Source organism: Drosophila persimilis, unplaced genomic scaffold, assembly GCF_003286085.1.
Source record: "Drosophila persimilis strain 14011-0111.01,24,50 unplaced genomic scaffold, DperRS2 tig00000676-arrow-arrow-pilon, whole genome shotgun sequence".
In the NCBI taxonomy this organism is placed as follows: Eukaryota; Metazoa; Arthropoda; class Insecta; order Diptera; family Drosophilidae; genus Drosophila; species Drosophila persimilis.
In genome coordinates this window covers 1,188,590-1,426,663 of record NW_020825332.1, presented here as the reverse complement: position 1 = coordinate 1,426,663, position 238,074 = coordinate 1,188,590, and the positions used below count along the sequence as shown (strand labels likewise).

General features: G+C 46.0%; 54 protein-coding genes across 76 annotated transcripts; 31 read left to right on the top strand and 23 right to left on the bottom strand.

Moving 5' to 3' along the window:
* Positions 1-1,289: 1,289 nt before the first annotated feature.
* LOC6599729 (beta-2 adrenergic receptor) lies at positions 1,290-12,314 on the top strand. Of its 2 annotated transcripts, none has more exons than XM_002024798.2 (4): positions 1,290-1,385; positions 8,768-10,402; positions 10,474-10,732; positions 11,053-12,314. In XM_002024798.2, exons 2-4 carry the CDS (start codon positions 10,270-10,272, stop codon positions 11,627-11,629), a joined length of 969 nt encoding a protein of 322 aa, XP_002024834.2. In that variant the 5' UTR covers positions 1,290-1,385; positions 8,768-10,269; the 3' UTR covers positions 11,630-12,314. The 2 variants fall into 2 exon arrangements, with proteins under 2 accessions (XP_002024834.2, XP_026847262.1); XM_026991461.1 differs by lacking the exon at positions 1,290-1,385 and adding an exon at positions 7,847-7,862.
* Positions 12,315-14,327: 2,013 nt separating this feature from the next.
* On the top strand, positions 14,328-15,196 carry LOC6599730 (probable RNA methyltransferase CG11342). The gene has a single exon (XM_002024799.2). The coding sequence runs from the start codon at positions 14,430-14,432 to the stop codon at positions 15,135-15,137; it is 708 nt and encodes a 235-aa protein (XP_002024835.1). The 5' UTR covers positions 14,328-14,429; the 3' UTR covers positions 15,138-15,196.
* Positions 15,123-16,297, bottom strand: LOC113566321 (alpha-tocopherol transfer protein-like). Its single transcript, XM_026991462.1, has 2 exons — positions 15,918-16,297; positions 15,123-15,844 (listed from the first exon to the last, which is right to left on the bottom strand). The coding sequence occupies exons 1-2, from the start codon at positions 16,220-16,222 to the stop codon at positions 15,214-15,216; spliced, it is 936 nt and encodes a 311-aa protein (XP_026847263.1). The 5' UTR covers positions 16,223-16,297; the 3' UTR covers positions 15,123-15,213.
* A 212-nt stretch (positions 16,298-16,509) lies between these two features.
* LOC6599731 (probable 28S ribosomal protein S6, mitochondrial) lies at positions 16,510-17,148 on the bottom strand. The gene is made up of 2 exons (XM_002024800.2): positions 17,026-17,148; positions 16,510-16,948 (listed from the first exon to the last, which is right to left on the bottom strand). The coding sequence occupies exons 1-2, from the start codon at positions 17,068-17,070 to the stop codon at positions 16,550-16,552; spliced, it is 444 nt and encodes a 147-aa protein (XP_002024836.1). The 5' UTR covers positions 17,071-17,148; the 3' UTR covers positions 16,510-16,549.
* Positions 17,149-23,565: 6,417 nt separating this feature from the next.
* Positions 23,566-24,806, top strand: LOC6599732 (uncharacterized zinc finger protein CG2678). The gene is made up of 2 exons (XM_002024801.2): positions 23,566-23,714; positions 23,795-24,806. Exon 2 carries the CDS (start codon positions 23,839-23,841, stop codon positions 24,571-24,573), a length of 735 nt encoding a protein of 244 aa, XP_002024837.1. The 5' UTR covers positions 23,566-23,714; positions 23,795-23,838; the 3' UTR covers positions 24,574-24,806.
* A 312-nt stretch (positions 24,807-25,118) lies between these two features.
* On the bottom strand, positions 25,119-26,726 carry LOC6599733 (zinc finger protein 1 homolog). The gene has a single exon (XM_002024802.2). It carries the CDS (start codon positions 26,694-26,696, stop codon positions 25,347-25,349), a length of 1,350 nt encoding a protein of 449 aa, XP_002024838.2. The 5' UTR covers positions 26,697-26,726; the 3' UTR covers positions 25,119-25,346.
* A 268-nt stretch (positions 26,727-26,994) lies between these two features.
* LOC6599735 (GATOR complex protein NPRL3) lies at positions 26,995-29,030 on the bottom strand. The gene is made up of 2 exons (XM_002024804.2): positions 28,888-29,030; positions 26,995-28,828 (listed from the first exon to the last, which is right to left on the bottom strand). The coding sequence occupies exons 1-2, from the start codon at positions 29,019-29,021 to the stop codon at positions 27,052-27,054; spliced, it is 1,911 nt and encodes a 636-aa protein (XP_002024840.2). The 5' UTR covers positions 29,022-29,030; the 3' UTR covers positions 26,995-27,051.
* Positions 29,031-30,396: 1,366 nt separating this feature from the next.
* Positions 30,397-45,823, top strand: LOC6599736. The gene is made up of 6 exons (XM_026991442.1): positions 30,397-30,629; positions 34,249-36,803; positions 37,508-38,127; positions 38,187-38,385; positions 38,473-45,591; positions 45,653-45,823. Exons 2-5 carry the CDS (start codon positions 34,807-34,809, stop codon positions 45,584-45,586), a joined length of 9,930 nt encoding a protein of 3,309 aa, XP_026847243.1. The 5' UTR covers positions 30,397-30,629; positions 34,249-34,806; the 3' UTR covers positions 45,587-45,591; positions 45,653-45,823.
* A 9,964-nt stretch (positions 45,824-55,787) lies between these two features.
* LOC6599737 (PAX-interacting protein 1) lies at positions 55,788-64,889 on the bottom strand. Its single transcript, XM_026991443.1, is given in 7 exon segments — positions 55,788-57,334; positions 57,391-57,622; positions 57,691-59,034; positions 59,146-60,805; positions 61,288-61,771; positions 62,137-64,544; positions 64,815-64,889. Coding segments are annotated over 7 exon segments (6,807 nt in total). The 3' UTR covers positions 55,788-56,730.
* Positions 64,890-65,927: 1,038 nt separating this feature from the next.
* LOC6599824 (CCR4-NOT transcription complex subunit 7) lies at positions 65,928-70,407 on the bottom strand. 2 transcript variants are annotated; one of them, XM_026991463.1, is made up of 5 exons: positions 70,167-70,407; positions 69,573-69,738; positions 68,753-69,099; positions 68,263-68,680; positions 65,928-66,565 (listed from the first exon to the last, which is right to left on the bottom strand). In XM_026991463.1, the coding sequence occupies exons 3-5, from the start codon at positions 69,094-69,096 to the stop codon at positions 66,440-66,442; spliced, it is 888 nt and encodes a 295-aa protein (XP_026847264.1). In that variant the 5' UTR covers positions 69,097-69,099; positions 69,573-69,738; positions 70,167-70,407; the 3' UTR covers positions 65,928-66,439. The 2 variants fall into 2 exon arrangements, with proteins under 2 accessions (XP_026847264.1, XP_002024844.2); XM_002024808.2 differs by lacking the exon at positions 69,573-69,738.
* A 769-nt stretch (positions 70,408-71,176) lies between these two features.
* LOC6599825 (sodium-independent sulfate anion transporter) lies at positions 71,177-75,770 on the top strand. Of its 8 annotated transcripts, none has more exons than XM_026991445.1 (6): positions 71,177-71,241; positions 73,225-73,829; positions 73,891-74,166; positions 74,232-74,904; positions 74,966-75,145; positions 75,351-75,770. In XM_026991445.1, exons 2-6 carry the CDS (start codon positions 73,236-73,238, stop codon positions 75,479-75,481), a joined length of 1,854 nt encoding a protein of 617 aa, XP_026847246.1. In that variant the 5' UTR covers positions 71,177-71,241; positions 73,225-73,235; the 3' UTR covers positions 75,482-75,770. The 8 variants fall into 8 exon arrangements, with proteins under 8 accessions (XP_026847246.1, XP_026847248.1, XP_026847252.1 ...); XM_026991447.1 differs by having other exon boundaries at positions 71,233-71,253; XM_026991451.1 differs by lacking the exon at positions 71,177-71,241 and adding an exon at positions 71,366-71,383 and having other exon boundaries at positions 75,233-75,407.
* Positions 75,771-78,881: 3,111 nt separating this feature from the next.
* On the top strand, positions 78,882-80,042 carry LOC6599827 (40S ribosomal protein S9). The gene is made up of 3 exons (XM_002024811.2): positions 78,882-79,124; positions 79,312-79,498; positions 79,778-80,042. The coding sequence occupies exons 1-3, from the start codon at positions 78,902-78,904 to the stop codon at positions 79,953-79,955; spliced, it is 588 nt and encodes a 195-aa protein (XP_002024847.1). The 5' UTR covers positions 78,882-78,901; the 3' UTR covers positions 79,956-80,042.
* A 488-nt stretch (positions 80,043-80,530) lies between these two features.
* On the top strand, positions 80,531-82,965 carry LOC6599829 (leucine-rich repeat-containing protein 59). Its single transcript, XM_002024812.2, has 4 exons — positions 80,531-80,684; positions 81,248-81,307; positions 81,364-81,630; positions 81,705-82,965. The coding sequence occupies exons 1-4, from the start codon at positions 80,577-80,579 to the stop codon at positions 82,254-82,256; spliced, it is 987 nt and encodes a 328-aa protein (XP_002024848.1). The 5' UTR covers positions 80,531-80,576; the 3' UTR covers positions 82,257-82,965.
* A 908-nt stretch (positions 82,966-83,873) lies between these two features.
* Positions 83,874-94,134, top strand: LOC6599830 (proton-coupled amino acid transporter-like protein pathetic). Of its 2 annotated transcripts, XM_026991455.1 has the most exons (6): positions 83,874-83,992; positions 88,919-88,989; positions 89,071-89,135; positions 91,263-91,509; positions 91,582-92,496; positions 92,564-94,134. In XM_026991455.1, exons 2-6 carry the CDS (start codon positions 88,975-88,977, stop codon positions 92,729-92,731), a joined length of 1,410 nt encoding a protein of 469 aa, XP_026847256.1. In that variant the 5' UTR covers positions 83,874-83,992; positions 88,919-88,974; the 3' UTR covers positions 92,732-94,134. The 2 variants fall into 2 exon arrangements, with proteins under 2 accessions (XP_026847256.1, XP_026847257.1); XM_026991456.1 differs by lacking the exons at positions 83,874-83,992; positions 88,919-88,989; positions 89,071-89,135 and adding an exon at positions 91,138-91,198.
* Positions 94,135-97,276: 3,142 nt separating this feature from the next.
* On the top strand, positions 97,277-98,346 carry LOC113566322. Its single transcript, XM_026991466.1, has 5 exons — positions 97,277-97,378; positions 97,447-97,599; positions 97,685-97,934; positions 98,006-98,190; positions 98,278-98,346. Exons 1-5 carry the CDS (start codon positions 97,277-97,279, stop codon positions 98,344-98,346), a joined length of 759 nt encoding a protein of 252 aa, XP_026847267.1.
* Positions 98,347-99,172: 826 nt separating this feature from the next.
* Positions 99,173-100,183, top strand: LOC6599831. Its single transcript, XM_026991592.1, has 3 exons — positions 99,173-99,232; positions 99,531-99,865; positions 99,922-100,183. The coding sequence occupies exons 1-3, from the start codon at positions 99,173-99,175 to the stop codon at positions 100,019-100,021; spliced, it is 495 nt and encodes a 164-aa protein (XP_026847393.1). The 3' UTR covers positions 100,022-100,183.
* Positions 100,184-101,044: 861 nt separating this feature from the next.
* LOC6599832 (F-box only protein 28) lies at positions 101,045-102,386 on the top strand. The gene is made up of 3 exons (XM_002024815.2): positions 101,045-101,170; positions 101,251-101,378; positions 101,439-102,386. The coding sequence occupies exons 1-3, from the start codon at positions 101,087-101,089 to the stop codon at positions 102,148-102,150; spliced, it is 924 nt and encodes a 307-aa protein (XP_002024851.2). The 5' UTR covers positions 101,045-101,086; the 3' UTR covers positions 102,151-102,386.
* LOC6599833 (treacle protein) lies at positions 102,297-112,302 on the bottom strand. The gene is made up of 4 exons (XM_002024816.2): positions 111,756-112,302; positions 103,952-110,888; positions 103,727-103,885; positions 102,297-103,654 (listed from the first exon to the last, which is right to left on the bottom strand). The coding sequence occupies exons 1-4, from the start codon at positions 111,884-111,886 to the stop codon at positions 103,343-103,345; spliced, it is 7,539 nt and encodes a 2,512-aa protein (XP_002024852.2). The 5' UTR covers positions 111,887-112,302; the 3' UTR covers positions 102,297-103,342.
* A 361-nt stretch (positions 112,303-112,663) lies between these two features.
* Positions 112,664-114,200, top strand: LOC6599836 (ubiquitin carboxyl-terminal hydrolase isozyme L5). The gene is made up of 2 exons (XM_002024819.2): positions 112,664-112,809; positions 112,917-114,200. The coding sequence occupies exons 1-2, from the start codon at positions 112,734-112,736 to the stop codon at positions 113,813-113,815; spliced, it is 975 nt and encodes a 324-aa protein (XP_002024855.1). The 5' UTR covers positions 112,664-112,733; the 3' UTR covers positions 113,816-114,200.
* A 157-nt stretch (positions 114,201-114,357) lies between these two features.
* Positions 114,358-127,280, bottom strand: LOC6599837 (probable serine/threonine-protein kinase nek3). Of its 2 annotated transcripts, XM_002024820.2 has the most exons (7): positions 124,615-127,280; positions 119,370-119,539; positions 119,224-119,297; positions 116,304-116,800; positions 115,791-115,960; positions 115,637-115,716; positions 114,358-115,582 (listed from the first exon to the last, which is right to left on the bottom strand). In XM_002024820.2, exons 1-7 carry the CDS (start codon positions 125,944-125,946, stop codon positions 115,332-115,334), a joined length of 2,574 nt encoding a protein of 857 aa, XP_002024856.2. In that variant the 5' UTR covers positions 125,947-127,280; the 3' UTR covers positions 114,358-115,331. The 2 variants fall into 2 exon arrangements, with proteins under 2 accessions (XP_002024856.2, XP_002024857.2); XM_002024821.2 differs by lacking the exons at positions 114,358-115,582; positions 115,637-115,716; positions 115,791-115,960; positions 116,304-116,800 and adding an exon at positions 117,209-118,653 and having other exon boundaries at positions 124,615-127,263.
* Positions 127,281-129,302: 2,022 nt separating this feature from the next.
* Positions 129,303-130,696, top strand: LOC6599839 (queuine tRNA-ribosyltransferase accessory subunit 2). The gene is made up of 2 exons (XM_002024822.2): positions 129,303-130,391; positions 130,457-130,696. Exons 1-2 carry the CDS (start codon positions 129,331-129,333, stop codon positions 130,647-130,649), a joined length of 1,254 nt encoding a protein of 417 aa, XP_002024858.1. The 5' UTR covers positions 129,303-129,330; the 3' UTR covers positions 130,650-130,696.
* LOC6599840 (GDP-D-glucose phosphorylase 1) lies at positions 130,659-132,028 on the bottom strand. Its single transcript, XM_002024823.2, has 3 exons — positions 131,675-132,028; positions 130,916-131,618; positions 130,659-130,854 (listed from the first exon to the last, which is right to left on the bottom strand). The coding sequence occupies exons 1-3, from the start codon at positions 131,879-131,881 to the stop codon at positions 130,703-130,705; spliced, it is 1,062 nt and encodes a 353-aa protein (XP_002024859.1). The 5' UTR covers positions 131,882-132,028; the 3' UTR covers positions 130,659-130,702.
* A 209-nt stretch (positions 132,029-132,237) lies between these two features.
* On the top strand, positions 132,238-133,743 carry LOC6599773 (SAC3 domain-containing protein 1). Its single transcript, XM_026991538.1, has 4 exons — positions 132,238-132,347; positions 132,399-132,572; positions 132,635-133,171; positions 133,236-133,743. The coding sequence occupies exons 1-4, from the start codon at positions 132,256-132,258 to the stop codon at positions 133,603-133,605; spliced, it is 1,173 nt and encodes a 390-aa protein (XP_026847339.1). The 5' UTR covers positions 132,238-132,255; the 3' UTR covers positions 133,606-133,743.
* Positions 133,744-133,933: 190 nt separating this feature from the next.
* On the top strand, positions 133,934-137,018 carry LOC6599774 (polycomb protein PHO). Its single transcript, XM_002024825.2, has 2 exons — positions 133,934-134,258; positions 134,324-137,018. The coding sequence occupies exon 2, from the start codon at positions 134,430-134,432 to the stop codon at positions 136,551-136,553; it is 2,124 nt and encodes a 707-aa protein (XP_002024861.1). The 5' UTR covers positions 133,934-134,258; positions 134,324-134,429; the 3' UTR covers positions 136,554-137,018.
* Positions 137,019-137,445: 427 nt separating this feature from the next.
* On the bottom strand, positions 137,446-138,339 carry LOC113566332. The gene is made up of 3 exons (XM_026991542.1): positions 138,246-138,339; positions 138,097-138,142; positions 137,446-137,972 (listed from the first exon to the last, which is right to left on the bottom strand). The coding sequence occupies exons 1-3, from the start codon at positions 138,300-138,302 to the stop codon at positions 137,827-137,829; spliced, it is 249 nt and encodes an 82-aa protein (XP_026847343.1). The 5' UTR covers positions 138,303-138,339; the 3' UTR covers positions 137,446-137,826.
* A 650-nt stretch (positions 138,340-138,989) lies between these two features.
* On the top strand, positions 138,990-139,753 carry LOC6599776. 2 transcript variants are annotated; one of them, XM_026991532.1, is made up of 2 exons: positions 138,990-139,457; positions 139,547-139,698. In XM_026991532.1, exons 1-2 carry the CDS (start codon positions 138,996-138,998, stop codon positions 139,634-139,636), a joined length of 552 nt encoding a protein of 183 aa, XP_026847333.1. In that variant the 5' UTR covers positions 138,990-138,995; the 3' UTR covers positions 139,637-139,698. The 2 variants fall into 2 exon arrangements, with proteins under 2 accessions (XP_026847333.1, XP_002024863.1); XM_002024827.2 differs by having other exon boundaries at positions 138,990-139,753.
* Positions 139,754-139,851: 98 nt separating this feature from the next.
* LOC6599775 (TOM1-like protein 2) lies at positions 139,852-143,723 on the bottom strand. 3 transcript variants are annotated; one of them, XM_026991530.1, is made up of 6 exons: positions 143,573-143,723; positions 141,979-142,430; positions 141,179-141,915; positions 140,974-141,115; positions 140,697-140,747; positions 139,852-140,486 (listed from the first exon to the last, which is right to left on the bottom strand). In XM_026991530.1, the coding sequence occupies exons 1-6, from the start codon at positions 143,637-143,639 to the stop codon at positions 140,277-140,279; spliced, it is 1,659 nt and encodes a 552-aa protein (XP_026847331.1). In that variant the 5' UTR covers positions 143,640-143,723; the 3' UTR covers positions 139,852-140,276. The 3 variants fall into 3 exon arrangements, with proteins under 3 accessions (XP_026847331.1, XP_026847330.1, XP_026847332.1); XM_026991529.1 differs by having other exon boundaries at positions 140,965-141,115; positions 143,573-143,722; XM_026991531.1 differs by lacking the exon at positions 140,697-140,747 and having other exon boundaries at positions 140,965-141,115.
* Positions 143,724-144,666: 943 nt separating this feature from the next.
* On the top strand, positions 144,667-147,277 carry LOC6599777 (trafficking protein particle complex subunit 3). The gene is made up of 3 exons (XM_002024828.2): positions 144,667-144,756; positions 146,454-146,864; positions 146,976-147,277. The coding sequence occupies exons 1-3, from the start codon at positions 144,718-144,720 to the stop codon at positions 147,060-147,062; spliced, it is 537 nt and encodes a 178-aa protein (XP_002024864.1). The 5' UTR covers positions 144,667-144,717; the 3' UTR covers positions 147,063-147,277.
* On the top strand, positions 144,695-146,147 carry LOC113566362 (nuclear transcription factor Y subunit alpha). Of its 2 annotated transcripts, none has more exons than XM_026991662.1 (2): positions 144,695-144,756; positions 144,897-146,147. In XM_026991662.1, exon 2 carries the CDS (start codon positions 144,957-144,959, stop codon positions 146,082-146,084), a length of 1,128 nt encoding a protein of 375 aa, XP_026847463.1. In that variant the 5' UTR covers positions 144,695-144,756; positions 144,897-144,956; the 3' UTR covers positions 146,085-146,147. The 2 variants fall into 2 exon arrangements, with proteins under 2 accessions (XP_026847463.1, XP_026847462.1); XM_026991661.1 differs by having other exon boundaries at positions 144,751-144,817.
* LOC6599778 lies at positions 147,273-154,624 on the bottom strand. Of its 2 annotated transcripts, XM_002024829.2 has the most exons (5): positions 153,564-154,624; positions 151,092-151,221; positions 150,563-150,665; positions 149,837-149,987; positions 147,273-149,729 (listed from the first exon to the last, which is right to left on the bottom strand). In XM_002024829.2, exons 1-5 carry the CDS (start codon positions 154,499-154,501, stop codon positions 147,914-147,916), a joined length of 3,138 nt encoding a protein of 1,045 aa, XP_002024865.2. In that variant the 5' UTR covers positions 154,502-154,624; the 3' UTR covers positions 147,273-147,913. The 2 variants fall into 2 exon arrangements, with proteins under 2 accessions (XP_002024865.2, XP_026847461.1); XM_026991660.1 differs by lacking the exon at positions 151,092-151,221 and having other exon boundaries at positions 154,151-154,620.
* Positions 154,625-155,743: 1,119 nt separating this feature from the next.
* On the top strand, positions 155,744-160,217 carry LOC6599779. Its single transcript, XM_026991528.1, has 2 exons — positions 155,744-160,035; positions 160,093-160,217. Exons 1-2 carry the CDS (start codon positions 156,056-156,058, stop codon positions 160,154-160,156), a joined length of 4,044 nt encoding a protein of 1,347 aa, XP_026847329.1. The 5' UTR covers positions 155,744-156,055; the 3' UTR covers positions 160,157-160,217.
* A 1,802-nt stretch (positions 160,218-162,019) lies between these two features.
* On the bottom strand, positions 162,020-164,677 carry LOC6599781 (sorting nexin lst-4). The gene is made up of 3 exons (XM_002024832.2): positions 163,840-164,677; positions 162,638-163,290; positions 162,020-162,578 (listed from the first exon to the last, which is right to left on the bottom strand). Exons 1-3 carry the CDS (start codon positions 164,578-164,580, stop codon positions 162,287-162,289), a joined length of 1,686 nt encoding a protein of 561 aa, XP_002024868.1. The 5' UTR covers positions 164,581-164,677; the 3' UTR covers positions 162,020-162,286.
* A 1,633-nt stretch (positions 164,678-166,310) lies between these two features.
* LOC6599782 (sialomucin core protein 24) lies at positions 166,311-168,539 on the top strand. The gene is given in 2 exon segments (XM_002024833.2): positions 166,311-166,557; positions 166,850-168,539. Coding segments are annotated over 2 exon segments (801 nt in total). The 5' UTR covers positions 166,311-166,484; the 3' UTR covers positions 167,578-168,539.
* A 360-nt stretch (positions 168,540-168,899) lies between these two features.
* Positions 168,900-169,885, bottom strand: LOC6599783 (nucleolin 2). The gene has a single exon (XM_002024834.2). It carries the CDS (start codon positions 169,868-169,870, stop codon positions 168,953-168,955), a length of 918 nt encoding a protein of 305 aa, XP_002024870.1. The 5' UTR covers positions 169,871-169,885; the 3' UTR covers positions 168,900-168,952.
* A 181-nt stretch (positions 169,886-170,066) lies between these two features.
* On the top strand, positions 170,067-170,947 carry LOC6599784 (transmembrane protein 50A). Its single transcript, XM_002024835.2, has 4 exons — positions 170,067-170,176; positions 170,235-170,369; positions 170,444-170,573; positions 170,634-170,947. Exons 1-4 carry the CDS (start codon positions 170,093-170,095, stop codon positions 170,741-170,743), a joined length of 459 nt encoding a protein of 152 aa, XP_002024871.1. The 5' UTR covers positions 170,067-170,092; the 3' UTR covers positions 170,744-170,947.
* Positions 170,940-173,451, bottom strand: LOC6599785 (chitooligosaccharidolytic beta-N-acetylglucosaminidase). 2 transcript variants are annotated; one of them, XM_026991478.1, is made up of 4 exons: positions 173,407-173,451; positions 173,055-173,195; positions 172,269-172,903; positions 170,940-172,209 (listed from the first exon to the last, which is right to left on the bottom strand). In XM_026991478.1, exons 2-4 carry the CDS (start codon positions 173,132-173,134, stop codon positions 171,101-171,103), a joined length of 1,824 nt encoding a protein of 607 aa, XP_026847279.1. In that variant the 5' UTR covers positions 173,135-173,195; positions 173,407-173,451; the 3' UTR covers positions 170,940-171,100. The 2 variants fall into 2 exon arrangements, with proteins under 2 accessions (XP_026847279.1, XP_002024872.1); XM_002024836.2 differs by lacking the exon at positions 173,407-173,451 and having other exon boundaries at positions 173,055-173,249.
* Positions 173,452-173,969: 518 nt separating this feature from the next.
* LOC6599786 (general transcription factor IIE subunit 2) lies at positions 173,970-175,459 on the bottom strand. Its single transcript, XM_002024837.2, has 6 exons — positions 175,350-175,459; positions 175,173-175,277; positions 174,940-175,102; positions 174,592-174,882; positions 174,426-174,513; positions 173,970-174,352 (listed from the first exon to the last, which is right to left on the bottom strand). The coding sequence occupies exons 1-6, from the start codon at positions 175,409-175,411 to the stop codon at positions 174,183-174,185; spliced, it is 879 nt and encodes a 292-aa protein (XP_002024873.1). The 5' UTR covers positions 175,412-175,459; the 3' UTR covers positions 173,970-174,182.
* Positions 175,460-176,457: 998 nt separating this feature from the next.
* Positions 176,458-179,273, bottom strand: LOC6599787 (RNA-binding protein 45). 3 transcript variants are annotated; one of them, XM_026991485.1, is made up of 9 exons: positions 178,920-179,273; positions 178,654-178,848; positions 178,206-178,582; positions 178,083-178,146; positions 177,898-178,016; positions 177,647-177,753; positions 177,404-177,574; positions 177,268-177,341; positions 176,458-177,215 (listed from the first exon to the last, which is right to left on the bottom strand). In XM_026991485.1, exons 1-8 carry the CDS (start codon positions 179,234-179,236, stop codon positions 177,270-177,272), a joined length of 1,422 nt encoding a protein of 473 aa, XP_026847286.1. In that variant the 5' UTR covers positions 179,237-179,273; the 3' UTR covers positions 176,458-177,215; positions 177,268-177,269. The 3 variants fall into 3 exon arrangements, with proteins under 3 accessions (XP_026847286.1, XP_026847285.1, XP_002024874.1); XM_026991484.1 differs by having other exon boundaries at positions 176,458-176,980; XM_002024838.2 differs by having other exon boundaries at positions 176,458-176,980; positions 177,919-178,016; positions 178,920-179,272.
* A 230-nt stretch (positions 179,274-179,503) lies between these two features.
* LOC6599788 (protein twisted gastrulation) lies at positions 179,504-180,189 on the top strand. The gene has a single exon (XM_002024839.2). The coding sequence runs from the start codon at positions 179,761-179,763 to the stop codon at positions 180,187-180,189; it is 429 nt and encodes a 142-aa protein (XP_002024875.2). The 5' UTR covers positions 179,504-179,760.
* A 1,095-nt stretch (positions 180,190-181,284) lies between these two features.
* LOC6599789 (proteasome subunit beta type-1) lies at positions 181,285-182,183 on the top strand. Its single transcript, XM_002024840.2, has 2 exons — positions 181,285-181,408; positions 181,466-182,183. Exons 1-2 carry the CDS (start codon positions 181,320-181,322, stop codon positions 182,082-182,084), a joined length of 708 nt encoding a protein of 235 aa, XP_002024876.1. The 5' UTR covers positions 181,285-181,319; the 3' UTR covers positions 182,085-182,183.
* A 281-nt stretch (positions 182,184-182,464) lies between these two features.
* LOC6599757 (ADP-ribose pyrophosphatase, mitochondrial) lies at positions 182,465-183,523 on the top strand. The gene is made up of 2 exons (XM_002024841.2): positions 182,465-182,997; positions 183,052-183,523. Exons 1-2 carry the CDS (start codon positions 182,483-182,485, stop codon positions 183,461-183,463), a joined length of 927 nt encoding a protein of 308 aa, XP_002024877.1. The 5' UTR covers positions 182,465-182,482; the 3' UTR covers positions 183,464-183,523.
* Positions 183,520-188,267, bottom strand: LOC6599758 (importin-4). Its single transcript, XM_002024842.2, has 8 exons — positions 188,136-188,267; positions 187,646-187,818; positions 186,854-187,572; positions 186,395-186,798; positions 185,890-185,999; positions 184,700-185,822; positions 184,410-184,627; positions 183,520-184,345 (listed from the first exon to the last, which is right to left on the bottom strand). The coding sequence occupies exons 1-8, from the start codon at positions 188,199-188,201 to the stop codon at positions 183,919-183,921; spliced, it is 3,240 nt and encodes a 1,079-aa protein (XP_002024878.1). The 5' UTR covers positions 188,202-188,267; the 3' UTR covers positions 183,520-183,918.
* Positions 188,268-188,459: 192 nt separating this feature from the next.
* Positions 188,460-192,211, top strand: LOC6599759. The gene is made up of 3 exons (XM_026991504.1): positions 188,460-188,598; positions 188,660-189,422; positions 189,486-192,211. The coding sequence occupies exons 1-3, from the start codon at positions 188,514-188,516 to the stop codon at positions 192,112-192,114; spliced, it is 3,477 nt and encodes a 1,158-aa protein (XP_026847305.1). The 5' UTR covers positions 188,460-188,513; the 3' UTR covers positions 192,115-192,211.
* Positions 192,212-192,628: 417 nt separating this feature from the next.
* Positions 192,629-193,689, top strand: LOC6599760 (female-specific protein transformer). 2 transcript variants are annotated; one of them, XR_003409058.1, is made up of 3 exons: positions 192,629-192,800; positions 192,876-193,392; positions 193,456-193,689. XR_003409058.1 is itself a non-coding variant. In XM_026991500.1 (3 exons), exons 1-3 carry the CDS (start codon positions 192,767-192,769, stop codon positions 193,669-193,671), a joined length of 594 nt encoding a protein of 197 aa, XP_026847301.1. In that variant the 5' UTR covers positions 192,633-192,766; the 3' UTR covers positions 193,672-193,689. The 2 variants fall into 2 exon arrangements, 1 of the variants encoding a protein (XP_026847301.1); XM_026991500.1 differs by having other exon boundaries at positions 192,633-192,800; positions 193,049-193,392.
* Positions 193,470-195,255, bottom strand: LOC6599761 (polycomb group RING finger protein 3). Its single transcript, XM_002024845.2, has 4 exons — positions 194,958-195,255; positions 194,659-194,811; positions 194,280-194,563; positions 193,470-194,204 (listed from the first exon to the last, which is right to left on the bottom strand). Exons 1-4 carry the CDS (start codon positions 195,061-195,063, stop codon positions 194,079-194,081), a joined length of 669 nt encoding a protein of 222 aa, XP_002024881.1. The 5' UTR covers positions 195,064-195,255; the 3' UTR covers positions 193,470-194,078.
* A 660-nt stretch (positions 195,256-195,915) lies between these two features.
* Positions 195,916-196,853, top strand: LOC6599762 (syntaxin-8). Its single transcript, XM_002024846.2, has 2 exons — positions 195,916-196,488; positions 196,540-196,853. The coding sequence occupies exons 1-2, from the start codon at positions 195,957-195,959 to the stop codon at positions 196,698-196,700; spliced, it is 693 nt and encodes a 230-aa protein (XP_002024882.1). The 5' UTR covers positions 195,916-195,956; the 3' UTR covers positions 196,701-196,853.
* A 5-nt stretch (positions 196,854-196,858) lies between these two features.
* LOC6599763 (cytochrome b-c1 complex subunit 2, mitochondrial) lies at positions 196,859-198,564 on the bottom strand. Its single transcript, XM_002024847.2, has 4 exons — positions 198,474-198,564; positions 198,210-198,343; positions 197,838-198,141; positions 196,859-197,776 (listed from the first exon to the last, which is right to left on the bottom strand). Exons 1-4 carry the CDS (start codon positions 198,516-198,518, stop codon positions 196,934-196,936), a joined length of 1,326 nt encoding a protein of 441 aa, XP_002024883.1. The 5' UTR covers positions 198,519-198,564; the 3' UTR covers positions 196,859-196,933.
* Positions 198,565-198,698: 134 nt separating this feature from the next.
* On the bottom strand, positions 198,699-199,597 carry LOC6599764 (26S proteasome non-ATPase regulatory subunit 8). Its single transcript, XM_002024848.2, has one exon. The coding sequence runs from the start codon at positions 199,549-199,551 to the stop codon at positions 198,757-198,759; it is 795 nt and encodes a 264-aa protein (XP_002024884.1). The 5' UTR covers positions 199,552-199,597; the 3' UTR covers positions 198,699-198,756.
* A 487-nt stretch (positions 199,598-200,084) lies between these two features.
* Positions 200,085-200,846, top strand: LOC6599765 (survival motor neuron protein). Its single transcript, XM_002024849.2, has one exon. It carries the CDS (start codon positions 200,100-200,102, stop codon positions 200,775-200,777), a length of 678 nt encoding a protein of 225 aa, XP_002024885.1. The 5' UTR covers positions 200,085-200,099; the 3' UTR covers positions 200,778-200,846.
* A 747-nt stretch (positions 200,847-201,593) lies between these two features.
* LOC6599766 (nuclear RNA export factor 2) lies at positions 201,594-203,838 on the top strand. 3 transcript variants are annotated; one of them, XR_003409063.1, is made up of 4 exons: positions 201,594-201,995; positions 202,055-202,156; positions 202,214-203,348; positions 203,408-203,838. XR_003409063.1 is itself a non-coding variant. In XM_026991557.1 (2 exons), exons 1-2 carry the CDS (start codon positions 203,139-203,141, stop codon positions 203,432-203,434), a joined length of 237 nt encoding a protein of 78 aa, XP_026847358.1. In that variant the 5' UTR covers positions 202,305-203,138; the 3' UTR covers positions 203,435-203,838. The 3 variants fall into 3 exon arrangements, 1 of the variants encoding a protein (XP_026847358.1); XR_003409064.1 differs by lacking the exon at positions 203,408-203,838 and having other exon boundaries at positions 201,594-201,658; positions 201,712-201,995; positions 202,214-202,310; XM_026991557.1 differs by lacking the exons at positions 201,594-201,995; positions 202,055-202,156 and having other exon boundaries at positions 202,305-203,348.
* A 702-nt stretch (positions 203,839-204,540) lies between these two features.
* Positions 204,541-206,230, bottom strand: LOC6599767 (endothelial differentiation-related factor 1 homolog). The gene is given in 4 exon segments (XM_002024851.2): positions 204,541-205,409; positions 205,484-205,644; positions 205,941-206,064; positions 206,178-206,230. Coding segments are annotated over 3 exon segments (579 nt in total). The 5' UTR covers positions 206,178-206,230; the 3' UTR covers positions 204,541-205,115.
* A 2,397-nt stretch (positions 206,231-208,627) lies between these two features.
* On the top strand, positions 208,628-216,697 carry LOC6599768 (multiple inositol polyphosphate phosphatase 1). The gene is made up of 5 exons (XM_002024852.2): positions 208,628-208,719; positions 214,703-214,976; positions 215,056-215,292; positions 215,354-215,595; positions 215,665-216,697. Exons 2-5 carry the CDS (start codon positions 214,710-214,712, stop codon positions 216,335-216,337), a joined length of 1,419 nt encoding a protein of 472 aa, XP_002024888.1. The 5' UTR covers positions 208,628-208,719; positions 214,703-214,709; the 3' UTR covers positions 216,338-216,697.
* A 6,333-nt stretch (positions 216,698-223,030) lies between these two features.
* LOC6599769 lies at positions 223,031-225,165 on the bottom strand. Its single transcript, XM_026991591.1, has 2 exons — positions 225,124-225,165; positions 223,031-223,783 (listed from the first exon to the last, which is right to left on the bottom strand). Exons 1-2 carry the CDS (start codon positions 225,163-225,165, stop codon positions 223,031-223,033), a joined length of 795 nt encoding a protein of 264 aa, XP_026847392.1.
* Positions 225,166-236,807: 11,642 nt separating this feature from the next.
* On the top strand, positions 236,808-237,731 carry LOC6599770. The gene is made up of 2 exons (XM_026991590.1): positions 236,808-236,840; positions 237,114-237,731. Exons 1-2 carry the CDS (start codon positions 236,808-236,810, stop codon positions 237,729-237,731), a joined length of 651 nt encoding a protein of 216 aa, XP_026847391.1.
* The last annotated feature ends 343 nt before the right edge of the window (positions 237,732-238,074 follow it).

The window sequence follows — 238,074 nt, the reverse complement described above, 5'->3', positions numbered from 1 at the left end:
TAGACGCTGGGGCTCTCTCTCGCTCTCTGCTGCTCGCTCTCGCTCTCTCTCGCTCTGGTGGACGCGTTCTCTGGTGCTGGCTGGCGCTGGTGCTGGCTCTCTGGGCGTGGAGCAGCAGTGGCCCCAGTCGCCAGTCAGACAGTGAGCGCGTCGCATCTTCGCACGCATCGAACGGAACGGAACGGAACGGCAGCAGCAGCAGCAGCAGCGGCAGCAGCACTAGCAGCAGCGCGGGCGCGTTCAGTGGTTGTTGTTGTTGGAAACGGTCACACAGACACAGGCTCAGTAACACACACACACACACACCCACACACACATACACCCATAATCACCCAAACACATAGACACAATCACAGAGCGACTCAAGCGGCCAGCAAACAAAATTTTCTGTTTCTGTTCCTGGCCAAAAACAGAAAAGTTGTTTCCCTTTTTTTTTTTTTGGTTAACAATAAGTGGCAGAAATAACATTTCCTGCAGAGAAGTCCCATAAATGATCTATGCAAAAAACGGAGAGGAAACGAATTCAATTAAAGTGTGGAAAATGATGGGTCGAGCCAGAGACTAATTGAAAAATCAAGGCACACACCTGCGCACATGTCTGTGAGAAGAGTGCTGCTGTGTGTCGTTGTGGGTGGGCTTGTGCCTTTTTTTGCATGTGTATGTGTGTTGAAGGCTAAAGCTGAAGCAGCAGCAGCAGCAGCAGGAGCAGGAGCGGCCAGGCCGAAAGAAGAGCCAACAAGTAAAGGCCCGAAAAAAGTCAGGCTGCCAGGCTAATGACAACATTGAAAAATTGTCAGTTCAGTGAGAGCACGTGTATGGAAAGTGGGCGGGAAAGCCAGGGAAAAAAAAGTGAAAGTAAAAACCAAAGGAAACACTCGAATGTTTGGAGTACACTCAATGTTTTGGGGCATAAATTGTTGCCTTCCTTGTGCCGTATACAGTATCTTATCTTAAGTACTCTTTAGGCAGTATAATTTATCAATAATTTAGCTTGAATTAGTATATTTTTTGATCGATGGATGGATGTACATATGACCCCAAAGCCAGCTTAGTGGTCGGCAAAACTTCTTTTAGATATTTAACACCTGACCACCTGACCGCCGGATTCACATCTATCTAGATATTTTATAGTTCTTAACTGTTGTTGCAGCCAAATGAAAGACGGGTAAACCACAGTGATAAAGACAAAGTGTTCAAGACAAAAAAATGTTATAAATAATCATAGATATACATACATACTAAAACAAACAACAACAAGAAAAAAACCAAAACAAAAACCAAAAAATCAGTAAATAAATCAAACAAATGGGAAAACTGAAAAACGCTGAATGGAAAAATCAGAGCAATTTTTGGGCCTTAACCACAGAAAAGATGTCCAGTCAAAGGTGAGCATAAGCCAGAAATTTATCCAAAATTTTGGGACTAACTTTTCCTAGGGTTTGGGAAGCTTTTCAAAGTGCAGAAAACTGCTTCCAAGGGATAGGGGAATTTTCGGTAAATGAAGAACTCCATTGAGGGTAGCATTATAGCATCCTACAATCAAGCTTTGACTCAAACTCCAGCCTACCCTACCCTACCTCAACACAAAAGAGAGAGAGGAAGAGAAGCACCGAAAGGAAGAAGACAATAGAACGGAAGAAGCGTCCAAGAAAGAGCCAAGCAAAACATAAGCAACCCCGAAAAGAGAGAATCACAAGAAGTGGGGGTCTTGTCCCGTCACGTCCCTCTCCTCTCCACTTCTTCTCTGTTGGCCCCTCTGCCTGCTGATTCGGAGATACCGAAAATAGGCAGAGCCCAAAAAAGAAAAAAGAGGAAAATGCGAATTTCGCTGGAAAAGCTCAATGCAAAGAATGATTCCGGGAGGCGGGAGGCAGGGGATTAGCCCAAAGCCAAAGACTTTGCGCAAATACGGAAAAGCTCGGGGCTGAGCGCATCATTTCCCAAGCAAATTTCGTTTGCTGAAAATTTCAATTTATGCAGGGAGGCCCCGACAGGATTTACAGGGATATCATACCCTATGGACGGGCACTCAGACTATGATTGTATAAGGACATATCGCATCGCATCCCTGGACCACACACGTCACACTTTTGCTCTCTGATGTTCTTTCTTTTTTTGGTTTTTTTTTTTTATTGACTTTGACATTTTATGGGCAATTTGTCTTTTGCTCTGTCATAAAATTGCGCGCCAAAGGAGCGCTGTGTCCTTATCCTTATCGCCGAAGGACCGGGACACGGACACAGACCGGGGCCAGGCCGCTGCCGCCAAGTTGTTTATTCTGTCGTAAATTTTGCCTTCAAGGACGCGTCGACAAGCCCCGACCCAATCGCAAGCCCAAACCCAAGACCTCCCTCCTGCCAAGAGACCATTTTATCGATCACACAATGGGAAATTTCACACGTTACATATTCTCTGTGGTGGTCTGTGCCAGTCTGTGGCAGTTGGGGAGTAGTCGAATCCAGTTGGGGCTTTCCCCGTTTCCCCGTTTCCCTGCCCGCACCGCTCCGCACCGCACCGCGCCATATTTAATTACGTGTAGCGCACAGTCTTCAAGGTCTGCTGTTTGCATAATTCAAGGGCCTGCTTCAGTCCGTTCTTTTTCCGCTCTCTGATCAACTGAGAACCATACACCCGTTCCGTTCCGAGTGGCTTTTGTTCTTGCAACCTTAACTGAATAATGCAATTGACGCTGCTTCTGCTGGTGCTTCTGCTGGTGCTTCTGCTGGTCTGTGTGGGTGCTGACACAGTTGCCATTTTTCACACATGACCGGGCAGCCGGGCAACCGGGCAACACGACTGTGGCATGCCTCTCCCTCACCAGCCCTCCCCTCCCCATGTCCAGTGAACGAGCACAAAATTTCATAGCATACTTCAAGGCTGCCGCTTGTCGTAGTCTAATTTACATGCGAAATGACGCTCCTCCTCCCTCTCCCTACCCTTCTTCTTGTGCTGCTGCTTCCTCTGTGGCCGGCTGCCCCTCCGTTTTGTGGCAGCTGCAGCCAGTTACAGTTATGAGCTGGGACGTGTAATTGTTTTCCATCCTTTCGTTCGTTGTTTCTTTTCTGCTCTCCCTTTTCCAGCTGCTTCTTTGTGTTTCGCTTCACGTATTCAATTAGCTCGATACAAAACGAAGAATACAAACAAAAAACAGCAGCACGCGGCTGCACCTGCCGCTCTACACACTTTGGTATTCAGGGGGGTGGGGGGTGTCAGGGGGGTGGACGCTCCTGCTGGACATTTGCATTCGTCCTTGGACAAGCGACGCACACCACCTACGACACGGTGTTCGAATTCGTTCCCTAATTCGATTTTAAATAATTAAGGCGGCGGAATTCGGTACACTTGAGATATTCCCACATTTCCTCAGATACTAAGATACTTGTGTGTATATTCCACCATGATTTATGGCCGCAACGTGTCCGCCTTTCTGCCCCCGCTGTGGCTTTGTGGCGCTGTGGCGTTGTGGCGTTTATTTTGCACGAAAGAACGATTTTGGAAAGTGAGAGTGAAAATGGTCGGTCCCGTTGGCGGCTTTCGTTTAACAACACAAAAAACAAGGCTAAAACAGATGAGACAAACAAATGTGCGGTGCTAAAATTAAACATCTCGGAATACTCTTGTTGCAACAACAGCAGCAGCAACAACAAAAACAATAACAACAACATTTATATAGGCATCTAAATATATAGATTGAGGGAGGGGCAATCGAGCAACAGAGATACCCTAAAAAGAGAAAAGCCAAAGCTTTGCGGCAAATCAATTTAGATTCAGATACGAATGAGTTTATTGGAAGAGAACTTAACAAGAGAATTCAGCATTCATTTGAGGGCTTACCCCGGGCCACAGATTATTTGTGGGGCACCCTCTGTTATATCACATCCTCAAGCATTCAATTCATATACCCCGAATTTCTTACTCTTTTTCTGGTGATGGGTATCCGAAAGGCAGAATCTATCCAAACGTAAAGAAAACATTTTAGCCAAAACAACAACAAAAAACTAAACTAATAATTGTCGCTGCGGCCAAGAAAAACAAAACAAGTCGATGGCCGGCCTAAATGGACACACCCACTCTCCAGACCTCCACCCACCAATTCCACTTCCAGGAGTGGCGGCCTCCCCCGTCCTTCACGGCACACAAATCGCAATATTCTTGCCTATCCTCTGGCCCTGCCCATTGCCTAATTAGTTGTGGCCTCTGGCCGCCTTGATTTATACTATATTTGTGAGGGGCGTGGCCAGGGGCTAGTGGCAACTAATTGCTGCCCATGGAGAGGGTTAGGCCGAAGGGACTGCTCGTATGCTCGTACATTTCGTCCTTTCGGATACATTTCCCCGCCAGATACAATACACAGATACTCTCGTGTATTGCTAACTGCTGTGCACTTTGCAGCTGCAACGAGCAAATTGGTTGAATGTCAAACTGTGCTGGCATCCATCCGACGAGCCCTACCCCGCTCGGGCCCTTGCCACAGTCCTGGCCAGAGTTGGCAGCTCTTGCAGCGTCAGCTGCCACATTGAGCCAATCAATTGCAAATGAAATACAAGTAACAAGGCGAGGGCCGTGTGTGTGCCACTGCAACCAGGAGGTTGGAGGCGCCCTATCCTTAGTCCGCCATTTGCTTGATCCATTCCCCTCTTCTTGCTTATCAATCAGACACCGAATAGCACCAACAAATAAACAAGTTGCCAGCATTCACAATAAAAGAGGAACAGAACGGAACAGAACACAACAGTACGGGTACGGGTACGAGTACGGGTACGAGTACGGGTACGAGTACGGGTACGAGTACGGGTACGGGTACGGGTACGGGTACGGGTATGAGAAACGTGAGTGACAAACGTGGATGACAAATTGATGCATTGCCGTATTGATTGGGCGACTGACTGGCTTTGACAGTGCCTGCCACTGTGCCACTGTGCCACTGTGCCACTGTGCCACTGTGGCAGTGTGGCCGACGCCTTGGCTGAATGTCAAGTCGCAGCAATGAAACGAAATTCGTTTGTTGCTTTTTTTGTTGTTTTTTTTTCGGTTGTATTTTATTGATCGATTGTTAGGTATTTGATTGTGTCCGTGTGTCCGTGTGTGTGTGTGTGTGAGGAAGTGTCTATGTGTGTGTCGCGGGGGTGTGCCCAAGCCGCTGCCAGGAGCCAGCACAATTGCCCTTAGCGCAGCGATGGGGCCACCGCCACCGCCACTTTTATTTATTACGCATACGTCACGTGGTCTGCACAAAACTAAAAAGGAAAGCGAAAAAGAGCTAGGAGGATGCCAGGGGGTTGCCATTGGGTGAACTTGCAACATTTTGTCCCTTGCACTCACAGCTAGCAAAAGTTTTTTCCAAAGGGAAATCAACTGAAATCTGAGGGGATGTCCATGCGATGCCAAAGGGAAACAAAAAACAATATAAAACTAAACACGCGCGCGTCACCAAGACGCTGTTTGTCCTTGGACAGTCATCTCCCCCCACCCCCCCCCCCCCTCCTCCCTACCGCATCACCCTCTGCTCCCCTATTTGACGAGGCAAAATTGGCCCAAATAAAAGCATTGCGTATACGACATGTTGTACGGCATTTCACATTCCAGCCAGTCGAATGGAGTGACTTCTTTCCGTTTATGGCCACAGCAGCGGGTGGCACGTGAATTTCAGTTTCAGAGCCAATCACGCACCACCCCCCACAGACAGCTGTCAGGGGCATGTTCCAGGAAAATTGGTTGGTTTTTTTTCTTTTGGTTTTTATTGCATTCCTTATGTAGTGCTGGGAAAACTGTTGCGTTCTCCCTCTAACTAATTGCACTTTCGCCTGCAGGCATTTGGTCTGACGAAAAGTTTGCGGCCAAAAGTTTTTCAGTTTTTGGAAAAGCAACAGGCTGACTGGCTGCAGGGGCGACTAGCGACTGGTGACTGGCAACTGGCGGAAAGTTATTAAGCTACCGAGTGACAGGAGCTGCCAGGTCCCAGCCCCAGCCCCAGCCCCAGCAAGGCCGAAAATATCCTGCCATATGCGGCATTTGACATGCGTAAGCATAAATTATGCATTGCCTGCCCCGCCATCCCCGCGCCTCCCAGGAGATGCACTGAGCGAAACAAGTAAATACTATAAATAAAAGAGAAAAAGCAAAGCCAGGCATAGGTCTCTGTGCCTGGCGCCAAGGTGAGGTCATGCTTATATAAAGACAGACCCACGTGGATGTGGATGTGGATGGTGATGGTGATGGTGATGGTGACGATGATGACGTGGCACCCATCCGCAGCAGCCTTGCCACATTCCGCCCTCAGGTCCCTTCTGCCAAGAGTCTGCCACTGCCAACGTCATCAAATGGGTATCCTTCTTCAGCCTGCAACTCGCCTTGGCCTTTGTTGCGATGTTCCGCAATTTGTTTCACACATACATACATACAGACACGTATATATATGTACATGTACGTCTGCAGGTGTATGAGAGTCTCATTCCGCCCCCCCAAAGGTATATTTATAGGAACTGAAAGCTCTGGTTTCGCTTCTACTTTTCACACCCTACCACCTGTCCTGCCTGGCCGCCAGGCCGCCATTTGAATATAATTTTATGGGCCTCCCGACCCCATCCGACCGATAGGACGCTGTGTCACAGTCGATGGATGTGGATATGGATATGGATATGGATGTGGATGTGGATGTGCTTCTGGTTCTGGGGTGCCATTTGTGTCTGCTGTGCGGCGGCATAAACACGCATGGGAATACATATTTTATGGGCTTTCGCTGAAAAAAAATCCACAAAACGGGAAATGGGCACGCACACACACACACACACACACATACAGTGCGTTTCGGAAAAGTAGAGCAGCAGATACTCGTAGTTGTATTATCTGCTGACTATGGCGGGTAAAAGGTGAAAGGAGAATTAAGCCCGATGAAAGTGTGTCATGCCAGCCAGGCTTCCCTTTAATTCGAAGGGATTCGGAGTACATTCGGCAAGGATAAGGTCTACATTATGATTGTACCCCTCTTGTAGATACTATCCCTTGGACTCCTTGAATGTCCTTCCCTCGAATCTCACTCTTTCGCTCAGAGCTCGACAGGATATAAAGACCTTTGGCTGGCAGACCACCGTTTTATTTTTAATTATGCCACGCTCTCATAATGAGCAGCGTGCCCCAGTGGCAATCAAAATCTCATCAGGCCGTTAGCCGGCAAAGAGCCGTACGCCGCCATTCACTCGGTTCTCGCTTCTTCTCCTTCTCCTTCCCGTTCCCGTTCGCTCTTCAAAGAACAATGAAATTATTTACATAATTAATCACATGCATGGGCTTATTGATTATCCTTTCCTTCGAAGAAAAGCCCCCGCTTTTGCTCTCTCTTTCCTTGGGTGTGTGCGGCAGGGTTCGCTGAACCCATTTTCCATTCCTCATGCGGATGGGTCGCAGTTCGACTCGGGGTCCCTCATTATGTGGATACAAATCGACGGCTCCGGCTACGGCTACGGCTACGGCTTTGGATAAGTTCCCGGCAATAACACTTATTTCGCTGTAATTGCTGCCACGGACGTCGTCGCCGAGTTGATTGGAGTTGGTTCATGGGTCAGGAAGCCAGGAAGCCAGGAAGTCATTTGCACAAATGACGTTTCCCCCGCACCCCACCGTGCCCAGACCGTGCCGTCATCAACTGCAGGTGGCGCTTATGTAATCAGTTGTTCTCCTACGGTAGGGGAGCTTTTCCAAGCTAATGCAATTCATTGATATTTATCACCTGGCCACCGCAGTGCCAGTGCCAGTGGCAGTGGCAGTGGCAGTGCCAGTGGCTGGCTGACTGACTGTCGAACCCAAAGCGACGTGCCCCGTTAGCGTTAATTAAATTACCAAGTTCCGAGTGAAAGAGATAGCGAGTGAGTGAGTGAGTGAGACAGATGACAACTTAAATGACAAACTTGTTACCTCACACAATGCCACACCTACCCGCCCCTCGCATCAGCAGCGGCCGTTACACATAGCCCTTATGGCCACCTCCTGCTGATTTCTAATGGCCTCTGATAATGTAATGGTGTGCCTGTGCCTGTGTTTGTGTTTGTGTTTGTGTCTGCGTAGAAAATGGCAGGATGACGTCGTAAATGATGCTGATGGGCTCTGATTTGCGGAGGATGGAGTTGGCGGGAGTAGAAGGATGGATATTCTTGGATAGAATGGGCGGAACTACAGCTGCTGATCGATTGGCGGAGGGAAGGCCATAACTAACAGACAAAGAAAGAATGGTTTTACAGATTTATGCAGGCATTTGCTAGAAGTTTTATATATCTAAGGATACATATACGGATACGATTATCCAAAATGTAAGATATATATATATATATTTTTTCTTTGTCAAGTGTAGACCCAAAATGGAGGAAGTTCTTGTCGATGCCGCACTTGACACTGCCATTGTCAGAGGAGGCGGGTGCGGAGGCGGACATAGTTTGAGCAGCGGCGCCGTGACAGCGATGGCTCTCAAACTGTGTCAAGTGTGCCGCCAGCCAAAGTGGGTCAATGCAGCAGGACGATAGAACGAGAGGGACAGAGAGGGCAGGGACGTTGGGCATGGGTGGCAGGCAAGTGGCAGGGGAGGGGCTGGGGCAGGGGCAGGGCAGGATAAGCACGCTTATGTAAAGCGTTTGTGCAGCTAAAAGGCTTTTGCCGCCTGCCACTCGTACTCGTATGTGGTAATAATTTATTGATTAGCTCTGGAATGGGGATAGGGGATAGGGGAGTACTTCTACAGTTCCCAAGCATTCAAATTGGTTCCCTTTTGTCCTTTCAGATGCGCACAATTAGCTTAAACTGACACAAGGATGACGAGGGACAAGGACGATGCCTAAAACCACAGCCAGAATTTACAGAATTAAGCAAATGGATAATCAGATGAATAACCAAACAGCGAACGGATAAAACGGATAACGCGGACAAAACGCAACCAGCAAAAACTACGAAACATTTTAACAACTTTAATAGCTCGTACTCGTAACCGTACTCGTGCTCGTAAATGTGGCACACATCAGATCAACATTCAGCATCTCACATCCAACATCAGAAAGGAGCCTTACAAAACACCAAAGCAACATTTGTGCTGTGCTTAAATTATAGTCAACAATCAAACAAAAAATTAACTACAAATTAAAGAAGAACGAACGAATGAACGATTGATCGATTAAACGATTGTACGATTGAACGATTGAACGATTGAACGAACGAACGAACAGCCAGACATCAATGCGCGTAATTATTAAAATTATAAAATTAATTAACAAAGATATATACTAAATAATCATTATTCTTCCAATTTCGAGTAAATCGAATCGATATTTAAAGTTAGTAGCAAATTAATTACCAAAACATTAACTTAAATAACAAGTTCGTTAAAGCCTTTGCGATTCAAGTTAGGGCATACAAAAAGAGAGAGAGAAAACAAAAACAAAAACAAAAACAAAAACAAAAACAGAGTTGTGAATCTTAAAGAAAAAGAGAACCAAAGAAGAACAGAACCGTTGAACAGAACAAAACAGAACAGAACAAAACAGAACATACATAGAGAGTACATAATAAATGGTACGCAATTAGTAGGTTTTAAATCCAGAGACATTTTAATCAAAACTTTTAAACGAGCTTCAAACACACTCCTCTCAAGACATGCCCCACAGAAACCACACACGAGCCGAACATTATCCTTAACCTTAACCAGAGCCAGAGCCAGCCCACGGCTACGGTTACGGCTACTACAGGAGGGTTGTAATAGAAACACAACACGAGGCAGGCCAGGCAGGCAAGGCAGCCCAAAGAACAAGAACAATCAAATTACACACACAATCGGCCCGTGTGCCGACTGTGGCGCCGTTTGGCTCTGTGCCAGCGCCTAAATTTATACAAATTTGGACCTCCAAGGCGCCCAGTGGCATACAAGGACAGCGACGACCTTCGCGTGTGCAAGCGTCGGCGGTTGCACAATAAAGGACGCCACTCACACACACACACAGACACCGACACAGACACACCCACGAACACACTTAGACACACACAGTAACACATACCCTTAGACATATATAGGAAACCCCTCCCCCCTCCACCGAGAGTAGACTTCATATGGGTGGCCGCCATGACCGGAAGTGAGCTACGGTCACGTCCACTGGCCTTTGCATAACAATCAGCAGCAGCAGAAGCAGCAGAAGCAGCAGCAGCAGCAGCACTAGCAGCAGGAAGAGGATCCAAAAGGGAGGGAGAGAAAAGCCAACCTTGAGGGAAAACTTTCACTCGCTGTGGCTGGCAAAAATGCAGGAAATGAGCTACCTGCAGGATAATTCCAAAGTGGAGGCCCTCACCAAAGCCGTGCTCATCTCCATACTGGGCGTGGCGATAGTGCTCTCCAATCTCCTCATCATTGCCACCTATGCCAATTTCAAGGGTGCGTAGGCTGAAGAAGCCTCGAATCGAATCACAGATTAATTGTGTGTCCATTTCCCATTTCCCGTGCAGGTCCCACAGAGGTTATCAATTACTATCTGCTATCCCTGGCCATAGCCGATCTGCTATGCGGCCTCCTGGTTGTGCCGTTCTCCGTGTATCCCGCCCTCACGGGCGAGTGGATGTACGGGGACATACTGTGCCGCTTCACGGGCTACCTGGAGGTGACCCTTTGGGCGGTGTCCGTATACACATTCATGTGGATATCGGTGGATCGCTATCTGGCGGTGCGCAAGCCCCTGCGCTATGAGACGGTGCAGACAAAAACGCGGTAAGTGATTGTCGGACGACGCTCCAAATTGTTTTCTATACCCTTGCAGAGGACCCTCTATACCCTTTATAGGATCACCATAATTTCAGATCAGATCTGTCTGCATGGGTATTTAGCACTCGTTTCTTCTTTCCTCTAGAATCTAGGTCGCAGTGTCTCGCTGTTCTCTATCTCTATCGCAATCGTGGTATTATTATTTTCTCTAAAAGTTTACATTGCAGTTGTACTCGTATCGCCTGGGATTCGCTCCGTTTTAAGGTCTCGATATTCACACACAGTATTTCCCTTTTTCTCGCCTTCTTGTGTATCTGTTTCTGTAGCTGCCAGTGCTGGATGGTGTTCACCTGGATATCCGCTGGACTGCTGTGCTGCCCGCCCATTCTGGGCTACACGAAGCCGATTGAGAACAATCTATCGCACATCTGCATGCTGGACTGGGGCAACATGGCGGCGTACAGTGCCACACTGGCGATATTAGTTTTAGGTCCCAGCCTCATATCGATCGTACACAACTACGGCTATATCTTTGTAATGATGCGTAAAATAAGATCGGGCGAGCCAATACACGATAAAGAATATGCAACTGCTCTGGCTGAAAATTTGTCAAACCCTAGTCATATGATGTCATTCGCATTAGTCTTTGCATTCTGGATGTCCTGGCTGCCATGGATCTCAGTGAGGCTGTATGAGGTGGTCACGGGCGACGTTATCCAAAGTACTCTTATCAATTTCGCAGTCGTTTGGATTGGCATATTGAATTCATTTTGGAAAATTCTGATCATGACCAGTATGTCGCCGCAATTTCGTATCGCTTTGAGAGTATTTTGCTTAACCATTTGTTGTAAGACTAAGGGCCGTTTGCAAGCTGAGCTAATCGGGTTGGACCCAGATGACTAGAGTTAGATTTAGATTTTCATTACCTCAAATCCCTATGCCCCCGTTCAAATATCCCCCCAAAACAAAAAACAAAACCCCCACCCCGAAATCCCTTTAAAGCAAACTTAAAAATTCCCGCAAGTAAAATTGGTTGTAATTGCATCTTGAGCCATCTCTCTATCTCTGTCTCTGTCCAAGTCTATGTCTCTGAAAAAAAACAGAACAGTACAGAACTGAACAGAACAGAAATACACACACTCTTTCCTTACTTGCTGTTTGCCATATAGTTGCATATTTACGAAGGCCCGTTTGGCAATACGTGACATAATGAAATGAATGCCAACAGTCCACTTCACTCCACTCCACTCACTCAAACAACAGTCACAGTCACAGCCACAGTCACAGCACCACTCAGCCACTGAGCCACTGAGTCAATCAGCCACTCAACCACCACACAGCCATAGACACCACACAGCCATAGACACCACACAGCCATAGACAGCACACAGACAAAAGTTGAAAGACATTTTCATACCTACTCGTATATCCTAGTCGGTAAGCTAGACTAAGAGTTTTTAGCGGTATCTAATTATGATTGATTAATTGACTAATGCATTGATTGATTGATTGACCGATTATTATGTATTGTGTATTTATGAGCTTAACACGTATATATATACATATATATACACCTACATATGCCTAAGTATATTCGATTCGATTCGATTGGATTGACTTATCTCTACTATATACATAGATCCAAACCACGCCCCTAGTTTAGCAACGATTCTAATTCCGATCGTAGACGAGAGACAATTCAAAATTCAGGAAACGGCTAGCAGCACTTCCGTTTCCGGTTTACAGTTCAACTAGAGTTTTGCTAACCAAAAATCATAGCGCTACTTACTACTATGTAAATCTGTCGAGATTATAGATTCGATTATTTAAAGCGTACTCGTATTGTATGCAAAAGTTCTACAAGAAAACAAAAACAATACAAAAACAACATAAGAAGTAAAGAACCTTTTTCAAAGTCCATATTAAGTAGCATTTAGTATTTTACAAAAATCATGTAGAGTTTATTCAAACAATTTGCCAAACAATGCCGAAAAGAGTTCAGAAAAACCTTTCAATTCAAATATATTCGCACGCTTCGAGATCAAAAACCAAATGCGAATAGAAAAGCCAACCCAAAATAACAAAAAAAAACGCCCAGAAATTAAACGATCCTAGAACGAATGGCAAAATTTGATTCAGTAAAATCCCCAACAAAAAAGCAAAAACATTTCCAATAGTTCGTAGAAAATAATAAATAAATAACTAAATAATATAAATAACTTAAATCGGGGGGCTAGTAAGAACCGTAACGTATGTAAATGTAAGCTAGAGGCAAGTTTCGGTCATGGTTAGGGTACATCTTGATTTGGCCGTGCTCAGGGGCGCACCTCTGGCCGGGGGCCCAACAGACTGTTGCGATTTTGCCTAGTTCCCTTAGTGGGTTAAATTCAGTTTCCCCGCCCTGGCCGGCGATGCGCCCCTGGGCGACCATGGAGTGTTTGTTGTTAATTATTATCCGCAAACATGCCAACAAAAAAAAAACCAAAACAAACATTGTGTATATTCTGTTGTACATTTAAATTTATGTTATTTAATTTTACCTCAAAAATAGGAAGATGTTATCGATTTGTATATGTACGAAAATTGTTAGAGCTATTTAAGCAGCTGGAGATGGAAGGGCATTGAAACGTATAAATAATGAATGCAGTTAATAAATGAAAAAAATGATGATATTGTATGAATATTTCACTTTCGACTTTCAAATATCTGTTTTGAACCGTTGAACCATGCGCCAAATGGAAGGCGGTTCCTTTTTTTAATTTATAATCTACACTTTTTATCTTATGATTGGCATTGGTTGGAAAAAAGCTGAATGATTTTCCTCTGAGATTCAGTGGTTTCTTATTCCTTACCTCTAATTTTTTACATTTGGGCGATTTGGCGACCATTGGAGGTATTTTTAACGAGTCCTTGTTCAAAAAAGATTCCCAAATGTTCAAATCTTATAGAAAATTATAAAATTCTTCAAATTAAAATGGTTTTCTTTGAAAAATCGCAATGGAAAAACCCTTAGAGTAGCAGTAAACTCAAAAGTTGTTGCTGTGAATCTATACATACTCGTATGTACATATACAAAATAGCATATTTCTTTCGCTCTGGCATAGATTGCAAGCGCGCATTTCAAAAATTACATAAAATCAGTAATCGTAATCATAATCGATGAAACACAAAATAACATTCATATAATAATAATTCTTTCGGAATCAATGGTATCGTAACTGATTTAATCAACGTAAAAATTAGCTAAAATATATCGATAGGTCGATGTGTTCAAGCGCTGCCAACTTCACAAGCTTACTGTGCGATTACTCAAGTGATTCGCTCCATGACATTTTTCACAAATTAGAAAAAATTCAATAAAAGCAAGTGGTTAAAATAAGCCAGTCAGGTAGAAAATTGATTCATAAATCGTGTAAAATTATGTGGGCATAGCTAAATGTTCTATCTAGCTAGTAATATCCCACGGAATATAAAAATTGAGAAATATGTACGATGGAACTTGGATAATTCGTCAGTATTTTTGCGGCATATTTAAAAAAATATTTAATAAAAAAAGAGACCGTATATTTTGGTGCATTTCTGAGGGTCGGACGGTATATTTGAACGATAAATCCGCGGTTACACTGATTGTGACGTAGACGTTGGCCCACAGGGCGCCCGCAAACAACAGAAATATAAACAGCAACATCTCCCTATAACTAACATGGAAATCCGCAACGATGATCCTGGGGCCGTGCAATATGGAAACTTCATGAATTACTATCAATTCAATTCGGCCTCGGAGAGGGTGAAGCTGCTGCCGGACAAGGATATCTGGCTGCCTGCTGTCCTAGAGGATGAGAAGCGGCCCTATCTCGTTCTGGATGTCGGCTGTAACTGTGGCGTCTTCACCCAAATGCTGCACAGCTACCTGGAGGAACGCCTGCAGCGCTCCGTGCAGATTCTTGGCGTGGACATTGACGAGCGACTTATCCAGCGCGCCAAGGAGGAGAACACCTGTCCCGAGAAGATCACATACGAGTGCGTAGATGTGATGAACGGATCGGACTTTGAGACAGTGCTAAGCTACTTGCACGGCCAGGAGCGGCAGAAGTTCGATGCCATCTGCTGCTACTCCATCACCATGTGGATCCACCTCAATCATCATGACGAAGGCCTTAAACTGTTCCTGCGGAGTCTGACGCATTTGTCAGAGCTACTCGTGGTGGAGCCACAGCCCTGGAAATGTTATCAAAGGGCGGAGAAGAGACTCAAAAAAGCGGGCGAGGTGTTTCCGCTCTTCCTGGAGCTAAAATGGCGCTCGGACGTGGAGAAGCAGATAGATATCTACCTGGAGCAGACTCTGGACCGGCGAAAGATGTTTGAGTCGACCCCCACAAAGTGGCAGCGAAGGATATGCTTCTTTAGATGATAGTAACAAGTTCATTTTAACAATAAAACAAATTCGTAGAATACAGTACGAGTAACAGAGACAATCCCCGATTGCTTTAGTCCACATTCAGCTTCCGGAAGGATCCCTCGATGCCAAAGAGACCCTCAAAGTCGATGGGATTACCGGGGCGCAGGCTCTCATCCGTGCGGTAGGTGGCGTTGGCCTGGAAGAAGTCTTCGTACTCGTCAAACTTCTTTTCCCACGCCGCGACGATATCCTCGATGGCGCCGTTCTCTCCGCCGTAGTTTTTGGACAGGTACTGGAGCGGAACCTGTTCCGTGAGTAGCCCCATTTTGCTGCCATGGACAAAAAGGCGGCCCTGCATCTTCTTGGACATCATAGGCTTAAAGATGTTGAAGACCTGCTCGAAGCCCGTGATGGTGTTGATAAAGTGCTGGGCCTTGGGCCGCAGTGGCAGCGCCTCCTCGGAGAAGACCGTGAACTTCTTGGCCATCGAGGGCGTCATCTGGAACATGTGCGCCGCTGTGGCTCCCTTCATGTCCATGATGAACACGATGCCATTGACATTGGCGTAGTCATCCTCCAAGATGGTGATCTCCTGCATGGCCTGCGCCACCTGCATACACTCCAGAATGTTGTACTTCTCCACGGGACAGAGCCCCATCCGCCAAATGGCAATGCGAGGCCCATTACCGTTCAGGGGAGTCGGCAGGTAGACTAGCGCCCTGTTTATGAGAGCCAAAGATATGAATGGACTTCGATTCGATTCATAAGAGTTTTCCGTGAGCGAAAGCTTACCCCGTTTGATGAATCTCGCGAAACTTGGGACCCCTGGTGGTGGTCACGTTGAAGTGGTCTGGATATTTGGTGCGCAGTGTGTAGTACTTGTCCAGCTTGGACTTGGCCCGCTCCAGACTGAACTTGCAGCCGCGCAGAAAGGCCACCAGGAACTGGTCGTCTGTGCGCGAATTGAGGTGCGGCTGCTGCTTGATCCAGGTCTTGAATGCCTCCAGATCCGCTTCGAGGCGATCGGGCACCTCGTGCAGCTGCTCGTTGGCCGTCTGCTGCAGCTCAGGCGTGAGGGCACGTATCTGGGGCGGCATTTCTGTGTGTTCTGTTCTGTTCTGGTCTACTCGAAGGTTCTTGGGGCACTACTTCCACTTGGGCCGTTGCTTCTTCCAATCGTCGATGTTTATTGGGTTTATTTATCAATTGCTGATAAGTAACGGTGTTGATTGCGCGCCATAAACTAAATAAAGACCAATACTTGTAGTGCAAAATGCCCCGATAAGCATAAGCAGCAGACACATTTCGTAAGAGGAGCGTTGAACGACGAAATCCCCCAGTGCACGACGGCACAACACACGCCTATCTACAAATCATTTTACCATTTAAATACATTAACAGATTTTATTCGACTTGGAGGCCCTCTACTTCTGGAAGGGATAGTAGTCCAGACCCGAGTTGTAGTTGTACTTCGGTTTCTGCTTCTTTTGGGCCGTCGCTATCAGCTGCTGGACATCCTTGCGGTAGGCGGGCGGCAACATCTCCTCGTGCAGCGTGCACTTGTGCTCCTCCGGCTCCTCGACCTTGAAGATGTACCGCCGCACAATGTCGATGTCGCGGCCAAACTCTTCCTTGAGGTCCGAGATCTTCGTGGGCGCCGTGTCGAAGGCGATTGTGAAGTGCGTTCCCACGCGATGCACCACCCCGTGCTCACTGACTTTGTGGGGCAACGCCCGCGTGCCGAGATTCTCCAGCTTCCGAATGATGCCTCCTTTGTCCAATATTGCTTCGGCGGTGCGGCGTATCACGGATATCAGTTCGGGCTGTCATTTAAACGGTTATTAATAATAATAATATTTACTTTTATGTAACGCTGCGGGAATTCTCAAACGTGACTTACGCGAGGCAATTGACGCAGCACCAGGGCTAGCTCGTAGGAAGGCATTTTAGCGGGCTTATGCTGTGTATTGCTTTCTCTATGGAAGATTTGTCTACTCTTTTAATTGATCCAATTCCAATTATTAAATTTTTTAGAAATTCTATTTGTTGATTTGGTTCACCGGCTGATAGTGCTGTAAAACGATATTTCGATAATAAAGTGCGATTAATATTTGTGTGACCATTTCATGCTACTCGCGCATTAGCAGCATGAGCAGTGGAATGGTACCTGCAAAAAGAATATTGTAGAAATATTCATCCGAGGTTCTCATGAATGCAGTTTCAATCAGTCTCTGTTTAAAAGGTATTTCAGCGATATTTTGAAGGTATTGAAATGGTATCGGGATCAAGATACATGTATATACAAGAAACTAAACAAATGCATGAATACTTTTAAAACATATCAATTTGAGAACATTTCTTTATTAATTATGTTTTAAAAACAGTTTGGAAAACATATTAAATTAACGAAATAGGGTATACAAATGGCCATACTCCGGTTTACTAGCAACAAGTCTGAAAATACCAGCAACATTGACGTGACAACAATTCGACTGTTTTATTGCTGAACTTTTTTGTTTAAAACGTGTTTAAGTCAAAATACAACAAATGGGAGTACTTAAGGGTATTTAATCTTGTAGAAAATGTATTCATCAATGGGATAGAACTATGTGGGCAGCATTATTCAACGGACCATCAAAATTTAGCAATAGGAACGATTACTCACTTACGTTTTTTTTGTTTGACCTTTTTCGCTAAAACCTATTTTTAGGTAAATAAAATAGAAGCTAGTGTTTAACATATGCCAGCCAAGTAGAAAATAGGTTCATAAATAATACAATTGTGTGGGCAGGGCTAAATGTTCTATCTAGCTAGTAGTATTCCACGGAATATCAAAATAGAGGAATATGTACGATGGAACTTGGATAATTCGTCAGTATTTTTGCGACATATTTTGAAAATGAGACGGTATATATTGGTATACTTCTGATGGTTATTTTATCGATAAGTCCAACAACAACTAAAACAAGACATTAACGTATATTTCCTCAAAGATGGTAGGTGTTTTTCTGTAAATTATAAATTATTAAGTTAAAAAGCGCATTCGTTGTTCAACACTGGTATGGCGCGTACCTAAAATTGTTTGCGGAAGGAAAAAAATTAACATATTTCAAGACATTCGCTGATAGTTTTAATCAAAAAGACATTTTCCTTCTGGGGGCGCCTCACACGCCTACGAAGGCGGCGCGAAGAAATTCCCAAAGCTTCATCAATTAAGTCGAAAAACCTGGAATTTACTGCATGGCGTTTCGGAATAACTCTTAAAACGGCTCTTAGAACTCCGTCTAGACAAGCATAGGGAAAGACAAGAATGGCCACGGAGAAGGCGACGGGAGTTAAAATTCGCATGGAAACGCTGAAAAAAGGGAAGGAGAAGCTAAATCCGCCATGCGGGCAGGAGTAAAGATGGCGGCAAAAACGGCTCCGCATCTTTTGGCTTCTAAACTGCTGTGCAAGAAACCAAACTTGTCGACGAACGTGTCGACAAACATGTCCACGAACACGACAACAAGCATGACAGCAAACATTTCTACGACGAAAGAGAGAGAGAAGACTGACGCGGTTTGTGTGGCTTCCGTGAGTACGAAAAACGGAAATAACCGTAAAATCATCGTTAACAAGTATTATGAGGGGCATAAAGGCCCATACATTGTTTGTATCGATAAAATGAGTGCGAATAATGCCAGAATTGCTATAAACCAGTTTGATCTATCCGATCTGCTGCTGAAACAGGGCATTAGCGATATCGAGGATGTTGCTAGAATGGGCTATGGCATGTGCAAGATTGTGTGCGGGTCGGCGGAGTGTGTAAACGGTCTAGTGGAAAACAGTGTTTTCGCTGCTCAAGGGTACTCAACCCGAATCTTTAGGCACTTCGTCCAAAAAGCAGGGTTAATTTTTGGGATCCCCGGGCACTACTCGGAGGAACAGCTAGCAGAGCTTGTAACCTCGGACATCCCAATTGAGGAGATAGTTCGGATTACGCGAAGGGATAGAGCATCGGGGGAACGGTACACGTTCCTGGCAGGGTGAAACTCTGGTTCAGAGGAGAGCAGTTACCAACCAAAATCAATTTTCTATATTCTAAAGTAGAAGTGAAACCTTTTGTTCAGCTTATTCAATGTTTCAGATGCTTTAGGCTTGGCAATCTGGCGCAACATTGCAAGAGTGGAGCGAAATGTTTCAAATGCGGACAAGATCACAGCAAGGATATTATCTGCTCAGGGAGGGCCTGTGCTAACTGCAAGGGGGAACATGCTGCCACCCACCCGCAGTGTGAGGCCAGGAAAAAAGCGTACGCCATTCAAAAGTGTATGACACTGGAAAACCTAACTAGAGCTGAGGTCAAGGCTAGATATCCGATCCTTTTTGATAGAACTTCCCCCAACCTAAGGGATCAAAGGGAATTTCCCAGACCCAGTTGGCAATCTAACCGCTCCACTGAATTATTAAATAACAGCTCAGAGTCCGCCAGGGAAATTCATTCTGTCACCTCTTTCGCGGAAGTGGCCAAATCCAATAGGCTTGCCGCCCGGAACGCAGAGGCGGCCAAGGCAGCAGCCAACATGGCAGAGTGGAAGAACTCTATAAACTCAGACTGCGTCCAAATGAGCGAGAAATTTGTTAGATCTTCATCCGTGACATCTTCTCTGGCCCAGGATAAGCTAAACGCACTAGGAGCCAAACTCACAGCGTTCCTGATTGATCCAAACAATATCATTAAAGGGAAATCAGAGAATTTGTGAATGCTTCCAACGCAGAACTAGATAGGCGTCAGATTGCCCAAGGGATGGCAGTTGGTTCTCAAAACCACCAACAATGAAGATTCTTCAGCTAAATATTCAAAGTCTGACACACAACAACACACAAACAGCTCCTCTCAATGTTCCTAGACAAGAACGCAATAGATATTGCCATCCTCTCAGAGATTTGGGTGCTGAACAACGCGGACTGCAGCATTTTAGACTATAACTTTTTCTGCAGGCCCAGAGAGGACGGCTACGGCGGGGTTGGCATCTACGTCAGGAAAAACATTCAATTCAGCATTTTAAAAATAGAGAACGACTTGGAAATTTTAGGAATAAAAACATTAAACCTCAAGAGCAATTTCAATATTTTTTAGCATATATAAACCGCCATCAACAACAGTTTCACAGTTTAAATCGGGCACAAAAAAGGTTTTCGAATTCGCGGCTTCGCTTGACTTACCCTCAATAGTGGGCGGGGACTAGGTTCAACTTCTACGCTAGGTCTTCTATCTGTGGAAATCCGATCTGTGATCGCAAGGGTCGCAGCATTGAGAATTCCACCCGAGAGGCCGGATTTATCTGCCTAAACGACGGTTCGCCAACCTTCTCCAGGAGCTCATCTCAATTCTCTGTTCTTGACCTTTCTTTTTCGAACTACAGAAATGGAACTATTAACTGGCAAGTCCTTAAAACAAAAATTACGAACAGCAACCACTTCCCAATTGTAATATCAGTGCAAGGCCTTAATGACCCCCTCCAAGGCAAGAAGATCCTTCACCACAGAATAGCCCGGATTCTGGGTGCAAGTGACTTCTCAAATCTGGAGGAGCTCAATGAAAAAGTGAAATCGTTGACCTTAAAAAACACGGAAAAACGGAAAAACTTTTTCGCGTGAGAAACGCTTGCAGGCAAAAATTCTACCTCACCAAAAAATTGGCTGATGCCAGAGCAACCTTAGAAGCTGACAAAAATCTACAAAATCACGTAAAACATCTTAGAAAGAGCAACTTTTCCAAGTTTATAGAAGAGGTCTCTTCATCGCCCTCTATGTGGAGCAGGGTGAAGATAATCAAAAAATACGGTCAAATCAAAAATGTAGGGAACAAATGGACGAACGAAGATGACAAAAACTTTCTCAATATGGTTAAAGTAACCCCATCCACGTCAAACAGTAGGCCCCCTAAGAAAATTCCTGCCCCTTTGTTAGGACCAGACGACCCGGAACCCCTGGAACTGGAAGAATTCCTGGCCTTCCTAAAAACCAGGAACCCCAATTCGGATGCCCTGATGGCATCTTGTTCAGGATGCTTCAAAAGCTACCAAGTGGGAAACAAACAAGACATTTTTGAAATTATAAATAAAGTATGGCTGAGTGGCGTCATCCCGTCAGGATAAAAGTGGTAGAATGCAGACCCTACTTCCTTCCAAAACCATAGGCCGATTTGTTTGATTAACACGCTGTTTAAATCCATAGAGGGGTTGATAAAGTTGAAGTTGGACGCAAACTGTGACCTGCTGCCGGACAGGTCCTATGCCTTCAGGAGAAACAGGTCCACGGCTCTTTGGATCAACGACCTTATCAACAAAGTTCTGGCGCTGAAGGCGAGGGGTTGTCAGGTTGTCGCAGCTTGCCTAGATTTACAAAGAGCGTTCGACTGCGTAAGAGTGGACACACTCGAGCACAGGATGAGGGATATGCGGTTCAATACAAGCCTTACGGCTTGGATATCCAGCTTCCTTAACAGACGAATTCTCATAAAGGGCAAAAGCGAGGTAGAGGTGAACAGAGGTGTTAGCCAAGGTAGCTGTCTCAGCCCAACCCTTTTCAACTTTTACACAGCCGAACTACATGATATCAAAAACTATACAATACCAAGATGTTGCATTAGGAACAAATTCTTTTTCAATTTTCGTTTGACGCTTCATGGTACGGGCGCGAGGGGCTATTACTTCAATTCTCTTTTACGCTACCTTCGCCTCCGAAATGCTACTCGGCTTCGTCAATGCCTCGGTCAGCGTCGAGTCGGTGTGTCTCGAGACAAAGAATACAAAAACAAAATATGAATCGTCTGCGTGCCGAAACCGTAGGGCAGCGTGGTCGCTGATGTCTTTGGAGAGGCACAGTGGGACCTTTGGCCGTCTCAGCTTGCTAAATTAGTTAGTGAATATGAGTTCAATAAACATTTGCACACTGAAAAAATGTTAAACTTTGAGTGCTTATATCTCCTAAACTAAAACTATCTTGAAAATTCGATTGGAAAATTCTCTATTAGATGCGTACATTAAATTTATCTAAAGCACTCATACAATTTTTTGACTATTTCGGCTGAGACCCCACTGTGCCGCGCCAAAGACATCAGCGACCACGCTGCCCTACGGTTTCGGCACGCAGACACTGACATGCTTTCAGTGCGCTTATGTGAAACCGAAACCGGTTTATGGCCGTGCCGACCTAGGACATACACACATATACACAACTACAAGCTTATTTCTGGGTTGGCTCGAGCTCATGCCAGGCTCGCTTCTTCACTTCTTGTTTAGCAATCAGTGCAATCAGTTGTAAAAAAATATGAGCGGAATAAGAAAAGGTGATGCAAAGTCCGGCCGGCAATGCATTGTGAAGACATGCCAAAAATCAAGGCGTACCAATCCTGGTATAAAAATGTTTAATTTTCCGCCTGCAGACAGCATTATTGGTCAAATTTGGCGCGAAAAATGTTGTGTTGCACTGGAGAATTATGAACAAAAACTGATTATATGCGATGATCATTTTTCTAGCGCATATATAGGGAAGAAAAAGTTGAAAAGCGAAGCTATTCCGACTTTGAACTTAGAAATTGAACTGGAAAATAATTCTGTTGAATTTATTGAGCCCGAAATTGTTGTAGAAGAAGAAGTATCTACTTGCGAAAAATGTAAAAAAAATTCTGAGTCAAATAACTTTTATAAAAAGAAATGCAACAGGCTTGTTGCAGAAATAAAAAAGTTAAAAAAAGAACTTAAGTCTAAAAAATATATTCCTAAAAATAAAAAGTATGTTGTCAGTCAGAAAATAATAAATAATAAAAAAATACTTAATAAATAATACAACCAACGGCATTTTGAACCAAAAAACCAGAACAGAACACCAAGATAAACCAAAAAATCGGAATCCAAATTCAAGTCGAGCATCAACGTACTGAGTCATTCCAGATGGCTTCCCGTCGTCAACGATTCATATTTTGTTTTTGTATTCTTTCTCTCGAGACACACCGACTCGATGCTGACCGAGGCATTGACGAAGCCGAGTAGCATTTCGGAGGCGAAGGTAGCGTAAAAGAGAATTGAAGTACTAGCCCCGCGCGCCCGTACCATGAAGCGTCAAACGAAAATTGAAAAAGCATTTGTTCCTCATGCAACATCTTGGTATTGTATAGTCTTTGCTTAAAGCCATTGACGCTAAAAGAATCAACAGACTGCTTAGTGGTAACGCATTCGATAAGCAGACTCTCGCCAAAATGCATGTAGTTCCTAGTAACATATGTGATACATGCGATAGTATCGATAACGCCTCGCATTTAATTTTCAATTGTACCAAGTACAACACAACAAGGTGTACTCCCATCTCTAAGAAAATATAATGATATTTACAAATTCTTTGAAAAAGAAAACAGCGCGTACCAAAAACTAATTGACTTCATCGACGAAATTGATGTAAAGCTATAAACAGTACTCCGACATATTCTATTCTTTGACTTGGCAATTTCCACCTTCAAAAGGCGGGCGGCCAAATAATCCCACGCTACTCACGGGTAGCATGGTAACTTAAACCCTCAAAAAAGAAAAAAATATATATATATTGGTATACTTCTGATGGTTATTTTATCGATAAGTCCAACAACAACTAACACAAGACATTGGTGTAAATTTCCTCAAAAATAGCTTCCACCGCGAAAACTGGAATGGAATAAATTGGAAGCAAAAACATGGACGATTTAAAGAAAATGTGCTGCCGAATTTGTCTAAAAGACGCCGAGCCTCCAGTGGACATTTTTGCCAAGCAGAAACACGATGAGAGCTTGCCCTACGAGCCGGAAGACATTCCGGCCAATCTGATTAAGGAGTGCACCGGGTTGAATGTGGATGAAGGAGACGGCCATCATCAGCATTTATGCGAGCCATGCTTTAAGGCGCTGCGGAATGCGTATCGATTCAAGCGTAGGTACAGCCGGACCATGCAGAGGCATGCACCAGTGAAGAGAGAACCAACTGACGAGCAGACTTCCATAATTCCAAATGACGCGGCCCAGGAGCAGACTGTAAACGTGAAGAACGAGATAGATGTCGATGCTGTTGATTCCACTGCGCCGGTTTTTAACGAGGCTGAAAACGACAACGCTGCGGCGGAATATTTTGAGATCATCGAGACCGACGACTTGGACTTAACAAACATCAAAAGCGAGGAGGACGGGGACTTGGAGGAGATGGGCAACACCATTACCCCCGACACGCCGCTGATGAAGAGGCCTTTCACCATCAGGGTAGTAGCGCAGGAGGAGGATCCAGCGCCAAATATTGCCGGACCACCACCGCTCCACTACCAGTGTATACACTGTCCAAAGACGTTCCCAAAGAAGGTCCAGCTCATACTCCACAGTCGTTCCCACAAAAAGGAGAAGAGTTCAAACGAGGACGATCAACCGGCAGATATGAATAACTAGCCCCGATCGTAATGAAAGTCCATCAAGTAATCTGAAACAATAGAATGTATTTTGTTAGAGCTAGGCGATCATTGTTTAAGTTATTAGGAAGCATGTTCTGTCCTGTACGGACGAGCGATAATGTATATTTTGTATGGGTTAAGAGCAGAAAGTGAAAACCCACATATAATTTAAGTACAATATTATTTCGACAAAAAAATAACAAGGAAAAACACGATTTTTTCAAATAAATTTTTGGATATTTCTCAACTTAAAATTGCTAAAAAGTTTTGTCTGCTGTTCAAAAATGTTTGGTCTTCAAAGGACCAAGCACGAGACACCAGCGAGAGAAGTAAAATCGAATGATTGAAAAGAGCATGGCAGAATGCCCAAAACATGTATTGTGCATGACAAGGCATAGTCCTGCTCGACTCGAGATTGGGAAAGATAGAGAAAAGATCTCTGTTTTGACATAATTTATTCAATAGCCAGTTAAAACAGTTACAAAAAATGTATAAACCTATTTCAGGTCCCTTACAAATACTATGTTGAGGACTGCAGTTAGATTGAAGTAATTCATATTAATTTTATTTACAATTTGAACTTAGGTATACAAGATTCACCCAAATTTTTTGCCGGGCCCAACGCTTTTGTCATTCGATTTCTACATACAATAAATTGTCTTTGTAGAAGGCTTCTTCTATGCTCTGCGTTCAAAACATAACTCATTCTTAATGCTCTTTCTAATAATAATATTGATAATTTCATTTGTTGTCAGCCCAATTTCTCTCTTCTTACTTCGTATATCTTGGTCGCAGCTTGTATTCGGCCCTGGGCTTCACTTCCTCGAGAGGCTTTGGCGAGACCCCAGACTGCACTTTAATGAGATTTGTACTCTTATACAACAACCGGGTATGAATGGTCATATGCTTCTGCAGGGCGCTCTTCTGGCTAAAGCTGCTCTTACACTCTAAGCAGTTGAAACGTCGATGGGAGGAGTGCGTGCACATGTCGACGTACAGGTGACCCTTATTGGTGTAGTCTCTGGGGCAATGCGGACATTTGAAGGGCCGTTCGCCGGTGTGCCGACAAATATGCGCTTTGAGATTGGCCTGCTGAGCAAAGGCCTTTGAGCACTGGGAGCACTGGTAGGGACGTTCGCCTGTGTGGTTGCGCATGTGTATGTCGAGATGACTTCGCTGAGCAAAGGCCTTAGAGCACTGGGAGCACTGGTAGGGACGTTCGCCGGTGTGGGTGCACATGTGCGCTGTGAGATTGGCCTGCTGAACAAAGGCCTTAGAGCACTGGGTGCACTGGTAGGGACGTTCGCCGGTGTGGTTGCGCATGTGTATGTCGAGATTACTTTTCTGAGCAAAGGCCTTAGAGCACTGGGAGCACTGATAGGGACGTTCGCCGGTATGAATACGAATGTGCACCTTCAGAGTTTGACGTTGTGCAAAGGACTTCTTGCAACTGGAGCAAAGCCAACGTTTCGTTTTTTTCTCGTTCAGCTTCGAACCATAAATGTACGTTTCGGATTCATCTTCATCGGACTCCTTGAGCTCATCATTCTGGCGATCTTTGCACGTTCTCCTTTTTCGTTTTCTAGCTGGAATGGTATCCTCGCTATATTTCTGTTTTCTGTTTCTCTTTTCTTCTTTAATGGGATCCTTGATCAGCTGCCATTTGCGTTCTGCTACTGGTTCGGGATCTTCCCAGTTGTCGTTTTCGTCGGTCTCTTGGGATGTGTCCATTGTATTATTAGTTTCACCCAAAGTCATTTGATTGTCGTCTGGTTTCTCTGGTCGACGAGGCTCGGCCTTTTCATCGGCCAAAATCCACTCCTCCTTCGCCAGCATCGTGCAGAGATCGTCTTCCGCTTGTATTACCTGTGCAAAGTAGCGGTAGCTCTCCTCGTATTGGCGCTTCAATCGGAAAGCAGCGTTCGTCGCCCCAACGCATCTCACGCACATGTACGCGGGGAATCCATCAAGCAGCTTCACCTTACAGCCGGAGCACTCATTTATCATGTCTGCCAGACACAGCTCCTGCTCCTTCTCCCTTTCTGATTCGTGCAGCCAAAAACGCGTTTTCGAATATATGCCCACCAGGAAGTCGGAAATTTCCCGGCATACAATACACATATTTGAGATGTCCACTATCTCAAAAGGACTTAGTTTGTCGTCCATGATCACATTAAAAATAAACAAACAACCAACAAATTTCCCACAAAAATTTGACAATTTTCAGATTTGAATCAGCTGGTTTCATTTTTGCAGCGTGACCGCGGATTTATTGATCAAATATACGGTCTGACCCCCAAAAATATACCAAAATACGTCACAGATTTCAAAATATACCGTAAATATACCGATGAAAAGACGAACTTAGCCCACTTAGCCCCACAAGTACAGTAGGCCCCCGATTCAAAGATCATACAACTCGAATTACTCGAATTCTTCTGGCTGCGCTCGGAATGCTTAATTGTTTCAACTTAAACTACTTGTTATTGTACATGGAGGCAATGGCCGGATCCTCCGTCTCATAGATGATCAGCACGTCGCGGAACTTGTCAAGCAGCTGCAGAAGTTGGGAACGGCGCAGGTTCTCAAAGTACATTATCTCCTCGAGATGATGCTCGCTTTTGAAGTAGCCCATCTGATAGAGCTTGACAAGCAGCGCCAGATCGTCGACATTGAGCGAGGCGGGTATCCGGCGGATGGCGGCCCGATCCGCATCGTTGAAGACCTGCAGCAGTTCCTTCAGCTTCTGCTCATCCTCCATGGAGTCGATGCTGTCGCAATTTTCCGTGCTCAGCGAGGCGGTCATGCTGAAGTTCGACTTGTGGCTGGACGAGGGCTGCACGGCAATGTTATCCGAGGCTAGGGAGGAATGATCCTCGGAGACGTCTCGACGATGATTGATAGATGCCACGGGAACTGGCAACGGCTGGCTGGACATGCTCAGCATGGAGCCGTCGTGCAGCTCGTCCTGATCGGCGTCCTGGTCCCCCTCATCGTCGCTGGCTCCACGCAGCTGATGCCCACAGGACGCGGAGTCGCCGAACTCATCCTCGCTGGGCATGAACTGAACGTAGGTGTGCAGCTGCATGAGCAGGTGGTGCTGCAGCATCCACAAAACCATCTGAGCGAGGATTCCCTGCCGTGCCGGCTGCTGTAGGGGCGTGGTCAGATGTCCAATCGATGTGGGCAGCGAGAAATCGGAGATGACCTCGAACAGGGACATGCCCGCAAAGCGCGTGGAGAACTTCTCCACCAGATGCGACTTGGTGTGCAGCGGAGCGTCTGGGGCAATCACGTACACATTCGTCTCGCACAGCGGATAAATGATGGTGGCCTTGGCCCAGTAGACCAGGTGAGAGACAAGCTTGTAGACGTGCTCGATGCTTAGGTCCGCGTTTGAGGCCATGCTCTGTAGGCTTATCAGTGGATTGTAGGCGTCCACCAGCTGCCACAACATCCTGGCCCCCGTGGGCGGGACACAGTCGAGCAGCTCCGCGAAGTCCACTAGCAGAAGCATGCCGTGGTACGGCTTGAGAGCCCGCAGACAGCGATCTATCGTCTCGGGATCCACCATGCTTCCCTTCTTGTGCAGCTGGTGTGCCTTGGCCGGCAGGCAGAAGCAGAGCGTCAGATTCTGATTCAGCGATGTGCTGAGGAGGCCTGTGGTGCACAGATCATGGAATATAGACTTCAGGGCCTGTGCCAGGCTGCACCTCTCCGCAATCAGCTCGAGTGTTCGCTCCAGGGGCTGCTGCTGCTGCTCGTCATGTGTGCGGGCCATGTGGGCCGTCTGCTCCGTAAGGTAGCCGCTGCGTTGTTCCTCAAACTTCAGGGCCAGCCCTAGGCGTTTGCTTAGCTCGTGGTAGCACTTCACAATCGAGTAGCTGGCCTGGGCATGTAGGGCAAAGACTATGTTGATGAGCATCTGTTGCTTTTTGACCGCCAAGACGGAGGATGGAGCAGCTGGTGCCGGATTCGCAGTAACCCCACCAGCTGAGGGCAGGGAAATACTGCTGCTGGCATTGCTGGGCCTTTGCTCCTTATGGGGAATTAGCGTGGGATGGCTAACAAACCTCACATCGTTCAGCTTCAGCTCGAACTTTTGGTTGCAAAGCTGCGGCTTAACGGCAAAGAGAGCGGACAGGACATCATCGGCAAATCCCTGCAGCTGGCCCTGACTCTTCGCAGCGCTGATGTGTGTGGGCGTCTGAAGCAAGTCGTCAGTGTTTGCGGCGGCATAGGGGTTTCGTTTTCTGTAGAAGCAAAAGGCATTGAAGGGATGCAGATGTCGGCAGTCGTGTAAACTCCAGACCTGGACTTTCGCTGCTCCTCCGTGGCCACCTCTGTTTGTCCCAGAGTCTGATAGGGATACCGATAGAGCAGGCGGTCGCCTTTGCTGTCAAAATATACCAGTATCACGGCCAAGGGGTTGACATTTGCCTCCATTTCTAGGAGTTTAAAAAACAAAAATAAATTGTATTCTTTATGTGAATAATCGAGCCACTATCGATAGTTTCCTGCAACAGAAAGGCGCCAGGTGGCGTGACAATGTTATGATATTTATTTTTTTAGAATTATGAGCAAAACTTCTTTCGGTTTTTGGGGAGATTTTTTGACAAATTATACTTTAATATTGGGTAGAATATGGCAATTGATTTTTAGAATTTATGTCGGAACATATTTTGCAAATGTAATCGCCGAAATCGTTCAAATACCGATATATTTTGTAACTAGCCCTGCCTACCAACAAGAAATATATATATCGATATTTTGATACATCAATATATATATATTTAACATCCCTAATTTCGGAAAGTCGTGCATTAATTAAACGCGTGGAAATTGTGCTAAAACCAACAAAATAAATTGAATGAAATAGTCAAAAGCATAGTATGCGATGGCGGCAATCGCATCACTATGAAATTTAAATGTGAAACGTGTTAGTTGAGTTCTAAAATACAGTTTTCGTATATGATTTCTTATTAGCGTGTAGGAGAAGAGGAAAACAGATACAATGTGAGAAGCAAAATACGTGCAGAGCCTAAGAGCAAGCGAGATGTCGCTAAACGTGTACTGGCAGCGGTCTATATATACATATGCACATGAATATAGTATTTGTACCAGTGTAGGAGAAGTACAGGGAATTGTACAAAAAATATAGTTTGTTTGCTTGTGGCGTACGTTTTTTTCTTTTAAATTACTTTCCAAGTGTCTATAGCTAAAAGACGAACGACAACGATGCATTTCCATACCGAATAACGCACCTCGATTGTGTATCAAGTATTTTGTCTCTCAGAAAATGTTGCCTTATTTTGGCGCTGTTTGCTATGTGAAATGTGAATAATAGCTGCTGGATAGTTAATAACATTTAACTATTTCTCATTTTTGTATATGTGCGCCAACATCCGTATGTATGTGTGTATAGATTTTACACATACCGAAATACATGCGTGTGTTTGTGAGTGTCGACGAAGAGACGGAAAGGCGAAATCGAAATATGTACGTACAGCACTTCGGAATGGCCAGGCACAGTAGTAATAGGCTAAAGCAAAGAAGCAGTGCAACACAGAAATAAAGAAGAAGCAGGGGAGCTAGCGAACAAAATAAAATAGCCGATAATAGGCTGTTGGCAAGCCTGTGCCATAAGTCAGAACGGTCACACTAGCTGTGCTCATGGTTGTATGTATAGACATCCCGCTCTGACGCACGCGTCATCCGTGTATATGTTTTCCTCATTCGTTTTCTCATCTGCTTCTTATGCCATACGGTATTAATAATAATAAAATTGATTAATCAAAGAAGAAACGTTTTTTTTGTGCAGGTACTAAACGTTCTAAACAGCGCCGCGATATCTTTTGAGTGCTCAAAAGCGAAAATGTTCAAAGGAACTAAAAAACAAGTGCCCAAGTGTATGCAAATTTTATTTGTATTGTAAAAATCAAACGTGAAAAGAGTTTTGTGCGCTAAATACGCAAAAATTCAAAATCAATGCTTTCTGCTGAAGTAAACAGAGTTGTGAAAAATGAAGTGAGACTCCAATGAACAAATTAAACGGTGAGTAAAGCGCTAATAAATAAATATGGAGAATGCGCGCCTTAATTAAAAAAGTGATGTGATTAGGACAGAATCTTCAGTATGCAACATCAGACAGCATTATCTTAAAATGAATCATATCCTGCACTTGTCCTAAAGCTGGTTAAATACAAATTTGAGCGGGTTAAATATTTGTTGATGCATTTCTATTCAGTTTTTCGCATACCGTGTCGCCATATTTGATTTCGTGTTTCTCCAGTGCATATGCCGTGCTCTCTCGCACTCATGGATGCGTTCATTTGTTTTGCTTTCGATTCTGCTTTGTGCAACGTGAAGTTGGATGTGCGTAAAATAGAGCTCCACAGAGTTGCCAGCTCCGCGCATATGGTTAAAAATACAATATATTATTTTTATAAAATAATTATTTAATTTATATTATTTGCAAATGCGATTAGGTGTTTGAAACAAACATTAAATAGTCACACCCTCAATGCATGTGCTACACAATATGTATTCCTATTTGTGTATATCTTGTTTTCGTCGTTTTGACATGCGCATCAGATTGCATGACCATTTCAACTACAAAAATTTTCAAATAAGGCTGTAAATGTTTAATTATATAAATAATTGCAAGACTGTTTTGCACAGCAGACGCCATATTGAAAATGCCTTGGTCCAATATCCAGAATGTTAGAACAGCGCGACGTTAGTCGCTTAGATCTTATTCCCTTTTCTTTCGTATTGTTTTCGTCAAACATTTTATTGCGTGTTCTCGCCGATTTTACGCTCGTACGCCCTGAAGTTGGCCGCAGTTGATTTTATAAATGTGTGTGTGTGTATGAACGGCTAGTCTTTTTGTCTCGCTTCTGCGCACTGTGGCTATTACTGTGTTGCTCTTTACGCATACGTGATTTTTGCAATTGTTATTTATGTCTTGCGCTCTGTACGCGCGAATTTTCGCCACAAAATGAAAGCAAAAGTTGATAGACGAGTTTTTGTGGTGCGCTTATTTCTCCCCTGCGCAGCACAGAACTAATGTACAATTGCGAAGTTGAGGAAAGAGAATAGGAAGGCATTCGATATTTCCAAGCGAAGGGTTGTCGCATACCCAGATTATCCAAGACCGCCACCTAACTCCCGCCAGTTTGTGCAGTTACATATGTGGGAGGTCGCATCGCATCATTACCAATTGGTAATTCATTGATGTATTGGAACATGTGCCGCTGCATGGACCACTCCAGAGTGTTCAAAACTGTCCACATGCCTGAATAATTAAATCCGCTAAAACTAGGCATGCAATTTTACTATTCCGATATAGGAAAGCGACAAAAAATAAACTAAGACGCAATTAGTTGAGAGTACAACTAGCCAGCACCCCCTATGCTTGCGTTGCAGCCGCTGAGCTGAGCGGAGAGGTGCTGTTTTAGTGTGGGTTGGGGTTGTCTGTTGTCAATGAAAGTACAGCAAGGCAATGCCAATATTGTTGTAATGCGCTAGTGCTGGTAGTAGTGCAGTCACGTAGGCCAATCAGACAGAGGTGTTGGACTATTCAGAGCGCTGATATGGGGAGCGGAGCGCTGGCTGCCTATCCCAATTATGTAAATATGTATTCATTCGCTTTCCAGAATAAGCTTTCGTATCTCTCCTTTGTGTGTTTGTTTTATTTCATCTGTCCGCTGCAGCAAAACCATGGCAACGACAACGCGACGAAAGCACCGCTGCGGTCAGTACATACATACATATGCATTTGATTTGGTGTGAGTGCGATTAGTTTTCAACGTGCATTTCATGCACGATTTTACAAGCCGGCGCTCTCGCTCCCTCTCACGGTCGGCACGTTATTTGTGGGTGTCTGTGTGTGTGTGTGTAATTTGTTTATGGCGCGTCTTTCAGTTGATGGCTGTTGTGGCTGGGGTTGGGGTAGGGTTAGCTTTTGAGTATGAACAAAATATGTACATACATGAATACATATGTGTATGTGCACGCTCTGTGCTGGTTTTTACCTTCTTCCCAATGATTATTCTGCTGTTAGAATGTGTAAAATTTGTTTCGTTGCTTCTCCACTTTTCGTTCTCTAGTTAATGTGTGTGTGAGCTTGTGTATTTTTAAATAGCGACGTTGTAAGACGCACACACAAAGGCAACGGCATGTGTGTAAAGATTTTTGTTTGCAATTGTGTGTAACCCAAATCAAAAGTTACTGCAGCCACTGATTCCCCCGTCTCCCTTATTTCATATGCGATGGTGTTGCTTTCTTAGATCGAGCATAGGCCAATGCTCGTATTATTTTATTTCCATTGAGAAATTGTAATCCAAAATGAAACGGAAATCAAATTACATGTTGATACGTACATATGTATGCATTTGTTGGGCGAACATTTATTATCTCAATAACTCAAAACCATCGATATTATATAATAGATTTTCAAGCTGCCATACCGACTAGTACTAGTAGTACTAGTACTAGTACTAGTATAATAATAATGGCATATGATACATGGTACTTATGGTATATGTATTTACATATGTTTAAAGGAAATACAATGAAAGGTTACATAAGCTCATTGACAGTACTTTCTGATTTCTCTTTTCTTTGATTGTTCTTGTTTCGTTTCGCGTAGCCAATTCGATTGGGCAACAAATGCGCCTGCCTGGCTCTATTTCAATTAGAAATTATATCTACAGCATGTACAATGCCAGACAATAGGCGCAAATTGGCATCGCACACACACACACACACATGTACACAAACCACACACACACTTGCGGCTTTTAGTACGAATAGTTATGTATGTGTGTAGGTAGATCCAAGTGCAAGCAGAGAGAAACAACTTGTAATAGATACAAAAGAGAAAAACTAGCAATAAATGCCGCGCCGCGCCGGATGCCAAGGCAAAATTAGTGCATTCACTTTTTGCTTTGCTTTGGCATGCGAATGGCAAGGCGAAAGGAGAGATAGCAATAAATATAAAATGAAAGGGGTGGTGCACCATACTATACCCATACCATACGAATGGAGCAATGGTCATAACGGTTGAACATGTAAATTGATTTGAAGGAAAAGAAATTGGAATTCAAAATCGAATTCAAATTCATTGTTATTATGGGGGACGATACATTGGACGATCTTCGGAAGAGGGTTAGGCTAGATTTCGTAAAACGCGTTGCGCATGCATATTTGGTGTCCGCAGCAAACGGAAAAACGGGTTTTGTTCAAGCCATATGAACAAGTGCTAAATGTTGTTGGTTTCTGCATTGCACTGACAACGTCCCTTACATTTTGCTTTGGCTCTCCTTTCGTCAGTAGTTCTGCTATATGATGCTGCTGCTGCATTCAAGTTTATAGCAAGTGCAGCAAAGGCGAGGCAGCAGCAGAGGCAGCTACGCTACGAACCACGTTCCAAAAGGAAACACGAAAAATCTCGCACAATAACACGCGCGGGTATTGACGTTTGCAATGCGCATGCGTCTTTTTGGCGCCCGTTGGCAGCGCTATGCATCTGATTTGTTTTGTTACATAACCGAATTGCAGCTGGCAATGCTGCTCCCCAATGCTAGAGATGGGTAGATGGGTAGAGCTATTATCGATAAATACTATCTGCTTAACTGTTTGTTTACTTTTGTTTTTCATTTTATTTCAGCTCCAACAACGAAAGATTGTTTATGTAAAATACAGTATATCAAACGGATAAGAAGTCGCAACATACAACGACGGACAACGAGATTAACGGGACATAATAGTGGGTGCAAAGCAGCAACGGAAGAAGCAGGAACGACGCTGAAGAATATCATATCGCGCACAGTTATGGTTGTAATGGCTGACAATGTAATGTGGCACAGTGTTGGACACCCTCTATGCAATTCAAACGCGCACCGCCAACCATTACCGTTAGGAGTCAGTCTGCAGCAGGCCAGCAGTGCCAGTACCAGAACCGGCGACGAAGAAAGCATTTCTGGTTATGCATTAGGCCCCCAATACTTTGGGGGCACGCCGAACCAGCTACAGCTACAGCTCCAGCATCAGCAGCAGCAGCAACAGCAACATGACTGCATTGCCAGTGAAGTAGTGTTGTGAAACGACAAAGCGCGACAAAGAAAACTTCAACTAAGCGAGTAATCTGAACTTAAAGCAGCCCCTCTCAACACAAAAATATCTTATTTTAGTTAACAAAGCGATCCAAACGGAACCCAGAAGAACCATGCCCACGCACGACACAGTCTTCGTGGAGCCAGCTGTTAGCAGCACCAGCAGCGGCGGTGGCAGCGGAAGTGTCAGCAGCACGAGCAGCAGCAGCATCAGAGTGGGGGGTGGGCCCCAGCATCCACCTCCGCACATCGTTATCGATGGCAGTAGTCTGTCCACGCAGGCGCAGCTGCAGCGCATCATGCACCGTCGAATGTCGATAAGCACGCGCCAGATACTCAGCGCCAGCCAAAGCCAGCCCCAGCCGCCACCTTCCACCCAGAAGTACGCCGTGCGTACCACAGCCACGGGGGCAGCATCGGGAGCCGGCGGCTCCACGCAGGAGCTGATCAATCCCCAGATCTATAAGATTGTGACCACTGATGGCAGCACCAGCAATGTCATTATCGATGCCGGAGCTGCTGCCCCGCCACACAACTCCAAGCTGCTCCTCAGCAATCTCACGGTCCTGTCGAAGCAAGGTCCTGGGACGCCTGGCACCCAGCAGCACCAGCTCAATTATCTGGGGGCCAAGAATTTGCCGTATGTCACGGCCTCGCCCGCAAAGGGAATGCAGCAGCAGCAGCCACAAAAGTTCGGAAGCATCAGTGCGTTTAAGGCGCAGCAGCAACAGCAGCAGCAGAACCAGCAGCAGGCCACCTTGCAGAAGGTGACCCTGGGATCCCGGGTGGCCACCCGACTCCAGTCGTATGTCCCGGTTAGCCAGCACTCGGCGAATCCGCCTCAGATAATTGTCCAGCCGGCACAGCCCAAGTATGTTAATGCCACGGCGACGACTGTGGCAAATGCTGCGCTCCTGAAGAAGGCCAATCAGAAGATCACGGTCAAGAGCGTGGGAAACATGCTGCAGCAACAGCAACAACAGCAGCAGCAGCAACAACAACAATTACAGGCACAACAGCTGAAGAACTTCATTTCGCTCCACCAGCAGCAACAGCAACAACAGCAGCAGCAGTCCTACAAGGCGGGAACCAAGACAAAGTTTGTGAAGCAGTCGACGTCCCTGTCTATAGCTGCCCTTCCCCAGCAGCAGCACCAACCCAGCTATGGCAAGCAGGGAATGTCCATGTCCACGCCAACAAAGGTCACAAAACTAAGTAGCAAGTATGTGCAGCAGCAGATAAGTCTGCCGCAGGGAACCCAGCTGCAGCACAAAACATCAGCGACAAGTGCCACGGCCGCCGGGTATCTGCTGCAGCAGCAGCAGCAGGGACAGGGCCAGGGCTCGGGATTGACCACCACCGCTGGAACCATAAAATTTGTGAACTCGCACGGCACCGTTATCCAGCAGCATCCCCAGCAGCATCAGCTGCAGGCGATGCAGAAGCGCACGCACTACAACAGCAGTGGCAGTAGCGACAACGAGCAACACTCGGACAGGACTTCGTCCTCGCTGGTCACTGACGACGTGGTGATCGTCAATGGCACTCAGATGACGGACGAGCTCTCGGCCCGCATCCTGCAGAGCATGGCCCAAAAGTCCTATAGCCAGCAGCAGCAGCGCTTTCATCAGACGCCTGGCAGTGGCAGTGGCAACACCCAAATGCCGCCCCCCACTCAAATCATATATAGCAGTAGCAGCAGCAGCAGCAGCAACAACAACAGCAATGGAGGAGGGGTGGCAGTGGCCAACAGTGCAGGATCCCCGTCGGGTGGATCCAATCCTACTGGAAATCTTCTGCTGACGCACTTCCAGACATCCACAAAGGTTACCTCGCCCTCGTTTCTATCGGTGGGGGCGAATCCGACCGTGAGTTTGGCCAGCACGCCCTCGGTAAGCATATCCTCGCATGGATTCGCGAGCGGCAGTGCTGCCATCTCCTCCTACATGTCATCCGCCACTGCTGCGCGTCGTCAGTCGGTAAGCGCGCCTAGCAGTCGGGCGGCTTCCCTGGAGCGAAAGCAGCAGCAGCACCAACAACAACAACACGATTCTGCGCTGGGCAGTGCGCGCAAAGCACCCACTGTAATCGAGTATTACAACAAGCATAGGTGAGTTATTTTGGTTAGTTATATGTACAACGTATACCCTATGGAACCCGGTTGATGGCCTAACAGAAAACATTGGGGCCTAGCGGTGCAAACAAAATTGAGCTTCGATTATTTCTGCCTATCGTTCGACTACCGCGTGCAACTATCACCGCTAGGCCCCTATGCATATCCTTGTGAGCCGCGGCAAAGGCTGCGGCTCTACCTTTATACCCGATACTCAGTTGGTATATGTGAGTTTTTTGTTTTAGATCGTCTCTTTTTCTCTATTCCCACACCAACACCAGCCTTTTTATTCCGATTCCCTCCGTCAAGGGGCTCTCACTGCACGATTAAGATAGAGATAGAGAGAGTGAGAGTGAGAGAAAGAGAAGAAGAGAGAGACAAACTTGATTCGGTGTCATATCACAGGAGTCTGCAGTTCCTATTGTGGTTGCTCTACCTTTTATAGTCTCTGGGAGCTAGGCTTCAAATAAGACAGACGGAAGGACAGACGGCAATTGATGCTGATCAGGAATATATATACTATAGGGTCCGAAACGCCTCCTTCTAGGTGTTAGACACATCCAATTCCAGCACAAATCTAAAATACCCCTATACGTTTCGGGTTTTGGGTACTTCCGGTCTTGCCCGGACGTAAGCCCGGGACGGACGGTAGCCCCAGTGTAATCAGGGTATAAAAGTAAAACTTGTATTCTCCCTTGCAGCATCGGCAACAGCATTACTACCGGCAGCAATAATCAAATCGGAAATACACCAATGGGAGGAAATACTATGAGCAAAGTTGGTAGCACAATTGGCCAGGTTATTGGAAACTTCACTGGAAGCAACCGCACCAGCAATGGACCGACCATCGCAGCTACGAATATTCCAGCATCGCCTGTTCATGTACAGCCCATTAGTGCCCCTAGTGTCCCGGAAGAGGGAGCACCGCCGTCGCCCTCGACAGCATCATCGCTGAAGGCCACTCCTCCACTGCTCCAGCAACAGCAGCAGCAACCGCTGCAACCACAGTTGGGCCCGAATCAGGACGAGGAGCTGTTCATTGAGGAGGTGCGACCGGTGCCCGTGCAGACCCAGGATCTGCGATTGCAGCAGGTGCATGCCATCACACAGGATCATACCTACGCGTCGCAACAGCAGCAGCCACAGGCACAGGGACAGGCGCAGGGGGCAAACACAGCGGCAGCCACTGCTGGATCGGGTTCGGCACAGCCGCAGCAATGGTCGCTGGGCGGCATTGGTGCGACAGTGGCCGGAGGGTCAGCCACACCCACACCCACAGCAGGCGGCGCTTATGGCAGTTATGGCGGCTATGGCCAGCAGAGTGAGTATAACATAGAGATCATTTAGAAGAAATGATTTTTCAACTCATTTGTTTTGCAGTTACGCGCCATGTGACCGACGATGATGCACACTCGGCGATCAGCAGCAGTTCTCGCTTGGGACTGGCCAGCATCGACATGGATCCGGGCGAGGAGACGGAGACAGCGCCCGAGGCTGAGGCTGAGGATGATTCAGTCACGCGTTGCATTTGTGATCTGACCCACGACGATGGCTACATGATTTGCTGCGACAAGTGCTCGTAAGTTGCCTGCATTGCATTTCCGTTTCCCTTTCAGAAATCACAGATCCTCAACCAATGTCTCCTCCAATCTTTTCATCTCTTCAGGGTATGGCAACATGTGGACTGCATGGGCATCGATCGGCTGAACATCCCCGAGTTCTACATGTGCGAGCTGTGCGAGCCGCGGGCCGTCGACAAGGCCAGGGCCAGGGCATTGCAGCGCCAGAAGCGCAGAGAGCACATGCTGTTGGTGGCCACGCAGGCGGCAAATGGAGCCGCCGCCATTGCAGCGGGTACTGCAGTGGCTGGTGGCATGGCTGGAGGACTACTTCTCGCTGGAGCTGGACCTGGACCTGGTCTGGCCATTTCGGAGGACAACCAGCAACATCGTCTGACATCGGGTCTGAATGGAGGATATGCCACGGGCACCGGCATGTCGAAAAAGTCCAAGAAAACCAAAGACGGCACGGCGGGAACAGCTTCGCTCAAGAAGAACAAGAAGAGCGGCGGAGGAGGCGACAAGAACAGTAGCATCAATGCCAGTGGCGGCGGGAAGACCAGCAAGAAGAGCAGCAAACGTAAGTCCAAGTCCGGCGTAGACGGAGCCGGCGGCAGCGGCAGTAGTCCCGCTCTGACAGCGGCCGAGAAGCACGCGGCCAATCTGCGCCTGTGGATTGAGAACTACGAGTACGCGGTGACCAATCACTACTCCCCTGAGCTGCGGGCCCGCCTGCACGCCATACAGAAGCAGCCGAGCCTGCTACAGAGCATCCAGAACACGGAGAACAAGGCCCTGCGACAAATCCAGATCTCGAGTGCCGCCAGCGAGCTGGAGCAGCGGGCCCAGCTCATACCTTATGCGGGGGCCAAGGTGCTCATCAGCAGCGTTGACCTGTCTCCGCACGCGCCCATCCACGAGCTGCGCGGCAAGTATATGCTCACCACCCAGTTCCGCACCCAGAATCCCACCGTCAACATGAACACACCGCCGCCCAGCAACTATCTGAACAGCTTCAAGGCCCACAAGACGCCCGGCCAGTTTGTGTTCTTTTATCAGCTGCCCGGCGTGGAGGCCCCCATGCAGACGCTGCGCCCGGACGGAAGTGCGCCGCAAGAGCAGCAGCAACCACCCGCCTATCTCAAGGGACCGGAGGTGTGCGTCGATACGCGCACCTACGGGAACGATGCGCGCTTCGTGCGCAGATCGTGCCGCCCCAATGCCGAGCTGCAGCACTATTTCGAAAAGGGCACACTCCACCTGTACATTGTGGCCCTGACGCACATCCGAGCCCAGACCGAGATCACGGTGCGTCACGAGCCGCACGATCTGGCTGCCGTGGAGCAAAAGAAGTCCCATGCCGCCGTCGTACAACCCACGAGCACGCGATGCGCCTGCGACCTGGGCACCGATTGCCAATTTGCTCTGCCACTGGCCGTGCAACAGCAGCTGCAGGCGCCGCCTGCTCAGCCGCGGAGCAGTCACCGCAACAAGGCCGCAGCTGCAGTAGCGGCAGCCAACAGTGCAGCAGCCATCCAGCTGACGATGGGCCTGGGAGTGAGCACCGGAGCTGGAGGAGCAGTGCTGCCCAATGCCAGAAATCGGTCGACGTCGTCCAGCGGGGAGAGCAGTCACATGGGTCTCAACAGTCCGCAGTTGAGCCAACTGAATATTGGCTTTAAGCCTTCGCCTGCAGTCGCCTGCCTGCAGAACACGCCGCCTGTTGTTGCTGCCGTCCTGTGCAGCAGTAGCGGAGGCAGCAACAGCAGCAACAACTCCTGCTCGGTGTCCATGTCCAGTGTGCTGCACGACTCGGGCATCTGCACGTCGTCCTCGTCGCCATCGGTGTCTATTCCCTCGCCGACGCCCATCCAGCTGCAGTCGCCCACATTGCAGCAGCAGCAGCAGTCGCAGATACAAATTGGAGCACAGCCTGCACAGCTGTCGCTGCTGCAACGGAGTCCCACACAGCAGCAGCAACAGATCCTGGCCTCTCTGCCCACGCCCATGCTGCTCTCGCCTCAGTTGCAGGTGGTTCCAACGCCACAGCATGCACAGCAGCAGCTGCAGCAAGTTGTGCTGCCCCCCACACCACAGCAATCATCGCTATTGCAGCAGCAGCATCATCTTCCACAGGAGCCTCTGGCGGTTATAGCAGCAGCGGCGGCTGCTCAGCGACCCATGGCCACCTACTTTGTCCAGCAGCAGCAGCAATCGCCGCAGCGACATGTAGTACAGAAACTTGTGTCACCGCAACATCAAATGCCACAGCAGCAGCAACAGCAGCAGCAAGTGCAACAAACGTTTCTTAAACAGCAACATAGACAGCAGCAACAGCAGCAGCAAATGGCTGATGAGGCTCGAATGGCAGTGAGTGCGCTGCAAACGTTGCACGCAGCACCCACTTCACATATTGTGACACCCATTAAAGTGATAGCCCCACAGCAGCAGCAGCAGCCTCAAATACAGCCTCAGACTCTGTTACAACAGCAGCAACTGAGTCAACATCAGCAACAGCAACAGCAGCAGCAACAACATCAGCAGCAACAACAGTCACCGCAGCAACAACAGTCACCGCAGCAGCAACAGCAGGTCATCTATTCTAATATTCAGGTGACACCGCCAACTAAAGTACTCACTGTGAAGAGTGTTCCCACGGCCGCCAACAACATAAGCATCTCTAATCCGTCGCCTGCTCCAACGACAGGCACAAGGAAAACTCCAATCAGGCAGCAGCAGCAGGGAGCACCACCAGCTGCCGTCGCAGATGCCTCGCCAACAGCAGAATCCAAAGAGGACGACGGACCCAGTGACACGCCGCCTCCACGCAACGCGGCCAAAGACGGAAAGAAGCCATCGCGAGAGGACCGCAAGCTGGCGGCCATAATACGGGCCATCGACAACATGGAGAAGCGGGAGGCTCGCGGCAAGAAGGAGACGCGTCAAAGCAGCGGCAAGCGGCAGGCGAGCAACTCCCCTGCCTCGCCCTGCGGTAAGCGACGAAGGTCCATCTCCATCAGCGAAGATGCCGAGACTCCTTCGGGCATCAATTCGGGTGTCCCGGCGACAACGGCACAGCGTAAGAACCGAAGGAAGCGCAATGTCAGTCGCAGCTACAATAACAACGGACTGAACAACAAGCGGAGGAAGAGCGTCCTGGTGGAGTCCGATTGCGACTCACATGCACTGACCAACTCGGAGTCCGAGGACCAAGTGCAGCAGCAGCAACAGCAGCATCCCCACCATCAGACTGTGGATCAGGCGGCTGGCCTGCTTCTGGCTTTGGCACACAACACATCCTCTGCCAGCGACTCCTTCAAGTCGCCCACTCCCCAGCCGCAGCAGGGCACCCCGGCTTCCGTGAGCAGCGCCTGCCTACTGATTGAGGCCGCCATGGGACCGTTGGAACAGCCGCTGCAGTCGCCGGCAGCCATGTCCTCCCCCGCCCCCATGGGAGAGTTCAAGTACCCGCCAGGTGGGGCGAAAACCAAGAAGACACTTATGTCCAGCTGGTTCCAGCAGGCAGAGCAGTGCGAATCGCAGCAGTCCGGGTTGGATAGCCTTGTCCAGGCGGCCATGTGTGAAATCAACGGCGAGAGAGAGCAACTGCAGCAGCAGCAACAACAGATGAAATCTTCGCCGGCACCGGCTCTACTAAAGGTGGAGCAGTTCATCCACCAGGCGGAATCCACGACCACAGCCCCACAGTCGACACCCAGGGAGCAGCTTCACCTCCCCTTGCAGAACAATTCCTCGGTGAAGAAGCGATGGCTGCGTCAGGCCATTAGCGAGGAGACCACCCCCGATCCAGATGAGGGGCTTCAGCAGCGGCAGTCCCCTGCTTCTGCCACACCCGCACCACCGCACCAGGTGCATGTCGTCTCGCCACTAGCAAACGGATTCAGCACACCGCTGAAGAAGCGTCGCTTGGTGATTAGCAACGGAGCCACCGCCACAGACACAGACACAGCCGCAGCCAATGTGGAGACGGACGAGCCGCACATTGATGTGATTGGTGATGCCAAGGATACCGATGCCATGGACGAGGTGGATGTCGTTGTGCCGCTGAAGGTGGAGACTGAAACAGAGCTGCTGGATGTGCAGAACCACAGCCACAGCCACACCCATCATCTGCATCAGATCCATCAGCTGCATCACCAGGAGCAAGATGATGATGTGGACATTTTGCGTTCGCCCAGTCCTGGTGCCCAGCAAATCGTAGCTGAAGACAATCTGGTCAAGATCGAGCCGGAGGACACCAGTGCGGCTGCCGATGATGTTAAGATCGATGTGGAGCGCGAGGAGAGCCAAGCCTGCGACAAGTTCGAGGAGATGGTGAAGGTGAAGCGCGAGGAGGAGGAGGAGCGTGAGAAAAAGGAACTTCGTGAGACTCAGCCCCGGCCCCAGGCCCAGACACAGACCCAGCCCCAGACCCAGGTACAAGAGCCAAAACTTGAGGCTAAAGTGGCACCGAAAGTGGAGCCACCAGTAAAGGGGCAGCCAAGCCAAGTAGAGGCCAAGCCGGAGACGGAGGCACCCAAGGTGGTGCAGCCGAAAGTGGAGCCCAAGCCAGGAGAGTCTCTGCTGCGCAGCACAGCTACAGCTGCAGCCACATCCACAGCCACAGCGGTAGCACCAGCACCAGGAGGTGCAATCAATTCCCGTCCGCTAACCCTCAAGATGAAGGAGGAGCTGCCAAAGAAACCAAAACGAGAGCCAACACCTCCTTCAGCGAAGTCCCAGCTGCCATCGCAGTCACAACAGCCACTAGCAGAAGCAGTGGCAAAGGCAGCATTGCCGACCCTTGCACCAGCAGCAGTACCAGCAGCAATCCCAGCACCAGCACCAAAAGCATCTGCAGTTGCAGCTACATCTGCATCGAACAGCAGCACAAAAAGTCTCACCGAACTTGATATGCAGGAACGTTTGTTGTCCTTCCATGAGCAGAACATTTTCTACTTACAGTCAAGGAACAAGAAGGCGGCAGCCGCCGCTGCAGCAGCGGCGGTGGCGGTGGCATCATCGTCATCGTCCAGTAACAAGAGCAGCAGCGGCAGCGGGACAGAGGCCAAGAAGTCATCGTCTAAGGAGAAGGACGAAAAGCGGGAGAAGGACAAGCAGACGAAGAAGTCGAAAAAGGAGAAGAAAAAGTCCAAGGATAAGGATAAGCAGAAAACCGCAGCCAGTCACACAGGATCGCAAGTAGTTGTTGAGCAAAAGAAGAAAAACCAGCAGCAGCCACATGCCCGACGGCCAGACTCCAAAGCTTCCTCTACTCTGGCTGCTGCTGCACCTGCAGCTCCAGCTCCAGCTACAGCTCCAGCTGTAGCCTCAAGTGCAGCAGCCACTCCCACTCATCCGGTGGCCACAGCCAACGGCAAGACTAAGCACATCGCCCACACACCCAACAACAATGTGGAGCAGCAGCAGCAGCAGCAACAGCAGCAACAGATGCGTCGTCGCACCATGTCCATGTGCGTGACACCCGTCACCCCGGCTCTTGCATCGCTACCCACTTCATTGCTGGCTCCCCCGCCGACAAAGAAACGGCAGACCAACTTCGAGCAGGAGTTGACCAAACCGAACAGCCAGATCCTGAGCAGCAGCATTCTACTGAACAGCAGCAAGGCTCAAGGAGCCAGCACGGCCATAGCCACAGCCTCTCCGATGGTCGTCCAGCCGCAGCAGCAGCAGCAACACCGCAAAGAAAACAACCACCATGAGGCGAATCCCGGAGGTGGTCCCATGAGCCTGGCTGCGGCCATCGCCAGTGGAAAGCTGACAACCATCAGCCGCAGGAGGGAGTCCATGTGCGGGAGTCGTCAGCAGGCGGCGCTCATACAGGCCGCGCTCTTGAAGAAAGAAAAGAAGGAGAAGAAGTCGAAGAAGAAGGACCGCGAGAAGCGGAAGCAGGAGAAACAGGAGAAGCAAAAGAGCAAGGACAAGGAGCGCGAAAAGAGTAAAGGAAAGGGAAAGGAGAAGGAATCCAAGCAAAAGGTCAACAACAACATTCAACAGAAGCCATCCACACCGACTGCAAATCCCATTCCCACTGTGGACCCACGCGCCACTCCGACGCCGAGGCTGACGCCAAAGGCTGCCCCCATCCCAGTATTGATTACCCAGCCCATTGCAGCTCCCATCCTCCCACAGGGACTGGCCTCCAAAATGCCGCTGCCCTACTACAACACCATCTATGGCAAGCTCCAAGACCCGCCACCAGCCAGCAGCATTAGCAGCAGCAGCAGCAGCATGCCCAGCCTTGCCGAATACCTGGCCTCCACGAAATCAAAGGCGGCGGCCACGCCTACGCCCACGCCAGTGGTCCCCACCCTGGCCGTGGCAAAGCCTAGTCCTGGAGCAGGAGTCACGCCTGCCTTGTGCGCCAGTCCGGTCGTTACCTCGAAGGACATGCCGCCGCCATCTACAACGCCTATTAAGATCTACACGCGGACCGCCAATTGCGATCCTCGGCTGAACCCCATGCTCACGCAGCCCGAGCCCGCACCCATGCCCAAGCGAAAGCTCTCCATCAGCGAGTACCGCATGCGGCATCGTCCATCGGTTGACACGGCGCCCAGTCCACCCACTCCTACTACGCCTACCTCCATTAATGTTGGATTTGGACAGGCGCACACAATCAACAAGTGCTCGCTGCAGTCGCCTGAGCACTACCAGGCAGCCATGCGCGAGCGCCGCAACTCGATCAGTGTGCACCACCACCAGAACATCATCAGCAGCTTCAACAACAACACCCCCAGCAAGGGAAGTGCCATCGGAACTGGGATTGGGACTAGCATTGGCAGCAGCAGCCTAAAGAATCTACAGCAAGTGCTGGGCGTCTCGGGTGGTGGACCGATCAAGAAGCTACCCTCCGCTGCCACTACTCTGAGCAATGTGAACTCAATCCTGAGCACCGCCCAGAAGCTGAACATGTTCGATGACAAGCCCAGGATGGAGCAGAGGGCGCCTCTTGCCAGCACTTCTAGCAAATATCAGCTTATCCCTGGTGCAGGAGGACACTTCAATGCGGCACCCACTCTGCTCGAGCAGCAGCAGGAGAAGATGAGTGAACGCTCACGTAGCGCTCAACGCTTCATGCAGCGAACCATATCCTGCGACTCGCGGGTGATTGAGCGACTGGGCGCCGCTGGTGGTCCGGGCTCGACGAAGGTCAATGAGAAGATGACGGCCGCGGGAGGTAGGCGGGATGGCGCCTGAGACGGGTAAGTGTGGCTGCTGGGATTTGTATAAGTAAGGAGATTTTCAACTTATTTTAATCCACAGACTCACGTAAGAGAAAAACGAACTAGTGCGGAAATCGAGAAACTTCAACAAGAAACAACGATAATGAGAAAGTGCTGACGAAATCCATCGTTTGCCTCGTTACAGATTCGCTTCCCTCACACAAAACAAACAACAACAGAAACTCTCTTTTTTTTTTTTAAACGCTTTAAATATTTTAAAGAAAATTCCGCATTAAAATATATAGATATATACATGTACTTGATATACACATATATATATTTGTATGTGGGTGCAATCGATTCATAAAAACGAAGAGCGAGATTTCATACGCAACAGATCCAATACAATCCACACTTAATGTAAATAATGAAACGGAATAACTTGCAAAGCAAACAAAAAACAACACAAAAATTAAAAGAAACGAGACGAAACGAAACTAAACAAAACAAAAATACATAGCAGAAACACCTTTTGAAACACTAATTAGTTAATGAATAGTCTCGTTTTTGTCACAGCAAACAAGCCAATTCTATTACTTACCGAGAAAGAAACCAACAACCTACTATTTACGATACATAGGGCCTATAGAATGATACTATATACGAATTAACTTACCTAGCATGTAGTTTACAGATTAGGCGGCGAAAACTGAAGTTATTTGAGACGTTAGAGAGTCCCTTCTGGCATCATTTCGTTATTAAATATGTATTTTAGTCCCTAAGTTGACTCAAACCAAGAGACGAGCTTCGATATAACCAATGCAGTAGCGGGAGAGCCCAAAGCTGCGAGCAAGCAAATGGGGGAGACCTCCCCATTTTATTTGTTCAACTTTCATTTTACACATGGAACTACGTTTTATTTTAAGAATTTGCAAAAAACATCAATTATTAAAACATTTCAATATCATATTTACCCAAAACCAGAAAACACTGATAAGCCAGATTAAAACGCAAGCAATACTCTTGAACTGAACAGAATAGAACAGAACAGAACAGAACAGAACAGAACAAAGAAACACCCAGAAAAAGCAAATGTAAATAATACTTTAAAAAAACACCAACATATAACAGAGAATAAAAAATGTAAACTAATCTATTATCGACAAGATACACACGTAAATACTGTTAAATATCTGTATATACCATAGAATATATGTACATCTTGGTCTATTATTAACGAGGAGTGGAGGAGTGGAGTACAGTACTGTATCGTACCGGAGTAAGTAGGAACAAGTTACAGCGTAAGTTCAACAATGAAAAAGAGTACAAAGCGAGGTTCGATTGAACGAACAAACCGCGATTACAACGTGTAAATACAGGCAACAGCAAATCAACAAATTTCCGAAGCCATTTACATATTTTGCATTCGACTTTTGTTAACTTAAAAACTTAAAAATTCGAACCCCACATAAAAAAAATATTCCCGAAAGTCAGACGTGATTTTTATTTTTAACAAAAATAATGTTTATTTTTTTGTGAACAGTTTTTAGTAAAGTAAATTATCATAAAGTAAGTTATGGTTGTATGCCATAGGGATATAATCGAAACAAACTCTGATCAATCTTCTTATAATATATAATCTTTTCAATAGTCTCTGATACATGCTTTGATGCATCTTTATTTTTTCATTCAAATTTTTACTTCTTAAATTGAAAACAAATTTAGATCACAAGAACTTAAAAATGGCAATGAAATAATATGTACAACAAATTAACTTATTTTGACCCTGTGAATACATTGTTCATAAGAAATTTTGATAGATTTTGTAACCGATTAAAGGGAAAATACATACAACACTACATCTAGAGCGAAAGGTTTGTTTTTTACCAATCTGTTTTACGGACAACGTGAATAATACCTTAAATATACCTTAACAATGTAAATACGAAGGAGAGAAGTAGATCGTACACTTACCACTTAAGACAACGGACTATGTCAGTCTAGTTTCGTTTTAATTCTGTAAATATATAGATGATAACTGTAAGATACATAACCGAAATGTGCTAAGCCGATTTTATAAAACGTATGTTGTTGATTTTTTAAGCGCTGTACCATAGAAACAAGCCGTATAATAGATGGATGTAGATGTAGCCGTCTACATATTCATAGGGGAGGAGTTCGTAATTAGTTTTCTTAATGAAATTTTTATAGTTCTAGCATAAGCAGCAAACAAAATTATTTATGACCCTTTTGAACGAAAAAAATACCTATTCGTAATCACTTTTTTTTTTACCTTTACATTATTTGTAAGTGCGAATTTGAATTGTAAGCATAAACGGTAGGCATAGGGGTTTTAGCCATAAGAGAACCTTGGTTTAACTGATTGTAAATTAATACGTTAATTGTTTACTAAACACAACACACATACACACACACACAATCAAGCAACAGAAGTCGGCCAACACGCTTCGTCTGTAAAATACATTAAAAACGAATTCGTAAAATTCTTTAACAATAAACAAACAAAAAACCGGAAAAACACAAATAAAACGAAAATAAAATGAAAAATTTAAATTTGTTTAACTCTGAAGTCGTTTTAGGGATCAGGGGTATTTTCCCCAGTCGTACATAGATACCTCCGCTATCTCGACTAGAAGAATTAAGCCGATTTTTGTCAAATTGAATGATGATTTTTGGTGAAAATCGTGGAATGTATGTCCTTTTTCTGGTGCCAATTAGTTGGCAGGACTCTCCCGGTCACGAAATGACATGCCACGCCCCGATCGGCTGCTGTATAGCTGAGATATAGCTTACAGAAAAAAACAGTATTTGCATGATGCGTAAATACCTTCCGCAAACTAAATTTGTGTTGCATACTTTTAGTTACAAAGCAAACTTCAATTTTGAAGCATAGCATACTTTTGGGGTTGAACGAAAGTGAAGTTGCTTTCTGTTGATTTCTGTTTGCCTGGTATCCCAGCACAGAATTTCTCATTTTCTGCCAGTTGGCGACAGATTCAATTAAAATTTTTTCGTTGGCCATATCTCGGCTTTTTATGGGCCGAATGGTGAAGGACCAACTCTCCCAGGATCGTAAGGACCCAGCCTGTCGATTGGCACCAAAATCTCGACCACGAAAATGAGGCCGATTTTTGGCAAATTGGATGATGTAACCATCATGATTTTTGGCGAAAATCGTGATGGAAGGGATGTCCTTTTTTCCGATGGCAGTCGATTGGCAGGACTCTCCCCATCACGAAAAGACATGCCACGCCCCGATCGGCAGCCGTATAGCTGAGATATAGCTTACAGAAAAAACTAGTATTTGCATGAAGTGCAAATACCAATCTTCGGAAGGCTATATCTCTGCTATATAGGGCCAGATCAGCGAAGGACCTACCTTCCCAGGACCGTGAGGACCCAGCCTGTCGATTGGCACCAAAATCTCGACCACGAAAATGAGGCCGATTTTTGGCAAATTGGATGATGTAACCATCATGATTTTTGGCGAAAATCGTGATGGAAGGGATGTCCTTTTTTCCGATGGCAGTCGATTGGCAGGACTCTCCCCATCACGAAAAGACATGCCACGCCCCGATCGGCTGCTGTATAGCTGAGATATAGCTTACAGAAAAAAACAGTATTTGCATGATGCGTAAATACCTTCCGCAAACTAAATTTGTGTTGCATACTTTTAGTTACAAAGCAAACTTCAATTTTGAAGCATAGCATACTTTTGGGGTTGAACGAAAGTGAAGTTGCTTTCTGTTGATTTCTGTTTGCCTGGTATCCCAGCACAGAATTTCTCATTTTCTGCCAGTTGGCGACAGATTCAATTAAAATTTTTTCGTTGGCCATATCTCGGCTTTTTATGGGCCGAATGGTGAAGGACCAACTCTCCCAGGATCGTAAGGACCCAGCCTGTCGATTGGCACCAAAATCTCGACCACGAAAATGAGGCCGATTTTTGGCAAATTGGATGATGTAACCATCATGATTTTTGGCGAAAATCGTGATGGAAGGGATGTCCTTTTTTCCGATGGCAGTCGATTGGCAGGACTCTCCCCATCACGAAAAGACATGCCACGCCCCGATCGGCTGCTGTATAGCTGAGATATAGCTTACAGAAAAAAACAGTATTTGCATGATGCGTAAATACTTTCCGCAAACTAAATTTGTGTTGCATACTTTTAGTTACAAAGCAAACTTCAATTTTGAAGCATAGCATACTTTTGGGGTTGAACGAAAGTGAAGTTGCTTTCTGTTGATTTCTGTTTGCCTGGTATCCCAGCACAGAATTTCTCATTTTCTGCCAGTTGGCGTCAGATTCAATTAAAATTTTTTCGTTGGCCATATCTCGGCTTTTTATGGGCCGAATGGTGAAGGACCAACTCTCCCAGGATCGTAAGGACCCAGCCTGTCGATTGGCATCAAAATCTCGACCACAAAAATGGGGCCGATTTTTGGCAAATTGGATGATGTAACCATCATGATTTTTGGCGAGAATCGTGATGGAAGGGATGTCCTTTTTTCCGATGGCAGTCGATTGGCAGGACTCTCCCCATCACGAAAAGACATGCCACGCCCCGATCGGCAGCCGTATAGCTGAGATATAGCTTACAGAAAAAACTAGTATTTGCATGAAGTGCAAATACCAATCTTCGGAAGGCTATATCTCTGCTATATAGGGCCAGATCAGCGAAGGACCTACCTTCCCAGGACCGTGAGGACCCAGCCTGTCGATTGGCACCAAAATCTCGACCACGAAAATGAGGCCGATTTTTGGCAAATTGGATGATGTAACCATCATGATTTTTGGCGAAAATCGTGATGGAAGGGATGTCCTTTTTTCCGATGGCAGTCGATTGGCAGGACTCTCCCCATCACGAAAAGACATGCCACGCCCCGATCGGCAGCCGTATAGCTGAGATATAGCTTACAGAAAAAACTAGTATTTGCATGAAGTGCAAATACCAATCTTCGGAAGGCTATATCTCTGCTATATAGGGCCAGATCAGCGAAGGACCTACCTTCCCAGGACCGTGAGGACCCAGCCTGTCGATTGGCACCAAAATCTCGACCACGAAAATGAGGCCGATTTTTGCCAAATTGGATGATGTAACCATCATGATTTTTGGCGAAAATCGTGATGGAAGGGATGTCCTTTTTTCCGATGGCAGTCGATTGGCAGGACTCTCCCCATCACGAAAAGACATGCCACGCCCCGATCGGCAGCCGTATAGCTGAGATATAGCTTACAGAAAAAACTAGTATTTGCATGAAGTGCAAATACCAATCTTCGGAAGGCTATATCTCTGCTATATAGGGCCAGATCAGCGAAGGACCTACCTTCCCAGGACCGTGAGGACCCAGCCTGTCGATTGGCACCAAAATCTCGACCACGAAAATGAGGCCGATTTTTGCCAAATTGGATGATGTAACCATCATGATTTTTGGCGAAAATCGTGATGGAAGGGATGTCCTTTTTTCCGATGGCAGTCGATTGGCAGGACTCTCCCCATCACGAAAAGACATGCCACGCCCCGATCGGCAGCCGTATAGCTGAGATATAGCTTACAGAAAAAACTAGTATTTGCATGAAGTGCAAATACCAATCTTCGGAAGGCTATATCTCTGCTATATAGGGCCAGATCAGCGAAGGACCTACCTTCCCAGGACCGTGAGGACCCAGCCTGTCGATTGGCACCAAAATCTCGACCACGAAAATGAGGCCGATTTTTGCCAAATTGGATGATGTAACCATCATGATTTTTGGCGAAAATCGTGAAGGAGTGGATGTCCTCTTCTCTGGTGCCAATCGGTTGGCAGGACTCTCCCCATCACGAAAAGACATGCCACGCCCCGATCGGCAGCCGTATAGCTTAGATATAGCTTACAGAAAAAACTAGTATTTGCATGAAGTGCAAATACCAATCTTCGGAAGGCTATATCTCTGCTATATAGGGCCAGATCAGCGAAGGACCTACCTTCCCAGGACCGTGAGGACCCAGCCTGTCGATTGGCATCAAAATCTCGACCACAAAAATGGGGCCGATTTTTGGCAAATTGGATGATGTAACCATCATGATTTTTGGCGAAAATCGTGATGGAAGGGATGTCCTTTTTTCCGATGGCAGTCGATTGGCAGGACTCTCCCCATCACGAAAAGACATGCCACGCCCCGATCGGCAGCCGTATAGCTGAGATATAGCTTACAGAAAAAACTAGTATTTGCATGAAGTGCAAATACCAATCTTCGGAAGGCTATATCTCTGCTATATAGGGCCAGATCAGCGAAGGACCTACCTTCCCAGGACCGTGAGGACCCAGCCTGTCGATTGGCACCAAAATCTCGACCACGAAAATGAGGCCGATTTTTGCCAAATTGGATGATGTAACCATCATGATTTTTGGCGAAAATCGTGATGGAAGGGATGTCCTTTTTTCCGATGGCAGTCGATTGGCAGGACTCTCCCCATCACGAAAAGACATGCCACGCCCCGATCGGCAGCCGTATAGCTGAGATATAGCTTACAGAAAAAACTAGTATTTGCATGAAGTGCAAATACCAATCTTCGGAAGGCTATATCTCTGCTATATAGGGCCAGATCAGCGAAGGACCTACCTTCCCAGGACCGTGAGGACCCAGCCTGTCGATTGGCACCAAAATCTCGACCACGAAAATGAGGCCGATTTTTGCCAAATTGGATGATGTAACCATCATGATTTTTGGCGAAAATCGTGATGGAAGGGATGTCCTTTTTTCCGATGGCAGTCGATTGGCAGGACTCTCCCCATCACGAAAAGACATGCCACGCCCCGATCGGCAGCCGTATAGCTGAGATATAGCTTACAGAAAAAACTAGTATTTGCATGAAGTGCAAATACCAATCTTCGGAAGGCTATATCTCTGCTATATAGGGCCAGATCAGCGAAGGACCTACCTTCCCAGGACCGTGAGGACCCAGCCTGTCGATTGGCACCAAAATCTCGACCACGAAAATGAGGCCGATTTTTGCCAAATTGGATGATGTAACCATCATGATTTTTGGCGAAAATCGTGAAGGAGTGGATGTCCTCTTCTCTGGTGCCAATCGGTTGGCAGGACTCTCCCCATCACGAAAAGACATGCCACGCCCCGATCGGCAGCCGTATAGCTTAGATATAGCTTACAGAAAAAACTAGTATTTGCATGAAGTGCAAATACCAATCTTCGGAAGGCTATATCTCTGCTATATAGGGCCAGATCAGCGAAGGACCTACCTTCCCAGGACCGTGAGGACCCAGCCTGTCGATTGGCATCAAAATCTCGACCACAAAAATGGGGCCGATTTTTGGCAAATTGGATGATGTAACCATCATGATTTTTGGCGAAAATCGTGATGGAAGGGATGTCCTTTTTTCCGATGGCAGTCGATTGGCAGGACTCTCCCCATCACGAAAAGACATGCCACGCCCCGATCGGCAGCCGTATAGCTGAGATATAGCTTACAGAAAAAACTAGTATTTGCATGAAGTGCAAATACCAATCTTCGGAAGGCTATATCTCTGCTATATAGGGCCAGATCAGCGAAGGACCTACCTTCCCAGGACCGTGAGGACCCAGCCTGTCGATTGGCACCAAAATCTCGACCACGAAAATGAGGCCGATTTTTGCCAAATTGGATGATGTAACCATCATGATTTTTGGCGAAAATCGTGATGGAAGGGATGTCCTTTTTTCCGATGGCAGTCGATTGGCAGGACTCTCCCCATCACGAAAAGACATGCCACGCCCCGATCGGCAGCCGTATAGCTGAGATATAGCTTACAGAAAAAACTAGTATTTGCATGAAGTGCAAATACCAATCTTCGGAAGGCTATATCTCTGCTATATAGGGCCAGATCAGCGAAGGACCTACCTTCCCAGGACCGTGAGGACCCAGCCTGTCGATTGGCACCAAAATCTCGACCACGAAAATGAGGCCGATTTTTGCCAAATTGGATGATGTAACCATCATGATTTTTGGCGAAAATCGTGATGGAAGGGATGTCCTTTTTTCCGATGGCAGTCGATTGGCAGGACTCTCCCCATCACGAAAAGACATGCCACGCCCCGATCGGCAGCCGTATAGCTGAGATATAGCTTACAGAAAAAACTAGTATTTGCATGAAGTGCAAATACCAATCTTCGGAAGGCTATATCTCTGCTATATAGGGCCAGATCAGCGAAGGACCTACCTTCCCAGGACCGTGAGGACCCAGCCTGTCGATTGGCACCAAAATCTCGACCACGAAAATGAGGCCGATTTTTGGCAAATTGGATGATGTAACCATCATGATTTTTGGCGAAAATCGTGATGGAAGGGATGTCCTTTTTTCCGATGGCAGTCGATTGGCAGGACTCTCCCCATCACGAAAAGACATGCCACGCCCCGATCGGCAGCCGTATAGCTGAGATATAGCTTACAGAAAAAACTAGTATTTGCATGAAGTGCAAATACCAATCTTCGGAAGGCTATATCTCTGCTATATAGGGCCAGATCAGCGAAGGACCTACCTTCCCAGGACCGTGAGGACCCAGCCTGTCGATTGGCACCAAAATCTCGACCACGAAAATGAGGCCGATTTTTGGCAAATTGGATGATGTAACCATCATGATTTTTGGCGAAAATCGTGATGGAAGGGATGTCCTTTTTTCCGATGGCAGTCGATTGGCAGGACTCTCCCCATCACGAAAAGACATGCCACGCCCCGATCGGCTGCTGTATAGCTGAGATATAGCTTACAGAAAAAAACAGTATTTGCATGATGCGTAAATACCTTCCGCAAACTAAATTTGTGTTGCATACTTTTAGTTACAAAGCAAACTTCAATTTTGAAGCATAGCATACTTTTGGGGTTGAACGAAAGTGAAGTTGCTTTCTGTTGATTTCTGTTTGCCTGGTATCCCAGCACAGAATTTCTCATTTTCTGCCAGTTGGCGTCAGATTCAATTAAAATTTTTTCGTTGGCCATATCTCGGCTTTTTATGGGCCGAATGGTGAAGGACCAACTCTCCCAGGATCGTAAGGACCCAGCCTGTCGATTGGCACCAAAATCTCGACCACGAAAATGAGGCCGATTTTTGGCAAATTGGATGATGTAACCATCATGATTTTTGGCGAAAATCGTGAAGGAGTGGATGTCCTCTTCTCTGGTGCCAATCGGTTGGCAGGACTCTCCCCATCACGAAAAGACATGCCACGCCTCGATCGGCAGCCGTATAGCTGAGATATAGCTTACAGAAAAAACTAGTATTTGCATGAAGTGCAAATACCAATCTTCGGAAGGCTATATCTCTGCTATATAGGGCCAGATCAGCGAAGGACCTACCTTCCCAGGACCGTGAGGACCCAGCCTGTCGATTGGCACCAAAATCTCGACCACGAAAATGAGGCCGATTTTTGCCAAATTGGATGATGTAACCATCATGATTTTTGGCGAAAATCGTGAAGGAGTGGATGTCCTCTTCTCTGGTGCCAATCGGTTGGCAGGACTCTCCCCATCACGAAAAGACATGCCACGCCCCGATCGGCAGCCGTATAGCTTAGATATAGCTTACAGAAAAAACTAGTATTTGCATGAAGTGCAAATACCAATCTTCGGAAGGCTATATCTCTGCTATATAGGGCCAGATCAGCGAAGGACCTACCTTCCCAGGACCGTGAGGACCCAGCCTGTCGATTGGCACCAAAATCTCGACCACGAAAATGAGGCCGATTTTTGCCAAATTGGATGATGTAACCATCATGATTTTTGGCGAAAATCGTGAAGGAGTGGATGTCCTCTTCTCTGGTGCCAATCGGTTGGCAGGACTCTCCCCATCACGAAAAGACATGCCACGCCTCGATCGGCAGCCGTATAGCTGAGATATAGCTTACAGAAAAAACTAGTATTTGCATGATGTGCAAATACCAATCTTCGGAAGGCTATATCTCGGCTATTTATGGGCCGATCGGCCCCTACCTTCCCAGGACCGTGGGAATCCAGCCTGTCGATTGTCATCAACCACGGCCATTGGCATTTCGACAACGAAAATGAGGTCGATTTTTGGCAAATTTAATGATTGAGCATAATTTACATAGATACATATGTATTTGGCATGTGTGTATATGTATAGTACACATGTACATATACCCAGTCCAGTATTAATATATTCTTAGATTCGTTAGCAATAATAATAGTTCGACAAAATTTTGAATGCATTCAGTAATTTGTTTTTATTTAATTGATTTCGTACAGTGCCTAACTAAGAATATTCTCATTTGTATATTATTTGTTTAGAAAATATTGGCTTTAACTAAGTGAAAAGTACTTAAAATACTAATAGCCAGCAATATATAAATTTCTGTGAAACATTTTCGTATACTCTAGGGAAATATATATGTATTGTATGTATATTTGTGTGACTTTTTACAGCTAGCTGGTTCAAGAACCCTCAGAAAAATATATTGATTGATTTCTTTTATATAACTCTTCTTTAGGCTAATTAAGGTAGATCTTTTCTTACATTCTATCCTCACAATTCCTACACATATCGGTCGGTTATGACATCTCATCAAGAACTGAGTTATGTATATCAATATAATCCAAAAAAATAAACAAATACAGATCATTGCAATCATTGCTATTAAAGTAAATTATATACAATTCATAGGGAGTTTGAAGTTCAAGAAATAAAAATTCAGAGTAGGGTTATACTGGCGTATGCCGTATATACTCGTATAATTCAAATGGTTGTCAAAAAAATGTCAGCTTACGCCAAAGAAAAAAATGAATTACTGTGTATAAGATAAGATGAGATGTTAGAAAAATGATTCCGTACATAAAGGGTGTGAAATTTAAACGATATGTAGCTGTGCAACCCATCTTGCATGGCCCTCTGAGTTGACGAGTTCAGTCGACTAGATTCCTATTGGTATGGTATATATCATAAGAAATTGGGCAGGGCCTCAGGCAGGTTCCGAATAAATTGCATCATCAGTCTAGTCAGCAAATGTTATTTTGATGGGGTGGCTCACATGGATGCTCTCTCTCTCTCTTCTCTTATATACTTATTTAACAACTTGCAACTTCTAAATTTTATACACCTATATCCTGAAACCTGATACTTACTTTGTTTTAGCACTAATACAACAACCAGAACACTCGACGATGCTAGGACTTGTTGTTGTTACAGCTGTTGGCATTGTTGTTATTGTACAAGTAAGGTATCAGATTGGGCTCGATTTCCAGCTGCTGTTTCAGAATTGAGCTCATCACGAACTCGGTGGAGACAATGTGACATTTGGGGTTGCCGTGCCTCGTCAAATCCGCGCACAGATGCATGTCCGTGGGGCAGGTAACAATGATGTACGAGTCGGGCGACTGAACATGGGATTCAACTACAGCGGCACCGCTGCGTCGCTTTGGTTCAACCTTTCCACCAGACGATTCAATCATGCGAATGATTTCTTCGCGGGCCGGAAACACATCCGGTGTCACGTGGAAACATCTGCCAGCGAACAGCGTGGAGCGCGTGGGGGCACACAAAACCGTGTCCAGATTGAACTGTAGGTTCTCGTCGACTGGTATGTGCTGTATACGATACGGATCAGTTGGCACAAATCGACCCGCCTTGGCGCTCTCCACGATCCAACTCGACTTTAGCACATAGTCCACATGGCAGCAGGCCTGAATCAGTTTGCAGGTGCGACTCTCGCGTGTCATCACCAGGTGAGTGGCATCTGCAGGGCTGTCCACAACAATTCCACCCAAGATTCTGCAAGTAATACTCGTAAAATCTATCTAATTCAACTAATTTTGTTTAGTACTTACACCACAGCCTTTTTGAGGGCTTCAGCATCAGCGACCTGAGAGAATATCACCTTCGGGGGTTTGGTGGTTGTGGGGTATTCTAGGCAGACAATCTGTTCGGGCAGCTGCTCCTGCTGGAAAGAGTTCATCTTCTGGCGCTTCAGTTTCTGTTCATTGCCATAGGGATCGGATAAATGACGCTTAACGCGCTCGTGAGCCTCCTGAGTTAAATTGATGGGCGCCTTCCAGGCAGCTATTGGAAAAGATAATGAAATTGAACTTAGTACATGATCTGGAACAGAAAAGAATAGGTTAATTTACTTAGCAGATGGGCAACCAAGTTGCATTCGATGCGAAACGGAGCCACGAGATTGTACTGCTGGTACTTTGGATTGTCGTACTGGGAGAGGCCGCTCAGATTGCCGATGCAGACATCACTGAGCCACAGGGCATTGACCATGGGAATGTTCCACTCCTTGGCCGCATTGAACTTATTGCCTTCGAGCTGCTTGCAAACGACCACAGTGTTCACCTTGGAGAGGTACGAGGTGTAGATGGCCCCGCACTCCTCAGCCATCTGCTGCAGTCTCACCATCTCCTCGCCCTCGAATCCCTCAGAGGTGATAATGTACCGCTCCAGCGGCTTGCGATAGCCAAACTGACTGGGGAAGGGCAAATGGAGCGGCTGCCAAGGAGGCATCAGCTGCCGCTTCAGGCAAATGTCGCTCAGCCAGTAGGCGGTCACACAGCGCTTGGCATCTCGTAAAGCCTGCATCACTACGCCGTGTCTCTGGGTGCGGCAGATGACATGCGTCACTCTGGGGCAGTAGACGCGTTCAATGTCCCCGCCGAACTGTCGAATAGTGTCCAGCCATATGGGCAGCTCGTCACTGTCCGTTTCGTCGTATTCCACAATAAAGAAGGTGCAGCCCACCAGAAAGAGATCGACGGGCAGCTTGAGATTCGGATTGTGGCCGTAGAACTGCGGCATCGGGATCGGCGGCTGTCCGGGGCGTGTCTGGATATAACCATGCGGTGGACGCTGCACCGGCACGCCGCCCACTCCCACGGGCATCTGTTGTTGCTGTTGTTGTGGCGAGGGTGAAGAAGCCACAACAATTTGCTGCTGGACGAGATGCTGCTGCGGAACCTGTTGCTGCTGTTGCTGGGGAACGCCAACCACTCTCCGCATTTGCTGCTGCTGAAGCATTTGTTGCTGCTGCTGCTGCTGTTGCTGCTGAAGCATGAGCAACTCCTGTTGGGTTCTGGGTGGACCAGCCACTCCCACTGCTGCTGCATTATGCTGCTGGCCCATCATCCGGAGTGCGCCGGCAGCAGACGGAGTCTCAACATGCTGCTGTGGTGCCAATTGCTGCTGTGCCACCATCTGTTGTTGTTGCTGCTGTTGCTGCTGCTGCTGTTGTTGCTGTAACAGCAATTGCTGTTGCTGCTGTTGTGTTGCCCCAGTCACCACCACCTGCTGGACAATTTGCTGTTGCTGGGGAGCTTGCTGCTGCTGTGTCTGACCATCAGCCATTTGGATCAGTTGCTGCTGTTGCGGTTGCACACCATTATTGCCCAGGCGATTACTTAGCATATTAGCCAACGCAGTCTTTGTCTTCAGGTTCATTTGCTGTGGCGTTTGCTGCAGCTGTCCATCTGGAGCTGGAGGGAAGCAACAAAGGGATTTTATATCTACAATCGAACATTTTTTGTGCATAGCAGCATCGGCAGTAAGGAAAGCCAAAATAACAGTCTAATTTAATTGTTACCTACCTGTTGTCATAACCAGCGTTTGCGTCATAATGTTCCCGCTTCCGGGGGGACCTGCGACCACGCTACTGCCAACGCCACCCTGCGGATTGGGTGTGCCTGGTGTGGTAGCCTGTTGCTGCTGTTGGACGATCGTTTGCTGCTCAATCAGCTGCCCATTCGGTCCGGTGATGAGTTGAACCGTCTGCTTGCCCATCTGCGGGGGCGCCTGCTGCTGCTGGATGGGTATCTGCTGGACCCGAAGCTGTTGTCTCTGCAGCAACATTTGCTGGTTAGGGTCGTTGGGGTTGAAGGGCTGTTGCGGTGGCTGTTGCTGTTGCGGAGGTCCGACGCCTGGCTGCTGCTGCTGCTGAATGGGAATGGGACTCAGACCGGGAGTACCCCCGGCTCGCACCACCACCTGACGTGTGCCCTGCTGTTGCAGCCAGAGCATTTGTTGCTGCTGTGTGAGTCCCGGTGGCATTTGACTCTGGACAATTATGTGGCCCGGGGGAACTGGACCAGAAGGTCGCGTGGCGACTACTCCTGGAGTGCCGGGACGTGGCTGATAGGCCACTTGCTGGCGCAGCATTACCCTGGGCTTGTTCTGCTGATTCAGCTTCGCAATGTACTCGGCTCGTTTGTGCGCGTCCAGAGACATGAAATGTGCATGCGTTTTTTCATCCAGAACTATTTTCTGTTGTTGCGGCTGTTGCAATACAATCTGCTGTTGTTGTTGTGGTGCCTGTTGTTGTTGTTGGGGTGGCGGCAACACAAGTTGCTGTTGTTGCTGCGGAGCTTGAGGCTGCTGATGTTGCTGTCCTGGCCAAGATGTTTGCGGCCGCAGTCCACGCGGTGCAAACTGCTGCGGTGGCTGTTGGTGCTGCTGGGGTGTTGGCGGTCCGCCGGGTAGCGGTGACTGCATTCCAACACTGCTGGTGGGCGTGCCGGGTGTAGTTGGTGCCATCTGGCCCGAGGCAGGGCTCTGCGGAGACCAATGCGCTGATTGCTGCATTTGTGCATGGTGTTGGGGTGATTGTTGTTGCAGCAGCAATTGCTGTTGTTGCTGCTGTTGTTGCGGAGGGGGTGTTCGTTGGGGCAGCTGTTGTTGTTTTATTAGTACTTGTTGCATGATTTGCTGCTGCTGCTGCTGTTGCTGCTGGGGATCGATTGGGAGCTTCTGTTGCAGGATTTGTTGTTGCTGTTGCGGCGCCTGCTGCTGTTGTTGTTGTTGCTGAATATGTATTTGCTGTTGTTGTGTTGCTCCCACAAGCTGCGGCTGTTGTTGTTGTTGCTGTTGCTGTTGCTGCTGTTGTTGCTTTTGCTGCATCAATTGTTGTTGTTGAAGGTACTGTAAGCGCTGCGGATCGCTTAAAATTTGTTGGTTGACAACGATTTGTTGTGGCTGGGGTTGCATTTGCATGCGCTGCTGTTGCAGCATTTGCTGCTGCTGAACGAGCTGCTGCTGCTGTTGTTGTTGTTGTTGCTGTTGCTGCTGCGAGATACTAGGTTGATTGACAAGGAACACATTTTGATTCTGCTGATTTTGCGCCATAATCTGTTGCTGCTGCTGCGCGCTTAATTGATTGAAGTGCTGATGGCTGATAATGAAAGTTTTTCCCTGAGGTTGCATTGGCTGTGGTGGTTGTTGTTGTTGTTGCTGCTGCTGCGGTTGGGTCTGTGACTGCTGCGGTCCCAATACCTGCTGAGGAGGCTGTTGCTGTGACATTTGTTGTTGCTGAAGAGGCTGCAAGATTGTAATCCGAAATAAAATTATAATATATAGGTTGGGAAAAAAAGTACTCAGCTATACTCATGCCCCTTTAATGCGTTCGATCAATACGAATCCTGCCTTCAGTCAGATTCGAATTACCCCGAATCCTTAAAAACCCAGTGCGAGGAAAAAGGGTTTAACGAAAATTGTTGTTAAAATTGGCGCAAAAAAAAAAAACTAATTTGTATAATGCTTTCTCGTGAAGAGTGAGAGATAAAAACCGAACTTTTCGGATCTGACACAGTAACAATTTTCGTTCAGTCCGTTTTGTCCGAGCGATTCGAAGATATGAGGGCTCTAGTACATATGTTTGTCGGAAGCTTCTTGAATTTATGACAATCAAGAACAACACTTATCAGCGATAAATATTAGTGGGTAAAGTAAGCACATACCTGCTGTTGTTGCGGAAATTGTCCAAGGATCTGCTGCTGCTGTTGTTGCTGTTGGGGAACTTGCTGCTGTTGCTGTGGTCGTTGAATCGTTTGCTGAATGATCCGTACCTGTCCACCAGCTCCCAGGGCAATCTGTTGCTGTTGTGTGAACTGAACTTGTTGCTGTTGCGGCTGAGGCTGCGGTGGAAGCTGCTGCTGCTGCTGAGGTTGTTGCTGCGGTGGAAGCTGCTGCTGTTGCTGCTGTGTTATTTGTTGTTGCTGTTGAACATGTAACATTTGCTGCTGTTTCTGCTGAAGATTCATCATGTGGCTCTGTATGATTTGTTGCCCTTGCGCCGTGGATGTATTGATTACATGTCGTTGCGTGATGACTTGCTGCTGTCCAGGTGCTGGTTGTTGCGGTGCCATTGACTGTTGTTGCTGTTGCTGTTGCATTGGCTGAAAGCAGAATCGTTTTTTATTAGTAGTCCTTTATACAAATATACTGAAAAATATTCCCGGCCCGACTGTAGACTGAACCAAAGATTCAGGACCCACACTATTTTTTTTTTTTTTTATTTTCCCATTGATATTTGACCTATATGATCCGACCTATACTATTTTTTCCTCGCGACCGCATTCGCTAGCTCTTAATACCCAGAGCTATCTTAGAGTCCAACACCCAGTCGGGATGGAGGGTGGAAACTCACGCCATGGGAATCGTTGCGGCTCGCGACGACAACATTGCAAACAATCGGATTGGATAAAGTGCTACAACTTACAGACAGGAAGAATGTATAATATATACCAACTAGGACGTAGAGCACCTCTAAACATACTAATTGTATATAAAAATAGTATATATAAGACAGACATACTGGAGATGTTTGTTGTTGCTGTATCGCGGGTGTCGTTGGCTGTGACTGTTGATGCTGCAAGGGCGATTGTCGCGGCGATGGCGTGTGTTGGGGTTGTTGTTGTGGTTGTTGGGGCGGCTGCGGCTGGGGCTGCGGTGCCATTTGTTGCTGCTGCTGTAACTGCTGTTGCTTCAACTGCTGCTGACGCATGATCAAAGAGTCCTGATTGCTGCTCAGCGCAGAGCGACTAAGCACTTGGGCCACCTGAACGGGATCTGTTGGATCGATGGGCTGCTGGGAGAACGATTGCTGCTGTTGGTGTTGCGGCTGTCCCCCCACTGCCGGATGCTGATGCTGCTTGCTTTGCATTGGCGGTGTCTGCGATATCTGCGGACTCTGAGGGGCTGAGATGTGCTGCGGACTTTGCTGCTGCTGTTGTTGTTGTTGGGCCAATTGTTGTTGCTGCTGCAATTGCATGCGTTGTTGCTGGTGAACGGGCTGCTGGAAGGGCATTTGTTGTTGTTGCTGCTGCTGTTGCTGCGGAGACATCATTGATGGCGGTTGTGGCTGCTGCGGGGAGCCCATCATGTGTTGTTGGCGACTCTGTTGGAGCTGTTGCTGCTGCTGCTGTCGCAGGAGCTGTTGCTGCTGGGCACTCTGTGGCGAAGGAGGTGGCGGAGGAGTCATTTGCGGTGCTGGCGATTGAAGCTGGCGCGGAGACTGAGGTGGCAGCATGTTGCTGGTGGCATGATGTTGCTGCTGTTGCAACGAAGGAGAGGGCGTGTTCGGTGGCATTACGGGCGACCTATTTTGTACCATCCGTGGGGACTGTTGCTGCTGTTGAAGATTTTGCTGCTGTTGCTGTTGCTGCTGCTGCTGTTGAATTTGCATCTGCAATTGCTGTAGTTGCTGCAGTATTTGTTGCTGTTGCTGTTGAATCTGCCTCTGCTGCTGCTGCTGCTGGGCACTGAGTGCTTGGCCGCTTTGAACGATTTGCTGCAAGTGCATTTGTTGCTGGCCCAATATCTGCTGTTGTCGCATCAAGTGTTGGTGTAGGATTTGGGGGGAAACAGGCACTGATTGTTGTTGAACAATTTGCTGTTGTTGAACCACTTGTTGTTGTTGTTGAACCACTTGTTGCTGCTGTTGAACCACTTGCTGCTGCTGCACTATCTGTTGCTGGTGTTGTTGGGGCGATTGCACGGGCGGCGTTGTTGTCGGCGTGCGTGGTGTTTGTCGCCCCGTAGTGGGGGTTGTGGGGAGTCTGGGCGACTGTTGTTGCTCTTGCTGAATATGCTGCTGCTGCTGTTGCTGCATCATTTGGATCTGTTGTTGTTGCTGCTGAGAGTGTTGCTGCGAGCTCTTGATTTGTCTTTGCTGCTGCAGTATATTCTTGATCTGCTGCTGATTCTGTTGTTGCTGCTGAAGATTGGCGGGGATTATCTTTTGCTGTTGTATTATCAATTGTTGTGGCTGTTGCGGGTGCGGTGGAGGAGGCGCTTGAGAAACCCCTTGCTGCTGCTGCTGCTGTTGTTGTTGCAGCTGATGTTGCATTTGTTGTTGCTGTTGCTGGCTTTGAAGCTGCGGCTGGGGACGAACAAACACCACCTGTTGCTGGGCGGGTGGCACAGGTAGCTGCTGATGCTGCTGTTGGATTTGTTCCGCCGAGGCCTGCAGCTGCGACTTTATGCTGGCTATGCTCTTGGCCGCTGCACTGTCCTCGCCGAAGCCCAAGATGTCCGAGAGAGTGGATGGTGGGGCAGACTGCTGTTGTTGTTGTTGCAACTGTTGCTGCTGCAACTGTTGTTGATGCTGCTGCTGCTGCTGCTGCTGCTGCTGCAGTTGCTGTTGTTGTTGCAACTGTTGCTGCTGCAATTGTTGTTGATGCTGCTGCTGCTTCTGGGCCCGCTGTTTTTCAATAGGCTTCAGCAGCCTGGGATGATACGGCTCCGATGCCAGGCAGCTCTTGCACTTGAGGCAGTCCGTCACCCAGTCTGGTGTCACAATGATTATGGCATTTTTAGGAAGCGCCAGCGCTTTGTTGTAGATACCGCCGTTGGCGGCCCCGCATACCAGATGCGTATTGGTGGCCCCAAAGCTGTGGGTGACAACGGCACCGTGGTATGTGAGCATCGCGTAAAGGCGCCTCCGATCGCTGGCCACAACGTTGGTGATGGCCGCTCGGATGCCGCGCATCAGACGCAGCTGATGTGGACTCGGATCGAAGGCGCGGGTAGAGGCCATGCGGCCCAGTTTTGCACTGTGCAGGATCCATTGCTCGGTGACGGGAATCACACTGTATAGCTCCAGGTTCATCGACAGCTCCTCCTCTGAGTAGTTGGTGGCACATATCAGATGTGTGATCTTGTCCGAGAGGTAAAGTTTCGACTGGGCGCCACCACTTTTCAGGAATCTTTCAATCTGCAAAATGGAAAATCAACATAAAATGAGTTTTATTCGATTCGCAACAGTACAAATAATACCCCCGCCGCCCCACCCCCTCACACACACATGCTAAAACTCGGCGATTCTCATGTCGCCGTGAGAGAGAGAGAGATAGAGAGGTAATAGTTGCGTGAGTATGGCAACGCTTTTGCTCTTGTTTTGGGGGAAGCGCGCTAAAAACACACACACACACATACGCGCGCATGCACTCGATCAAAATGCAGTACAGCTACGGGGAATCTTTACCTCTTCATCCAGGTTTCCAAGCACGAAATATATCACATCCTCAAACAGTTTATCACTTATTTTTAAGTTCTCCATAGTATTGGCGTTGGCGCTAATCGCACTTTTCTCTTTGCATAAATTTCACTCTTGCTTTTGTTATTGCTGCTGTTGCGGCCGCTCAGTGAACATCTACATCTCAGCGTGTTTTCTCTCATTTATCCGAGCTCAAAACACAAGCGAACGAATCAGTGCCGTAGGTATTGCAATATTTTACGTGAAACAGACTCACGTTGCAATTAAAAATGATTATTTTTTATTTAATTTTTGGGTAAAAACCCTCTGCCTAGAGATCAGTGTGACCGCGGATTTATTAATAAAATGTACGGTCCGACCCTCAGAAATATACCAGAACATACCGTCTTACTTTAAAAGTATATACTTATATATACTGGCGAATTCAAGTTCTATTTTACATATTCTTCGTTTTTGATATTCCGTCGAATATTACTACATAGCTAGGACCCTCAGCCCTAAACACATAATTTCATCCGATTGACAAATCACTTTCCTACATAACTGTGTGTACTTTTCTTGCAAAAATACTACAAAATATTAGAAAATACTTTAAAAAATATACAAAGAATAAAAATATCATGAAAACATTGAAAAACACTAGAACATATTACAAAATACCTCACAAATAAAATATACCGTCGAACCCAGAGTATACCAACACACGCAATCTGTTGATATGTACATTAGCTGTGGCCGTTGATTAAATATACGGTTTGACCCCCAGAATACACTGATGAAAAAAAAAGCTAACTAAGCTCTTAACTAATTTTTGACGTCAAAATATCCTCATTAGTATATAACATATAAACGGTCACCCTGATAATGTTGTTCAGTTTATATTGATACATTGATCTATCGATATATATTTTTGTTGATATTTTTATTCTAATAATCGATGCACACGGTAACTTATCGTCGTTTAATTTTAAAAATAATATACCCGAGATTATTGTACAAAGGTTTAAGATGTGCACGCTTGACAGTTTCATCCTCCAACAGAGATTATTCTTGCTTTGTTACTGGGCCCATCCAAGAACCAATAATAAAAATCGTGTCGAATTATATTAATTTAAAAATGTTTAAATATATTGTTTTTTGTTTTGTTTTATACAAAGACACGACACTCTATGTGGCCTTTTGGCTTACAATATTAGCTTAGTTATCTTAGTTTTGTATTCGTAACACATTTAGACATGCAGAAATTGATTATATTTCTATTTCAGTTTGACGTTTTTTTCTATTTCCCTTTTAGATTGAAAATTTGTTTATGCCAGTGGTTTCTTTTTTGTTTGGTTTGGTATTTGTTTTTCTTTAAATGAACAGCAAATTTGTGTTTGACGGGGAACGGGAATATTATAAATGGAAAGTGCAAAAGCTGTTTTGATGGTCTGTTTTATGGGGAGGTTTTTTTTTTTTGGGAGAGGAGGAGGTGATTATTGCGGTGCTGTTAAAGTGGGTTCGGTTGTCCGAGTGTCCTTGAGTGGTGGTGATTCCGGTGCGGCATCTTCTCCGGCTCCTTCTGGTTCGACTGGCTTTTTATCAGGCACAACAGCATTGCCCATCAGTATAAATCATGAGGCACTGCTCGTCTCGCCATTGCTCTCGTGGAAGTTGTTGCCGTTCACGATGAACGAGGTGCCCAGGCCGTACAGATGTCCTGAATACTTGGCATGGTCGATATTGTCTTCAAAGAACATCTGTAAGAAGTTTGATAAGGCGATTCTATTAGACACACAACATTCCATATTACAGATTACATATTAAAGATTCCAGAAGATTGCCGAAGAGCAAAAGCGTTAGAAAAGGTAACATTTTGTACACAAGGATTAAATAATGCAAAAATATCTACTGGAGTGAAGCAAAATCTGTCTACGGCCAGAGTAAAAGATATCTCAAATAAATTGTTTTCTATTTCAAGGTTTTTGTTATTGGAATTGATTAAATTATATGTTACATACCGTTTACCGATCTGATCTGATTATTTCTTGTTTTAATAATTTGTATCTTTTAGTCTTGAGGGTATCGTATAATAGTGTACAATTCTGCAGTCTTTGGTTATTATTTAAGGACTAAAGCCAACGCCGTAATAAGTATACAAAAAATGCATTTTTTCGAAATTTACGCCAAGATAGATCTTAAAATCATAAGATATGAGGAGATGGAGTTAAAGAATACAAATTAACGTAAACAAACAATATAACATAAATAAACTTAAGAAGTAAATGCTAAACAAAAATAATTAAAATTCTTCATCATAATCAGTTTTGTATATAGTATGTATGCTTTGAATAAATAATAAAAGAAAAGGAAAAAAAAGCAAATAGCTTTAAAATATAACTCGAAATACAATTGATAATTTTCATTCAATATTAATTAAATTTGTTTAATATTCCTCTCAAGCCCAAATGAAACATAACAAGATAAGAGAAGCCAAAAAGCGCGTATCAAGAATGCAAAATACATAGTTCAAGACCCACACACCAGAAATCATAAATAAAATTGAAAAAGAAAATTAATTTCAATTCATTTAATTTTCCATTCAGAAACATAGAACGTTTTCTCTTAACTTCACTTTTCGTTTTCGTAATCTTTAAAATTAACAGACATGTTTCACATGACCTTAAACAGTTTAAACTAACTAAAAAACACTTACTTTAAGATTAGAATTCATTCATTGTTCAACAAACTAAACTAACTAACTAAAAAAAAAGAGATAAACACTTCAAGCTTATTAATCCATTGATCCATTAATTGTGGCTCAGATGCCCTTCGGCACTGGCAAAAAGCACTTGCACTCCAAGTGCAGCATTCAATGCGTTCTATAATCTATGTAATTATGTACAAAAATAATAAATAGAGTCTAGTTTAGGGATGGAAATGCTACGAAACCATAGACCAAACCGTAATCCAAATAAATGATTGAAATGATTCGAGTTAGTGGTGATTGATTGATTGGCAAGGCAACGGAAACACACAAGGATTAGGAATCAGAGCTCTCCGTGCTGGTGCTGCAGCCTCTAATAAACAAAGCAAGCGACACTACGTCATGCCCCCCCCCAGCCAATGTTGGGGATGTGGGTGGCGTGACAGTGTACGAGCTTGAAATTAGAAGGCTGCTACTGCCGGCCGCTTTTGGTGATGATGAGGGCGATGATGATGATGATGTCAAAGGAACGTCGGTAGAGCACTTTCCTTCACCATTACCATTACCACTACCATTACCATTAGCACTGGCATTTTTAGCAACATTGTTGTTTTTGTTTGATAGGCTGCTAAAGAGAGCGATCGTGCTGACGATTGGCTTTAAGTGCATGGTATTCTCAAGCAGATAGGAAAAAAGTACAATAGTCTCTTCAGGGACAATGTGCAAATTATGTGCATTTATGTGCTGTACCTCACGCATTTTGAAGAATGCCATGCCAGTGAGCAGGGCATCAGAGCCAGCCTGATGTTGGGGTCCGACCCGACGCAGTTCCAGCTGATCGGCCACTTCCTGAAGGCCTCCCTTTAGATTCTTGCACGACTTCATCAGATATTTGATGTCAAAGATGTTGGGGAAGTAGATGTGCAGCAGCTCGAAGAAGTCAGCCTCGTCGCAGGGCAGATTCTGGTCAGTGAGCAGCTTGAGCAGGTAGCCGAAATCGTAGCCAGAGTGAAAGCACAGCCACTTGATGTTGTCTACCAGCACAATGCCCGAGCTCATGAGCAGCTCGGCAAATTCAATTGGATCGATGCCGTCCTCCTCGTGCTTCTTGAACTGTATTCCAGAGTTTTGCAGCAAATCGATCGAGTCCTGGGCATACATGTCCTCACTAGTGCAAAGATATTTTATGATATAACCAAAAACAACACAATCATTGTCATTATTAACACCATTATCTCACCTTAGATTGAATTTGAAATTGAACTGCCACGTGGAGTATCCTGGAGGCGTCTTGCCATCATCGTCCATAAAGGTCAGACCCAGCTGAATGATCCTCAGCAGATCCACATTGCAGCGCAGCAACTGATAGTGATAGTCGGCGGTGGATCGAAACTCGCCAACGGGTCGCGCCACTACGCCGGGAAACTCTGTGTCCATGGCCACATAATGATATTTCTGCACGACCTTGCGTATGGTGCGAAACTCCTCCTCCAGGTTATGTTTCCACACGTCTCGGATGCCGCACTCCTCGTTGCTGGGTATGTGCACTTGGCCGTGCGGAGCGCCGCTAATGGCCGAGGGCATTGTCTGTGGATTGGTTGAGGCCGAACGTTAGATTTGTCTCTCCCAAGCAGTGTAATAAATGTATTATGTGTTTTATAAACTATCTACATATTTGTACTATGTAGATTGAGTGTTTTATGAGAGCTCTGGCACATCATTTCTGGGAATACATTTCGACAGTTCAATAATAAACACATATGAGCTCCAATTCATGTGCCAGTGTCCTTGTATTGTGTTGTGTTTTGTGTGGGCTGGGGATTAGCAACTAAACATTAATGGCAGGACCAATTGGTTAAGCGCGTTAGCGGAACTAAACGAAGGATTGTAACTGGAAGTTGTTGCCAATTCTGCTGTTAAGAGGTAATACAATTTTGTCTCTGCTACCAAAATATCAATAAAAACAAACGATAACGAAATAAGGCACGCAAACGAAAACGATTTTGGAAATTTGCTGGGAGGTGGTTACTTTTGATAGGAGGTTAACGCTCGCTACTTACATCGTCGCCGGTCGTCGCCTGTCGCTCGTGCTGCGGAGTTGCCTCGGCCTCGGCCACCTCTTCGCCCTGCCCTAAGCTCAAGACTCAAGGAACAAGCTCTCTCTTTCGATATTACGTGTTAATATTGAATTGTTTCAGTTTCTAAATGACCTCAGTGCAACAATGCCTGCAACAGAACGTTGGGAAACGTTGACTTCAGGGCTGCACAACGAAGCGATGGCGTTCTATGGGATTCGATATGCGCCCTCGCTAGTCAGGTGGTGTATGGGGTGCAAAAGGGTGGTAGTACAAGTCAGAATTCAATCGGTTTATACTATTTCTTTTTCGCAACTGCTTCTTTGATTGGACGAAAAGTGCATCGGGATGGGATGCTATTGATTTTCCCGCGCTTGGCAAAACCACAGTTAGAACGCCCCACAAGGCGCAGTCACACACGAACACAGAAAGTACTCACATAAACACATACTGGGGCATGGAAGATGCGGACAATGCAATTTTAGTTTTGCACTAGACATCAAGGCCACAGAAGCAGACCCCACCAACCGAATTGTAGACTACTCAAGTGAAAAACATGCATTTTCATTTGAAGCTTACCCATTTCATGTTTCTTTGCGGAAGACTCTGTCCCTCTTGCGGTGTTGCGGAATATTCGGCGTCTCTCTAGGCGCTTGTAAAGTGGGAGAAAATGTCTGTCTGGCTTGCGGTTTTCCCCCGTCCTTGGTTGCGATTTTATTGCACTGAGTAAATAGCTCTCGTAGCGGGCACGTGATCAGCACTTTCATTAGATATCCTGCGGTGGCTTCAATCAAATTATTTAGCAAACATTTGAAAATCGGAGAAATGCCATAATAAATAATTGATGAATGCAGTCTAGCAGTGTGACCGCGGATTTATTGTCAACATCTACGGTCTGACCCTCAGAAATATACCGAAAAAACGTCATAGTATTCACGAAATAAGTGTACACGAGCTAATTTAGGGATGATAACGTATGAAACCGATAAGAAAATTTCTGCTAGCAAAACATTTTTGCTAGCGGCTGTACGCTGGCAAAATTCAGTACCAAATAATGAAATACCGATAAGAACTAAAAAAGCCGATGGAATGGTATTTTGCTAGGCACGACCACTAGACGACATTTTTTATCAAGGAATAAAGATCAAGGATATTTTCTAAACACATATATATCCTATATTCTTAACTATTTGTGGGCCGATCTGGTCGTTCCAGATCCTTGATCCAGTCATATTTCCCCGATTCTTTGCAAGTATTATTTTTGAATAGTTTTATTCATCAAAACATAACTTAGTATAAATGAATAAACAAGTGGAAAACATTTCCAAGCATTCCTGCTTGCTTTCATACAAAATTTTAATTTTTCACTGATTTTATTTATAAACAAATACAACAGTGTAACCGTAGAGCGTGCACATCTGGTCTCACTCTGCCTAACCGACAGCAAATTTAGTTGATCTGAGTACTAGGTTTTTTGTAGCAAAACTTTTTTCGGATCTGAGTACTAGGACTAACCTCACTAACTAACCTAACCTCTCTCTGCAAGTACGGTCTTATTGATTGTGCCGACCAGGGCTGCATGCTCAAGAAGCTAGTTGGCGCCAGCTGTTCGTAAGCCCCACAACAAAACTAGTTTATTTGGCGAATTTCACCGGTAAAAAAAAATGTAGTTCTCTCTTAATTTTCAATGAACAATTTATAATGAATGGGTACCTGTGCGCTTGTGATTGTCTTATAAATTAACTGCATTGAAAAGCTACTGTTTGGTGTCGGCGTCCCATTGAATATGTGTACGGGTGTGTGTGTGCTACTTTCTTCCACCTTGGCCCCCAAAATCCCAGAAGAGATAAATATGTACTTAGCTAAATTTATAAATAAACCCAAGTAAACAATCTTGTTCCCTTATTTTCGAGAGTTAACACGAAATTTTTGAACTGAGTGCAAACGAAAACTAGTTTTGTTGGTCATGGAAGGCATTGACCAAACAAAAAAAAAAACACGCAGATTCCATCACGCAGCCGTCTGTCAACAATCAACCGACAATTACAGTGCGTTGTCTCTCCATCCTCTCGACTGCGTGGCTTTAGGGGAGAACTGATTTCACTGATTTCTCTAAAAGGTTAACAGACTTTAACTTTATGGCTTACATATTTACAGGGTGTTAGTTTTTCCGGCCCTTATCTTGTACGTGACGCGAAATTCCTTCCTCATTGAATTCGGGTGCTGATAAAAAAGATTGAATTGAATTGGCATGGATATTTTTCAATGCCGGTAATGAATGTTCTTATCTCGTGTCCTTGGCGTGTAAATTAATGCGTCAACAAGTTCATAGCCGCAGTCGCCCAAATCAATTCCACAAACCCCATCACTAAAAATTCTGTTTGTTCTATGTAAACGCTCTGTTAAGCAAATAAATATTATAGAATTTCCCCTGTAAAGTGATTTATAATACAGTTAAATTGTTCAAAATTGTAGGGTAATTGTTAACACGCAATTTACATAACCTTATCATGAAAGGGTGAATCTCAATTGTATATTAATCATTTGCCAAACAAAGAAACTCATTTGTCCATACGTATATTCCTTAATTGTTTAGATCGAATTGAGCACGTTTTAAGCGAACCCAACCAATACTTTCAACTCTCCCACTTGTTGAGCTAATTGGGACGGTCGTGTGATCAATGATTCTATTCTGTGGTCACAGTTCTTCGGGCACGCGAGCAACAATCGAACCGTCTGTTCGCTCATTCTTGGGCCAGTGCCCAAAGCGTTCAACAGCTTTTCGGAATCGAAATGCTCGCAGAGCTTCTAGCAGTTTAGAACGCTATCGAACGTGCTCTGCGGTTAAACAACAACGAAACATTTGTGCAAATACTTACGTGAGTTTTATGAGGGGTTTAGAAATTGTAGTGTTGAAGCTACTGATATGACGGTATGGCCTAGCATTTGGTTGAAATGCCTTGGAATTGGCCGGATTACGCATTCTTATTGTCAGCATCAGTGTGTTACCCTGGCCGAAATAGGTGTACCGAATTCATTACTTGACGGTTCCTATACGCAAAGATGTAAGCGTTCCCGACCCTGTACAACAATTGTTATCATTATGTGCTTGTGTCTGTGTAGGCTATCACTTAGCCTCTTTTTATACAAAAAAATTATTTTGCCTGAATCTGCCTTAAACTGTACGTATTATATGAAAGTCGGAACCACCAAGATTCGGTTTGCCTATATCAAGTTTAATATGTCTAAGCGTAGCTCAATCGTTAAAAATAATTGCTAGAGCTGTCATCAGCCAGTCTTCTTTGTTTTTTTTATTTCACACAGATTATGCAGATTTTATCCAGCATTCGATATTAACTCAATCCCTCTCTTTCCTTAACATAAAGAAATATTTATTCTGTCCCTGCCGTCCATTCAACTGTTAATAGTCAATACCATTTTGATGGGATTTGCTATCACGTATGGTATATGACTTTTATGACTATGCAAAGTGCGTGTTGTGTTGTGATGATCAAGTCGTTGAACCTCAGTATTAGATCTTTTGAAAAGCCCAAACCCACTTACAATATCTGCCCTGCTCTCGATCCTCTGCCGTGAATCTGATTATTATATCCATATAATGCCTTTTCCATTGCAGACCAATCAATTATGACCCTGAAGGATTGGGGATATCGATTGTTTCCGGGTCTTAAGTGGCTGCATGGCTATACCGGCCAAGATGCGGTGGCCGATATGATAGCTGGGGTTACTGTTGGGCTGACGGTGTTGCCCCAGGGACTGGCCTATGCCACACTGGCGGGCCTGGAGCCTCAGTACGGCCTGTACTCGGCTTTCGTTGGTGGAATTGTCTACGCTTTGCTTGGCAGCTGTCGACAGGTGACCATTGGGCCGACGGCTTTGCTCGCCTTGATGACCAGCCGGCACACAGGCTTTGGACTGGGCTCGGGACCGGCCTACGCCATTCTATTGTGCCTCATCTCGGGTGTGGTGGAGATGGGTATGGCTGTGCTGAAGCTGGGTGCACTGGTGGACCTCATTTCGCTGCCGGTGACAGTGGGTTTCACTTCGGCCACGGCTGTTATAATTGGCACATCTCAACTAAAGGGCCTATTGGGATTGCGTGGAGGTTCGGGATCAGATTTCATCAATACCATGCGCTCCGTGCTGGGGAACCTGAGCCAGGTGCGACGCGGTGATGTTACCCTAGGACTGGTTTCCATTACGGTTCTACTGCTGTTGCGGGTGAGTAGGATTCATCCAGTTGGACTCGTACTTGGAATATAACGTAGACTCTTTTGAACAGAAACTAAAAGACGTGAAGTTTGCTGGGCGAGTCCGCAGCTTGAGAGCACAGCAATTGATTAGCGGCACCATTTGGGTGATAGCCACTGGTCGAAATGCTCTGGTGGTTCTCGTGACCAGTGTGCTGGCCTACAGCACGTGTAAGCAGATGGACACCTGTCCGTACATCCTCACAGGAAAGGTAAAGAGCGGCCTGCCTAACATCACACTGCCCAAGTTTGAGACCACAATTTTGGACAAAAATGGCACCGAGCTTACGCAGAACTTTGAGCAAATGGTAAGAGAAAAATTAAATATGAAATATCACGTCACATCTCTCTTTCTTTCTCTCACACTTTTTAGGTGTCGGAGCTGGGGCCCTCGATGCTTATATTGCCCATTATTGCTGTGCTCGGAAACGTGGCCATCTCTAAAGCATTTGGTGGTGCCGGACTGAGTGCCACCCGGGAACTGGTTGCCCTCTCTATGAGCAACATTTGCGGTGCCTTTTGCAGCTCCATGCCGGTCACGGGCTCCTTCTCGCGCAGTGCTGTCAATCATGCCAGTGGGGTGCGAACACCGCTTGGTGGCTGCTACACAAGCGTGCTGGTCCTTCTGGCACTGGGCCTGCTGGCGCCGTACTTCCAGTACATACCGAAGGCCGCTCTCAGTGCGGTCATCATCTCGGCTGTGATATTTATGATTGAGTTTGAGGTCATCCGACCACTGTGGCGTTGCAGCCGTCGGGAGCTACTGCCAGGTGCCATTACCTTTGTGATGAGCCTGGCTGTGGGTGTGGAGATTGGGCTGTTGCTGGGCGTTGGTGCGGATGTAGCCTTCCTGGTCTACCGCGCAGCACGACCCGTTCTGAGTGTGTCCAAGCTGCAAACCATCAATGGCATCAACTACATATTGATTCGTCCCAAGCACAGCTCGCTCTACTTTCCTGCCATCGAGTGGGTTCGCTCTGGCATCTCTAAAGCCTTGACGACGCATGGAACTGCGCCGGTGGTCCTGGACTGCGCTCATGTGCATGGTAAGCTTAAGGATCTTAATTGGTCCTTAGACGCGTCGGAGACTAATGCTCGTTCTTGTAGATTTTGATTTCACTGCCGCGCGAGGCATGGGGTCGCTGCACAAGGAGCTGGCTAAAGCGAACGTTCCATTGTTCTTGATGAGCGCTCACAAGGATATCGGGGTCATCCTGAAGGAGTCAACCAGCATTGATTTCCCCACGATAGACTGTCCGGATGACTTGGAATGCATTTTGGAACAAAGTGAGCCCCATTCGAGCTCTCCCACTTTCATCTCTGGCTTTCCACCCAATCAACATTATTATGGCTCTCATTTCCTTTCATTTACAGCTTGTACCTCTGTTTAATCACCTGCTACACTCACCACCCACTCCATCTGCACGCACACCTTTCAACCATCTAGTCTTGATTTTGGCCCAGCTCTGTAATTGGAACTTTCTTTTTGCAGCGCCCGACTACGAGCTTCACTTGCAGATTGCAGCTCCTCTTGTGGAATCTCGAATTAGCCGTGGAACAAGCGATGCAGTTGACGCGTGTAGTCCAAGCGAACTAAGTAGACTCAATGGAAAATCGACTTGAACTGCGAAAGTCGGAAAGCAAAGCTCATTTGATTGTACTTAAGTATACGTTTCATGCGTTCAGCAGAAGGCACAAATAGTTGTAAGAATTAATTTTTGATATTTGTTCCCCGGTAATATTCCTGTACAAAAGATTGGCCTCTCGTATTACACAGCTCTCTAGGCTTCCAGCGGCATGCAGTATAGTATTTAACGATATCACCATTTCATTTACAACAACTGTCATTCCTATTTCCCCATTTTGTAGTATTCGAATAGATTAGACATAATTTGTATATACAGATACATAGTTAAGTTTATAATCGTTTTACATTTTTTTTTATATTATGCTACATTAAATTGTTTATAACTGAATCAAAGACTGTTCAGGTTGGGGGTTGGATATGTACCAAAATTGCTTTTTTTCGATTTTTACGAGAAACCCAAAAACGCATAATCATAGAGAATGACCTTATCTACCAGAAAGAAGAATTCAAATTGCAGTGGCTACGCAATCCCTTCAAGGCCCTTATTTATTATCTCTCTATCCCACTCTTAATCGTGCAGTATGCGGACGGAAGCGAGATAGCAATATAGCTGGTCTTGGTATGAGAAGAGAGAGAGATAGAGACAAATTTAGCGGAATAAAAATCAGTAGCCGAGGGCCAAGATCCAAAAAAAAGGTGATTAGATAGAAAGACGATAAACGAACTGCAAGAATTAACACAAGAACATATTTAGCGGTCGTGTTTCCCACTTTCCCCCTATGTTGAAAAGTATGAGGATGGTATATAAGCCGCATATTCAACGTAATTTAACGTGAACATTCAACTACTGCCCAAAGTACCCAACATCTATCTCAAGAAAGACTAAAAGACCTTCCCGAAACGTTCTGTCGCAAAAACAGTTTGAAAAACCTACTAACTTAAATTTGAAACTTAAATGGATGTGACGTCAACAATTTAGGTGGCGATAAAAACACGAGGACATCCATTGTTTGGCACTAGTCTCCCAAAATTCACTTTAGAAGCACAATTGAAACGAAAATTAACCAACATCTGGACCTCTCCTACTAAGTGAAGAGACCGCAATATTATACACTGTTTTACATATTCAAAGACATACTCAAAGAAATATCCTTACCAAATGGGATTACATGGGCCCATGGCGGAAATCCAAACTGTAGAAGTGAATTACTGACGTAAAAGACTATGTATCCCGGGTTGAAAGGCATTCTTTTGAGTTTCTACTTTCTGTAGCTTAGCTTAGATTATTTTACACGTGATCGAGTATTATTTGGCTTGTCAGATTTTAGTCGTTCAAGCGCACGAATTATACATTTTAGTAATTAAAATGAACAAAAAATTGTGTAAAAGTATTTTGTTTAAGAAACATTTGGGTTTAGTCACGAACGATTGTCAGTTTACTGGGATAATGTCGAGCATCCGTTGTCTGAGGGAGAAGGAGCGCGACGTGCTAGATGAGTGGCTTGTTAAAAATAACATCGTGCTAGATGCCCGTACACGCCGCGAGTTCTCGGACGTGCTGCCTGTGGCAAAGATCCTGAAGAACAAGTATGGCCGCCTGGTGCAACTGCAATACTATGTTCCCCGCAGCAGCCAAGCCTTGAAGTTGGTCAATTGGATTGTCTTCAATGAAAAGGTCCTTAAGTGCTTACATGTCAACCTTTCGAGAGAAACAATGGAGGACTTGTCTAAGGGAAGTACTTGGGCACTCGATTCGCTGCTGTATTTTATTGCAACAGGCAAAAATCCGGGCTTGGGACGCTTCGTGGCTAGGCCGCGCTCGTTCAGCATGCCCAAGCAGCAGATAGTTCGATGTGATCCGGACTCTGTATCTCTTCCATGTCTCTTTATAAATAAAAATTCATTCAAGAATGGATTTTAGGTACGTATTATCTCTTTGCATTTAGAGATTTTGACATTATTTCAAATTTGTCGCCTACAATTTTATGTTTCTCATTTGCAGAGCGTTGTGACTGAAACCCAGATTTAATAAATTATTATTTTATAATTATATGAATCAACAAAATAAACGCAAATATATTACACACTTGTGATAATTTTGATTGCTATGGAGTAAGAAAATGTAAGGGGAAATCGAGAAAAGCAGTAACCGTAAATCAAAACAAACAAAAATCACCGGCTTTCTGCTGTGTGCATTTGTTGCGTTGTCTTGTTGTTGTTTTAAATGATCGCAGCATTGTATTTGATATTATTTAGCAAATTTTCCCTTGAGTTACATTTAGGCACACGATTTTCTTAATGGTTTTTTAGGCAAAAGGAGAATGAATAAATGTTTGTCATGCAGGCTATAATAAATGAAATGACGGATTTGATAAACTTTTTTTACGCATGCAAAAATAGTCTCTAAATTTTAAAGCTATCTCAACGAATTTTAAAGCGATCTCTTAAACGAATTAATGAACGAAAATACAAATGTGCATACTCCGTAAATATGTTGTTGATGTGTAGCAAATGATGTAACAAATGTGTAGTTGCCATGTACAAAATTTACATTTACGATGTCCATTTTTATTTAAACATTTTGTTTTCATCAATCTTGTAGGAAATTTATTAATCAATCGGATATAATGATGTGTTTAGAGGTGAGTGTCCTAGCTAGCTACTTATATTCAGCCGAATATCAAAATCGAGGAGTATTAAAAATATTAAAATACACTCCATGCAGTTCAATTTTTAAGTTCAGAGGAAAGATTATTAGATAGCATGCTAATATAACAAGAATTTACAATCGGTAATATTTTCCGCCATTTACCTCAAGTCGTTGAAATGTTTAAATAGAGGGGGGTTAAGTGGTGTAAGTTCAATTTCCTATCGATATACGAGACGTTAGATCGTTGTTGAGGTACCAAAATTTAAGCAAAAACAATCAAAGCAATAGCCGTAGCAGGAAAACAAATCAAGTATTTAAAAAAATGCCAGCCAAGAAGAACCATTTATTCATTATTCGGATAAAATTATGTGGGCAGGGCTGAGAGTTCTATCTAGCTAGTAATAATCGACGGAATATCAAACACGAGGAATATGTATAATAGAACTTGAATTCGTCAGTATATTTACGGTATATTTTTAAAATGAGACGGTATATGCTGGTATATTTCTGATGGTCAGACCGTATATTTGATCAACAAATCCGCCGTGACACGGCTCTAGTCCACCTCTTTCTTCTTTCGCCAATCGCCAACCGAAACGTACGTAAAAATTCTCGTGTGCAAGATTCAGAACATATACAGTAAAATAGGTGAAAATGTGAAAAATATTGCTAACCAAGACTGTGTTAGGCTTCAACAAACAGCTAAATAGATAGATCAGAGAAAAATCTATTTGGATGTTTGAGATTGCACGAGATTGAAAACTAACCTTACATTTGCTTTGCAGACGGTTGAATTGTTGGAATCATGGTAAACGGCCGCATACCATCGGTCTTCTCGAAGACCTATGTGACTCCCCGTCGCCCCTATGAGAAGGCGCGTCTTGATCAGGAGTTGAAGATCATTGGCGAATATGGTCTTCGCAACAAGCGTGAGGTGTGGCGCGTCAAGTACGCTCTGGCCAAGATCCGTAAGGCTGCCCGTGAGCTGCTGACCCTCGATGAGAAGGACGAGAAGCGTCTTTTCCAGGGTAAGTAGAGCAGATGGAATATTTCGCCTGTGGTGTGTCATGATGAGCTGTATTAAATAATATAATTTCTGACACTTCTTGTCTGAACAAATCATTGACGTTAACAAATACACACTGAAAATGCTCCAAGACACGCGTTTAGAATGAAATTTTAGAATTCGTATTAAATGTATTACTCTTTCCACAGGCAATGCCCTTCTGCGTCGTCTGGTGCGCATTGGTGTCTTGGACGAATCTCGCATGAAGCTCGATTACGTGCTCGGCCTGAAGATTGAAGATTTCTTGGAGCGTCGTCTGCAGACCCAGGTCTTCAAGCTTGGATTGGCCAAGTCCATCCATCATGCCCGTGTGCTGATCCGCCAGCGTCACATTCGGTAAATATCGCTTGGACAGCGACGTCAAACGTCGCTAGGCAATAAATCACAAGAAAAATGTGTTGTTCAGTAAGACCACTTGGGAGTCGAACAGGCAAATGCCTGCACCGGCTCTCAACGTCTTTTGATTGTGTAGATGACTTTGCTCACTCCAATCTTAATGCAAACCCCGCATTGCGTAAGTTGCACTGAACGCCATGCCAAAACCTCGCAGCCACCACGTGCTGGACTTGTGAGCAGCCATAACTAATCGAATTATCTTCTGCTCTCCCCATCTAGTGTGCGCAAGCAAGTTGTCAACATCCCATCGTTCGTTGTGCGCCTGGACTCCCAGAAGCACATCGACTTCTCTCTGAAGTCGCCCTTCGGTGGCGGCCGTCCTGGTCGCGTCAAGCGCAAGAACCTGAAGAAGAACCTGGGTGGTGGTGCTGCTGCTCCCGAAGAGGATGAGGACTAAGCTATGGTAGCCTGCCAATTCGACTATATGGCGCAAAATTTTATAGTTTAAACTTTGTTTTACACAATAAATGTAAAATGGCCAAAAGTTGACGTGGTTTTAATAAGATGAAATGGGGAGACTCTTGGTTTAAATATATTTTATGTTTTAGCCTTTTGGCGCTGCTGACGTCCGCCGTTTTATGAGAGGGCATGCACTTGATTGTTCTTGGGGCAAGACAAAATTCATATTTTCAATAAAGCGCGCCCCACTTTAAATTGATGTGCTTGTCCCCCAGTTGAATTTCCAGTGCTGCTAAAAACATATCGATGCTACAGCTGTCAGAAGTAACATATCAATAACTTGATTTTACCCGTAACAACGCAACACAAATAATATTCAACAATAGTTTAAATTGTTGAAAATTCCGAAAAGTACTCGATGCATAATCAATTAATTATACTATAACGAAAAGGTGCGTGCATTTTAAACAAAATAGACATCGATAGTACCATTCGTGCTCCGATAGTACTATCGGTGTTCTGGCTGTCTCTGCCGTCCGGCTGTGTTTTGATTCGCAGTTTTGCGGCACTTGCTTGTTATTTTTTAGAAACGGAAATTGGCAGAGATTGTCCTTATAAAATGCCGAAAACCGGCGAAAAGGTAAAAGTAAGCGTGAAGGATCGTGTTCAGGAGGACCACTGCGACTTGAGTCTCTCGGAGCTGAGCGAAATACCGGTCAAAGAAATTGTGAGTATTAGTTAAATTACTGGGCTAATTAACACACCAGCGGATGTGTGGCTGGGCTGTGTGGTGTCTCCATCTGCATTATCCACCGTCCCCTTTCTGCTCGTTGACTTTTCTATCGTCTGGCAAAAGTCTAGTCACAGTCTATCTCGCTTGTGCACCCAGAGAGAGAGAGAGAGAGAGCGAGAAGAGCTCCCTACTCCCATTGTTGGTTTTGTTGTTGCTCTGGCTGCCTGCCGGCTGGCTTGCAATTAACGCTGACGATGGCTGCGGCTCTACCCCTCTTCTCAGGAAGCGCAGAGGAAGTGATGTGTGTGTGTGAGTGGTTGGTGGGTTGCTCTAATGTGTTAGTGTGAGTGTGTGTGAAAATGCAGCTAAAACTGCTTGAGGGGGTTGATTTTTGGTCTTACCACCCCTCTCCGTGCGGTCGCGTTGCCAAAAAAATTAAAAAGAAGGGAAATGAGATTTTAAAGTATGTCGTTTTTGGGGGTTTCTTTTCGGTGATGTGACCCTGCTTCCTTTCCCTGAATGCAACTCCTTTTTCAGTACGCCTTTGTCCTTTGCAGGCTTCGTTCAAGCGAGTCACCGTTTTGGATGTGTCCAGCAACCGCTTGACTAACCTGGGAGTAAGTCCTACCACTTAAGAAAGTCAGTTCATTTAATGGATATTTTTCCCCTGCAGCGCCACTTCCCCATACTCACTCAGCTGGTAAGGCTCGATCTAAGCAAGAACCAAATACGCTATCTGCCCGAAGATTTCGGATTGCTGGTGAATTTGCGTCATCTGGACCTCTACAACAATTGCCTGGAGCACTTGCCAATGAGCTTTTCCCAACTTCGTCGACTGCGATATTTGGACCTGAAGACCAATCCGTTAATACCCGCCTGGGTGAAGATTGTGGGTCCGTGCTCCACGATGAAGGAGTGCCAAGAGGCGGCCAAGAACTGTGTAAGTGGGAAAGTGCCACTCCACTCGAGTGGGTTGAGTGGCCTCTTGTGTGCAACTTTGCTCGCATTTTGCAGGTCAGCGTCTGCGCCAACTTGAAGCCCGAAATCGAACGCGACCGTCTGGCCCAGGTCTCCCAAGAGCGTGAACAGAGTGCTGACAAAATGTCTGCAGGAGGGGATGGGTCCACCAGTTCCCTGGCCAATGGCGCCGGAGCAGGGGCCAAGAAGTCGACCAAACCAAATAACAAGAAAGCAAAGTTGAAGAAATTGGCCGAAGCCGCGGAGAAAGACCTAACATTCAAACCAGTAAATGCTGTGGGAGCAGGGAATGGGGCAAAATCTGCCAGTCAGAAGATCAATCAAAAGAAGAAATCGACCAACAGCACCTCCTGGCTAAATATGCTCCAAAAGGTTGCCCTGTCCACACTGGTTACCTTCATGGTGCTCGTTGTTATCAATATACTGCTCATCTACATGCTTATGTTCAAGAATCCGGAGATATCTGAAAAACTGGTGGAGTATATACCGCACCAGTATCGGGACTGGATAGTGACCAAGACGGATCTCTTTCGTTTACGCGTCACCGACTGGATCTCTGAGTTCCGCACCCCACCGGAGGAGCACTGACGGTTCATTTATTTGAAGCCATAGAGCGCTGGGGCTTCAAATAAAACGAATCTCTGATAAATACAAAAATTCGGATGCAAGCGCTGGAGAAATCGGAAATGTGTAGACCACCTGAACGAGTTATACGACTGCGACTTTTATATACCCCAATGTATTGTGTATACTGCCATATACCCCCGTACTTTTCTAGACATTAAGCATTTACGTCCATGGACAAGGAATTTTTAGCACAGCCCTCACATCACACACAAGCACTGAAACTCAACTAATATACCATCAAACTACAGTCAATCAATCAACCAAACTGAACTGGACTCAAGTCAACTCAAGTCACAGATAAAACCTAACAATAACTCTTAAACTCAAACTCAATAGTAACTGAAACACAGTTCCAAACTGTGGACACACATAGAAACTACAGACACAGTCAGACCAGAGACCCTCATATCTATATAGCTACCCATACAGCTCTGCCACAGATCACGGATCAGATCAGCAAACACATACCATACATAAATACAACGATATTCTGTAAGAATTTCCCGTGCAATCCTCAGCTTGTCTGAAATTCAGCTCAAATTGTATTATTACATATTCCACTCTAACTGATCGATTGCCTTAAATCGAATCTCAAACGTGTAACAACTTTTGTCTATTCCTGTAAATTGAAACAAATTCATGCGGTTTCATATAATTTATGCAAAATCAAATTAATTGTAATCTAAAAACCAAAACTAGTGCTGATTTTTTGAATAAAGTTTTACATTTTACCAATAAACTTGGTTTTGGTTTATCTCTAATAATGTAGAACACTAATAAACTTTTGAGGATGATGCAATGCATCATTTCTACAAGGAGGAGCTCATGAAAGTTAGATTTCAATTTCATCAGCCAAAGATGGGTCGGTAACACCAGGCCGTTTTTCCCCTTCATGAGAGTTTTTTATAAGATATGCCCATCCTTTGTCTTCTTATCCTTTGCACCACGTTCCTTCCCCTCCCCTCTCATTACCCGAATGTTTCGCTCTATGTACATACATATGTATATTACCGGTCTCTTTATCGTGGTTGCTTGCTCTCTTTTATTTTTGGCCCGCTCTCAGTTCAGCGCACATAGCCAGATCAGCGTACAAAAAAAGCTAGAAACAGCCAAAAAATTTGAAATGTACAAAGTAGAAAATTATAAATTATATAATATATAATATATAATATGGAGATCGGGCTTCTTTTCTTACTTTTAATCAGATAATGGACAAATTCTACAGCTTGGCTCCAGTCAGATTATTTTGCTCTTTACCAGCCCGTTGAAAACACTTATATGTGTATGGAATCAGTAATGGGATTGGTGTTTATTACATTTGATTATGAATTATATTCTTCAAATGTTTGATTAGAACCGGAATCAAAATAGTTTTTATTCCCGCCAGCCGCAAGATTACATTTCAAATGTTCCAAAATTTCAAAAGCGCCAGAACCGGCCGTAAAATGGTTAAACTGACACCACTGTGCCTGTGCTGCTACATATGTATACAACCAGCGCAATAGTGAGGCTCAGTTGCTCTTCGGTCGTTCGCGCGTTTTGTCCCGTTTGGCATTATTTTATTTGAGTGGCGAATTTTTAAATATGTATATTTATTAAAAAAAACCCATTTTCGTGCGAGCCGGTAGACCCGATAAAAGTGTTAACCTCTCGCCTTCATCTTAGTACAGTACACACGGAGAAAAAGAAAACCCAAAGTAAGCAAAAATGAAGGCAGCATGTGTATTCTATACATAAGTAAATAAGAAAAAAAAAAAAAACAGAACGAATCGAAGCACATGGCAGAAAATGGGGTTTGTCTCAAAATAGCAGCGGCAGAGTGCAATGGCAATAGAAAAGTCACACACATGTTATGTATTCGCATTCAAAAGAATTTAGAAACGAAAAACCGCTGCAATCCATTAAAAATTTAAAAAAATAGGAAAAAAATGGTGTAAAACAAACAAAGCATAATTATAGGTAAGGGCTTCAGCAGTGGCCCAATGTCAATTATAATTACAAACCCACGGACAGAACCAAAAAGGAGACCAGAAAACTGAAAGAATCGTTTTAATGGGACACGCGTGCAGTCTTAGCGTCGACGTCAATTTGCCAACGTTGCACCTGTTCCGTTATTTGCTTTACGTTTTTTCTGAAATTTTCGTTTGTCTGCCCCTGTCACTCCTCCTTCACTTTTGGGACTTAAAAAACCTTTTCCTTAGAAATCATGAATGGAATATGTATAATCATTATCGTAATTGCGCGCGCTTTCTACTTTACTTAAAGTTGTGTGTGCTTTTGCTGTTGTTGCTGTCGTTGCTGTTGCTGTTGTAGTGTACGATAGTTCAATGGCTGGGAATAGGTTTTCCCCATTTGACTTGCTGATGTTCCACGTTTCTTCTACATAGCAATACGTAATTTAATAGTAATTGAGCATTTAATCCAAGGGAAAGTTCACGCGATGTGTGTGGAATGGATAGGCAGGCAGGCTGACTACTGACTATGATGGTAAAAAGCAGGGCCAGATCTATCTAAATGCGTCAGTGCACACCCACGTCCACCCACACTCCCTGCCGTTAGAGCTGCTGACTCATCCAAGGACAAAACGAAATGCATAATCAACCTCGAAAATAGCTGTAAAACAAAAACAAAAAAGGTTAGAGTGCGAAACCTCCTCAAACAGAGTAGAGGTGTGTCTCTGTCTGTGTCTGTGTGTGCGTGTGCGTGTGGTCCTTATCTCGCTCGTAATGCGCGAATTTTTATACCCGATACTCAAAATGAGTATTTGGGTATATTAGATTTGTGGTGAAAATGGATGTGTGTAACGTCCAGAAGGAATCGTTTCCGACCCCATAAAGTATATACATACATATATTCTTGATCAGCATCAATAGCCGAGTCGATTGAGGCCTGTCTGTCTGTCCCTATTAGCGCCTAGTGCTCAAAGACTATACGAGGTAGAGCAACGATGTTTTGGATCCAGACTTCTGTGATATGTCACTGCTACAAGAATATTTCAAAACTTTAATTTATAAGATACGAGAAAACCAAAATAACAGAATCGTAGAGAATGACCATATCTTTTAGACTGCAAAATCTGAGTTGGATCGTATCATTATTATAGCCAGCATCAAGAAAACAATTTCATTTTTTCTCGCCCTGTCTCTCTGTGTCTCCGGCGTCTGCCGGAGGAGAGCCATACTGACTAAGTATCGGGTATAAATGTCGAGTTGCGGTCTCCTCAGCAACTCACAACGTTCCCTCTCGTTTTAGTCTATTATTGATTTTAGTATTGCTGTTGTTGTTGCGGGTAATTAACAAAACAGAAATTTACAAGCTTCAAAGCAAAAGACGCAGTAAAACTGTGACGTCAGACTGGAGTCCAACCAAAAGAGAGAGAGAGAAGAGAGTGCGTAGGCAGAATGAATGGCAAGACTGCAACTGTTGCTTGCGTGGGAGCAACGTCTTGACAGTTTGACGCATTAATGCAGGCAGAAGCGAGACGGAGATATGAATTGCCTTTCTAGGAACACTTCTTCCCTCACTATGACATTTGGTTGAAAGAACTAGCCTTCCAAGCATAGCAAAGAATGATGTAAGGGCATTTATCCATCGGTGCACGTCTATCATACAGTTTGACAACACCATTCGTTGTTTACCGCTATTCTTGTCTGTCTGTCTGTCGGTCTGTGTCTTCCTTTCGCTCGTGTCTGCAATTTGCGCAATTTGTTCCATACACCCACATACAAAAACTACACTTGACCGCCTTCTCAACGGTAAATGTCGTGGGTCGTAACACACACCTTAAAGAAGGTTGAAAAATAACCGGAAATCGATCGAACCATTCAACATACGGTTCAAAAAACACAGTTGATAAAGTTCTTTCTCTTGCACCGTAATAATACTGCCCAATAATATGCGAAATCAATGTTAATGAGCATTATCTAAAACGATAAACTCAACTTTGCATATATGTATGTACATACAGACATTTGTATGTATGTATGTAAATACATGTACATACGTGTATTTACAGACTGTTATCAGAACTAGAAGTTATGCAAGGACCACACGCCAACACTCGAAATAGCTGCAATTCGTTTGCTACCTTTTCAGATAACTACGGGGCTTTTATATACAGGGTCTTCCTAGAGGCCCCGTGAATTGTATCCCTATCTTAGACTCGTAATAATGATAGTTTGTGTTTCAAGTAGTACACTATTTGGACAGCAGTTTTTGTTTGAAACATTTTCTCTAATGACGTCAAAGTTGACAAAGTTTGAGTGATCTTTGATCTTTGAGCTGCCATACAATAGAAAGCAGCTGCTTAAATATTTTTTAGAGCTTCCCAAAGGCATCATGAAAGACTGGCTGACAACTTTCAGTCATCCATAGATAAACTATAAAAAAAATGTATCGTCTTTTGATAAGAGAAATTGCTTTTAAAGAAACATGTGCCTTATCAACTTCCAAGAACCAACTACAAGAATCACTACCTGGGAAAAGTACTCTAGCAAAAACCACAAACTGAACTTCAAGTAAATATCGAAGGGCTGAAACGGTATAGCGAAATAAACAAGAACTGAACGACGGGAAATACAATACTTTTGTTTGTTGGTCAGCCGATAAGCGAAGAAGCTCCAATATCATACCTTATGATTGCCTAATGCATTCCGAATATAATCGTAGAAAAGAGGGGGATCACATTTTTGCTGATGAAATATTGGATATGCTTTGCACTATGCCGCCGACTGTTCTCTGTTGATTCCAGCCGATTTCCCAGTAACGGTATCTGTATCTGAGAGCCAAAAACACTTTGCGGTAATTTCAGATAGAAATAAAACCGAAACACGTGGTTCGTTTACCGTCTGCGAGGGGCTCGACCGGGTGGTTTTCCCAGAGAGGACTATTACCACAGCGAGAGAGAGCAGACTATTTATGCCTTCTATTTATGCTACATGTTTCTGGCATGCATCTGCGATTTTTTTGTATGCCTGTCGGCATTTTCTCAAACACTCTCACGCTACAAAAATACATTGCCTTCGTTCTTGCACAATTCTTCTCTCATTCGTACGAAATCTTAATCCCTAATAATATTACCCTTGTTTTTCGACATATGTACATACATATTTCACATTGCTAAAATGTCGATTTCAAGGTTTTAAACCGAATTCTAGTGATCTGTCACGTCTCAACGAGATAGGTGTTAATTTTTTGAGTGATCTCCGGCAGTACAGTTCTAGAATAGATCCACAAAGAGAGAAAGAGAGAGAGAGAGACAAATAGTGAGAAGAAACGTAGATATCTTAATGATGTTAATGAGAGCTTTATTTAAACGAGAAACAATACATTGTATTTAGTTTATCAGGGGAAAACTAAGTAGAGACAATAACAACCAAAGAAAGATCGAAAAGGAAATCATTCTAGCTTTCATTCCTTCATTTTTATTTACAATGAATACGAATAGTAAAAGTAGACACGCATCGTAGCGAAGTGATGCAATCGGTATTTTTTTGGCAATTTTCGTGCGTGATTTGATAACGATGTTAGATAATAAATAATATTTATGAGTCAGTAATATAAAATGTGAATCGTCTTCAATGTCACATTTTATTGCAAGTCAATGTAAATTGATGTTTCAGGGAATGCAGCTTCCCAGACAGACTTACATATCTGAGTGCAGGCGACCCCTGGAAGAGAGAGAGAGAGGTCAGGGCAGTTCATTCAACCTTGTGGCGAAATATGCTGAAGTGTGGCGAAGTATGCGAGAATGGAACGTAACATGACCAAAACAACTGGCTAAAAACTGTATACGAAGCGTCTGTAGAAAGGGGAAACGAAATATGGCAACACACACAAGAGCAAGCCACAAATATATGCACATAAATACATATGTAACATATATCATTTATCAGACCCGACTAGACACCGACACCGACACCGACTTCAGCGTCGTAATTAAACCCCTGAGCCGCTGGTTCTTCTTCGGTTCGGTTCTGTTCTGTTTTATTCTGTTCTATACTGGAATTCTTGACAGCAATTTGATGACAAGGCCAGACCACTTCGAAGAGAAGTCGATTTTGGGGCCAGGGCAAAGTACAGACGACACTCCTACTCACAAAAATCGATGGACTGTTTGTGTGCGAAATCTTGCACATGTGACCGGGATTTGACGGATTAATAATAGATCTATTCTATACTCGGGGGCCCACGACAAAAACCTGAAACAATTAACAGAAATGTGTCGTTGACGAAAGAACCCATATTGCTTGGTCTATAAATAAAGAATCATTAGAGCAGCAGATTGACACCAGACAAGAAACTGAAATCTAGAGAAGAAACGAGAAAAGAATGGCCTTTCCATTTTTATACAATTTTATTTGCATAAATTGATTCAAACTGCTTCAAATTGAAATTGAGCGGCACAAAGCAATTAAACGGGGGGCGGGATCGGGAATCGAGATTGGGGAATGGAATTGTAAGTAATTTAACGACACGAATCGCAGTCAATCAAATCGAATAAAGTGACAATGTCTGGCTCGGAATTCTATTAGTTTAAGGCTCGGCGGCAACATCTTGCCTCAATTAAAATTCATTATTAAATCAATCAACAAATTCCGTTCTGTTCTCCCTTTTGATTGCAGTCTCTGTTGTACACTGAGGAAAACGTCACTTGAAAAGCAGACAAAATATACACAAAATGGTGAACATTGTGGTAAGTAGTTTCTGTCGTTTTCCATTCATTAATGGCCTTTATTCATTCATTCGTTTGAATTGTTTCTTTGTGCTTCCTCAGGATGGCGGCGCCAAGCATGCGCCCCAGGAAATGGAGCAGTTCCTGCCGGGCGAAGGAGGAAAAACGTGAGTATTTCGTTTGCTAAAAATAAGCAATGTATTAAGCGATGGATGGCATGGCTCATGTGGTTCATTTCATGTGTTTGCCAATTAAATAAAATTCGTGCTAATTGGTTCATAATGCCGCCAAAGGCAATTCACTGAAAACGGCTGGCGTGCTCCGACTTTGGTGGAGCCCCCGGTTTTTGAAGCTACTGTGGCACTTCAGACGCCAGATTGATTACAATTAGTACTATCTGGCAGACTGGGAAGTAAACGCCTAATGTGGGGCCTTAGATCATGGACATAGTATTAACGTTGGTGTTACACATTTGATAACGAGCTTAGACCATAACTAACTGTATAATCAAACAGTCTGTTGCTTTTTTAATAGGCAAAAACTCACGTAAGAGCCTCGACCGTAGCCCTAACGAGTACTAAAGTCAATCTAATGGAAATTCCAACGTTAGTACGCAAATAGAGAAATAAATCACCTTACATCAATGCATATGAGTGATTCCTCCTCTATCAATACGAAAGTTCAAAGGGGCTCTAAAAATATAGTTATACCATACATATACATTTATCGCATGTATTATCTGTAGCTGGTAGATGTTTATTCTCCTTGGGAATATATGTATGCTAATTGTTTGTAATCTGGCTACCAGATCCAAATGATAATTACACGAAAGTAAACAAAGAGGGAGATCTACTTTTATTTGGCTCGTTTTGATCGTTTAGATACCCTTCACAAGTCCAGAAAGATGCCCTTCAGGATGATCTTTGATCTTGGATGACGCTGTGGAATATATAATTTCGTATGTTTGATAACGCCTGACTTTAGCTCTTGAACTGATTGGAATTTTTTTTCAATAATAAATATATTTAGAATATACAAAAAAAATAGAATGGAAAAAATTGTGCCGTCATTCAAATTACTGACATCCGGCACTTAAAAATATGATTACGATTACTATAGAAATATATACATACATAAACACATAAAGGCAAGCTGTCATGGAAATTGTTTATAAATGTAATACTATCTTTAACTATTAAATCACGCTGACCATTCCATTCCCGAGTCTGTCTGTTCATAGGGCCATGAACTTGAATTTTTTCCGTCTGATCTATGATCTATATAGACATACACATACTAAAGTCTATTCATGCGTTCTTGGGCTAAGGAATGTGTAACTTGCTAGACAATGAGTGATACAAATTAAGCATACAATAGAATGGAATGAAAACTACCGTCCTAGTAGGTAGCGTCCTCATTTACGCGTCCATTTCTGGCTATTTTATTATGATATTTGGTTAAATTAATCAAGGAGATTCTTTAGATCAGTAAAAAGGCAGAATTTGGCCAAAAAGAACATTCAAATATTTGCTGTACTGCGGTGGCGACATCTGACGGCACTTGCATTCCAATTCTACACCCAAAATACATGACATGTATTTAACAGTTTCTTGCGACACCTAGCGGTAAGCAAATCATTAAGAACGTTAGGAAGGGATTGGGAGGGATGGGTTATGTTGTGGGTCCTAGTGGGAGTCCCATCCACAAGTGATGATCTGCTACTCATTCTGTGTAGAAGAAACACCTAATTTCTTATGAAACACTAAGAGGAGTATAGCAGCTAACGAATACGTCGATGTACGCGTTTGCTGCTTCACGCTTTCGTTGGCAGTTTTCTTTATGGCTGATGCAACCGAAACGGCAAAGCGAGTCAGGCATAGGAATGGAATGGAATGAGATCCATAGATTCATGTGATCAATTGGCTCGAACAGGCCAATCAGAAGTGGCCTGCCCAAATTCGGCCCGACAACAACACTAGCAGTTGTTGTACCCCTTCTTTGGCCCCCGACATTAAGTTACAAGAGTAGTATTATGAGCCGTTGCAATTGCAGATGCAGCAATTCCGTTACAAAATTTCACTGTCAGCATACATATAAGAAAACGCGACACTTTCGAGGCGAGCTTCAGTTGCGAATGACAATAGCCAAGCGAGCCACGAGTATCAGAAACAAGCAACAGCAGCAGGAGCATGAGAATGGGCGATCAAGAACCCACGAGTGTGGAGCTGAGGTTCCCCTTGAGTTAATGTTAAAAGTGCAAAAAGATAAACCCTGTTGTTCTCTTTTAATTACAGATACCATATACAACCACGCAAGGCGGACAACGAGCAGGCCCTGGGCAACAATGAGTTCGATCCGTTTGCACACCGCGACAATGAGCATCCCACGAGCGATAATGAAACGCTCACGCATTTGCTTAAGGCCTCCCTGGGCACTGGCATCCTGGGCATGCCCATAGCCTTCATGTACTCTGGCATTATCATGGGCATCTTTGCCACCATCTTCACCGCCTTTGTGTGCACGCACTGCAGTTATGTGCTGGTAAGTGGATTTGCCATCAATTTAGTCATTAATTTAGCGAAACATAGATCTAATTAATGGGTAATCTTTTAGGTGAAATGCGGCCACAAACTGTACTACAAGACACGTCGCACCAAGATGACATTTGCCGAAATTGCCGAGTCTGCATTCCAGAAGGGCCCCAAGTGGAGCCGGGGCTTTGCCCCCGTGGCCAAGTTCTCGATATTGTTTGGCCTGTTCCTCACGTACTTCGGCACCTGTTCGGTGTACACCGTGATTGTGGCTAAGAATTTCGAACAGTTGATCGAGCACTGGACGGGAACGGAAGTGTCCTCGCGTCTGCTCATCTGCTCCCTGTTGGTGCCACTGATCCTGATTGCCTGGGTGCCGAATCTCAAGTACCTGGCCCCCGTCTCGATGGTGGCCAATGTGTTCATGGGCCTGGGACTGGGCATTACCTTCTACTATCTGACGCAGGATCTGCCCCCGTTGGAGTCGCGTAATTATTTGGTGCTGGGCACCTTGCCGTCCTTCTTCTCCATCACCATCTTTGCGATGGAGGCCATCGGAGTGGTGATGCCGCTGGAGAACAACATGAAGACGCCACAGAACTTCCTCGGCCTCTGCGGAGTGCTCAGCCAGGGCATGTCCGGCGTGACACTCATCTACATGCTTTTGGGTTTCCTTGGCTATCTGCGGTACGGCGAGGACACGCAGCAGAGCATCACCTTGAATCTGCCCGTCCACGAGTGGCCCGCCCAGGCGGTGAAGGTCCTGATTGCCTTGGCCGTTTACTGCACATTCGGACTGCAGTTCTATGTGTGCCTGGAGATCGTCTGGGATGGCATCAAGGAGAAGTGCACCAAGCGTCCCATGCTGGTCAACTATGTGCTGCGCACTGTCCTGGTGACGGCTGCCGTTGTCCTGGCCATTTCTGTGCCCACAATCGCACCCTTCATGGGTCTTATCGGAGCCTTCTGCTTCTCCATTCTGGGTCTGATATTCCCCGTAAGTTTACACACTGAAATTATTTGAAAGATCTCTTAATCAAACTCTGTTAATTCGTCCTTTTAAGGTGCTCATTGAGCTGGTCCTCCATTGGGACACTGGATTCGGTAAATACAACTGGATTCTGTGGAAGAACATTGTCATCTGCATCTGCGGCATTGGCGCACTTGTCTTTGGCTCCCTTGCCGCTATCCGAGATATTGTTGAAGTCTACACCGCAGTGGCACCCCAATAAGTCGCCCCACCCTTTCCCCCCCGGCCAAAGGAGGTAGAGGATTTGAGGAGGACTAGGATGCCCCGTGCTATAATACCAATAGGGTATAGGAATACTTAGGGAGAGCCGAAGCAGCGGGAGTGGCTCCGATTCCTAGAAATCATCTAACTATTGTTAGATGTAAAAGAAACCTGCGCCCACGTTTTGTACATTTTTCGTCTGTTGCTGTTTGTGTCTGTCTGTTGATTATTTCGGGACCCGTGGAAGCGTATCTACAATACACTAAATAAGTGCCTAACTACTACAAACACACACAGCACCAACTATGCCGTTTTAGCACGTTTAGAACGCTTGCACCCATACACCCACACGTAATGTAAGGTAGTTGATAGGTCTGAAGGCAAGGAAATGTCATTTAGCATGCATTTAGTACAGATCAGAGCAGACCGGAGAGCAGGTTGAAATGATTTCAAGTGATCTCTTAATGTTCCAAACGTTTCGGAAACAACTGAGAAACTGCAAATGTACTAAATGCACTTGATGCGCAGGCAAACATTTTCGAACTGTTTTACGTACAGTTTAGTACAGAGCTAAAAAACGAAGACAAACCAAAAAAGACTTACTTGCAATCTCTTCAATTACTTCCGTACCTCCTTGCCAACGCCTCACTCCCTCTCCCTCTCCCTCTCTCTCTCTGTTCTAAAAAAAGAGTATTACGAAAGCAAGAAACCAAAATTTGAATTCATCTTTCATGCCACCAATTTTTTTTTTTCCTTTTTTCACTCTGCTTTTTTTGTATTTTGTTGTAGCAAAAAAAATGTGTTGCCTACATGAATTTTTAGCATGTTTTAGCTCGTAAGAAGCGTAAGAAAATACGTTAGTTAGTGTGAAGATGCTTTTGCAAATCGGCTCGTAATATTGTATGGCGGATCGGCTGCTACATTACTCAGAGAATACCTATTTTGATAAAAAGGAAAGCCTAAAGCCTAAAGCCTGAAGCCTACAGCCGGGCGCATAACAGAGTACATGCATACATAATACATAAATAATATTCAATTGCCCCGATATTCACTGTACCATGTATAAACAAACAATATTTTATTGTTGTTGTTGCATACAGTTATTTTTCTTCGTATTTTAATTGTAGCTTTAAAAACCAATTACGATAGCGAGAAACGAAACCTATCGAAACCTATTGAGTAAAAATAAAAGTTGAAACATTTTTTTATAAAAGTCGGATTATGTCGCATTTAAATTCCTTTGAAGGCAACGAAGCAGATCAGATCAGATCCGATCCGATCCAATTTATTTGTTAAACGTAGGCTTCTGTCAATTGTTTATACATACTATGTACGATATGTACCATATGTACGAGGAGTTCTAATTATATATCTGCCTATAAAATAAAAAGTATTTAGAATTGAGACTTGTCCATATTACAATATTCGGAACAACAAACAAATTGATATGAATTTTTACTTTTTGAAAAGTGTTACAATGATAAAAAAAAATTGAATATACAACGTAAATATATACCTACCCATAAATTACAATATGAGAATGTAAATTAAAAGAACACCTCGGCTTTTACTGTACTTCCACGTTCAATATTCGCACGCCCTTGAAGCTTTCCAGTCCTTATCGCAGAGCAAGCCTGCCCTGCGGGTTCAGCGCGTGGCTCTTGCGCGTATCGCTTTGGAGTATCCGTTCATACAATGGCCGAAAAACATGCTCGATCAACTTCAATTGCCAATGGTTGAAAAGTCATTTGTTAATTGGTATTGAGTGGACAATACAATACAGTACTCGTAGAGGGGCGCAACGAATTTGATTTGTGTTTGCTGGCCCACAAATTGAATTGCAATGGAATTGGAATTGGAATTGCTATTGCTGTTGCTTCGAATGCCTAATCCCACACACCATGTCTGAAGGCAAGCTGGGTTCAAGCAGAGGCAGAGACAGAGGAAGAGAAAGAGCTGGCTGAAAGAGCGGGCATTACAGGCAATTGAACTGAACTGGCCTGGTCTGGTCTGGCCGTTTGGGCCAATTAGGTAACCTCCGATGCTCCATTCGGCCATTGGGCCGCTCTCAATGCGAAGCATCACTCTTCAGAGACCATCACAGACACAGAAACAGAAACAGACACAGGCAGAGCACTCTGTCAAAGATCGTGGTCGTGGTCGTTGTCGTGGTATTGGCTTGTCATCTTTTGTGACAAGATGCAAAATGGAAAGGCATGCCAACGTGGGAATACGGGGTACGTTACTGTCTGCGGCCAGAGAGGGGTCCCATCGCATCCTTGACATCGCATTGGACCATTTGTGATGGGTTCGATGAGAGTTGAGAGCGAGCCCCTCCAGGAAACTCGACTCGGAGCCAATTAGTGGCAGCCAAAAACTACAATAGTTGGCGAGTCTATAACGCCTTGTCGAGACAAATTATTGGTTGGGGAGAGGGATGGGGAAGGGGAAGGCGATGGGGGAGCCTGGAGTTGTTTGCCGCTTTCAAGGCTGGCGATGATTTAAAATAATTAATCTATGCCCTGGTCTGCTCTGCTCTGCTCTGCTCTGCACTAGGTCTGGTCTACTCAATGGATGGGACGATGATGATGATGTTGTTGCATCTTGATTGAGCCAAGGTCTGACTGTTTTGACTGATTTTTACACGACTGCAGAAGTTGGTTTACTTTTGATTTTCTTTTGTTGCTGTGGTTTTCATTTCGGTTTCTTGTAATTTGTAATGTAAAACCGTTTGCTTCGCGCGATTGTGCAATCTTTTGGCATTTGAAATTACACCTTTTCTGATAGGCTTATTTGTGCCTGGCATTACAAGCCTATTCCCTGGTCTAGTGGCAGTTCTTATCGGTTACCCCTATCGCACCGGCGACACGCTGGTTACTTTCTCCAACTTTCGCATAAAGCATTTATTATGGGTCTACTTTTGACACGCTCGGGCTCTTCTCATAGGAATTGTCAAATTTTATTGAATTGATATGCAAGGTGAATATCTAATTGATTGCAAAACAGAAGCGTGGGAATGTTTCCGGGTTCGGTTCCTTATTAAATTCAGTGGATATATCTGAAAGGCCTGGCTCCTAGCCTAACCCTACCCTATGCAACATTCACCGAGTCCTCATTTACTTTCACAGCACCTTCAAGGCCCCGCTGCCAATAAACCTTTCTGAACACCCGAAAAGAAAACACCGAAAGCCCCATTGAGACCAATTCAAGATCAAAGTGGCAGTGCAAAAGCGGGGAGAAACAAAAATTACACAAATATTTACAATAATAACTGAAGAAACGATCAATACGAATATGAAACGAGCGTTTAAGAAAAGTGTTGACTTGACTTGAGGGCGCCCCAATCAGCAGAGCAGCTTTCAAAAAGGCACCTAAAAACAAAAGGCTCACCAGGCAAGCAGCCAACCAGCCAACCATCCAACCATCCACCAACCCAACAAGCAATCACTTTCAAAAACAAGAAAAAGGTTGACTTCGATCTTCGGAACAATGAAAAATTGCCGTGTCCAAGGGAGCAGTGTAATTACGTATAACAAAGATGTTTTAGTTGAGCAAAGTTTCAACAACTAACCGTAAAACAGAAACACTCTCAAGTCAAGTAGCACGTCCATCCGCAGGGGGGATGGGTTGCACGTCCGTGGGGACTCAGGGGGGGGTTGGGATAGAAACGTAGGTCAGGTTCGCCAACAAGATTAATTGAGGTAATTTTGGCCAAATGATTTGGCTGGCACTTCCAGTTAAAAACCGCAAATAAAACTAATCCAACTACCAAATGTGTATCCGAGACTAAAGTAAAAGCAATGGCAAATCATTCACAGATTGCCCAGAGAGTTTACAATGTCTTTTGGGATGATGTCCAGAAATGAGACGATGATCATAATGATGATCGTGCTAGACGTTGGCAGCAGACGTCGCCACCATAGCCGCCGCTGCTGCTGCTGCTACTGCTGCTGCGGCAGAGCAGAGGGCACAGACATAGTTATGGGTATGGGTATGGGTATGGGCACCCGCCTGATGGAGATCGTCGTTTTGTGCATTTGCATTCATTATGTTTGGCACCGTCGACGCGTCCACAACGCCACCGCACAACGCAAATCGCTCACTGCTCTGCTCATCGGAGATCGCGGATTGGAGATCGGAGTTCGAAGATCGCTATTCGGATCTAGGCACACTGCTTGGCACACACTTCTTGGAGTGCTTCAACAGCCGCAACCGCAACCTGATCGGTGGTTCGCTGTCGATCGTTCTTTCTGCTCGTCATTTTCATTTTCATTTTAATTTTCATTTGTTTTTTGTGTTGTGTTTTGTTTTGTTGTTGTTGTGTTGTGTTGTGCAATTTCTTGTCGAAAAATGCTTCCAATCTGGATTTGTGTACCGAGCTCTTAACGGTTTGTCTTCTGTCTGCGCATCGCATCGCGTGAGTGCCTCTTTTTGCTGTCGATCAACTTGACCTTTCTGCACACCGAAATCGTAGCTAGAAAATAGCTGAAATTCTTTTCAAATTGTGCCTGCCACCGAATCGGAATTCGATTTCAAATTCAGAAAAATGCCATCGCCATATGTGATCTCCTTGATCACGCTCCTCTATCTATGCTTGAGTCCGGCCACCATTGCCCAAGACTCGCAGTTTGCGGAACGCAATCATAAGGTGTGTAAACGGAAACCCCCCTGTTGTGGCCCGACCATAAATAATTCTGTCGTAAAACCCATTTCAAGAAACGTCAAATCTATCGCGAGCAAGTTCTGCCACATGCGGGTGGCAAGGTGCCCGAAACCGCCTTCGAAACGGATCGCCTCTTTCTGAATCGGCTTCAGAAGGAGGGCATAGCGGTGCCCGACGGCATTGTGCCCGAGCAGCGCAGTCCGCAGGTAAATCAGTCAGCAGAAGATCCCTTCCCGGAAGGGTCCATCCATCCATTCGTTCTAAATCGGATTTTCTCTGTTCCGTCCCAAGGTCTATCAATATTACAACAAACCCACGCGTACCGTCTTTCACATCGCCCTCAGCTCCGATGGAAGGTACACGCCCCGTGAAGGTCGCTATCACTACCGCAATGTACCCACCGTGGAGACCACCTATCTGTATCCCCAGGCAGTGGGTCGCCAGCACGTGCTGGTGCCCCCAAAGCACGCTCTGCCCGTCTACAGGCAGCTCCAGCTGCACAATCCATTGCTCAATCAAGTGAGATTGCAGCCCAAGAAAAGTGAGTCAAGATTTGGGTGGTTTCTCCTCTCCTTCATGGCTCATGGCTCTTCCCCTTCCGATGGCTTTTAGTGCCCAATTTTCTTGACCTGGCCCCCACCGTGGGCAAGAGCCACTCATCGTCAGCAGCCGGATCGGCCAAGGCGCAGTCTTATCAGAATGTGAATCTCCTGCATGGTCACAGTCCGGTGCTGCCCCCCTTCAAGAAGACCGTCCGTGGAAGCAAGACCTACGTGGACAGCTATGGTACAACTCATGTGAGTAGAGGGGCTCCTCTTGGGGGGACGACTTATAATCGCCAGTTAAATGATGTAATCCTCTTCCTCTGGTTGCCTCTCTTTTAGCTCTTCAGCGAGTTTGACGATCTGTTGAACAAATTGGACTTGCATCAGACGGCGCACAAGATTTATTAGGATTTTAAGACCCTCCTAACTCTAGTAGAATTTGCCCACTCCATTCATAAAGTGCAACATTCCCATTATCTAACTGCATATCATTTCAAAACATTGGCCATATACGACTACACATATAATGGCACACTTCGCACCGACCGATTAATGCTTTCCCATTCCCATTCCCAATTATTGCAAGCACCTATCCCACCCTATCCAGCCCCCTCCCCCCAATACCATTATGCTTAGTGTATTATAGTGTGTAAGCCCAAGCAAAAAACGAAATGGAAATGGAAATTCATCGTTTTTCGCTAGTTAAGCGTAAACAATTTTTGTTGTCTTGCAAAATAAAGTTAGCCCCCCATATTGTTCCCAGTCATCAGTCATATTTACTACTCGTCTCGCACAAGTATACATGTGTATCATCATCAGTGCGCCACTGTGGTGGCTCCTACCTTACTTTTTCTTCGTTTGCTTTTGGACACAACATAATGGTAACACAGCACACAGTAATTTGCCAATTTTGGGGGAAAAAGAGCTTGAGCAAACAGCTTCCCCCCGCCCCCGAACACAGAAACGAAACGAATCGAATCGAAAGTTGCCACGAACAGAAGACCGTTAGCTGTACGAGTGCCCGTATTAGCGGCAGGCTAGGCTACCCTTGAAAGCTCTTGGTCCCACTCTGGCTGGTCCGAAGTGGCGTTCGGCTGCCTGGCGGAAAACTGCATTTCAGTGTGATTTTCAAACCCAAGTCGGTCGGTTGTTACTCCAAATCCGACTCCGACTCCAATTCCTACTCCAGTTACAGTTCCAGTTAAAACTCGTAGGCGGATCATTTGCTACCAAGATGCTCTCACTCTCGCTGATGCTGATCGTACTGGGAGCCGCTGTGGCCATTGAAGTGCAGGTGAGGATCATCCGCGTGACTAGGGGGACGGGCTCAAGTGCAATTATGCTGAGGAATCAATTAAGAGGAGCGTGTGCCACCCAATTGACAAAGCTTTTGGACTATGTTGGCGCTGGGCTCTGTACTCCGTTCACTTTTGACCCAAAAATTGTAACATAACATGCAATTGTGGCACTCCACTCACACACGTTTGATCGTTTGAGACAGAGAGGAGGCTGCTAGGAGGCTGTGGGGCGGCTGTGAAACCGGTTGGGGCACGAACTTTCTTATGCAATCTTCACATTTGATATGTTTACAGAAATTCGGATATCTGTTTAATCCCCCTCAACCGGAACATCCGCGGCATGAGGAGAAACAAGATCTGAACAAGATACCGGGAGTGGCTGGCGTAGATTATCCTATATATCACGAGGTGCCCCACACCCAATTCAGCTGTCATAATGTCCCCGCCGTTCCGGGAATGTATGCGAATGTGGAGACTGGCTGCCAGGCCTACCACGTGTGCCACGATGGACGCGAAGGACACCAGGGTGCCAAGTTTCTGTGCACAAATGGCACTATCTTCAACCAGAAGGAGTTTGCCTGCGATTGGTGGTACAATGTCAAGTGCGAGGAGGCCATCAGTCTATATCAGTAAGTTTTCGTACATACCTGATGTTGGGTTATTGTAAACATTAAATCATTTTCAGCTTGAATGCCGATCCGGAGCATAATCCCTACTTTCCGAAAAAGAAGCCTGAACTCGAACATCTGGACCATGATGCTGGAAAGTTTCTGATTCAAGCCTAATATACTCTTCACTCTCATTTCATCGCGATGCACATTTTCCGTTTTGTAAATAAAACCTTTTTTTTTTGTTTTTAATCATCTCGAGGATGGTCGTTTATTGGTTGCAGCAATGTTCCTGCATTAAGCAGATACTGGTGATTAGGAAGCATGTGCGAGAAATCTCGACTAAAGTTTGCTTGCTCTCCAGATATTAAAACATAATAATTTTCTTTAATATAAATTTGTTTTCTTTTTAAACCCGTTAGTTATGTTCGACTTGTTGAACTAGTTCAAAATTGAGTGGTGTGGTTCCTCTCAGCGATGGTAATTTAATGGTGCTCACAGTTGACATTTATTTGAGAGTGCGACAGCAAAAAGGTCCTAGGGACTGATTTCGTACAATTTTACCAATTGTACTTATATAATATATATATTTAATAATAATAAAGTTAATAATTCAAATATTTCATATTTTACTATCGTTTGATACTTATAGTATAAAAATATCGATTCCCACTGTCGCTTCCATGGGGCTTATATGAAAAAAACGGGCAAAATATTTTTGAAACGTACACATTTCCCCTTCAGGTGTCGCCCTTGGTAATTACATATAAATGTAGTAATTATGTAGCAACAGTGTAGTTAGCGTGTAGTTACCATGTATAGAAATTAATTTAGTGGAAATTGTTGACCGGTTTTTCTTTAACCTTTTTTTTTAGGAAATACAATATAGATGAAAACATAAATTGAACCGGTCTTGTAGCAAATTAATTTAATAATAAGATAAAACTATTAGTTTAGACCTGAATGTCCTAGCTAACCAGTAATATTCAACCGAACAGAAAGTCGAGGAATATGTTGGAATTATGAATACAAATAATTCGTCAGTATATTTACGGTATATTTCTAAAGTAGGACTGTATGTTTCGGTATATTTCTGAGGGTCGGACGGTATATTTTATTGATAAGTACGCGGTCACACTGGATGTGAGACTGAGACAGAAAAATATAGTTCCAGACTTTTTTGTGTTTGCAAACAACTTCCTCAGTTCTGAGGAACAAAATAGGGGAAATTAGAAATTCAACATGAATTTACTTGACTTACCGCAGACAGTGCTGATGGACATATTCGAGTATCTGCCGTATGACGAAGTTGCCAAAAAGCGCGAGGTAAGCAGTTGTATGAGAAGTGCATAAAATCCGACCTGTGACTAACTCTGGATGGTTCCACGAAACTCTCCTCCTGCCAGGTGTGCACTCACTTCAATTTTACGGGCCAGCAAGTGCTGAACCTGGGATTCAACAAGATTATCATGGAACATGCCAAGATTTTCAAGCGTATCAAGTCTATGCTGCCGCGTCGCGAATCGGAACGCAGGTAAGTCTAGATAGGAGCAGCACCGAGATCTTTGTGAATGCATCTTCGTACTGCTTGCAGGAATCATCCCCTGTCGCGGCACTCGGACATACTCACATCCATTGAGACGCGCATATCCATGCTGACGATGACCTATTCGAAGTTTATTGACCTCAATATGTGCTGCTTCATACCAGGCCGTGTCCTGGACGAGATTGGCGAGATTCTGAGACTGCTGCTGACAACATCAAAACCATTGCGTCCGCACGAAGTGCTGCAGGAGCTACGTGACATCTCCTCCATGGCCATTGAGCACTTTGATGAAAAGATTGCCACTGATTTCAAGCAAGAGCACCGTAAGCAGCTGGCCGAGTCCTCGGGTACACGACTGCTAGTCTGTGGCCCCCTGGGGGATATCAGCTTTAGTGGCGTCAAACGGGAATGCCAGCCCGTGGATCATGCCATTGTCCAGCAGGCCATAGTGCAGCTGGCTCCACTCAGTGCCGGCAACCAAGCCACTTCCACTCGCGGACGCCTCAACATAATGCTGCAGCGGCAATACCAGCAGCAAAGGCTGCTCGCTTCGAAGGTGCGCAGTCTAGAGGCTGCCCGCAAGACACAGGATCGCCGCCTACATGAGGCGACGGGCTGCATAACAGAACTGACCACCCAGGTGTCGGAGCTGAAGCGTCAGCTGGAGGATGTGGTGGCCAACACGCCCAGTGTTGCCGTCAAACGCCAGGCGGTGAGCAGCTCAGACTGCCTGCCAGCCCTTAAGAAACCCAAGGTATAGCCAACAAATTAGAGCAGAAAAAGTAAGCAGATTAGACTAGAAGTGTAGAAGTGTGCCCCATCCCCTCCAAAGAGAGAGAAGTGATGTGAAGTGAAGAGAAACGTGTGTGTAATGTAGCCCATAACTTATAGACAGTGCAGTGCAGCTCTGATATATCGCGTTAAGATTTATTGTTGCACTTGTTACTTAAATATTGTATTATTACTACTATATAAATACATTGAACATCTAATGAAGGTTTTTCTCTTTTTTCATTCAGAAAATTGCCGCTTCGCTCCTTGTTTTTTGGTTGAATGAAAAGTACTCTTTCTGTGTGTAATATGGGGTGTCCTGTAGTCCTGTAGTGTGGCTAGGCTTTTGTCTTTAGTTAAATGTTTCCGTGATAGTAACTTTAGCTTTCGTTAGTTTTTGTATTACTTTTTATTGCGAGTGCCGGGATGTCCATTTTGCGCTATTGCTACGGCTGCTCTCTCTCTCTCTCTCTCTCTCTCTGTGTCTCTCTCTATGCGGGGGCTGTGTCTGGATGCTATGGTAATTAACGTTAGCTTAACCGTATAAAAGGTAGTATAAATTGCAACATGTTAGCATTATCCATTCTTTGAGGGAGTGGTCTCCCGACTTAATCCATACATATACATATACACTAGGGGCTGTCTCTACTAAATATATACAATAACACAAAGGATGGGAAGGGGAGAGGACGCAGCGGTTAATAACATTTCTCGGGTTAAGGGTAGGGGTTGGGGTAGGGATAGGAGGGACAGTGGTAGTACAGTGCATAACAAAAAACTACAATTTAAAATGGAAAACAAAAAAAAATTCATTGCAAACTTCTTATACGTATATCCTCACAAATTTCTGTATAAACTAGATAAATTGAAAGCATTGCCACACATTGAAATGTAAATGGGATCATCCAATCCGATCCACTTCGATCCTATACTCTCTTATTTTACAGTTAGTAATAGTGTCAGTTAGTGTGTTAACTGGGAGATAAATCGTATATGTATATCCGTGTTTCGATGCGCTTCGCATTCATTTCCAATGTGTACTCCTGGGCCTGGGCTTTGGGCGAATCACATGCGTATACAATTATTTTTCTTTATAATCTATGTACAACACAGCGTCTTTTTCTTTGCCGTATGGATATCTGTGGGGTAGCGCCGCCAGATTAGTAACGACGCCGACGGTGCTACTTTTTCTTTACGGCCGCCTTGTGGTGTATCTTCTCCTGCAGCTGGCGTATCAACTGCTGTATGTCGTCCACGTTGTATGCGTAAATCAGCTTGCATTGCTTCGCCTGGATGTTGCCATTGTTGAGGTTCTTTAGGGCGTGCTGCAAACAGTAGACGTTGCCGTCGTCGGTGCGCACCATGGATATGTACAGATTGGCACGACAGAGATCGCATTCACTTTCGATGGACTTGTGCGGTGGCTGTTGTTGCTTCTTGGCCTTTTGGCCCTTTTCGGCCTGCACTTTTTCGGTGGATGTCACGCCAGCGGCCTGAAATACACACAATTATAATTTATAGTTTATACTGAATGAAACCCAAGGATCGTGGAAGGGAAGACTCACTCTAAGCTGTTCTCGTGCTGCAGATTCCTTCTCGCAGACCTCGTTCAGCATGGGCAGCATTTGATGGAGGGTATCGGGGTTGACGCGCTGGTCATAGCCCAGGGCGAACAGCAGCTGTTCCAGCGAGAACATGGCTGGCTCGCAGCTCTCATGGATGTCCTGAAACATTTCAAATTGATTAGCCTTGATTCTCCCGACTGCAAAATGGAATGTGGATAGACTTACCCTGAAATCATCTTTGGCCAAATCCAGCCACGACATGGTGGCGAAATAGACACTCTCCGAGACCACATAGCCGGTGGCCAGGCTGGAGGTGTAGGCCCGGGGAAAGACCACAATAAACTCGCCAGGCTTCTGCTCGATGCGGCACAGAGACACCCCCCGGTCCGTCAGCATGTGCGGGGGCACCATCACCGTATCGCAGGGCAGCCAAATGGTCTTGTTCTGGCAGTGCGTGGGGATCAGCGAAGTGAGTGCGGATCTGAAATTGGCGCTCTGATCGTCGGGTATGCCGTACCACAGCTTGGAGGCACCTGTGTGGAGGTATTCAATCCAGGACAGACCATGCGGATCCCGGTACCAGCAGCACGCCGAGAAGAGCATGCCCACGTGGAGGGTGGGCACGGTGACGCCCATCACGGGTCCCAACGAACGCAGCACTGAGCCAGCATTGTTGGTGAGAACCTTGAGGTTCCACGGATGGCGAGCATAGTTGGAGCCCTTGCCCTTGGGACCGGGACTGGGGAAGCCATAGCCCCAGCCAGAGCTGTCGATGGACCCCGAATGGACACACACATGACTGTCGCGGACGGCGACATGGCGCCAGAACTCGGCCTCCACCTCGTTGACGGTGGGATCGGTGCTCTTGAACCACAGAGCCATCGTGTTCCTCGCGATGCGGTAGAACTGGCTGAGGGGCATGCTCCTGCCCTTGACAATGCACTCCATGGACACGCCATCGATCTCCTCCTCCGACTCCTCATCCTCGTCGCTGCTCAGGTCATCCTCCTCGTTCGAGACGCTCTCCGTGTTGACAAACCGATCCGCATTCCGTCTGGCTCTGGCCTCCCGCTTGGCCCAGTCCGCCTCGACCTCGTCGAAGAGCTTCTGGCGCTCGGCCGGCGACAGGGTGTCGTAGGGCAACAGGTACTTGCAGTAGATGTCATCCAGCTTGGTCACCCGGTCCTGGGCCAGCTTCGGTATGCACATTTCCTCGGCCACACGCGACCACTTCTTCTTCTCGATGACCTCCTTGAGGCCGCCCAGTTCCTGGACGGTGTGATAGAGCCGCGGCAGATCCACCTCCATGCCTCCAATCCAAGGCGGATGATTCATCGTAATGCTCTGGGTGGCCAGGTACTTCTTGATGGCACTCAACTCCTTGGCACTGGGCCCCCACCGATGCAGCATCTTGTGCACGTACTGATTGTACGCCGTGAACCGCATCTCGTCCGATATCCGACACTCTGGCTTGAAGCTAGCTGGTGGAATGATCTTACAGATCCCAAACCTGGCCGCAATCGGTGTGATTCGCTCAATGAACTCGATGGGATCGGCAAACTCCTTCTCCGTCGGACGGAAAATGGGTGCCTCCACCATTTGGGTGGGATCGTCGTGCCGAGGGAAGGCCGTATTATTGGCCATCTTGATTGGCGTGTCATCCTTGTACTTTTTGGCCACGGCCGCCGCTGTTGAGCTGGTCTGGGCCGCTGTCCGCGACTTTGCGGAGCCCGAGAAGAGCGACGAATTGGAATTGACACGCACCAGACTGGACGAGGCACCGCCTGCGCCTGTGCCTGTGCCTGCGCCGGCGGCTCCCGCTCCCGTTCCAGATGCCGCTGAGGTGCTGGCCTTGGGCAGGCTCTTCAGGCTGGTTGTGGAGGCGGCATCATTGTTGGATGCCGCATGGAAGAGCGTCTTTACGAGCTCGTTCGTGTTCAGGGACTCGGGCAGCGGCTTCGAATTGGTGTCCATCTGGGCCTTGGTCACCAGCGTGGCCTGCATCACCACCTTCTGGTTGGGTCCGTCGGGGCCCTCGCGTCCCAGCTTGACGGCCACTCCCTGGATGCCGCCGTCGCCGCTGCCACCGACACCCGCTCCCTGCAGGGGTATGTAGAAAGTGGCTCCCTCGGGATCCGAGTCGCCGCTCGGCTCCATTGCTGCTGTTGGCGGAGGAGGGGCCACCTGCTGCTGTTGCTTCTTGGCTGCCCTTCCCGGTCCCGTCTTGGGTTTCGATCCCTCAATCTTGCAGTTTTCGGTGGGACTGAGCGTCAGTTGGACGGCAGTGGCCGCTGCAGCGGCTGCCGCCCGCTTCTTGGTCGGCGACCGCTCACTCAACGCATTCGGCACTGGTGCTGCAGCCGCTGGCGGTGGCGTCGGGGTGGGCTCCACCCGAGTGCGGCGATTGCCTGGTTTGGCCCCCGCAGGGGTCTCCTCTTCCTTGCCGAAGGCATAGACAGATTCGCTTCCTCGCTTCGCTGAAGCACTCGGTGCTGCCGCAGGTGGTGGCTGCTTCGTCTCTGCCTGTTGCTGGGTCGTCGCCTTGTTCGCCTTCTGGTTGTACACTGGCGTCCGCTTGGGCGTGGGCGGAGTGGGTGGCGGTGGTGGTGGCGGAGACACTGCTGCTGCTGCTGTTGCTGCTGCTGCTGTGGCATTCTTTTTCCCCTTGTTCCCTTTCTGCTGACTGCTAGCAGGCGGCGGCGGTGTTGGTGGCGTGCTCTTGGTGGGCGTGACAGGGGTGGGCGTTGGAGCGGAAGGCGTGGTAGCCGCACTGCGCGCCTGAGGAGCAGCCCTGGTTCGGACAGATTCCTTGGCCTTTCGCTCGACCACTGATTTCTTGTCAGCGGGCGCTGTCTTGTCCGCCGCTGGCTCCGATTTCTGTGTGAGATTCACGGGCGTCGATGATTTCTCGCCGTCCAGGACATCACAGTCGGCCTGCGCCTGCGTCTGCTCCTTGCGACTGGAGGGCGTCACCACAACGGGTGTGGCCTTCAACGACGGCCCCTTGGCCGACCAGGCGCTCTCGCTCTTGCCGAGATCTCCCCCGCGGGTGTTCTTCGACGAGGATGAGAAGCTGGCGCTCAGCTCCTTCTCGTCCCGCGTGGGCGGCGGGGTGGTGGACTGCTGCACCCGCATATTGTCATCGAAATCATCGTCCAGATCGTCCTGGAGTATCTCATCCGGATTGGAGGAGCACTCCATCAGCCACTTCTGGATCTGCTCGTGCGTCATATTCACCTTGGCCTTTCGCCGCTCCTTGCTGGTCAGCTGGTCCCCAAAGTATCCCTCGGTGGGCACCACCGGGCCCAGCACAGGCTTGTGGATCGATCCGCACTTGCCCAGCGTACACTTGGTGTTGTCGGGGCCGGAACTCTGGGCCAGGCTGACGCTGGCTATTCCGAATATCTTCCCAGACTCCTCCTTGCTGGGCATCAGCGTAGCCTGCGCCAGAAAGTTGCTTATCTCGTCTTTCAGGGGATCGCCACTGCCGCCGGCGCCTCCTGCATTGCTGTTACTGTGGGCAGGCGGTGGCGTTGGCGTGGACGTTGGGGCGCCTACTCCTGCTGCGTTGACTTGCTGTGCAGCTGCCGCGGACGTGGAGGCCACTGGCGGCGGTGCCGGGTTGGGCGGCGGGGCTGTTGCTGTGCTCGAACTGAGGCTGGACGTCTGCAACACCACTGTTGCTGGCTGGCTGGTGGATGCAACGACTGGCGGCGTGGCAGGCGTCGTTGGCGGTGCCAGGGGGCTTTTGGTGGCCGACGAGGAGGCGGTACCCGTGCCCGTGCCTGTGCCTGTGCCGGTGCCCGTGCCCACCGTCGTGGACGTTGGCGTCGGCAGAAACTTCACAGGCGAGGGTGTGGGAAAGGTGCTCGAGGCCGAGGATCGTGGTGGCAGTGGACTACGCTCGTATTTGGGCGTGAGGAAGTTTGGATTGATCTTGGGGCACTGGTAGGCCTCAATGGGTGGGGGATAGGTTGTTGGCGGTGTCTGGTATTTCAGTGGCGATCCCTGGGCAGGTGTCTTGCTTCCTGACGGTCCTCCTCCTCCTCCTCCCACTCCGCCTCCCCCAGAGCCAAACGGATGCGAGGGCGTCGGTGGGGGACGAACATAGCCGGAATGGTAATGCGGCGATGCCTGCGGCAGATACGACGATGTCTTTTGGAAGCCCACCGCCACTGCGGCGGCCGCACTGCCTCCGGGCAGGGCATAGGTGGCGGGTACATTGAGAATCTTTGATGTCGGCACCGGCGACTTCTTCTCCATGACCTTTAGCGGGGTATAGTTCAGAGGGGGAATGGAGATGCAATTGGATGCGGCCACTTGGATGCCACTGGGCAGGGGCAGTGTTGTCAGCGCTGGCGTCACCACTGGCGTTGCCGTCGCCACTGGCGTTGCCGTCGCCACTGGCGTTGTCGTTGCCACTTGCGTTGTCGTTGGCTTGGTGGCCAGCGGCAGCAACGAAAGCTGCTGTGTGGTCAAGGGGGGAATGATGGGAGCCTGGATCTGCAGCTGCATCGATTGGACGACCACTGATGGAAGAACCGCCGCCGAAGTTGTCGCTGTGGTGGCGGATGGAGCGACAGCAGACTGGAGCTTTGCCGATGGCCGGTGGGGTGTGGTGGTTGATAGCTTGCCGGCCACTGGCAATGGACTATCCTTCTCCTGGCTGGCGCCTTTGGGCACACACGGCACTTTGATGGCCAGTGGCTCGTCATCCGAGTCGCTGAAACTCTTCTCCAGATTGCGTTTCGTTTCGTTCAGCTCCTCGTTGATTAGAAAGTCTTCCTCCTCGTCGGAGTCGACTTTTGACTGTTCGGACTTGGCTTTGGGCTTTGCCTGTTCGCTCATCTTTGTCAGCGAGCCCTTTTTTACGAGCATTCCCTCGATGGGGGGTTTGGCGAGGGGCGCAGAAGCACCAGCAGCAGTAGCTGCCTTTCCCTGCTTTGGGGGTCGTCCGCGTCTTGCCGGAGGCGGTGGCTTCTCTTCCTCCGACTCGGGTGGGGAGGGCGGATCTGCTCGGGGTACTTCTGTCGCAGCTGCTGTTGGAGCTGCTCCCCCCTTTGGAGGTGGCTTGGGCGACGGCTTTCGCGATTGTTTACCTGCCGTTGGCACCGTCGTTGCCTCGGGCACGTTCAACTTTCCCGCCGCATTCTTTTTGATCTCCTTCTCCATCTTCTCCATCTCCTTGGCGTTGGGTATGTCCGGGTAGCTGCTCAGCGAGAGATCATCATCATCGTCATCGGCCATCTGCAGCTTGTGGCCCATGATTCCCATGTAGATGGCCGCCGCCTCCTTGGTCTTCCTCGAGGGCCGCTGCGAGCGCTGTGGCTGGGGTTCCACCTCAACAGCGGCTGCTTCTTCCGCTGTGGCTTTGCTCTTGGCAGTCTTTCGTCCTGGACGGGCATTCGTCGTGGCTTTCTTTGGGCAGGGGGGCGCCAGGTCCTGCTCATCGGCCGGTGGGTCCTCAGCTTTTTTCTTTCCCGCCTTGGCCGCCCCGCGTTTGTTTGACTCCGCTGCTGTCGCTGCGAGTGTTGCTGCCACCGCAACTTCTTTCTCCTTTTCCTTTTCCTCTTCTTTTTCCTTCTCTTTTTCCTGCTTCTTGGTGGCCGCTTTGCGACTCCTGGCCGCTGGTGGAGGCGCCGCGGCATTACCCTTCTTGGGACTGGCCCCCTTGGCGCCCTTCTTCAGCTTAATGGACTTGGCCAGCGGCTGCTCATCGTCGGAACTGAAGTCGAAGACGTTCAAACTCTTTTTACCCTTGCTGCCGGAGCCGTGCTGGCTGTCGCCGTTCTCCAGCTGCTGCTGTTGCTGCTTCTGCTGCTGCTTGGCTTCTTTGGCATAAATACTAGAATTTGTCTTCTCCTTTGTTTCTTTGAGCTGCTTGGCCGGCTCCTGTTCCGGCTCTGGCTGTGGCTGCTCTCCCTTTGGTTCCTCTGGATCCTTCTCCTTCTTCTTCTTGGAGTCTTCTTTCGCCTTTTCTGGCTCCTCTTGCTGGGGTGGCACCTTGACTGGCTCGAAAAAAGCCCGCTGTCGCGTCATCCGGCCCGAGGACTCGGGCGAGGGTATGAATATGGGTGATTCCCGTTGCCTTAACCGCTTCGCGGGTCCTTTTTCCTTGGGCGGAATCTCCGCAACGGCTACGGATGCTGGTTCCGACGATGGTTTCTTTCCTGAGGCTGAGGCCGATGCTGCTGCTGCGGGTCGCCCCCTTTTGGCTGGCTCGGCTTTCGCTGGGCCCTCCTTTGAGGCCTCATCCCCGTTACGGGAGGTGGCATCATGGGCTGAAAAGTATTCATCATCGTCATCCTCCTCGTCCTCATGCTGCTTGTCCTCCTCCGCCCGATCATCGATTATGGCCTTGCTCTCCTTGGTGCTGGAACGGTTGGAACGACGCTTGTTGGTGTCTGCTGCAGTGGCTGATGATGTGGCGGCACCCAGGCTGTTGCTGTTGGTTTTGGTGGCGTTCTCAGGTGCTGCTCTGCCCCTGCCGCCACGTCGATTGCCATCGGTAACAACTTCGGCTCGCTTTCGCACAGCTCCGGGAAGCATTGGAGTCGTCGCTGTCGCTGTCGCTGTCGTTGGAGCCCCTGTTGCTGGTATGAGATTGGGTTTATCACTTGCTGCTTTGTCTGTTGCTGTTGCTGATGCTGCTGATGCCGATGCTGCTGCTGCTGTTGATGACTTATCAGCCCCTGCTGGCTGCTGTGACCGTGGCTCCGGCTCAACCTCCGCCTCTCTCTTCTTCGTTGCTGCCGCTCCGCCCTTGGCCGGCCTGCCGCGTTTCTTCTTGTTGTTGACCGCTCGACTGTTCTGGGCCTTCTTGCTGCTGTTATTGTTGTTGTTGTTGTTGTTGCCCGGCAATGCTGCCTCGGATTCTTTTGAATCCTTGGATTTACCCTGATTCAGATAGTCGAGATGAGCGGGCAAAGCGGGTGTGCCGCGAAAGCATAGAAACGTGAGGAAATCCTGCGGCTTGGGACACTTGTTGGGCAGTATCTCGATGGGCGGCTGCGAGCTCTCTGCACCCGAAGTGCTCGGACCAGTGCCTCCTGCTCCTGCTCCAGCCGCTGCTGCCACGACGCTGCTGTATGCCATGCCACTCGACGAGCTGCTGGGCGCACTCTGGCCCTGGGCGAACTTCCGCTGGGCCTGCACCTTGGTTCTGCAACAGAAAAAGAAAGAGACAGAGATAGAGACAGAGACAGAGAAAGAACAAAAGAGAAAGAGAGAGGAGAAATTGGAAAATGGAAATGGTGTGAGTGACTTTTAATTGGGCACAAATGCAATTTGATATACAATTACGAAGGTAAATATTAATTTCAGGCCCAAAATCAAAGAAACAATGCAGTGACCTGCACAGATACACACGCAGGTACAGTGGTCACAGGCCACACGGAACACGGAATTTACTGTCGCATTAATCCCAATTTATATCTAAGCTGCTGTTCAATAAATCAATTTTCCACCACGTAAAAATAGATACATTCCCTACATTTAAATTGTGTAGCTACTGTTCCAGTTAGCGACTATAAACTGTCCCAATCCACCTGCATGGGGGAGACTGACTGACTGACTGAATGACTGCCTGACTGCCTGCTCCCCATACCAGAGCCAGTCAGAGCGATGCGAAACACCCCTTCAGCAATAGCTAGACGGCAGCAAACAACAACAACGCCACGACACGATGTTGACGATTTTACTTATACAACTGCGGAGTCCAGTGCCCCCTTCCATCACCAGCCCCAACCCCATGCCCCATCTACGCCTCATACTACTCTCCTCCCACTCCTCGCACACCCGCAATGGCAGTGGCACCCGCACACAAGCTCACACCATTTCCAGGGGCCCTGCGACGTCATCTCTATTGGATTACACACGCACACACACACACGCGCGCACGCACACACGGACAGTGTACACTAACGTAAATACACACAGATGTATTTATGATCAAACTCAATTTGCAACAACAATAGAGTGCTGTGGCAGCAGCAGCACCTGATAGAGATAGGAGACGAGACACACTCACCTCTTGGGCATTTCGGGTGATGACTCCACAGCAGCAGCAGCGGATGCCGCTGCCGCAGCCGCAGCCGCGGCAGCTGGTGGCGGAGTATCAGTCTCCTTGCGGCGACGCTTGTTGTCTTTTGAGACAACCATTTTGTTGCGAATTTTTCGCGCCTCTTTCTCTCACCTCCTTCACACTTTTTGTGTGTGGCGCGCGGGACTCGCTTTGAATTAATTTATGTACGCGGGTCGGAACTTATTTGTGGGGCGCTCTGTAGTTTCTCATTTGCATAAACGCAATTGCCAATTTTCCGCCGGACTCTCTTTTTTATTATGTATATATTTGTACATATATATATACATGTATAGCTACAACAAACACAGATTTTGTTGGTGCTTCTGCTGCAGCACGCAATTGATATCGTATTTTCGCTTCATCTTTTCACGCATTCAGTTGGTTGTGGGACATATAAAAATTGCACTAAAATACGTTTTATTGTCTCGTCTCTCGAATACACATTATTCGTTTACATTTCACAAGCTGCAAGTGCAGTAAATTTCATTTTCTTTCGTGAGATTTGCTTGCACATATTTTTTTCGTTTCGCTGCTTCTTCTTCTTTCACCGCTTTTGCTTTGTGTCATGGCGGACAAGCAACGGTGCTGCCACTCTGTCGAAAAAGGGACGATGAAAAAAATTGCCAGATTCTTAAATGTAAGGGAAAAAAAGGTAAGGAAGAAAGTGGACTTTCTCGTGAAGTTCTGGACGAGCTTCTATTCAAAAGCTGTTTTTGAAATCCACACGCCATCCTCTTTGAAACGGAGATCGAAATATCGATTGTGGCCTAACAAACATCGATGTTCACGGCCCACCTCTAATTTCGTGCACTTCCTGGTCTGGCAACCCCTTGGGAATTCTGTGAGTTGACAAAAATTGCAACAGTAGAAATTTGTGTGGTTAAATTGTCAAATAAAGACAAGTAAATAAGTAGAAAAGCAGACATGAGCGAAGGTGCTGGCAACTGGTGTCTCATTGAGAGCGATCCGGGCGTGTTCACGGAGCTGATTCGCGAATTTGGTAAGTTTTTCAATTGGCCGCGCTTTCCGGGACGCCGCTCCTTGGATGCATACCGACGCGCCGGCAGCTCCAATCCAGTAATGTTTGCAAATTTCTCCGATTGCCAGGTTGCGATGGCGCTCAAGTGGAGGAAATATGGAGCCTGGACAGTGAATCGTTCAAGAACCTGGAGCCTATACACGGATTGATATTTCTCTTCAAATGGGTGCAGGAGGACGAACCCGCTGGCAAGGTGGTGCTGGACAAGGAAGATATATTCTTTGCCAAGCAAGTGATCAACAATGCATGCGCCACGCAGGCCATTCTCAGTTTGCTGATGAACCTGGAACACGAGGACATCAAACTGGGCGAGACGCTGGCCAACTTCAAGGAATTTTGCCAGTGCTTCGATCCCTACAACAAGGGCCTGACGTTGAGCAATGCCTCCCAGATACGCACAGTGCACAACTCCTTCGCCCGGCAGACTCTCTTCGAGCTGGACATGAAGAACCAGAGCAAGGACGAGGATCTCTACCACTTTGTGGGATATATCCCTATTAAAGGACGTTTGTATGAGCTTGATGGCCTCCGCGAGGGACCCATCGATCTTGGTGAGATCAAGCCGGATCAAAACTGGATTGATGTGGTGCGACCAATCATTGAGAAGCGCATGCAACGCTACAGCGACGGTGAGATCCACTTTAACCTGATGGCCCTGATCTCGGACCGTCAGCGCATCTACGAGAAGCAGATAGACAAGCTGCTCAATCCGGCTCCCGATGCCATGGATACAGAGGAAGATCGTCAGACTGAAATTAGCAGCTTGCGCTCCTACATCCAGTACGAGGTCCAGAAGAAAAAGCGCTACAAGGTGGAGAACGTGCGTCGCAAACATAACTACTTGCCCTTCATCGTGGAGCTGCTGAAAATGCTGGGCGAGACCGGCCAGCTGATGCCCATCTACGAGAAGGCCAAGCAGCGCGCGCTGGAACGCGAACAGGCGCAACGCAAAAAGGAGTCCAACTAAAAGCATTTAACAAAAATACTATAACTTATCTCTCTGGATAGGACATTAGACAGAACCGAAAAGAACAGCCAGTTAACTGCAATTCAAAATTGCTGCGATTTCAATAAAACACAAAACACAAACTTATAAACAATTAAGAAAGAATGAAAGCAACATAGGAGAGCACTTACATACACTTACATCTATTGCTGGTTAGTAGTTAGGGTCTTGAACTGCTTTGGACTGTACTTTAATTTTCATAAACGCCCCATGCTCCTGTGCACCCTGTGCTCTCTCTCTATCTGCTAGTAATCGTACAATACAGTACAGTACATACTACAGCCCGTTCCAGGGTTAAGCTAAATATATAGTGAAAAATTTAAATAAATCGCATAAATAAACACAATTTTGGTAAAGTAAATGAATGGAAACAATTGTATATGCCTTTTCTCGTATAGAATATATTTGGTTTGGTATTTTACGTTTTGTATATATATTTTTTACAATTTCTATTTTGTTTTTTTTTTTTTTTTGGTTGTATTTTGCATTTGATTTTTGCGTTTCGTTTCCCATTTTGAAATTTTGATGCTGCTTGTTGTATATATATGTATGTATATGTATATTGTATGTATATAGGAATATTTAGTTAATCATCTGTGCTTCCGTTCGGTCGTAGTCTACTCTAAAAAAATTTGTCTCTTACCAGCTATGGTTTTATCTACTTGTTACTCGTAGTTTGCGTCGTATTTAGGGAACTTTCATTTTGGGAGGAGGTCGGTCTTTGATTTAGTTTTTCTCTTCATAATATTGTTTGATATTTTTGCACTTAGAGACTAGGCTTTAAACCTTACACTACATACATGACTGCACTGCTAGACAGGATGCTGGATGCTGTATGCTGTATGCTGTATGCTGTATACTCGATGCTGGGGCAGGGTTCCTAGGGATGAGATGCTGGAAACCGAAGCTAAAATTTATATTATATATATATATTGTACCGATTCGGGTATAGTTCTCTTCTGTTCTGTTCTGGACAGAATTTGGCTGCACCCAGAAGCGCTATGGCAACTACAGAAATATATGTGTTTATGTATATCTATATACATACTATATATGTATGTATATAATATGTGTATATCTTTTGTATACTCTCGTAAGTATGTCGTTTAGTTGTTACTTTGAGTATAAATAATCTTAAATCTTAATATTTATTTAGTATTCCATTTTGCCAGTTGGTGTAGTTTTGGGGATTGGCTTAATTGAATTTCATTCGATTTAAGTTTTTGTTTTTCCTTTTTTTTTTAACATTTAGTCTAATTTTACTAGTGTCTCTGATACTTAATTTCCTTGGTTAATTTTATAATTTTCTGTTAAATTTAGCACTTAGTTCTCAATGATTTCTCTGTTTTTGTTATTTGATTTTTTTTCTTGTTCGTTTCGAAGACACAACAGTTACTGGTCCAGTTCCAGGAAGAAGTATTTGTTTATGTATGTATATGTTTTTGATGATTTAGTTGCTGTCGTATTGGGCCCGACTTTACCGTGGTCCGTTTCCGGCCGGGGTTCCACTTCCGTTTCCGGCGTAACTGTACTGCAAGCCGGCGGGCGTCAATTCGTTGCAAACATCACTGCGCTGTGTCGCTACATTTAGGGCGGCAAAGGCATGATGCGGGCGTGGCGTGCTCAGGGCAGAGTGATGTGGATGTGGATGCGGATGCGGATGTGCATGTGGCTGTGGTTGTGGCTGTGCTTGGGACGTATCGTAGGCGGTTAGATCAATGCTGGGAGCTGTAAACGTAAACGTAAATGTAAAGGATCGGCATTCCCTTCCTTAATGCTTACCAGCCGAATGCATGCGGTTGTAGAGATTCTTGCGCTTCTTCTTTAATAGGATATCCAAATTATAGCTCTCCAGAGCAGCTCTGAAAGAGTTAGGTCATAATAAAATGGGACTCCACTCCTTATATTTTAGATCCAAGAGAAGTGGCGAACTCACTTTTCGGGCCTGCCGTTGCCTAGCAGATCCTTGAATGCCACATAGATCTTGTTTAGCGTCAGATTGGATAGCCCCTGGCCCAGATATCGTACAAATTTAAGTTGTTCACATTTGGATAAAGCGCTCTCGTGGAAGTCCAAAAAGGGTCGATGATCGGATATCTGATATTCCTGGATAGAACGAAAATCAAATCGAAAGGGAGACGGAAACGGAACAAAAACAGAAACGGAAACAGAAGAGAGTACATGTTAGGATAGTCATCTGCTTTGGGAGTGTGGGCAAGAGTTTTGTTCAATGCTCTCTAAGTTAATGATGATGCAATTTTGATCTACACAAGTGTAATGCCAATCTCTGGGTTATAGCCAATTCGGGAAAAGAACAAAGCTCCGCTAGACTACAGTAGTGCCTCCTCCTGGTGGTTGGGTTATTCTTTTGTTTTTATTGTTTGTTGCAGTGGTGGTGGGTGGTGGAGGCTGGCGGAGGCTGGCCTGGCGCCGATACACTTTTGCTCACATTGCAAAACTTGATGAAGTTCTCGATGAGTATGTACTTTTCATAATTGCTCAGACATTGCTGCCCACTACTCTGTATACCGAACTGTTTCAATAGCTCCTGTTTCTTGGGCGGCAACCGGCTGATGTGCGTGCACACCCCGTCCTCGATGCGGTGCGTCTCGTGCACCTCAAAGTTCTCGTAGATGATCATCTGTTCCAGGGAGCGCGGCGGCGGCCCCAGAGCCGGCGGTGGCAGCAAGCCCGGCGTCGGCGGTGCACCGCACACATAACGGGGATCCATTGTGGGCGGCAGCGACAGCGGCGGCGGCGCGGCAACAAAACTGCTGTTCGTATTAAGAGCCATAGCCGCTGACAGGTTAACCGTGCCGCTGCTGCTGCTGCTGTTACTGTTGCTGTTTATGAGGTTGGTGCTGGCGCTGGTGCTGCTGCTGCTGCTGCTGTTGGCGGCTGCGAACTCCAGGGATCCGTCATTGGCGGCCGCCATGTTCTTGAGGTCTACAAGAGAGAGGGGGAGGGGCTACAGTTAGGCTGCGGGCAACGGTTCAACTGCTCAACACTGGTTCTAGTATTGTTTTTGCAGTCCGATCGATCGGCCGTCTTGAAGGGATATTAACGGGACATTGTTACGAATACAGATGCTGAGCCTCACAGCAATCGCATTCCAATGGAAATACGTTCCGTTTTCGTCCCATTATTAATGGCTTAGCGCAAATGCAGAGGCGCCCAATGGCAGGCAATAAATCTCAAGAAGAAACAACATTTCCAATCGATTTTGTTCTCAATCGCTTTCCGCTATGTATATATATATATTTTCTGTGTGTGTGTGTGTGTTTGCAAACAATTTCCATATACAGTACATATGTATGTATGTACATATACATATACTATATGGTACATTGCAAGTATATAAACATATACTATAGGGGGTGTGTATAGTTAGGATTGGCTTTTGTTTAACATACAATACATATATTATCATTGTTCTTGTCTTACTAAAATATATATACGATTAATCGTATCGTAGTAATATAATCATATTAAATAGCGTTATCTTGATTTCCTATATGTTCTTGTGTGTGTATGAGTGTTTCGAGTGATTGTGTAAAAGTAATAATCTCTTTTTAAGGAATAACATTGCATAGTTTTTGAGGGGTATAATGATCGATCGTTGTCCAACAATTTCTTCGTCGTCAAACATAATACAAATTTGTTGTATAGTTTCAATAAAATTTGGCAAAAAGCTTGTAAAATTATTCTAAAATAAACGAAACAAAAAAAATGTGTAAAAGATTATGACGCGATGTTCTTATATAAGGTTTCCGGTTAAAATTTCTAATCGATAAGGGACAGGAGAAGGGATAGGGGATTGGGAACAGTAACAGGATAGGAGTGTGGATCCGCAACAGCCTACGATTGTCAACAGGTGGCGCCTCCGCCGCTGCCCTTGGCGCCACGCCGACCCCAATCTCACATGGACACTGGCGGTCCGCCGCCTCCTCCTCCTGCAGATCCTGCGCCTGCTGCACCACCACCCCCAACCGATGACTGCGGTGGCGGCGCCGGACTGTAGCCCATCGCTGCCATGTGCTGGACATGTGTTGCGTGTGGGTGCGGCGAGTGCGGATAGAAGTGCGGATGATGCTGCTGCGGATGTTGGGGGTGTTGAGGATGCTGTGGGTGCTGTGGATGCTGCGGATGGGCATAGGCAAAGTGATGCGAATGGGGATGTTGCAGGGCATGCGGATGGGCATGGGCATGGGGATGGGGATGCGGCGGCGGATAGTGGTGCGGATGTGGAGCATGTGGATGTTGCGGTGTCATCGCTGGACTACGTGTCGGTGTGCCCGGCTGCAGGTGATGCGGATGTGGATGTCCGTGCGGATGCTGGCCATGCGGATGCGAATGTTGGTGCAACATATGCTGTTGTTGTTGTTGTTGTTGCTGTTGTTGCTGCTGCTGCTGCTGTTGCTGCTGTTGTTGGAGATGTTGTGGAGTCGTTGGCGGCGGCCCAGCTATTGGTCCCGTGGGCGTTGATGGCCTAGGAGTTGATGTTGCGGCCATTGTGCGTGGTAGTGGTGCTCCTGCTGTGGCTCCTCCTCCCAACGGCGTCGGCGTGGGTGTAGATGGCAGAGCGGCGGCTGTGGAGGCGGCTGTGGGTTTCGCTGGCGAGGCAGGTGCTGCCACCAGCAGTTGGTCGCCTGCAGGTCCCTGCTCTCCTTGCGGATGTTGTTGTTGTTGTTGTGGTGTCTGTTTTACCGGTGTGGATGTTGTTGTTGTTGTGTTGGTCTTGTTACTGTTGTTGTTGTTGTTGTTGTTTTGGATGTTGTTATTGTTGTTGGTATTTTCGCCTAGTGATTCAAAGCGTATGCGTGGATAAAGAAGAAGAAAGAGGAAACACAAACAAATTGAAGTCAAAAATAATTAAAATGATTCTTGTACGATTTTCGTGGCACAGTGGCACAGACAGAAATTGATTATTTTCTAGTTGTTGAAATTTTTTCGCAAAAATAGGCAGCCAATTCTGAAGGTGTTTCCCGCCCGCCCCCAGTTTTTCAAAAAAAATTTTTTATTTTTATTTTTTCGATTTTGTGAGGGAACCGAAAACGGAAAGTGCACGAGAAATAAAAATAGAAACAGAAGCGCAGAAAATGCAAATGTGAAAGAAAACTACAAGTAGAATTGAGAGAAATCATAAAGAAGAGAGAAGAATGTAAGCACTTTTAGTTTTGAGTGTATTTTTAAAATTTAGCACATTCTGTTTTCTTTTTATTAATTTTTCCTCTGCCCGAGAAACACTTTTGTGAGTGTGTGTTTTTCGTGGTCTGCCTTCTGCTGCATTTGCACTACACTTTATATATCATATACATATGTATATCGCGTATATATGTATACATAGCTATAGCTGTAGGTTTACTTACCAGCTGTTGTGTTGGCCAGGAAGCGCTTGGTTTTGTCGAGTATATAAGGCAGATTGTAGCCATCCTTGGTGTAGCTAAAAACGTAGGGATAATCGGCATAATTATAGCATGCTTTTGGGCGTGTTCCGCAATCGATCCACACTTACATTTCTGTGCGTTTTGTGCAAAACAGATTCTTATAATTGCTATAAATGCAAAAGAGCGTAAACGTGGGCAGACCCTGGCCCAAATATCGAGCGAATTTGATCTGTTCGGGCTTGTTGAGGCCGCACTGATTTAGGGACAGCCAGGGCCGATGATCCTTGATTTCATATTCCTGAAAATAAGATCGGAATACGGATTTATTTATGAAAATGCCTCTAGAGAAGCCTGTTTTACATGTCTCCCCACATCCAACCACGAACCACCCTTTCCATTAGTCCAAAAAATACCTTTTTGCTCTGTGCCCCACCCCACTACACACCCCTTTTCAGCTTGATTTCCCTTAGTTTTAGGCTTTTCCTCTGCATATTCCCATGACTGCGCTGCAAATACATATACATACATGTGTATATATGTACTTGCGAGGTTACATAATGTACTACATACATATATACACGTACTCGACCGAACCGTACAGCCGTACAACCGTACAACCGTACCTCTCTGCCACCCCTAGAAAACTTATAGACACACACATGGGGCCCGAAAAACTTTACCCACTACTAATCAAAACTTATAATTCGTGTACAACGCAAAAGTTTAAAACGAAAATTTTACACAAAAGCCAAAAACTTGCTGAAGGGAAAAAGGATGGAGTGGAAAAGGGGTATGGGGTATGGAGAATGGGGAATGAGTTCCTGAATAACATGGCAAACCAAAAGCCCCGCATATTCCAAACCCATACACCCATCCCAAACCATCCTTTACAATGTATATTTTATAGTGTAAAAATATAGAATAGGGCCAGAAAAGGGAAGCGGAAAAGGCAGAAAAGCAAACCCAAATAGAAAAGCAAACAACATTTTCAATGAAGCCATTTCCCCACCACACACACACAGACCCTGCTCCACCCACACTCCCCCTGCCGTGAAAGGGGCTGGAGGAAGAAGGATGTTTGCAAAAGACCCCCAATCCAGCCCAGCCCAGCCCAGCCCAGCCCAGCCAAGCCTCCGCTCCTCTCCCTCAGAAAAGGGTTACCATACGCCAGTGTGCGTGGCTGTGTTTGTCTAGCTTTAGTAGGCGCAGCAGCTTAATGGAGGTCTGTGGCGTGGTGTGGCTGTGTGTGTGTGTGTGTGTGTGTGTGTGTTAGTTAGGGGGTCTTCGGGTGTCCTCGGGTCGGTCCTCGTTGAAACTTATCAACATCCTCATAATCAGCACGATGGCAGCGTCGCCACCAACCCACTCACCCCCAAAACTAAACCCACTCGCTCTCTCACTCACTCACACTCCTAAGCACACACATGGCAACGCTGTCGAAATGCTGACTCTGAGCTTCAATTCTTCTCTACAGAAAAGTATACGTACATATGTATGTATGGATGTACATGTGTATGCTGTATGTCTGTATGTATGTATGCATGAATGCCTCTCTTTGTATTTGTGTATGTGTGCATACATTTTGGGTTTTGGGCTTTGATTATGTTAAAAATCAATAGAGCAAAAAGGAGTGACGTCCAAACCAAGGACCAGGACCAGCACCAAAGTGTGAGGCGAAAACTTTACATTTCCAAGGGGCCAGGCCAGGCCATCAGGCAGAAGAGCATCGGAAGAGGGAGAGTAAGTAAGACACACAGCACAGAGACAACCAACTCAACACTCTCTTTCCGTGATGACAGCGCGACACCTGGAAGCCAGAAGGACGGACGCAGCAGCAGGCGTCTCATTAACAAGCACACAACTGGTAGGTGGGGTGGGGGGTAGGTGTGGTGTGCTGACAAGTGAAGCACTGTTGCTGCTCTGCTGACTGTTTCGCAGTCAAACAAACAGAAAAGAAGAAAAACGACACAAAAAAAAGCACGAAGAGGAATAAAAACAGAACGAAAATGGCAATGTGTTGCGGTATTTTGTTCTTGCCTTCGCTTCTGTTTCTGTTTTCGTAACGTTTCATTTTTTCCTTTTTTTTTTTTCCTTTTTTGCAAACTTATTGGCAGACATTGTTTTTGTTTTTGTGTTTGTGCGTGACGTAGCCGTAGCCGTAGCCATTGCCATGTTTGGGTGTGTGTGTGTGTGTTAGTGTGGCGGGATTGCGGTTGTTGTCTGTGGTGTGTTGTTGCTTTTGTTGGCATGTTTGTATTGAGACAAGTGTGAATTGTTTTCCCTTTTTTGCTGTTGTTGTTGCTTCTGTTTCTGTTGTGGGTGTTGCTTGTGCGTGCTGTGACTGAGGAGGGAGCAGGAGCAGGAACAGCAACAGCAACAAAGAGCAACAACAATAACGGTTCGTGTTTTGGCTGTTGCTGCCATGATTTTTTGATTCTTTTTCGAGGGTTGCCCGACTGCGTAGCCTGTGTGTGGCAAAGGGCGTGCTTTGGGGGCGGGGCAGGGTGTGTGAGGGCAACAATTTTCACACTTTCACTCTTTCCTCCTGTTCCTGTGGAGCTGTGTCTGCCGCTTAACAGGTTTTTTGTGTGTGTGCAATGAGCAGGTGACAAAGAGGGGTGTTGAATGCGTGTCAATTTCCCACTGTTCCCCAACCTTTTCATTAGGCAACTAATTTGGCTGGAACACGGGGGGGGCGGGTATGCGACACTAATGCCTCCACCTGCTCTAAAGCACACACATGGCTGATGTGAAAAAAACGTTAGCCAACACTAATTTAATATGTCCCCAAATGTTGCACAAAAGCTAAATATTTTATACGGTTCTACATGTTAGAAATACATATGTATGTCTGTATGAGACATGTACAGTTATGTTGGGATATATATACATACATATATGTATGTACCATATGTAGATATACATACATGTGTAGATATGTATGCATGTATAATTTAAAATTATAATCAATGCCCCATGCATGTGTTTGGATGTGTGTGCGCGTAAATTGTGCGAACCCGAGACATTGTACCTGCCCTGCTGCCTCCCATCATCACCCCAACCCCATGGCAGTGCCAGTCCCACAGTAAGCTGTCCTTTACCCACACATATGCTTGGCAGCACACAAAGTTAGGCAAAAGGGAATGCACTTGTATGGGTAAAGCTGACTGCATGCGCACTTAGTAGCCTTCAGCCTTCGCCATACACCCACCGACAGCCCGTTGCCCACCCACTCCGATAGAGACATGTATAAAGTGTGTTGATAAAATGTACACACACACACACACGCCGACAGAGAGACTTTGTGAGAAAAGGACATGCCCAAGCAGGCAGCGGACAGTCCAACGGAAGCCAGCCCCACGGAATCCCCTCAAGTAACTTGATGATGGTATGCGTGTGTGTGTATGTGTGTAAGAACAGTGGCGGGGGCATTGGGGGAATATACAATTACTCAATAGCACCACCTACCGCCTGGCTACTGCCTTGAGAATTTTGGGGGTTGCCCCCACACTCACTCACACCCGCAGACGCCACAGACACACAAAGAGAGACACTACTACACATACCATGGGCGACATGGTAGTTTGAGCAGCAGCAGAGACAGATGCAGCGGGCATAAGCAGGAGCCGCCTTTTCCAAGTAAGTTTTTGAGCGTGAGCCAAGGAGAGAGAGAGAGAGAGAGAGCGAGAGCGAGAGAGAAAGAGCAAGGTGGGTGGCAGAAAGCAAGAGAATCCTAACGTGAGAGAGCGTCACAAATTTTGAGTTAGGGAGCAGTAAAGTAGGTGGAAGAGCGAGAGCGTCTTAGAACTAAAATGTTGTAATATTCGGATTCCTCAGCCCCCTACCACCCCGCTGCCTGCCCACCCACACCATGTTGAAATAAGGTTAGAGCCGTGCTTCCTCTACTTCTTTCTCCTCCACTGCTCCTCCTCCACGTCTCTCTCTGTCTCCCTCTTTTCGTAGTTGTTGTATTATGCCATCAATGCCATTTTGTACATAGTTTGGCGAGTGTTTCTATGTAGATATGTGTGTGTGTGCCCGGAGGGGTGGTCGACAAATCTAGATGGGCGCTTTCTCTCTCTCTGTGTGTGTGTGTGTTCCTCTGATAAAGCCGAACGTAATGAGCATGGCAGAGTGTTTGTGGGGTTGACTCTGGCATAGTGTTGAAAAGGGCGCCAAATGTATGAAGAAAGGAGAGACCGGGGCCGGGAACGTCCACGGCCACCATCCAGAGCATGTATAGGTGTTTAGAAGCATACACATACACGCACACAGCCCCCACCCACCCACACAGCATACATGCATACATACATTGGAGCACACATGATTACAGTTGTATGCGGAATTTGTGGTTGGCTGCAGTCAGCGTCGACAGCGACGCCAGCGTCCCTGCTGCTTCTCCTGTTATTACAATTTATAATGACATTTGTGTGAGTGTGAGAGAGAGTCCTCTTTGTGGGTGTGGGGGTGGGGGAGTGGAAGTGGGTGGGTGGGCCACATAATGGGCCGAGAAATGTGCCTGTGTATTGGGGATATGGATAGGGTGCATGTTTATATTATGAATATATCCCCATTTTCCCCATGTATATTTTCGGCGTTTTGGGTACCTGCAAATGGTTGGATTTTCGAAATACATATCGTGGGATCTGATGGGATGCTGGAACTTAAGCAGGGGTATAACTAATACCACACTTCCATTAGCTGAATATTAACATTCGCCGATAATGATGCTTCCAACTGGGATCTATCATCCCCACATCCCGAAGTGGGATTCCCCATAACATTGGAGCCAGGCATAGATGTTCCCTTGGGGAATCTTTGATAATGTAATGATTAGATAAGGGCACATCAAGAAAGGTGCAATTTTCACTAAAATAATACTCAAGTTGAAGGTTCTGTACCTTTGACTGGGACTGGAATTGACTATAGAGTATGACTCAAGTATAAAATAGGGGACCCCTATTCTGGGTATTTCAGGAAGTTGATAAAGAGTAGCATGTTTCTGTGTGGAAATATACGAAAAATCAAGCTGAAATAGTTACGTTCAGGGTGTGAAAATGTTAACGGTGTTCCCTGCCGGCGATGGTTGCCATCATAATAAATGCGTACATATGTGCAAATATTTAAATTGCATATGAAAATGAGGAAAAAGGAGAGCGCTCAAAACTCCCTATATACACGTAGAATCCCTCCTCCACACACAGACACCTACACACCAGTATATGCATGGCAGAGGTCCACGAAATTCGACTCGTTCCTCCAGCCCAACCCCAAGCCTAATCACAGCCCAACATCCGCCAACCCAGAGACCACCCCTCCTATTCCCGCTCCCGCTCCCGTTCTCATTTCCATTTCCATTTTCCATTTACTCACCTCGCAAAACTTGATGAAATTCTCGACCACAATCGATTTGTCCGTCAGCGTCATTTGGCCCGTGAATCGGACGCCCAGCTGCTTGAGCGTGTCCTTCTTCTTAGAGGGGAGCTTGTTCATGTGCTGGAAGATGCCCTCCTCCACCTTGTGAGAGGGATGCACCTCGAAGTTCTCCTTGATCACGAAGCTGCCGAGCAGCTTGGGGGCGTGCGACGAGGAGGAGGCGGTCGAAGAGGAGCTGGCGCCCGTCAGAATGCCACCAAACTCCCCGGCACTACCGCAGGCAGCGCCCTCCGACGAGGTATTCGAGTTGGAGGCATTCAAATGGGAGTTGGGGAAGGCGAGTAACTCCAGCGAGGACTCGTTTGAGTTGGAGGACCCGTTGGAGGCCATGTGCTGCAGGTCGAAGATGGTCTGCTTTGAATCGTGGTCAAAGACGTCCAGCGCGGACGAGCTCGTGTCCAGCTGGTGGCTATTGGAGGCGCGTGAAACTGAGGAGAGAAGTGCGGCCACCTTACGGGAGGCGGAACGCGATTTCTGGGAGGTGCTTGTGTCCAGGTCGAGGAGCCCCGCACTGGCCACGGGCGATTGGGGTGGCGGGGGTGGTGTGCCAGCGCCTGCCACTGCCGCTAGTGCTGCTCCCGGTACTCCCTTGGTGCTTTTCTCTGATGCTGCTGCCGCTGCTGCAGCTGCGGAGCTATCGCCCGCCGTGGCACTGGCTGTTCCCGGCGTAAAGTCCGTGGAGTGGCGCAGATATTTTATAAACTCGAAGGAACCATCAAAGTGCTGGGGCACCGATACCGATCCCCCATTGGGGGTGGCCACCGCCGTGGGCCAGCGATTGCTTGCAGGGGATGGCCCTACGACTGATCCTCCTGCTGCCCCCGGTATAGCTGCTGCTGCTGATGGCGGCGCTGCGGCGACACCCGACTCTGCAGCGACATAGGCGGCGGCAGCGGCGGCGGCGGCAGCGACTGTGTGCGAGTGAGAACTCGGCGTCGTCGTCGGATTACCACTACCTGAGCTGGCAGGCAGGCAGGTTTCTCGTTGCGTATGGGACGACGACGATGACGCCGCCGCTGCTGCCTCGTAGGAGAAATCCGTGCCGCAGCCATTGGATAAATGTGTGTGGGAATACTGTAGTTGTTGTTGTTGCAACTGCTGCGACTGCTGCTGCTGTCCCGACGATGCGCCTGCGCCGCAGCCAAACACTTGAAATTCCTCGAATTGAGTGCATTTCAGTTCGCCATTGCTCAAGTACTTGGAAAACTCCGAGGGATCGTTGAGCGAATTGAGGAAGAAGGAGCTGAAATTGCTCGATATGCAGGACATGTTGCACGCGCGGGGGGTATGTATATATATATATTTATATGTGTGTGTGTTTCTATGTTAATGTGTTGCGTTGCTAATACTGTGGCGTCTTACAGATATAGTATGGTGTAGAATATCCCTTTAAAGCTTTTCCCAAACAATTAAATGGCACATGAATACAATGATTATAGTAGTAGTAGCAGCAGCTTTTCTTTGATGCAGTTTCGATATTTTCACTCAATTCTTTTCCTTGGTTTTTTTGTTGTGGGTTTTCCAGTCGATTTCTCGTTTTACTGCCGCTTCTCTGCTTCTCCTCCTCTCTCTCTCTCTCTCTCGCCGCTTCCTTTGCGGGCTAGCTGCGGTTCATATTTTATTACAATTTTCCACAAGCAGCGCAGCGCACACACACTCAGACGCCAGCATTACTTGTGCTCATGTGTGTGGGGCACTGGCACGTCGGTATGGCTGTGTGTGTATAGGTATGTATAAATTTTTCTTATTATAGCAAAGTGTAATTTATTATTCTTATTGCTTGCTCGCGCACTGTTCGTTGCTGCTGCCTTTCCGCTCCTTGAAACGGCCTTTCCCTCCTCGTATGTGGTCTCTTATAGCACACACACACACACGGAAACAAATAACGAGAAAAAAACACACACGCACGTACACTACTATCTGGCGGCGGGCCCTGCAAATAGGCTTTTTTTGAAACTGGTCTGGCCTTTTGGGGTCTTGGTATTACTGGTCTTTGCTTTGCGTCTGGGGGCCTGCTCTCTCGGGCCTCCTCATCTGTCTTTTTGCCTATTTTATTATTTCTTGGCTTTCTTTATTATTATAATTATTTGAGGGCTCTTTTTGCACTATTTTCAGTGGTTTTTTGGCTAATATTCGTCTACACACACGCACGCCGTACACAAAAAAAAAAACACCGTTTGGATTCAGGCGAGGCGCGGTCTTTCGTCGCTGTCGGCGTTTCTTTATATTTCGTTTTTCTGGCTCGCTTTTGCTTTACTTTCAAAACAAATGCCGCTGCTCCATACGGAAAAACGGAAAATCTTATCTTGTTGTTGCTATTATTTCCACCGTTCCGAAACACGACATTGCCGGAGCACACAACGAAAGAAAATGAGCGAAGAGCGAAAAGCGTACAATGCTGCCTGAACAGCTCTGCTGCGGCAACGTTAATCTTAGCTCTCTTTCACACTCACTGCTCTCGCGTTTTTGCTCTCCCTCCCTCACTTAAGTCGCTCTCTCGTTTGCCTGCGTTTGCGTGTGTGTGCAATCAGTTGTAGGTGTGTAGTTGTTGTTGTTGCCAACTGAGACTAGGAAACGTGTATTTCTCCTCTCTCTTCCTGCGACAGGCTGCTGCTGCTTTGCTAACCTAACCCTTTCCATATAAACCTGATTTAATCTTTGATTATTATGCCTGTTGTTGCTGCTGCTCTCCTCTGCGCTCTCGCTGTAGGATTATGGATATGGCTGGGGCTGCTGCTGGCTTTGCTATTTTTGAAAATTCCACTAAATTATCCGTTGGTTGCCCCGTCGCCGTACCCCCCTCGCAGAAGCAGCGACGCGCGCTCTTGTATTTGTGCAGGTAAAAACAGTTCATTTGCCTAGAGTTGCCACATCGTCGGGTTTTGGCAGGACCACCTGGAAAGCGTATAAATGCGAAATTTTATTGTCTGTCCAAGTGCACGGAATAGGTTTACAATTTTTTACGATACTCCAGACATTAAAGACATTCAGATTGCCCAGCAAAGCCAAACAGGTAGCAATGACTCTGCCTGCGATCTCAAGGCCACGAACAGCGAAGGTTCTGGCAACCCCCTAGCTGGCCACCTTAGAACCGTATGTTTTCGCGCCGCCGCCACCTCCTCCGCCTATCCAACAGAAGTGGCCAAGGAATAATACTTAAGCCACAATTTATGGCTATTTCAGTGTCTTGTGCCAGGAATTTTTATAGTTGTATTATGGATACAGAAAAGGGCGCATGGGCTATAGTTAGTTGCCCTATGACTTTTGTTTAAAAGATACATATCGCTGTTAATTTTTTTAAATATAGCCAGCGCAAGGAAATCATCAATTAAACAGCCTCTGCATTATTGTTCTAACAATTACCTCTACAGTGCTTTTTTGGCACAATTTCGTTTTCAAATTCAAAAGCGCTGCAAAAATTTCGTCGTTAATAGAAATTCTCACACAAATTTTTGTTGTTACAACACGGCGGCAACAGGGCAATTTACATAGATTGGTCTGCACATATGTACATACATGCGCATATGCATGTGTGTGTGAGAGTAATTTTTCAATTAATTTTAATTATAAACTTAATTAGGAAATCAATGAACGACGCGAACAGAACGGAACGGAACAGAAACACACACAAATTGAGGAAAACGACAACATATGTATGTATTGTCTTCATATGCACATGTGCAATACATATTGTGTATATGCATATGCTCAGAACAAGTGCGAGCGGGCCCGAATATCCATAACTGAAAAACAGCAAAAACAATGAATGACAACAATTCCCATCAAGTACGCTGCGCATACAACATAAAATGGGGCGAACAGAAGAGGAGCGCAGCGGCGAGCAGATGAGAGGCCCCAAAAACTAGCAAAACGCTCGTAGGAAAGCGAAAATAAAGTTACACTGTTTTGATCAAAGTTTTTGCTTTATTAGTTTCCTAAATTTATTATTGACATTATTTTACTGTATTTATTCCTTGCTGCGGTTATATTAGTTAATTTGAAAAACTGCGGGCTTGTTTTTGTATTGGGAGACGAATATTATATATTTAAAGAGATTTTTGTCATCTCCGGCAGCAATGAATGCTGAAACTAATCAGTCTTGGTTTAAAAGCTATCTCAACGAAATATATATTACGATGTATATACAGTCATTTAATCAAATGCATGAATATATAAAAAAATTTGAATCTGTGAAAAATACATTCTTAATTACGTTTCAAAGAAGCTTGGAAAACAGAATTTTAACATTAAGTACAAGAAATAGGGTATACAAATGTCCATACTCCGTAAATATGTTGTTGATCTGTAGCAAATATGTAGTTACCGTGTAGTTGCCATGTAAAAAATGGCATATTTTTGTGACCCTTCTTTGTTTAAACCTAATTTTATAAACAATCTTATAAAAAGGAGTCTTTTTACTGTGCCAATATGGTAGAAAATCAATTAATAAATCGGATAAAAATATGTGTTTAGCGCTGAGGGTTCTAGTTAGTTTGTAACATTAGACCGAACAGCAAAATTTGAGGAATCGAATTTGCATCGGTCTGAGGGTCAGACGGAATAAATAAGACCGCGATAAGTCGTGCGTATATTTGATCGATAAATCCAAATGGAATTTTATTCTAAAGATATTCCAAATAGAGGGGAACCGGCATGAAATTCGTGATAGAGAGCCTCACCAAGAACAGTGGTCGTCTGGGCCGGCTGCACATAAAGGATGGAGCACCAGGGCAGCGGACACCGCTGCTTATGCAGACAACAAAAGGCGGCAGCATTCCGTATTTGTCCGCCGACGTTTTTGAGAGCCATGTGACGGAGACGCCACAGCTGTTGGAGCTGACCCTGTCGACTATCGACCATATGTCGGAGGCACTGGCCCAGTTTAACAGTGCAGATAGGGGACTGAGTGATTACATTGGATTTCCAGGACATTTGAATGTGCTGCTCCTACGGGATCCTTGCGAGACGACGCCGGCGGGTGGCAACGACCGGGACATACAGCCGCTGTTCACGCGCCGTGGCAAGGAGTCGCTTTCGCCCAAGCGATACATGGAAATGGTGGCTAGCCTCAGGCCAGACATCTACCAGGGGCTCTGCGATGCCGACACCAATGCAGAGAGCGCCAAGAAACGCGTTCAGAAATCCGTGGATCGCACCGAGAAGTTCATGCACTACATTTACGAGCACAAGAGCAAAGTGGACTCTACCCTGCTGGCCCCCATTGTGGGCGGCTACAACACCTTTGCGCGGACGCAGTCCATCAAACATGCCCTCGAACAGCCATCAGGCAGCTATGGCGGCTACGTCTTCGAGGGATTCCACACGAATGGCTTGTCTGCAACCATACTGGACGCTTCCAAGCTGCTGCCCATTGTCGAGCATTGTGTTGGGCAGCTGGAGGAGGAAAAGCCGCGAATGGTTCCGGGTGCCTATACACCTTTGACCACGCTGGAGCTTATCGGCCTGGGCATGGATCTGTTCGACACTTCCTACGCCTATTGTGCCGCAGTCAACTTTAAGGCCTTGACGTTTACCTTTGTCCAGGATGAAGTCGTGCACGTCCCCTTTCTTGACATCACGGACGATGCTATAAAGGAGGATTTCTCGCCTCTGCTAAAAAATTGCGTCTGCCTAAGCTGTCAGAAGCACACGCGTGCCTACGTCCATCATCTGTACAAGACCAACGAGCTGCTGGGCCCCATTCTACTGATGGTGTAAGTGAAATCTAGAATTCTTTATTCGATGGCAAGGCCAATGATTACTCTCTTACCTTTTACAGCCACAATCTGCATCACTACATGGCCTTCTTTGAGGCGATAAGGGAGAGCATAGCCAGGGATGGCCTGCCGCAGCTGACGGAGCTAGTAAGGCGGCAGAACGGGGACTCCCAGGTAGATTATAGCATCGCACCGAACCGGAAAGTGATTAGCAAAGCAACGATGGGCAAAGGATTCGCCGCAGCTGCCGTGTGATTTAGCAGATTTAGTGTAAATAAATAGCCTCTTGGCCTTTATGTGTATTCTTTTTACAACGTTAAAGGCTGATCCCAAATCGACTGATCTTCTCCGTCCACTATCTGCTTCATTCGAGTGTATAACGCCTGCGGGGCTGTGCCGGTGACCTCACGAATTCTTTTTATAACCAGCGGTTCTGTGAGATTATCCAATTTTTCTGAATCTGCCGATGGAAAAATGCACTGTACTAATAGTTTTTGATGGATTACAATATGGGAACTTACTTCCCACGGGAATGTATCCAGCCAATTCACAGAATCCCACATTAAAGTCAGCCAAATCCTTGTTGACACAGTAGTGGGATCGCGCAAAGACAAATACTTGCACACTGCCCCGCTTGCCAGGTCGTCGATCCTGGGTAATGAACAGATTGTGGGGTATATTCTGTCCACACATCCAATTGGCAAGCTTTTGCAGGTTGTTAACCTTCTCCTGCACCTCGACCTCGTCGTCATTGGCCTCGAAGACCACACAGATCGCCTCGGTAGGCATCGACTGGCTCAAACGATACACATACCCACCGGCCAGCTCTTGCAGTTCCACGTTGTTTATGTACAGATCTCTGGGCAGGTACAGCAGGTGGAAGTGCAGGTGATTCACGGAGGCCAAAGCCCCAGGACTGTTGTAGCCCATGCGAATGTCACTGTCGTCTAGTCCCCGCATGAAGCTGATGCAAAATTTCAGCGAATGAGCAGTGATTTTTTGCACCAGATTGTTCTTCACGTCGGGACAGACGACAGTGTGGAACCTAGTAAGGGGGCTCCTGTTGATTATCATCTGGACGTCGGTATTGTCAACGTCGTCGATGGTCAACATCACCTCCAGGGCGTCGACCTTGTTGAAGTTGAACTGCTTTGGCTTGAACGTGGGATTGAGGTTCTCAATGGTCTGAGGGATGCGGCGCTTCAGTGTGCGATCTGGATTGAGCTATATCAAGGGACGATGTAACTGAATTTTTTGTTTATTTGTGGGCTTCCACTTACCTCGGTGTAGAACTGGTACTTTCCCGGCAGTACACGACTTTGGCGGGTCTTCTCCAGTTGGTACGCGAAGAGGCCGGGTATCTCGTGCAGCTGCTCCCATCTCACCTTGAGTGAATTTAGGTAGTGTGGTGCTTTTGCCTCCAGGGTGGTAACGTACTTTTCCTTGCTTTGGGTCCGTTTCTTTTTCGGCTTTTCCTCACTCGCCATGGCCACTTTCCAAGCAACGGAGCGCGCAACAACAAATACTGGCAGGGTTACCAAGCTCTTCCAAGAATTCCGCCTCTGGACTAATTCTGTGGCCGTAGCTTGTTTAAAGCGAGCACTAAGAAGTTTCCAAGCATCGCAATAGTATTGTGTTAATTTTCGAAAGGTACGCGCGTACATAGTGTGTGAATTTGGAGAGAAATTAATATTTATTTACATATTAGATTTTGTTTCTTGTCTCTGACAATTGTATCCCAGTCAGCTGTTTATAAAGTTATCGGCATTCTAGTTTCGATTTGTTGATTTTAATCCTATTTTCTTTTAAGATTTTAAATTAAGAAAACAGGTCTTAATAATTTTATAATAAATTTAAAGTAATGAGGAGCCCCTTAGAAAAGTGTGATTTCCTACAAATGGCCAAGATCCAAGGCACCTGTAATGAATTCTGCCCCAATGCCGAGATAAAAATGTAAGTTCTAGGTTCCAATAGGTTAATATTAACTATTCATGTTGCTCCCAGGCGGGTGCGCGAGAGAATGCTTCACTTTTTTGAGCTCAAGAATGGACAAAAAAACGTGCCCGGGATCCTGGTCAAAGAATTCACCCGCTCTGCCGCTGACGTCAAAATGCCCAAGGGCGAGGATATGCGCACGATGGAATGTTTGACTCGGACTGTTGAGTATCTCCTAAAAGAGTAAGTATTTTGGATTTTAACATAAGGATAAGCCTGTCCTGTTGCTCACCTGCCCCTTGCAGAATTGTAATGGATAACCGAATGCCCTACCGCATGGCATATGATTTCATTTTCGATCGCCTGCGTGCCGTGCGCCGCGAGATTGTCATCCAGATGTTTGATGCCCAACAGACTGCAAAGCTCCTGGAGCCAATTGTGATGTTTCTGGCCTACAGCAGATACCGTCTGTGTGACGAACCAATTGAACTGTTCGATGCAAAGATATGCGACCAACATCTCCAGGATTGTCTTACTGGAGTGCTCCGCTGCTATAAGACTCTTGACGAAGATGAATCGAAAAGCCGTCATACAATTCGTGATATTCAACGACGGTGTTTCATCGAGTCTGTGTATCAAGTGTTCAATTTGGGCTGCCCGGAATCCATGGAGCGGGCCCTTACCCTGCCGGACCATGTTCGCCAGGATCCAACGTTTAAGATCTGCTTTCAGATGAGCCTTTTCTATCATCAAGGGAATCTTTACCGCGTCCTAATGGGATTGCCCAAACTGCCCCACATACTCTGTGCCTTGGCCGCCACGAAGTTACAGACGATGAGACGGTAATGTAAAATATGAGTGCTTTTCTTTAGATGCTGACGTTTTTCCTTTCATCTCTACTTCTAGACGGGTTCTTCAAATGTTTACGCATGCCTATAACAAGCAGTTCGATGTCCCGGGCTCTTACTTGTTGCGTGTGATGCTAATCGACTCGCCAACGCATTTGAAACAGCAGTGCGGGCATTACGGCCTGGAAGTAAGCAAGGAGTTCGAGCGCGTGCCGGTGCTTTGTAGCAGGTCAATTGTGCAGACACCCAGCCAAACAAAAGTGCTGCATATACCCGGAGCTGGCAGTGTCCCCAAGGCGGTGCGATTTAATAAGTCTGATTTTATAAACTCTGCTGAGACAATTAAGGAGCAGCATGAACCGTTCGTTGATTCCAAACTAAAACTAGTTTATTTGCCAGAAGTTTTACTTCTTAAAAAATTTGTTTGAGCGCATAGTGGGTCTGGGTCTGATCTACTATACTTACTATAAAATGATTTTATAAGTTTATTTTGAAATGTGGATTTAAATTAGTGTGGCAGCCCTGCCAATAGAATACATCGTTATCGATAGTCAGAATGCAAATATTCATAATGAATAAATAAAGTATTTTTCCATGGACTGATTGATTCTATTCTATAAAAAAAATTCGCGAAGCAAATATAAACCTACCGGCAGAGTGCATCATCTATACTATTTTCTATATATTTTCGACTTTGAATATGTGCACAGGCGCATATACACAAAATACACAAACAGCGCACAGGGTTGCATTCGAGGGTGTCGGACCGCTGTCTACCAACACCAACAAAAAGTGTACGCAAGAGAAAGTTTTTGGAAAATACAATTCCGCCATATTTACCGGCAAAATTCAAAATATTTACATTGTTGCCAAACAATTGAGCCAGCCGGATCCTATTTGTGCAATAATTAAGTGCCAGGCAACAGCGTGGAGGTCGTGAAGAGCAACAAAGCCAAGCGACGTCTGCTGCTGCCGTCGCGCAGCCCCACGCAGCACTAATGACAATAGGGAAGTCGTAGAGGAGGGAAAATACAAATACCGACAAAAAGAAGCCCAGCCAGCCTGCTACGCAATCGAACGGGTATGTTTTTTATATTCTACGAATAGACACTAGAAAATTGCGAAGTACTAATTGCCAATTCGCAGTGGCCACCAAACCGCGCACACACAGACGCGCGCCAACACACACGCACCGCACCGTGCAATATATACACACACACAGAAGGCCCAAGAAAGACGGAACAGAACAACGATGACAAGTCATCATCACAGCGTCGGCGTCGGTGGCGGCAACTTTCAGCCCCAACTCCAACTGCAGCATCAGCACCAGCTCCGGGCTCCCATTGTGAAGAATCTTTCGTTAGCAGCGGCGGCAGTGCCCCTGCCAATGACCTCATCCTCCTCGTCTGGCCACAGCACGAATGCATCGTCGTTGTATTTCACACAGGTCTTGCAGCAGCCCCCAAATGCTATAGTCGATCACGAACCGTACACCAGCGTGCTGCAGCCTGCGGGCGGCGGCAGCGAGAGCTTCCTCATCGAGGAGATTATCGACGACTATGAGGATGAGACGAATATTGTTGTGGACACCGGAGAGTTCTTCATCTCGGGCGATGTCTACGAATACTACCCGGCGGTTGATCGTCTGGGTAGGTTTACCTCAGGGGCCGTAGCCGAGGCAGATGCCGTGCCACCGCCAATTATAATGCAGCAGACCAGCGAGGATGAGGACTATATTGATGAGGACGCTATGCGAATGTCGTCCTCCTGCGATGGCGACGAGGAGGATGTGGACGAGGATTTGGACGTAGTACCGGCCATGACGAATGCCTTTGAAATAGCCTCGGAAGTGTTGACCACCCTCGAGGCCACCAACATCAAGGAGGAGCAGCTGGAGAGCGACTTTTACATGAAAACCGCGGAGGATTCAAACAGCTCCAATGCCCAGGACTTTAAGGACCTAAAGCTCTTTGGCAACAGCAGTCGAGTGGAGCGCAGGGCAAACGCCGCCACAAAGCGCTGGAAACAGACCAAGGTCCCCATTCGCATCACCCAGGATGAGTTCAACGTAACGCTCTGGTCGTCCCTCAACTCTGAGGACGAGGAAGAGGAGGAGGAGGACCTGGACGATCCGCACGTGTCGGTGGTCCACCCCGTGGTGTCCTCATCTACCAGCACTGAAGCCTCCTCCTCCAATATGCCAAAGCTCATAATCGATGAGCACATAATCAGCAACAACATGCACCACGATGTCCTCAGCGATGGCATCGGCAACGAATACGTTATCCTGCCGGATCCCTTTAGCGCATCTGCGGTGACGGATGTGGAAGAGGTTGTCAATGCATTTATGGGCGATGTCAAGGGCGAGGAGGACAGCCAGCCGCTGAGCGAGCAGTTCATCTACGCGGATAATCATCTGGATGAGGCATACGGCTCAATTGAACTCATCGAGAACATGCCGCACAACGTGGAGTTGATACCAGCTCCAGCTGCAGCCCCACCACCTCAGGCGATGACAGGCAGCGCGAAGACACACCGTTGCCCAACAGCAGCCCAACTGTCGCTCCCGAAGCTGGTGCTACAGAACAGCAGTACCAATGTGCGGCTGAAAAGCACCACAGGTGCCCAGGCCAAGGCGGCAAAAAGGCAAATAAGCAGCGCGTCTGTTCCTGCAGTAGGATTAAATGCGGCGCCGCCGCCGTTGGTGGCTACCAGCAATTTGGCGCGCCCGCGAGCCACCACCGTGACCAAAACAGCAGCCAGTCTGGCCAACCAAGTCGCCGCCGCCAGCAATCAGACGGCTGCCGTTGCCGGGGCCGCTGCCGAGGAGGACGAGGAGCCAAAGTTTCGGTGCACCCATCGCGGCTGCAATAAGGAGTTCAGGAATCACTCAGCCATGCGGAAGCATATGCATACGCACGGTCCACGCGGGCACGTGTGCAATGTTTGCGGCAAGAGTTTCGTGGAGAGCTCCAAACTAAAGCGCCACCAGCTGGTTCACACTGGCGAGAAGCCATTCGAGTGCACTTTTGAGGGTTGCGGAAAACGTTTCTCTCTCGACTTCAATCTGCGCACCCATGTCAGGATACACACTGGGGATCGACCCTACCATTGTCCCATCGACGGCTGCTCCAAGTGCTTTGCTCAGTCGACGAACCTCAAGTCGCACATGCTGACGCACACGAAGCCCAAGCGCAAGTGGCCAAGGGCACCGCAGGTCAACAGCAAGTCGTCGTCGCCGCAGGTCAACAACAAGTCGCCGTTGCTGGCACGGTACGGGCGTTTGGAATTCGGCGAGGATCCTCGACTGGTGTACGTGGAGCAGAACGAGGAAATGGGATCGGTGCTGCTGGATGGTACGTCACCCACGTCCTAACTATCAGTGACCGTCAATGTGTCCCTGAATAGAACCGTGGCCTGAGTGAGAAGACTGGCCCCAGTCCTGGGCACTCTACAAGTCGAGTCGCGAGCAGGAGTGTATTATCTGGCTAGATAACTGGCGGATAGCAAGCCAACCAACCCGATTGTACAGTTAGTTATACAGAGCAGGGCCATTAATCTATGGCGGAGTTTAATATTGTAATCTACGAAACGGAGAGCCTGTGGAGCGTGTGACGACCGCATGCTGCTCCTTTGCAAACTCTAAGTAAGTTTTTTTTCTTAAATTGAATATGTAGTAAGTTTAAAGCCAGGCCAATGCATGGATGGAGATAAATAGAGGATCGATCGCTCAGTCGACAGTTCGGCTCTGTTCGGCAGTTTAGATTGTAAGAATAATTGTAATAGTCCCAAGTCCCAAAAATCCACCACAAAATAGCTATCACTATCACTATCACTATAACTATACTATATATATATATATATGTATATATATATATATATAACTTTTACTACCATCTGCATCCGAATGCATTTGGCATTTCTGATTTGGATATATTCGTGTGCAGTCTCCACTCGAATAACAAAACACTGCACCCCCAAACTTTTCTATACACACAACGCCCCAATCCTACAATATTTAATACGCATAAACCCCCCCATAGGCTATCTACATATATATTTTTGTAATGAATTGTAACATTTAGGGCATTGAACTGCAAAGTAACGTTTAAAGTACGGATAAATAGAAGCAGCAGAATAATTTTTTTAGCGCGTAAACGTAATTAAAAAAATGGAAAACACTTCAATTCGATTGTACAAGTTAACCAAGTCGGCATAAACAAGGGAGTACCTCTTTCAAAATTATACAAATAAAAACACGAAAAGAATTCAAAAGTAAAGGCCCATTATATTCATCATATTCAGATTTATTCCCTAACTATTATTTCGCATCCAACACTCGAGCGCGTAAGGATTACGGAGTACGTATAAACTAAGGCTACCTTAAACAGTGATGGGCTGCCAGTGGCTGCCATTCAGGCTGCAGATCCACAAACGATTAACATATACAGGAACTCCACCTTATCCGGCTGGGTTGTGATGTGATTGATGTGTAAGCAAACGCCTTGTGGAGTGCATGTGGATGTGAATGTGGATTAGATAAAGCTGGCGCGTGGAGAGGCACGGCACAATTACAGATACGCAGATATTCAATTATTGGAAAACCAGAAGTAAACACACGGTGTGACTCAGTGGTGGCTCCGCTTCAGTTATATGACCTTGACACCTTGTCCTTGATGCGCGCCGGGTAAGATATCCGCAATAAGTGTGTTGGGTGAGATTAGTCCGGCCAGAGAGAGCAGCACCGAATAGTTGAAGTACCAGAATACGCAGAAGAGCACCATAAAGAGCACGTCTGTGAATGAGAGCAATAATTGAGAAGGCGTCGGTCGTGATAAGCCTGAAAATTCGCACTAAATGTGTGACGAATTGGACAATTCCTTGGCTAATAAAGAGAGATTCTTTGTCCCAATACTTACGTATCGTTACACGTTCCCATTTCTCCACCATATATAGCTCAGTAACCTGAGGAAATTAAAAAACATGAAGCCAATTAACGACACGAAAGATACCGACAACCAATTAGCTCTTGGAATACGCTTCTTGAATACACAATGCCCATACACACCATGAGGTAACGGAACCACCAGTAGCTGGCAAACTCCACAACATTGTCAAGAATCATGTTGTCCTTTCGATCAATTCAAACAATAAAACGTAAACTAGAAGCGGAAAAATTAGCGCGTTTTAAGTGGTTGAATTTAATTTCTCCCCCTGACTTTATACAGAAAGAGAGAATTTTCAGTGATGTGCAGTACTTGAATCAGAGTGCTGGAAAAGTCATACAAGCATCAGCTGTTCAGTGTTGCCATTTTAGTTTATTTTAAGCTAGATTTTTCTTATTTTCAAATTAAATAGCTTTAAAACTTATAGCTTGAAATCTAGCTTATTTAAAATTTCATTTAATAATTATGTTCATGAAACATATTGCGTCCAATGCAAGCATGACACAAACTAGAAAAGGTATTTTTTGTTAGAAAGTCCTCAAAAACAGAGGAGCAAAAGGCTGCAGCACTTTGTACATTGCTGTTCACTCGGCCATAGCATAGTGAAGTGGATAAAATCATGCCGTTAATTTAAAAAATTCAAAAATAAGTATGAATAAAATACACTTAGCCATTACGTTTATGTGTTTTTATGGTTATCTTGTTTTTAAGCTTTTTTTAATTTTTAGCTTATTCTACTTATTTTTTCTTCAATCTAGCTTATGGTGACTCTCAAACTCTGGCAACACTGCAGCTGTTTGGTAGCGAACAGTAAAAGAATTGTTTACAAAACATTGTGAAACAAGATTAGAATAATAATAGTAAAACAAATAATGACATGTTTCGTTGTTAAGCTGCTTCAACGCACCCAACTGTCCCACAGCCAAGTGGATGTAAAGCCCTTCATCTACGCCCGCTGCAACTGGCTGGACGACGAGGCCGAGTTCCACTTCCTGTCCACATTCAACAACCAAAATTATCGGGGCAGTCTGAAATATACGGAAATACGCAGTGCCGCCAATGATCTCGACCTGGAGTACGAGGCATTCCTTGCCGAATGCAAGAAAGCCCTCACCACGCACATGGGATTGACCGGTTTCGACTACGAGATATCCCAAGAGGACGAGCAGCCACAGGCCTTCAAACTGTACAAATGCGCCGGCTACGAGACGCTATACCTGGATATTCCGCTCAAGAAGGTGTCCAACTGCTATCAGCTGCTGGATGGAGCCATTGATCTGGGCCAGCAGCAGGCAACGCCGGCTCCTTCCCCAGATATTGAGCAGAAAACAAAGGTTATGCTCGAAGAGTACGAGAAATACGTGACGGCATCCAAACAAAAAGAGACGGAAATGCTGAAAAAGTTCATTCTACTTATAAATAGCAAAAAGGCACACATCAGAGATCTGAAGAGGCAGCTGGAGGAGCGACCAGAAAGGCATTCCAAGCAGAGAAAAATCATCTCCGACAGTGAGGACACCGACAAAGATGAGGAGGAGTTTGGTGCGGCCACGCAAGCAATGAATATCGAAAACGACTCGTAGCGTGCTCCTATAGTACTAGCAACACCCCCCGCAACGATACATCTTACATTGAGTCCGTGCTTGAATTGTATTTCTCTTCTTGCTTGTTTCGTTTTGTCTTAGTTCTTTTCTTTTCGATTGTTTTGATTTTGTAAAATAAATTAGCTTTATAATGTATGTATATGTATATATGTATAAATAAACAACAAATAGACTTTAAACATAATACATTAAATTACCAGCAAATATATGCAATAGACGTGTGTGTGGTGTGGCTTACAATTAGACCAACAGAAGATCTTTTTGGAATAAGTTACAATATATGCATATGTAGTTCTCGTTGCAGTTGTTGGAATTTCCACAGAAAATAAAGTAATTCAAGTCGTTAATAAACAAAATACAAATACCATTTAAAATACAAAAAAACGGAAAGCCTGGTACATAATCGTGTGTGTGTTAATATGTATATGCGCTATCATATAGACGTTATGTATATAAGACGATAATGTTTAGGTTTAGGGTGTGGGTAACATTTGAAAGAGTAAACAATTACGAGCTGATGGTGTAGTGGAGGATCCGGCCGGTGATCACTCAGAGTGCAAGCAGATCCTCATCGGCGCCAGGTTTCTTTGGTGTCTTTCGTAAGCTGTCGCCTCCAGATCCTGTCGTGTTCGTATTCGTGGCACTGGCGGCAGAATTCGATGCATTGATCGTTGGAAGATTTTCAGCGGCAGCGGCGCGTTCCTCAAGGAATTTGTCAAACTCTGAGCTGGTCAGCTCCTCGATCCCATCGACGTCCTTCTGTGGTGGGTGGAAGCAGAAAACGCTCATTAATCATGATCAATGATCCACACAAATGGGGTAAAGGATGTGAAAGAAGCAGAAAAAACAAAATTAATTGATGTAAAACGAAGAACCAAGGACGAATATGTGCGTGTGTGTGTCTGTGTGTAAGATGAGCTTAGAAAAAGGACTAGATGCAAAGTATTTTTGTTTTTTGTTGCTACTTACTGAGCTGCCCAACCACGCCTCCATTTCATCGATCTCATTCTCTTTCGTCGACTGTTTGGGCGCGCCACACAGAATAAACACAGAAGAAACCCAAAAAGGGGAAACGAACGAAGGAACCAAACAAAATTTGCATAAAACCAAGAAACAAAACAAATGTTCGAAATTTGTAATCAATAAATGAATGGCCAAACGAGGATTAAAGATTTAAAGTAAGGAAACAGATCGAACGCCATTAGTTAGATCGCTTGCCGGCGGCGTAATTACTCACTTTACTTACCACCGGCGGTTCGCCGGCTGCCCGTAGTGGTTGCTGCTGTGGCTGTTGCTGCTTCTTTGGTTGTTTGTAGGGCGAGGCCACGCCACCGACACTGCCGGCAGCCGCGTCCACCGAGGGAATATCGCGCAGCAAGTCCGTTTTGCTAAGCAAAAGACCGCGTTTTAGGTAGGTGATACGCAAACAGGTGCACACTGCAACTACTCACTGGTTTCCATCGGTGCGCGATTGCGCCAGCATATCGAACTCGTCGGCAGCTCCTCTGGGGGCTGCCGCAGCTCCGCTTCCAGCCGCCAGACTGAGCTGGCCAAAGCTCTGGGGTATCTGCTGCAGTTGCTGCTCCTCGCTGCTCTCAATCAAATCGATTAACAGCTGGTCGCTTTGCGGGGTATTGCTGACGGCAGCAGCAGCTGTGGCAGAGGGCGGCGGGGGAAGCGAGGCCACAACTGCACCCGTTCCTGGGGTCACGCCAGGCAGACCCATGGCAGCGCCCAGCACTGCCGAGGGCGAGGTGACGACAGCCCCTCCACCCAGTCCCTGGGAGCGGGTCTTCTCGTAGCGCTGATGGCGCAAGAACAAGTTGTTAAGCTCGTCGTTGATGCGCAGAAACTCGGCAGTCAGCTCGTCGTCTTGGACGCGTCCGATCAGATCCACAATGCGCGACTGCATCTCCTTGCAGGTGGAGGTGAGCTCGTTGAGCAGGGCATAGTCGTCGGGGGTTTCCTGGCCGGGCTTCAGGACGCTCAGCATTTCGCTCAGGATGGACATGTTGTTGGTGACTATTTCCAGCTCTGATCGCAGCTTTGCCCCCTGTTCTGGTGTCAAATGCAATGGACCGGTACTGGGTGGAGCAGCGGCGGCTGCAGCGGTCACGGCTGCCACATGCTGCGGCGACACTGTATGAGCAGCCATCAGCTGTGGATGAGGATGAACCTCCGGCACACTCTAAAATGTGGAACGGGAAAGAGCGGTCATAAAGAGACTAAAATGGCTAGTGGAAGAACTCACCCTCTGCGGCGTATAGATGGGCGCCATGGCATCCAAGTCAGCAACTGGAAACTCGATGCCCTTGTTCTTCAGCTCCATGTACATCTGTGTGACCCCATTGAGGTCTGGCTGGTTTTTGAAGGCATCCGCCCATATCTGTATGAGGCTAAGGACCTTCTTCTGCATGGCAGCTGGCGGATCGTTCTTTGGCCCAATCAGCTTTACCAATTCGTTGATAAAATCCTTTTGTGCCACCAGAACATGGAATGCCTTGCCGCAGTTTTTCACGCACGTCTCCAGCACGGTCAGTGTGAACATAACCACCTGATTGTTCTTGCCGGCGTTCTGTGAGAGTCGCTTCCGGATGGCGCGCATGGCATCACGGGCCGTGTCCGAGGATTCGTTGATCATATCGCAGATTTCCATATTGGCGGCCCAATTTTCCGAGGCAAGGTTTGCATCGGTGGCAGCCTCTGTAGGGTAGAGTGTGGGGTTTTAAAAACAATTATAGTTTATTTGTAAGTAGAATGGAATACACATTTTATTATTATTAATACAAATTAATTCAGGCGAGAGAGTGAGGTCTCTCTCTCTCTCTCTCTCTCTTATTTTTTGTTTTAAATTATATTTTGAGTGCAATGACTTTATTTCAGACCAACGCATACGCAAACGCAAATACAGGTGGGTTTCAGCGCATTCCCATAAGGCAAACCGCAAAACAAAAACAAAAACGCTCAATATATGTATGAAAATATGAAGCAACAAAAGCGCACAGCACCATTGCACAGTCATGCTGTTTGTTTGTTTGTTTGTTTGTTTGCCTGCCTGTGTGAGCGTAGCGGGCAAATGGAAATGACTGCGAAAATGTGAAGCAAAGGGAAAAATGAAACCAATTAACACATCTATTTTATGTAACTATGGAAGCCGAAAAGGCAAACGCAAAAACCCAAAAAGGTAGGATGACTAATTGCAATTACTTTGGAGAGGAAGGCAGAGGGCTAGGTGGGGCGAACGAAGCATCAATAACAACGCAGGGAAATGCGTTGCCTATGCCAATAATTATTCTGTGTAATAATCGCAAGCAACAAATTGCCATACTGCTATCTGTCGCACCTGTCAATGGCCCTCTTTTGATGACAAACACCCTTCCACCCATCTCTACTCGGCTCTACTCACTTTCGCCCCCCTCCCAGCTAATCTTATCAAGAAATTTCGCCATTGCCACTGGGGTTTCGGTTTGGGGTGCATGGTGGGGTGATAGCCGCCTTTACCATAGTAATAGTGAGGCAATAACAAATCAGTTTTCGTTGCTTTGTTGTTCGTGCGAACCCCAAGAAATTGACGCAGAAAAGGCTAAAAGAAAGTTGTGAAAATTCAATTTTCCAGTGCCTCAGTTTCGCTCTGACACTGCCTCATCTGATATGCTATGTTGATGATTGGGCGGCCTAGGGAACGCTGGTAAATGCGCAAATGTACCCACATATGTACTTTTTTGAGTGGAAAATGTTACGATTTAATCATATACACACCCCCACATCCGGCAGTGCAGCGGGGGAGGGGAGAGCGCAGAGCGGGGGTGGCGCAGCAGCTTTAAAGGTTTTTCTTTTTTACTCACCTATGCGCTGTCCAACTGGAGTGGAGAAAACATTTCCCAGAGCGCCAACGTTGAAGAATGAAGCCATTTTAGTGCGCTCTCTCGCTGCGTATTTGGTTTGGTTTAGTTTTTGCAATGTAACTTAATATTATTTACTGTGTGACACCTGGGTTTTCAGTTTGGTTCGTTGTGTTTTTTGTGTTTACATTTGCTCAATTTATTACATGGAAAATACACGGTAACTACACATTTGCTACATAACGGCAGGAAAAAGTGGGTATGGACAACAGGCAAAACGGCCCAGAAAAAGCAATAAATTTGCCTGTTCTCCATACCTTTCCATAGCCCATTCAATATTGCGACTCATTTTTACGTAGCAAGAGAGAGCAGCAGCGTGACCGTCTCTCCCTCAAATATATACCGTCTCATACCGATGATAAAAACAAACTTATCCCACTTAACTATTCAAACAGGAGTTAAACCGCAGAAAATAATACTGAGATAGAGTTTAAAAAACATCGATGTTACCAAATATAAAATATCAATATAAAAAATACCCTCAATAGACCCCCAGAATTATATTGTTTAATTTTCGAAATATCGATCAAAAAACGAAGTTATCCCACTTAACCCCCCTCCATTCAAACAGGTGAACAACTTGAGTTAAACCGAGACTTATAATACTGTTTGTAGATCCACCCGATCCTTCTTTTTTACTTGTAAAAAAGAGCAAGATATCTTTCATGTAAACTGCGCTAAAATTCTTCAAGATTCAACATTTTCGTGGGAATACATAAATACCCCTGGTTGACAATGGGTTAATCGTTCTCCGTCCATGATCGCAAATCATATTCCCCGATTTCAATATTCGTTTGAATATTACTAGACCACTTTGACCCTCAGCTCTGAACTTATAATTTTATGCTACTGATGAATAATTTTCTAAAAAATTCTAGTGTTAAGTACTCCCTTCTATTGGACTTGTCTAATGGTCATAAGTTTAATGAATAAGTTAGTTTCGTTCATGAACGACTAGTTCATATGCATCCCTGCTGCCAATGCCGTGATTCAGCACTGTACCCTGACAACTCTATTTCGCAGAAATCTGAGTCTTTTTTTCTAGTTTTATTGGAGAATTTTAAGACGAGACTTAAAACAACCGAAAAATGTCCAGACAGGCCACCAGACTTGACGCCAAGAAAGTGGTAAGTTGAGGGAAGCCTGTGCACGCTATGGGTAATCGGTCCGCTGCTTTCTAGTTGTAAGGTTAGTTTTGATTAGACTCTAAGAACACAAATATTGAAGTGCCACCCACCCTCAAAATCGGCTTCATTCGCTTTTCCAGTAAGTGTGTTGAGGGCTTGAGGGACACCAGTGATTCACCAGGTAGCGCGTCCTGCGTGATATGGAAAACCATTTTAGCAGTACCCGCACTACAGCAACGTCGAGAATGAGCTCCGCTTCCTCCACCACCACCACCACCAACAACAACAACACCAACAGCCAAAGCGCTGCCAGCAACAATGTGAACGTAAACACAGGCACTGTCACTGCCACGGGCAATGCCTCCGCCGCCGCCCAGCCGATTCAAGTGATTCCCATGCCCATGCTACCCACGGGAGCTGCGCAAATAATAATCGGACAGCAGCCTCAGGGCCAGGCGACGGCTGGTCTCCAGCCGCAGCTGATCCCGCTGCAGGCGAACCAAATCATGCTGCAGGCGCAGCAGCAGCCACAGATGCAGCTAATGCAGCTGCCCGATGGCCAGACCATTTTCTATCAGACCCCCACCATAACTACCCTCGATCCAAATGCGGCAGCAGCGGCGGCCGCTGCTGTGGCCGCCCAGCCGACTCCCCACTACCTCAACATTAATGGCCAATTAGTGCAAATTACTCAAGCGGCGACTGGAAACCAGGGAGCATCCACGGGCGGTCAGCAGATCATCATGCTTCCCCAAGCGGCAATGGCCACAGTCAATGCAGCAGCAGCGAATGCCGGCCAGGGCGGCACCAGCGTTGGCAGTGTCGTCACCACGCAACAGCAGCCGCAGCAGCAGCAACAGCAGCAGCAGGCGAATAATCAGGCAGCAGCCGCCGCCGCTGCAGCGACAGCGGCTGCAAACAATGTGAGTGCCGATGCCAGCACCAGCACCACCGGCACAAATACTAACAGCGAGGACGAGAGCTCCAAGGGCGAGCCGGACGAGGAGCCGCTCTACGTGAATGCCAAGCAGTACAAACGGATACTTATAAGGCGTCAGGCGAGGGCAAAGCTAGAGTCGCGCATACCCAAGGAGCGTTGTAAATACTTGCACGAATCTCGCCATCGGCATGCCATGAACCGAGCTCGCGGCGAGGGCGGACGCTTCCATTCGGCGCAGGAAAAGGGCGAGTCCAGCTCGGACGGCGGCAGCCTGCCCATGGCCCCCAGCAGTGTAACCCTCAGTCGGGGAACTGCGCGAGCACCCCCCAAGTTGATAGCGCCCCACCAAACGCCGAGCATTACGATAACGGCTATCAAGTCGGAATGACCCTTTGAAGCTGTAGATATTTGTAGAACCCAGATTAGATCATAGCACATAGAATTAAGCCAACACTCTGTGTCCTCTCCCCCGCCCAGTCCCACCACCTCACCCCGCTCGTCGCGACTTCTTTTTTTTTTATTGTACACAAGTCGAAATAAATTTGTATTTATTCTATAATCACGCAAGTGCCGAATCGAATGGATATATCGGGGGAGAAGAGCATTAATTGAAGGAAAAGAAGAAACCAAATCAAAATGAACAATTTTGTAGTCCCAATATTAATGTCTTTTGCTGGTTCTGGATTGAAATTTTATTTTCTGTCTCCTCTTTTTCTTTCTCTCTTTTGTACACAAAAAAATACAAAAAAACACACAGAACTCAGAGTTCCTGACACTCACCTATGGGGCGCTGGTCACCCAAATGTTGCGCGACTTCGAGAACGTCGAGGATGTGAACAAGCAGCTGGAGCGCATTGGCTACAACATGGGCATGCGTCTGATCGAGGACTTTCTCGCCCGCACCTCGGCGCCGCGTTGCCTGGAGATGCGTGAGACGGCCGACCGCATACAGCAGGGCTTTCGCATTTATCTCAACATCCAGCCCACCATCTCGAATTGGTCGGCGGCGTCTGATGAGTTCTCGCTGCTCTTTGACTCCAATCCGCTGACTGAGTTTGTGGAGCTGCCCGCGGATCTGACCAATCTGCGATATAGCGCCATACTCAGCGGCTGTGTACGCGGTGCCCTGGAGATGGTCCAGCTGGAGGTGCAGTGCTGGTTTGTGCAGGTAAGTTTTGTGTGGGAATACTTTGGTTTGGCGTGGTTCTGTTTTGGTTATGTATTGCACGTGTGTTGTGGCATGTGGCTCTCACTCTTGTTTTTTCTGTGCCTTTTGCAGGATCAACTCAAGGGCGACAATGTGACGGAGCTGCGCGTTAAGTTCGTGCGGCGTCTAGAGGAGGTCATACCAGCTGGCGAGGATTAGAAAACGAATTGTGGATCAGAGCGTATATTTAGAGCTTTTAAGGGGTCAATAAAAGCACATTCTCTACGGATTTAGTATATAATTTTCAACCTGGATTAAAGCATTATTCGACAAGCATTCCGGAGCAACAACAGCAGCAGAGAGCAACAGCAACAGCAGAGAGCAACAGCAACAGCAGCAGAGAGCAGCAGAAATAATAATTCTATTGAATCGGTTTAGTTTTATGTTTTATTCGACTTTATACAGATGATTTCTTTCGGATATATAGAGTATACAGTAGAAAATATCTTTCGCTTTTATAATATGGGTTGATATAAAGCGTAAAGCGTTATAAACTCGCTAAAATATTATAGTATTTTATACAATTTATATTATTTATATTATTGGCTCTGGATAATAATAGTTCTGTGTTAGTTAAAGAGAGATATTTCACATGATTCATTTAAAAACTAGAAGAAAAAAAAAAACAAATTTAGTTTTTAGGGGCGGCAGAAAGCATTTCAAATATTACAGGAAATTGGGCTCTTTTTATGTCTGCTTGATTAGGTTCTTCTTCCCCCGAATTTATTATGAGCATATCATATATATGTATGTATACTATATTTATTATAGCACATTTGGTTTCCATGTTGCGATCCGATAGTTCTTTCGCTTAAATGCACTCAAACAGCTTGGACAAATTTAGATTTTGTTTTTTTTGGTTCTTTATGTTCAACAAAGGGAAATACTTTTCACAGGCACAATACTTGATTACATATGATTATATGGTTTGGTTGGATCGGTTTGGTTTTGGTTCTTTGGAGTAGAGTAGTGCTGCTGCTGCTTTCGGGATTAGTGTATTTCTTTATAGTTTAGTTCTGCTGTGGACAAAGCATTAGGTTTAGATTCCGGCGCGTCAGAACTTTGCGGAGCGCTTGCAGCGTTTTAATGCAGATCACCACGCAGCAGCCATTGGCCACGCCCTCTGCGGGACTCTTGCATGTGCATGAGTTGCCCTTCAGGGCCGTTGCAGGTGCGCTGCTGATGACGGGCTTGGCTTGCGCTTGGGCCTTGCCAGAACAACAACTCGACGCCGGAGCCGCTGCCGCTGCAGCTGCCTGTGATTTCTGGCCCGAACAGCAGCCGCCAGAAGGCGGTGGTGGTGGAGGAGTGGCGGCTGCTGAGCCACCAACACCACAGCAACCGCCAGATATGGCTGGATTGGGCGATGCAGGCGTCTTGGCACAACCGCAGCCACAACCGCTCTTCGCAGCTGGTGGATCTGGAGCAGGTGACTTGCCGCAGCAGCTTCCATCGGAGCGTGCTGGCTTAGCAGCCGCTCCACCACCGCCTCCGCAGCAGACACCGCCGCCAGAGGAGGAGCTGCCACTGCCCATGGAAGCCAAGTTTTGCAATAGCAAAGCAACATCCTCGATGTTCTGGTTCATTTCCGCGTCGCGTTTACTCACTTTTTTGGTAGCCACGCTGCCGCATATACGTTTCCCCCCGTTCGCTGCGACTGTCGTTGTCGTCTTGGTCTTTGGCGCCGTCACTGCACCGCAGTCGTCGCCATGGCAGCTCTTGCTCTGATCACACTTGCAGTTGGTGCAATTGCAGATGCCCGCATCTGCAGTTATTTGTTTGAGCGTCGGCTTATTGTCCCTGATGTCGAGCTCCACCAGGCCGGACGCATCGCTGGGCACCTGGGCGGCCTGATGAAGCGTGGCCTGGAGCAGGGCGCTGTTATTGTCAATGGTCATGAGGATATCATTCAGCAGGGACTCTGTCTCCATATCTTCATCGTTCTCGTAGCTGTCATGCTTGAGCAGATCATCGATATTCTGTTGATTCAGCTCCAGAGTGGGCGTCGGAGGCGTCACACTGGAGCTGCTGGCCTTCATCTCAACGTCCATGGGCGGTGGCGGCATTGACAGCTCGCCGATGTTTCCGCTGACAGCGTTCCCAAAGGATGGCTTCAGGTCCACAAAACTGGGCATTTCAGTGGCCAGAGCCACGCAGGCATCGGTGAGGGGGGCCATTGGAATGATGGGCTTGGAGACCAGAACGCCGGCATCAATCCACGGGCTGGGTATCTCCTCCTCGGCAGCATAAGACAGCTGATAGGCTTGCGATTGTTCGGGCAGGACAAACACATTCGGAAGCTGCTCGTGGGAGGTAAGGGTATGGACTACCACGCCACTGTCTGTGCTCGTGGTCTCCGAGCAGTGACTGCCCGGATTTATTATTAACATCTCTGTGTGCTGCGTCTCCGTTTCCGCCTCCGCCTCCGCTTCCGATGGTGATGGTATGATCTCTTGCTGCTCCTGCTGATCGAGTTCGGTGTGTGGCTGCTTCTGTGATCGCCTGGACTTTTTCTTGCCCTTGTTTATTAGCTGCCGCTGATGGGTCCTCTTGTGCGACTTCAGGCTGTGCGAGGTGCTAAACGACTTCTGGCAACTGTCCTCCTGGCAAGGATACGGCTTTTCGCCTGTGTGCGTCCGCTTGTGCGTCTTAAGGTGATGCGAGGCGGTGAAAGCCTTGCCACAGGCGTCTTCGGGACACTTGTAAGGACGCTCCTGGGTGTGCGTGCGCATATGCTTCTTCAGGTCACTCAGCGTAGTGAAGCATTTCTGGCACATTTCACAATTGAATGTCTCGCCATTGTGTAGCCGCAGATGGGCGTGCAATCTGATAAATGGTGGGATTGTGGATTGTTGATTACAGCAGTGAATATATTTGGGAGACTATGGGTCTATTCCGGGCTATCAGCACGGAAGAACGGATCGATTACTCACCTGTAGCGCGTGTTGAAGGCCTTATCGCAGCCATTGACTTCGCACTCGTAGGGCTTCACCTTCGTGTGCACACGTACGTGGATCTTCAGGCTATACGAAGTGAGGAATGCCTTGTTGCATCCGTCTTCAGGGCATTTGAAGCTGTAGTCGCCTGCAACCAAAACATTAGATTAGATCAAGGAAGAGCTGGTTTTGATTCATGGATTTCGGAGCAATAATTTTCGAGAATTAGAAAAGAAAAATACAAATTATGGCCCATGATCTATAGATTAAAATGATCAAAGCTGTTAAACGGAATCCCTGTTTGTATAACAGCACGGATATTGGTTTCCGCAGTGCCCTTAAACGAGGCAAGGCTTGGTGTCGGGTGTCCGATGCCTGTGGTTTGACAGGTAAATAGTCATTTGTGTACTTCCCGGAAAACTTACTTTGCTAATTTGTGCATTAACAATTGTAGCATAAGTGGAAAAATATGCGTGACCGTTATGTGAAGCTCTGTCGCCGGCATGGGGCTGAGGAACTTGAAAACTCAAATGACATTTCGAGACGGAACTTCTTCAATGAATGCAAATTTCTCAAGTGACACACAAAGACGATATCGAATGATGTTTATAAGCCTCAAAGTTCCTTCTATTCATTCATTGAATTAAGTGGATCTCCCAACCCGCAACGAAGAATGGGTATTTATAAGGAGGGGGTATCCCTTCCAAAGTACCTTCAACGTACCTGTGTGTGTCTTTAAATGCGTTCGCAGATTTCCAATTGTACTGTAGCTGCGATAACAGTTCTCGTAGTTGCATCTGTAGCGACTGAGAGCCTCGTCCGAACTCTGTTTATGGGAAATACATTAATTACATTAGATAAGATCTAGCCATAGGCACATGAAAGAGTTAAGAAATTCGAACTATACATAAAATATATAGTTACATATGCATGTACAAAGTCGTGGGCTGTCATTGGATGGTTCATGCAGGATGAGTGTTGTGTTTAGTGGATAGACATGAGAGTCTAGCAGGATGTCCAGCCAGACCCGAATCTGAGTCTGAATAAAGCAAACACTACGCACCGCGGATTGGCTAACAAACTTGGTTACACACGCCTACAACAACAACGGAATAGCGGCAATGGAGCAGTCTAGCGGGCTTCACGCTACGATTAGAATGGCGGCGAGTCGCTACAAAAAGCGTTAGGCACACGGCAACACGTTAGACAGTTGGAAAAAATATATGGCTGCTGCTATAAGGGGGGTGTGTACCTCGTATCCCATGGCCATGAGCTGATCGTCATCCTCTCTTTCGCCCTCCTTGTGCAGGGCCTCTGGGCGTATGCAGCGAGCCAAATCATTGTCCTCGTCCGGCTCGTTCTGATCATAATCATCGACATAGCTGGAGAAGATTAGATCCACAGCGGGGAAAATAGAGAAACATTTAATGGATTCGCTCGGGCGGCAGTTGGAAACAAATGGAAAATCGCATCGGGCGGGGCAATTCAATTTGGTGTCAGTGGGCCGTTAAAATCTTGTATATACAATATGAAACGCAACTAGTATATACACATTGTACATATATATGTATATATTCATGCATATGTACTGCACAGATTGCGATTAGTAGTGGGGTTAGAGCGGCAGCAAAAAACAAAAACAACGGAAAAACAATAGCAATCAATGGAAAATAGCTGACGAATAACAGAATGGGGGAGAAAACCCATTTATCTGCAAAAAACATGTCTCTTTGTGGGCATTAATAAACAGATTAATTAATATTTAATGTTGTCATGGTCAAAACACACAACAAATACCAAGGAAAACAGACGACAGAACGAACGGCCACAGAAACTATAGAGAAATAATAATACGGGGATGTGAGTGCGTGGGCACTACGACGGCGGGTCGGGCCGGACCGGACCGGGCTGGGTCCGGCTGGCATTCTGGCGTTCTGCTGACGGGCAGCGCGCGCTCTCAGCCCTCCCTTGCCCAATCCTCACGAGATGCCACTCCCTGGCACACAGCCCCGCGGCTGCCGGGGGGACTGTTGAAAAATGAGAAATATGATTGAGGGAACACTACTCATAGGGATAAAAATAGTAGAGAGTCGTCGTCGCCAAACAGCCAGCCAGCCAGTCATTGGCAAGGGGAGGAACGCGGAAGGAAGGCGCAGACCAAAACACACACACGCACACACACACACATAGTACAATGTGGATGAAAAATTGAAAAATGATTGCACTCGAGAAAACAAGAGAAGCGACAATGTAGGCGAATGTGAAGTAACCCTAATCACTAGAGATCATTTAGAAAACAGCCGCAATTAATTCGTATTCGATGTAAAAGCTAGATGAATTCCTATTTTAAGAAGTGTCCAGAAATCGGATGGAATTTTCCATACAATTATTAATAGCAATCTATTGGAAATCTCGGAAAGCACACTGTAATCCACTCAAAGTTTATTGCTTATCAGCAACTGATTTGGAAACAAATGAATTTAGACAATTTGGACTACCGATCCGGTCTTAGCCCTTTGCCACGTAGTTTGATTTCGCTGTTAAAAATTGATTTGTTGAAATGAAAAGTGATGTCTATTACAAAAATAAATCGAATTATAATTGCGCTTGACTACCACTTAGTTTGGATTAGGCCTTTCCGAACTACACCCTTTGCCCAATAATATAAATAGAATTCCCTCTATCGCACATACATATGTACATAGTGCTTAAGTGCTCGTCACTTTCCCTGTCCTGTCTTTCAGTAAATCGAACTTTTACAGGGAAGAATGTTCTAGTGCAGGGGGCAGTACTATTTCACAATGGGTTTGTTTCGTTTCGAATTTACTGTAATTTGAAAACCGGCTCGACTCGGCTTCTGTTTTACACCAAGTGTGAAAGAATTTTTGGGGAAAAATCCAAGCGTTTCTGCCTAGAGCTAACACATTGTACAAATAAATATAAGGAGACATACATACATATGTATGTATGTTCATATATACCATACATATATACATAGATATATGGTATGATTAGGTGGTGGGTGGATGGTTGGTTGGATGGGTGGGGGGAAAGAAATCTAAATGCGTTCATCGGCGCAACTATTTTTAGACCAAACAAACGATTTCGATACAATCATCATCATTGTCCATCGCTAGCAGCAGAAAAAGCTGAAGTAGAGCATCCGCAGCCGCAGCATGCACCGTTAGAATAATTCCCCATGGGAAATTTCCCATTCGAATATCGAAAAGGGATTCGAGTAGGAGGTGGAGGAGGAGGGGTGGGACGCACACAAATCAGGCAATTAGCAACAACATGCAAACACTTTGGACACTTTGGCGGACAGCGGACGCTGCCCGTTGTAATAAGCAGAGCGGCGGACACATTGGAATGGTTGAAATTTGCCAAATTTTCGACAAGTAAAAGGAAAAATCTGAAAATGTAGTTTTCTGCTTTTCTGTTATTCTTTTTATGTTTTAAGGGGAGGGAGCCAAACAAAAAAAGACCAGACACGTCACGGCAGACGCTATTTTCTGTGTGGGCAGTGGAAAAATTAAGGCAGCGGCATCGGCATCGGCAGTGGCAGCCGCGCCACTGAAGGCATGGCCCTGGGCGGGGGTCAGAGCACACACCTGACGACGGCACATTATAATTGGAAAACTGCACAAACAATTCTAAAAATACTCCATAATATTAAAGCGTGCAGCGGGGGATTATATGTAAAGGATCTTTTCGAAGGGACTACCTCGTCTCAATAGTGAAATATGCCGGGGAAGTGGGCTCCGATGATCCCGAGTTGTGGTTGCTGCTGATGCTGTTGGTATTGGTGTGTCCATTATCACAGTGCGTAGTTGTTGCTTCTGGTAGCGCCTCGGATGTGGTTAGCATGCTCAAGGACACCACAGTTGGCGGCTGGACCTGGACGAGCTTTTGGTTCTGGAACTGATATTCCAGCGTGAAGCAAATATCGTCCAGGTTGTAGACCTGGCTGCTGCTGTCCTCTGTGCTGACGGTGGCTATCAGAGGGACTTCGTTGAGGCTAGTGGCTATGGTTTCTGTGTGGTGGTGGTGGTGATATGTGATGGGTATGACCGTGATGGGCAGGGGCGTGAGTGTGAGCTGGCCCGGATCGGGGCCCATAGAGGATGAACTTGTGAGGGGGCGCAGTGTGAACACATCGTCGTCGTAGTTATCGTCCTCCCGCTCGTCCATTTTAATGATGGTTTGTGTCTGCGCCTGCGGGACGTCTGCGAACAGGGCGTATGTGGCCGCCGTCGACATCTCATGGTCGTCTGTCTCGAGCGTCAAACCTAATTCTATTGGACTCAGCACCTGTTGCTCGCCATTGGTGGAGCCAGCCGTGGATGCAACCGATGCCGATGTCGGAAGGCCATAAATGCTCAAGATGTCGCTGTGTATGACGCCCGCCGAGCGGTCGTCCGATTCCAGTTTGGGCATCAGCAGCGATGCCAGCGGTTTCCTCTCGAAGCTGGCGAAATCGAGCTGCAGCTCCGACGATGACGCAGTGGCGGGTGGCGAGCCCGACAGCGATGTGCGCGACGAATTCGTATCGTAATCCCGGCTGTCTGATAACGAATTTCCATGGTTATTGGCCAACTTCCAGGTGTGCTGGTAGTAGTGCTGTTCTTGCTTCTCCTCACTGCTGCTTGTATTTGTATCCATTTTATAGTATATTCACACACCCACGCACACGGACACTCCCGGACACGGCTACAATCGCATGCAGTATGCAGTTTTCGTATAAAAAAATGTCACTGTGCTATAAGATATATACATATATATATGTACGAGAAATAAGAGATTTTTTATTAGCGGCCGCGAGAAGATCGGGGTCCAATCAGAACAACAACAATGAATTTAGTGGGACCGCGGCAATAACGATCAAATATACCGCTAGTTTGGATACTATTATATTTTGACCTGTATTGTAATATACCGTAATATACCACAAAGTTGATCAAATATACCAAATTTTACCAAAAAGTATATAGTGTACCGCAAACGGTCCCCCTGAAAAACTGCCAGTAGGACAATCGATAGACGATAGTGATCGTGCGAAAAGCTTTTCGTAGAATATAAAAAAAAATTTAATAATTAAGGGAACTAACCATAACTCTCCCAATTTGAAGTTAAATTGTCTGTTTTATTTCGCTTGTTAGTTCGTTTACTGTGAACTGCACCAAAACAGTTTGAAAACGGAAAAATTTGTTCTCTCGTTGTCGCAAAAGACGACACCTAAATGGCATTATATACAACAAAACGAATCTTAAATCCAAAAGAATTAACATTTAATTTTCACCATTACCAGATTAATTAAGCTTGTGCTGTTTTGATAAGTAATCTATTATAGTTTTATAGTTCATAATTTAATTTTACCCAACTTCAAATGTTGCTCTGAACTAATTTGTCAATTTGCTTACAAATAAAATTTTGTTAACAATTCAAATTTTTTATGAAATCAAGCAAGAATGAATGGTATTGTTTCAGGGCGCTGTAGCGCTGGAGTCGAGAATGCACAAAGAAAGCACCTCAATATTGGATTAATTCGTCCTTTTGGGACAGAAATAATGCAAATAACGTGTTTTTTATCTCCATATAATTGAAATAAATTTCATAATTTATAATATCCCCACAATCAGCTTTCATTCGACTAATTAGATTCAATTTTATTATACTCATGCCAAATACGAATACGTAGACAAATAAGTTTCCATGCGAATATCATCCCTGATTTGGCCGACCAAAAAGCTATATTTTGAAAATTAGACGGTATATTGCGGTATATTTCTGAGGGTCAGACGGTATATTTTATCGATAAGCCCGCGGTCACACTGCTGTATATACAAAATTCATTGATTTTGTCAACGTAAAAAAAACATCGCATAGCAGCACAGCAGCAAAATATTAAAGTAAAGTTAACTGAATTAGAAACGCTGGTGGGGCAAGTGCATGGTAGCAGCAATGAAATCGATGTGAACAAACTGTGCCTCGAGTAGTTGCACTGCCAATCAGAACTCTGCTCCCAATCAGAGGAAAAGAGAGAGAGAAGCGCGAGAGAAAAAGGCATACGGGTGCAAAAGGAAAAGCAAGAGGCAGAAAAAAAGTACAGAGCAATAGCAAAAGCAGGGGAAAATGCAATAGGGAGAAAATCAAATAAAATGACAATCGTTTTTCCACACTAACGTAGACGCAAAAGGCGCCGCGGCCGGCCGTAAAATGCCAAGAAACACTTGCGGGCCAAGTGGATGCGTAGCTAACGGTAACGGCAACGACAACGATGACAACAATGGTAACGGTAACGGTAACCAGGACGACAACCAGGATGCGAGCAACGAGTGCGGGGGTGTCGGCATCGTCAAACAGGAGTTCGAGGCAGCGCCACCTGTCTGCCACAGGAAGTCGGAGCGCCGAAGAGTAGCCCGCGATATCTTCCTGGTCTTTGAGGAGCAGCCGACCCGACGTCGTGGCAAGGGAGCGCGCGGCAAGAACTCGCGGGCCAAGCGAAAGTTTGGCCACCTCAAGGTAGCCAACACCCCGCGCATCAACAAGAACCTATTGCGTGAGATCAAAACAGAACCAAAGTGCAGCAGCAGCTCCGTTGTGGCAGAGCCAGTGGCACTGGTGCCACCTGCGGCGCCATCTGCAGTGAAGCCAGCGCCGCCTTTTTCTCAGCAGCCCAAGCAGCCAGCAGCCAAGGAGCCAGCCAAGCCACTGCCGCTCTCCCGAGTGGCAGCAGTGAAAATTGAAACCAAAACAGCACCAGCATCAAATGCAGCACCATCTAGAGCCCGAACAGAGCCGGCTCCGCCTACGGAGCGGAGGGAGGAGGCGCATCATCATTCAGCATCATCATTGCCGCCAGCATCTGGCCATCGTCCCGTTTATGCTCGAACCCCTGCTCCTGCAGCAGCTCCCGCTCCAGCTACGACTCCCGCTACTGTTTCTACTAATCTTCCCACTCCCCCCACGACGCCCAGCGTCAATCCCATTTTCCTGTGGGTCAAGCAGGACGACACCAGAATCGTTGAGGTGCGCTGCGAGGACTACGACAAGAGGAATCGGATCCGCCTCACCAAGACCACAAATGGCTGGCGATCCATGCCGCGCACAGATGCCTCCTCCACTAGGATAGTCAAATTCTTCCACGGCTCTGCCGCACCCTTGATGAAGGTCAAACGTGAACAGCAACATGAGCAGCATCTCGAAAATGAGCTGGTGCACGAGCAGGAACATGGACAGGCGGAGCAAGAGCCAGAGCCAGAACTTGTGGAGGAGCAGCAGCAGCAGATGCAGATGCAGATCCCCAATGTAGCTCAGAGTCTCCTGCACGACTGGGAGGACAGTGGTGCCACTCAGCTGCCAGAGTTGGACGATGATGAACGGGAGGAGCTGGAGCAAGAGGAGGAGGTGCAGGACGACCAGGAGCAGCATGACAATCTGGCTGCGGTGATTGAGAATGTTGTGGTCCGACCAGCTGCCCAACAGCCGCAACCGCCAGCGACGCCCTCGTCCACGCCTACTGACTGCTTTGATGGTCTGCTACTCGATGGCGAGGACACAAATGCCTCCACCAAGGCAACCAAGACCAACACGCCCACATATCAGAGTTCCACGCCCTCGCCCATGGAACTGCAGCTGTGTCCCAAAACGGGGCTGTTCCTGCCCCAAGGGCAACTGGCGGCCGCGGCCGCGGCCATGGCCATGACCTCAGCCACAGCGGCGTCCAGCGAGGCCGACAAGTCCTTGGCCGAGAACGGAGGAGCCGATACCGTCGAAAGTCTCGATTGCAATACAAAGAATCTGAAAGATCTCCTGGACGATGCCGATGATCTGCTCCAGAACTGCAGCAGCGACAATGGCAGCAGCGGGGCCGATCTGCTCGACTCCCTGGTGAAGAGGAGCTGCGAGGACAACCTGGTTCAGGCGAGTGGTCCAGCCAATGGTGCCTCAACATCCGTGGAAGGCGACGTCACGGCGGCCGACGACGGTTTGGGCTCGTTCTGCGTGGCCGATCTGGGCAAGGACCTGCCCAGCATCCTACACATGAACAACGACGATGATGATGCACCCAAGTGCCTGTCGTTCAACGAGGCCGGGGAGATCGAGGGACTGAACGGAGAACTCTTCCTTGGGATTGCAGCCTTCGAGAAACAGCAGGAGGAGATGGCACGCACGGAGCAGCCGCAACCGGCAACGCCTGCCACCGTGGAGCTGACACAGACGCCCACACCCACTCCCACACCGACGCCGACGCCACCGATGCCGGAGATGGAAAAACAAACAGCGGCCGCCGCCTCTGCCGATGAGGCGCCCAAGGATCTGAGCTACAAGAAGCGCGAGGAGGTGTGTCCGCCATCGGAGTCGCGCAGTCAGTGCGCGGTGACCTCCAGCTCGGATATACTCAAGTCGCCCGAGCGGGTGCTGCAGCTGCCAGTCAACTCCATCCCAGCGGAGGTGGAGACCACCTCGGAGACGATAAAAAATCTCATTCTAGAGCAATTCCTCAAGCTGAACGGCAACCAGCAACAGGCACAGCAGGCGGAGCCGATGGATCTGGGGAAGGCGGGTCGAGAAGGCAAGCTGGAGACAGTCGTCATCCACGACGACGACGAGGAGGATGGGGAGTCTAACCAGCCGCTGAAGAAGCGACCCAAGGCCAGCATAAAGATGGACAAGGACCCCGACGCCCTCACCCAGTTGAAGATGCTGATCAGCAATCCGCAGTGGAAGGTGCCCGATCCGATACTCGTGCCAAAGGATCGACTGGGAGCCGTGCTGGCCTCCCCGGCCCGAGAGATTCCCCTGCTGCTGACCACCCGGCCAGAGCTGCGGCTGCCGGAGGCGTTTGCCTATCCGGAGATTATCCAGAACCCCAACATCCTGGTTGTAACCATGGAGCAGCTGGAGGCTATATTGAAAACCGAGGCGGAACAGGCCAAGGCCGCCCAGGGTCCCAATCCAGTGGAGATGATCGCAGAGCATCATCCTCCGTTGAGCAAGGCCAGGAGTCCAAGTCCGAGTCCGAGCCCCAAGCACACGCAGCCACACAAAGCACAGGCACAGGGACCTTTGCATCAGCCTCAGCCTAAGCCACCGGTGGTGGCCGCTCCTGTAGCACCTACTCCTCCCTCATCTGCTGACTCCAGCCTTTCGACGTCCACATCTACGGACCTGAATGCCACCACCTTGGCCTTGCTTCAGCAGATGCTGTGGCTTCCCTACTTTGGCCAGCTGTCGCAGGAGCTTTTCAAGACGATCAAGGATCCCCTGGCCATGCAGCGGAAGTTCATGAGCAACCTGCTTCCGCTTTACAACAGCCAGTTTGGACTGCAGCACCTTGACGAGCTCTACAAGCACTGTCTCAAACAGAAGGCAGTGGGGGAGCAGCCGACTGTGTCTACTCCAGCGACGGTGCCCAATCCTCCGCACCCGCCTGTAGCTGTAGCCCCGCCGGTTCCCCCCGCAGCTGCATCCGCGAATGCTTTTGGGGTCAATGGGTTTGCCAATCCTATGGAGCTGGCCATCATGCAGAAGTTGCTGCATCCGCAGATGCCAAATTTTCTCAACTGGGAGGCGGCTAAAGATGCGTCTGTGTCTGGCTCTGGCTCGGCCCCATCTTCTTCGCACCACCATCATCACCAGGAGCACAAGCGGCCCCGGCGGGAGCCCGAGTCCAAGCCAAGTGCAGCTGCTGCCGCTCCTCCTGCCGCTGTGCCTGCTCCAGCAGTGCCTTCTCCAGCCCCTGCTCCTGCATCGGCTCCGGCTCCGGCGGAACACAAGCCACGACTGACGTGCAAATCCCTTTCGAATCTGCTGGAGCCTGAGCCCATTGCACCGCTGCTCAATGTACCCTTCGACACCCTGCGTCGCCCAACAGTAGCAGGGCATGGTCCCAAAACGGGGCCGGAGCAGCAACAGCAGCAGGCCAAGGAGGCGAGCACTGGACGCTTGCTGCGCTCCAGCAAGGCCTGCGTTACTTACAATCCCCTGGAGCAGGCCAAGCAGCAGATTCAGCAGCAGCAGCAGCACTCGCAGCAGCAGCGGAAGCGTGCGACGAGTAGCATGGTCGCCCAGGATGCCCACCAGCAACACCAGCAACAGCAGCAGCAGCAACAACTAGCTGAGGCTGCCGCAGCGGCTGCCAGTGGGGGGGGAATGGATGCCAACTCGGCGCTTTGGCATCCACTATTCGGAAGGTAAATATCTGTGGCGTCGCTAGTACTCCTCCTAATTGCAATCCCTTCTCTTAACAGCAATCCAAAACAGGGTTACAACAGCCCCTGGCAGTGGACTACAGTGACGGCTACCGGCGAATGACAGTCAAGCCGGGCTCCCAAGGAGCCAGCACCTGCATCGGTCGCACGGACAGCCAGCTACGAAGAGCAACAGCCGGACTACAGCAACTACCATGCGAAGCTGCAGCAGCAACAGCAGCAACATCAACATCCACCAGCCAATAATCAAAACCACAGCAACAGCAACAATAGTAGCAACAAATTTTGTTATCCCACGGCATCGGCGGCGGCCATGGAGAATATTTTCCAGAACAATCAGATGGCGGCAGCCGCCGCCGCCCGCGAGTCCCTGCTCAATTCGTATCTCTATCAGAAGGAGAGCGGCGCAGAGGCAGCCGCCAACTACATGTCTGAGCAAGGCTACTGGCAGCAGCATGCACAACAGCAACAGCAGCAACAGCACGTGCAACAGCATCAGCAGCAACTTCAACAACAGAAGCAGCATCTTCTCCACCAGCAGCAACAGCAGCAGCAACAGCAACAACAATGGACCAGCAATGGCAGCAGCAGCAACAGCCAGCGGAGCAATAGCTATGCCAACAATTATGCGGCGGCGGCAGCGGCTTCTATGTACATGCAGCACTTCAATCCGTACATGCAGCAAAAGGCGGCACTGCTGGCGGAGAAAGCTGCCCAGGCGTCGGCTGCAGCAGCAGCAGCAGCATCGGTGGCACAGGGCGGCAACGGCAGCAATAAGCACGGACGGTTTGGCGGGGACTACGGTTAGACGGCTTTATACGGACAGATGGAGCCTACATACATAGGTTCTCGATCGGAACTCTTGCATATTACACATAAACATATAGGCAGATTCTATATACATTAACTATATATATAGAGAAGGCAGTACCGCCAGGAATTGCTAAAGGATAAAACCATGATATGATGATTTTTCCTTTAATTTCATACACAGGAACATGCAACAGCAACAACAACAGAAACAAGGTAACCGGAAAGCAACAACAATAATTTATAACAGAACACAAAAAAAGGCAGACAAATGCAACAAAACAAAAAAACTTAAATTGAATTAGTAAAAATTTGTTATTGGTAGTTTGTTAAAAAAGAGAAGAGAAAAAATGGATAAAAAAAAACAACATAAAAACTAAAAAAAAAAAAATATTATAGTAGAGAGAGACAAAAGCAGAAGAAAATTGAAAAAAAAAACCTAATTATTGTATTATTGTTAACCAAAATCTATTATTATTATTATCTCAAGCTGCGTTATATTATTATTATTATTATTATTATGAACTCGTGTATGGTCTGTACATAGCGTTTTTATCTAGATGTATTACACTTAGGGGAGTCTCCGTCCCCGTCCCCATCCCCATCCCCACCCCTTAACCCAATCCCAATCCCCAACGTTATATCCAATATCCTGTCCCATCGCAGCGCTAAAAGGCAAAACAGCAATTTTTGTATTCATTCCGAAATGTTCTACTACTTCTATTACTTATTTTTTTTTTTCTTGTGTTTATACTAGTTATTATTATGCTTATTATTTATGAAACAACGATGGAATGGAATGGAAAAATCAACCCCAAAATGTGCAATCTAACATTTATGTTTTTAGGCGAAAAACGGAAAACAATACAATACAAACCAAACGCATAAATCACGAAAATTATTAATGAGAGAACAAGCTGAGAAAAAGGCATGAGAAATGAGAGAAATGCGGAAAATAAAGAGAACCCTTTTAGAGAATTTCGCTGATAAAGGCAACAGAATAGCAAAAAATAAATAAACGAGAGACTTTTTCATGGGCATCGGCGTCTTGGCATCTTGGGATCTTGACATCTCGGCATTCACTTTCCCTTTCAGCATTTCAATCAGATCAATTCGAGTTTGGTTGCGTTTTGTATAAATATATATATATTTGCATTTGTATTTCAATTACTCGGAGGAGGTGTATAATAGGGATTAGGATACTCGTAGTATAAACTTTAACTTTTGTGTGTGTATAAATACGCAACTTTTCATTTACAAACAACACCTATCTGAATATCTCATTATCGTTTATGTTAAAACCGCGTTTAGTTTAGATTTAACCTTAAAGCATTTGAAATGCGCGCGTGCGAATGTTTTCGGAATTTGTGCTCTACGTGCATTTGTTTGTTTCCTCTGTTGGACCACGCTTCGTGGTGTGCCATTATTCAATCTGTCGGTTGGCTTCCTGCAAACGCGCCACCACACCCTGATAGAACTTGATCTGCTCAGCAATGAAGTTCTTCAGCGTTTGCTTCAAGTGGGTGTCGCGTTCGGCTTTGAAGTGCGTCAGTTCAGCCAGCACCGTGTAGGAGACGACATCAGTACGCCTGTTTACGTCCTGCAGCTGGGCATTGCTCATCTTTCCCTCGGCCGTCGATCTTTCGCAGTCCTTGCGCTTCTGTATGGCTCCCTTATGCGTGGAGAATATGTCCGGAAAACAGCTCAGAACGCCCCTTTATGGGAAACAATTACAATTTTAGGCATATACAAGCATTAAGAAAGCAGAACCAACCTGTAGATGTGCAGACGATCGGAGAGTGGAATCCAATCATGCTTGGGCTGATCCCCGAACGCCTGGCCAACTCCAATGAAGATGCCGCCAATGCGTCCCACACTCTCGGAGAGCGGGACAGCATTGCGTGTGGGTGCTCGTCGCTCATCGATGGCTAGGGCCTTGGCCAGCTCGGAGAGACCATCGCCAATGCGCTGGAATTCCTTTTTACTCTGTGACATAGATCGCTTGGCCATGTCGTTGGAAATGCCGTTGAGGTTGCGCACGGCCGCATCCATGCTGTGTATGAACTGTGCTCCACTCTCCAGCTGGGCGTCAACTTTCGAGTGCAGCAGATTCTTGTCCGGCGGCGATATGGCCAGGCAGTAGTTGACGCCCGCATAGGGATCCCTCTCCGCCTTACGCTTGCCCGACTTCCAGATCTTCTCGTCCCGGCAGGTGAGAAAATGGTACCACACCTCGCATTTCGAGATAACCGGATGGCGACACACCCAGTCAACAAACTCCTGTAGCTGGACGCGTCGATGCTCCACAAACTGCTCTTCATAGCGTCCGGATATCTGCTTGTCCGGTAGCGGGGGCACTGGGATCAAACAGAACTTATCCACCAGTCGTTCGTGCAGCCAATCAAAGTGCTTGTAGCGACGCGACACCTAAATAAAGGAAGGGAAACCCAGATTAGATACAAACAATAAAATGTAACACAGCAACGGTGACGCGGAGAGGGAGGGGAACGGAGCGGAGCGGAGTGTACGCTGCGCTGCGCTGAGTCATAAAGCAATCATGGAATTGGCGCTGGCGTTGGCTACCAGTTGGTCAGTCCAGTCAGAAAATGCCCCACAAAAAGAAATTGCCTCAGCTGTGGCATTGCATGGGAATGGCACACCGAAGATGAAATACCCTAACTAACACTCAATCTATCAGTTGCTGTTGATTGGTAATAAGGAAAGGTGTTACCATTGCAGAGTTATCCTAAATTTTCCAATGGCAGTATCACATGACCCAACCCAAGCAGTTGCACCCAAGCAGACACGGTATGGAAGAGTGAAGAAGCAAATTATCAGTCCCGTCCCGTTCCCCAACAGACCCATCACCAATACACACAATATCAGCCCCACACGCAATAGGCGCTTTATCGTATTGTTGTTAATCATGGCGATAGCAGAGCGGAGAGCCACAGTTCTGGATACGAGACCACTTACGGATATGTTATTGAAGCTAGGCGTCAGCTGGTAGGCAATGAATGTTTTCATTCCCTTGAATTTTGACTCTTTCTTGGGGCTGGCCACAATCACTGAGTAGGGTGTACCGCTGTGCGTCCACTGATAGATGGAGTCCTCCAGCTGTGTGATGTACGCCACCTCGCAGTCAGGAATCTTCTCTTTGTTGATGGATAGACCCAGAATGTACGAGTCGGAGCTCTTGGCGAACATGCCCTTCTTCATGGTGGCCGTGCTGGCAGCTGTGGACGCCAGCGACAGGGTGTCGTCACTGGGCGCAACAGGTAGATGCTTGTTGTCGTAATCGCTGGTGGAGTGCGAGAGGCCGCCGGCGCGAGCTGCTTGGCCAGCGGTGCGGCCGCTTGGTCCAATCTCTGAGTAGGTATCGTTGTCATCGCTCCAGTCATCCTCGTCGTCCCAATTGCTGCCATCGTCGTCGGCCGTCTGGTCGTAGCGCGGCGGAGCTGGCGCTGCGAAGGGATCCGCCACGGGGGGCACTGGAGTTGCAGTGGCTCCATTCAGCCGCTGGGCCTCCGCTGCCGACATCACCTCCACGTAGGCCGCTGGAAAGAGCCCGACCTGGCCGCGACTGTTTTTGCCCTCCCACCAGCCTTCACCCACATCAATGCGCGTCACAGACAACACTTCGCCCGTGTTAATGGAGAGCTCCGACGAGCCAGGCTCGCCGCTGAAGTCGTACATGGCGCGCACGTACGAGGTCATCTTTTCTTATTGCACTGTTTCCTTGAAGCGAGCTTTTATCTTAAATCCACGGGGTCCATAAAGAGATGGAAAATTTAATTTCGCTGCTGGGGCTGAGTAAACTGTGAGTGTGAACGACTCTCTGAAATATACCAAGGTATACTGTCTCATTTTAAAAATATACTGTAAATATACTTACGAATTCAAGTTCTATCATACATATTCCTCGATTTTTATATTCCGTGAAATAATGTTGACAAACTAATACCCTCAGCCTGCCCACATAACTTTATCCAAATCATGAATCAATTTTCTACTTGAGTGGCATATTTTAAATACTTCGCTTTGATTTTTTTTGCCTCAATTTTGGTTCCTTAACAACAATATAGCGTCTCGTTAGCCCACTTCAGCCCCCTCTATTAAATAGTTCAACTACTTGAGGTAAATGGCGGAAAATATTAACGACTGTAAATTCCTCTTGTAGAACCATGATATCTTTCCTCTGAACTTAAAAAAAAAACCGCGATATCTTTCACCTGAACTGCGCTAAAATTATAAAATTTTTTTTATTTTCGGTGGAATATTAAAATACTCCCTTGGCTTGCAATGGGGTAATCGTGGTTGCATGTATTGTATTTTGACTGAAATGTAATATATTCAGCAATATTCAACGGAATATTAAAATTTAGCAATTGGAACGATTACTCACTTACGTTTTATTTGTTTGACCTTTTTCGCTAAAACCTCTTTTTACGCAAAATTCAATAAAAGCAAGTGTTTAAAATAATCCAGTCAAGTAGAAAATAGATTCGTTAATTGGATAAAATTATGAGGGCAGGACTGAGGGTTCTATCTAGCTGGCAATATTCCACGGAATATCAAAAACGAGAAACAAGTTCCATAACAGTATATTTTTAAAATGAGACGGTATATTTTGGTATATATTTTCTTGTCACCACGTCTAGCTCACACACCTCGCAATATAAATACTTGTCCTAAAATTTTTGAGTATATTGTAAGATGCATTATGGACTCACCCTCTTGTCCAATGCACCAATGTAGAATCCGTGTAGAAAGACCACTTTGAGCCATGTCCCAGGCCTCATCGAATACTAATTCGTGATCAGCATCGAATTCCTGATCATTTGCCATCAAAATCTCAATTTTTTCAAAAATGTCCGAAAAATAGGCATGTCAAAGAGTGGATAATGGAGGTTTTTCACACTGGCGCTTATATGAGAAAAAAAAACGGTCAACAATTTTTTAAACGTACACATTTCCCCTCTAGGTGTCGCCTTTGGTAATTAAAAAAAATGTAGTTATCATGTAGCAAATGTGTAGTCAGCGTGTAGTTACCATGTATGGAAACACATTTATTGGAAATTGGTGTTGACCGGTTTTTCTTAAACCTTATTTTATAAGCAAGGCAACAAAGACGAAAAAGTTTAGCAATTCCTGTAGGAAATTGCTTTAATGATCTCATAAAATTATAGGTATCGAACTGAGGGTCTTTGTTAGCAAGTAATATTAAACCGAATATCAAAAACGAGGAATATGATGGGACTTGAAAAATTCGTCATTATATTTACTGTATATTTTTAAAATTAGACTGTATATTTTGGTATATTTCTGCGGGTCGGACGGTATATTTTAACGATAAATCCGCGGTCACACTGAAATTCATTCTTTAATTGCGCTTTGGTCTCAATTTTTTGGTGAGGAAATAAATCAGTTCTCCAGAAATTGTGCAATAGTCATATTTAAGTGCTGTATACCCTATCCCACTGGGGACACGACTTTTCACAGGCAATTGCAATTCCAGACCCCGTCAAACAGCAATCTCATAGCTCTCGGCGATACTTCTGGGGGAACGAAACAAACAAGTCGGACGTGCAGTTTTCTCGACAAAGCCACACAACAGCAAAATGAATCGGCAGGCAAAATTCCTTATCTTGTGCCTATTTGTTGGCCTGTTCTCCTGCAACTTGTGCGATGATGGTAAGAATTGAACAAGGAAATCTCATTTAATTATGTATATTTTCATGTGCGTGCGTGTACATATGTATCCGTGTTTGCATATTGGTGTGGGTGTATGCGTGTGGTAAAATTCCATGCATGTATGCACATACATATGCACATATGGAGGGGAATATGCGTATTTATTTGCAATTCAAATGTCAAGTTTGTGGGCGAAGGCGGGAGGGGGGAAGAACGCAGAAATCGCATTGATATTCGGGGGAAAACTTTCTACCTAAATATGATGAAATTTGTATACATATTCGTTTCGCAGCTACACCTACTGGACCGGTGGCCACAACCACAGCCACGCCGGGTGATGTTACTACCGTTCCTGTGCCAGATGATAAGAATACGACCACAGCTCCTACAACAACGACTACGACAACCGAGAAGACTACTGTACCAACAACCACCACGTCCACTACGAAGAAAACTACTACGCCCATCACTCCGCCTACAACTACAACTACAACAACAGTAGCGCCTAACACCACCACCACTTCGAGCACAACCACTACAACAACGCCATCAACAACAACCACTTCGTCTACAACTCCGTCACCCAACACGACAACAACTGCGGCCCCAAATACATCGACCACACCCGCTCCGACGCCAACGCCATCGCCATGCCATGGTTTCAATGGATCCTCATTTATCGGTGGCATTGTGCTGACCCTGGGATTGCTGGCCATCGGCTTGGTGGCCTACAAGTTCTACAAGGCTCGCAACGAGCGTAATTACCACACTCTTTGAGCCGCCACAGCGTTTACGTCGGCATTTAATGCGGCCGGAGCCGGAGCGGCGGCAAGCAGCAACAACACCGCCACGGATGCCGAACGTGTGCGATTTGTTCAGCCATCAATACCATTGCGATCGCCACCAGCACAGCCGCCACCTCCTCCACCAACCGGAGCCATCGGCGGTGCGGCATCAGCCACGCATTCAACTCCCCAAAATTGCTCGCCTTCGGCCAGAGATCGACTGCTGCATACGTAATTTACTCTCGGGGTATATATTATTACAATATTATTGCTATCCAAAGAAGCCCCTACGCCCCAACTTCACCTACTCCAAACAGTCGTATCTATCACAACCGACACACTCACGGTCCTTGTCTTGTCCCTTGACATTCAGCTTTTTTGGTTCTTAATGTGAATTCTTTCCTTATCAGCTATACAGAAGATTATAAATACAATATTTTTCTTGAATGATTCACAAAAGTTTTGCAAAACTCAGTTTATCAGCAAACTGAGCGGATGTTCCAACGCCTTATTGAAGAGCCTTGTGAGCTGGGCTGGGCTGGCCTGCAAAGCAGGGCTCCCCTGGGAGACCGAGACGGAGAAAACAGAGAGACGAAAGAACAAATAACAGCAAATATGTGAGACTGCTTGATAGCGCGAGAGGATGATGAAGTGAACGGAAATCGATAGGAAAGCGGCGGCCGCCTAGAGACGGCTTTGGTTTCTGGAATTCATAAATAGAGCTACGCTACGAAAAGGGAATATAAATTTTGATTATATTTACAACACTTTTGAATAACTAAAACAATTCATTCTAGCAACTAAGAATATTTACTATCTTAACGAGCTATATACAAAAATGAAACGCGTGTCTATTCTCCTCCGCCATTAATGTGCATTTTTATATTTTAATCGAATAGAATCCTTACCATTGCGTTGCCCCTATTTTTAGCCCCCCATCAACGGGTATATATATTTTACTCCCACTCTCAGATTTTGAAATATTGCTAAAAATCAATAAAGCGTCGCACGATAAGATGCACAGAGGGGGCACAGCGACAGGAACAGGGACGATGGCAATTGCAGCTGTGTCTGTGACCGCTGTCAATGATATATACATACGTTTATATGCAATATCAATATGTATATCAGAGCAGGTCTATTGGAACCAAAACATTATGTTACATACATACATACCGAGTATATGCGAATGTTGAATATTTTGTATTAGGATTGAAACTACACATATGAATTACCATTACCTTCACCTCTACCTTTATCTCTATCTACCCGCTTATTGTTGGAACACCTTTGAAACTACAAATACAATTACAAAAAACCAGTCGTCAAGTCTCTGTGCACATGGAAATCAAATCTCATAAATATATAAGCTAAAAAGTAACCAATCTATGTATATCCAGTAATTCACTCAGCCGGCTTACTACAATATATACTACTATATATACATACACATAAAAATATATCTATACATATGTATGTCTGTATATCGTGTACGATAATAAATATTTTAAATTAAATTGTGTCCTCGTTTGAAAAATAATTAAAATACGCATCAGATTCGGGTCAAAAAAATTTATTTATACGAGTTCTTAGAATATATACATTAAATGCTAGTTTGCATTAAGTTTCTTCAACTTTTTCGGTACTCGGGGGGCTTCCCCGCTTTCTGCTTTACGCTTGAGCTTATCTTTCGGCTTGCGTTTCTGCTGTTTGGCGTTGAAGCGTAGCTGCAGCTTGGTGCCGGCCAGACTGAGGTCCTGTTTGATGGCCTTGCGTGCATCGAATGTGGTGGGCAGGGTTACTGTGGCCGCACTAAACTCCCGGAATTTTCCCTTGCCCGGCTTGATTTGTATGTCAACGGCATTCTCGAACAGCTGGCGCACCTGCGCCACAGAGCTCGTCTTGGGCAGATTGGTGATGACGACAGACGATGTGAAGTTACCCTTGCGTTGGCCCTTCTTCGCTTCACGCTTCATCAGGGATTTGGTCCTCTTGTTCTCCACGGAGAGCTGCTGTTTGGTCACAAGTTCGTTCACAAACTCATCAGAATCGGTCTTCGGTAGGGAGACGAAAATCCCCTTAAACGCAGGATCCGTTTCTATCGATTTTTTTATATCTTCAAAAGCCTGATCGCGGTCTTCCTGCGATTTAAAATCAACCAGACAGAAACGAGCGTGCTTCTGGCGCGGCTTTGTCGATTTGGATACCAGGGGGTGGAGGGACTTGACATTGGCCTGGAACTCCTGCTCATCTATTGGTATCTTCTTCGGAAAGCGGACATAAAGACGCGTGCCTTTAAGTTTCTCATACTTGTTTTGAATCTTTTCTTCGATGATCTCTGCTCGGGTCTTGGTTGTTGTGCCTGTCTCCTCATCGTCGGAGGATTCCGCCGCGTCGTCGTCGTCGTCTTCATCGGACTCCGTTGAGCTGGCTCCTAAATCCGGTTCACTTTCGTCTTCAGACTCCTCAGAGTTCTCGGCAAGGAGCTCCTCCGATTCTGAAGAACTTTCTTCCACCGTTTTCTTCATGTTTTAAATACTTAGTCAATGTTTTGGCACTCGCACGTGTTTCGCAGCAACAACATGGATGGATGGATGCTATCGATAGTCGACTGTAGCGACCATCGATAGCGACTTCGAATTTATAGAAGTCGAATATCGAGCACTCCACATCTCTAAGCCATTGTTGTCATATCTCGACCGAAAGTGCAAAATAAAATAAATTATTTTAACTACGTTCTAAGTACAATAATGGGCGTGTTTGAGAAAGTCTGGGAATGGTTCACATCAGACACCTCTAGGAATAAAAATTCCTCGCTTGTAGCTGGCCTACTGGTATGCAATACCACCGCAAAAACTAGACTTTTGTAATTGTGGAAGTTTTTTTTTTCAGTTCTTTGCAGGATGGTGGATCCTAATCGATGCCATGTCTGGCGACGGCGGTCATCAAATTACCACAGGACATGTCTTTATAGGCATATTCGGCACCATCAGCTTCTGTATGGTGAACGCCGTCAAAGGAGAGCATGTAAGAATGAGCGAGCCACAACACACAGTGTATAGATAAAATGAGTCACTGTTTTTACGGTTCGTTCTGTTTAGATTTCAGAGGATAACTCGTCGGAGTCCGGAGCCAGGATTGCCAAACTGTGGCTCCTTATTGGCTTTGTAATGGGCTTCGCCTCAATCATTGCTGCCATTTGGGTGATGATTGATGATTTCATAAACAATGGTAAGAGAAAAACTTTTGTCAAGTGAGAACAATAGAATAATCAGTAATTGCTCCTATTAGATAAGAAAGAGGCCTGGCTAGGCGTCGCCCTACTTCTACAGAATGTCTTCATATTGTTCGCCAGTTTGGTCTACAAGTTCGGGCGCAACGAGGAGGAGTGGAACGAATAGAGAGTCATCCATTGTTTGCTGCATGTAGGAAACCGCTTCTTTTAGTATTTAAATCCATACGTACAACATATTCAAAGTCCACAAGGATTATGTCGGAGGCAGAGGCCATCGCCCACCGCCTCATCCCGTTTTAATACATAATGACACACGTATAATCTCATTTATAGAATACTAAATAAACGACAAGTCACTTGCGTAAGGTCACTTTCTGGGCTGCAATTTATTTTAGGCGACGGATAGAGAGAGGTACGGCGAGCAGTAAGCCGAGATGGCGGGTCACCAACCGATGCCCTGTGCGCCCGTACAGACTATTGCTACAAGAATATGGACTGTAATCAAAGAATGGTTTATCGCTAATCAAGCTTGTGCATCATACGCGTCAATGGGGCATTCGCGTTCATTCTGAAGACACCATTGGGGCTGCAGGGCCTCGGCGCCCAGGCCGTTCTCCACCAGCCGCTCCCGGTGGAGCAGCAGACGCGACTCGGCCTGTTTCCAGCTCTCGGCGGGATTCGACCAGAGGCGTTCGGCCAGAGCACTGGCCCGCGGCCAGAACCTGTTGTCCAGGGTATGCTCATCGATTTGCTCGGACCAAATGGCTGCCTCGGCGCCCAGCACATGATGCTCGTAGTCGCCGGCAATGGCCGACATGCTGTTGTCATACACCTTCTGCCATCCAATGTAGGGGGAGCACCAGTTGTTGCCGTCGCTCACCCATCCAGCTCCGCCGCAGTCCAAGTAGAGGGCATCGTAGTTTGAGACAATTGTCTTGAAGCCCCGCTCTAGTATTTTCTTCACATGAGGATCGCCGCCCGTCGTCCAAATCTGGATAATATAACGCTCCGGGTTCAAGTACTCATCGATAAAAGGCTCCTCCGTGAGATGACTGGTCCACAGAATGATAGGCGTTTGTGATCCGTTGGCCACAATGTCCACCCGTTTAAGGGCCTCGGTCTGGAAGTGTCCCCACAGGCGCATGAAATCAGCAGTCTCCAGGCCCCAGCCCTGATCCTTCATCCATTGGCGGATTGGCAGACTGCTGTTCCAGCAACTGGTGGATACCTCGTCGCCGCCCATGTGGAAAATATCTGGGCTGAAGAGCTCCCACATCTCGGCGTAAATGTCCTCTAGCACATCATAGAGCCCCTCCGCAGTGGGATCCAGCTGTCCACAAGGTGGCTCCACGCAGAAATCCTTCCAGGGCTGAGCATTGAAGCAGGCCGTCATGTTCTTGTGCTGCCATCCCTCGCCCACATGGGCAGGGGCGTCGAATTCTGGCATCACGCGGACTCCGCGCACTCGACCATACTCCACGATGTCGGCCACAGTCCGCTGGCTATACACCTGGCGGGGCGAGTAGGCACCCAGCTTGTATAGCTCTGGTCGCTTGCGCAGCTCCAGGGGGAAGCTGTGCGAGTCGGTAATGTGCCAGTGGAAGGTGTTCAGCTTGACCAAGGCCATTCCATCTGCAAACAATGAGATCATTAGAAGGGCACTCATGGGGGCGCAAATACCCAGTACGTACCAAGAGTTCGCTTGATTGCCTTCACGGAGTAGTAATTGCGAGAGGTATCCAGGAGCAGGCCGCGCCACTTGAATTTGGGAGCATCGCTGATGGAAGCGTTGGCCGTCACCTGAACCTCGCGCCGAATGTCATCGTAGACAATCAGTTGGGAGAGAGTCTCCAGGCCATGCCGGGCACCAAAGAAGTTGGCCGCAGCTATGATAGCCACCACATGGCCAGACGGATCGGTGTCTATGTTGAGACTATAGCTTTCGTCCGTTTCCAGGGTAAGTTTGGCAGGAGCCGCATCATCCGGGGTGTTGATGTTGATGGTGAGCCGATAGCCGCCCCTCGTGAGGATCTTGCGATCGGGTATCTTGGCATCCACCATATCCATCCACCGGTTTTCCGCTGCCTTCCATAGTTTTTCCTTGCGTGCGATGCCAGTAATATTGAAGTCAATGAACGAGATGTCCACTTGGCGCATCAGTGTATCCAGTCGAACCGGTCCCGTCGGCTTGGGCCACAGCGTGCCAATGGAGCTGTCGCAGAAGAGCCTGCAGACGGGCAGACTGATAGCCTTGGAGAAGTTCTCCTCGCTCAGCTCCACCTTGCGGCAAAGTCCAGTGCGGCATTCATAGCCATAGACCAGGTCTCTGCAGCAAAAAAATATTGCAAACAAAGGGAAAGTTACTCGTACATTGCCCCCAACCAATCATGCATACAAAATAAACAAATTATGCACAGTTATGTACATATGTATGTACAGGTATGTACATGTATTTAAATGTATTTTCTATAACTTACTCAGATCTGTTTGCGGCTATGGGTACAACAATGGCAGCCAGGGCCAGGAGCAGGGCCACTGGTTGTGCAGGCCTCTTCATATTGTCAACGTTCAAAGGCGAAAAGCTCGAAGTCAACTGGCGTCAAATGGCTTGGGGAATACTAAACGAATATGTACATGAAATTGATTATTTCAAAACAAGTTTTGGCCTCCACTCTGCGTCGGTGGCAGCGAGCAAAGAACGAGCAGGTCTTAACAGCAGGTCGAAGTTCGTATACCCTTATCGTATATGCTATACTATTATTAATGCGTAGTTTGAAGCGTTACAGGATGATTGAATTCTTCAATCGGTGCGTCTTTCAATGTACTTACTCTCTATTCCGACTGTGTTAGAGAGCACTTCACTGTAGACTGAACCTATTTGTTTTTAGCTATTGCCAATTTATTTGCTTGGCAGAAGCAGCAGCAGTAGCATCGATTGCCAACACACACTCAACTGCACGGGACTGTGAAGCACTCAAAAATATCAGCAGGAAGGGGTCGCAGAATGGCAAGTTATGTCAAGACAAGGCAAGATAACACGTCTTTGCTTTTTAACTATCTTTCCCTGCTCTTGATGTCGTATTTCTAAGTTCAAAACCACTGGAACTGGAAGATGGCAATCGTTTGGCTTGGTGTGGTTTCGTAAATCATTAGGGAAAGAGTCACCGCAACACGTACTAGAGCACCCCGCGAGGTTCTCAATGAGATTGTGCATAAGTGAACATATTTATAACACTTGTTCTTAAAGCTGTTTTTGTTTTATACAATCGCATTTCACACATATGTACACTATTCGTGAAACGTTTCGGATTTCGCAGCCCCATATTGTTCATTAAATCCAAAAATCATATCATAGTGTTGCTATAATAATAAATTGTACATACCATTGTACATAAATTGAAAATGCTCGAATCCTTTATTTAACATATTTAACACCTATTAAAACAGCTTGAGAGTACCTGCGCACTTGCCAGGACATATTTATCCATCATTTTCAATAAGTATCTTATTACTATATCATATCTCTGCCATAGTAAGATTCGGTATTAGTAAGATAAAGACCTTCTTTTAATGGGTTCCTTATTTTCTAGTCTATAACATAATTTCTACGTAGGATTCACGCCCTTTAGCGTTAAGGTATTATCCTCATAGATTTCCAGAACATCAGCCAAATGCTCGTTATCTCTGGGCTTCTTGAATTGTCGCTTCTTGTTGGCAGCCTTTTTGCGTTTTGGAACAGGTTTCTTGAGGCCATGATCTTGCATTGACCGTATACCTGTCGGGACACAATATGTGTTACCAGAATATCAAAGAATCTATCCATATGTATTCGGCATTATCATTATTACCTTGTTTCTCGAGATATTCGTCGATTTTGGCGTCGTCCATGGCATCAACAGTGGCCGAACGCCAGAGTTTTTGGAATTCATCGTCAACCTATGGGTTTCGTTGAATTTCGTTGAATGGCTAAACAATTTAAGCAGAAGCACAAGGCAGAAGTAGGACAAAGCTCACCGAAAAATTGGCCGTTCGGTCGTTGTAAAATAAAATTTTCTTCTTGTCAATGGGCCTGATAATAAAGAGTATTTCTGCTGCACGATTTTTCAAGACCTTCTCGCAATGGGGCAGGGACTCCTGCACATCCTCCATCAGTATGCCACCCAGGCCTTTCAGATCATGCTGCTTCAGCAGTCGCATTAGAGTTTTGCCATCTTTGATTTTGTACACGGGCTTGAAGCTAAACTTCGTGCCACACGGGCTGACTTCTATCTTTGGGTTGTTGTTTAGCGCCTCTCCAGATAGCCACTGCAATGGATGGTAAGACATTATTCTGACAGCCAGGGGGATATTTCATCTGCTTACATTCTTAACAGACTGGCCAATGTCCAGTTGGTTGGTCTCGTCTAGAATTTCCTCAATCTGCAGTGGATGATCATCACCGTCCTGGTGGCGGGTACGCATAAACTTCACTATCTTGGCCAACACTCCAAAGCGGTACTGCGAGCTGCCAGACATGGTTTTGTACCTAAAAGTGGATGATTTCCAAATGGAACGTACACTGAGTATGGCCACGACAAAGAGCCTTTGGAACTTACGAAGATGCATCCAGCTTTGGAGCCGTTGGCGGACGCATTTTCCTCTTGGCGTCATCGCTTATCGGCGGTGGCTGAGGTCGGTCCGGCTTTGCTTTCTTCTCAACGCTGTGAAGAGGACACAGAATGGCACATTTTCAAGGGAACAGCATTTGCATGGAAATATAAGGAGTAGCTTACGTGGGCGTGGCCATTGCCCGTTTTTTGAAGGCCTCGCGTTCGCGAAGCAGCGCTGGATCCATTTTGCTTAATTATTAGGTCCCGCTTACAAATTTTTAACCTAATTTAACTTGTTTTTGCTATTTTAATAAATTTACAGAATCCAAACAGAAATCGTCAGATATTGTACATTTTATCGATAAAATATACCGAAATATACCGTCGCATTTTACAAATATACCGTAAATATACTGACGAATTCAAGTTCTATTTTACATATTCCCCGTTTTTGATATTCCGTTTAATATTACTAGCTATATAGAATATTTAGCCATTCCCACATAGTTTTATCCGATTAGTGAATCTATTTTCTAATTGACTGGTTTATTTTAAGCACTTGTTTTTATTTTATTTTGCGTAAAAAAGGTTTTAGCGAAATAGGTCACACAAAAAAACGAAAGAGGATAGTCGTTCATATTGCTCAATTTAGAGATTCTGTTGAATAATTCTGGCTAACTAAAACCCTTAGTTCTGACTAAAACCCTTTTAGGCCGTTGATGAATAAATTTTCTTCAAGATTGGCTAGTTTTTAGTCCATGCTTTTATTGTATTTTGGCTAGAACAAGGCTTAAACAAAATAGTTCAACAAAAAAAACAGTCGCAGTGTTGCTGGTATTTGAAGACATGATGCGTGTATAGGCCTTTGTATACACTATTTCGTTAATTTAATATGAAGATAAAACGTAATTAAAAAAGACCTTATCGCAAATTGATATGTTTTAGACAAGTTCATGAATATGATTGGTATCTTGCATATATATATATCTCGATCCTGATACCTATTCTTGGTCTCTGTAATAATACAATAAACTGCACAATATCGTTGTGAGACTAAATTGTTTTTGCCTTCTGGATCGGATCCATTTCTTTCTGCATTAAACACAAATATAATTGAAACAAATGTAGTTGTGTGGATTTTTCGTTTATTAATATCATTTGAATGGCTTACACAATAAAATATTGATTAAAATATGTCATATATATACTTGTAAATATATGTATGTAATTTATGCATGATTAATTCGCGAATTCGCGAATTAGCGAAGATGAATAGAGACTTGCACTCGTATTGAATTGAATTTCTTGTTTCTTTATCATGTCGTAATACGTTAGTAAATAGTACATGGTAAACAGAGTTCGTGTATGGTTTGTAGCTTGCTTCGTAACGGTATTGCGGATAGATCCGATAGTCCCCTAGCTGTTGGTTGGTTTAACAAGCTTGCGCTTGGTTGGTTGGTTTGTTGGTTTCGTTGGCTCCGTTTAAGGTCTGGGTCTTTCTACGAGTACTCTGTATGAGCCCACTTGAGTATGTATGAGTCAATTGTACGGTTGGATTCGTGTTGGCTGTTTGTCCTCCGTTCTCCGGTCAGCGTTCGACGTTCTGCGTTCTGCGTTCTCGTTCTCCGAGTCTGTATCGCAGTAATGCACTTGTGTTTTTGGTTCTGCGTTCTTGTTGCTTTCCGTTTTGAGTGTTTTGTTGTTTGGTTGTTGGTTGTTGGTCAGTTGAACTGTGTTTGATTGGACTGTTTTCTCAAGTTAGTAAAGTACTCGTACATATAGTTCTCTGTAAGTTCATTTTGTTGTCAGTGGGTCTGTGAAAATAGAAAGATAAAAATGTTTTGTTCTTATTATGTTCACAGTCAGAGGCACCGCATCGTCAATGGCCCATCCCCCCCATTGTGCGCAGGGTGTTGGTACGAATACGAATCAGTAGACTGTCTGAACAAAAGCGTTAGGCGTATGCATAATTTAAATAGTTTTAAAATCGAGTTTATAGACTAACGACTTACCTCATACCATGGCACCACACACTCATTCCAATTATGGCTAAATTAATACATCGAGGCAAAATTCTGAGTATCGTAAAGTTCATACTTACACTTAATTGCGTCTCAAACGCTTCCGGCCGCCATCGTCACCGTCTGATCCGCTTCGCTCTTCCGCTTCCATAACCTACCAACCACACAATATTCTCGTTTAGACATGTTTGTTTAAATATTATTCCTATTATGTACCTTTATTTTCGTGCCGCATATTTCAGCTCCGTTCAGGACATGAATGGCCCTTTGCGCACTTTCACACTCTGCGTACTTCACGTAGCCACAGTTCTTGTTGGGAAGCAAATATACATCGATGAGCCCTTTCCAGCACGAGAATATGTTCTTCAGAATGGAGTGTGGAAGATTCTGTTAAAGAATAGCATGAACAATAATTAGATTTTGCTTTATTTTGAGCTGTAGGTGTAGATGTAAACCTACCGCAGAGAGCACAATGAAAAGTCGTTGGGCAACTTGGGCATCGGGTGATGCTAAAGGCTGGGCAGGAGGCAGGGGCACATTGCATATGGCATCCTTTTTGGTGCGTTCTGAAATAGGTAACAATTATAAAGTAAGATAAAATACAATATACCAATAACCAAATAGTAATTAGTAAATTAGTAAAACAACCAAATGGGGAAATTATAGAAAATAACTAATTTAATTTTGTTTATGTTAGTATCGGCATCTACCCCTAGAAGCTTTTTTCGTACTGTCAATGAATGAGGTATCCATCCGTGCAGAGCTCATGCCATTCACTTTTACAATGATGCGCTCGCCCATAGGGTACTCCAGTCCGTGTAGTTTGTCCCTGTAAGCATATACATTATTAATGGTAGAAGAAACTCCTTCGAGCACTATATAGAAATTGACATACTTTGCATAGATAGCCGCTTCGGGATTGTCGTAAACCACCATCGCTTCATTGGTACGTGGTCCATCTGCAAACAATTTCAGAGCTTGGTAAATGTTTTTCTTCATGAAGATAATATGTTCTTACGTTCGCGCATGATTTGACAGTAATCTAAGCCGGGAATAATATCGAAGAGACGCCAAAGCTGATCCTGATTGACGCAGTTACTGACAGTGACCTCTAGGCACGACGGTTGAGCAACTGGCACATTTTGCATGCGCAAGAAGGCGGACATGTCATTGTTAGTGGAAGTATTCCAATCGTTGTTGAAGCTGCCGCCCCCACTGCTGCCGCCATTGTTATTATAGCTCGAGCTCCCACGTCCAGGATTGCTGTAGACGGGATTATCCTCGGCCGGACGACCGTATTGATCACGCTGTGAACGCGTTGAGCCCTTGGGCTCGGCAAATACAGCCTTGTACTTGGGCGAACAGTTCTCAAAGGCCACGGCAGCATAATAGAATCTGGTGGAAATGCAATAAACACACTAGTCCCATCTGTACCATTATTTGACTAATGACATATTCATACGCACTTTGTGAAGCGAACGTAGCCAAATCCCTTAGGATTGCCATTGTTCTTCTCCCTGACAATGGTCACGGATTCAACCTCGCCCCATTGGGCAAATTCGTCCCGTATGTCGTCTTCGGTTGCGGTCTTCGGGATTACAATGAACAGTCTTAAGTATTTTTCCTGCTCGTTCTCAGACTTATTCGAGCCTTGGTTGCGGCTAAAATGTTATATACACATACTATATTAAACACGTCCGACTTAAATCAATTTTCCATGACTACCACTTACTTTGCGGCAACCAGAACCTTCAGGGTTCTGTCCATTTTTCCGATAGTCTTGCCATTCATTTCCTCCTGCGCCTTTGCCGCATCGGAGGTTTTGGAGAACTTCACATAGGCGATGCCTTTGTTCTCTTGGGTGTGCTTGTCCTTAACCACCCAGATATCTTCAATGTCGCCGTAAGCGGAGAACGCCTCTCGGAAATCATCCTCTGTATGCGCCTTATTGCAAATGATGAAGAGTCTTGACATGGGCGGATCATCGTCGTTTGAATAGTCTTGACCGCCGCGTCCTCCGCCGCGAGATTGTGAACGATAATCAGACATATTTGAATAATTGGATTAATCTTTTTTCTCAACTCCGAAAAATTTTCCCGCTAGCCGCTTTGCTGGCGTATACATAAAATCAGTGTGGCTGACCCTCAGAAAAATACCGGAATATACGTCACAGTTTAAAAATATACCGTAAATATACTGACGAACTGTTTGTATTCATATTTTTATTCCTTGATTTTAATGTTCGGCTTAATATTTATTACTTGGACCGTGAAACATATTATCCCATGTTTTATCCCTTTATTGGGCTTCGAAGTCAAAATTTCCCGGCCGTAAACGGTCGCCATAAGGTGTAGAGTTGCTTTCCGATTGCAACAGTCGATCTTGGGTCCAGCGGTTTTTAGCACTGAAAATTTGAAAATATTGCAAACCAGCATAGGTAGAGATTCTTTTTGTGACAGATGTTAATCTTTTGTCTACCTGCCAAAAATTGTACTTTCTACCTGAATTGGTGGACTGGCTTATAAGACAGCCTCCGGGCACATAAATGTCTTAGTTGCAATAAGTTCTTCAGCATGAAAACAATTATATACATGCTATTTGCGTTTTCTTATATTCAGTGTGTTTTTCCCGATTTGGCGAAGCTGCAAAGGAAATCACATACCGAGGAATTCGAGGGAGTACCCCCCTTATTTAGAGCTATGTCATCTTCTCCAAACGATGGCTACACATACAATTGGAGCGTGGTCTCATTTTCGACGGATGATTACGACAGTTATAATCTATCCGAGTCCCTCGTGAACTGCACTGTACTCTATTTGGATCAGTGCACATCCTGGAACAAGTGCCGCCAAACATGCTTAAAGACTGGAGCCACCAGTTACAGATGGTTCCATGATGGTTGCTGCGAATGTGTGGGCGAATATTGTGTAAACTACGGTGTAAATGAGAGCAGGTGCCGCATGTGTCCTGAGCCGAGTTCTGATGACGAAGATGAGGATTAAGTTTAAAAACTGTCTCAAATTGTTGAAAAATAAATATACAATTATTAAATTAATTATTTTCTTCAAAATGTGTTTGTTGGAAAACGCATCTTGCATTCATTCAGAACGAACATATCACGATCTGTTGACACTCTGGTGTGCTGCTTGTCCAATGAATATATTTGATCAATTTCATCAATATATTAAATTAGCTTTCATATCCTTGGCACTTTCAAACAATATCTATTTGGCGCGCAACTGTCGATAGTATCGAAAGCCGTTTGGTGGGATATTTCATCTCTGCAATGCCCCTCAGTTCTATACTAAAACCTCTGTTTACTCAAAATGCAATAGAAGAAAGTGTTTAAAATAATCCAGTCAAGTAGAAAATAGGTTTATTTATTGGGTAAAATTATGTGGGCATGGCTAACTGTTCTATGTAGCTTATTATATTTGACGGAACATCAAAATTAAGCAATATGGTTTCAATGCTTGCCGGAGAACTATTAACCTATTATAAGCCAAGGGGGTAATCATTTTAGCGCAGTTCATATGAAAGATTCGTGGGGTTTGGCAAGTTAAAGGGAAGGATAGGATGGATCTATAAGAATGTACAATTGTTAATATTTTCCGCCATTTACCTTGAGTAGTTGAACTATTTAAATATAGGGGGCTTAAGTGGGCTAAGCTCGGGTTTCCATCATACGAGTCGCTATATTGTTGTTGAGCAACAAAAATTAAGGCAAAAACAATGTGCCGGTCAAGTAGAAAATTGATTCATTAATCGGATAGAATTATCGGATAATTCTATATGGCTAGTAATATTCCACGGAATATCAAAAACAAGGAACAAGGATGGAACATGAATTATTCGTCAGTATTTTTTTAAAATGAGACGGTATATTTTGGAATATACTTTTGAAGGTCAGACCGTATACTTTATGGGATTTTCTTATTTTCTTGTCACCACGTCTAGCTCACACACCTCGCAATATTTATACTTTTCATAGTATTTTTTAGTATTTTCCAGTATATTTTAAGACGCGTTATGGTCTCAAGGGGGTGAGTCAATCAACCAATGTATTCAACGAACGCTCGAAACTTGCAAATCATTCGTACGTTTTTTTTTTCGCTAAATAACTTGTAAAATTATGAGCAACCTAGGCATCGAGCAATTTCCAGACTACCAGGTCCCTGGAGTCTCGCATGCGGACTTTTCACCATACGAGTCTAATGGCGGGTGAGTTTCACATAAAATGCAATGTTTAGTGGTTTCCGGCTAATTTTCGCCTTGCAGCTCGATTGTGGCCATTGCTGGCGAGGACTTTGTTGTCATTGCTGCCGACACTCGCTTGAGCAGTGGCTACAACATTCACACACGTAAACAGAGTAAACTGTTTCCGCTGTCCAACCAGACGGTGCTGGCCTCCACGGGCTGCTGGTGCGACACCCTCTCGCTGACTGGCCTGATGAAGTTGCGCATGCAGAACTACGAGCACACACACTTGAAGACCATGACCACCGATGCCGTGGCCCAGATGCTCTCCATTATCATGTACAACCGTCGTTTCTTCCCCTACTATGTGTCGAACATTTTGGCTGGCATCGACAAGGACGGCAAGGGGGTCGTCTTCTCTTATGATCCCATTGGGCATTGCGAGCGTGCCACTTACCGTGCTGGCGGCACAGCCGGAGCCTTGCTGCAGCCGGTGCTGGACAATCAAATTGGCTACAAGAATATGAATCTGCACGGCGAGGATGCCCCAGAGGTAACCAAGGAGCGTGCTGTGGCCGTTGCCTCGGACACCTTCATTTCGGCCGCAGAGCGCGACATATACACTGGTGACTCTGTGCTGATCAACATCATTACCAAGGATGGTATTGAAACCCAGGAGTTGCAGCTGCGCCAGGATTAGATTAATCTAAATTAACACGTTGGTCAGGGCATTTCAGCGGAAATTTTTGTAACATCTAAACATATTAAATAATAATAAAATGGATCCTTAAGATTTTGGCTTGGCCATGTACTCTAGGAGGTGTCCCGGCCATGATCGGAAAAGATATTCCTTGACTTTGATATTCGTTCTAATACAGCTAGCAGCACTTTAATAACTTACTTTTATTGTATTATTTTAAAAAACATGTAGGGTCATTCAGCAAAATATAATTAATTTTGCTACATGGCAACTACACAGGGATGCAATTTTCAAGGAGACACCTGGAAGTGTGTGACCTAGAGAGGGGGGGAGGCTCGCCGGCTTGCACATACATACGACATACCCTACAAATATTTTAATGCAGTTCCTGCCGCGTGATGACAAATTTGAAATTCGTGGTGCTGTTTCTTCTACCAATCCTGTTCTCTGTTCACGTCTCATCCAAATCCCCACCCGTTCAGATGATGGCCTCTATGGTGAAGCCGGGAGTCTTCCGGCATGTGATGTGCCGCAACAGTATGTATCCCCGTAGTGGGGTCCTCCGTTTTCCAGTTGCCGATGAGCAGGTCTTTTGGTCGGAGCCATATGCCGAGTACTGCCCGCCCTCGTACACAGCGCCGCACATTGGCGGACAAGTCTGGGCCGATGAGCCGTTGCCAAGTGAAACGATCCAGCCGAAATGGAACCAGAACGACGGTCAGGTGAATCGAGAGTCCTTTCACGGTGCCTACGAGGTAAGAGACGGCCTGCCCCGCAACCCGATAGGACGCACCGGCCTGAGCGGGCGTGGCTCCCTGGGCAGATGGGGTCCCAATCATGCAGCTGATCCAATTGTTACACGCTGGAAGCGCGACGCGAATGGACAAATCGTGGCTAATGCAGCTACCGGCAAGTGAGTGAACTTTGATGGATTTTAGATCATTTTATTCTGCTTCTGCCCATTTAGGAACATCCTTCAGATGGTAGCCATTCAGCGTTCAGACAACAAACTGTGGGCTATTCCGGGGGGCATGGTGGATCCCGGCGAGAATGTGACCGTTACACTCAAACGAGAGTTCACGGAGGAGGCTCTCAACTTCACCGACAAGGCCAATATGGTGGAAAAGTTTTTTAAGGAAGGTCTACATATCTATAGCGGCTACGTGGACGACTTTCGGAACACTGACAATGCCTGGATGGAGACAACGGCTCTGAACTTTCATGATGAGGACGGCAGCCAGGTGGGTCAGCTGGAGCTAGTGGCCGGCGATGATGCTTCCAATGTGCGATGGACCGATGTGGACGGCAGTCTCAAGCTGCATGCCAATCATTCGGACATTGTAAGGGATGTGGCCATTAAGCGAGGTGCCCACTGGTAGAAATAGGAGAGGATTCTCCCGAGATTTGAATATGAATAAAATATAACTCATTTTAGTTTAGTTTTTATTGATTCGTTTATTTTATTTCAGACTATTCCATATCGCTTTGCAATTATAAATTAAAAAACATTTCGTTAACATTCCATTAGCTCGTATCTATCGTGTATCTCCATGTACTATCTCCGAGATGGATTTCTTCGAGAGTTTTTATGTGTATCTATGAACGTGCCCAATATTTTGGGACTGACTGACATCACTGCGTGTACTGTGTACTGTGTGTGGACAAACGTGAGAATTTTTGAAAAATTTTGACTGAACTTCGATTACATCAAGGTTATGAGATTTGTTTTTACTCCGAAACTGAAGAAACTTTGGCCTGGAACTCTCTTGAATGTGTATGTGTATGAGCAAGGTATTTGTTGCGAGGTCTGATATTAGAGCCGCGCTGGTGCTGCTTACAGGGTCTGCACGAATGTGAACACCTCCGGACTCGAGTTGGCCACTCTGTTGAATTGCTGTGGATACTCGATACGGATTTCCTTCATGAAACTAACTGCATTGGCGTTGGTGTCATTATCGCGAAACTCCTGCTTGAACAGCACATGCAAGATGATGCCCAGCATCTGCTCGATGTGAGGGAGAATACTCTCACGTGTATTCATGTACAACACGCGGAAGGCCTTCAGCACCACGTCATTTTCTTCAGTGTCCTCGCGGAGGGGCAGATTAGACATGAATACGGGCAACACATGACCCAGGGGCACCATATTGTGATTGGTTATGATCAGGCGTGCCACAGCCCCGCATATATTGTCCAGGGCAGGGGCATTCTGCTCCTTGGCAATCGCATCGGAGAGGGTTTGCAAAATCACTCCAAACGAGCTGAAAAGTGGCGAAATTCAATACATTTATCTTGTATTTGGTTTGGTTTTTTTTTTTCACTCACTCAAAGGACTTCTGTTTGGCGTGATAGACCAGTTCGCCCAGGCCGAAGTAGCTGTTTTGGCGCGCCTTGGCGTACGAGTCGGTGGTGCCCACTAGAAGCAAGGGACAGACCGAATCGTAATAGGTGACCACACAGAGTCCCAACGATTGGAAGCATTCGGCCAGGACGCCATAGATAAATGAACGCTGGTCTGGATCATCGTTCTTCTTGGCCTTTGCCTACAGGAATGGAATCGAATTAAATGAAATGGTTATTCATCTGCGTAGGTGTGATCTGAATTGTATGCATACCAGTTTGGAAATGAAGAAATTGTACAGTCGTCCAAAATACAGCGAGTATGTGTCAGGTTGGAGGGCGTGGCCAATCATGGCCACCAGATTGCCACCACTTTGGATGAGCGCCTCATCGTACTCGCTTTCATCGGCCTCCTCCTCATCTCCACCGCCACTAGGCTCATTGAACTGGCAGGCCGTATTTCTGAGCAGCACATCTTTGATGCAGGCAACAACCGTCTCAGCAAGATCAGGGGTGGGCAAGGCCGGCGTCTTCACGGCCTTGAAGAGCTCGCCAAGCTCATCGAGTATTTGACAGACGACGGCCTGTTCCTCGTCGTTCTTAACAAGGTAAATAAACTTTGGAATGAGAATCGAGCATGCGCGCTTTACTCCGTCTCCGTCGTTCATCTTGTGGAGGCAAATTACAAACGCGCATAGGGCCTCGATGGCTGCCTTGCGGATGACATCCTGGCAATGATCTATTGTTTTGTACACCTCCTCGAACACCATGGTGAGGTAGGGGAAAAAGGCGTCTCTCGAATTTACTGCGAACTCCTTGAGCGTCAGTATGGCCTCCTCCTTCTCATAGACGTAGTCATTCTCCGCCTGATATTCCCCTATATCGTCATCATCGTCCTCATCGTCGGTATTGCCCAGATCGATTTCAGTTAAGAGCCCGCCCGTCGGCGAGTCTTCTCGTAGCTTTATCAAAGCATCTTCCGTCGACACCACCGTCTGAATCATGCGTTCGATAACCTTAGGGAAGAACGTGTTCATATCGTTTGTGACAACAACGGACATGCCACCAATTAAGGCGTAGATGGCACGCCTTAGGTCTGGATCGTCTGGTCCCAGCTCCAGCATATTCATGCAATAATTCATCGTGTCTTGGGCGAGATGAATAAAGTTCTCTTTACCAACGGTTCGGGTAATAGAAGCCAGTGTATCGATGGCCTGAATGCGTAGCTCATTGAGCGACTCGTCGCACTCATTCACCAGATAAATCTTCAGTATCTCCACAATCTGACTGAAGTATGGGACCAAATTCGTCTTCGATGCGGTGGCAACCGACGAGATGGTTGACAGGGCCAGCTGTCGAATATGAATAGAGTTCTGCTGATCCATGCACTCCAACAGACTGATGGATGAATGGGTGAACAAGGATTACTAGATGCACACAAAAATGGGCAAAATTTTTAAATTACCGATCCATCAGCACCGGCAGATGTGGCACAATCTCTTCCTCGAGGTTCTCGCAGAAAACCTCCAGGGCATAGAACATGCGATCCATGTGTGTGGGTTCCGGCTGGCCCATCTGTAAATGTTCAGCAAGGCTCTTATTAAAGTGTGTTCTTTAGACGCGGGAGAAAATTTGCAGGTGCCACGTGAATGTTATATGAAAGTGTGTGTTTGGATTCCCAAGATTCCCAAGCTAGACGGACAACAGAAACCCTTTTGGCATGGTGGAGATGGAGTGCAGGAATTAATCAAAGAAAGAGCACAGCACCCTATACTTGGCCAGCACCGATATGCGCTTGATCTGTAACTGACTCGTGTACATTATAGAATCTTTGGCCGGGGCTGCTGCAGGAGCATGGCCCATCCCATGGCCAGCCTTTAGAAGCAGCACAAACAAGAATGTATAATACATATATGAAGATACAGATAGATACTGACTTGACTGATCATTTTCCAATAGAAAAGACCTACCTTCAGCTCCACAACCAGTTGGTGGAGAAACTCAAAGAGCACGGGCAGAATCTGTGGGGCGAACTTCGCTATCTCGGGCTGCATAAACTCGGAGAACTGGCCCAATGCAAAGAAGGCCGAATTGCGCACGGCTTGATCCTGATCGATGATGCCGCTCTTGATTATGTTTAGCATTATTTCCAAGTATTTCTTTTTGATGGCTTCCGAGCAACCCTCGGAGATGACGGCCATGGCCATGAAGGCGGCGCGACGGCGCAGAGGGTCCGGACTCTGGAGAGCTGGCTCGAGAATCTGCAGAAGTGGTGGAATCAGCTTTTCTGGCGACAACTGGAGAGCCATCATATCGAGGGTTTGTGTAGCCGCGGTCATGGGCGTGTTGCTAGTACCCGAGAAATAGTCGTCCTCTAAAGGTTTACAATTAGCAAAGGCTAACAATGTTTAAAGTTATGAACTACGAACCATCATCGTTGCCGAGTTCACTACACGTCATCTCGAATACGGTGACTAGGATGAGGTCCAGGAGTTTCTGCTTGACGATTGCCTTCTTCTTGACGCGGAGGATGCGACCGACAAAGGTCACCACCACAACACGGATTTGATCATCTACCTGCTTGTTACTCAGCGTCGCCACACAGAAATCAACCAACATCTTTATGTAATTATTCAGCAGTTTCGGCGCGTACTCTGCAACGGAATCCAGGATCTCAAAGGCGATAGTGAATTCTGTCAGGACTCCCTTTTGGACAAAGGCCTGGAGAGCAGCGAGCATCAGCGGGATGACTTTGGAAACCGTCTGCTCTGCCTTTGTGTGGCCGACAATGAATGGAATCAAGGAACACATTCCCTGCATCATATAGGCTATAGTGAGCGTGGCCATATCTCCATTGCTCTGGCCGGCTATCAGCACACTCGAGAAGAGTTGACAAATCTCAGACATTTGGCTGATCAATTGATCTGGGGCGCTGTCGGTCAGACTGGCGAATATGGATGATCCCAGCTCACTCTCTTTGGGATCGTCCATGCTGCAGCGTTCGAAAATAAAGCTCAGCAATTCGGCCAACCACGAGTCCTTTTTGTCTGCCTCATGACGCACTAAAGTCCCAATAAGCATGGCTATGGCATTCTTTACGCTCTTTTCCTTCTCCCTTATCAATGCCTGGAGCATGCAAGCCTTAATGCTGCGCGGGGCACAAACAGAAGGAGTCAGTAGATCCCGCAGAATATAGAAGACCATCTAATCTATCCACTTACCCTGCCTGATGTTCGGGCGGCACCATCTGCCAGTGGCGCAGCTTTGCAAGGCGCTTGTTCATCAGGACAACTGCAAACTGGCGGATTTGCGTCTCGCGGGTCGATACCAGCATCTGGCAGAGCACCGGCAGTGCCTCTGGGTTTTCGAACGCCTTACTCAAAGCGGCGGTGCACTAGTCAAATACAAACGAGCATACATACATATGTATATTTTCAGCATTAATAATTTTTCAATTAACAGGAGGGGAGACTGTGTGCGTGAGCGTGCACAACGTGCTTTTTAACGCAAATGTCTCTTATTCAAATCTATGAGTATCGACGAAAAAGAAACCACATGCCAATAGAAGCTATGCATAGGCATGTTCTTACCACTGTTTTATGCATATTTACGTTAATGGGAATAAGAAATCACGCCGGCGGAAAAGACCGGAAAATTCGGACGGACAGGTTCGGAAAATGGATTCCTGGTGGATATGCTTTTTATGCTTACGTCGTGTATGCGTTGGGTATCTGTGCACAGCAGACCGGCAATTATTTCATCCAGTGCCGCCTCCATTGTTGGTCTCTTTGAGATTTGTTTCTACTTGTAACCTTGAAACACACAATAAAATTCAACTAACAGCACACGCCTCCTTATGCCGAATAATGCCGCCGTTCAAAAGAGATGTAACCACACCGATATGTATCTGAGGTATTTTTCACAGTCGACTTGCTGAAGTGCAACTCTGTTCGAAAATCTATTGGAATTTTTCCCGCTCCGTTTTGACCAACACTGATATCGGCGCCCATTTTGGAACCCAAGCGTCTCCTTTTTCGCAGGCAAAATTGTTTTGTTATTGTTAAAACTGTGAGAAAATAGTCAAACGGGATGAATAAAGGCAATAGGAGCCCTAGAAATAGCAGCCAAATGGACCAAAACTCGTTGGGCATATTGAGCATGGAGAATCTGAAAGGTAAAGAGAAGCAAAAATACCGAATGTGTATTTGTGCGAAATTAAATTCTGATATTTGCAGTGTTTGGTGACTTGTCCAGCTTCAGCAAGAGCGGGAACGGAAGCGGCATGGGTCTCAGGGAGGCCTCCAATGTGCACGAACGTCTGCGGGCAGAGCGCCTGCGAGCCATGGAGACACTAGAAAAGTCGCGCCCGCGCTCCAGTCAGGCAAAGCCATCAATAAGGGGCCGGCAGAGCGTCCCGACCAACAACAGCACAAACATCTCGGAGCTGGTCACCGATGAAACAATCGATCTAAACAGCAGTGGCTCATTTGCCGCTCCCACGCCAGCCCAGAAGCGCGCAAACATTTCCTTCGAGCCAGCCGAGATCACCGGCCGCTCGACGCTGTGCCGCAGCGACAAGAGCAGAAAAGGGGTTTCGGTGGCCGACATAATAAAAACATCGTTTGTGGAAAAGGCCCGTCAGCTAGAGAAGAAGCTGCACAATGCTAGCCAGGCGAATCCAGGCTCCACTTCGAATGTGAGCAGTCTGACGGAGTCTTCCTGCAACTGCTCGCACAGCCTGCCGCGTACCGCTGACTTGAGCAACTTAAGTCTGAACGGCGGCGGAGGCTTCTCCTTCGGCTCGGCATCTGCGGCAGCTAACCAAGACATGGATGAGAGCTTTGCACCAGCCGAGCTGATGCAGTCCAAATTGGTTCTGGGCGAGATATCCTGGGCCCAGGAGTTCACTGCCATGCCCACGGCAACGCTGAGTAACCAGGCAATGCAGAAGATTGCAGCCCCACCACCCTCGTCCGACATAGAGACATCCGTTTCAAAGTGAGTTGATGCGAATCGTACGACCACATTCTTTCCTAATTAATCTACCCTCTCCTGTTTCAGCTCTGTTTTGGCTGGGGATCCGGACTTCTCCTTGGGCCACTATTTCCAGACACGCTCGGAGAATATCTGGAACATTGTGAGCAACAAGCGTCCCGACAGACTGTCCCGTTCAGGTCAGGCCGTGCTCGAAGACATCCCCCAAACTCCCGGCTCTGTCGGAGCAAAGACTCCGCAGCCCGATAACAAAACCTACACCAAGACAGAGGCCAATTTTGGGTCGAAATTAGGCCAAAATCTCATGAAGAAAATGCAAAATGCGAAAAAAAAATTTCAGAGTGCCGTACTGTCAGAAAGCGGTACTGAACCCGCGCGGCCTCCCTCAAACTCAGAGATATTAAGTCTCTCGGCTATAGACAAGGCTTTGAGAGATCTGGACTTTAACTCGGACACCTCCACTGTAGAGGTGGTCGACAGATTGCGGAAGCATGGCCGTGGTCAGGGTCGGGGTCAGCTGTACGCAGATGAGGATAAGGAAAACGACAGCTTCAATGCGGAGCGAACACTGTGTGAATCGCACAAGCATGCGGAGACCATGAGCTTCACAGACTCCATTCTGAACTCCACCGATTTTAAGCATCTGCAGCAAAGTGTGTCGCGGAAACCCCTTAGTCCGCTGGCGGACAAACCCCAGATCTTGATTTCGCGTGCGGACAACGATTCCATTTCCATAGAGGCCGATGTAGATGAATGGCCGTCGACGCCAGTGAAGTCGCCTACAAGACGTGTGCGCCGCGTCAAGGCATCCCCATCTCCCCGAACTGCAAGTCCAGCGAGCAGCGACGGTGTGCGGCCGCTGCCGACCACAGACGAAGATGGGGATGAGGTGGATGAGAACAAGACTCCGGTGAACAAAAAGACGCATGCTCTCAAAGGGTCACTCCTCCCCCCCAATACCAATCCCAACGCCAACACGCTGAGCTCCACTCGTTTGGACGGCTGCGATGCTGTCCCCTCGTCCACAGAAGGCGAGTTTGTTGTTTCGCCAAGTCTGGGCAAGAGTCCCTCCCTTTCGGCATCGGCCAATGCCCGTAATCTTTCTCCGATGTGCTCGCCCAGAAGCTGCCTGTCGTCGCCACTTTTGGACAGCACCACCAGCTCCGAGCGCCGACAACTGATGCCCGGGGCAGCACTCCGCAAAGCCAACTCGTCGCCGGCAGGCAGCGAGGCCAGTTCCACAAGCGGATTCACAAACCCTAGGCGAGGCGCTGGCACTAGTGCCAGTGGCAGTGCTCGCAGCATCTCCCGCTGCTCAAACTCCAGCGAGTTCAGCCATCGCGATGGAAAGCTGCTGCCACTGAAAGTGACCCACACGAGCCTCTGCTGGGGTAGCACCAAGCTGAGAACGGACATGAGAAAGTCCTTGCAGGTGAAGAATACGGCCGATAAGCGGCTCGTCGTACGCTTAGGCATCCAGGGGCCCGGCTTTCAGCTGGTCGGCACCGACAGCAGCACCATTACCCTCCAGGCCATGGAGTGCCGAAGCATTGTGATTAATTTCTGCCCCACCGTTTGTGGAGCGGCCATTGGAGCAGTGTCCTTCTATGCTCCGCTGGGCGCAAACAGCACCCAGCCCGGAATGGAAATCCCTTTGTATGGCTACGGCGGAAATGCATCTATTTCGATTCAGGGCTTGCTCAAGGGCCCGGTGGGTGCCAGCTTCCTCACCATCGGAGACGTCTGCGAGCTCTCCTCCGGTCCACTTACGGCCAGTTTTAAATTTCTGAATAAGGGACCGCTGACTGCCTTCGTGGGCATCTCTGTGGACTCCACAGTGCTGATGAAGCTGCGTCTGAGCGAAGCGTTCGAGGTGCGTCCCAGCAAGTTAATTCTACCGCCCCATACCGAGAGCACGGTGCAAGTTATATTCCGTCCGAATCGCGAGGATATGAAGAACATATTGAAGAAGACCTCGCAGGTGGTGACGCTGGCCAACATGCGGATCTTCTGCGGTGACGAGCCTAACAGGCAGAGAATGCGCCATCTGGTACATCGCATGAGCGGTAGGCAGCGTGAGAAGCTGACCTCCGCAATGCTGGACAGCATATGGAGTCCTTTTCCAGATGAGCAACCTGTGAGGAACATCAGCCAGCTGAATGAGCCTCCCGAGTTCATACTGGATCTGGTCACTGTCGTGAAGATCATCGACGTAGCCTTGACACTGAATCGTGATTTTGATGAGTCTGCCGAGACCTCGCTCTTGTTCCTACCAGAGGCCGAGGAAACTGTCTTGTTCCGCACGATCTGTGCCGCCAACTCTCCCACTCCAACACAAAGCAATATGCTGGAGCCTGTCGATGAGCTGCATGAGGCTGATACCACCACAATGCTACCCGTGGAGAGAAACTGGTCCGTTCAGCCTGCTTCAATTGAGTTGGGTGCTGGAACCATCGCAAAACTATCCATAAAGAACTGCTTCCGCTCGGGGCAGCTCATCGAAGTCCACTGCAATGTATCAGACTTTGTACAGATCAGTCCCAGGGAATGTTATATTGCACCTGATGGTGGAGAAGTAGAGATTAAAGTTCGCCTATTGAGTTCCCCAAGACGTGAAGGGCGTGGGAAGGAGCCGCTTATTATTGTTTCTATGGAGAACGAGCGCATAAACGTGCCAGTTAGTATTAAGCTTTAAATTCATTTGTGTATCTTTTAATTCCGTTTGCCTTTTATGTTCAATGTTTAATGTTAACTTTTTTAAATAAATTCCTATTTTTTGAATAAAACCTGAAGTAATAAGTTTCATAAAATATTTCCTATACATTATCAAAATTAGTCTCTTATCTAGCATTTAACCTCTTAAATTTTGATCAAATGTTGCGCCAATTAAGTATTGAAATTGTTTGGTGGTTGGACAGGCCATCCCTCTCTAGTGATGCACGATGCATCTTGCATCGTCAACCGATAGGTTTTTAATTGGATGCACCTTGTTGTGCTAGCACACCTTGTAAAACTCATTAGGAAGTTTCAGTAAGAATCGTTTTCGACCGCTACGGAATATGGATTAATGATCTGCATCAAAATCTAAATCGTTTTAATCATAAAAACCACTTTTTCAAAAATAAGACAAAAAATAAAACCAACTTAGATATATATCGACAAATCGATATATATTCAACAACACGACTAGAAGAAAAAAATTAAAATATTTATCCGTATTAAATAATTATAACTGGTGCCTTAAGAACGACCTCAAAGGTATCACCTGCTGTGCTGCCAGTCTACTAAGCAGTCCGGCGAGCAGCAGCAACAGAAAGAAGAAGTGCATAAATAAGTGCATCTGCATTATGGACGCCGACAGCAGTGTAGCGTCCCACCGAGGTCCGTATATAGAAGTGCAACCGAAACTCGAGCAAGTGCATAGAAATTTTTTTCTTTTTGTTGTTTTTTTTATAGTGCCATATAAAGTGAAAAGTGCAATGGAAGAAAATGTACGCTGGACAGAACGAACACAACATCCAGGAATTTGGGACAATTGGACGCCCCCAAACGAATCGATGGACCCCAAATCTTCTCCGAAACCTCTACACAACGCTTAGTAATGATTTAGATATAATATTTCTATGTAGATTCCCATCGATCGAGGACCCGAAGAGACGTACATGTACGAGACCAGGGAGGAGAACGCGAGCGCGTGCGCGAGCAGAAGACGGTACCCTACTTTGCGGATCCTGTGCGTGAGCGGGATCGCGTGAAGAATGTGCGTCCGAAATCTCCACCTTCGACTGGCAAACGGTGCCGACGAACTAGGTCGAGATCGAGATCCTCTGACAGAAGACGCTATCGCCGTCGCACCCGTAGTCGAAGTAGCGAGCGTCGACACCGAAACCGGAGTCCGCGTCGACGCACGCCACCGCCGAGGATAATAACAGTTCCTGTGCCCGTTCCAGCACATGAGTTCGCATATGGATACGTAAGTTCAATTCCCATATCCAGATTTATTCTTCTTAAATTTGCCTTCTGCTCGTATTTCCAGGGCTGGCCGGCACCCCATCCAGCGCATCAGTTTAATGGAATATATGGTCCACTGGCATATCCACCGCGTCCACGATTTGGGTACCGACCAATGCGACCTTCGTTTCAGGCAGCCCCTTATTCTAGGCCTTATGCACACCATGAATATCGCCATCGTCATCCATTTAATCCACAATCTCGTTTTAGTTATAGAAACTCATGGCAGCATCCGAATTAAAGACACATTTCGACATAATTACAAGTTTATTTACAATCGTGTGTGGTTTGTACATTAAAATAATAAATATATTTGTGTATATTTGAAACTAAAAAGAGGAGAACATGAAAATATTGCAAATATAGAGAAAATTGATTAAATCAGGGACGACACAATAGGGGACACACGATAAAGGACAAAGTTAAAAAAGTACTTACGCCTAGGAGGGGCAGGAGAGGGGAATAACTATTAGACTACGACTTTATACATGCAGATTTACATATACATACATAGAGGGAGGAGGGGACTAACACTATTGTTGGGGGCGGGGGGACTCTCCTAATTACGATATTTACGCTTTGTCAATAAATTATAAAAATAGATCATTTGTGTAGCATTTATACTAAAAACAGCATCCCTCGCAGTTGTTAGAGATCAACTCGGGGACGAAACTGCAGGCGAAGCGGAGGATCCCTGAAACGCCATCGTGTGACATAAACAAACTTGAGCGTATGATCTTTGCCCAACAGCTCCTCGTTGCACAAAATGTCAATCTGTAAAGTGATGGTTCAGCCGTTGTAGACATACATTATGTGAATAGAATTGGGAAATATTGCTGGCGCACTTACCTCGCGATATTTTTCAATCCCATTGAGGATTTTCTTGGCCACCAGCTTTTTGAGATGCGTTATCGTCGCCTGGGAGCTACAGCGTATGAAGCGCCTTTGTAGATTCTTAAAGTTATTGCTTATACACTCTAGGCACACATTGACCTGCTCGTCCAGACGATGGAAATCGGATTCGGCATGAGCCTCCATAACCTTTTCATTGTCGTCGTCATGATTTTGCGTGATATCCTTCGGACATGGCATGTTCCTACTTTTGTAAAAGTCTCGCTCCCTGCGCGATTCATCTAAAAATGGAGGAAAGCAAATCGAAAATTAAACAATTACAAAATTGATTGCAGTTGCTATTAGACGTTAATCAAAAGCAAAATCTAAATCAAACCTTCTTGCAGTTTCGGCACCAGTTTGTACACAATGTCCTGCATGGTGCGATCGAAACTGATGTATTGCAGGGGATGAGATTGATGTATGATGTTATCGCAGGTGGGGCAGGTCTTCTTTTCCTCAAGGTGCTTCACCAGGCAGCTCTTACAAACTGAAAAAGTGTAAACAGTTGAAATTAAAATCATTGGTTTTCTGCCTGTGTGGAGGCTTGAACCGGCGTGGCGCGGCGGGGCGGGGCAGGTGCTGCCACCGGGTAGGCCCTTGGAACGGCACAGCTCCATCGTCAGTAAAACTCACATGTGTGCAGACACTCCGTCACTGTTGTGGCATCAATGAAATATCCGCCACAGATTTTACACGTGATGTGCGGATTAATTGTCTTAAGCTTCACGCGCCTCTCCATGTTGGATAATTGAATTTGTTGTTTGACTTTTATTTAATTTATTGTAGAGTTGGTTTTTTGGAGTGCTCTCCCACTCTCTTCCCTCGATAACCACGAGCTGAGAAAACTATGGCCCGCGCTGGCCTCCTTTTAGGGAAAAGGCTTGCAAACATTAATACAAGCACTCAACATGTTGGCCAACTTTTAAAGACCTTTTTTGTTTAGTTTTTAGCAATAATTTTAAACAAATAAAAGAAATCACGACTAAATTGTGTGTACGTGTGAGTTAGGGATGGGCGATAGTTGCGTACCTGTTACTTGAAAGTATTTTCAAATCACCAGTCACTGCTGTGACACAGCTATCACATCCACCATACATGCGAATTTCGAATAATTCAATAGTGAATAAGCAATAAGAAACCAAAAACTGTGCAACGCCTTAAGCTATCGACTGGCTACCAAAAAACTAAAATTTGTGAGATATGAGAGCAAAAGGACGATCGACCAGCTGTGTGTTGTTGTTCTCATTCTATATTCGTAAGTATACAAAAACAGGTATAATCAGTTATGAATTTTTTATTATTATCAAATTAGCAAACAATAAACAAAATGTACAGATATATATGCAGATATATTTATATATATATATATATATATATTGGCATTAATATATATTAAACAGAATTAGGTGATTTCCAGTCACAGATATCGTCAAGTCTCTGATGTCGGCTATCAAAGTGTGTGTGTAAGATGCTACCTGAAATGTCAAGAACATTTGATGACTTTCAAACACTGCACTTTTGTGACTTGCAGCACTACTGCACAGCTGTTTCCGATGTTTTTATTGTTTGGCTTCTTCATTCTTGCTTAAGGCGAGGCGTAGTTTTTAATTTGCTGATAAAAGTGTCAACCAAATGGCCCTGGTAGATCATGACTCATGGGACATCGAGTACGAGGGCTGCGAAAGACTGCGCCACCAGTTGCTAGTGCAACTGCATCAACGCCAGCAGCTGGGGCAGCCCAAGGAGAAGGAGTACATCCAACTCACAGATAGCATAAAAACGGGACTGGAGCAGTTGGGTAAAGATGTGAAACATCTCAAGGTAGTACTAGACAATGCCATCACATGGGAGACTAGCCCTCAGGAGGAGCTGCAGCAGCGGCGTATAGATTGGGATAAGCTAACCTCGCAGCTGCGCGAGATTAATCAGAAGTTTACGAACAGCACGCGCTCCAATGTGCTGGCCGCGTTTTCAGGCTCCGCCTGGCAGGAGCAGGTCAGGCCGCCCGCCCCCCGAGAAACACCCATTGATGTAGAGACGCTAAAGCTGAGGCAGGCCGAAATGCTGGAAGATCAGAATCGTGGCCTCGAAGCGCTCTCGGCCACTATTTCCCGACAACGCAGTCTGGCCACCCAGCTGGGCAACGAAGTGGAAGATCAGAATAGTGAGTAAAAGTTGCAGTTCCTATTCAATGCTCAGCTGTGACTGTTTCCAGATATTCTCGATAACCTGGCCAATGCAATGGATCGTGTGGAGACGGGAGTGCACCGGGAGACGCACAGCATTGGGCAAGTGAATCGACGGGACAGCACTTGGGGCTACTGGCTGGTCATCATTGCTCTGTTTGTGGCCATTCTGGTGGTGGTGTTTGTGTAGTTACCCAATTCCCATTGTTAAACGTATTCTATGTTATATTATGTCGAATTTTTTGTACACCTATATCAATGTTTCCGACGATCCCTTTAGTGTGCAAATGGTTCCAGTACGAGTATTTATACGAACATTAAACTACTACCTATAAGAGAAAGATTTCATTTGTCGCGGATCGTTAATTCCAACAAGTTTATTTTTAGTCGTTACATTTACGGATAACAGGGGAGTTTTTCTACTTAAGCCAAATCAGAAGCGTAGGGCACGTTCTCCAGGTTGCCAATGGCACCGACCGATAGCTTCGAGCCGGCCACCTTCTTGGCAGCCTCCTGGACTTGCTGCTGGGTAATGCCATCAATGGCAGCAATCAAAGTGTCAGCCTCCAAGACGTTTCTGCTGAGCGCCGCTTGGCGGCCGATCTCCTTGATCAGACCACCATCGGAGGAATACTTCGAGATGATGCGGGCCTTCAGCAAGGCCTTGCCACGGGCCACATCCTTTTCCGAAACCGAACCAGACTTCAAACCGCGAACCAGGAACTCGACGGTCTTGCCAATGTCCTTTGCCTCGCTGGACACAACGAAGCCAAAGAGTCCGGCATCCGAATAGCTGGTATTCAGAGCCCTAACAGAGCTGGGCCTCGAGCCGCCAGCAGAGTTGGCAGCCTCGCCGAACAGTCCTGAAGAGTTTCCACGCTTGGTGGCCGCACCAGCGCCTACAGCTTGCTCCAGCACGGCAAAGGCAAGGGCCTCCTTTGGGTTGGCAATAGAACCTCCCAGACCAGCAACGGCGACAGTGGCACGTTGTCCGGTGGTGTCCTTGCGGGCATCGCCACCAAAGTAGTTCGCCGATGCAGTCTTTCCACCGCCGCTTGGGAATTCCAGGGTCTGGGCGAAGCCCGACAGAGTGTTGTTGTCAATACCCACGCCAACAACGGCAGCGCGACTGGCCGAAAAGGTGTTGGCCACGTAGTGCAGCAGGCTTTCTGTGGAAAGATTGCCCAGCTGGAACCTGGGGATGTAGATGGAGTTGCCCAGGCCGGTACGGAAGGCAGCCTTGTGGACCAGCTCAATGGCACGTTGCTGCACAACAAGAAAGATTTTAAGAATACAGGATAGGAGCACGAGTGAAGAAATGGCTTACCTCTCGGGTGACACCATCCAGTTGGTTGTGCAGAGTCTTCGCATTATCCTTCAACTCCCATGGCTTGAAGGCTGGCTGCAGCAGATCCTGCAGGTAGCGCAGACCGGTCTCCACATTGTCGGCTGTGGTCTCCACGGTGTAGCCGACAACCTCGCGATCGCCCCAGGTGGTCAAGGTGCCGCCGACCTGCTGAATGTTGCGGGCAATGGCGAAAGCAGACGAGTTCTGGGTGCTCAATCCTCCGGCCAAGCGGAGCAGATGGGAAGCTCCCAGGGTATCGTAGGCCTCGTTACGGGAACCAGCTCTGCAAGAAACCAGAGGTGATGCAATAACACTGGGCAGGGCCGGCAGGCAGACTGTGCCGCCACTCACCCCAAGACGATCGACACTCGCGAGACGGGAACGGTGGCATCAGCTGTGGCCACAACCAATTTGTTCTCGAGAACATTCACACTGACGGCGGAGATGTCGCCAACGGGGCGTGGGCAGGTGGCATAGCCCCGTTTCTGAGGAAAGACAGGGTAACATTTTCATTAGTCCTTTCATAATTGTTTAAACAGAAAAGCTTTTACGTAACACGAGTCTCCCCAGTGGAAATTATTTGGCTGTAATTTTATTGGTTAAGTTGAAACTTACAGCGATAGCGCGCAAGAGATGCGTCTTATTTGCGTTGCAGGCCATTGCGTTAATTATATTACTAACTTTTTCGTCTGATTTTAAAGCAGTTTTTGTTAAAAAAAAATCGCAGAGCGAAAATTTTTACTCCGCTATCGTTCGCTCCGCTGTGAAGATCTAGTTCGCCAGTCGCCCTATCGACTATCAAAACAATCGAACTGGTTCATTTCGGAACTGAGCCAAGCATAGGAGATTAAATGATACTTTATTTATGCATATTAAAAAAATATTACAAACTTAAGGTTTAAACTATCATCTCCAGATCACGGGCATAGCTGAGCACCTGCTCGGCCAGCTCTTCGGAGGGCAGGGCCTCCTTTGGCTTTATGCTACGGTCCGTGAAACTATAGTTGCCATTGTCCTCCAGCTTCCACTGGCGTTTTTCGCCAAACACCTTGATCTCATCCGGGACACGCAGATTGAGACGTTTGGCTGCGTCCTTGGCGGAGATTTTCTCGTAGGACTTTTCAATGCACGCACCAATCTCGTCGCGCACTGTCTCCACTAGCAGGTCCATAAAGTAATTGTAGACTTCAGCAGGCATTGAAGACTTGGCCTGGAAAATCTTATTGTACCTGCCCTCCATAATGTACTGCTCGAGGGCCAAGATGGGACGAATGTACTGATTGTGCTGAATGATGTCCACTGACAGCAGCTCGAGCTCGGTGTGGAAATCGGAGACTCGATTGCCGGAAAGCAGGTACAGCAAGTTGAGCCCCAACAGTTTGTACTTGTTGTCCGATTCGCCAATGATCTTGGCATAGTCGTAGTAGTAGCACTTCAGCTGCGACATATAGCGCTCAAAGGCCTGTAGATCCTTACTCAACACACTGTGCTCCACAGCGATTTCAAGCACGCAGCGAGCCAGAAGCAGTTGCTTTTTCGAGTTCTGGGCCTCGCTGCCGTCTGTCGGTAGAAAGACCATTTTGACTAGGGCGACTTTTAGTTGGTCCAGCAGAAGGCCACATTTCTTGGTGTTGGGCGGACGCTTTGCCCACTCGGCGGTCAGTTCCTTGTATAGCGTTTCCACTGAAGCCATTGTTAATTATTACTTTTTATGTTTGCAAACGGACAATGAGTTTCGTTTTTGGTGCAACTTTAGTGATGAGAGATGGCTCTTAGAGCTCAAGAGCATCGGTGTTTGCGGACATTGAGAGCAAAACATCGATAAGATATCGAAACATCGTTGTTTTTATATATTCCATAAATTTATATATTTTATAAATTAAAATTTTGTAAACACTAAAATATGAAATATATTATTGTTATTGACTTTTTGAGTTTTGGGCAAAACTTTACAAACTTTTTACAAAGGATATGTTTAGGGGTCTAGTTTGTTTAATTTTCCCAATATTTTTCCCCTGTTCTGCCTGTTGTGTCAAGTAAATCCTTCATGCTAAATCCTTAAGTAATTGTATCATTAGATCAAACATATTAATAATAGTGTCAATAGCTTCTAGTGTAAATCCAACGATATGAAAAATATCGATGTTTCTCCAGCTCTACACACTGGCAGCAGTGTTTTCCAGTGTTTTCCAGCACTCCGAAATTATCATTTATTTGCTTAAAAAAACAAAATAAAGCAAGATGTGTGACGAAACCAATAGCGCTGCCTGGGACGATTCTCTGTTGATAAAAGTCTACGATGAATCCGTGAATTTGGCCCGCGAGGCCTTGGCTCGCCGTTTGGCAGACTCGACCAATACGCGTGAGGAGGAGAACAAGATGGATGAAGTTAACACTGCAACCGACGCTACCAGCCCCGAGCCCGTATTGTTCAAGGTGGGCGACTTCGCCCGGGCCACATTCACTGATGGCGTTGACTATGAGGGAACCGTGGTGTTCATCAACGAGGAAGCAGGTACTTGCGTGATCCGTTACCTGGGCTATGAAAACGAGCAAGAGATATTGGTCGCCGAACTGCTGCCATCTTGGGGCAAGGACGCCCGTCGCCAGCAGTCGTTAATGGCATATCAATTCGAGATCGAGACAGCGCATCAGGAAAAAGCTCGCGGCAAGTCTGCCTCAAAGAAATCTTCAGTCAAGACCAAACCTGCTGCCAGCGCAGTTCTTTCTGGTGGACCGTGCATGCCAACTATGCCATTGATCCCCCCCATTATCCCTCCTTATGGTAACCCGGGCGAGGAGCAGGACCTTATGTCCATGCTGACTGCCTGGTACATGTCTGGTTACTATACAGGCTATTTTCAAGGAAAGAAGGCCATTCCACGCCAAGTTGAGAAGAAAAAGACTCCCAAGAAGTAATTTGAAGCTTGGAAATTGTAAGACTTGTAACCATTAAGAAGCCAACATAAAATAAAGATTCTAAAAAGAGAATTATTGTTTTAAGTTTCATGTTCCCCACCCCACCAATCGTATTGAAAATTCACCGCACTGCCCCAGTTTCAGCGCTAAAAGATGGACCACCGGAGTAAGATATTGAGGAATTTAACTAAAACATCGTAACTAATTCATGACATGACAAAAGGCCACAGATACGTGTTAAACTTTTCGGATGGATCCCTGCCGATCCAGGGGGATTATCCCGACCCCAGGATATTTAGCAACGGCTCTAGTTATGGTGATCGGGTGCCGGGCTTGAGCTGGAATGAGTTTTTCATACATCATTTGGGACAGCTCGAGTATTTGGAGAATCCAAAACAAGTGATACTGGAAGCCATCTTTGATGTGATTGACGGCGAGGAGTTCTATCCGGTGGCCTATGATGTTGGCTCTCCATGAAAAACCTTTGCCATCCTTCCATTGTAAACTTTTACATTTTCAGTGTGGACCTCGCGTCGTAAATTTCTTGCGCGTGCCTGCAAGCCGGCGATCGATAAGCTGTTTGCCCAGAAGCTCTGCTTAAGTATTTCCTCCGGCGCCACTATGCACTGGAAGTGCATAGCGGCGTGCGTGGCGTGTTGAATCTGAGCAATTTCGGGGCGAATCCCTGTTTCAAGAATAGTGTGGTTAGTCTGGCAAATGTGGCCACCTTGAAGCATGTCTGCAGCAGCATCTATCACAACGATGAGACATTTAGCGCGGTGAATGGGTTCATTTTCGCGAACAATCACATGAAAAGCGTGGATCCGCTCAAGCTATTTGGCGATGTCGAATATGGACTCGTGGATCTCAGTGAAAACAAGGTATGTGTGAGGTGTAAAGTAAGGCATCAAATCTAGCAACAGGTAATTTTCAGATTGCTTCTTCGGTTCGTCTGTGGCGTGAATTGAAGCGTGTTCGAGCGAAGGAACTGAAGCTGGCCAACGTTCCCATCACCATGAGTTCCAAATATCCCAACAGCATTAAGGCGTTGCAGGGAAACTTTAGTATGGTGGATGGCATTCCCCACGGCAAGCTCCACAGCACCTATACGCCCCTGAAGCACGATATCGATTTGGAGTCGACGGCATACGCATTGACTGGACAAAAAAATCGAAGCTGGCTGATTTTGAGCATAGCGAAGATTGGCATGCATTTTTGGTTTGTAATTTCAATCCCACGTCTGTACTTTTACCACTTAACATATCTGTGATCTTTAGGTACCCGATCCTATGCACGCGTTAACTGAAACAAATCTCTTTACATTATTCTTTATTACGACAAACCAATTTCTGAGCGAGATCTATCCCTGCTACTACAAGGTGAGATCTCATTTAAGGATTTTCCTCATCTGCTCTGATATTTCAATCCTTTATTAGTTTGACGGAAAGGAGCACATTTTTCTAGTGCACAACTGCTTCGAACAGATTGCGTATTTAGTGCACAGTTGCAATCTGGAGATACAAATCCACGAAACGGTGCCAAAGGTAGAAGATCCAGATGTGTGCATGGGTCCTCGTACTATTCCGTTCTATATGCGCATGAATGTCAGCCGCTTTAAGCTCCATAATGTGGATCCCCAGGAGAGGATTACCAAATGCATACAGAAGTGCTATGTGGCCCAGAATCGGCTGCTCAAAATGTCAGACTTCCAGGCAACCGAGGGCCTTAAGGGCCTTTGGGTCCACATGGGCTCGACGAGGATTCTGAACAATATTCTAACAATTATCTCGCGTCAGTACATGTCAAACTGCTCGGAGATCCGTCTGTGCAACAATAATATTCTCAGGATAGACGCCGCGCGCGTCCTGTCGCGAATGTGGAGCCTCGTGCGTTAGATTTGGGCCATTATTGGATAAACGATTTGGAGGACATCAAGGCGTTGGGTGAGCTACCGCTGAAGTCCCTGCGACTCCATGGCAATCCGCTGTGCCGAAAGTACATCCAGGCAGTGAAGGAAATCTTCCCCCAACTGACGACGCTGGATGGGGTGGATCTGAGCAGCAAGCCGGGCCAGGTGCCGCAGAAGAACTTCCTGTGCGACATTGGGGCCAACGAGCTGGTGGGCGACGTATTTCTTAGCAACTATCTGCACGAGTTCGAGCAGGCGGACATGCGGGCCAACCGCCTGATGAAATATTACACGGAAAACTCCATATTCACGATGACCAGCAACTATGTGATGGGGCGCTCGCAATCAACGCCCAGCTCTTTAAGCGCATCTCAAAGTACACCAAGCATTCGCGGGACATCAGAAAGTAGTCGGACTATACCAAAGCCACAAACGAATTTCATGTGGGTTTGATGGAGATCATTCGCGTGCTCATGGAGCTGCCGAGTGTCGTCCACGACTTTCGATCCCTCCAGACTGATGTGATGCACTACAATGGCCAGTTGGCAGTTATTCATTTGACTGGTCTGATGCGCGACGACTCTCCGAGCACACATAACCAGGCGGAGCTCTATTTGGCCTTTACCAGGAACTTTGTACTCAAGGTTGATAAGGAGGGACTGGTAGGATACCATTTGAGATACTACTTTAAATAGATTAATTCACCATCTGTCATTCCCAGGGCTTAGGAAAGAAGGCTTGCCGCTGAAAGATCTCTAATGACCACCTGAGCATCATAAATCCCTCGAGGAACCAGGTACAAGATGCGTTCAAGGTCTGCCCACTGCGAAGGAATCGTCTGAATGCGCCAGCCTCCAAGGATTCACTTGATGCCAAGAGCCACAAGCTCATTTTTTTCCTCCAGCTTACCGGACTAACACCTCCCTGGTGCACAAGGATCGTGGAGTCGGCCGAATGGGACTTTGAACGGGCCAGCAAAATGTTTCTCGAAATGAAGAACAACAGAGAGATTCCCGAATTGGCCTTTGTCTAGGCAGACGGCAAGCAAGCAGCAGTACTTAATGCTTTGCGGAAACCGAATTTAACACCAACACCAATTTAACTAACCAAAGAACAAATCAAAGAATATCTACTAAGAATTTTTGCCTTCAATCTACCTTCACATGTTTTCGAATACTAATACGAATACAATTCTCCAAAGAAATTAAAGCGTACAAAAATGCCATAGATAACCATTTCGAATAATGCTTAGATGGCTAAAAAAACATTTATTATGATATTTAAAGAGTTATTCACTGGCAAAACACGAATCATCTCCTAGTAATTGGAGACTCCTATACAGAGACTTTCATAGCAAATACACATGTATATAAGTATAGTTGTTTATATCTCCATATCTATATCCATATTCACCTCCTCTCCGCTGTGTTCATTTTGGGTTAGCATAAATTGTATGCAAAATATTTGAAGCTGCCGCCCGGAGTAGAGGAGGAGTGGAGCAGTGTTCGTTCGAGTTAGAGAATATACAAGAAAATGCCATCGCTTACAATATTTAAATATTTTGTAGACTAGAAAATGTTACCCTAAATACATTAAGAATATGTTTCTTGTATACATATGTATGTATGATGCATACACAGAAGACCCTTATACGATAAGTTACGTTACACAAAAATTAGGTGAAGTGAAAGTCCGACTAAGCTCTAAGAATTTGCATATATCATTTAGTGGTACATATATGTATGTATAATGGATATTAGTCAAGCTGGTTTTGGATCATGCAAATGCAAAAATTTTCAAATTCAGATGGTTTCAGTTTTTGGCGATTTTCGATTGAATTGAAAGAAGTTTGTGTGTTTTTATCAATGCTTTTTATGTCTTGATATTTAATTCCACAACTTAAATTTTTGTATAACCGAAATAACCGAAAGGAAGGCTTTTCCCTTGGCCAATGCCAATGCCTATGTCAGTGTGTATGGATGAAAACTCTTTCCTTTCAAACCATGAGCGCCGACCAGGCCTAGCTGGCCCTGGCCCTTATCAAATAATATCAAATTAGTCTGTTGCGTTTCGCTTTCGTGTCACTCTCTCTGTCTCTGTTGTTTCTGTGCCTTCTGCGAGGGGAGACCGAGGCTGTGATTGTGATTTGTATTTAAAAAAAATTACAATATTTAATTTATCAGGATAAAAGAAAAAGGGGGGGATGCAAATAGTTGTAATAATAGTATCTAAAGCCATCGTGTATCTGTGCATGTGTGTGTGTGCGAAACGCGGCAATTGGTATGGTTTTTTTTGGCTTCAAACAAAACATTCAAGAACTATGGCGCGCTCATAGATAAAAGAGGATTGGGTGTGTGTGCGGTGTGTGTCTTGGGCTGCGTGGTTTGGTTAACCCGATTTGATTTGGTTAAGAGCCTCCCGATAAGGCTTCATTTGCGTCTTCTGCTTACGGTACTCCAGCCAGGCTCCTGGTGTTGCTGCTGCTGTTGATGTTGCTGCTGCTGTCTGGCGTTGCGTGTTGAGGTGTTCGATGGTGGAGCGCCGCAAGCAGTGGACGCGGCAGCATCGTCTCACTTTTTACCGGGAGGCGCTATTGGTTGGCCACGCTCCTTGCCGCGCAGCTTGATGCCAAGCACCCGCTCCATTTTTCCGAGGATCAAGTTGTTAGGAATGCCGCGTCCGGCCTCGTAGTCCGTTATAACCTGCTGCTTCTCACAAATTTTCTGCCAACCAAAAGGAAAGAAATCAATTTTTAATCAGTGCTTAACCACAACAGAACAAGAAATTGAGAACCTACAGTGGCCAAGTCCTTCTGGCTGAGACCCTTGTTCTGACGTCCCTGTTGGATGATCTTGCCCACGTCAAGCGGTATCTTGTCGTGGCGCAATTCCTCAGTCTCGCGGTCCAGCTTGGCAGTGTTTTTGGTGGTCACATGCTGCTTGTTGGTGCCAGCACCATCTGTGACAGACAAACAAAATCAATAGCCGGTATAGATCGAATGCGTGGGCGAGGGAAAGGGGGAACTAGGCCAAGCAGAAAATAGCTCCTCAATGCAGATTACTACGTGTTGTGAAATGCCTCGACATCGCTGCGGCGGGACGACAGTAATGCCACGCAATACATCATCGCCGCAATTGCAGCAGGAGGTTTCGTTGTTGGTTTTGTTCTTAGGTTAGGCCGAGCGATTGGCATGTCTGTGTGTGTGCAAAGTGGTTTTGGGGGCAACCGGCCTGGTGATCCCCGGCCGTACTCACATTTTTGTTGGGTGTCCACGGCAACGCCTTGGCGGCGAGCCTGATTGACGGCCGATTCGGTCTTTAGGGTCGACGACTTGGGAGCCTTCTTCCGCAGAACTGTAACAGAATCCCAGTCTGACATCTTTGATTTAGTACGATTTTTTGATTGCCAGGCAGAGCGACGAGAAATGAGAACGGAGACAAATTATGACTGAATGTCGTTCGACTGAACTTATATGCTTTGGCAAGACTCACATTGACTGCTTCACTTATGTTTAGTTAAGAAAGTTTACTTTTATTATTAATTAAAACTATAAATTCCAGAACTATCTCGGATGTGTGCGACTTCGATAAAATATACCGTGCGACCCTCGGAAATATACCGAAACATACCGTCTTACTTTAAAAATATACCGTATATATACTGACGAGCTCAAGTTCTCTTATACATATTCCTCGTTTTTTTATATTCCGTCGAATATTACAAGCTATATAGAACATTTAGCCATGCCTACATAATTTTAACCGATTAATGAATCAATTTTCTACTTGACTGGCTTATTTTAAATACTTGACTTTGATTTTTTTTGCCTCAATATTGGTGGTATAGCGGTGTGATATTTAGAGCTGGAGAAACATCGATGTCATCGAAGGATGGCTGTTACGCGCGCATCTCGGGCAAAAACGCAGCCCTCCTCTCACTCAACCGACCGAGGGGCGCTGCTGTATGACGCGCGGCGCGTTAACCGAACTAAACGCGAACATGCAGGAACGATAGCTGCTAGACTAATATTCGAGGAAAATTACTAAAAGAACTAAGCATGCAATCAAACTACAAGTACTAATACATTTACTAAATACGGGAAAGGCAAGTGAGTATTAGTAATTTAATTGGAGAAAGGGAACTAGTGGTGGATATAATATGGTAGAGGGAATAAAATCCGAGCGTTAATTCCTAAAAGGTTCATACAGGGATAACGGTAGATAGTTTCTAGTCGGTATATAAAATAAGTATATTTGAAAAACATGGATGAAACATCGAGACACGGGAAGCAGCAGCAGCGGCGACACTTTCTGACATGGCTTTCTTGCCTTTTTTCGGGTCAAACACCGTTTGTATGACAATTATATAGTTCCTGTAGTAGTACTTTAAAATTATAGCCTTTGAAAGACTTTAAAATTAGTTACTATCGATACCGATGAAGAAACGAACTTATCATCCCACTATCCAAACAGGTGAACAGCTTGAGTTAAACCTGTTTGTAAATTGTTCTTATCTAAAAGATTTTATAATTTTTGTGGAGATTATTTAAATAACCACTGGTAAAAAATTTTTGTAAAATAAGTTTAAACAAAATAGGCCAAAAATATGTTAACTTTGTACATGGTAACTACACACTCGATACATATAATCTACATATTTATGTAAAACAAGTTGTACTCTACGTGATTGGTCAACCAGTTTCAGCTATGATTATGGACAATTTTGATCGAGCGAATGCAGATATCGCTTATCGCTTTGTTTAAATAATTGGATTTATTTGAAGGGGAATACATTGTTTTTATGTTACTGCTATTTTTTTTCTTATAACGATTCTAAATTAATGTGACCTCCTGTGTCTTAAAAGTGTTACCATTATTCTCTCCCTTTGGATCTGGTGTTATCGGCGCCCTTACTAAAATTTAAATAAAAAGCTTTTTTCTCCACAACAAGATATGAGAAGAACTACCCATACAATTTGTGGGAAAGCTATGAAACATAGGAAGAACTTTTCCGGGAAACAGAGTAGTGATGAATGGGACTTTGAGCGTGTCGGGTAATTGTTTCCCCCGACGATATCGCATCTGATGCCATGTGACGCCTTGGAGGACGTCATAAGAAGATTGAGAACGTGATTTATAATGGATCGAACACTCTTGAGTGGCCGTGAATTCAAAGAATTGACGAAAGTCAAGTACTTCTCGCGGAGCGGGATTTCACTGTGGTCAGTTTTTCTCCTATCACGGCGACTTGTCAAACAAGATAACCCACCCTATCTAGGATGCAGCTTTTGCGTAAGCACTTATCGACTTGAGATCTATACTACGTGGAGGAGGTATATGTTACTATATTTTGAGTAGGCTGATTAGTAGAATCAGTGGCCGATTAAACTTGAACGTCTGTCAAGTCTCGTTTCATTGTTCGTCTTATCAGCGTGTTCTACTTACTTACAAATGAAAATGTAAATTTTTATGTTATGTTAACTGTACGTCTACATGCATTCCGAAAAAACATCAAAGATCATTTGCATCATCTCTGCCTTGCACTTTCTTCTCACCTGTCGCCTTGTCTGACTTCCCACGCTTACACCCTCTTTTATCTGCCGTTATCGCTCTCAAATGTTGCCAGGGTATATTCAATAATAAGTTAGGCTCTCGCCCTGCCCTTGTTAGTTTGCCACTATCATTCCTTCTCTTTGCGTTTTAGACCGAAATGGTTTAAAAAATTCTGCTGTTAATCCAGTGCATTTTAACAGGTGTTTGTGTACATCCTCATATACATATGTACATAGTTAGTCCGTTAGAAGTGAGTGCCAAAATAAGCATCCATACCTTAAATTGAATATACCTTGGTTCTTACACTATACAGTCGCTGCGAGTCAGAGCCGATAACATGTCGATTTCGTCGCGGGTTTTATTTCCATTTTGAACGGGTTCGCGTGCGGTTCAGCGTTCGGGATTATTTATACATAAATTTGTGGGAAATACTGCAACCGAATCGGTTAACTTAACAAATTCTACAGTGCACTTCGAATAGGTGTGTGCTATATCTTTATATATACTGTTGATTTTGTGTTTTTTTGTGTGTCTACGAAGAAATTGAGTTAATTTCAAATAAAATTCAAATTTACGAAGCATTAACTATTTGCCATTTGAATAAAATACCCATAAACATCCGCAACAATCCGTTAATTTCGCGATCAAATTGTTGGGATAGTTTCCGGCAATTGCATAAATACTCGGCTCGTATATAAGTATCATCTTATTGAACCATTAGAAAACTATTACCGCTCTCTATAGACAGATGTTCTCTTGCCTGTCAGCTGCACCTGCAGAATAGATATGTACATACATAGTTAGCCATAGACATAGCCATAGACGCCAAGCAAGCCAATTTTGTGTTTATTTTCGAGCGATCCGAACGTATAATACTGTATACACTCGTATATTTTGTTGTCAGCGGTAGAAAATGACTTGGGAAACCTGTTCGGTTCGGTTGGGTTCGTTCGGCAATCATCTATAATTCTTATATAAGCGGAGAGGAGACATGCTACGACCGACATGCCTCCCTTCCCCTCTCCACCCACCGATATAGACAGCATTTTGCCGTGTTTTTGTGATGAGCTCAACAAAATGCTTACCTTAATATCATCATGATATCGTTCTCTTCTTCTCTGAGCCCTCCAGGGCAGGGCCCCTCCCCTCCCAGGCTCCAGTCTGTCTATTCTGTCCAGGTGCTCTGTCTTCATTTTGCATATGAATGAAAAACGCTGGAAACTTGAGTGGTGGCAACATTAATCAGTTTTTGGTAACAAATTTGTTGTCTTGTCTTGTGTTTCTTTTTTTCTTTCTTTTTTTCTCTTCGGGTTTCCATTTGCACGCAGCGTGGGATTTCAAATTTTTTGTTTTGCCTGGAGCTGTAGGAAAGTTAAGAACAGAACTCCGAGCCAGAGAAGTAGGAGGTTCAACGATCTAATCAAATAAGATCTCTGTTTTCTGTTAGAAATGTCTGTTTATTCGCGTTTTGTTGAGTTCGCAATCAAATTAGCAGCTGGCAGTTGCTTGGAATGGATCCCAATCCCCAACCCGCAACCCACACCTTATTCGGACGGGCTCTGACTCAAAATGGGGCTAGTGCTGCGTTTTGCACGCGCTTAAAAAACGCACGCCTCCATGCAAACAATCAAAATAATTAGCTGGACAGCGGACAAAATTAATCTAGGCTCATGAAATGAAATGAAATGAAAAGAAGCACAAAGATAAGCAAATTACGTATACAAATAGTTGACACAATTGTCCTCGTACTCGTACTCCCCCTTACATCTTGGAGGAGCTCCTCCCTTTGGAGGATTCCCAGATTTACGATTGGGCCACGCGACGTCCCATCCTCTGGGGGCAAGCCTCGAGCCGGGAGCCTCGAGCATCGGCACGCTAGCCACATTAAATATTTAATTTATTTGTGTGCCCTTGCAGAGGAGGGTCTCACGATTGTGATCAGAATTTTGCGACATGCAGTGAAAGAAAATGGAGATACATAGATAGATAGAGCTCCATTAAGATCAGAATCAACGACTTGCAGCCTGAAGCCTTTGTAGCATGCCATATAGCTTTCATTGAAGATATTCCTTCCATAAACAAACTGCAGTTTCATGTACAAATCTTTCAAATATACAGATATTCTCATGGACACAACCCACCTGCAAGGGTATCAAATGCTTAGCATTCCTATCTTTTCGAATGAATGTATGTACAAATTTTGTGTTACAACAAAATTCTGGAATTCTCCTGCGGTTTGTTGACGGCTTCTGACGGCTGGTCGGCGACATTGTTTGCCTTAGCGGCTACCTGATGTCGGCAGGGGGTGGGGTGCGGTTGGGTTTAGGCCCAGCCCTAAGTGGGCCACTACCTCCGAAAAGCAAATGTTTGAGAACAACAGAGAGAGAGAGAGAGAGAGACGGAAAAACCGGTTATAGACATAAAAAAGTTGGTTCTAACGTTTTTCGTTTTTCCCACTCTGCTTTGCTCACTCATTCTCAGCCACTCTCTGTCTCTCTGTGACGCGATCTTTTGCTCTCTTGCTCGTGGAAAAGTCGTTTTCCACACCGCTCCCAACAGCCGCACTCGGCTCAAATAAATTGCAGAATTTGTCAAAAGTTTTTCACTCTTGATTTCGTGCCAAAAGCATTTTGGCATTCATTTCCCACTCTCCTCTGCTCTGCTCACTTAACCTTAACCGAGGAAAAGCGGAATACGTACATTATTTATACGAAAAGAGACTTTCCTTTTATTTAAAATAGTTCAGAAATAGTCGCTTTTCAGCGGCCAGCCAAGCACTTTCCTTGATTTTTAATGGGAATTAGTTAATATATCATTAGAAACGAAGAGCGGTTCTATTTTTGGGTATGGACAGATAGATTCCGCCTGCCAAAAACCAAAATATTTGGAAAACTCTTACAAAATTCCAAGATGGGGAAATGTGCGCGTCTGCCCCATGCCACTGCCACTGCCGCACTTGCTTCGTCTGCCGCTTCGTTCGGCTCTGAGGTCAAGCAGAGCAGGCGGCATAATTTAGAATATTTTCCAACAAACAAAAGACAGACAGACGACCCGTCCCGTCCAGATATGAGATCTGATGTAATGGAGAGAAGGTCGCCTCGGGCGGGGGCCCCTAAGTGATAAATTAAACACTTTATGTTCTCAAACTATGCTCGTGCGAGTAGCTCTTTTTTTTTGGTTTTTGGTTTTCGGGGGATCCGTTTTCCAGCCTTTTTCCAATTAAACATTCTCTGGGCAATCGCATAGCTCCCAGGGATTAGGAAAGACAACGACGCCCTCTGAATATTAACCAAATTCTTGTCCTTGTCGCTAGAATGTTTTATGCTCGGAATGAATGCATGTTCCGGTCTGGTCTGGTCCGCTCCGGTCTCCCCATTTCCAGGCACGGTTTAATGGCCATTCATATAAGGAATATATGCATGATATATGTGCCGTTTTCCGTAGACGTGTTAGGGGTTTTTAAGTGAATTGCGCTTGGAGCATCATTACGATAATTGGTCGACTGGGACGGTGTTCGCTCTCCGTCATGGCATTCGTACAGCACCAGCTCAGCACAGCAGAGATATACAGATACAAATATATGCTAATTAATATGCACACTGCACAGGGTAGTAGTAGCCTTTGATTTTCATTCTTTTTTGGGGTTTGGAAATTGCGCGACAATTTTCACGGCAGCTCGCGAACTAAAACGCTCGACGCTTATCTGACGTTCACTTGCGTGTTTAATCAATTAACTTTTGGCCACAAATTGAATCGAAAGTATCTGACGTATCTGCTGCTCCACATCCAGATCCACATCCACATCCATCTATTGGAGCATCGCTTCATAATTCATTCGTATTCGTATCAAAATTATATCATTTTCCCCTGAGGAAAGTTCAACGATCTTTTGATCAATCAATCTGGAGGAATCTGTTGGAGGAATCTGGGTCTGGAAGTGGGTCTCTGGCCGAATGAATCAATTGGTTAAATGATGAATTTGATTTCATTTGGACACTGGTCTAATGGCAATGACTTTTTGGTGTCTGTTGTGTCCGAAAAAATAGCCCAGTGAATTCTGTTTTTGATTTATGTTCTATGCTCTAAAAAAACTCTAAAAAAAAAACAGACCGATCCACAAACTAAAACCAGAGCGAGGGCAAATCGAAAAAAATACGAGAATATGCGGAAAAGCTAAGGAAAGGATGATATATCGCTGCGAAAATTAGCCAAATATTACGAACGCTCGCCCCCAAAAATAGTTTCATAAATATTATTGAAAGAATTAAATTAGTTTCAAATGTTGGCTAATCTCCGTTTTAGATTCTGTTGGATCTCTGCAGAGATCTGTAGGAGATCTCTGGGATCTCCAGTTCTCGTAAAGTGAGCAAAGAAAAACGAGACGGCGACGGGGCAGTCGAATTGGAATTTTAATTTCGCATTGAGAAAACACACAGCCACAGCGGACACAAAAAACTAACAGAAATTGTGGGGAAAAACAAAGGCAGGGCATTCAATTGATTAGGGGGGTGGGGGGTGCGGGGCGGCGCCGCCTCGAGCAGGGGCAGATCGGATCGTATCGTATCGTATCGTATCGAAGCTGCAAAAGTGTATCCAATGGATGCGCGAGTCATGCAATTATTTGCACTTGAAAATGCAAAAGATGCAAAGATCCAAAGATGGAAATGGATGAGCAAATTAGATGCGTGTGTGCTCTGCCGCTCCTCAATGACAGCACATCGCGATGGATCGGTTGAATCGGTTGTGGGGTGCGGGAGGCTCCATTGGGGATACATGTAATTATAAATTCCCAGGCTAATTGCAGCTGTCAATGCAATGCCCATGACGTCACTTTGTGGCAGGCTGGCAGGCTGGCAGGCAGCAGGCAGCTTCTTCTCGTGGGGCAACAGGTTGCAGCATCGAATCGAGAGTAATCGTGAGTAATTTTTGGAGGCAATGGCAATCGATCGATGATGCAAACACGATTCATTCTAAACACAAAACAGAGAGCAGAAGTTTCGTTTTGTTTCGTTCTATTTCTGGTTTTTATTTCGGCTACAATTTATTTGTTTTTCCTTGTGTGTTTTTGTGGCTGCTCTGCTGTTTTGACTGGCAGTGGATTTATTTGTTTTGGAAGCAGGCTTTCCTTTCCACCAAATGCATTTTCAATTTAAAAGCCACGTCACACAGCAGCGGACAAAAGGAAAATCAATTCAATGTAATTTGATTCGAAAGTTGGAAAAACATTTAAGCTAAAATTCGGATTAGAATTCTGTTTTAGGCACGAAATTCAGCTGAAATGCAACCTTCTTTGATAATCGACCTCCATTTTATATATAGTTCTGTTCAGAACTGTTCTTCCCTTCCCTTGGGGAACTTTGTATTATTGAGTGGAATGGCTTTAAACCAGAACTATATGGATATATGTATGTACATATGTACAAATATGTATAGATGATAAATCTGAGAGATCTAAGAGAATCCCATGAGAACTGGAGCTAGAAGCAGAAGCCAATCAGAGCTGACGCTCGAAAAGCATGTTCAAATATTGAGGAATTATGGATTATATATGCCATAATCTTTGGTATTATATTTGTGTTCTTGTAAAACAGCTTATCTTAGCTTATTCGTTATTTTTTTTGAATATGATTTTATTATCTATTCTACAAGGCAGGCCTGCCTGATCGATCGTTCGATCAATGGGGGTTCGAGGTAGGGGTACGGCTAGCAAATGAAGTTCAAGTTAAAATCAGCTCGAGTTACATTCGAATTGTGTGTCGTGTCTTGTCGTGTCTGTTAATGAGCAACCTATTGTCATCCATCCCTAGAAGGAGACCATGTGGACCGCAGACCCTTCTGTTGATTAATCAATGCTGGGGATGGTGATGGGGTATGGGATGCGGGCATCCTATGATAGATACTACGATAAATTGAAACATTACAAACTTTTATGAGCCATACCCTTCCCTTTTTCCCTCCTGACCTAATTGAGGTGATTGGCGGGGGAAGGTGGAGGGGGAAGGGGCTATAAGGTGCTATGCTATATGGAGGCCACGTGGAGGAGCTGCAGCAATTTGTCAGAAAGAGAATCATTAGCCTAATTTTTAGGGCCCAGAGTTTACTATTGTGTGTGTGTGTGTGTGTGTGTGTGGGTGGGTGCGTGTGTGCTGGCATTTCCTTTGACTGAATTTCCATTCTGTGCTTCGATTCTGTGGCCAGGCCCCTCCTTTATAGTCGTCTTGCCAGACGCCACCGAAGCAATTTAAATGCCACACCTTTCCTGCCTTTCCTGCCGTCTCTGGCTTTCCTGTGGGGGTACTGTGGGTGGTGATGGTATGTATACCTCCACATATGACACTCGTCCTGTTCCCTGTCCATTAGGGTTGGCGACAGTTCAAGGATATGTCCAAGTCCCGCCCGAATACAACCCTTTTCTTAACTCATTTCAACTCAACTCAACTCTCTGACTGTCTTTCTGTCTCCAGAGACAACATGCGTTTCCTGCTGCTGCTGCTAGTGCCACTGGTGGCACCACTCCTGGTGGATGGACAGGAGGATTACTGCTTTGGCAAGGATTCCGATCGACCGCAGACGGCGCAATTTGCCTCGAAAACTGCCTACCAGATCGTTAAGAGTAGCAACATCGACAAACAGTACCTTGTCCCCGGCTGCGAGGCCAAGAAGATGTGGGTCTTCCACAGGCACGGCACCAGGCTGCCCAAATCGGGTACCATCAAGAAGGCCTCAAGGCTGATAGAGGTATGTTCATTCGGTGACTCCACTTCCATTGTTCACTTTCTAAAGCTTAAGAGCTTCCCTTCATTCGCTGCGCTTTCAGCTGCGCGATCAAATTGTCAAGAACTATCGGGAGGCAAAGACCAAGCCCGATACCAATGCCCTGTGCACAGAGGATCTGATTGCCATTCAGTTGTGGAAGGGCAATAGCAGCATTACCCCCGACATGGATGAGTTTTTGACCAGCCAGGGCTACGATGATCTCCGAGGCACTGCCAAGCTCTATCAGCGCTACTATCCCACTGTTCTGCCCAAGGACTACAATGATACGTATTACCAGGTGAGCAGGGGAGGAGACAGGTCTCCCTTAAAGAATCTAAAATAATTCTCTTGATTGCCAGTTCCGTCACACGGACACCCAGCGGACCACAGAGAGCTTCAAAGCCTTTGCCGAGGGTCTCTTTGGCACCGGGAATGCCGCTCATCCCGTGGACATACCCAAAGACGATCTCCTGCTGCGTCCCTACGACTACTGTCAGTCGTACAAGGAGCTCAACTACAAGGGCGAAGGTTCCGAATACCACAAGTACACACAGTCCGCCTTGTGGAACAGCACCCTGGCAGATATATCCACGCGATTGGGGTAAGAGCTATAAGTGGCTCTTAATTTCCAGTTCACACTTAAAATGCATTATATCCTTGGGTCATATAGCTATCTGTACACTCTCGATCAGGCGGATATCTTGCTGATGTATGACACGTGCCGCTATGAGCAGGCATGGCAGGTGGATCGCACCAGTGTCTGGTGCGGCGCCTTCCTGCCCGAACAGGTGACTGTCTTTGAGTATGCCGAGGATCTCAAGTACTACTACGGATCGGGCTATGGCTTCGAGGAGGATACGGCACGTCTTAACTGCCGTCTCGTGCAGGACATGCTCACCCACCTAAGCAATCCCGTGTCGCCGCATGTGATCGCCCATTTCGGCCACACCACTGGCCTGCAGACCCTGATCACGGCGCTGGGCGTTCGCAAGGATGACATCAAGTTGCGCGCCGACAATTACAACAGCCTGACGAACCGCCGCTGGAAGACGAGCATTCTAGGTCCGTTCGCTGCCAACTTTGTGGCAGTGAAGTACGACTGTCCCGCCGCCCTGGACAAGGAGAAGGCCGTCTTCTTCCTCAACCAAGATGCCGTGCAGCTGGATTGGTGCAGCGTTGGTCTCTGCAACTGGTCGGAGGTGTTGCAGCGCTACAAGACCCTTGCTGATGCCAACTGCGATGAGTACTTCTGCCGCTCTGGCGCCTCCTCTCTGGCTGGCGGCGCTCTGTCTTCCCTCCTGGCTTCCTTCCTCCTTGCTGCTGTAGTCTACTTAATGCACTAATCTGGATCTGAATCGGAAACGGATTGGTTTAGTTTTTAATGTTTGTAAAATGTACAAAGTTCGTACCAAATGAATAGGAAGAGGAAGTGGAGGATGGAGCAGCATCATCGAGGGAAGTCTTTCAAGTATTTTTCGATTTAAATTTTCTACTTTTAATCCAGCCTCAGCACCACCTTCCGCCCACATTGCAGCCCCCACACACAAAAACACCTACACCTACACACACACACACACACACACAGGCACAGACACTACAATATGTAACTTTTTTTTCTAAACGCTTAACGTACGTTGAAAGTGCTACAGTCAACAAAATAGCTTTATATTAATTAAATAAAATGGATAATTATTAAAAACGAGCGACCCGGCCACGTTTCACTCTGGCCACATGTGGTCATAAGTAATGGGAGAAAAAGAGATAAGTTTGAATTTGAATTTACTTCATTTACCGCCAAGTTCAAGCAGTCTCGCGGTAGCACTGCTTGCATCTACTGTAAATTTAACTTGAGTAGCAGAATTGAGTGCTGTTAGGCGCGAAAACAGCAGCACTTAACAGTGTAATAACATAGTTCAGTAGTTTCAAAGAATAAATGAAACAATATGAGCACGACCACTTTACAACACCGCTCATTTGCGTACCTTGCGGGAAATACAAAAACCATAAACAAATTTAACTAAAATTTCCCTTCCTTTTAGATAGCGAAAGTGACGGGCCTCCTATCAGGCAGCCATAAATATGTGGCTTCTTTTTTGCATGATTTTTTTTTTGGCGTGGGATATATGTATCTGGATAGATCTTTATTGAATCCAAACAGTTCAGGTCAACCAAATTGTATTTAAAAAGCTTATTATGAATTTTATTACTGTATTGTTATCCATTTGTTTAATCGGTTGAAGAAAACATTTAAAAGCACCAAAAAACACAACACCCTAAATCATCTCACGGTACCAGAAAATCGTTTATTAGCTTAGATTGTGGAATAAGTTGAAATGAATTACATATCCTGAGCAAAGGCAAAATAAGCGCGGCATCGCAATGAACCATTGTGTGTCTGGGCCACGTTTCGCTGTGGCATATTATGGTTGCATGTATGAGATGAGACGTTTAAATTTGGGTTTATTTTATTTACCGCCAAAGATCAAGAACTTAACAGGTTCCACTGCTTGAATGTACTCAATATCTGTAATGTAAATGTAAATTTAACTTCCGTTGCAGAACTAGGTGCTGTTAGACGCGAAAACAATGGCTCCACAAAATAAATTAACCAAAAGTTGTTTATATGATTTATATGACATCAAACGGCCAATTTACAACACTGCTCATTTTGCGCGCCTTACCGAAAACTCAAACACAATTAAATTAGCAGAGATTCCTCTTTCCTTTAGATAACCAGGCCCCTCTTTTTATCAGCCAGCGGCACACATTGCTTTCCTCTTTTTGTGGCTCTTCTTTGGCATACGATGTATCTACATATGTTCATTGAATCCGGGCAGATCAACCAAATGATTGAAGAAGTGTTTTCTCAATTTTGTTATTGCATTAGTATACAGCAAATCCAGCATAACAAACAAAGCAGAAGCTTCTATTAGCTTAATCGGTTGCCAAAAGCGCGTTAAGTCACCAAAAAGAAAACACCCTAAATCGTCTCACCTAATTCCACGGTACAAGAAGGTCGTTTATTCTCAGCTTAGATTGTGGAATAATTTCGAATTAATTACATTTCCTGAGCAAAAGCAAAATCAGCGTGGCATCTCACTGAACCACTGTGTGTCTAGGTCCCGGGTGTCGGCTGCTGCTGGAGTACTGGCTGCTGGAAGAGAGCCCACAGCCTGTAGCCCACTTCCAGGGCCTTAAAAGCCAGCTTTGTCAAATCCTTTGGAGTGTGAAATGGGCATTTTTAAAGTGTTCTGTTCCAACTTCTGTGTCTCTGTGAAGCCACGAGAAGCATAGGGGGTGGAGGCATGGCTGCCATGCAGTGTCACGTGTTTCCTGTTAAATGCTCTAATGATGGGTATTAGGCCAGACTAAGTGCCACTCATAAGTGCCGCACACGCACCTGACTCTGGCTGGGGCTCTGGCTTTGGCTCTGGCAATGGTCCCTATTCGGAATCTCCGACTTTTGCGACCTGCGGATACCTTCGCCTTTGACATCGAAATTTACGCAATATGCGTTTTTTATTTCACTGCTGGGGCCGGGGGGCTTTCTGATGGGCACCTGCTTCTGCTTCTGCTCCTACTGCTGCTTTAGGGGTTGAAATGGTCCAGGGGTTTCTCATAGTTGGGCCAGCGTACGTGTTTATATGTTTCTTCTGCCATCCATACGACACCCCCGCCCCGAAAAGCAGTTTGATATCTATTCAAGGACACGCACAAGTCTCCTCCCGCTGGAAAGTAGAGATACGAGTAGAGTAGATGCTGGCACTTTTCTCTCATTTTCATTAGTTTAAAAGACTCCCACGAAAAGTGAAAAGTCTTTGAGGGCATAAAACATTTCATCCATAAATAATGTGAGATTTCTTCGAAGAATTTAAGGCATGCAACATTTCTGTGGCTTAAATTAGAGCCGTGTTAATCTTTGCTGTCTATAAATATCCACTGGAAGCCCATTTATTTATACATTTCGGGGCAACATCATCTATAATTCTTGTCGATTCATTCTTCAAAAAATTAAGCAAAACAGAATAGAACTCCAACTATGACTCCAAGTCCAAGTCTATTGCTCACTTGTTATTTTTCATTCGTTTTTGGCAACATTTGATCCGGGTTAATCTTTGCTGTCCACTGCAGAGGCTTCCACTATCTCTAGAGTCCCAAACCCAAACCCAAGCCCCTTGAAAAGTTCCATCAAGGAGCTCGTTAATGGCCGCTCATTTGTGTGTCAGTGAGCTATGAATAAGCAATTCCTACCCCCACAGCCCACATCCCACACCACACACCCCACACCCACACCCACACCCACTAAACCCATGGAAGCAGAAAGTTTTGTGGCCTCTGGTCAAAATGCCAGCAACCAGCAACAGGCAAGGACTTTTGGATAGAAACCATGGGAGATGGTAGACGGGAGTTTGGGATTTGGGAGTGTGTAACCCAAGAACCGACCAACTTGATTTTCGGGGTAGCAGGAGTGCTTTGAAGTGCGGCCAGGTAATTGGTTAATTATTAGGCCTTGTTTGCCAGCCGGGATAAAATTTAATGGTCAGCAGTGCCGGCTTGGATTACCCAGAGTTGGTCAAACGGACAGCAGTTATGGACACAACATTTTCGCATCACTAATTAGAGAGTGGTTATGTTCTCCCAACTCTGTTCACTTAAAACCGACCACCAGAGGAGCCCACATCTAGGTATTCCATCATTTAGCATCAGCATCAGGCTTGTGTAACATGAATTTTGGGTTGCGTACGTTGCAAGGGTACAAAAAGCAGAGTCGCATAGCCAAGGCCCCAAACTGGAGCCCAAACTACTGCTGGAAATCATTTTTCATTGCAACCTTTCATTTTGCCACAAAACTAGCACACACCTGCCACATGCCATGCCATGTTCCCGATTCCATTTCAGCCACAATTTGTACGCAAGTGGACGTGATCAATTTTAGGTTGGGAAGAAAGTACTTCGGTTGTGGCCACCGTTTTGATTTCTTCTCATAACTTGTGACCAAACTAAATTCCAAACATTAAAATATATTCTCAAAATGGTACATATAAATATAAAACATTAAAATATATTTATTTATTAGGTGGTTTCATTCTTCATCTTCTCCGTCCTCGTCAGAGACGAGCGAGTCTTACCAATCTTTTGCCTGTGCGTTTCCTTATAGCGCTTAGCCGTCAGAGAGGAAAACTGGAAGAAGAAGATGGCTATGATTTCATCGGAGCTTCTTTGACGTGGCCAGCAGTCGGATCAGTCAATACCACTATTTGATTCTCGCTGGCAGTCATTAAATATGAAGGCTAAACGGCTTCCAAATAGTCAACTTCCAGATCCCAGAAACCAACAACAATATATGTACACAGTCTTCGGCGAGTATTAAAGTAATCTTTTGTATACAAAACCATCAGAGTGTTGGTAATTTCACCAAAAAACGTAACCGAGAACAGGGCGCACAATATACTCGTATCTTTCTCTTGGCCTCTGCGTTAGAAAATTAATAGCCTGACTACAAAAATTTTTGTAATTTTAGTTGGGACTCTGTTCTGTTCTGCCGAGGAAAGCCAATTTTGTGTCCAAGTTATCAAAACAATGTATTTTCTTCATTGTTTGCTCGGGTTTTCCCTCTCTTTTTCCCCATGCAGTGAAATGCAGCCTTTTGTTTGCCATTGCCATTTTAATTAAGTCAAAGTGTTTGCATTACATAAAATCCCTGGCCAAAGGCACAAAAAAAATACGAGTAGCCTGAGTAAATGGTTTTTGTTGCTTATGCTTTCGCTGTAGCCGACTGCAATCCAGATTGTTGCTGACATTTAATCCCTGTCCCTGTTTCTGTCCATTGTCTGAGTTGATTTAATATTATTGAATAATAATGAGCGAATTATGAGTGCATGCTTAATGAGTGTGAACACAAATAATCAATGTCAGGTGACAATGTGGTTGCTATGAAAGATTTTCCTACTGCAATTATTTTCTACCTGAAGCTGCTGCCATCAACTACCTTTATTTTGAGAGCCTACAAAACATTGACAGAAATTAGACACATTGCTGCCTTTCAATTTTATTTCAGGCACTCAATTAGTCAGAGCCAAATGTTGCACCTGTAAGGCCAGCATCTCTCTACCATATGCCACTCAGAGCTGCCCCCACCTCGACGACCATTAAATTCCGCCACTTGACGGGGCGACCGACGCGACACTTCTGTACTGAAAGTACGAGTATCTTGTCGTGCGAGTATCTCTGGTATCCTTTGTTTTTATAACCGCCGCTTAAGAGACAAAGCGTGTATGAAATGTGCACCAGAGGCAGAGAGACAGAGGGAACAACGGAGATGGGAGGCTGGAGAGATGTTAAAAAACCATAAGAATATTGAGCGCATGGAATGGAATTCCTGCCATTTACGATGCTGCTCCACCTCGGAAATGTCCTGCAGTGATTTCTGCTGCTCTGTATCTCTGTGAAATTAAATTTATAAATATGCACAATAACTTTTAATATCATTTCACAGGGCGAGAGGCTGTCACTTACAGAGAGGATATGGGATATATGGGACATGCTATATGGTATATGGGATATCCTGCCTCGCGGTGTGTGCAGTGCTCGTTCCACAAGTGAAATTGATTACCTGAGGGCGAAATTCCATTTTCTGTTTTCAGGGCGTATCTGAAATCGTTTGTGTCCCTTCCCTGGTAAGTCCTTTTCTGGGCTTGTCCCTCACGAATGTCCTTTCTCGACACGAAACGAAAAGATTGTGGCCGCTTGTTGCTCTTGATTTTTGCGATGTATCTCGAGACAGTTTTGTGACATTATGCAATAAGCGGGCTGTCAAAGGCAGAGTGGCCATCCCAACCACCATTCCCCATCGCATCCCCATTCCCTTTGAGGGGTCGGATCCCGAAAATAAACAAGCTGCAAACGATACGATGCTGGAAGTTTATCATATTTGTACAGATGTCGGAATGTAATTGAGCATGCTCCAGGCATCGATACGATGCAATGCGATGCGATGCGAATCGACGGCATGTCCCTACTGCTGTGCAAAGATTTTAATTGAATTTCGCACAATTGATTTAATAATTAAAAAGGGACCAACAAAAAATGTGAATGAACGAATCAACGAATGAAGCGTATTCAAGCAGAAATCGCTTCATGCTGCCTGTAAAAATGTCGAGACGGTCATTATCTGCTTCTCTTCCTGGATGGGTTCTGTCCTGCACGCCCTGCTGATGCTGCTGCTGCAGCTACTGCTCCTGCTGCTCCTCCCATTCATCAGTCAAAGTAATTTAACTTGAGTGAGCACTTAATGCTGTTCTTCTGGCTGCCTGAAAACACCAGGACCGCCTCCTGCCATTGAGTTGAATTAACGCGCAAGTGCATTAATTAAGCCGCCCCAAAGGCGGTCATGGCAACCCAAACCAGAGTGAGGAGCAGGAGAAGGATGAGCCATAAAAAGAGCTGCAATTATTCTCATATCGAAAGGCTTAAGAGAGCAGGTGCTGCGTGCTGGCTGAATGAGGGAGGGATTGCCACATGCTCGTAAATCCATCTAATTGGCGAGGGACATAGACATTTCTACCTTTGATTGCCACTAACACTAAGCCAGACTCGGCAGGAGCAGCAGGATACATAGCACGAGCAGGGGAGATCCGTGGAATATGACCATCCCCGGCGTATACGTAATGTGAAGTTTGTTTGGGGCAGACTTTGATTGTCCAAAAAGCGCCTGCTGTTGTTCTCCTGTTGTCTGCTGCGCTTAATGATTCCGAATTTCGAGTCTGGTAATCAAGTGCCTGCTTGCTGGATATTTACTGTCTTCTAATTAGGGCCGGTCCGCATTGCGTATGCGTAATATTTGCAGGGAAAATAAGGAAAGTACATGCGCAAATGATGAGCCAACTTACGCTTGAAGCTAAAATAATATTTTCTTCCGTTAAATTCTTCTTCTTTTTAGCATTTAAAAACTTTACAACTTTATTTAAAAATCAACAAAAAAAAATTAAAAAAAAAAACAAGAAAAGTGAATGTAAATCGGCAAAAAAATGAAATATTTAAAATCTGTAACGCCTGACGGCCCGGTACTGGTAGCCATCGTTGGTCAGGACCGCACTCTGGCCATCGGCAGGACCCTCTACGACTACAGCCTCATCCTCGAGAGGTGGCAGATACTCCCGGGCCGCCTCGCGCAGCTCTGCGGGCATCTCCGCGGGCTGCTGGTAGTGGTAGCCATCGTCGAGCAGCTGCCCGGCTCCATTGGTGGGGACATCCACCACACGAACATCGGCCTCGGGCTCCTCCGGCAGGGGGGTGGTCTCCTCCTGGGGTGCTGCCTCAGTGCTCACCTCCACGGGCGGCAGATACTCGCGGGCAAGCGCCAGCTTCGGCTCGGCGGCAGAGACTACCTCCTCGGTGTCATCGATGGGTGCTGCAACAGGAGCAGCAGGAGCAGCAGGAGCTGGTGGCAGATAGGCCTGGCTGGGAGGCAGATACTGACGAGCAGGAGCCACCTGCAAGTGGGAGACGTCACGACGGTTGCGATGACGGAGCTTCAGGCGGCGCACAGTGCGGTACTCGTAGCCCTCGCCGCCTAGGACAGTGCCTTGGGGATCAGCTTCAGCTTCGACTACATCCTCTAGCAGAGCAGCCTCGGTGATGCCTGGTGGCAGATACTCCACGGGTGCTGCTCCTGCAGGATCCACCAGCTCAGAGACATCCCGACGCAGACGAGACTCCAGTTGAGGGGCAGCCAGAGCGGCACTAGCCACAGCCGAGAGGGCGAGGACACTACCGAGCGAGAAGATTTTCTGTTCGAAAGAAAAGAGAGGAGATTCAGGAAACCCGTGCCGATGTCCAGGAGATAATCCTAATCCTGCAGGTTCAGTTTTTAGCTCACCATTTTTCAAGATTTGGTTTTTCGGAAATTTGCTGATTGCGTGCTGCAAGTGCTGCTGTTGCCTGAGCGGATTGATGCCTTTCTGCTTGCCAGTTGCTCAATTTATATCCAAAAATCTTTGGAACCCAGCACCAGCCCCAGTCTCATAATTAGAGAAACAAAACGAAAAAAAGCCAAAAACGAAACGAAACCTCTTCTGTGGAGTGGGTTTTCGAGAGGCAGAGGCAGAGCCAGAGTCAGCGACGGAGCTCTGGGTATTTTCTTGCTTCAGTTTCGCTTTTGGACAATGTCAAGTGGCATGGCTCTCATCTCTTGGCCCTCGCTCCGAGGCTTGACCTTTCTTTCTTTTATTTCTATTTCTACGTCTATGTATTTATTTCTATTTGGTTTTTTGTTTGTTTATTTTTTCTGAGGTGTCAATTGGCGGAAGAGTTTCTGGTAGGCCTCTACCTGAAGAGAGCGCTATATAAGGCTCTGTTTTGCTTCGATACGAGTATTTCTATAAATACATACGGCTAATTTATCAGAGCAGCTTCATTTGATATTTATGAATAATTACAATATTTACGAGTGTTTTCCAGCCTGTCACACGTGTCAGAGCCAATGAAATTGTCATCAGAACTTGTTGCGGAAATTACTTATTGATTGTGTTTTTGCCCATTTCCCACCCCAATTTTCCCCAATTTGTTTGCCTTTTGGTTAAACAAACGCTGCGTCGCGTCGCCCCATTAAATAGTCATAATTATAATTGTGCATATTTAATTTTTACACTTTTTACATGATGTACATACGAGTCTGCGGCTTTGCTGTAATGCTCGAAAAACTCACAAGGGGACCTGCGAAATACTCTGTTCAAGTTGAATATAAGATTCTGCACATGCTCTAAAATGTGTTTGTATAAGCAATCTCTGGCCTATTTCTGGCTTCTTTTCTTGCTTTATCAAATGTCTTTATCGAATGGAGAGACCTCTTCGAACACCCTCACTTTCGAGGATAAATTTCCGCGATTAGGTGGAGTTTATTTTTTTGCTGGTGGCATTTAATGAATTGTTAATGAATGCGAGCTCCAATGGAATGGAGGGGGTATGGTTATGGTTATGATTATCCCTCCCTTCCTCACCCACTAACGCAGAAGATAAATCATTCCCTGGTTGTCTGGTTGTCTCGACCTAAAAGGGCGGCCAACAATTTCCGTTTGCTCTTAAAGTTTTGCCGCCGCACAATATTTCTTTTTCTTAACTTGGCCCTAACTTGTTGCTCTCTCTTGACGCTCGGCTCTCGCCTCTCGGCCATGTTCTAACAAATTTTAAGGGCTGCTGTGCGGGGTGTGTCTCCATTTGCCATACAGCTTCTTTGCATAAAAGCCACTCATGTATAATATTTTATGTGTGCGAGGCGGCGAGGAGTAGTCCTTCTGCTTCTGCTTCTCTGTGCTGAGAATAATTTATAGCGAAAAGTACAGCCATATGCCATATAGGATATGTTGAGCCATAAATTGTGGCAGCTTCATTGAGTTTTTGTTCCTGGTGCTTGACTCCTGATTTCCGATTTCGTTTTTTTTTATGCGAATGTAAAAGTTTTCTATGTCTATTTTTCGGTGGTGGTATCTGTGGGATACAGATCATCCCAAACAAAACCAAACCAAACCAAAGAACTTCTACATTTGTTTCACAGTCAATTTGCATTTTGGGTCAATGAAACGAGAGCCGCCACCAAATGGAGGAGGAGGAAAGGCCCGGCAATGCTCTGTCCTGGCCAGGGCAACAGCTTAAAGCCTGCTCAGACGGAGCTCAGCGGCCATTAGCCGTTAAAGCTGCTGTAAAGTTAACCTGGAAAACCGGGAGCATTGCTGGGAAAACTCTTTCCTTTCGACAATGAGGAGAGCAAAGGTGGAAGGCGTAAAGCGAAAAGCGCCCGCGGCTCACTCGACAGCCAACTTGAGAATGTTTGCCAAGGCTCACGAAAAGGACAGCCACAGCCCGAGCCATAGCCCGAGCCGAAGCCCAAGCCGGAGCCGGAGCCACAATAGAGAACACTTGAGAGGCTGGGTGGAGGGGATGGGAGGCGCGTGGAAGTTTCCCCTTTAGTTTATGCAAATGTTGGGCATTTGCTCTTTTCAGGAGCTGCTGAGGGCTCCTAGAGCGGGAGTAGACAGCCGCTGGCGTCGCATTTATTAAGTTAAAATATTTATAAATTTTCAAATGGGTGCCAAAAAAGAGAAAAAAGGGTTCGGTTCCCTGCGCCGTCAACCATATCGATTTACAAATTTAAATTACTTTCTTTCTGTTCCTGGCAGCTGCTGCCAGTCGTACTCTCCTCTCGACAAATCTCGACATGGAAATCCTTTTTTGGAAACAAACTTGCCTGCACGCTGCCACTCACTCAGCCATCGGGACATCAGGATATCAGGTTCATCTGTGGTACGACAGGACAAGGGCAAGCCAGCATTGGATTTGTAATCATTTAATTCTGCATTTGCGGTTATGTGGCCTCAATTAATTGGACTATAAATTGCAGTCAGCCAGTCGTTTGGTTTTGGCTTTTGACAACATAATTGAAACGAGTCTCTGGAGCACCACATCCACTTCCTTTGCCACACCTAAGCCTAAAGCTGCTTATCGACCTCATCCCCATACCCATTCCCAAAAGTTGTTGTTAATGGCAACAGCTTGCGGCTGGTAATTAAGTCACCGCTACATGTGTCTTGTTATTGCTGCTGTACTGCTGTTCTGCTGACAACATACCGACAGTGGGATAGATAATGTGAGCAAAAGTCGCTTTGGGCTGTCACGAGTTCTTGAAAAATTGATGAGCTTCCGCTGGTAATTGGGTGCGGATAAGCCGCCTCGCCCCCTAAAAGCAGAGCTAATCAGAGAACAGAGAGCAGAGAAGCGTACCTGAATGGGATTGATTTCAAATTTAAATTCAAATTCAAATTTTCGATCGCAGCAATCGATCATTCAGTTCAGTTTGATTTAATGAACCACTTGCCACTGAGTTCAAAGAACCTCTTGAAGCAGTTCATTCGAATGAAGCAGTGATCGATAACAGCATCTGACAGCAACAACAACAAAGCGAGCAGCCGAAAAAAGTGTCGCAGATTTGGCTCGAAATCGTGTAAATGATTTGATAAATACGGTAAAATGTGAAACAATCACTGTTCGTGTTTGGGTTTATATTATCTAACTTTATCTAAACCCTATTATGTAGAAAAATGATGATTTTCTTTTTTTATACCCGATACTCAAAATGAGTATTGGGGTATATTAGATTTGTGGTAAAAGTGGATGTGTGTAACGTCCAGAAGGAATCGTTTCCGACCCCATAAAGTATATATATTCTTGATCAGCATCAATAGCCGAGTCGATTGAGCCCTGTCTGTCTGTCCGTCCGTCCGTCTGTCCGTCTGTCCGTCTGTCCGTCTGTCCGTCCCCTTCAGCGCCTAATGCTCAAAGACTATAAGAGCTAGAGCAACGATGTTTTGGATCCAGACTTCTGTGATATGTCACTGCTACAAAAATATTTCAAAACTTTGCCCCGCCCACTTCCGCCCCCACAAAGGGCGAAAATCTGTGGCATCCACAATTTTAAAGATACGAGAAAACCAAAAACGCAGAATCGTAGAGAATGACGATATCTTTTAAACTACGGAATCTGAATTGGATCGTATTATTATTATAGCCAGCATCAAGAAAACAATTTCATTTTTTCTCGCCCTGTCTCTCTCTAACACACACGTAGCATAGGCGGCTTTGCTTAGAGTAAAACATTAGCGCCTAGATCTCAGAGACTATAAAAGCTAGTGCAACCAAATTTGGTATCCACACTCCTAATATATCGGACCGAGACGAGTTTGTTTCAAAATTTCGCCACACCCCCTTCCGCCCCCGCAAAGGATGCAAATCTGGGGATATTCACAAATCTCAGAGACTATTAAAGCTAGAGTAACCAAATTTAGTATCCGCACTCCTGTTAGATCTCACTATAAAACGTATATCTCAAAATTTCGCCGCACCCCCTTCCGCCCCCACAAAGGACGAAAATCTGTTGCATCCACAATATTGCAGATTTGAGAAAACTAAAAACGCAGAATCATAGATAATGACCATATCTATCAGATTACTGAATCTGGATCAGATCAGATCATTTTTATAGCCAAAAGGAACAAATCAATTTGCAGTGGCTACGCAGCGGCCGACGTCACGCTCAGACTGATTTTCTGTCTCTCTCGCACGCACTCTTTGTCGTGTCGTTTAATATTAGACGCCGCCTGCTGGAGGAGAGCCATACTGACTTAGTATCGGGTATAACCGTAGAGTTGCGGTCTCCGAAGCAACTCACAACGTTCCCCCTCGTTTTTCTTTGCAGCCGCGGCTGAGACAGCAGCTTAGAACCGGCTTATGCATATGTATGCATGCATATGTACAAGCACATGCACATGCATATGCATGTGACGTCACAAATAGAGAATGGAAAATCGAGGCTTCAGCGATGATACAAATAAGGATTACATATGTATGTGACGTCACATGGGACTTCGATTTGTCCCTTGGAACCAGAAGCACCAGGTGAGCGAGCGCCTATTTCCATAAATTGATATTTGTTCATTGCTCTGTCAACATTCTGTCATAAATATGATGGCTTGACCATCCCATCCCATCCCAGCCCGCTCCTCATCCATCATTCATCCTGCATCCATTATGCATTTCCCTTCGCATTAACTTATAGTTTTCCCTTCCGCCCCCCACGCGACCATTTCGTCCATTATCTGAGAAACCAGACCAGACCAAAATCATGAGTTAAGCAAGCCCCCAAAATGCTACGCATAAATATTTATAAACTCGAGACGAAAATGTGTGGCAAACGAGCCAAAAATCGATGGCACAGCAAACGCATTTATTAGGCAGACACAGACGACAGTCGGTCCTTGTACTACCCTCTGCCCTTGCCATATGGAGGGGTATGATTGTTTTGAGTGGATTTCAGCATATTCCGCATAAGGAACGACCCGTGAGAGTATCCGGAGTCCCGGCACACTACCGCTGTAGCGATTTCCTTTCTTTCTTTCTTTCTCGTTTAAGTTGTTCTTGGCTTGTTAATATTTAAAATTCAATTTAAATTTATGTAGCCAGAAATGGCGTGTTGGGAAAAATCCAGACATGAAACGAACAGACAGACAGGCACCTGAAGTGCAGGGACAGACTAACGTTGAGAAAATCGAAATCAAAGCTTAAGCAATTATAAAGCGACACTAAAGGAATTTTTCTTGTGGCAAAGAATATCACATGCCCTTCTGGGGATTTAGCTAAATGTAAACAGAAATGCCAAAAATAAAAAATAAAGCAGCCTCGTGGCTGGTGGCTCTCTTTCCTGGAAGGTTACACTCCAATTAGCGATGCAGTGGCTCGCGATAATTAACTGAGAGCTGGCTGAACAGAAAAAAGGAAGGGGTAGAGGAAACGAGAATTTATTGTTTCTCTGCTCAGCGTTGCGTATGCTTGGTGCTCAACCCTTGAGAGTCCTGACGTTTATGCTGACATTTGACGTTTAATGCTGCTGTTCGAGTGTTCAAGGAGAAGGACACGCCCCCCCCCTCCCATTCATATTTCATTACGGGCACGGGCAGTGGCAGGGTTCAGGGGCAGCTCACCTACACCTGCGGCTTTGTTAATTTCCCCAGACAGACACATCTGTGCGAACGAAAGCAGCGTTTCTTCGCGTTTGCCAAGAAATGAAAACGAAAATGAAAACAAATAAGAATAAAGTGGGAACGGAACGGACGGAGGAAGGGAGGGAGGGAAGATGGGGAACTGGAACTTCGTAGGTCAACAAACAGCAACAATTTGATTTTGTTTGCCTGGCCCTCCCGCAGGTCTGTTTGTCGATCTGTTTGTTTGCCCGAAACCGAATCCGAATCCGCATCAGAATCAGAAACCCCACGAAAAAACTGTTGGTATAGGATGCCAGCGTGACACGTAAGAGATTTGCACCTGGGAATCATCTACTAATCCGTTCGCTTTCACGCCTCACATCGCCATCTCTAGAGTACTACTCTGGGAGTTCCACATTTTCACATTTCACTTAAAAAATTAACAAATTAAGCCTTGAAAAAAATACAAATGCAGCTCCATTCCCTGGAACGCGACGCGGGTTCAATGGAACATTTAACATTCAACAGTCAGCATGAAACATGAACCGTGGACTCCAGCCAGGATAATGATTCGGCTTCAATTAGACGTCGGACAGGTGAACATCGGATGGAGTTGGATGGAGTCAGTCACAGAGACCCGACCCCCATAAGCTGTCTGGATTTATATATTTTTAATTTGGTTCTCGTTTGGATTCTCGAAGGGAGAGGAGTAGTCTCGTGCGGTGTCGTGTCTGTGTCTGTGTCAGTGTCAGTGTCCTCCCTTCGACGCATTTCAATTTCAATTTACTTTTAATTATTCGCCCATTTGTTTTGCTTTTCATTTTGCACTTTTTTATTGTACAATACAATGTTTCTCTCTACTTTTTAATATAAAATAATTGCGAGAGAGAGAGAGAGAAGAGCAACAATTGGCGTGTCGCTTAAATGACTTTTGTCCTGAGTGTCTGAGTGTGTGTGGTGGGGCACAATGCGATTCAATTTGAGTGAGGGGGTGGCAGACAGGAATGGACACCACACTGACACGACCTGGCTGTGTGTTCTTTTGTTTGTTGAAATTGTTAAGCGGCAGATTCCTTTCAATTAAATTTGTTGCCATCAGGTTGTCGATTTAATTAGTCGTCGGCAGCGTCCCACCCCCGTGTATCCCTCGTGTATCCTGCCTCTTGACTTCTGGTGTATGTGTGCGGCAACAGCTTACGGACAATTTCACCTGATGGACACGGAATACGGAATACTGACAGGGAATATCCGATATCGCATTCAAAGTTTTGCCTTGATTTGAATGGGAGGCAGGGGTAAGGTGGCGGATTCATTAGAGGCACGTTATAAACTTGTAAAGGTACTCTCTTTGAGTAATATTTTGGGCACAAGTTTGTATTTTTCCAGACCTTTTCCACTTATTTTTCCCAATTATATTTCCGCTTTGTCTGTCATAATTATTTTAAGATATTTCCACTTTGTACTTAAGGTTTATTTTCCACCATTTAATTGATATATTTCGGAGATGTATTCCATGCATATTCGAGTAGTATTTGATTCCTATTATAGACATATTTAATATTTGTTTAATGCATTTCTCATTCCAATTCCATTGAAGTCTCACTAAAGTCAAATTTTAGTCGCATTTCCATCTCATTCGAATTTTTTTCTCTATCATTTTATCTCATTCCAATCGAGTTCTTCCTACAGTCTTTCACTCTCTTAAGAGTTCCATCATTTACGAGTCATTTACTCTCCTTAAAGTCCACATTTTCTTTTTCTTTCATCTACCTAACTTTTCTATTTTCGTTGCTTTGTGAACATCTCTCAAACATTTGATGTAACATTTGATGGAATAAAGTGTTTCCCAATCTCTCAGGGTGTCCTCTTCTGATAGACCAGGATATTTTTAAACATTTGTGGAGGAGAGTGTGCCGTGAGGCGTTGAAGGAAAGTAGAGAATGTTATTTTGATTATCTTGTAGCCAGCAATTTGTAGCCGCATTCCGTTCCGCTTTCGTTGGCGGCCAAGCACGCTGTAAATTGAGCCTAATTGGAAATTACACACCAGTTGCCATTACCATTAACGGTATTGTTCTACAACGATATGGAAACAGCGAAGGGAGAAAGGAGGGAGTGCGATTTGAAGACCACTTTCCTATGCATTACATAAACAGATTCTGTTGAGCATTATCCTCGTCATCATCATCGCATTGCCACTGTCGTCGGACAAACAGACTGACATACAGACAGACAGACAGACGGTGTGGAGCGGGTTAATATAATTAGTTTCGGTGGAAAATTGTAAACGTCAACCGCGAAATGGGTTAACACACACAAACGGACTCACACGGACACGCAGAGAATCCCTCAAACACTCACAGCATACATGGATAGCCAGGACAAGGACATTATTGCGGCCTCCTCACAAAGCTGTGAAAATCCTGCGGCCAAGGGACACACACGTGACACCGCCTCGCCCCTCGTGCCTCTCCACTACCATCTCAAAGCTGACAATCCCGAGGTATTAAAGTTTTCCACTTGCCACTCATTATGCCACAACAAACACACACACACACATACGAGCGCAGCCACAGAAGCAACTCCTTCTGGGGTCCCCGGGAAATGAAAATGAAAATTTCCCGTGCGTCAATAGACAGGAGCCGTAGTAACCCAAAGCCGCAGGATATTTCCGTTCAATATTTGTGCAATTTCCTATATTTGCGCAATAGAATTTGTTGGTGACATGTCATGCCATCACTCTTTCGATGTGCTTTTGTTCGTCGGGGGTTGTACAGCTTTTCGAAGGATTTGGGCACACAAGGAGAACCGAACTTTAAAATATCAAAAACTATCAAACTCTATTTTGAAGCTGGTTGAAAAGAGTGACTGAGATCAGAGGAATTTTGTTTCAGAATTCGCTTACAAAAGATCCAAATGTTTCTCTTTCTTTATATCATAACCGGATAAAAGATTCCTGTTAGAGCTCTTTGGAGTGTGCCCCCCAAAATTCTTTGATTAGATGTTGTCACACGGGACACACGTGGAGATTCCCCCACGAAAATGATGTTCAGCTAAGTGTGAAATTATGGAAATTTTTGACTGCACTGCAGGTGTGTGTGTGAGGGGACGGGTAAGAAGGACGTGTGTTGTTTTTTAATTACCTCTTAAGCAAATTACGTATACGCCGCATTACACGCCAGTAAGTGTGTGTCTAATGCGAAGTCGTGTCTGTGTCTGTGTGTGGGGCATGGGACATGGGACTCAGAAGGTGTCATCTATTTTGATAAGATGTTGCTGCCGCCAAAAGCAGGGTGTCTCCCTGTCCGGGAGAACATGGTCGCCAAGATATACTTGTATATTTAAATGTTCAGCAACATATTTATTGTGTAATATAATTACGTATATATTAAACATTGATACAGATTCCTCTTTCTGATTCCCCTCCCAGAAGCTTAACCAATGTTTTTGGCTTAATGAAATTGAATCATTTTCTACTTAAATTCAAAATGATTCTTATGAAAGTTAATTCACCAAAGAATTCCCACGAATTTCCGTAGCAAGAAAAGTCTTGGCCCTCTACAGGGTGTCGTCGCATCTGATGATAAAACGCCGCTCAATGCTATGCTCCTTGGTCGGTATAGCCTTTGGGCGTTTTCTCTGCGCGAGGACTTCGCTAATGAAGGCGGCACAAAAGTGCATTCAACTGTGGCATGAAGCAGGGAACGCGATTCCAGTGGCAACACAATGCCAGCAGAAGATAGATGGATGGAGATGGTGAGAAAGAGAGAGAGAGAGAGAGAGAGTGAGAGAGATCCCTTTAGGGCAAAACGGGTTGAAGGAAACTTTTTGAAGTTGCCACAAAATGGCGTTAACTTTTTAGTAAGTCACTTGATTACTGCCTCGCCTCGTCTCGTCTCGTCTTTCCTTCTCCAATGAAAGGAGGTGAAAATTGCTTCAATGAAGTTCGCTTGTCGTCGGCTTGACTCTCTCTCACTCTACTTTCTCTTTCTCTCTCTTGCTGCCGTAGAGAAAGGGTTCTTCAACCCGCTTGACCTCATCTTGATTTGGGTCTGAAGTTGGAAGCTCTGCTCTAGTTGGGCGACATTTAGCGCGTAATTGAGACAATTAAATTCGCTTTGACAGTGCCAATGCCCAACCCCCCCTCCCCCCCCCCCCAAAAAAAAAAAGAAGAGGAAAATGGTAGGGAGAAAGAGCCCAGGGAAAAGCCAGAGAGAATTGAGGCAAATCAACAGTAAAACCCCGAAACCGAAATGAAATGTAATAAATAAGGCAAAAGCAAAAACAAAAAAAACGTGTTAAAAAAGAGAAACGAGGGAAACGAGAAAGGAAAACCCTTGAGGAATTCCAAATTAATTGAGTTCCAGAAAGAAATACATTTATCTCAAATTTCTTTGTGCTTTAATCTGTAGCCTTTGCCGTTGCCTCTTTCTCTCAGTGTAGACTGGAAAGCGATAGAGGGAGAGAGAGATAGAGAGAGACAGAGACAGAGAAAAGGGTTTGACAGCAGCCGCACCTTTAAACTGTAATTAAACTTTGCATGTTTTTTTTTGTGTGTGGGTTTTCACACCTTTTGGAATTTTCTTTCAGCCTGCTCTTAAATCCTGAAGTTCCTGAAGTTCTCTGGCTTCCTGCCTGTTTAATATGCATTGCATTTTCCTTCAGAGAGGCTGATTCCTTGAGTCCTTTTTGCGATCCTGCCACAGTGCATGGCATAAGGCGACGGGCAACGAAAAACCGATGACTCAATGAATTTATTATGCGGAAAGTGATATTCAAAGCACACACGCACACGCAGGACCTCCCTGAAAAAAGAAGTCGGAGCTTCTTCCTCTCGCAGGACCGCCCTGGTGGAAGTAGGAGGAGCTTCTTCGTCTCGTAATTGGAGCGTAATGTGTTAAGAGTTGACAGGCTCCACGTGGCATTGCCTCTAATTTGTTTGCCATCTGCCGCATCTCCACTAGACAGTATACAGTATCACTTTTCCTGTTGCATCTGTTGCATATTTCATGGCATGGCAGGGCATGGCACAGCTTTGCCCTAGAGTTTCCCTCTGCGATGTGTAGTTTATCAAGTTTTGCATGCAAATGACACCCCATCCCATTCGACAGCAAGAGGAGCAAACATCAATCAAAGACGCCTCCCATCTGCTGGGATAGGGATTGGATTTCTGTCTTCAATAAGTGGAAAGCAAAGATTTCTTTGGCTTAAAAACTGCATTCAAATAGCAATTCAAGCTCAAATAAACTCTAATATTCCAATAGCACTTTCAAAAAATCTTCGTTCGAGTAAGCCTCTTAAAAAACACAACTCTCTTCAGGTGAAATGATCTCCTCTCCCCTATCCCCTCTCGTCCATGTTTTCCCATGTTCTCGTTGCTGTTCGATTGGTGGTCCATTAGCTGAATTTGAATAGTTTTTCACTCTTGGTTTTCCCACAATACATTCTCTTTTTTTTTCCGATGTGTGTGCTTGTATTTTTCCTTGGTTTTTGGTACTGCTGTTGCGGTGCTCGGTGCTCTTGTTGGTACTGCAAAATGCCCCAAGTGGCAGCCAATTGAACAAATATTCGCCTACGCTGGTTACACCATCCCATCAATGGCTACACCCTATAGAAATTCCCCCCTGAAACTGCAGCCTGCAGGGAGAGATGCCTAAATTTCTGGTTTTTTCCTTTTTTCCACCAATTTGTACTGCCTTTCAGGGGGTATAATGATTAGTTATCAGATGTTTGACTGGTAACATTGCAGAGATTTTCAATCGGAATAAGTCAAATTGGGTTCCGATTCAGTTGGAAGAGTATTAAAAGATGAAACTTCCCCAGAACTCGATTCCATTTGGTGGAATAGATCCTCAAACAGACCGTGAGAGGTATTGAACCATGTTGAAGCCGTTTTGGTTAAAATTCCTAACTACATTTTTAGGTTTAGGGAACGACGGCAGGGTAAAAAGAGTGACTGGACAGCAGTGGCAAATCCATCAGGTATCCTATCCACTGATGGCACTGTTCCACCCCAATGGGCTGGGGGAGGATGGAGGGGCTTCCATTGTGGCGAAGTTTTTCAATTTCTACTAATCCGCGGCATGCGTATACCTCTGCTGCACAAAAAAGAAGAAAAATTACTCGGAATCGAAATGGCGGAGGAGCGGCTTCATGTACGTACGCTCTAGAGGATAAAATGTAAAAAAATAGATCAATTTTCCCACTGTTTGTCTGGCATTCTGGCGAAAGCATAATAAAAACGTTAAACTTTGGTTTGCAAACCGGGAAACCGCATCAAAACGATAGAGGGAAACACCTACACCATCGAAACAAACCACCCAGACTATTTAGGAGGTATTCCCTCTCTATTCTGTATATCAGTATTCCATGGAGGGATACTCTCTGCGTTTTTATGTTAATACCTCTCCCACTCTCATTGGCTGTTTTCCAGGGTATTCAAAGCTTCGTTTCCTTGAACAAAAAGAATATTTTTCTTTTATTTTTCAACTGTAGACTAATATTTTTATTGGCAAAATGGATTTGTGGCAGCTTAACTTGGTTTATGGCATTTGATTGAATATATATGTATGTATGTATTCCTTCCATTTTTCGTTTCGTTTAATCTTTTCCGTCATTCCTCTTCTCTTTCGTGTTTGTTTTCGCTTTCTTTCGCTCTTTGCTTTTGTGCAGTTTAATTTTCATTATAATTTCGATTTGAGGAAGTCTCGTTTTCAGTTTCATTTTTTGGGCCGCTTTAAGAGCGCTGCTCTTGTGGGCCGTAAATGTGTGATAAGAGCTCTTTAATTGCTGTATGATGATGCAGCAACAATTACGAGTCTCGAATCGATACCGTGACCCAATCCGTGGCACAGTTCTGATCGTTTTACACCGTTGTGCCCCGTCATCTTGCATTCGGTGTAACACTTGACATTGACTCCGCTCCTCCGTCTCTTACATCTCTGACATTGAAACCACAGCCACACAATGCGGATGGCCCCCAAAAATGTTTCTGAAAATAAAACTAAAATAAATACCCAACAACCAGACAAAAAAAAGTGTAAATCTGAGAGTATTTGTAGAATGGCGGAAGGTGGACATGTCTAGAGGTAAATCTTTAAAGAAAATATTGACAGATTCTTCGCGCAATCAAATAGTGCGGAGCAAATGGGCAAACAATCGGATTGGATCACATCGCATCGCGGATCCGATCTCCAACGATCAATGACCATTGCCATGACCTAAGCCTCCCCGCATCGAACGAACCATCGAACCATCAAACCATCGAACAAACCATCGAACGAACCATGAAACCATCCAACATTCGAGCCATCAAACGGGTTTGAAGAAGCTTAGGCCAAGACGCCCAAAAATAATGAGTGTTAATGTGGGTTCGCTTCGAACTCGATTTGTTGCTAATTTTTTGTATAAATAGTTAAGCGATTTCAACAGCAGACAGCAATACGAGCAGAGCAACCCAACGCCCAACAGATTGAGCAGGTCAGAACCAGATACAAGACAGAAAAATATACAATCAAAATGGTAAGTGATACTCCTCTACTCATCGCCAGAGATACCCCAAAGGCTCAGCCTGATCTTTGGATTGATTGCAGCAAGGAGTACGATTCGGTATTGTTTGTGCGCTGCTGCTGGCTGTGGGCGTCTCCTGTCGCTCGGTGGTGCGTCGCGACGTCTCCCATCTGCCGCTGGAGTATCTGCCGCCCGTGGTGCTACCTCCAGTGCCCAGTCGGGACTACCTGCCGCCTGTGGAGGAGCATGCTGCGACCCTCAACCATGTCCTGCAGCCACCACGTGACTATCTGCCGCCGGTGAACAATGAGTATCTTCCCCCTGTGGTGGAGGAGGAGCTCCAAGAAGCGCCCGTAGTCACAACGGAGGAGGAGATTGCTGTGGAGACCACAGCTGCACCCACCACAGAGGCGGTGACTGAAGCCCAAACCGAACCCGAACTCGAATCCGAAGCAGAGATCGTCACGGAACCCGTGGAGGTGAAGGCCCTGGAACATATCGAAGAGTCGGCCGTTCTCCTGGACGATGGCTATCACTATCGCACACCCCAGGTGGTGCCAAACCTTCTGCCCGTAAAGGAGTACCTGCCCCCCCTCGATGATAATGCAGTCGTCGAAGAGATTCCCGAACACGAAGAGGACTCCTCCGCCCTGCTGGACGATGGCTATCACTATCGTTCGGTTAAGCGTCTGCGCTTCTAGTCTTCCGTTCCGTTACCCTCTAATCGTATCTCGGATATTTTTTTTTTCCCAGTTTCCACCACGAATTTCTGTTTCTGTTGTTTAATTTTATAAAATATATATATACAAATTCCTGTCCAACCAACTGCTGTACCCTTCGTTTGAAAACGGACTAATCGATGTTGCTGCCGTGCAGAACATTTCATTTGTATTGATGACAGGAAATTAGAAAAATGTTTTCACAGAGAACAGGAGACAGGGAGACAGGGAGACATTGTTGTTGTCCTTCTGAGGACATGGCCTCCATCTTCACCTCCACGTCCATTTACCGTCCCCGCAATTGATTTGTTGCCGGTTGTGGCTG

Excerpts from the sequence above, each read along its gene's own strand:
- LOC6599832 (XM_002024815.2), top strand. The coding sequence starts at position 101,087 with ATGAATTTACTTGACTTACCGCAGACAGTGCTGATGGACATATTCGAG. Across the intron at positions 101,171-101,250 it reads AAGTTGCCAAAAAGCGCGAG|GTGTGCACTCACTTCAATTT; the intron begins GTAAGCAGTTGT and ends TCCTCCTGCCAG. Across the intron at positions 101,379-101,438 it reads CGTCGCGAATCGGAACGCAG|GAATCATCCCCTGTCGCGGC; the intron begins GTAAGTCTAGAT and ends TACTGCTTGCAG.
- LOC6599824 (XM_002024808.2), bottom strand. Across the intron at positions 68,681-68,752 it reads AATTTCAAATTCAATCTAAG|TGAGGACATGTATGCCCAGG; the intron begins GTGAGATAATGG and ends TCTTTGCACTAG. Across the intron at positions 66,566-68,262 it reads CATTCTTCAAAATGCGTGAG|ATGTTCTTTGAAGACAATAT; the intron begins GTACAGCACATA and ends AACTTCTTACAG.
- LOC6599783 (XM_002024834.2), bottom strand. The coding sequence starts at position 169,870 with ATGAAGAAAACGGTGGAAGAAAGTTCTTCAGAATCGGAGGAGCTCCTT.
- LOC6599770 (XM_026991590.1), top strand. The coding sequence starts at position 236,808 with ATGAAACCATCCAACATTCGAGCCATCAAACGG. Across the intron at positions 236,841-237,113 it reads ACATTCGAGCCATCAAACGG|CAAGGAGTACGATTCGGTAT; the intron begins GTTTGAAGAAGC and ends GATTGATTGCAG.
- LOC6599840 (XM_002024823.2), bottom strand. The coding sequence starts at position 131,881 with ATGGCGAGTGAGGAAAAGCCGAAAAAGAAACGGACCCAAAGCAAGGAA. Across the intron at positions 131,619-131,674 it reads AGTACCAGTTCTACACCGAG|CTCAATCCAGATCGCACACT; the intron begins GTAAGTGGAAGC and ends CCCTTGATATAG. Across the intron at positions 130,855-130,915 it reads TGGATACATTCCCGTGGGAA|ATTCAGAAAAATTGGATAAT; the intron begins GTAAGTTCCCAT and ends TTCCATCGGCAG.
- LOC6599736 (XM_026991442.1), top strand. The coding sequence starts at position 34,807 with ATGCCCACGCACGACACAGTCTTCGTGGAGCCAGCTGTTAGCAGCACC. Across the intron at positions 38,128-38,186 it reads TGGCGGCTATGGCCAGCAGA|TTACGCGCCATGTGACCGAC; the intron begins GTGAGTATAACA and ends TTTGTTTTGCAG. Across the intron at positions 38,386-38,472 it reads ATTTGCTGCGACAAGTGCTC|GGTATGGCAACATGTGGACT; the intron begins GTAAGTTGCCTG and ends TCATCTCTTCAG.
- LOC6599786 (XM_002024837.2), bottom strand. The coding sequence starts at position 175,411 with ATGGATCCAGCGCTGCTTCGCGAACGCGAGGCCTTCAAAAAACGGGCA. Across the intron at positions 175,278-175,349 it reads CGGGCAATGGCCACGCCCAC|CGTTGAGAAGAAAGCAAAGC; the intron begins GTAAGCTACTCC and ends TCCTCTTCACAG. Across the intron at positions 175,103-175,172 it reads CCAAAGCTGGATGCATCTTC|GTACAAAACCATGTCTGGCA; the intron begins GTAAGTTCCAAA and ends ATCCACTTTTAG.
- LOC6599730 (XM_002024799.2), top strand. The coding sequence starts at position 14,430 with ATGGAAATCCGCAACGATGATCCTGGGGCCGTGCAATATGGAAACTTC.
- LOC6599773 (XM_026991538.1), top strand. The coding sequence starts at position 132,256 with ATGAGGAGCCCCTTAGAAAAGTGTGATTTCCTACAAATGGCCAAGATC. Across the intron at positions 132,573-132,634 it reads GTTGAGTATCTCCTAAAAGA|AATTGTAATGGATAACCGAA; the intron begins GTAAGTATTTTG and ends TGCCCCTTGCAG. Across the intron at positions 133,172-133,235 it reads AAGTTACAGACGATGAGACG|ACGGGTTCTTCAAATGTTTA; the intron begins GTAATGTAAAAT and ends CTCTACTTCTAG.
- LOC6599765 (XM_002024849.2), top strand. The coding sequence starts at position 200,100 with ATGTGTGACGAAACCAATAGCGCTGCCTGGGACGATTCTCTGTTGATA.
- LOC6599758 (XM_002024842.2), bottom strand. The coding sequence starts at position 188,201 with ATGGAGGCGGCACTGGATGAAATAATTGCCGGTCTGCTGTGCACAGAT. Across the intron at positions 185,823-185,889 it reads CTGCCGGTGCTGATGGATCG|TCTGTTGGAGTGCATGGATC; the intron begins GTAATTTAAAAA and ends TTCATCCATCAG. Across the intron at positions 184,346-184,409 it reads GCCAAACAGAAGTCCTTTGA|CTCGTTTGGAGTGATTTTGC; the intron begins GTGAGTGAAAAA and ends GCCACTTTTCAG.
- LOC6599735 (XM_002024804.2), bottom strand. The coding sequence starts at position 29,021 with ATGGAGGCAAATGTCAACCCCTTGGCCGTGATACTGGTATATTTTGAC. Across the intron at positions 28,829-28,887 it reads GAGGAGCAGCGAAAGTCCAG|AAAACGAAACCCCTATGCCG; the intron begins GTCTGGAGTTTA and ends TTGCTTCTACAG.
- LOC6599829 (XM_002024812.2), top strand. The coding sequence starts at position 80,577 with ATGCCGAAAACCGGCGAAAAGGTAAAAGTAAGCGTGAAGGATCGTGTT. Across the intron at positions 81,308-81,363 it reads ACCGCTTGACTAACCTGGGA|CGCCACTTCCCCATACTCAC; the intron begins GTAAGTCCTACC and ends TTTCCCCTGCAG. Across the intron at positions 81,631-81,704 it reads AAGAGGCGGCCAAGAACTGT|GTCAGCGTCTGCGCCAACTT; the intron begins GTAAGTGGGAAA and ends CGCATTTTGCAG.
- LOC6599757 (XM_002024841.2), top strand. The coding sequence starts at position 182,483 with ATGACAAATTTGAAATTCGTGGTGCTGTTTCTTCTACCAATCCTGTTC. Across the intron at positions 182,998-183,051 it reads GCTAATGCAGCTACCGGCAA|GAACATCCTTCAGATGGTAG; the intron begins GTGAGTGAACTT and ends CTGCCCATTTAG.
- LOC6599732 (XM_002024801.2), top strand. The coding sequence starts at position 23,839 with ATGGACGATTTAAAGAAAATGTGCTGCCGAATTTGTCTAAAAGACGCC.
- LOC6599833 (XM_002024816.2), bottom strand. The coding sequence starts at position 111,886 with ATGGTTGTCTCAAAAGACAACAAGCGTCGCCGCAAGGAGACTGATACT. Across the intron at positions 110,889-111,755 it reads TCACCCGAAATGCCCAAGAG|AACCAAGGTGCAGGCCCAGC; the intron begins GTGAGTGTGTCT and ends TTTCTGTTGCAG. Across the intron at positions 103,655-103,726 it reads CAGCACGAGAACAGCTTAGA|GCCGCTGGCGTGACATCCAC; the intron begins GTGAGTCTTCCC and ends TGTGTATTTCAG.
- LOC6599769 (XM_026991591.1), bottom strand. The coding sequence starts at position 225,165 with ATGGCCGAGAGGCGAGAGCCGAGCGTCAAGAGAGAGCAACAA. Across the intron at positions 223,784-225,123 it reads GCGTCAAGAGAGAGCAACAA|AAAATCTTCTCGCTCGGTAG; the intron begins GTTAGGGCCAAG and ends TCTTTCGAACAG.
- LOC6599774 (XM_002024825.2), top strand. The coding sequence starts at position 134,430 with ATGACAAGTCATCATCACAGCGTCGGCGTCGGTGGCGGCAACTTTCAG.
- LOC113566332 (XM_026991542.1), bottom strand. The coding sequence starts at position 138,302 with ATGATTCTTGACAATGTTGTGGAGTTTGCCAGCTACTGGTGGTTCCGT. Across the intron at positions 138,143-138,245 it reads GGTGGTTCCGTTACCTCATG|GTTACTGAGCTATATATGGT; the intron begins GTGTGTATGGGC and ends TAATTTCCTCAG. Across the intron at positions 137,973-138,096 it reads ATGGGAACGTGTAACGATAC|ACGTGCTCTTTATGGTGCTC; the intron begins GTAAGTATTGGG and ends TCTCATTCACAG.
- LOC6599764 (XM_002024848.2), bottom strand. The coding sequence starts at position 199,551 with ATGGCTTCAGTGGAAACGCTATACAAGGAACTGACCGCCGAGTGGGCA.
- LOC6599837 (XM_002024820.2), bottom strand. The coding sequence starts at position 125,946 with ATGTCCTGCATATCGAGCAATTTCAGCTCCTTCTTCCTCAATTCGCTC. Across the intron at positions 119,298-119,369 it reads TGCACAAAACGCACAGAAAT|CTACACCAAGGATGGCTACA; the intron begins GTAAGTGTGGAT and ends CTACGTTTTTAG. Across the intron at positions 116,801-119,223 it reads CCTGGCCAACACAACAGCTG|ACCTCAAGAACATGGCGGCC; the intron begins GTAAGTAAACCT and ends TCTCTCTTGTAG.
- LOC6599777 (XM_002024828.2), top strand. The coding sequence starts at position 144,718 with ATGTCCAGACAGGCCACCAGACTTGACGCCAAGAAAGTG. Across the intron at positions 144,757-146,453 it reads GACTTGACGCCAAGAAAGTG|AACTCAGAGTTCCTGACACT; the intron begins GTAAGTTGAGGG and ends AAAAACACACAG. Across the intron at positions 146,865-146,975 it reads TGCAGTGCTGGTTTGTGCAG|GATCAACTCAAGGGCGACAA; the intron begins GTAAGTTTTGTG and ends TGCCTTTTGCAG.
- LOC6599784 (XM_002024835.2), top strand. The coding sequence starts at position 170,093 with ATGGGCGTGTTTGAGAAAGTCTGGGAATGGTTCACATCAGACACCTCT. Across the intron at positions 170,177-170,234 it reads CGCTTGTAGCTGGCCTACTG|TTCTTTGCAGGATGGTGGAT; the intron begins GTATGCAATACC and ends TTTTTTTTTCAG. Across the intron at positions 170,370-170,443 it reads ACGCCGTCAAAGGAGAGCAT|ATTTCAGAGGATAACTCGTC; the intron begins GTAAGAATGAGC and ends CGTTCTGTTTAG.
- LOC113566322 (XM_026991466.1), top strand. The coding sequence starts at position 97,277 with ATGCCATCGCCATATGTGATCTCCTTGATCACGCTCCTCTATCTATGC. Across the intron at positions 97,600-97,684 it reads CCGAGCAGCGCAGTCCGCAG|GTCTATCAATATTACAACAA; the intron begins GTAAATCAGTCA and ends TTCCGTCCCAAG. Across the intron at positions 97,935-98,005 it reads GAGATTGCAGCCCAAGAAAA|TGCCCAATTTTCTTGACCTG; the intron begins GTGAGTCAAGAT and ends GATGGCTTTTAG.
- LOC6599775 (XM_026991529.1), bottom strand. The coding sequence starts at position 143,639 with ATGGCTTCATTCTTCAACGTTGGCGCTCTGGGAAATGTTTTCTCCACT. Across the intron at positions 142,431-143,572 it reads TCCAGTTGGACAGCGCATAG|AGGCTGCCACCGATGCAAAC; the intron begins GTGAGTAAAAAA and ends TCTACCCTACAG. Across the intron at positions 141,116-141,178 it reads TCGCGCACCGATGGAAACCA|CAAAACGGACTTGCTGCGCG; the intron begins GTGAGTAGTTGC and ends TCTTTTGCTTAG.
- LOC6599779 (XM_026991528.1), top strand. The coding sequence starts at position 156,056 with ATGCCAAGAAACACTTGCGGGCCAAGTGGATGCGTAGCTAACGGTAAC. Across the intron at positions 160,036-160,092 it reads TGGCATCCACTATTCGGAAG|CAATCCAAAACAGGGTTACA; the intron begins GTAAATATCTGT and ends TTCTCTTAACAG.
- LOC6599831 (XM_026991592.1), top strand. The coding sequence starts at position 99,173 with ATGCTCTCACTCTCGCTGATGCTGATCGTACTGGGAGCCGCTGTGGCC. Across the intron at positions 99,233-99,530 it reads CTGTGGCCATTGAAGTGCAG|AAATTCGGATATCTGTTTAA; the intron begins GTGAGGATCATC and ends ATATGTTTACAG. Across the intron at positions 99,866-99,921 it reads GAGGCCATCAGTCTATATCA|CTTGAATGCCGATCCGGAGC; the intron begins GTAAGTTTTCGT and ends AATCATTTTCAG.
- LOC6599759 (XM_026991504.1), top strand. The coding sequence starts at position 188,514 with ATGAATAAAGGCAATAGGAGCCCTAGAAATAGCAGCCAAATGGACCAA. Across the intron at positions 188,599-188,659 it reads GAGCATGGAGAATCTGAAAG|TGTTTGGTGACTTGTCCAGC; the intron begins GTAAAGAGAAGC and ends TGATATTTGCAG. Across the intron at positions 189,423-189,485 it reads ATAGAGACATCCGTTTCAAA|CTCTGTTTTGGCTGGGGATC; the intron begins GTGAGTTGATGC and ends CTCCTGTTTCAG.
- LOC6599733 (XM_002024802.2), bottom strand. The coding sequence starts at position 26,696 with ATGTGTATTGTATGCCGGGAAATTTCCGACTTCCTGGTGGGCATATAT.
- LOC6599839 (XM_002024822.2), top strand. The coding sequence starts at position 129,331 with ATGAAATTCGTGATAGAGAGCCTCACCAAGAACAGTGGTCGTCTGGGC. Across the intron at positions 130,392-130,456 it reads GGCCCCATTCTACTGATGGT|CCACAATCTGCATCACTACA; the intron begins GTAAGTGAAATC and ends TACCTTTTACAG.
- LOC6599778 (XM_002024829.2), bottom strand. The coding sequence starts at position 154,501 with ATGGATACAAATACAAGCAGCAGTGAGGAGAAGCAAGAACAGCACTAC. Across the intron at positions 151,222-153,563 it reads TATTTCACTATTGAGACGAG|CTATGTCGATGATTATGATC; the intron begins GTAGTCCCTTCG and ends AATCTTCTCCAG. Across the intron at positions 149,730-149,836 it reads GCCTTCAACACGCGCTACAG|ATTGCACGCCCATCTGCGGC; the intron begins GTGAGTAATCGA and ends ACCATTTATCAG.
- LOC6599830 (XM_026991455.1), top strand. Across the intron at positions 89,136-91,262 it reads CCGGGCGAAGGAGGAAAAAC|ATACCATATACAACCACGCA; the intron begins GTGAGTATTTCG and ends TTTTAATTACAG. Across the intron at positions 91,510-91,581 it reads CGCACTGCAGTTATGTGCTG|GTGAAATGCGGCCACAAACT; the intron begins GTAAGTGGATTT and ends GTAATCTTTTAG.
- LOC6599789 (XM_002024840.2), top strand. The coding sequence starts at position 181,320 with ATGAGCAACCTAGGCATCGAGCAATTTCCAGACTACCAGGTCCCTGGA. Across the intron at positions 181,409-181,465 it reads CCATACGAGTCTAATGGCGG|CTCGATTGTGGCCATTGCTG; the intron begins GTGAGTTTCACA and ends TTCGCCTTGCAG.
- LOC6599827 (XM_002024811.2), top strand. The coding sequence starts at position 78,902 with ATGGTAAACGGCCGCATACCATCGGTCTTCTCGAAGACCTATGTGACT. Across the intron at positions 79,125-79,311 it reads CGAGAAGCGTCTTTTCCAGG|GCAATGCCCTTCTGCGTCGT; the intron begins GTAAGTAGAGCA and ends CTCTTTCCACAG. Across the intron at positions 79,499-79,777 it reads ATCCGCCAGCGTCACATTCG|TGTGCGCAAGCAAGTTGTCA; the intron begins GTAAATATCGCT and ends CTCCCCATCTAG.
- LOC6599763 (XM_002024847.2), bottom strand. The coding sequence starts at position 198,518 with ATGGCCTGCAACGCAAATAAGACGCATCTCTTGCGCGCTATCGCT. Across the intron at positions 198,344-198,473 it reads ATCTCTTGCGCGCTATCGCT|AAACGGGGCTATGCCACCTG; the intron begins GTAAGTTTCAAC and ends GTCTTTCCTCAG. Across the intron at positions 197,777-197,837 it reads TGGATGGTGTCACCCGAGAG|CAACGTGCCATTGAGCTGGT; the intron begins GTAAGCCATTTC and ends CTTGTTGTGCAG.
- LOC6599787 (XM_026991485.1), bottom strand. The coding sequence starts at position 179,236 with ATGTCTGATTATCGTTCACAATCTCGCGGCGGAGGACGCGGCGGTCAA. Across the intron at positions 177,754-177,897 it reads TACGAAAAAAGCTTCTAGGG|AACGCACCAAAAAGGATGCC; the intron begins GTAGATGCCGAT and ends TACCTATTTCAG. Across the intron at positions 177,342-177,403 it reads TATGCGGCACGAAAATAAAG|GTTATGGAAGCGGAAGAGCG; the intron begins GTACATAATAGG and ends TGTGGTTGGTAG.
- LOC6599731 (XM_002024800.2), bottom strand. The coding sequence starts at position 17,070 with ATGCCTTCCTACGAGCTAGCCCTGGTGCTGCGTCAATTGCCTCGC. Across the intron at positions 16,949-17,025 it reads TGCTGCGTCAATTGCCTCGC|CCCGAACTGATATCCGTGAT; the intron begins GTAAGTCACGTT and ends TTTAAATGACAG.
- LOC6599766 (XM_026991557.1), top strand. The coding sequence starts at position 203,139 with ATGGAGATCATTCGCGTGCTCATGGAGCTGCCGAGTGTCGTCCACGAC. Across the intron at positions 203,349-203,407 it reads AGGTTGATAAGGAGGGACTG|GGCTTAGGAAAGAAGGCTTG; the intron begins GTAGGATACCAT and ends TGTCATTCCCAG.
- LOC113566362 (XM_026991662.1), top strand. The coding sequence starts at position 144,957 with ATGGAAAACCATTTTAGCAGTACCCGCACTACAGCAACGTCGAGAATG.
- LOC6599785 (XM_026991478.1), bottom strand. The coding sequence starts at position 173,134 with ATGAAGAGGCCTGCACAACCAGTGGCCCTGCTCCTGGCCCTGGCTGCC. Across the intron at positions 172,904-173,054 it reads ATAGCCGCAAACAGATCTGA|AGACCTGGTCTATGGCTATG; the intron begins GTAAGTTATAGA and ends TTTTTGCTGCAG. Across the intron at positions 172,210-172,268 it reads GGCAATCAAGCGAACTCTTG|ATGGAATGGCCTTGGTCAAG; the intron begins GTACGTACTGGG and ends CATTGTTTGCAG.
- LOC113566321 (XM_026991462.1), bottom strand. The coding sequence starts at position 16,222 with ATGCCGCCCCAGATACGTGCCCTCACGCCTGAGCTGCAGCAGACGGCC. Across the intron at positions 15,845-15,917 it reads CGCGAGATTCATCAAACGGG|GGCGCTAGTCTACCTGCCGA; the intron begins GTAAGCTTTCGC and ends TCTCATAAACAG.
- LOC6599760 (XM_026991500.1), top strand. The coding sequence starts at position 192,767 with ATGGACGCCGACAGCAGTGTAGCGTCCCACCGAG. Across the intron at positions 192,801-193,048 it reads CAGTGTAGCGTCCCACCGAG|ATTCCCATCGATCGAGGACC; the intron begins GTCCGTATATAG and ends ATTTCTATGTAG. Across the intron at positions 193,393-193,455 it reads ATGAGTTCGCATATGGATAC|GGCTGGCCGGCACCCCATCC; the intron begins GTAAGTTCAATT and ends TCGTATTTCCAG.
- LOC6599768 (XM_002024852.2), top strand. The coding sequence starts at position 214,710 with ATGCGTTTCCTGCTGCTGCTGCTAGTGCCACTGGTGGCACCACTCCTG. Across the intron at positions 215,293-215,353 it reads ACAATGATACGTATTACCAG|TTCCGTCACACGGACACCCA; the intron begins GTGAGCAGGGGA and ends CTTGATTGCCAG. Across the intron at positions 215,596-215,664 it reads GATATATCCACGCGATTGGG|CTATCTGTACACTCTCGATC; the intron begins GTAAGAGCTATA and ends TGGGTCATATAG.
- LOC6599836 (XM_002024819.2), top strand. The coding sequence starts at position 112,734 with ATGAGCGAAGGTGCTGGCAACTGGTGTCTCATTGAGAGCGATCCGGGC. Across the intron at positions 112,810-112,916 it reads GGAGCTGATTCGCGAATTTG|GTTGCGATGGCGCTCAAGTG; the intron begins GTAAGTTTTTCA and ends TCCGATTGCCAG.
- LOC6599729 (XM_002024798.2), top strand. The coding sequence starts at position 10,270 with ATGCAGGAAATGAGCTACCTGCAGGATAATTCCAAAGTGGAGGCCCTC. Across the intron at positions 10,403-10,473 it reads CACCTATGCCAATTTCAAGG|GTCCCACAGAGGTTATCAAT; the intron begins GTGCGTAGGCTG and ends TTTCCCGTGCAG. Across the intron at positions 10,733-11,052 it reads ACGGTGCAGACAAAAACGCG|CTGCCAGTGCTGGATGGTGT; the intron begins GTAAGTGATTGT and ends CTGTTTCTGTAG.
- LOC6599781 (XM_002024832.2), bottom strand. The coding sequence starts at position 164,580 with ATGACCTCGTACGTGCGCGCCATGTACGACTTCAGCGGCGAGCCTGGC. Across the intron at positions 163,291-163,839 it reads CTAGCTTCAATAACATATCC|GTGTCGCGTCGCTACAAGCA; the intron begins GTAAGTGGTCTC and ends TCCTTTATTTAG. Across the intron at positions 162,579-162,637 it reads GATCGTCTGCACATCTACAG|GGGCGTTCTGAGCTGTTTTC; the intron begins GTTGGTTCTGCT and ends TTTCCCATAAAG.
- LOC6599762 (XM_002024846.2), top strand. The coding sequence starts at position 195,957 with ATGGCCCTGGTAGATCATGACTCATGGGACATCGAGTACGAGGGCTGC. Across the intron at positions 196,489-196,539 it reads CGAAGTGGAAGATCAGAATA|ATATTCTCGATAACCTGGCC; the intron begins GTGAGTAAAAGT and ends GACTGTTTCCAG.
- LOC6599788 (XM_002024839.2), top strand. The coding sequence starts at position 179,761 with ATGAAAACAATTATATACATGCTATTTGCGTTTTCTTATATTCAGTGT.
- LOC6599761 (XM_002024845.2), bottom strand. The coding sequence starts at position 195,063 with ATGGAGAGGCGCGTGAAGCTTAAGACAATTAATCCGCACATCACGTGT. Across the intron at positions 194,812-194,957 it reads GACGGAGTGTCTGCACACAT|TTTGTAAGAGCTGCCTGGTG; the intron begins GTGAGTTTTACT and ends ACACTTTTTCAG. Across the intron at positions 194,205-194,279 it reads GGATTGAAAAATATCGCGAG|ATTGACATTTTGTGCAACGA; the intron begins GTAAGTGCGCCA and ends ATCACTTTACAG.
- LOC6599776 (XM_002024827.2), top strand. The coding sequence starts at position 138,996 with ATGACATGTTTCGTTGTTAAGCTGCTTCAACGCACCCAACTGTCCCAC.
- LOC6599825 (XM_026991445.1), top strand. The coding sequence starts at position 73,236 with ATGACCCTGAAGGATTGGGGATATCGATTGTTTCCGGGTCTTAAGTGG. Across the intron at positions 74,167-74,231 it reads CGCAGAACTTTGAGCAAATG|GTGTCGGAGCTGGGGCCCTC; the intron begins GTAAGAGAAAAA and ends CACACTTTTTAG. Across the intron at positions 75,146-75,350 it reads GGAATGCATTTTGGAACAAA|CGCCCGACTACGAGCTTCAC; the intron begins GTGAGCCCCATT and ends TTCTTTTTGCAG.